General features: G+C 41.4%; 9 protein-coding genes and 35 non-coding genes across 46 annotated transcripts; 37 read left to right on the forward strand and 7 right to left on the reverse strand.

The window, feature by feature from the left end:
- Window positions 1-4,770: 4,770 nt before the first annotated feature.
- Window positions 4,771-15,832, reverse strand: kctd7 (potassium channel tetramerization domain containing 7). Its single transcript, XM_075486863.1, has 4 exons — window positions 15,283-15,832; window positions 13,008-13,177; window positions 8,067-8,245; window positions 4,771-7,048 (listed from the first exon to the last, which is right to left on the reverse strand). The coding sequence occupies exons 1-4, from the start codon at window positions 15,586-15,588 to the stop codon at window positions 6,672-6,674; spliced, it is 1,032 nt and encodes a 343-aa protein (XP_075342978.1). The 5' UTR covers window positions 15,589-15,832; the 3' UTR covers window positions 4,771-6,671.
- A 4,251-nt stretch (window positions 15,833-20,083) lies between these two features.
- Window positions 20,084-31,075, forward strand: LOC142401449 (uncharacterized). The gene is made up of 12 exons (XM_075486868.1): window positions 20,084-20,138; window positions 22,967-23,071; window positions 25,157-25,199; window positions 25,588-25,631; window positions 25,749-25,782; window positions 26,397-26,428; window positions 26,506-26,547; window positions 26,677-26,713; window positions 28,466-28,512; window positions 28,590-28,649; window positions 28,759-28,800; window positions 29,845-31,075. Exons 2-12 carry the CDS (start codon window positions 22,969-22,971, stop codon window positions 29,886-29,888), a joined length of 528 nt encoding a protein of 175 aa, XP_075342983.1. The 5' UTR covers window positions 20,084-20,138; window positions 22,967-22,968; the 3' UTR covers window positions 29,889-31,075.
- A 478-nt stretch (window positions 31,076-31,553) lies between these two features.
- On the reverse strand, window positions 31,554-45,366 carry pgk1 (phosphoglycerate kinase 1). The gene is made up of 11 exons (XM_075486858.1): window positions 45,215-45,366; window positions 42,662-42,712; window positions 42,315-42,470; window positions 42,056-42,200; window positions 37,904-38,007; window positions 36,233-36,352; window positions 35,206-35,320; window positions 34,455-34,634; window positions 34,158-34,335; window positions 32,318-32,416; window positions 31,554-32,231 (listed from the first exon to the last, which is right to left on the reverse strand). Exons 1-11 carry the CDS (start codon window positions 45,277-45,279, stop codon window positions 32,191-32,193), a joined length of 1,254 nt encoding a protein of 417 aa, XP_075342973.1. The 5' UTR covers window positions 45,280-45,366; the 3' UTR covers window positions 31,554-32,190.
- Window positions 45,367-45,947: 581 nt separating this feature from the next.
- Window positions 45,948-48,474, reverse strand: cox7b (cytochrome c oxidase subunit 7B). Its single transcript, XM_075486869.1, has 3 exons — window positions 48,367-48,474; window positions 46,743-46,858; window positions 45,948-46,174 (listed from the first exon to the last, which is right to left on the reverse strand). The coding sequence occupies exons 1-3, from the start codon at window positions 48,401-48,403 to the stop codon at window positions 46,088-46,090; spliced, it is 240 nt and encodes a 79-aa protein (XP_075342984.1). The 5' UTR covers window positions 48,404-48,474; the 3' UTR covers window positions 45,948-46,087.
- Window positions 48,475-48,904: 430 nt separating this feature from the next.
- On the forward strand, window positions 48,905-49,013 carry trnal-caa (transfer RNA leucine (anticodon CAA)). The gene is made up of 2 exons: window positions 48,905-48,942; window positions 48,968-49,013. It is a non-coding gene; the product is annotated as a tRNA-Leu (tRNA).
- Window positions 49,014-49,380: 367 nt separating this feature from the next.
- On the reverse strand, window positions 49,381-54,601 carry pgrmc1 (progesterone receptor membrane component 1). Its single transcript, XM_075486867.1, has 3 exons — window positions 54,262-54,601; window positions 51,965-52,120; window positions 49,381-51,120 (listed from the first exon to the last, which is right to left on the reverse strand). Exons 1-3 carry the CDS (start codon window positions 54,554-54,556, stop codon window positions 51,026-51,028), a joined length of 546 nt encoding a protein of 181 aa, XP_075342982.1. The 5' UTR covers window positions 54,557-54,601; the 3' UTR covers window positions 49,381-51,025.
- A 1,259-nt stretch (window positions 54,602-55,860) lies between these two features.
- rab24 (RAB24, member RAS oncogene family) lies at window positions 55,861-68,320 on the forward strand. Its single transcript, XM_075486866.1, has 9 exons — window positions 55,861-56,284; window positions 57,083-57,316; window positions 58,505-58,573; window positions 60,155-60,233; window positions 61,144-61,211; window positions 61,603-61,702; window positions 63,099-63,149; window positions 66,055-66,114; window positions 66,758-68,320. The coding sequence occupies exons 2-9, from the start codon at window positions 57,200-57,202 to the stop codon at window positions 66,823-66,825; spliced, it is 612 nt and encodes a 203-aa protein (XP_075342981.1). The 5' UTR covers window positions 55,861-56,284; window positions 57,083-57,199; the 3' UTR covers window positions 66,826-68,320.
- A 1,693-nt stretch (window positions 68,321-70,013) lies between these two features.
- On the reverse strand, window positions 70,014-106,039 carry nsd1b (nuclear receptor binding SET domain protein 1b). 3 transcript variants are annotated; one of them, XM_075486844.1, is made up of 25 exons: window positions 105,942-106,039; window positions 105,758-105,845; window positions 103,191-104,080; window positions 101,249-101,393; window positions 98,669-98,841; window positions 95,455-98,470; window positions 91,524-91,636; window positions 91,142-91,397; window positions 89,086-89,186; window positions 88,379-88,421; window positions 86,702-86,958; window positions 86,463-86,600; window positions 81,863-81,986; window positions 80,987-81,187; window positions 80,721-80,900; window positions 79,568-79,724; window positions 79,064-79,269; window positions 78,854-78,966; window positions 77,535-77,681; window positions 76,594-76,716; window positions 76,380-76,496; window positions 75,757-75,898; window positions 75,168-75,274; window positions 74,883-75,084; window positions 70,014-72,519 (listed from the first exon to the last, which is right to left on the reverse strand). In XM_075486844.1, exons 1-25 carry the CDS (start codon window positions 106,011-106,013, stop codon window positions 71,813-71,815), a joined length of 7,818 nt encoding a protein of 2,605 aa, XP_075342959.1. In that variant the 5' UTR covers window positions 106,014-106,039; the 3' UTR covers window positions 70,014-71,812. The 3 variants fall into 3 exon arrangements, with proteins under 3 accessions (XP_075342959.1, XP_075342960.1, XP_075342961.1); XM_075486845.1 differs by lacking the exons at window positions 105,758-105,845; window positions 105,942-106,039 and adding an exon at window positions 104,948-105,090; XM_075486846.1 differs by lacking the exons at window positions 105,758-105,845; window positions 105,942-106,039 and adding an exon at window positions 104,368-104,565.
- Window positions 106,040-108,662: 2,623 nt separating this feature from the next.
- trnav-uac (transfer RNA valine (anticodon UAC)) lies at window positions 108,663-108,735 on the forward strand. Its single transcript has one exon. It is a non-coding gene; the product is annotated as a tRNA-Val (tRNA).
- A 1,162-nt stretch (window positions 108,736-109,897) lies between these two features.
- On the forward strand, window positions 109,898-109,970 carry trnav-uac (transfer RNA valine (anticodon UAC)). The gene has a single exon. It is a non-coding gene; the product is annotated as a tRNA-Val (tRNA).
- A 2,432-nt stretch (window positions 109,971-112,402) lies between these two features.
- Window positions 112,403-112,475, forward strand: trnav-uac (transfer RNA valine (anticodon UAC)). Its single transcript has one exon. It is a non-coding gene; the product is annotated as a tRNA-Val (tRNA).
- Window positions 112,476-122,410: 9,935 nt separating this feature from the next.
- On the forward strand, window positions 122,411-122,483 carry trnav-uac (transfer RNA valine (anticodon UAC)). The gene has a single exon. It is a non-coding gene; the product is annotated as a tRNA-Val (tRNA).
- Window positions 122,484-123,661: 1,178 nt separating this feature from the next.
- On the forward strand, window positions 123,662-123,734 carry trnav-uac (transfer RNA valine (anticodon UAC)). Its single transcript has one exon. It is a non-coding gene; the product is annotated as a tRNA-Val (tRNA).
- A 1,178-nt stretch (window positions 123,735-124,912) lies between these two features.
- Window positions 124,913-124,985, forward strand: trnav-uac (transfer RNA valine (anticodon UAC)). The gene has a single exon. It is a non-coding gene; the product is annotated as a tRNA-Val (tRNA).
- Window positions 124,986-126,165: 1,180 nt separating this feature from the next.
- trnav-uac (transfer RNA valine (anticodon UAC)) lies at window positions 126,166-126,238 on the forward strand. The gene has a single exon. It is a non-coding gene; the product is annotated as a tRNA-Val (tRNA).
- A 1,178-nt stretch (window positions 126,239-127,416) lies between these two features.
- Window positions 127,417-127,489, forward strand: trnav-uac (transfer RNA valine (anticodon UAC)). Its single transcript has one exon. It is a non-coding gene; the product is annotated as a tRNA-Val (tRNA).
- A 1,180-nt stretch (window positions 127,490-128,669) lies between these two features.
- On the forward strand, window positions 128,670-128,742 carry trnav-uac (transfer RNA valine (anticodon UAC)). The gene has a single exon. It is a non-coding gene; the product is annotated as a tRNA-Val (tRNA).
- A 2,431-nt stretch (window positions 128,743-131,173) lies between these two features.
- trnav-uac (transfer RNA valine (anticodon UAC)) lies at window positions 131,174-131,246 on the forward strand. Its single transcript has one exon. It is a non-coding gene; the product is annotated as a tRNA-Val (tRNA).
- A 1,178-nt stretch (window positions 131,247-132,424) lies between these two features.
- Window positions 132,425-132,497, forward strand: trnav-uac (transfer RNA valine (anticodon UAC)). Its single transcript has one exon. It is a non-coding gene; the product is annotated as a tRNA-Val (tRNA).
- A 1,178-nt stretch (window positions 132,498-133,675) lies between these two features.
- Window positions 133,676-133,748, forward strand: trnav-uac (transfer RNA valine (anticodon UAC)). The gene has a single exon. It is a non-coding gene; the product is annotated as a tRNA-Val (tRNA).
- A 3,661-nt stretch (window positions 133,749-137,409) lies between these two features.
- Window positions 137,410-137,482, forward strand: trnav-uac (transfer RNA valine (anticodon UAC)). The gene has a single exon. It is a non-coding gene; the product is annotated as a tRNA-Val (tRNA).
- Window positions 137,483-138,660: 1,178 nt separating this feature from the next.
- Window positions 138,661-138,733, forward strand: trnav-uac (transfer RNA valine (anticodon UAC)). Its single transcript has one exon. It is a non-coding gene; the product is annotated as a tRNA-Val (tRNA).
- A 2,411-nt stretch (window positions 138,734-141,144) lies between these two features.
- trnav-uac (transfer RNA valine (anticodon UAC)) lies at window positions 141,145-141,217 on the forward strand. Its single transcript has one exon. It is a non-coding gene; the product is annotated as a tRNA-Val (tRNA).
- Window positions 141,218-142,395: 1,178 nt separating this feature from the next.
- Window positions 142,396-142,468, forward strand: trnav-uac (transfer RNA valine (anticodon UAC)). The gene has a single exon. It is a non-coding gene; the product is annotated as a tRNA-Val (tRNA).
- A 1,178-nt stretch (window positions 142,469-143,646) lies between these two features.
- trnav-uac (transfer RNA valine (anticodon UAC)) lies at window positions 143,647-143,719 on the forward strand. The gene has a single exon. It is a non-coding gene; the product is annotated as a tRNA-Val (tRNA).
- A 2,850-nt stretch (window positions 143,720-146,569) lies between these two features.
- On the forward strand, window positions 146,570-146,642 carry trnav-uac (transfer RNA valine (anticodon UAC)). Its single transcript has one exon. It is a non-coding gene; the product is annotated as a tRNA-Val (tRNA).
- Window positions 146,643-149,053: 2,411 nt separating this feature from the next.
- Window positions 149,054-149,126, forward strand: trnav-uac (transfer RNA valine (anticodon UAC)). Its single transcript has one exon. It is a non-coding gene; the product is annotated as a tRNA-Val (tRNA).
- A 1,179-nt stretch (window positions 149,127-150,305) lies between these two features.
- Window positions 150,306-150,378, forward strand: trnav-uac (transfer RNA valine (anticodon UAC)). The gene has a single exon. It is a non-coding gene; the product is annotated as a tRNA-Val (tRNA).
- A 1,179-nt stretch (window positions 150,379-151,557) lies between these two features.
- On the forward strand, window positions 151,558-151,630 carry trnaa-ugc (transfer RNA alanine (anticodon UGC)). Its single transcript has one exon. It is a non-coding gene; the product is annotated as a tRNA-Ala (tRNA).
- Window positions 151,631-152,807: 1,177 nt separating this feature from the next.
- trnav-uac (transfer RNA valine (anticodon UAC)) lies at window positions 152,808-152,880 on the forward strand. The gene has a single exon. It is a non-coding gene; the product is annotated as a tRNA-Val (tRNA).
- Window positions 152,881-154,041: 1,161 nt separating this feature from the next.
- Window positions 154,042-154,114, forward strand: trnav-uac (transfer RNA valine (anticodon UAC)). Its single transcript has one exon. It is a non-coding gene; the product is annotated as a tRNA-Val (tRNA).
- A 1,180-nt stretch (window positions 154,115-155,294) lies between these two features.
- Window positions 155,295-155,367, forward strand: trnav-uac (transfer RNA valine (anticodon UAC)). The gene has a single exon. It is a non-coding gene; the product is annotated as a tRNA-Val (tRNA).
- Window positions 155,368-156,547: 1,180 nt separating this feature from the next.
- Window positions 156,548-156,620, forward strand: trnav-uac (transfer RNA valine (anticodon UAC)). The gene has a single exon. It is a non-coding gene; the product is annotated as a tRNA-Val (tRNA).
- A 1,180-nt stretch (window positions 156,621-157,800) lies between these two features.
- trnav-uac (transfer RNA valine (anticodon UAC)) lies at window positions 157,801-157,873 on the forward strand. The gene has a single exon. It is a non-coding gene; the product is annotated as a tRNA-Val (tRNA).
- A 1,179-nt stretch (window positions 157,874-159,052) lies between these two features.
- trnav-uac (transfer RNA valine (anticodon UAC)) lies at window positions 159,053-159,125 on the forward strand. Its single transcript has one exon. It is a non-coding gene; the product is annotated as a tRNA-Val (tRNA).
- Window positions 159,126-160,304: 1,179 nt separating this feature from the next.
- trnav-uac (transfer RNA valine (anticodon UAC)) lies at window positions 160,305-160,377 on the forward strand. The gene has a single exon. It is a non-coding gene; the product is annotated as a tRNA-Val (tRNA).
- A 1,160-nt stretch (window positions 160,378-161,537) lies between these two features.
- Window positions 161,538-161,610, forward strand: trnav-uac (transfer RNA valine (anticodon UAC)). Its single transcript has one exon. It is a non-coding gene; the product is annotated as a tRNA-Val (tRNA).
- Window positions 161,611-162,789: 1,179 nt separating this feature from the next.
- trnav-uac (transfer RNA valine (anticodon UAC)) lies at window positions 162,790-162,862 on the forward strand. The gene has a single exon. It is a non-coding gene; the product is annotated as a tRNA-Val (tRNA).
- A 1,179-nt stretch (window positions 162,863-164,041) lies between these two features.
- On the forward strand, window positions 164,042-164,114 carry trnav-uac (transfer RNA valine (anticodon UAC)). Its single transcript has one exon. It is a non-coding gene; the product is annotated as a tRNA-Val (tRNA).
- A 1,179-nt stretch (window positions 164,115-165,293) lies between these two features.
- On the forward strand, window positions 165,294-165,366 carry trnav-uac (transfer RNA valine (anticodon UAC)). The gene has a single exon. It is a non-coding gene; the product is annotated as a tRNA-Val (tRNA).
- Window positions 165,367-166,526: 1,160 nt separating this feature from the next.
- Window positions 166,527-166,599, forward strand: trnav-uac (transfer RNA valine (anticodon UAC)). Its single transcript has one exon. It is a non-coding gene; the product is annotated as a tRNA-Val (tRNA).
- A 1,179-nt stretch (window positions 166,600-167,778) lies between these two features.
- On the forward strand, window positions 167,779-167,851 carry trnav-uac (transfer RNA valine (anticodon UAC)). Its single transcript has one exon. It is a non-coding gene; the product is annotated as a tRNA-Val (tRNA).
- Window positions 167,852-169,964: 2,113 nt separating this feature from the next.
- On the reverse strand, window positions 169,965-201,756 carry LOC142401441 (hepatic and glial cell adhesion molecule-like). Its single transcript, XM_075486860.1, has 7 exons — window positions 201,649-201,756; window positions 199,616-199,957; window positions 179,891-180,172; window positions 178,140-178,233; window positions 177,948-178,015; window positions 173,543-173,616; window positions 169,965-172,111 (listed from the first exon to the last, which is right to left on the reverse strand). The coding sequence occupies exons 1-7, from the start codon at window positions 201,731-201,733 to the stop codon at window positions 171,962-171,964; spliced, it is 1,095 nt and encodes a 364-aa protein (XP_075342975.1). The 5' UTR covers window positions 201,734-201,756; the 3' UTR covers window positions 169,965-171,961.
- A 24,674-nt stretch (window positions 201,757-226,430) lies between these two features.
- LOC142401372 (serine/threonine-protein kinase pim-1-like) lies at window positions 226,431-228,641 on the reverse strand. The gene is made up of 8 exons (XM_075486772.1): window positions 228,368-228,641; window positions 228,057-228,187; window positions 227,758-227,886; window positions 227,629-227,676; window positions 227,295-227,513; window positions 226,932-227,112; window positions 226,666-226,836; window positions 226,431-226,546 (listed from the first exon to the last, which is right to left on the reverse strand). Exons 1-8 carry the CDS (start codon window positions 228,639-228,641, stop codon window positions 226,431-226,433), a joined length of 1,269 nt encoding a protein of 422 aa, XP_075342887.1.
- Between the last annotated feature and the right edge of the window lie 25,269 nt (window positions 228,642-253,910).

Here is a 253,910-nt window from a genome sequence, read left to right on the forward strand (position 1 = left end):
CCCCTCGGACCCCGCGTGGCCGCTGCCATGTTCCGACTAAACAGAACTTCAGCACAGTAAGACCGACCCGTTTTCACCTTAAAGTGGGTTTGATGGATGTCTCGAGGCTTTCACAGAATGATAAATTAATCCGAAATGTCAGTATTTAGCGTCAAATAGTCAGCCAACCCAAACTATTTGAATAAATCCAGTAACTCTCCATTCCCATATTTTATTTTATATTCACTAAGTGTTTTATATAATCACCCATATTCCATGCATCTCCTGTTTGTTTAAAGGTTCATGTCTAAGATCATATCATTGTAATAAACAGTTCATATATCTATATATATGTTATAATCACAGATTGTGTCGTATGCTTTCTTTACGTAATGTCTGTCCAACCAAACGAGAACTTCACGAAAGTAGCGAGATATGAGACTGAATATTAATTGAATATTAATTGAAAGATTAATTTAACACCAGGATCGTAAGATTTCGAACAGTTTTCCTACCTGACTGTGACTTAAATTAAGTCAAAACCTAGGTAGGTGGTGCCCTGAATTCGAGGTAAGGTTTATTTGAGACTGTAGGAACATCTCATAAATCCTTATATTTAATAGGTATATAAATACCCGGTAACGCTACACTTGCATGTCGGGAAATCCCAAATTATCAGCCCTCCACCACCGTGCTTGACGGCTGCCAGATTCCTTTTCCTGCAGCATCTGACCTTGGGGTGAACTTGCTGGGATGTCCACTCTTGAGAAGTGTGATAACTGTCTTGAATGTTTCCCACCCATAGATATTCTCTCTCACTGCAGACTGATGGACTCAAAATAGGCCTTATAACCTTTCCTGGAGGTCTTAACACAAATGTTTGTCAATCCTAAACTTTTACTCTAATTTGGATGTTAATATCCTTCAATTAAAGCTGAGAGAATGCACTTTATATTGATAAGTTTTGGTAAACAGCTAATATTACAAGACATTTCTAATGGCTGTTAAAAATGTTCACGGTAACTGTCTACATCTCAGTGATGCATCCATACAGTATCTGGATTCATCGCCATTTTATTCTTTCTCTTTCCTGGTGGGGTGTTTTTACTCAACTTATCAACCCATCAATGGAGCTGTCAAGGCATAATACTGTAGGGAGACACACAGGGCAGCTCCAAAAACCTGGATATTACAGAGGCCAGTAATAGTCACCAGAATGCAAGGAGATCAGCTACAGCTAAATACCCCCAGAGGTTTAGCAAGATAGTCCTAAATTCCATCCACAAATGTCCACCCTTCCGGTGATCAGATTTCCAGCTATCTTAAGATAAGCTAAGGAGCTTATAGATGCCACTGATGTAAAGAGAGGATAACTCCTCATATTACATTGAGGATGTTACTCAAAGTCCAACCCACTGAGGCTCTATGAACAGAGGAAAGATGTTGGGGAGATTAGTGAGTACATCAGAGTGTACATCAGGAACATGGTACTCAAGAGTTAGTAATGAGAGAGTGCCACAGGCAGCAGAAGACAAAAGGTGATGAGGAGGAATGTATGTATCACTGGCAGATTGAGGAAATGACTGACATCAAGAACTCCTACCAATGCCAAAACAAGATCAGCCTGGAAAACATCCCAGATGACCTGATCATTGCAGTACAAAAACAAGCCTTAGGCAGATCTCTAAAGGCAGGGGTCAGGACCCAATATGCACCACTGCTACTGTTTCTACAGAAAACCAGACATGAGTTCATTCTAATTTACTCTGTGTTTCATAACATGTTCATATGTTTGGGTTTAATTTTCTTTTGTAGTTGTGTTAGTTGTGGCTTTTTGCATGATTGACGTGTCAGTTAAAGCCAATCAGCATCTATAACAGCTTCTCTGTGTGTCTTGCTTTGATAATGAGCAAGTTCATGAGCTTCAAGCTGTTTGAACCTCTCAAATTGCCATCACAAAAGTGTGTTGCTTGTATAGTTGGACGATTAAAATACCTGTCAAACGCGTTCACCAAGTAGCAAATGGCTCAACATGCTGTTATTGCATTGGCATGACAACAGCACCTAAGTTGCGAGTTTATTCACCCAGCATGCAAATGGTCTGCCTGCATGTGCATAGAATGGTAACCCACAACTTCATTTATACATGTGTATGCATAAATGAGGTTGTGGTTTGCCAGCTTGTGTTAACAGAAGGGTTGACATTGTATGTAGCATGTGAATAAATGTCCTAAAACCATCTAACATGATCTTCATTGGGATGGCCCTCACTTCATGCATGGCTGTAAGGCTACTGTGCTAAGTCAATTTCTTTATGATGATAAGGGGTTGACGAACAGTGTGACCCCTAAAAATCATGATGCTCCTGTTATTAAGTCTTAAGATATTTGGTATAATACATTTCTGTAAGATGTTATCAGTCAGTCATCATTGTGGAGTAATTTTGGCCCACTCTTCTTTACAGTGTCGCTTCAACTGACAGAGGTTTAAAGACATTTCTTTTCGCAGAGCCCTCTTAAGGTCCTAGTCTTAAGCCCATCCCATTTACTCTGCTTGCTACTCTGGTGGGAGAGACTAAGACACAAATAAAGGAGTTGAGTGGAAGAATCAAGTATGGGCGATATGAGAAAAGGGGATGGTCCTGTTGATGACCCGGTTTCAGCCAAGTTTTAGCTGTCAGACAGATGGTCTCACATTTGACTCCAGAATACTTTAGAGGAGTTCCTGCTGGACTCAATGACTGCAAGGTGCCCAGGTCCTGTGGCTGCAAAACAAGCCCACATCATCAGCCCTCCACCACCGTGCTTGACAGTTGGTATGAGGTGTTTGTGCTTATATGCTGTGTTTGGTTTTCTCCAAACGTGCTGCTGTGCATTATGAGCAAACATCTCCACTTTGGTCTGGTCATTTTTTTCCAGAAGTCTTGTGGTTTGTTCAGATGTAACTTTACAAACCTAAGCTGTGCTGCCATGTTCTTTTTAGAGAGAGGAAGCTTTACCCTGCCCCCCCTTACAAGCAAGCCATAATTGTTCAGTCTTTTCCTAATTGTACTGTCATGAACTTTAACATTTAACGTGCTAACTGAAACCTGTAGCGTCTGAGATGTAGCTCATAGGTTTTTAGCAGTTTCTCTGAGAATTGCACGGTCTGAACTTGCTGGGACCTCCACTCCTGGGAAGATTGTCAACTGTCTAACTGTCTTCCACTTGTGAAGAATCTTTCTCTCTGTAGAATGATGGACTCCAAATGATTTAGAAATGGCCTTACAACCCCTCCCTGACTGATGGGCAGCAACAATTGCTTCTCTAATATCATTGCTGATGTATTTCCTCCTTGGCATTATGTTAACATGCACCTGAATGCTCCAGCAAGAAGAAGCCTTAATGAACATGACCCGTGAATGGTGCCATCTCCTCTGGGCCGAACCTCATCTTAAATGGACAGAGTGGAAAACTGTTGTGTGGTCAGACAAATCACTATTTGAAATTCTTTTTGGGAATAGTGTTTTATGGACAAAGAAGGGGAGAGACCATTCAGTTTGCGATCTAAAGCCTGCATCTCTGATGGTATGGGGGTGTATTAGGCCTATAGAACTGGCACTTGTGCATCTGGAAAGGCAACATCAGTGCTGGAAGGTATGTACAGGTTTTAGAGCAACATGTGCTCCCATCCAGATTACCTATTTTTCAGGTAAGGCCTTGCATATTTCAGCAAGACAATGTTAAACCACATACTGCCTCTTTTACAATAACTTTGCTTCATAGTAAGAGTCCTGGTTTCTGAACTGAGCTGCCTGCAGTCCAGAACTTTCACAATAACTGAAAACACTTGGTGCATTATGAAGCACAAAATACAACAAAGAAGACCCAGGACTGTTGAGCAGGTCGAATCTTATATCAGATAGGAATCGGACATAATTTCTCTCCCAAAGTCCCAGCCACTGATCTCCTTTGCTCCCAGATGTTTACAGACTGATGTTAAAAAGTGATAAACATGGCCCTATTCCAGATAAGCTAATATTTTTCATGAAATAGAAAAATGTCTCAACATTTGATATGTTTTCTATGTTCTATTGAGAGTAAAACATTTGTTTATGAGATTTATAAATCACAGCATTCAGTCTTTTTACATTTTACACAGGATCTAAACTTTTATGGAACTGGGGTGGTAAATACTGACCACAGCTTTGCCTTTATTCTCCACCTTGTTGACTACAGCTGGGACACATTCCCAGGCTGAGTTTCAATCAACCCATTATTCAGTCCGCAGAAGAATACATGTTGCCTGGCTTTAGTCTCCAACAGCATGGGCATATTTTCTTAGTTCAAGGTTATTTTGTGCTCAGCAGCATTTATAAGTCACACATAAGCACACAGCTTATCAGCACCTCGGATATTGTCAACGGATGGCAGTGGCAGATATTGATCTGCTGTTTCCTGTGTTGCGTTACAAGATCTCATTGAATGTGAAAGGTTATCATTAAAGTTTTTTTTAAATATGGATTAAAAAATGTGTGCTTATTCAAAGATAGTGTAGTGAAGGGCTAAAACACTTTAAAACGGATCAGCTATTTCTTATAATTCACATTTCATTTTGGTCCTGGTGGAACTGGAAAAAAACAAGATGAGAGAAACTGGCACTACCACTATCATTTTTAACATCCGCATTGGTATCATGAGTTCTCCTTTGAGAATCACTGAGTGCTATCAATACAATATCTTTTCCACCCACATGCTTTCATAACCAAAAGAGGAAGACAGCGTGGTTTCATTGAACAGTTTTAATTTTACCACGAATAAAAATAACATGTTGGTTTTTCACTGCAAACAACCCAAAAAACAACTATAGAACTAGAGCTTCCTAGAAGCCAACACATACAGATAAATAACAATATAAAAACATTATAAACAATGCGAACATTACATTGAAGAGAGTCGACATCAGCAGTTCTCCAGAGGAAGAATGTAGCAGCTCTCATGTATTATGTGGTAAAAGAGTAAGAAGAAAAACACATTGGCTGTCTGGGTGGAGACGGATGTAATAGCGTGATTCAACACTGTTACTTTCTATCATCAATAAAGATGGAGGTGATACTTTCACTTAATATTAATAAAATATCTTTTTTTACAATCACAAGGTGCTCATAACTTGTTGTCAAGTACAATAGGACTAGAAATGCCAAAATGCTGACGTAGAAAACAGCTACTGACATTAGAGTTAAGATTCTCCCTGATAGTGACAATAACAATTGTTATATTTTCTATTTAAGACTGCAGGCAACAATATTTCTGCCAAAACAATTGCACATATTCAGGACTGTGCAACAAATCTATTTCCATTCCGATCCCTCACAGCTGAAGCCGAGGGTGATGTTCTGTGTCCGACTACCACCTGACCTCCATTAAATCTTTACACACACGCTCCTCAGGAGGCTGCATAATGAAAATATACTCTGTCACAGCTAATCCTCCAACAAAACCTATCAGAAAATATACAGCTTTGACATATGATTAGTTTACTTACCTATAATATTCAAATCAAGTAAAAATATTAACTACAAGATAATTTCTTCAAATGTTGGCTGTGGAATTGTGGTTAGATGTGAAACCGATTAGGGAAAAGCTACAGTGAGTCTGATAAATCACATATGAATGACTGAACGTAATAAATAATAACACATTTGGGATATCACAGGACATTAGCCTAACTGGCGTTTAAATTTGATATAGGGTCATGTCAGCCACTTACGCTAACACAATCAGCAGCACTTCCAGTCCCTTGCCAGCATCTAATGCGCACAGCCACAAAGGGGCCACACTTACACAGCCAAGCTGCATTAAATAAGATCTGAAGGCTAAAAGTGTCACCATGTAACTTCTGAAACAGGAGAAAGCGGATGTTTCTTCTGGAGGAGATGTATGTGCATGTGAATGTTTGGATGCATGAAACATTTGCTTGAAGCTGCAGTTCTAGACGAGTGTTTTGATCAAAAAGCGAAGTGAATTTGTCAGATGTGCAACAGGCTGTCTCCATTTTTGTAGTCGTGGGTTGAAATAGTCTGTTTCAAGTGTCTTAAAGAGCAGGTAGGCTTCACTTTTAATCAGCCAACTACAGAAGCTGCCTTTCACTCATGCTGGATTTGCATAGCTGGGACTTGGAAAAATGTTGTTTTGAATTTATGTATGTGTGCTGAGGTCTGAGCACGAGCACAAGCAGCGCTGAGGCTGAAGACGAGACGGGACTGTGAGACTGAAACCTGCAACTGAAATGAGTCCTGCAGAGCAACTTAAATGCTCAAAAGATGTTTAAGTTAATTAAAAGAGAAGTGAATCTCTCAGATGCATAACAGTCTCTCCACCTACATCTGTCACTCATGTTTCTTGGAATCAAGTTTCACCTGTACTTCATGGCAACTGCAGTGATGTTGTGAGGAACTAAAGGGGACGTGACAGCATCACGTTGAGGTCAGCAGAAACAGGTTTGTTATGCTTCTAATTGTAAAACGTTTTTTTTTTGCTTCACATTGAAATATTTTGAGGAGACGATACTTGCAGCATGATTTAAAGGGTAACATCTTAAGACATCAGCACAAAATATTGGCAACTTGAATACAAAAGTCAGCATCGACCAGGTTTTAGTAAAAGTGAAACATCCACCCTTGCGTTTTGGTCCGATCAGGCCTCCTTCGAGCTTCACCACCATGTGATCTTAAACTCATAGATGGGCCTCTTGCAGTAGTAATGGTTGATGAGGTGCTTGTCGCAGACACCAATGCACTGCTGCTCGGCAGTGATGCCGCGCTCAGCCAGGTCGCTGACGATGCAGTGCAGCAGGTCATACACGTCTGCCACCGCCTCCCACGGCCCGAAAGAAACGTCCACCTCGCAGTGGTGCTCAAAGAGCTTGGCCTCGCTGTCCGAGCGCTCGAAACGCAGAGAGTTAAAAAGCGGACGCTCGTACGGCGTGATGGGCATCTCCTCTTTGTAGACACAGATCTTCAGCTTTGCAAACCGGGCCTTTTTTTGCATGGCCCTCAGTTTGGCAATCTCCACAATGCGCTCCAGATTGTCTGAAATGAGACCAGTTACAATCATTTTCATCATTTTCATATTTACGCACATACTAGTAAATGTCCGGGAAGCAGACACCCTTTCCACTTTTAAGACCAGGCTTAAAACTTTCCTTTTTGATAAAGCTTATAGTTAGGGATGGCTCAGGTGATCCTGAAACATCCCATAGTTAAGCTGCTATAGGCCCAGACTGCTGGGGGGCCTCATCTGTCACACCTTTCCTCACTTTACTCTCTTTTTCCTCTGTTTAATTTCTCAAATGATATTGTGTACATTTGGCATTATTGTGGTCATTAACTCGTGTTTCCCTGTTCCAACAGATATCCTATGAATGGTGTTACAGTGTTTTTTTTCCCCCCTTTCTGTCTTCTCAAACCCCAGCTGGTCGAGGCGGATGGCCACCCTTCCTGAGTCTGGTTCTGCCAGAGGTTTCTTCCTGTTAAAAGGGAGTCGTTTCTCTCCACAGTCGCCTCAGGCACGCCGCTCAGGCCGGGAGATTGGACTGAAGACAAGTTTTGGTGCAATCTGTTGGTTTCCTTAGATCGGAAATTGTTTTTGAATTGGCTCTATATGAATGAATTGGGATTATTTTGTAAATAATTATGATTACAATTAATTGAATTCCAACTGGCTTGAATTGGACTTTATTATTTAAGTGCCTTGAGATGACATTTGTTGTATTTGGCGCTATATAAATAAGAATGAATTTGAATACTGATGCCATTAACTCAGCTGGTGTTCAGGCTGCTCCTACTCTACTCTTATAATTCACAACCTGCTCTTTTCCTTCTGGATCTCATCTTTTTCTTTCTCTTTGATCACTTTAAATATTCCCATATTTACCCTGCTGGAATGATCGGATTATCCAAGGTGAAGGCTGTTTAAGATATTGTCTGATCTAACTGTCTTTGTTCCTTGTCTAAAGGAATAAATAAACACTAAATCTCCTCATCATTGATCAATATCAGAAAAAAAAACATTTACCGAGGTCATTGTCAGACTGACTCTATCAGTTACCTTTGTAGTAGGGCAGCAGATCGAGGAAAGCTTGTCGGACCTTCTCCCCTGTGAGCGGCTGAATGTCCTCCAGCTGGTCCAGAAGCGGGCCGATGGCGTAGTACTGAGCCTCTCTGTGCAGGGCTCTCACTCGGTCCTGGTGAGGAAGCTCACCTTCTCTCAGGAAGTTCAGGATATCCCTTTGGATGGAAACATTTTGTGTCAAATGAAGAATTTACTTTAAACAGACCCGCTCCAATGTAAGAGAGCCGTTACTAAATCAAAGAGGGTAGCTCTATTGTAATGCTATTTGAACATTTTCAGTTTGGGGACTTTTAAGATGATCAGTCAACAGTAAAAGTGCTCGATCTCCACATTAACAATAACACAACTTTATCATCACTGCAGCAGGCGAGGAGAGAAACATGCAAAATGTCAAACACCGTGAACAAAAAACCTAACAACATCCCAGAGGCCAAGACTGAAATGATTCGTTCTTTACGACCAAAAGTCTAATAAAACATATGTAGCTCAAAAATGACATTAAACAGTACATTAACATTCTGCTCTGGTAACCAAGCTGTGAGGCTGTGAGGATTGTAAACCTGTAAACTGTCTGAAAGTGTTGGAGATGAGTCAGCCCTCTGCAGTATTGATCCCTGGTTTTTTGGCAGCACAATACCTGCTGGTATGATTTTATTTAAATCTGACTTCCTCCTGTCATGCACACCAGAATATCCTAACATCGAGCTGCAGTCTGTGGAGCTGGGTGCTGCAGCTGATCCCAACCCCCTGAATGGCCTCGTGGAATGATGGGAAACCTCTGCCTCCTCTCTAATGTGACAACTTACTGATTTAAAAGGCTCAGCAGTATGACCTCTTTTTTTGAAACCAGCCAGAGAAGCTGTAAACATTCATATTACAGACCATAAAGAGCAGATATCATAGCTCCTGTATATACTCGACTGAGTTCAGTTGATTAGCATTTTTCTTTTTGTTTTTTTGGAAATGGTTTGATGGATCGTCTTCATATTTGATTATTTTTTAAACTTTTGTATTGTTGTCATTATGCCAGTTCCTGCCTGGGCTGTAAGCTACCCTGACTGCTTCCCTCTGGATGACCTCGGCCTGGAATATAGGCTGTTTCTCAAAACCAAGTACGCTTAGTACGTACTTGTGTACTTACTAGCCTTGTCGGAAGTACAAACTTCTGAGGATGGAAGGACACAAGTACGATCATTATACATTTGGAACGGAAGCGTACTTGATTAGGTCAAAGACGTTGCCGCCAGAAATAAAAACATTTGTAGAAAAAAGATTAAAAATGGACCGAGCTGTGCTTTCAGTTACTGTTGGTACGCTTTACGTAACATTTCCAAACAGAATTTACAGTTATGTGCTTTCTCCTCCGTTATCTTGGTTTGTGCCGCACTGCTTTCTGGGATAGCAAGCTGTCTGAAGTCCCCACAAGTCACCACAGAAGCATCCTCGATAAAATGGGCGGAGCAAGTACACATCTGGGAATGTGGAGTGTACTTGTCTGGAATTCTTTGAATTGGAACAGTACTTGGTCCTTAAGTGATTGCGTTTCAGAAGTACACAAGAACACAAGTACAGACAAGTACGCATTTTGAGAAACGGCCATAGTTTGAACTCTTGGACCGTTCCCGTCTGCACCTGGGTCCCCTTCCCTGACATAATTACTGTTTTATAGATGCTGTATTTCCCCGCAGCCTCACTTCTATCTTCACTTTTTTGTGATTCTGTTACACTGTGTCAGTTTCAACCACTTGTACATGTTTCACTGGAAAACAAAAACTCAACAGAAATGGCCTTGTGACTTTAAACGAATCATATTATTTTTTACATCAGTAATGGACTAAACTGCCTGATTTATCAGCCATGTTGCCTCACTAAACTGTCACCATATTGGTGGGCAACAGGTGTCTGGAGCCACCTCTCATTTCTTTATACATTGCCAGGGAAATGGGAAAAAGGTGCAGTTATTTATTGAAACGTGCAAGCATAAATGAAAACACAGAAAACAGGGCAAAAATATCTGATTTGTTTTGCTTTTTTAGCGTTTCTTCATTTCTTAAGGACACTTTCAGATACTGTTTCTGCTGTAGATAGTTTTTTGGGTTTGTTTGCTTAGATATTTTAAGGACACACTGCACAGCGTGCTGAGATATGCCAAATTATTCAGTTAATAACTTTCTGGCAATCGATGTATTGGAACAATAATTCTATCTTATGTCTGTCAAACTGTGTTATCTTTGGCGTTTTCTTAATGCAGCAAAAGAGCTTGGATCAAATCATGCACTTTTGCGACAGGCTGCATGAAGACGAAAGAAATGAAATAAAATAACCAAAATTGGGTGTTTGCTAACTTTTCTGTTGTGCATAGGCACAACATGCATGACTGATTCATAGGTCAGTGTTAAATAGTGTCACAAACACACAAAAAAAAACACATTCCTCTGAAAATGGTCAGGTTCGAGGACTGGACTAGAAAAGAGTGAAAAAGCAGCTGATGGCAAAGATAAACTCTGAAGAGCTTCAGAAAGCCTGGAGAACTATTGATGAAGACCACTTTAAAATTAGAAAGAAAGTCTCAGAAATGACGGGCCGACTATAGATGTAGACAACATTTTAGATGAAAACTCAATCTGGCTGAAGATTCTCACGATGACGTTGAAGCAGCTCAAATGATCCCATCTGAGGTGACAGAGTGAAAAACATTTAATGGGATCAATCAATCACTGACTCCTGAACTAAATCAAACAACCTCTGTCACATCCGGCCTCATGATGAGTGTTAATCAGTTGTTAGTGTATCCGACACAGCTTTCTCTGAGGATTAATGTTGTCAAGCGTCCTCGTACTTTCCCAATATTCCCTTTTTGGCAACTAACTTTACCCCAGCATAGGAAATTATAACACCATGGAATTATTACTTTCAATTATGGCTAGGTATTCTCTTCGTAATCAAACTGCTGCTCTCCTACTGAAATATATTTTAAAAAACACGTTCATACATTCTTACATTTCCGTCTGATTATCTTTATAAAGGTCTCTGTTGACACCTGCTCGCCCAGCACGTCTCTGCAGGGATGTAACGACACGCTCGGCAATAGAGTTGAGTTTTAGTCTGTTTCTGCTTCTCTGCAGCGAAAGCTGGAAGACGTGAACAAAAGAGGATCCAACGATGCGAAAAAAACCAAACATGCAACACAAATCCGCTGCAGGTAAAGTTGCTGGAGAGCACAGAACAACACCAACGCCTGAGATGATTTATGTTTCAGTTAGATGAGAGGGTCCTTAAACACACCCCTGGCTAATAACTTCTGCAATGCTAAGAGTCGTTCTGAGTGTCTGCCTGTGTGCAGAGGGCAGCCATTCTTTGTCTGTATTTTTATACAGAAACACACTGTCTGTTCCTTTTCGCGTTCCTCTTACTCCTTGTGTTTAAATATTTAATTACACCCCTCAGACACACACACACACAAACTGACCTCAGCCCAACCCTCCTCTTACATAAGTTACACATCTAGTCTGCTTGTTATCACATTCATTTTTAAAGAAATTTGCTTTTCCATTTCATTCAAGGTCCCCAGAGGTTGAAACTCTCTGGCTTTGGTAATCCCTTCTTGGGTATTCAAGTGCCAGCATAAGGCAGACAAAAACAAAAATTTAGTAAAGCTACTACTCAAATTCTGTTTCCTCCAGGATGAATTATTGCTCCAGTGATTCCTGACAGCTTGCTTCATTGTCAGGCCAATCATAGTTTGCCTAACACTTTGCTTTACACCTGCCTAACTGCAAACTAAATACATCCTCATTAGCATCAGTTGCGTTGCGTGTGTAGTGCTAATTGGCAGGTGTTGTTATGCTCAAACACTCGTAGTAGAAAACTATGGTCTCTCATTACTGGTCTTATTACTGAGCACAGAAGGAATCAAATGCGTTTGCATTGGTTTCATAAAGCCACACTGTAAGTTGGAGTAAAAGCAGACCCAACATATCAACATCGATGATTCAGGTTATTCTTTAAAAACTGAGATAAGCGCGTGCACTTTCAGACAAGATCTCCATGGAGACTTTAATAAAGTTCCATTGAATGTAATAGTAGAGCCACAAATGAAGCTACGAGCCAGAAAGAGAAAAGTACGGTGCCTCACATTAACACAGCCGGCTGTTCACAATGTCAAGAGGCCGAAAGTGGGATTTTCAGCCTTGAAAATCTACTGGGAACCATTGGAAAAGTGTGTGTGTGTGTTTTCAACCCTACCTGAGAATTCAACATGTAGTTCTAACGAATCCAACTCTCGTCTAGTTAATTTTATTTCTAGTTATTTTATTATTTACAATTAGATCTTGTACTTTATGTTACTGTACAGTTCAATATTAAATGTTTTGTTTGTTGTTTTGCAACATTTCTACGAACTATCTTCTAAGCCGACTATGGTTAGATGGACCTCGATGGTAAGCACATGCAGTAGTTCACTGATCTTGGTTAAGTTCTGTTTAACTATTACAAGATGAATTATAACGGTAATATCCAGATAACAATTTTACAAAATGTATCTTGTGAATGAGCAGCTTTCTTTCAGTAGTTTTCTGCTGGCTTTATTCACAACTTTTTTGCTTTTCCATAATGGACAATGACAAAGCTACGAAAGATAACTACAGGCTGCTGTGTCACTGTTGAGACACACACTTTGATATTAACCCTCCTCACATGAATCACTGGTGTGAACCCTTTTAGTAACTAAAAGTTTGCTCTTTCTTATGTTGCTTTTTACAAACTTCCTCCTCTCGCACATAACCCACCTCTCACAAATGTTTTTTACGCTCATTACACAATATCACAGAAAGCCTTCTGAATATCATCCGCATCTCGGATTTCAAATCAATCTAGTGTTCTTTCAGCTTGCTCGGTAGACTTCATAGCGCTTCTCACCCAAAGTACGCTCCATCCCGATCGATGAAGTAGCGTCCCTCAGCATCCCGCGGGATATAATGACGCCCGCTGAACATGGCAGCCAACATGGTGTCCTCATATCGCCGCAGCGTGGACAGGCGGGTGGTGAAGTACGTGCCCCCGACGTTCAGAGAGATGACCTCTGGAAACTTTCAAATGAGAAATAAAACCCAGAGGAGCACAACAAAACAAACTTGTTAGGCCTAGGAAGGAAACATATTGAAAGATTTGCTACAAAGTCTATTTCAGATGATCATTTATAGTGATAAGATATTAGATGTAATATTCCTGATTACTAATGATGATAATTTTGGGTAATGTTTCCTGGGCTTAACATTAGCAGAGCAAAACGTATGCATTTCGTATCACATTTAAAGTGACCCTAACACATGTGGGACGGCTGTAAACCAGTAAACAGGTTGATGACATGAACTGTTATCAACAAAGAATATCAATTGTTGCTTGGTAATTCACATTGATCAGTTTCTGGTAGGTTTGTTCTGTTACAGACTAAACTTCTAGGTGGAAGGATGCTTTATGTCACTGATTTTTCATCTGACAGGACGAGGCACTGATAGAGGGTGCTGCTGCATAGAACTGCATTGTGTCATGAAGATGTAATAGTGCATCGCTGTCACAAGCACACCTTTGAACTGGTATTACACTGGTTTGTTCCAGTATAAATCTATTTAAAATAACTGCCTATTAGAAGTAGGAAAATGTCTCCGTACCAAGAGGAAATTGCCAGTTGTATTTTGGATCATCATATTGAGACTTTATGTATTTATGTTTATATTGCGGACTGTTATTTTGAAGAACATTTAAACGTTCACTGGTTAATATAATGGTTAACAGCCCTATTCACATGTTGGTAGCGCTATAGCAGCATGAAAAATCCTTGTTAAGATGCTGCTCTTCTCCTTTGGTTGTTCATACCTGTGTGACCTATTGATAAGAAAGATGCTCCTTATCTCATTTTCAAATATGCACATCCTTTACTCCTCCCATCTTGTTTTTGACCTTCCCATAAGTAGAGGAGGCGAAGACATGAGGAGAGAGCAGTGACGGTAACATGCACTTTATCCCACTGACACATCATCGCTTTGGAACTATCATTTTAAACTGAGGTTAATCAAACATGACACGAGACATTCCTGTAACATCCAACCATTATTTTGTTGCATCATACAGTTTCTTTAAGAAACGCTCACACTCACTCCCAGGGTCAATCTAGAGACACCAATCACACCCCCTTCAGACGCCATAGAGGCCAAAAACGCCTCAAAAGGATGGACGGGTGAATCCTCGCTTTTTAGCTCCTCCAGCCAGCCTCCTGTCGTCTCATTCCCGTCGCCCTGGTGCATTTTAGGAATCGAAAGATTCTTTGAAATGTTTTGCTGAAATTGATTTCCAGGTCACAGGCAGCAGGACGGAATGAAGACACAAGGAGACACAAATTAAACCAGTCAATTTGGCTCTGTGAGAACATCTGCTGCCGATGTGACCCACACCTTCGTACCTCACACACAGATCAGCAACCCACAGCAAACACGCCACACTTTAAACGGGCGAGGTTAAGAGAAACAAAAGTTATCACTGACATAGTTTTACAAGGAATACTGTATTTTTTTTCCCCTCTTAAAACATTAGATGCAGATTAATACTATATCTGTAATTATTGTATTATTATTTCCCAAAGCATTTTTTTTTTTTTTGTTTGATGATGCCAGGAAGTTCTGACTGCGTGATTGGTGACTTTATGAGAATTCTGTGATTATTTAATGACACAAACTCTAATAAAAATAGTAAACCTGGCCTTTAGGTCCTCTGAAGCCCTTTGGCAGTATAATTGCCTTGGTTATGGAAACAAAGTGAAAAAATAAAATAAAATTATTCTTTATCTCCTCCTCGGACTAATCCAATGTTTTTGAGGTTTGAGCGACCAGCCTACAGAAATAAGATGATTAAACTACAAGCCACGTGACACAACTCCTCAGCCAATCACTACAGGGCTCAGCAGCTCAACCAACCATTGACCTCCGTATTTATAAATAGCCTACACACACTACACAGCGTTGTTATTTTGGAGTAATTATGTGCAAGAATGTAGGGACTTAAGCAAAGAGCCAGTGACTCTTGTTAAATTGCTTCGTAGGTCAAATTTTTCCATTTATTTTTCCCAAGTAAATAAATATGATTTCTGTGTTGTGTGGCTTATGAGGGGAGTATCATGATTTTCCGTAAAGCGGCCTACCTCCTGCTCCTGGGTGTTAAGCGAGGAGCGGAGCGGCTTACTCAAGGCCCGGTTCGGTGTAGGTGAAGCCGGCTTTCTGAAATCGTCCTCCGTAGGGTCCGAGCTTGACATGGCATCGCCCGGTTTGTCGGTGTCCCCCGCAGCCGAGAAAACCACCATCACTCTGGGTAGAGGCAGCGTCCTTCTCTCCTGAATGAACCGTCTTACCCGTGTAGTAGCCGAGGGCAGCGGGCTGAAGGAAGGAGACTGACGCTCCCTGCTGCAGCCATCAGAACCGTTGGAACCGCTCGAGCCATTCTGCTGCATGCACGCGGCGGGCCAGCTCTCGGCGCGAGAGGATGACAGTACGAGCCACAGCGCAGAAACGTTGGGATGGTCAACAACAATAATAAGAACGCAAGAGAGGGTGTGGCTGGAGCAGAATCCGGAGCTCAGCCCACTTTTCACTAGGACCAGCGAAAGCAGGGGTAGTCCGCCGCCAGAGTTGAAAGCGTGAGCGCCATAGGTAGTAAATGCAAAATTTTTAATCCGAACATTAGCAAGCTGTACTGTACCCATGCAATTTTTGGAACGTACGTGCTCTGACGTGCAGCGTCGCTACGTGAAGTCTGGAAAGTCTGGAAGTTCATAATTTAATTAAACAATTAATAAATAAACAAGTCACAGATATGACAAAACTATTTATTCGCCAGCTATTCATTTTTACTTTGAGAGAAAAAAAAAGACTTATGGACAATTAATGACTTGTTTCAATACGCTTCTCTGACAGCTTGAATTGTTTGAGGATTTCACTCAACAGTCAAGCAATCTGATTCATCAATCAGGTTCCAGCTTTCTTGAATAGAAACGCACGTTTCAAATATACAGAATGGAGCCTTGACACGACACATTTTTAGTTCCCACCATAAATTTTCCATTTAGTTACAGGGGCGTAGTACCAAATTCTGGGTCCTATGCACAAGCACTGCTATACAGTTTTTAGCAAAGACACTCACCCGGGTGCCTGTACTCAGACACTATATGTAGGCTAGGACACAAAATTCAAGCCACTGATTTATTTTCCCAAAATACCCAATAGCAACATTTACTTTGACCTTTAAATCATTAATAGTGAAAAAATTAAAAATAAATCCAGATTCCTCAAGTCCAAATCCGCACTGTTCAAAAGGAGATGAACCAAATAAGGTCGGCACAGGAAGCGAGCTAGAGACCATGACACAATAAGCCATGCACAACTCTACATGCACCTGTTTTAACAGATGAGAACTGGGTGACACTATTTATAAATAGCGGTGGGTTTACACAATTTAACCATCATACGCGTTCAAAAAAAAATTATGAAATAATATTTTATGTAGATCTTCTTAACTTGAGTGTGTATAATGCATGATGACAAAAAACATAGACAGGTTGTCTTTGAATAGAGACTGCAAGGAAGAAGGGGAGTGGATGGATTCCCTGAAGGGAATCCTCCATAATTTCAATGCAACGAGTTTATTGTTATATCAGTACAGCACTGTTTGCCTTGTTGTTGCCTAAACCTAACCCTAAGAGAAAGGGTAACTTGAAATATTTGAATTACATTTAAATTAGTTGTTCTCTGAAAATACAGTATAATGTATTTTGTTCCTTTTTAAGAGAACTTAATATGAGAAGATCACCTAAATAATCATATATTTCACAATATGTCGCCTACATTAGTGTGTAAACAGGTGCATCAGATGGGCCAGAACAATTTTAATATTTTTAGTCACGTCTGGTCAGTCACGTCAGTAAGCCACTTGAGTTTTTTAGCAATAACTTGAAGATTGAAGCAGGAGAAGCACATACAAAATAGCACCAGCAAACAATAAAGCACAACAGGCCTCATATAAGGTTGCATAGAGAATTACTAAGTGCAAGAAACCACACACATTTGAGCAAATAACTCCCTGCAGCCCTGCTATGGTGTTAACTATGACTGACGAGACAAGTGCTGAGGAAATTGCAGGCTGTCGCTCTGTCAAATGACACTATTGCAAAACATGTGACATTTCAAAACACCTGGGTAATTGTGGCCACTAATATTGAGCCCTAACAAATGTGTATTTGCTGTTTGCCTTTTCAACAGATCAAACTTTTCTGTAATTTTTCTAAAAAGGCAATTCAGCACAAAACTGGTTGATAAATCACTTTTATTTACACAACAAATTATATAGAGAAAACTAAAAAGCACTGTCCTAATATTGATGTGTTTTGGGTTTTTTTCAATTAGAATTAAACCTGACCCATTTTCTAATATTTTCCGGGGCAGAGGAAGGGGGGGCTGGGACTTTTTTTTCCTCCAGGGGGGGGGGGGCATGGCAAAAAAAGTTTAACAACCACTGCTCTAATTAAACATGGTATGCTTGTCCGTATTAAAGTTCTTCTTCAGTCTCTTACCTTCTCTCTTCGAAGGCTTTACTTTATTCTTCCATCTTCTCCATCTCCAGGTGGATGAAATGCCTCATGTCTGTTACTTGAGCAAAGCCTCTGTCTCTGCCTTTTGGTGTTCAGCTTGCCTTTTATCTTGTTTACGTGTAGTGCCCTTTCACACAAAAGTAACCTCAATGTTTTCTCTACAGAGAGCTTTTTTTCCCCCTCCATCTGGCCTTCTAGCTTGTTTTTCTCCAGAACAAGATGAAAGCATCTGTCTGTTACTCATATCAATAATCTCCTCATGCTCCTGGTGTTCTGAACTGGCATCATTACCATTCTTAGGCTGGTGATCATGTTCTTTATAATCAATAGTATCTTTCTAGAGTAAACAAACATGCTTTTCATATTACTATGGGTTTAATAGGTCTGTTTTCAATAATAGTTAAATGCTTGTTCTTAAATGCAAAAATTGCTGTCATGTTGGATAAGATAAAGGTGTTTTGGTGAAACTGCTGTGTTGGTAGGCATTATGGTCATTATAAATGTATGGGTTTGAAATCAAGATGATGATTAATACGTGATGTGTTAGTCACAATTAAAATCACATGTATAAAACACAATCCTTTGAATGATGCAAGTGTGAAAATACACAACTTGAACCTGTCATGAGCCTAGGTTGAATTATTTCTATATTGTTTCCTAAAAGTTTATTAAGCTAATGTGCCCCTAGTGAAAAACACAGTCTGATCCATGTCCATTTTTAATGGAACTAAAAAGATTTGTTTTAGCCCTGGGTCTTTTTATTTCCACTGAGGGTGGATTAGGCTAATTGAGTTGGTTGAAGTGTGTCACTCTTTTCTGACACTCCTCACCATAGTGTAGGAGGTGTTTTTGTCTATAGAGCAGTCAAGCCTCAAGCTTCAGTTGTACTAACACAAAATCAGTTAACGCAACACATACAGTCAATGAGGAAGTGAGCCTCGCATCATTCGATAAAGAACTATTCGTGTGACATGTTTCAAACAGTTATTTATGCTTTACAACACAGCTGACAACCACATAAATGACTGAGTTTGAATTTTGTGTTCACAAACAGTAACAATTATTCCTGCAATACAACTTAAAGTTATCAGATTTCAGGAGTTGGACAGCAAACAATGGAAGGTCCCCATCACTTCGACCATTTGTAAATGCGTAGGGTTCTATTTTTGTCACGTTGTTTGTTGGTTGGTCAAATTTGGAAAGTTAAAAATTAATCTCCAATCAAACCACTGTGAACTTAAGGACTGCCAAGGATCCAACAGAGTCCTCCCACACCAAAGGAAAATACATAACTCTCCCTGCATTGCCATTTCACTTTTTCACATGCAGTTGAGGTGGAAATAGCTTTGACACTCGTATTCCAACACATCTACTGAAAAATGATTTATTGATTTTATGGATGACCATGTGAAAACACAAAAATACATTGAAAACTGAAAGAAGAAACATTATCCACTTTACCAAAAGAGGACATTCCTTTCAGGACAGATTTATATCTTGAGGGAGCCAGTAGTGGATATAGTGGATGTCATAAATGTTATATGGAACACCGGAAGATGTCCCTTGTTTGTTGGGTAATGTGGATATCATATTTGAAATAACCAAGACAGAAAGATTGAAATAAAACAGAGTGAACACAGAACACTCATGCAGTCAGAAATGTTTAAGCCCAAACTTGACGGCTCAGGGTAGTCTGAAAAGCACTGCCTCTCCACCAGGGCTGACTTTGGGGGTGAATTATCTCCCTTGGAACTCCTTTTTGCCCCTTGCTCCTGTGGTGGAATGGTACATGATAGAAGAAAGTTTAACTATAATTGAAATAGTTCAACCACCTCAAATGGCATGAATCCTGTTAGAGTCAGAGACTACTCTACTATGGTAGGCCAAGTCATGTTTGGTGAGCTAGTTTTGCAAATTGTCGTCCTCATTTTTTTTTTCAGTTTTTCGTTTACCTGTATGGTAACACAAGCATAGTTAAAATGTTGAAAGATAAAAAATAAAAAAATTACATGGTGAGTAAGTTAGCTTAGCGGCATCCGTCTCACCAGCTAATCTGATCATGCTGGAGCCATTGTGGCAAGGTTTTTTCAGCAGCCACAAAAAGTGTGTGTGTTTACTGAATATGTCTTAATGCTACTTAATGCATTTTGGGTTTGCATGGCAGAGAAGATATATAAGACCAGCTAAATTTGACACTTTATAATAGTGTGGATGCTTGCTCTGCAGAGCTTTTAAACAAGAACAGAAAAAGAACAAGTAGCTGATTAGAGATGTGTTGTGTCCATTTCAAACCGCATTGGTATCACAGGCGTGCTTGACGGATGTGGGGAGGTGTTGAAAGAGGAAGCACAGCTCTCAGTCTAACTGCAGCTGCCGTCTGACAGTGGTGGAGAATGAAGGCAACTGGGCCCCTGAAGGTAACACAGATAAGATGTTTTATATTTGTGTGTTAAGGCACCGGATTGTTTTATTATACCGTAGACATGAATGCTTTTTTCTGAGCTGATAATATGTTTGAAAAAAAATCAGATCCTGAATCCATGAGCACATTGCAGGGTACTTATTATCGCTGATACGAATATTGGCAACATAAACACATGAAAAACCAGGACAGGTACGTGCATTTACTCACACTCAACTGCATCTTACAACCTACAAGATTTAACTCCACATTTATCTGACTTATTACAATTTTACAGACGAAACGTGACTAACCCATTCATAATTGTAAATTGTTAGATATTTAACAATGCAACAATAACTTTTTTGCAGCGCAACTTGATAAAATATTAGAAAAGCATTAAAATACACAATAAATATCTGTGATAGCAATGCAGTGATGCAGTATAAGTCGTACAGTGATGAAAAGTTTTGTTTGTGGTTCTTCATGTATTTTGTAAAAATTCTTAAGTAAAACGATATCATATAACATAGTTTTACTTAAGTAAAAAAGTTAATATTTGAAAAGCATTAAATGCATGAAATTCATTATATATTCTGCATTTTTATGATACCCAAAAATGATGTGCTTTGTAATTTGGTAATACTTTAAATTCTTCATATAAATTGGGAAAAGTAGAGGGAAGAAAAATGGAAATAGACTTTTTCAAATATCAAGTATGGAATAATTACATGAGAGCAACAAAACAGCAGGTAAATTAAGTTGCTATACAATTTATATAATTACAAATTCAAGGAAATGCAGGACCAATAGCTCGGATGCATAAGAATAAATAGATTGCACGGTAATTCATTTTTATGGATTGGATGTTAAAGATCTGAGCAATAGAATAAAAAGTGTGACAGAACACTTTTGTTGCATTTTTATATAGATATATAGATATATGCAACCCATGAGCTGAATTAAGCGGGTAGCGTATAGAAAATTAATTGATATAGTAACTTTTATTAAAAGATGGAATACTTGCCTGTTTAAACGGAAAGGCTAAACGGCTAATCACTATATACATACAAATAAATATACTGATTCTTCATAGCTATATATATGTATACATTTATATGGATATCTATGTATATAAGGATTCAGGATTAAGAAAATATGTTGGAATGATAAGGTTGGTTGTCTCGCCATATGTTGACTTCATCACAGCTTCAGACAGAATTGTGATTGGCATCGACCAGTAGAGCACACACATGAATGGACACCTAGTATCCCGGTAATGAAGCCCCGTTTCTCTGCAGCAGAGTAACAGAAACACAGCAGTAAATGGTGACTGTAATGCAGTCTGACTGTGATGGAAAACCTTACACCCACTAGTTAGTTTCCAAAAACTTCGTGAGCCAAGACATGAAAGACAAACATGTGGTGTCATGGGGGAATGATAAATCATGATGCAGAAAATAAAAGGTTACATGCACATTAAGCACGCTTTGAGGGTGTCAGAAATGTGCGTATCTACTTGTCTGCAGTGAATGATTTTTCCATTTACCACTGAACAGATACGTAATTTTGTTTAAAGCTTGTTAATTATCAACCCTAGAACACAAATGCACATTTTTAGCAACACCATCACTGACGTTGGGTGTATTCTACCCGATATAATATACCCCCCCAAAAAATACCTCTCATCAAAATATGTTAAAACACAACAATACATGGCACATTAAAGTTCTCCTCTTTTATTTCCAGCTGCCATGGGGGTACCCTATAAAAAGGCTCTAAAATTGGTGTGAAAATTAGGGAATCGTTAACGAGATTCATAAAAAAAAAAAAAATAGATAATGCCGCTGGGAACTTGTTCTTCGGTCCACCCGTTCCGGGGACATGTGCGTCGCATGGGTGAAAATCACCGGACGTCAGTGTTCCAGGGTTAAGTAAGATTTATTGGTTCATTGCTGCTCTATGAGTAGTTTTGTAAAAAGGAATGAGCATGTCTTTTGCTTAACAGTTTATTTGTATCCCAGTCAGTTACTGTGATAAAAACGGATTGATTGATGATGATTTTTCATACAACACGGGCTTCCAGAGCTATATGTTCTAAGCAGAAATAAAGGGATGAGTTGCTCAGGTCCCATCAAACCAGTCCAACATTTGGCTTCTACGTCAATTCAATGTGTTTTACAAATTTTTCAACTATAATGTTAATTGATGATTGATAAACAATCTGGCTCCACATGGGGAGCTTAAAAACCAATAAGAATCTGTCATTTATAGACAGTTTTAAAAGTTTTAAGTCGAATCTTTTTCCAGGAGACCTCTGCCTGTGACCTTTGGATTTATTCAGTACTGCTGTACTTTTCTTCTTCTTATCTTTTTAACTGGAATCATTCTGCAGTTTTTATTCCAGACAAGCATTTCATACAAGTGGAGCTGTTTCCCATCATGTAAAGGACATTCCCTTTGTGTATTCCTGTGAATCTAATGTCTTCAGAAACACGCTGAACAAGAAACGTGGTGTGTGAGTTTTTTATGTCAGGATCAGTGTTACTGAAGCTGTAATAAAGATGCCTCGGGGAATTAAGTGAACTTTACTAAGATCACACCTTGAGTGTCTGCCTTTTGAAGTGAGAAAATGGCAGTGTGTGTACAGCATGTGTAGGTGAGAGTCCAACAGACACACCATGAGAGGTTTCTGTATTCTTTTGGCCAACCACATCCTGTGGTACACTGTCACATGAACAGGAAAGGTGCGCATTCAGTGCATGTAACTGCTGACCAGCGATGCCTACTTCTAGGTTACTCTAATGTCACAATAGAACAGTAATTGCATTTTCTGTCTTTTAGGCATGCAGGTAAACATCAGTCTGCTGGCTGCAGTCCTGACTGTTGTGTCAGTGGTGTCTCTGAGTCTAGTGTCACTTCTGTGTCTGCGATGCAAAAGCAAAAAAAGTAAGTACAAATTTCAGAGGGTGAACCAGTATGTGGTCCCTTTTGACTGCGCTGCAGTTTTGATGGTCGACATGCACAACTGAATCTGGCTAATGAGTCATATAAAGCGCTTTACTCTAAACTTTTTGTGCTACTTTTCTACTCTTGGGTCAAGTAAGTGGGTCCTCTGTAATATCAGTAGTGTCAGAAAAGTGTGCTGCATGCATGCAGCAGGATAAAGCAGGGGGACAGCCACACAGCCATAAGTGGGTCAAACAGGACTGGCTGCTCCTCAGGAATTGAGGCTGATGTGCCATTAGGTGTGTTCTCATCATAGCGTCACCACACACAGGCCTGGTCAGTTTATCAGTCCTTTGTGCTTCCATTCTAAGATTTCTGCTCAGGTTATGAGGAAATAATTGGTGTTTCCACACTTACCCTCATGGGCCTCTTACCCGTGGGGGATGGGGGTGTTTCGACACCCCCACTTTTACAGCAAGATGATTTCATCCCCCTCACATTTTCCAAAAGTAAACCCGTTTGCTCCATGGATGGATTATATTATAGGTTTGCCCACCCTCGTAGTGCACCAACATACAAAATGGAGCGCACCTCAGCCCCCGTACACTGCACGAAAAGGCATTGGTCAAACTGAACGGACATTCGTCCAGAATAATTAAGCCCATATTTAATTATATTTCATACAGGTTCTGGTTTTGGATGGTCCAAATGAAAATAAAAAAGAAAGAAGAAAGAACTCTTTAGAATATCTATCCAGATTTGAGCAGTCTAATTATTGTAGTTTCCATACAGGACCTAGTTTAGGACGATCAGAATGCAAAAAAAAAAAAAGCCGCAAAATTAACCTGTTCTGCATTTTCACAAATCAGAAAAAGGTTTCACAGATCCCAAACAGGGTTTAAATGAATCTATAGCCTCTTTAGAATAATTCTATCCAGATTTGAGCAGTTTAATTATTGTAGTTTCCATACAGGACCTAGTTTAGGACGATCAAAATGCATTGAAATGGCCCTTTTTCTGATGTAGGATTCTTGCTGCTCAACAGTCTTGGGTCTTATTTGATTTTTTTTTTAGTTCGATAATGCAGAGAAGAAGTCATTGTTTCTGGATCATGTTCACATGTGGCTTCTGCATTTGTGATGGTACGGTGAACTGTGTTCACTGGACGTGTTCCTGAGCCCATTCCAGGACAAAATCATGTCTGTTTTTAATACAATGCTGAGGTCCCTCAGGCACAGACATGTCTCCTGATTTTTGGAATTTTACACTGATACAAAAAATAATAATTGTGACTTGCCAAGATCTTCAGTGCTTCTGATCTGACCTGCCATCTGATCTAGAGCAGTGATGCTGATGGTTTTTTTTTTAAATGTTTTAAATATTGGCTTAGTTCATACTTTGCTGTCACATTTTCCTCCTGCAATCAATCCAAATTAAATCAAATCCATTGTCCCTGTTGTGAAATTTTACTTTGACAAAAGAGCAATGGTAGCTGCAGTACATTGTTGAATAGCCAGCAATACCAGGACATATATAAGATGCAGAGAAATGACAGAATGTGAAAGTCAAGTAAATATTGCAACCAAAGAACACTTGAATAGCTAAAACTCGAAAGAGTGAAAATCACTTAAAGATATATAAAAAAAATTTGACATCAAATCTTAAGTGCAGAACTTTGTGGTAAAGAAATAGAAGACAGATCACATGTTTCCTTATTGAGTAAAATGAAGGGGATATGAACGAGAGCTGTTGCTTAAACTTACAGGCCCTTTGACGTCTGCCTGAAGGTAATCAGCCTCCTTCAGAGAACAGCAAGATCCTCTCCTGTCCTGCAGCAGCACATCTGCCTCACACCTGGATTAAGTAGTTGATCTAAGTTATTGTCAGCTTGTTAAAACCTTTAAAAATTGATGGACGGAGCAGCTCAGTGAGGGCTAAAGACACGAGTCAGGTTTCCCACTCAGTGGTGCAGTGTTGTCCTCCACAGAACAGAGGCGCTCATCTTTATCGCTACTGGTGTGAATATTTCTCATAATAACTGCCTGACTTTGGTTTAAGCTCTGTCTAACTTGTTTATTTTTGCAGAGATCATCCAAGAGAAGAATCCTGTATACGACCCACAGACATTGTGAGTGTTTCCTTCAATAAAATTGTACTCCGTGTGAGATCTGACATGTATGCAAACAAACCCTCTCGTCAGCCAAACGTATCTAGACAGAAGAGAGCAAACCGTGGTGTAAAAGATCAAAAATCACCCATGTATGAATCTACTGCTCAATCTACTGTGATTTCCCTCTAAAGTTAATAGATTTTTTCATAACGGATATCGATAGATAAAAGCTGTTGTGATTTGATGATATATTATGACTGATCATTATCCCTCCTCTAAAGGCTCAAAGCTCACATCAAAAAACTGTCAAATTGTTTTCCTGTGTGTTTCTCCAAAATGAATATTAGATATAAATATATTTCTGTCACTTTCTAAAAGTTTCTACCTTATATTTCTCTGTTCCCAGTCAGCGGGGAGGAAGTAAATTTGTATTGATGGGATCAAAAACAGGTAAATTAAACCAGCTGAACCTCAGTCACTGAGTGTTTTCAGACTTTTCAAAAACACACATAACTCCTGTTTTTTTTTGTTTGCGTGTTCCTTTGTTTTCCCCGGTGGATCTTCCAGTCACCAGAACCAACCAGCTATCTTCAACTGCAGCGTACGTACAGCGTAACGTTATCCCCTTTTAATCACAGCAACAGAGTGATAATGTAGCTCTCTTAATGCTGTGATTGTGCTGTATCTGTTTGATGAAACTTTCATACATATTTGGTAATATGACAGGACCGATAGCCGTCTGAAAAGTTAACAAGTTACTGTAAATGTAATTGTACCCGAGTTAGCCAACAGGCCAACTTTCAGTCCTTTAAGTGATTAAGAAAACCTACTCTGGAGGTTTATATCCAAATTCTGACTCATTACTAACCTGTAACTCATGGCCACATATTTCTCCACATATCTTACAGTGTTCAGGTAAGACAAATTAGTATTTTTTGTACTTAATTCTAAGTGTAAAAAAGCCAATAGCTGTTTTGCCCTGGATGACAACCTGTGTTCAGCTTGAAGTTTGCGTCTGTGTGGCACAACTCAGAGATTTAACATCACAGATGACAGTTCAGTAAGGACAGAGCCAAACCTATGAACTGACATAAAGGGGATGAATTAGGACTAAGCTGAGTCTGGCAGGGGATAAAACGGATGTGATGAAGCACAGCAGAATATCGAGCAGATCTTCCTTAACGAAATTGAACAAAAGCTTGATTTCTTTTCCAGTGAAACTCTTGAGGTATCTTCGTTTAGAGAAGGTAGGCTTTTTCTTTCTTTTTTATTTCAAAATGGTATCAGCTTTATATTTTATGTATCTAATCTTGATGTATTACAGTTCATATCGATGGACAGTCAGACTATATAAATATCACAGAATGTAAGTTACAGACACAGTACATTGAATTACGTATAATAAGCTTTTACTCATTAATTTTTTATGTATTTGTCATTTAACTGCATTACTGCCGTGCCGTTGTGGTAACATTTTCACACTTTGTTGCTTCAGTTCACACAGGCAGCTCAAGTCCGGAGCATGACTATGTGTAAGTGTTCATTGTCACATTAAAAATGTCAAATACACGCCACTTAAACACTGTTATTGTATGTAATACTTTGAATTCAATCATTTGAATAGAAATCAACTAATCTAAGCCTGCAGTCCAGCCACCTTTACATAGAATATATCACAATTTATTTTACGTTCCATGATGGTGAGGAACTCTTTTAGCTCAAACATTGCTGCTACAGAGAGAATTCACACCTAGATTAAATGGTGTAATTGGGTAAGACGTGTAAGCTTTTGCTTAATCTCTAACTAAAAAGTTCAATCAAAACTAAAATCTGCCATCTAGAGAAATAGTCAGTTGGTTTTCAATAGATAGATAAGTCAATAAAGATAATGGAATAGAGTTTATACTGTATTACCAAAATTATCTTACACCAGAGCAAGAAAATTTGACATGCCAAGATTTTTTTTTCAAACATGTCAAAGGTTCTTGCCTCAGAGATCCCGCAGAAGAAGCCAGACTGTCCACACTAAAAACTAAAAGTATAAAGTTTAGATATCTTATCAAGACATTTGAGGACCAAAGCACGTGATGCGAGTGAAATGCATTTAAATGAAAGTGTGAGGAAGGGAAGAAGAAATATCCAGTCAGATTAAAGAGACCAGCAATATGTAGATGCCTGGATTCAAAGAATATCATCTTTATTAGATTTCAGTTTTCGCTCTATCGAAAATTCAGACAGATAAACACGGTGAAAAAGCAATGATAGTGTTTAAGAAACTCTGTGATTAAACTGACCAGGCACTGATCAGGGCAACGGTATGAAACATTTCTCCTGAGAGCTCTAAATGCTGTTTAACATCAGTCATTCGTTTTGAGATGAAGGACATATGGAAGCACCAGGACTCCTTCTTTTAGGGATGCAACTCCTCACAGCTTGCTGAACTGAGTAAGAAGAACTAAGAGAAGCTCTGCTGGAAGGACAGCGGCCTCAACTGGACTACTGAAATCAGACTGTCACTGTTAGTGGAGCAGATAGATGAAGGGAAGTCTTTGTCAGATGAGTTTTGAAGCACTTCAAGCACTAAATCTGGTAAAACACAAAGTATGGGCCACCCCGGCGTCCCTCATACTGCCTCTACAGTGAAGCATGGTGGTGGCAGCATCATTCTATGAGAAGGCCTCTCAGCAGCTTTGTTTTTATGAATTTCTGATAGTAGATTGACGGGAAGAAAGTCAATTTTATCAATTTGAAATTGAATCTACATCTAAACAAAGTATGCATGGAAACATGGTGTCTCCATACTGTGAGCTCAACTGTTATGGTCTAGAGAAACAAATTACAAGAGTAAATGGGACAGATGGTCATTAAGCTACACTTTCTTCCGAAAACAGATTTTTATTTTTAAACATAACTCAGGGGGTGGTCTGTGGCGTAGTGGGTACAGCAGGCGCCCCATGTACATGAGGCCATAGTCCTCGCTGCAGATGGCCCCGGTTCAGACGGCCCTTTGCTGCATGTCGTTCCCCCTCTCTCTGCCCCCTGCTTCCTGTCTCTCTAAACTGTCCTATCCATTAAAGGCATAAAAGCCCCAAAAAATTATTTTAAAAAAATAAATAAAAAAGAATAACTCAGACAAACTGTCATCCCAACCAGTCTTTGATTTAGATTAAACCATAGTAAAGTAAAAGTAATGATGGACACTTCTTTGAAGATGCTTACCCATATAAACAGTAATGTGTTTTTAGGTGAACAGTGGCCAATTGTATGTTTACACTGTTTTACAGAGCACCAATTGCAGCGGCCGTGTATGAAAATGAGATGAGGACACCTGGTGAGAGTTTTTACATGAATATTCATCCCTGACAAGTTTGCCCTTAACATTTACAATACGCACGCTGTGTTTTTTAGATGCTGATCAAACTCCAGGCATTTACGGAAATGTCTTCCCGTCAATGTCAATTGCAGATGGTACGTCCAGTGTTTGCATTTCTGATCTTTCGATGACATGAGCCATAATCAAAACTGTTGAACATGAAACACGAGCTTGACTCGTTCAATTTGCTCTTTCACCGAACAGATGATGACTATGAAAACTCAGATTTTCTGGAACAAAAGGCTGGTAAGTTCCATAAAATGCAATCGTCAAACATATCCAGAGAGGGTGTATTGCAGTTTTAGTTTGTTTTAAATACTCATCAAAGATTTAAAGGAAAAAGAAAAAATTAACAGAACATTTGACGAAAACAGTACGTTAGTCTTATAGAAACCCTGTGGGGTTCTTTTATTGTATTAACTTAGATTTTTTTAAGTAATACATTTCAAGTAGTTTTTGCTCCCATAATTAAACACAAGTCTGTTTATAGACCTGTGATCATCAGTTACTTGACGTTAAAGTAGAACTAGAGATTTTTTTGCTCTTTGGCTCCTCCTACTCTTGGGATGTAATGCTCCTGTCAAAATAAACAAATCTGTGTGGATCCTGCACATGCACAGCCATACACGAGTGTGTTGTGCTGAAAAGGCCATAATGATGCCATCAAAAGTGAGTAGTGCAGTTTCAGCCCTGGAAATGTGCACAACAGGTCGGTGCGCTTCGAAATGAGTCTGGAACACATCGTTCTAAGGTTCACAAATGTCTCAGGTGCTGTTGGAAAGCCACAAAATTGCAGAGAAAAAACAAAAAAAATCTAAAATTAAGAAGAAAAAGTTCATTGCTGTACAAACAGGTGTTTTAAGTTAGGTAACATCATATACTGTGTGTGTCATGTTCTCACGGTTTTAGTTCTGTTTTAGTGTTGCCTAGTCTTGGAGATTATACTCCATATTTTCTGTGATGGGCTTTCTGAAGCTCATCTTGGTGTTCTGTGTTATTTACTTTTGTTTCATGTCCCGTAATCTTGTTTCATTTCTCTTGTTTTTCTCAGTTAGTATTGCTTTCTGCACTCCCTACACACCTAGTCCTAGTTTCTACTTACTATCACTTTAGTCATCTGAAGTCATCTCTGTTTGTACTGTGTGTTTAGTTTCCATGCTAAGCTTAGTTTGCTGCTTTGTTTTGTTAAGTTTGTGTTTGTGTAGCTGCTTTGATCTACAATTATTACAGAAAGCTCTGAATAACACCTAGGATATGTTTAGTTTTCTACAATAACTGTTTTTCTTTTAGCTTTGACGGAGGAGCCGGATTATGTGAATGAAAATGGAGAATAATAAGAAGATTTGATCTGTCTGCAGCTTTGTACTTCATCCTGTTAAAGTTTGTCATTCTTTTTGCATCTCAGTCATGTATGAGGACATTATGTGGACTGCATGTACCTCCTATAAAATCTAACCATGCCATCTAGTGGTCAAATAAATCCACATTTGCAAACTGTAGGTTAGATCCTTGGTCTCAGTGAGTTTTTGAATTGATAAAGTAAATTCTTTGCTATACACACCTGAATGTTAATGTTGATGAGCTTGTTGCTACCAAGTAAGTTTATTAAATGACGCCCTTCACATGATCGCTGATTAACAAGGCTGCAGTTTCATTCTAAAAATCAACACTTACTGACCAAACACTCGTTTTTCACTTCATGGCAGGAGTTTCTCATCACAGATTTTACTCATGAGTGGAGAAATACGGCAGGCGCTACTTTTATAGTGGGGGTGAACAGTAATGCCACCATGTCAAACAAAAAACAGCAACTTCAACTTTAACATGCGAGGCCTGTAGGTCTGAGATGTCGCTCTTGGGGTTAACTTGCTGGGAGGTCCAGTCCTGGGAAGATTGACAGCCATCTTGAATGTTTTCCACTTGTGAATAATCTTTCCCTCTGTAGAATGGACTCCAAAAGAGTTTGGAAATTGCCTTATAACTAGGGCTGTGCGAGTTAACTCATTAATTACCTAACGCCGATAAATATTTTATCGCACATTAACGCAGGTTTTATTAATCTTTTTTTGGGCTTTTGTGCCTTTAATGGATAGGAAAGTTCAGAGAGACAGGAGGCCGAGAGAGACGGAACGACACGCAGCACAGGGGTCAGCTGCAGCGAGGACTGTAGCTGCTTGTACATGGGGTGCCTGCTTAACGCCACAGACCACCCGTTATAATATTTTTTTTTTATTGTTGCTCACAGGCTTTTATTTTGTAAAAGTCTGTTGCTGTCTGCTGCGGAACCGGAAAAGAAAGTAATTGGCGGATCCACCAAACGTGGAGAAGGGTACAGAACTTTTACTCGGCCATTTTCAGAGGTCGACAGAACCAAAGTCATCTGTTAACACTGCCAAGTTGAATTGTCTTCTCAGCGTAGTAGTTCCAGTCTAAAATATCACTTAAAGACAAAACACACAACTGATAGCAGCAAGTCATTCAAGGAAACAGACAGTGGAGCGAGGCTTCTACATAAAAACTACAGAAAGATGCTGATGTTAAAAGTGTGTTTGCACAACAAATGTTATAGCACTTTCATTCACATGGCAGCACATTTAAAATAAAACTAAATGCTAAAAGCTATACACTACTTTTTAATTCATTTTTGGAATTTGTGTACAAATGCCATTAATCAGGGAAATCATGTGATTAATTAGATTAAAAATTGTAATCGTTGCCCAGCCCTACTTATAACCCTTCCCAGATTAATAGGCAGCAACAATGCCTTTCCTCCTTGGCATTGTGTTAACACACACCTCAGTGCTCCAGACAAGCAAATGTTTTACCTTTAAGGCTTTTTAAGGTAAATCTGAAGAGCATTTTTTTTTCTGCTCCTTTTCCACAAACGCATTACAGAGTAACTTATATTATGACACAACTGTATCATGAGTATCTCCAACCTGGAGGTGGGGCTGTGTGAAAGCCAATCTGCACTTTCAATAATGAGACAATCAGAAGGGTTTTACACAGAGACCGTTTTATTAGCCAGAACAGGTGAAATGTTTCAGACTGCTTGGGAACCAACAATCAGGACAGACGGATCACCAGAGCTGTCGTCAGTGCCAACTGACCTAATGTAACATCTACACACACCACATTAACAGTTTCTACACATACACACACAGGGTGGTGCAGTGACAATCGCAAGGTGATTATGCAAAACACACATTCACACACACACAAACTAGAGCCAGTGTTTATCAGGGGGTAAATGCAGACAGCTCCTCGTGGGATAGCGCTTACGCCCGTTTAAGCTCAGCCTGTGGGCGAGTTTGCAAGCAGAGAAATACAATTTCCATTTTAACAAGTCTGTTAAAAGGTCAAAGATGAGCGATCTCTGGCTCCCACTTCCAGCTGTTTGTCTTAAAACGGCATGTCGACGTAAGGCAGAGCACTTTACTGGTTATTGACAGCAGATCTGAGAGGAGGCGATTCTCCTGTGAGACGCGACCGAGGAGGAAACAGCTGCAGGGTTCAGGTGTCATGTGTTGGTCACTTCTTGGGATATTTCATGAGTAAACAGGATTCTGGACGAGGAGCTACCCACCTCTCACACACATTCACTCACACACTGACACACTCCAGCTGATAGGAGGTTTAGACACTGCTGAGGGCGTCCACGCCGGGCAGGACTTTACCTGTTGGCAAAGAGAAGAAACGTTTAGTCTTGATTTGCGCCTCATTGTCCTGCGAGTGAGCTTCCTGCTGTGATCCTGACGCTCACCCTCCAGCAGCTCCAGACTGGCGCCGCCTCCTGTGCTGACATGGCTGACTTTGTCTTCTGTGTTCCACTTAGCGCAGCAGGTGGCAGTGTCACCCCCACCTGCACAAAACACACATATGAATATTTACAAGAAAAGCTTTGGAAAAAATAAAAAAAAAAGGACCTGAACACAGTTTTCTTCTCCAAGTCAGTTCTTGGCTCAGCTTTGACTTGGTGTGTGGGATGTTGTCCAACTAGTAATACAGGTCAAAAAGGTACGTCCTTTGTGAAATTAAACCAGAAACCATGCATATATATGAGAGTTCCAAAGTACAACTAAATGTAAATATATTTTATTTATACAGCCCTTTACAAACAATCCTTACGATGTACCAAAGTGCTTTACAGCAGGTAATAAATAAAGAGAAGAATAAGTAAAAACAAATAAAAATAAAAGAACAGTGAAAGCAATAAAATCCAACAAAATCAAATAAGATAAAATAAGACAAAAGTGCCATCATACTACTGGGTATTAAAAGCCATCCTACATAAGTAGGTTTTTAGCCTAGATGTGACGAGGCCCAGGTCAGAAATAAGACGCAGCTGGACGGGGGGCTTATTCCAGAGCCTGGGGGCAGCGACAGAAAAGGCTCAGTCCCCCCAGGGTTTGTATTCTGAGCTGGGCACTTCCAACAAAAATTTATTTGTTGACCTCAGAGCTCTACCAGGATTTCAGACTGTTAAAAGCTCAGATAAATATGATGGGGCGAGGCCTTCAAGAGCTTTAAAAACAAACATTAAAAGTTTAAAATCAGCTCTATAAAAGGACAGGAAGCCAATGGAGGGAGTTAGGAACAGGAGTGATGTGCCCACGTCTGTTAGTGTTGGTTAAAAGACGGGCAGCAGCGTTCTGCACCAGCTGAAGGCGGCTGAGAGAAGACTGGGAGACGCCGACATAAAGCGCATTGCAACAGTCTGACCTTGAACTTATTAGGGCATGGATGGCTTTCTCAAAGTCATGACGACTTAAAAACATTTTAACTTTGGCCAGGAGACGTAACTGGAAAAAAACTAGTCCTGACAACATTGTTAATTTGTGTGTCCAACCTCAGATGACTTTCAAAGGTCACGCCCATATTTCTGACAGTTGAACTAAGCTTTGAAGACAAGGTGCCAAAGCCAGCCGTCACAGTGTCCCCAAACACAAAACATCTGCCTTCACTGAAGACCGGGCTGTAAATGTTTTGCTCATCTTTATTTCTGAGAGACTCTGCCTCTCTAAGATGCTGTTTTTTTTTTTTTTTAATAACCAATCATGTTACTGACCTGTCGCCAATTAGCCTGATTAGTTGCAACATGTTCCTCTATCCGTTTGTTATTGTTACACTTTTCCAGCCTTTTGAGGCACGTCGCTGCCATCAAATTCAAGATGAGAATTTTTTATCTTTAAATGTCTCACTTCCAACATTTGATTTGTTTTCTATGTTCTATTGTGAATAAAATGTTAGTTTGTGATACACAAAATATTTCATCCTGATTTGTTCATTTTTTTACACATCGTTTCCACTTTCTTTGGAATTTGAGTTCAAAAAGGACAAAAGTGCAACAGAGCAGCAGCTGTGACACTTGTTTCTGATTCGACTTCCACACAAATAATTTTGTCGCCACTACCGGTTTCAGTGCCTTAAAAGATCAAATTAGACGAGACTAACTGAAATTGAGCATTGAGGGTATTGCGACTGTAGCCACAAAAGTCACCATATCAGTCAGGAGTGAAAGCACAACTCAGTGACTCTGGATCGGCATACAGAACGGTCTGCTTCTAACAAAACAAGATCTCCTCCCTCACTGAGTTTCTTACCGATGATTGTAATGCAGCCCGACTTGGTCACCTCGACCACTTTGTCCATGAGATTCTTTGTTCCCTTGGCAAAGTTGTCAAACTCAAACACACCGACAGGACCGTTCCACACAATCTGCTTGGCCCTCCCCACGGCCTCTCCAAAGGCTTTAGAGCTCTCTGGTCCACAGTCCAGACCCTATGGAAGAGTGGAAGGGAGATAAAATAGAATCATTTTAAAAAAAACAAAACAAAGCTTCTGTGTCTGACTTAATTACAGTAAAGGTCTGGGTGCATCAGTTTGAGTCCTCTTCTCACCATCCAGCCGGCGGGGATGCCAGCAGCGACGGTCGCAGTACCGGTGGCGGCTTTCTCGTCAAACTTCTCAGCGGTGACGAAGTCGACGGGCAGCGTGATCTTCACACCGTTCTTATTGGCTTTGGCCATCAAGTCCTTGACGATGCCGGCACCCTCCTCGTCGTACAGAGAAGTTCCAATCTGTGAAGGGAGAGAGGAAAGGAGGATTAAAGATTTCTGGGATGTTGAAACGCGATATCACATAAAACTAACCCAGCACATTTCACCTTTCAGAGTGTCTCAGTTTACTGAGAATTGTACAAAAGAGAATCCGAAAGCTGCAAACGCCAACAGATAAAACTGATTATTGAACATTGAAATCATTTTTAAAAATCTAGTTCTTGCCACATATTGACAGACTGGGGTCATCAAGCTGCAAGTTGTTCTTTAAACACAAAGTGAGGAATGTTACACAGCAGCTGCTCTTTCTTTTCAAAAAAGAAGAGGTTAAACTGAGGCTACGAACTCGAGTCTGAAAACCACCGACATCAAGTCCTGCAGAATTGGATTTTATCATCCAACTTCATACACTCACCATTTGCATGAAGATATGAATCATGAATAGAGCTGGTGCACTGCTTCTACATTCTGGGCTTCACACCACCCCAGATGACTGACTGCTCTAAGTATGACATTTCACTCTGATCTATAATTAACCAAAAACAGAAGGTTTTTTTTTCCCAGCAATGTGGTGACATGTCGTCTTCCTCACCTCCATGTTGTTGAGGACTTTGAGGAAGGTGAAGGCCATGCCGCCGCCGATGATCATCTCGTTGACCTTATCCAACATGTTGTTGATCAGCTGGATCTTATCTTTCACCTTTGCTCTGAAACAGCGGCCGAGGAGGAAGAACACATCAGAGCAGACAATGTACGAAAGAGTCAAGTTTTCACTGAAATAAAGTCTCAAGTCTGAATGTTAATAGTTAATCTTCTGGTTGGTTAATCTTTCAATTAATCTGTGGAAAATGATCACGATTGGTTCATCCATCACAGCTTCATCAAGTCAAAGAGCAGCAGCCCAAAAATATTTCATCTGCCATCATACACAACAAAAAGAGGCTTCAAAAAGTAGAAAACGCAACTTTTACCATTTAAAAACAGATCATAGATGAGATAAATATCAATTGCTTAATCAATCAGAATCTCTGAAATCAACCTCAAATTTCCATAAAAAGATAAAAAATGGAGATGCGATTCTCTCCATGGCTGGAAGTTAACTCAGCTGGATTTAATAGTCACTCAGACTAAAGATATAAAACTGATGTAACATGTCAACAAAAGGTTTCTTCCATTAGTAGCCACTTGGAGACCGATGAGTCCATCAAAGAAAACGTAAAATGGATGTTTTCAGGGTTAAAACATTCTTGTAATGCGTTCAAGCAAACTTGTGTGAATAAAATATAGCTGTAGAAAAGTATTGCTCTGCAAAACAGTTGAAGCTGCTACAGAAGTTGAACATGCATGCATTACTAGTCACCCGTTACGTAATAGACACCATTTCCACATGAGATTAGAAGAAAACGTTGGCTGTAAAGTCTAGAGTCCAAGTGTTAAAATGTGTGCACAGTGTAAGAGTCTGATGTTCCTGTTGGCAGGCGCCTTACTCCTATCAGACCTCCAGGTGCGTTTCATTGTTACCTGGAACAATGCAGTCTTTTCCATGGTTTTACAGTGTTTAAAGTCAAAGCGCTGGGTGACAAGTTCAGACTTGAATGTTTGAAATGAATGACTCTCACCCTCCCAGGATGGCCAGAAAGGGGCTCTTTGGTTTCTCCAGAGCCATGGCAAAGTAGTCCAGCTCCTTCTTCATGAGGAAACCGGCCGCCTTCTGAGGCAGATTCACTCCCACCATGGAGCTGCGAGAGAGGCAGGAGGACAAATTAAGTTAGAAACCAGCAAATATTCGGATTACAAACGGATTTATGAAAGTCAATCAAATTTACAAGTATGCCACACAGGTCAGCGGTAGTTACAGAAAAGTGCATTTTTCAACAATGTAAATAGAGATGCTTCCTGTTCATGGTGTCATCAACACAACAGAGGACGCTAAAAATCATTCTTTCCATTTATTAAGATGAGCTTGGTTTTGAATGCCATTCCAGTGTCTCATTCACTACGAAACTCCAACGTGTGCCGATTATCAACAGAAAAGACACTACAACTGTGCCTCCAAGAGACCTTAATAACTATGCACTTAACCTCACTCATGGTGCAATGAGCTTTCCTAAACTGCAACTGTCATCCACTCAGAACATTGTGGCGCTGGTGTGAAGAGGAGCAGTCAAACACAACGTTTGTTCCATTTACTTCGTCTTATGTCAGAGCATGCTGGGAAAACTCCAGCCTTCAACTTCAACACAGCAATAGTTTGCACTAACACCACCGATAAATACAATAACATGTTTCTGGGACAACATGTTATTGTTTTGAGAACCAGTATTCACACAACACCGCTGTGATCTCATTGTAAGATGTTTTCCTAACAGAGCACTTCGTTCTTAAACTGCAGGTTTACTTGAGGTTCCCAGAGTTTCTAAAAGTAGAATGGGAGGCAGAGCCTTCAGTTATCAGGCCCCTCTATTGTGGAATAAGCTGCCAGTAAATGTCCGGGAAGCAGACACCCTTTCCACTTTTAAGACCAGGCTTAAAACTTTCCTTTTTGATAAAGCTTATAGTTAGGGATGGCTCAGGTGATCCTGAAACATCCCATAGTTAAGCTGCTATAGGCCTAGACTGCTGGGGGGCCTCATCTGTCACACCTTTCCTCACTTTACTCTCTTTATGTATATGTGACATTATTGTGGTCATTAACTCATGTTTCCCTGTTCCAACAGATATCCTTTGAATGGTGTTACAGTGTTTTTTTTCCCCCCCCTTTCTGTCTTCTCAAACCCCAGCTGGTGGAGGCGGATGGCCACCCTTCCTGAGTCTGGTTCTGCCAGAGGTTTCTTCCTGTTAAAGGGAGTCGTTTCTCTCCACAGTCGCCTCAGGCACGCTCAGGCCGGGAGATTGGACTGAAGACAAGTTTCAGTGCAATCTGTTGGTTTCCTTAGCTAGGAAATTGTTTTTGAAATGGCTCTATAGGAACGAATTGGATTATTTTAGAAATAATTATGATTACAATTAATTGAATTCCAATTGGCTTGAATTGGACTTTATTATTTAAGTGCCTTGAGATGACATTTGTTGTATTTAGCGCTATATAAATAAAAATGTATTGAATTGTGTTTTCACACTCAATTCTAATAGTCTCACTTAAAAACACAGATTCTTCCTGTTTCACACACACACACACACACACACACGTCTTCTGAATATGTCTGCCAACTAGTCTCCAAGTTAGGCTTGGATAAAAATGGTTAATATCCCTGACTGATCATCATTTAGGCAGTCGGTGTGCTGCTCACCTGTGGGCTCTGTGAGCCGTGCCGAAAGCATCGTTGATGTAAACGTCTCCCAGTTTGGACAAAGATGCCCTGAAGGAGTCGATCTGCTCCTGGGTGGCCTTAGTCTGAAGGACAAACAAAGAAAGGAGGTAAGATGATGAACACCAAAAGAGTTTTTCTTTTTCAAAGCTTCATTATTTTAACAACATTGTGGAACACACATGGCTGCGTGCACCTGTTGCACATGTTCACCTGACAGCTGTTGCAACATGAGTCGAGCTGCCAGCTCAGAACACAAAAGCTCTCACCCCCAAGACTCAATATCTGCCGTTTAAATAAGTTCCTACTGTTTTACCAGCAAACACGTCGTCCAGCTATCACCTGGCTGCAGAGATTATGGACCAGTCTCACCATCATGATGCAGTCAGTAAACTGTGGATCGTGTTTCTGCTGCACTTTAACAGCCAAAGGTTTCGGCTGCTGGACTGGAGGGCAGAAAAAGGTCAACACAGTTCTTCGGTGTCGACCAAATGTCAGACAGTCAGACTACAGTCCAGTTATTACTGCCTGCATTTCACTTTCCCCTTCAGCACAAATGGCTGATGATGGTTTTAAAAGCCAGCAACATGGTACCGTTTATCATTTTTTTTCCCCTTAAAAACAAAACACCATCACAGTGATTGAAAACGGGGACAAATCATCAATCATCCTCTACTGTTTTTGCTGAATGTGGCTTCCACAGTGACAGATTTATCCTCAGTGCTGCAGCCAGACGAATGTGGCATTCAGACATGCAACTAAAGACAGATTCAACCATAAAAAGCCACTGCATCCATTTGAAAGTCACCAGTAAAATATAATAAAAAAAAAAACTTTTATAATTAAAACTGAGCAACAGAACATCTGAAAACTGCAACCTTCCAAATGCATTTTACCCCAGGAGTCCGGTGGGGTTACACAGGGAAACCAACTGCACCAAGGAAGTACATAAATCTTCATTTTCATCCAGAAATCTGATTAAATAAAAATAAATTCCATCACCATACGATCACCAGGATCGTAGCGCTGGAAACCTACCGTTGCCACCAGGTAAGCTAAAACTCATAGCCATGATAAAAATCGTGTTTCTAACCTTGTAATTATGTCCAAATAACACTTGTTATTTTTGCCCTTTTTTTTTTCCATTAATGCGTTACAATGAACAAAATCGGACAGGGATGCTTGTGCTGAAGATTTCAGAGTCTCAGAGAGCCGAGGTCCGACATCCCGAATGTCCCATGAAGCATACTGAAGGAACCAATCCTGACCGCTTACTGGGTCGGGATGTGCAGATAATTTACACATGACGCGGGGAACCCGTGAAATGAGCACTTAGCACGAGGTTGATGCGGGTCTTTTCTCTTGATGGCAGACCTGACTTGTTCGGTTCATTGGTTCATGGCATGTCATCACATGCCATGTGATGAAAACAAAACAAATTCAACTACAACAGAAGAAGTTTCAGTTAATTTGGAAATATTATAATGCAGGATCAAAATCACAAAGAAAGGACCCCAAAACAGCTGGATTTGCCACTACATTAACTTCCCACCTTGTTCTTGATCACAGTTCATACACTGAGCATCTCATTGCATGAGGCTCTGATGTGGCCAATGCCAGAATAGAATATTCTTGGATCCCTGTTTACAAAATGAAGAAAAAGGCTGTATCATACCAAAGCCATCTTAAAGAGATAGTTCGCCTCTTGACATGAAGCTGTATGACATCCCATATTAGCAATATTTTTTATTAAATTTGACTTACCCCCTGCTGCGTCCTGTGAGCCGAGTTCCAGCCGAGTTTTGGCGTTGACGAAGGTAGTCCGGCTAGTTGGCTGGGGCTTAAAAAAAAAATAAAGCGTCTTGCTTCTCAAAACAATATGCGTTCAAAAGAGTAATACATTTGCATCACAAAAATCGTTCTTCCAGAAAAAGTCAGACCTCACATCGCTTGGTGCTATTTCTCTCTACCTTTGTATCACTACGAGCTGTGTAAACTGTGCAGACCGAAGAGCAGACCGAGCAGTCCCCTGCTTCCGAGCAGTAAACACCGTAACAGGTGCAGCTATCGCTAGGTGGCTGAACGCATTGATATCAAGGGAGGCAAAAATAGCGCCAAGCGATGTGAGGTCTGACTTTTTCTGGATGAACGATTTTGTGATGCAAATGTATTACTCTTTTGAACGCATATTGTTTTGAGAAGCAAAACGCTTTATTTTCGGGACCCTAGCAAACTAGCCGGACTACTTTCGTCAATGCCAAAACGAGGCTGGAACTCGGCTCACAGGACGCAGCGGGAGGTAAGAAAATGTTTATAAATGATATTGCCAATATGGGATGTCATACAGCTTCATGTCAAAAGTGGCGAACTATCCCTTTAAAGCCATTTGGGCACAAAGATCCAGGGATCACATCTCCATAAAATACTGAAGTAGAAATATTCTTTATTCTGGTCCCTCATGGGACAGACTTCAAAAATGGATTCCATAAATCCCACAGTGTAGCTCAGGATCTCTTCTACTGGCCAAAATGTCAGAGTCCCATTAACCAAGCAAGTACGATGATTTCAGATCTGCCACCGAGACACTTTATGCAGTAAAAATAGAAAGGCCCTGGTGTGATACAGCACTGCAGTACAGTAGAACCCAAGTGGCATACCAGTCAGGCCTCTCAGGTCAGGAAAAGCCAAATGACCTTCAGAATAAATGTCAACAGGTCAAAACTGCTGAGCTGCCTCTGAGAGGAGCAACACACCTTTCATATGATGTCTGATAACAGTCCAGAGTCACCAGCTGTTAGATCACCTGATGCAGCATGATGAGGTTAGAAGTATAGACCCTGCTTCTTCCAGAGGGCTCTTTAAGACTGGAGATGTGATTTAGCTCAACACAAGTAACTGTTGAAATGTTACAGGGCCTGCTCTGTTTATTCACCGTTTCTGGGGGGGGGGGGGGGGGGGGGGGGTTCTGCACCACTCCTGTCTGGACTGTGACATCATCACACAGTGCGGCAGCACATTCAGGGGACACTGCAGCTGCAGGGACAGTTTTCCTGCAGGTGACCGAGAATTCAGAGATTCTGGCCAGTGTAAAATATCAAATCTATTTGTTGTACTCGGGACTGAGCTGATTATTTTGATTTTATTCCAACATGTACACTAGAGCTGAAACGATGATAGCATTTTTTTGTTTAAATAACAAAAAGAAAACACCCCTCAGCTGTGTCCAGAGAGAGTTGAATGAAATGTCAGCTAAACCCAATGGGAATGGAATGTAGAGGAACAAACATGATGGAAAGCAGGGTAAAGGAAGTAAAGTCTGCTTGGACTCAGAAAACTGTGCAGAACTTGCTTGAACTGTGGCAAAAGCTCCCCAGTCTCTGATGTTTCCAGTGGCCAGGAGGAGGAGAGACAAACTGCTGGTTCTCTTCAACAGACTAAATCATCACGTTGCCTTTGTGATTGTCTGATAATCATGGCAAGAGACGTGTCTGCATGACAGCTGTATCTGCATGATAAAGGCCAGTCAGCGTGTGAGCACCCATCACTGATGAACCTCGGAGTTCTTTAGAGGCTGTTGGATGATTCTGCTCGGGTCAGTGATGGCATTTCAGTCTTCAAACTGTTTTTCAGGAAACTCGCCGGTCATTTTTCGATTTGATTTTGAACATTTTCCTTTCACCCCCGACTTTTTTTGCTACTCAAAGTCAAATTTAGCTATTGGGTTAAAATGGTAGAAGAGAGAGAGAGAGAGGGAAGAAGGACAGGGTGAAGACTATAAGACTGATGGGGAGCCAATACGACAGTAAGTAAAGCAGTCAAAGGGACACACGTGAAGCTCCATATCTTTTCATTTTGTCAAAGTTATACCATGTACCAATAAGTAATCATCTTAAAACTGACTGAAAGAAATCTAATAAATCTGCGACTCCTCTGGAAAGATCTGCATACCCGTTTAGATTTCCATGAATGTTTAAGTAAAGTTTCTTATGTCACAGCTAATACTTCCATCACTTCTGACAGTAAACACACCTCCCTTCTGTTCAACCCTCCATATGTAATTAAAACAAAACAAACAAAAAAAAACAAACACTGATGTGATACAAACTTTAAGAGGCATCACGCTTGGAGGCTCACCTTGTTTCCAGAGGCATCCTTGCCTTTTCCCTCCTCTGCGACATGGAAGCGGAGGTTCTCCAGCAGGATGACAGATCCGGCAGCGGGGCTAGCGCAGGCAGCTTCCACCTCAGGACCCACACAGTCCTTCAGGAAGGTGACATCCCTGTAGAGTTCCAGAGGAGATGATTACGGAAACATAGATGTTCAATCCTCAAGATTTTTACCTTTTCTTCTTTAAAATAAACTCTACGTGTAGCAAATAAATAAATCAACTCACTTTCCCAAAAGGGTCTTCAGCTCAGCGGCAACAGGCTCCAAGGAATATTTCTCAGGCACAAAGTTCCCATCGGGACGGCCCAGATGGCTCATCAGCACGACGGACTTGGCCCCGTGGTCCAGACAGTGCTTGATGGTGGGAACTGCTGCCTTGATCCTGATAATCAAAGAAGAGATTTGAATGAAGCCACTTCAGGTACTATATAACCTTTAAAAAAAAAAAAAAAAAAAAAAAAAAAACATTATTCTGCAGATTTCAAATGTTAATATTGTGTTTGAGATGCGATTAAAAAAAACTTTCCCAGCCTTATTTATTATATATTTTTTACAAACAGAGAAGACCCCTACCTCTGGTTGTTTGTGATTTTCTTGTCCTTCATGGGAACGTTGAAGTCGACTCTGAAAGAGAACAACGTTTTTCATCAACGGAGAAGTAAGATGGTGAATGTGTCACTGAGGCTGCTGGGAAGATCTGAGACATCCTTTTCAAACCAACAAGATACTGAATCTGAGCCGTCCATCCGTCAAATATGTACTTTCTTTTAGCCTTGTGTTTCACCGTCTGATGATGGGAACTTCTGACTGTTAAACTGCTAAATGTTCAGCTGGCTGCGATCCGTATTTGTCTGCAATACAATGCTGAGCAAGTGGTGTGCTGTAGAAAGCAGTGACAGTGAGTCTAAACAGCCAAATAGTGACAAGAATTTGGATTCAAGCAGCTTTAGAAGAGGGTTTGTTATGCATTAGGAGGTCAACAACAGGATTGAGAACTGAAACTATATTCCAAACAGGAATCCATTGGAAAATACCCAATAAAGGAAACCATGTGAAATGCCTTTACCAGCTAGATTAAATCCATGGGCTTCTGCACACCCATCTGTGCAATGATGTAGACTGGCATGCTGCACCCATCGTACTCCTGCCAGTTACATAACCAGCTGCCTCTGTCTATGTCTATGGACCCAGTGGACCGAGGCACACGATCAGCCTGCCCACAGTCTGCACCTGCTGCTATTATAACGGCAATCCAGTGTCTTAGCCTAAAACGCAAACATCAGCAATTCATCGGCTCAGAAGCAGCAGGATCCCACATGTGATCAACACTAGTAACAACTGCAGCAGTTCTCCACTCTGACAATTCCACCTGTTGGTTCTGACTGGGGATCTGTAAAATATCTGTCAATATGTTGGAAACAGGGAATCAGACGATTGATTTTGTTTTGGTTTGTGAAAGTTCAAATTACCCAGGTAAGTTGCAGTTTGCAAAACATTTGGTGAAACATGACCCTTAACTAAGTGCTTGTGCAACTTTAACTGAAGTGCTGATGAAAGTCTGCATTTCATGCTGCTGAAAATCTGCAGTGAGAACATTTCTGCCCAGCGCTTCAGGTCTCCATATGAACGTCAGGTTCATTGCACCCCTGTGCAAGACTGAACGCCAGAGGAAGTCCTTTCTGCCTGTGGCCATCAGACTGTTTAACTCAATGCGGAAACAATGCGTCCTTAGGCCAAATGTCACTTTACCCAATACCACTTTCTCAAGATCACTTTGTTTGTATACAATGTTTTTTTTTTTTTAATTGAGGCTGCTAATTTGCACATATTGTATTCAGTTACTTATGTTATTTTATGTTAGCTTTATTTTATTTTACTTTAGTACTTTCCCTCTTGTACCTTAACTGTTGCACAGCAATTTCTCTCAGGATAAATAAAGCTTTTTGAATCTTTGAATAAAACACCTACATGTGGAAGGCTGCAACAAACCCTCTGCAGGGAATGAGGCAACTCATCGTCTGATAGACTGCCTGCACAAACTTACTATGAACATAAAGCCCATTTTGACCTTTCAACACAGAGCCTAGAGTGCTGTGGGTGAACCTTGTCCTGATGCCTTCTGGCATTGCGTCAGCAAACCCACATGGCCCTGTGACATTTCCACACAGGGTGTTGGTTACAAGTGCTCTTCTATAGACTGACCTGCTCAGCCTGCAGAAGAGCACTTGAAATGTTCAGGGAGTGCAGGTAGACAAGTCCAGTTAAAGATTTTTCCTCGTACAACAAAGAAGGGATTAAAAGCTTCCTGGATTCCCTTGCCTTTGAGATTACTATTTTTAAATCATTCAATTATTATTATTTTTTAATATATAAACTAATGCAAAAATTCTTACTCATTATAGTAGTTCACCAAATAGCAATAGCAAAAAAATCATTGACGACTGCATGTGTTTCACAAGAGTTAGAGTTGTTTCAATCCACTTGTGTGGATGAAACTGGCACTTCAGAATTCACCTAAGCAGTTCAGTGGATGCCAATTTTTAAAATCACTAAACTAAATCCATTTATGGTTTAGATTGTTAGTGATATAACGCAATATGTTTCCCGGCATTATTCATCTCATCAAATTCTGACGTTAAAGCTCTCTGTGTCTGCCATGTTTAATGGCCTCGATGAAGGCTCGGATCCATCCACGTTAAGAGACACACATATCCATTTGTGAATACCTACATGAGTAGTTAATCTTACCAGTGCAGTGTGTGGTTTAATCATAGGAAAATACGAAGGCTTCATTATACAGGGATGTGTGTATTCACAGGACTGACTCCAGCTACATTTCGGATGTAGGGTTCTCATCCATCTAGCATCTCCCCACTGGCACGTAGCATGGATGGAAAACGTGACGAACAAATTTCACTTCCTGTCCTATCCCCACTTGCTTGAAGTGCCTCGAGACCTCGTTAACCCTTTTCTTGAGCCTTCACATGAAAACTATACGTACGTCTACAAATCTGGTTGCTACCGCAGAAGGCCACACGTGATATTTTATGGATATCAACTAGCTAGCTCACATCCTTATTTAAAACTTCGTTTAGCTGATGTAGTTCAATATAATAAAAAGCTTACCTCATGATAACGCGCTTCTCCTTGACATCCACCTTGTCCAAGGTAAGTTTGTTAGACAGTGACATGTTGCTTAGCTTTGCTGGTTCTTCCGTGCACCTTCCTGGATGGGTCTCAGCCGCCTGGTTAGCTACCGAATGACAGCTGTGACCTTAGCGCAGAGAAAAGGAAGAGAGGCAGGGCGGGGCAGAGCACACCCTCCGCTGCTGATTGGCTTATGTGGAAGGAAACGTCGGATTTGATTGGACAAGATAACTGCTTATCTCTGCTGACTTCACCAGCTGAACTTAAATAAATCTTAGTGACGGCCAAGCCTCAACTCAGAGGTACTTGAGAATTTCTATTTTATGCTACTTTCACATCATTACGTTGCTGTATAAGGTCGTAGACTTCAAATTCTGAGCTGTATTTATGTTGCAGTAAAATGTCATGCTAAAAATACAGTGCCAGTCTAACAATACTAAAAAAAAAAAAGTAGATCCAGAGGAATTAATCAGCATAATCAGTCATTGAGTTTTGTTATTTCAACCAGACTCTTACCAACTTATTCCTAATCTTAAAATCTAAATATTCTCTACACCCCTAACATTTTCAGCATGATACCAAAAAAAAAAAAAAAGGACAGTTTGTTGTATTAATCAGCAAAATTCACATTTTTCCCCATCTTTAAATTTTATGTTTTTTTTTTTTTTTTTTTTAAAGAAAAAAAAGGCACAATTCACACACAAGCCATCACTAGATTTGGACTTAATTTATTTGGACAAAATAACATGTTGGAATAAACACAGGAATTCGCTGTCTGAACACGCAGAGATTAGTTTTCATCTGTACAACCAGGTTTTTTCGGTTGGGAAGCAGGGCCACCATGCCTGCTCTTCACTCTTCCTCAGCCTCTCTCCACTCTTTAGGCATGACCTTCCCCACTGGTGACAGATTCCAGGTGATGCCGGTCTGAGTTAGCACCTGCACAAAGACGGGAGTCATTTATCAGAATGACACAACACTTGTTTTTTTTTTTTTAATCTTCATCTTTCATTACAAATCTAAGTTCCTGTTGACTAAAATAAGTCAACCGAATGCCCAACAGCTCTATCAAAGTCCATAATGATGATATTTGCATAGAAATAAAAATGATATTCAGAACATTCAGAGTAGAGAAAGCTTATAAAAAAAATGCCAACAAATAGACACCAAGAATAAGGCCAATGAAAGAAATGCAATCCATCCAAGAAATGTTTTAAGCAAATAAAAACCAATTAAATCTTGAAACCTGGAAGGTTAAGTTTTTAGACTTCATTTAATCACTACTCGCACCTTAATGTATTTAGATCATATTTGAAGCCCTTATTGTTCATGTAGCCATATAGGCGCCAACATACAAGTTTATAATCATTATGTGTATGTCACTGTTGCCATCAGCCTAATTTATTCGACCTTGGACACTGAAAATCATGGGAGCATGTGTAGAATTGTTAGAAAAGCTTTCTGATCAGGTTATTCTTCTAAATGAAAGAGCAGTGACTCGACTTACGTATGACCACACAGCTGTGCAGAAGACAGCTCCACTGATCATCAAACCTGTGCCGTACTTTTGGTGGAATCCCAGAGGGGCAGTGGACCCATGCCTCATCTGCCTCACAGCCTGACCTGCAAAAACAACACAGTCCTCATGTAATGGCTGCCATCTCTTATCGGCAAGCTTAGCGTAGTATAACCCGTGATCAAAACTAGCTCCATCTGAATTCAACAACTTCATTTCCCCATTTAACCGTAGCGTTCAAAAACATTTGGACCTGTAATGGTTAACAGATCAATCAATCAGTGGATCATTTGTTTAGAGCACGGAAACATTTTCAGACCTGCAAATACCTGGGGGTGGTGCTGGATAATAAACTGGAGTGGTCTGCCAACATAAAAGCAGTGTACAGGAGGGGCCAGAGCCGTCTGTTCTTCCTGAGACGGCTCTGGTCCTTCAATGTCTGCAGTGATATGATGTGCATGTTTTATCACACTATCACTGAGAGTGCACTGTTCTATGCTGTTGTCTACTGTAGGCGCCTGGACAAACTGGTGAAAAAGGCTGGTTCTGTTGTAGGCAGAAGGCTGGACCCTCTCAGTGCTGTTTTTGGAGAACAATAAACATCCTCTCCACAGCATCCTGGCAGGACAGAGGAGCAGCTGCAGTGAGAGGCTCATCTCTCTGCGCTGCAGGACTGAGAGGTTCAGGAGGTGCTTTGTTCCCACAGCCATAAGGCTTTTTAACAGTAACTGCTGACATGTTCTTCTCAAATTGATCTATTTAGTAATTTCTTCTTATTATTATTATCGTTGTTGTTGTCTACAATCATTGTACATATTTATAATTTTTTTTAGCTACTTGACTCATTTGAATTTCAACCATTAGGGGGATGAATGAAGTATTTTTCTATTCTATTCTAAAAGTCTAATCTGGTTTCCTTTTCTTTTCCAAAGGACAATGACATTTCAGGGTAGAACAAAAATATGATTCACGAAAAGGTTGCTGAAATGTAAGTCAACGTCTTTTCCCAAAACGGGAACTTTTTCGGTCGTTTTAAGATAGGAGAATCCTTCCGGTTAGTAGTGAACGCTGACCCCCTCAATCTTGTGTGACACAACAAAGTGACGTATGAAACCTAATCCTCCTTTTAAATTGAGTTCTGACATTTTCAGGACACGCTGGATGGAAAGAATGTCCTTTACTATCCTCCTTTTGCCTGCCTTTAAAATGAGATGATATCATCTAGGTAATTTAGCATGCACATTTGTCTCAAAGAACTCCAGCACAATAGTATAACTGCGGGAAAATGTCCAATCATTACTCGAAGTTACTATAGGTCAGTGTGTCGGACAAGGACACCTCAATTATTAACCTTCGTATTTCCCCCAGTATTGCCACTAAAAACGCACGTCTAGTGTTAAGGATGATAGACATAACAAGGCCAGACAAAAACACAATTTTAAACAGAACAAAAATCTTTGGGACGTGCTAATGTCAACGTGCTAGCAGTAGGCACGTTTAACGCGGTCACCGACCACAGTGCCAACTAGACTCTCCGAGAACTGATATAAAACGGGCCCCTGGTATAATAATTTACACGCCACACATAACTCCAACAGAAAAACGCATTACTTACCACTGATATTAGCCGCAGATTTCGCAAACCGGTACATGGTGTTTGCCTGTGTCTCCAGATACCCTTGAAGAACGGAAGTAAAATATGGCGGCCGCAAGTAGACGCACCGGAAGTTGCTGCGTTCAAGGCATGTATCTGAATAGTAACTGTGAATTGCTCAACGGGTGAACAGTTCTGACAACGACGAAATCCTCCTTTTTGAGAAAACTATCTCGGTTTTTGTTGCTGCACTATTGTAACTTACATGAAAAACAGAAAACAGTAGGGATAACCGTCGTTATCCTATGTAAGAAAATTACTTCTAGGAGAGGCATACTTTTATTCCCATTCTTATAAGATGATTTGAATGCGTCATTGCGCTTAATGAGAGCATGCGCGGTTAAAACCTAAAATGTTTTAAGAGAACAAATTCAGGAGGCGATAAAAGCAAGACTATTTACCCAAGGTAAATATTAGTTACAAACATTTCTAATATACCAGGCCATACATATAATTCTTCAGAGATAAAATTACACTTTCTCGATAATTTCAACGCCGTGTCAGGATGGCCGAGTGGTCTAAGGCGCCAGACTCAAGGATAAACTCCTTCCTAAACCGGGACTTCTGGTCTCCGAATGGAGGCGTGGGTTCGAATCCCACTTCTGACACATAACTTTTTCTGTCTTTAAAAAGACAAAGCATCTCTTATTAAGGCTGTAATTACACTGATCGATTCGGTTAAAGAAGTTTCCTGAATAGGATTTTATAACATTCTACATACAGAACGTTTTACACTTTTCCAATCATTTTAATACAGCATTCTTCCTTCAAAGTTTAAAATTAAAAAAAGGAAAAATATTTTAAAGCAATTTTATTACTTCATATTGCTTGATTACAAGTAACTATTTTGAGTAGAAAAAGAATGGTGTGTTTATTTTTTTATTATCATTTATATTTCTTCACACTTGCATCAACAGGTTTTCAGAAATCCAGATGAAAAGACTAAGATTATTAAAATAAGGAGATTTTCAAATGTTCATTTTGTGGTTTACTTTATTAAATCAAAACATCATTTGAGGATTATAACCACAAGACAGAATGAATATTATGTACATGACAACAGAGAAATGTTTCTCTCATTTCATGGCAAGTTACAGGTACGATGGTGGCAAAGAAAATCATTAGCACCACACATTTCTGCAGTTGGAAAAAATATCGTCTTCCCTCTGACTTAAAGATTTGACTAGTTTCTGGAGGGTTTTACTGACGTGCTTTTTTTTTTGGGGGGGGGGGTCCATTTCTAATTCCTATAGTGAAAAATGATCAAAGTGTGACGAGTTGTTCCAAGTTCGGGATAACATCTCCAGCCATGGACCGTCAGCTTCAAATGGACTAAACCGGAAAAGCTGGGAGCAGAGCTCACCGTGGGGGAAGCTCCACTTTGAGAGATGTTTTTGATTACATTTGCCATCATGGATTTAGTGTTAAAGAAAAAACACAAAAAAAACAACCAAAACAAATACACATCAAGTGACTGAGTAAGAAAATTAAATTATAATATGCAGCGTTATGTATTTAAAACAGCAGTTTGATGGCAGCAGTCACTGTCCTCTGCACCATGTCTAGTGATAAACATTATTGTTTACCCCCCCCACCACACGGACACACACACACACACACACACACACACACACACACACACACACACACACACACACACACACACACACACTTCCCATGAGACACTGCACAGAAACCACAAGCAAATCCTGCAATTAACAGAACTCAACCCATGGAAGTTAGAATAATCTGATGGGTCGCACTGTCGTAAACATTTCTCAAACAACAAGAATACAGCTGATCGTCTCCATCAAACTGGTAGTTAAGGCTTGCACTACATTTGGCACAACTGCTTATTTAAAGTGGCTTGTCAAGGCAAATAACTTCAACAGATGTTTGGGCTGCGATTATCTTGAATGTTTAAGAATCCCGTCTTCAGATCAGCACATTTCTGGAATCGGTCCAGTGCTCACTGATGTATACTGCTGACTCAGATTAGAGGAATACGGCTCCAGGAAGCCTCTTCTCTACTCAAAAGGCTTGAATAGTCACCGCCTTCCCTGCAGAAGCTTTTGTAGCCAACTGTGTGTTCTTTTCAAGGAAGCTTACTGGCTCTTGAAACTAACTTTTGGTTGCACAATTATTCAGTTATTATATTTGTGATGGAGAGTTAAAAAGCCGTATAATACATTTGTGCACAAGAAACGGAAATACCAGAATTTTCTATGAGGTGCGACTCCTGCCAGCAAACATTCAATGCATTACCCTTCATGCAAAATTAAGAGTTCTTGCATGAACCCTGTTTATAATCATGCACCTTCTTCAGCTTCACCCTGCAGCTCCACTAACCATCAGTTACTGTATAACTGGGACAAGGATCAATGTTTAGGTTTACAGTAACAGCTCTACATCATAATGAAGCATATCTAATTGTTAATGCCTTCAGGAAAAGATAAATGGAGATAAAGTTGGCATACAGAATCCAGGATTGGTCCTAAATACAAGATTGTGTGAGGAATATGGAGGTGTTCTCAGTGAATGGCCCAAAAGAGGTCCGAGGTGTCAGATTACACCATTAAGGCAGCTCTCTTTTTTCCCCCTTTTGGTCACTTTTCATGCTCTAGTCCGCCTTCTTGTCTTTTGCTTCCTCGTCGTCGGTGTACTCTGTGGGCTCCTCTCCTGGTTTCAGAAGCTTGCCGACGTAGTCGTACTTAACTGCAACAGAGAAGAAAATAAAATTCTTCATTCATTATCAATAGTTCAGTTCATAAAGTTTGAAATGCACATCAATATTGTACATTTAGAGTAAACTTTGTCATTTTAAATAAAAAACTTTAGATCAACAATCAAGAGTCTTTAAAAAAATAATGTGACCTTAAAGGTAGGGTAGGAGATCCTGGATTTTGAGTCCAGCGAAGCTGCATTTTGAAAATACACAGGTAAAAAGTCCCAACCCTTTTCTTCACTTTCCCCCCGAAGGCACGCCTCTAGAGAACATGAACGAGCACGAAGGTGCACGAGCGCTGTTCTGACAGCAAGCATCGATCGTTGCCGTATTTAGTATTTAGTATTTAGTATATGCTAACTACACGTTTAATAATGCTAGGTGCAAGCCAAGCTGGCTCTAGTTTAGCTTTCTGCCAAGCTTCTGGACACATAATTCGTTCACGGAGCAGGGTACGCGCACAGGGGGAAGGAGGGGGAGGGAGGAGCAGATTGCAGTTTAATAGACGGCATCAGAATCCAATCATTGTTAACGGTCCGTTCAGTATGATTGGATACTGTTTTTCCTAGATTGTACGTTCTAGAGGCCAACAAAACTTTTCATATTTGTGTCAAAACTTTTAATTAATTGGTTGCAATGGGGGTGTGAAGAGTATTTCAAGCAATATGTAAAAAAATGCTCCAGAAAAAGATCCCCTGCCCCGCCTTTAATGTGTCAAATACAACACAATGTGTGTTTTTAGGTGATCATTTATACATAGAAGAAATAAGTGGCTTTGCTGTGATGGCCTTAATATTCTTTCGAAATGTGTGAGTTTGAGAGGTCTTTGCTCACAGGTGAACTGAGTCTCCCACTCAGTCAGGCTCTCCTGCTGCATGACGTTTAGGTCCGACAGGTCGTCGTATTCATCTTTCAGGGCCTCTTTCTCCAGACAGAAAGTCGCCAAACCTCTGGACGCATCCCGACCTGCAAACACTCCATACGGACCCTCTGCAGGAAGAGAAGAGACACAAAGTGCACGTGGTGAAGGCAGCAGTAACCCAAGGTTGAGCCAGCTGTGGACACGGCCTTCAGCGGGGCTTCAGCTCATTGAACTGTCCCTGAGTAAGATGTCCTACTATCACTGAGTCTGGTTGCCATGGCAGACGTGTGTGTGTGGTTTGCAACAATGTTTAAGTGTGTGTCAAAGTAACATCTACATGAAACTCAGGACCAGAGGTTTCATTGGATACCAAACTCTGTACTCTCCAGAGCACCATCTGAATTATACCTTTATTACAAAGCATGAATATCCACCTGAAATGAATCGCTGAAAGATTTCAGTACCTGACTGTGAATCTGTGTGACAGAGTTGACATTATGTTAGAGGAAGTGAGGCTGCAGCTCATTTAAGTCGAATAAAGCATTCATTTATCCGCAATGGCCCATCACAACAAAAATGATCCTGCAGAATCCTGAACTCATTTACTTTGTTCATGACTTGTATTTTAGTATGACATTAACATATCACAACACCAATGTTTATAGTCAAATGTTTAATATTAAAAAGTTAGGATGGGTGGTCTTTTTTGCCTTTCTTTTTAAACTCCTTAAATATTTTTTACACAGAGTAATGAAAAACAAAACAACAACAAAAAACAAACCAACAGGGAACTTCAGATGTGAGTCCTATAGAACCGTGCCAAGCATCTATAACAGTTAGAAGTTGTGAGTTAGTGTAAAACAGCCATTATTTAGCTATTGCTTTGGGCAAGACTGGTCTCCTGTACCATCCTTTATAGAAGCAGAGCTGAAGTATCCTCTGGCTGAACACAGTTAGTTGTTTGATCAATATGTTATGTAGAGTGTGGTGCATTTCTCTTGCTTTAATTTAGTGTTTTATTGAAAGATTTGTACAGCTGCATATGTCCTGACCTGTAGCATTTTAGACATTTGGCTTCTGGTGTCATGTTACAAAAATGGTTTTCAAAATAAGGCCTCCGAACTTCAAACTTCAGAGAACACATGGAAGGACAAAGTTTTCAAACATAACCCAGAACCAAAGAAAATGTTAATGGTTACACAGTGTGAAACAGACATAAGTGTTGCCAACACATGACACTAAGCCAAAGATAAGTTTCAGAAATTTGGGCTTTGGAACTGGTCGTGCCATGCCATTCATGTTTGCATGACAGTCAGCTCTCCTGTTGGTCAAAGGTTACACGCAACAGAGGTTACAATCTGAGATTAGATAAAAACAAAGAGGTGTAACTCTGTGTCTGTTTGCAGAAATGTAGCTGAGTTCCAACTGAATGGGTTCCAACTTAAAATAACTGCAAAATCGTCTTCAAAAAGATACTGTGTTAAAAAAAAACAAAAAACTGAATTATCACACATATGACGGAGGACCTCTGAAACATTCAGAAGGTTTGGCCTTTTCTAATGTAAGTGACATCTATAAAAGTGTATTTAAGCATCCATTACAGTCGAAGGAAATACTTACTCTTAAAAAAAAGCGGGGATAGGCTCCAGCCCCCCTCGCGACCCTAAATTAGAATTAGCGGGTATAGAAAATAGATGGATGGATAATTCTAAGATATTTTCACCTCTTGAGACACTAAGCCAACATTCTGAGAGTACCACAAAATGCTGAGATTTTAGGTCAAAACATTATCATTATTTTGACTTGGAGCATAACATGTTCCATTACATGTAATAGGTGTTCATAGATAAGATTGCTGATATGAGTTCTGTTTAAAACAGTTTTGAATTAAAACGGAAAAATACCAATTCGATACGCTTTCTTGCTCCACTTCTAAAACATGGCGGCGGTCAAGTTGTTTTCAAGGAGAAATCAACTTCTTCATAGACGATCTCTGGCTTCAAGGCTGCCGCAGACGCTGTGTTATGAAATGGAACCTCAACTAGCAAACTAAAGGGGGTGTGGCGCCAGATTCTGGTTGGAAAAGTCAAACAATGTGCCAAACAACGACTAATGTTCGTTGCGATGTGAAATAAACTCAGTCAGTCCGTAGAACTTCACAAACACTAACGGTAACTTTATGCTAAGTGGTGTCGTTGTGTTCGCAGCGCGAGGAGGAGGACAGAACGGCTCGTTGCAGCCGAACGTGCGCAACTTGCAGTGATATTACCTGGTCCGTAAAACGTCTTGCCTCTGGTCACGTCGAACACTTTTCCGTTGACAGCCATGAGAATCCGTGGGTTCTGCTCACCATCATAAGGCTTCAACTCTGCCTGGGTAAAATCTCTCTTTTTCAGTTTAGGTAGCGGTTTTTCCACCTCTCCGAGCTCCGCGGGCTTATCCCCGCGGAAGATTTTGTACAGCAGGAACAAACAGAGACTGAGCAGGGTCAGGTTCAGTGGGGACGTGAAGATCTCCTGAAAAATTCCACCAGAAGTAACTTCGCTTGGCTTCGCTTCAGCCATGTTGCCGTCTTTCTCTCACTGACCGCTGTGCGTGAGTGTTGGGTGGGATTGATCGCCCTAATGGATTCTGGACCAATCACGGTTCAGCATTACAGCCACCGGTTTACGCTTTAAACCAATCAGCTTCCTCGAACTGTGTACCAAAAATTGTTGTACTTTTGACTTCATTACTGTAGTTTCTAACACGAGTATTTGTTTTTAAGTTGTTGCGGTTGATTTGTTTATTATGTTTGTAGTTCATTCTCATTAGTTTGATCTATATACTGTTCAAACCTTTGGGGGAAAAGATACAAAGTTTATTGATTTTTAAAAGTTGATGAATTTGCTGTTCGATTAATCTTTTCACCAGTTTTCTCAGTTGCCAACAGAAGTGTTGTGACCGCTCTTAATGTACAGTGTGTGTTGTAAACTATGTCCTTATGTATACACTGCAAATAAATTGTAATGATAGGATCAGCCATGAACTGATTACTGACTGAAAACCAGCTCAGGGGTGCAAAGAGGGCCCCTGGGTTGAAGCATTATTTGGAATAGCTACAAAAACAATCACAGAGTAGTAGCAACAAAATGGCAGGAAAGAACCAACTAGAGACAAAAAAAACTTAACTAAATAAATGTATAACAGTTCTAGAATCTTACATTTTTAAGAATGCAACACTATGGAGATTTACAAAGAAGAAAATAAATCTCAGTCACCCCATAATGACAAAATATATCCATAAAATGATCAAAAAGAAGCATGAAATGACTATATAAAACAGAAAAACACTTGATCCCAAAATTACGACATAATACAACCACAAAGTAACCATGGAGCAGTTTGTGGGGGCAGGGGGCAGAGATGGAAGGGGAGGCAGTATTGGGAGGGAGTTCAGCATCCTGACAGATGAAGCTGTCTGCTGGTTCTCACCCGGAGGCCCCTCCCGAAGGGCAGGAGGCTGAAGAAGCAGTGGGTGGGATGGGTGAATTATGCTAATAAGCTTGATTAATTTATTTATATATAATACAAACTGGAAAAAAAAAACTAGGAAATCTTGGCAAAAAAATAAAGAGTCCTCGTATAAATTCTAAGACAAGTAAAGAAATATGCTTTTGGATTTTATTCAGATGTTATTGTAGATGTTTTAGCATGTGAATTAGATATTTTATTTTCTATTTAATGTGAATTCTATTAACAGATAACCTACACAATCATGGGATAAGGTAAAAGTAGCACAGAGTAATTTCTAGTTCCAACAAGAGTTTTGGGTTTCAACATCCGGTGATTGTCTCAGGCAATTCGGCCGCTTCCTGCTCCTGGAAACAGCCCCTGGCCGCTGATTGGTTCCCACCCACACTAACAAAGCTCTTCTGGAGCTTTAACTCCACAGAAACGCAACACTACTCTGTCTCTGGCCGGGTGTTTGCTGGGAGTAAACTGGACTCGTGTTCAGAGGACTGAACTGCCGGTGGGTCGTCACAGGTCTTTGTAAGGTTCGCTAACTGACGACCTGCATGTAATTTCAGTCATTGCGCAACAGTGACAGCAACGGAGCTATCTGATACTCACTGCCAGTATCCAAACACCACCCGGCTCCTCCACACGGCGGGGCAGCGATGACGAATGAGCTGGCTGCCACCGTATATTCTTTAAAAGAGGTTTGGTAGGCGGATGTCAGCGCAGGTTTGACCCATGTTTGGACAAGATCCGATGCTGAGAGAGATTTGTTTAGTCAAGCTAGCTACCAGGTGAGTTTTCAGTGTTTGTTAGCGGTGCTGACGTTAGCTAGGCTAGCTTAGGTCCCAAACCCTGATCAGTTGTTATGGTGCTAGGCTGCTGTTTTTTGGCTGTGTCATGTTTGCACCACTGAACTAAATGGTTGATGTGCTTCATGTCCTTGAATCAGATGTCCCTTTTGCTAGTTTATAAAGAAAAAAAACAAGACGTTATGTGCAGTTAAAGCTTAAACGTAAAATTTTGTGTCTGTCTAATGTAAGCTCTGTAAGCTCTTGTTTAAGCTTTGAAGAAAAAAAAAAACTCCGGTAGTAATAGAGCGCTCAACAGTTTGTTTTTATATATGCAAATTGAGTGTAACATAGAGAGAGCTAATGTTTACATAAAGTTAATCTTAAGGGCAGTAAAGGTGAGACTGACTTTACCCATTAATGCTAATTAGAGGTTAGTTCAGTTTATGTTTTTAGCCAATATCAGTGTCATGTACGCATGGAGTTCCTCAAATTACGTTTGAAACATTAAAAAAAAAAAAAAGTTTTTGTAACTTTTTGTTTTTTAAACTGTACACATTAGACATGATTGGACCACTGTGTGACTGTAGATTTTAGGGACAGATTAAGATACACATTTAAGTATAAGAGGAAGTAAAAAAGAATAGAGTTATGTAATTCCCTGTAATAAGGAGATAATTGTGATAATTACCCTGAACATGTACACACACCTTCCTGTTTACGAAGCATGAATGATAGAGTTCAGTTTCTCTTTACAGACAGTTGAAGTTGTGTTGTTTGTCCCGTCTTCCCGTTATACAGCACACCAAGCAGCCCTGTTGCTGCCTTGTAAAAAAAACAACAACAAAAAAAAAACTCCTGCTTGCTCCCGTTTGCTGGCCTGCTGTCTCACCCTGGACCTCCCCAGACGTCATCACTATGAGTGCGATGCGTGTGGACGCCAAAGTGGTGATGCTGGGAAAGGAAAGTGTGGGGAAGACGAGCCTGGTGGAGAGATATGTTCACCATCGCTTCTTGGTTGGCCCCTATCAGAATGTGAGTGTCAGCTGCCCCTCCTTCCTGCTGCCTGCATGAAAGTTATTGTTTTTGTATCCCGCCCGGGGGAGTCTTTCAGTGGCAAGACGTTGTGGCCATTTTTCTTTACAGAAAAAGGCTTTGATGGAAAGGGATGTTGCTGGAATGTCTGTGCCCAGTGTGTTTAAGCTGATGCCGCATTTGACAAGCATTTTTGTGTCGATCTGAACATGGAGGCTCTTCCTCCGTGCCTGACTTGTTTTCTGTTGAAGAAGTAAGGTTGCATCTTAACAGATTGGAACAGTTGAGTTGAGCACTCAGAAGGCTTGAAAATGTATAATGGTACACTTTTACAATTTGCCAATCTATTGTACAAAAATAACAAAAATCTGTCTTTTGTCAGTACTTAGGGGCACTTATTAAAACTAAAAGGCTAAAAAAAAGACAGATTTGCACATATTTTGATGAACACAGTATTATAAAGGCTGTCATTTTACATTTATTACCTGCAGTAATTAGTGACTTGGAAAGATTTCAAAAAACCTTTCCTGAAATTTGCAAATAATAACAACTTGATTGCACATCTGGAGTATGTTGGCATGCTTCACGCCGCAGCCGTGTGAGCTCATTTAAAAAAAAAATTAAAAATTAAAAAAAAAAAGGTTTCAGCACTGTTAAAATTGGCTTTGTTCTTAGACATTATGAATGAAATAAGTCTCAGTACTTTTCCATATGACCTAAAGTGATCCAGGAGTAGAAAGACAAAACAATTAGGAAAGCCTGGGAAAGCAAGGGCAGATTCACACACACACATTGTTTTGGGCTGATCCAGAGAATATGACGAAGCATGTTGAACCTACTCATGTCCAATCATACTCGGTCGAATGTGAGTCCAACCTATGCAATAAGTACAGATGATAACCGGAAATCATGGCCAGTCTGACAGACTTCCTACGGGAGCTCTGTTCCACTGAGCCCAGCGCTGATATGCTTTGATGTGTGACTACCAATAAACACTTCATTTTCACTTGAATTACTGCGGTCCGTTCTTAAGCCTCCTACTAAAAGAACCGAATCTAACAGCACACAGGCAACAGGCTGACCAGCTTGATCTGAGCTGCCATTCGTGCCCATTTACCCTGGGAGCTCTCTGAGGAAGCACTTTCCACGATAGCCCGATGTTTAACTGCTCTCCTTTTCTCCTGACAGACCATCGGTGCTGCGTTTGTTGCCAAACCGATCCAGGTGGGAGAGAAAGTGATTACCCTGGGAATATGGGTGAGTTAGAGGATACTTTCATTACACATGTGGATTTTAATGTGCTTACATTATAGTCACAACAAAAAACACAAATCAGTAAATTAGCAGTGCAGTATCTGGAATATAATGCATTTTACTGGCTATTATTCCTGTATCAGTTTATTAAAGGCAAAGAGTTAAAAAACTGGGAGCAATGTGCGGTTCAGTGTGTTGTCCAAACACACTTTCACGCGTGCAGGGAACTGGGGATCGAACTGCGGCTTTACAAGCTGAGCTGCAGCTGCCCACATAAAACATTTCAATCATTAGTGTGTCATGGTTTTAGATTTTAAAATGTGTCAATGATATGCAGTGACATCAGTGTGCAGTTACTTTTCCTCTGAGACTCTGTAATAGTTCCTCTTACACATCTGCTATTGGGATCACATCTTCAACACCAACTTTTGAACCACAGCAGTAGTGGATGATCATATATATATATATTTGTACACCAGATACTTCTTATGGAGCATTAATTGAGTGAGTGGGGCTGGAATTTCAAGTGAGAGGGAGCCATCGACTCTACCGTCATCCTTCATTCACCAGTTTTCCAAAAAAGATCTTCTTTTGCCATGGTGACACACACATGGGTGGAATAGGTGGCAGGCTGTGTGCCTGAACACCAATGTCAACTACAAACATTGTAAGTCGCTTTGGATAAAAGCGTCTGCATAATGACTGTAATGTAATGTACAAACAAACGTGCAATTCCTTGAGTTGCCACTTGGGGGTTGTGACACTTGTGATTCTGAAAGCTGATTGGACAGAAGAAGTGCTCTCTTTAAGGTCTAACCTCTATCCTACACTGCATTCACATTGGATTCGGTATGTGCCTTGGAGGGGTGGGAGGGTGCACATTCATGCAAGTTCAACGTCAGTTTCTAAGCGACCAAAAAGATCTCCAGAAAGAAGCTAGTTTCTCCAGCTGGAGATTTGGAAGCAAGAGATGTCTGACAAGCCGTTGGAGGAAATTCCTGTCATTACTTTAACTGATGAGGAGGAGATGAGCAAAGCTAAGAGAGTTTGAGCTCATGATATAAACAGCCTAGTTGGGTAGATAACAGCAGTCCACAAACGTTCTTTCATATACAGTCTGACTCGCACACAGACCGGCTGTGCTTTCAGAGCTTGTAACAAATGTAGGTGTATAAATGTTGAATCTGGGTTAGAAAGACAGCAGTGAGTCAGATAACAGAAAATGCTTAAGGCAGGTTCCCTGATGGCTGCAGAGGTCACAGTCTGTTGTGTGCTCCACTCCTCTTTATTGTGCCCTGAAGATATTCGGACAGAAGAAATATGGGAAATAAGAGAATAAACCCTCAGAACTGTTCAGCTTCAAGTCGCTACTGCTTTCAACAAGGGAACTCTGGCTGTTAGAGTTTTCATTCTGGGGTTTACACAGCATTTAGCCCCTTGACTGTGTTCCTGTGTAACATCAAATATGAAGTAGACGATGGCTGTGGTGTCTACAATTACATAGGAAGTACATGCCATGAACCTGATCTCACTTTATCTTTTTTTTATGTGCCACTCTCGTCCTCTCTTGTGTCTCTAATTCAGGACACAGCTGGATCAGAGCGCTACGAAGCCATGAGCCGGATCTACTATAGAGGAGCCCGGGCGGCCATAGTCTGCTATGGTAAAACTGACATTGTTTTATATGATACAGTTTGAGCAGGTGGATGCATTTATTAATTTACAATTTCACTACAAACAGGTCTGAACTGTAGTTTTGTACAGTAAATGCTGTCAGCTTGTTGGCAAGCAGATGGCAGTGGAGATTGTGGCTTGTTCACAAACTATGTTGATATATGTGGGCGAGACTGTGGGACAGAGAGCTGATTGAACACCTTCTCATTGCATACAAAAAACAGGTGATAGTGGAAGTTTTGACCATAAGTAAAATGGCGTAAATAGTGTCTTGTTGATCTCTTACTCATAAGCCGCCAATTAACAAACAGCACATGCACTGAGTCAGTCAAACCACCTGATGTGAATTAGGCCGTGTAAGGAGACGCAAGCATGGAAGCGCATCATCCTGAGTGAGGATGAGATTAAGACTCAGACCCGTTAGAGGACGACTTAGAAACAAAGAGGGAGGCTCACTGCAGCATTTTCTGAATAGTTTTTGGGTTTTTTTTGTTCTACATTGGGGAACTTTGTGTCTGCGAAACAGCTGATGGTATTTTCCCAATGCGTTACTCACACTGCTGTCATGTTGAATGTAATGTCTGCTTCTCTTCTTAGTCTTCCATTTTCTGTAGGTTGTATTTCATCTCGGTTTTTACATTTATTTATTTTTTTCTGGCTACTTTTCTTAACTAAATTGAAAACAGTTATCCCTTATTCTTTTAACATTTCCTTTAACTGTTACATCTCATTAGATTCCCCTAATTTAACAGGCCCTTTCATTCAAACCTGCTAACAGGTGAGGAACACACTGGGGGGAGTTTTCTTGTACACACTCGGGTGTCTGTGCACATACTGAATGATTTGCTTCTGCTAACTAAACCTGGTTGTTTTTGTTTTTTTAAATTTTGTGCTTTCAGACCTGACTGACAGCAGCAGCTTCGAGCGAGCTCGGTTCTGGGTGAAAGAGCTGCAAAACTGCGAAGAAGTAAGAGATTTATTTTTAAAAATATGTTTCCGGTTTAATTTAGCTACGCACTAGATCATGAAGTGAAAACATCTGCTGTGCAACAACATTCACGAAGTAAAACACAGTCAAAACAAGGATGAAATGTAAGCCAGAAATCGGGAAATATCAAATCAAAGAAGCAAAGAGGATGTTTTATGCCAGCCCTCTTTCAACGGAAAGACACTGATCAGTCGATTATTTTCCCTTTTGTTTGCCATCTGAGCGTTCGGTTTCATTACTGTCCTTCTGTACATTTAGTAGATGTCACTGTACTGCTGCACTGCTGCCTGTTCAGTTGAGGCTTACTTTAGAGGGAAAGAAAATGTTGATCGCTAACCAGGAGTTTCTTCTGGTCTGTGTCGTCCTGCAGCACTGTAAGATCTACCTATGCGGCACTAAGAGCGACCTGATTATCGGAGACAAGAGTCTGCGCCAGATCGACTACCACGATGCCCAGGACTTCGCTGAAGGTAACCAGAGTGTCGGTGTTAGAAAGGTGCTGTCACGTTCAGGGCCGCTGACAGGTTTGGCTTGGCCCGGGACCAAATTCTCTGAATGCCCCCCCCCCCCCCCCCCCCCCCCCCAAGTAGCAACCCACCCACACCCACCTCTACTTTCCCAGTCTCTCATTTATTGCTGATAAACCTAAAGGATTATTTACCACTTTGCCTGGATATGGATATGGACTGAGTGGAGTTATGGCTTTCAAAATCCTACCACAATAAAACTCACGCTATTTTATTAATTTAGAGCTCATAAGCTGCACATTTCATCAACCATTTTTCACTTGACCAAGGGAATCATGTTAAGGGTACTTTCATTTATCGCCAGACCCGCGTGTATGTCCGCTTAACTTTCTGAGAATGTTCGAGGAACAAGGCGGAGCCCATTCATCTGGCGAGTGTCAAGTTGAATCAGTCTAAACAAAAGTTACAGGCTACCCCAAAACGTCACGTTTATAACCCATTCGTTACATTCAACTCTATCTAAATGGCAATTTCACACGTTGCCATGTCTATACTGGCTTATTTGAAACAAAATAAGGTTAAACCAGAGCCGCGTTACACTGGCTGTCATTCAGCTGACCGGGGATGATTCTCAAATCAATTCAGCCTGATTGGCGTGCGTGCCTGAAACATTTGGACATATTTGCGGACTAATGCGCAAATTCCTTTTTTTTTTTTTTTTTTTTTTTTTTGGGGCCCCCCCCCCATTCCTGGGCCCGGGACAAAATACCCGTTTGTCCCCCCCCTATCGGCGGCCCTGGTCACGTTTGTTTGACCTGAAGACATACTCAGAGTTAACATATTTATGTAATCTCCCTGTCATCTGACTACATAATGGCCTGCTCAAAGACATTATTGTCTCACAGCTCACAGTAAGGTCATTTTGTACTCATATTTCTATCCATCAATGTATTTGGGTTACCAGTCAAAAGTTGAATTCATGTGAAAGAGCTTTACAGTAAATATATTGAAATGTATATTATAAAGAAAAAACAAACTGATTACCAGTTGTATTTTAATGTGTGTGTGTGTGCGCCCTTTGGCTCTGTTTTCTCTTGCGCCACCATTTGTGAGCTCTGCTCCTGTCGCCTCTGTCAGACACTTACAAAGAAGCTCTCAAAGCTGTGCAGTGTATCTGAGTTATGGTGTCTTACTGTGACAGTGTTTGAACTGCACAAACACTTACCAGCTGAAGAGATTTTTTTCTTTTCTTTTTTTTCAAATGACAGTCTTTCCTCTCTTTCTCTCGAGCTTCTGTTGCGCTATTAGTTATTACAACATAAACAAAACTTCTCTCCTCTTACACAAGCGAATGACTAAAAGATATATGTAGCCTAACGGTTCCTGTTCATATTCACAGAGATCAGGGCACAGCATTATGAGACGTCCAGCAAAACTGGAAACAATGTGGGTAAGTTCCAACTTAAGTCATCTCTGCAACACTTTGAACACATTTGGTTGTCCGTGAATACAGATGATTTTTTTTTTTTTTTTTTAATGGCTTGTTGATTGGATTGAGGAAGTCAGCTGTAATATTGAAAAATGTGGGTATGTTGTTAAACACTTATATGAGAGATTCAGTTAGTTACAGGAAGGATGTTGTTTAATACCAGTTCAGAATATATTCATGAGAGAAAAGAAAAAAAGACTCAGTCCATGAGAAAGAATTATTGGAATCTGTTCAGTAAGGTTTGTTTGAATCTTTTAAAGGTGCCCCTCATTCTAATTCAGTCTGTTTTAGACGTTCTAAACGAAAAAAGAAAACCGCAATTGAGAAAGGATGTGAAAATAAATACATCCTATTTGAACTTGGAAGTCAGAATTTCTGAGTCACCAATCGGAGAAATCCGTTTGAACGCCCTCCAAAAGCTTGATTTCTGACAAGGAAAGTTGGAAAAACCTCACCAGCCCCACCTTCAAAAATCCAACATGGCTGCCCTGCACATAAAAAGTAGTGATGATAACTGTTTAGTTGCATTTCTGTCAGGTTGTGTCTCATTAAATCAGTCGTACATCTAATACTTTCCAAAGTATTAATTAGAAAGCCTAAGCTGTATTTCTAAGAGCTGAACAGATTTAGTTGTACAAGCCTTTGAGTCACTGAAATACAAAAATAATTTCTTCCACTGGCAAGATGCAAACCAAGAAAGCATAAATTGAGAATGAATGAATATTGCAGAGAGAGGGAGGCATGGTCCAAATCACATGAATGCGCTGGGATGACATGTTTGTATCTTCACAACAGCTGAGCCGGTAATGGTAAATGTCGCGTTAGTAGGTAACACAGGTTAACCCTCATGGTAGGAAACAGAATCAGAAACTCACAGCTAAGTGTTCAATATCCGGGCAAAGAGCTGCTTCTCCACAGTGACAATCCCTCCCCCATTTCTGTTTCCACTCCGTCTGCAGTTTCTGTCTGCCTGTATAGTCTGAGTCCATGTAGAAAGGGCATTGGAGTCCGGAATATGTTCCTGTGGTCATATCTACATTAAAGGGATATTTCGCCTCTTTTGACATGAAGCTGTTTGACATCCCATATTAGCAATATCATTTATGAACATTGACTTACCCCCTGCTGCGTCCTGTGAGCCGAGTTCCAGCCTCGTTTTGGCGTTGACGTAAGTAGTCCGGCTAGTTGGCTGGGGTTTAAAAAATAAAGCGTCTTGCTTCTCAAAACAATATGTGTTCAAAAGAGTAATACATTTGCATCACAAAATCGTCCATACAGAAAAAGTCAGACCTCACATCGCTTGGCGCTGTTTTTGCCTCCCTTGATATCAATGCGTTCAGCCACCTAGCGATAGCTGCACCTGTTACGGTGTTTACTGCTCGGAAGCAGGGGAGTGCTCGGTCTGCTCTTCGGTCTGCACAGTTTACACAGCTCGTAGTGATGCAAACGCATATTGTTTTGAGAAGCAAGACGCTTTATTTTTTTTAGCTCCTTCGTCAACGCCAAAACTCTGGAACTCGGCTCACAGGACGCAGCGGTGGGTAAGTCAATGTTCATAAATTATATTGCTAATATGGGATGTCATACAGCTTCATGTCAAAAGAGGCGAACTATCCCTTTAAATGAATAAAACTGCATTACTGACATTTCCCTGTGTCCTCGTCAGCACTCCAAGCCAGTGACCTGACATTCCCCATGATGATCGAAGGAAGCAATGTTTTAAGTTTCTTTTCAATTTGAATTAATATTGCTAATGATGATACGTAGCCGGGACAGCGAGAAAAGTTTTCTAACTTGCAACTGCAGCACGATCAACTTTGGTGCGACTTCATTCCAAGCTCCGAGTTCCAGCTTCTGAGGCAAAAGTAACAGAACTAGCAAGAAGCAAAGAAGCATGGTGGAGGTGCTCACCCAACCATGGTCACCCTGAGTGATTGGCCAAATTGTTTATAAATAATGCGACTGCCGCATTACAAATCTGATAGTTTGAGACATGGACTGGGTGACCTGCCTGTCACTCTTCAGAGTACAAGTAGGAAGTGGATCACATGTTTGAGACTGCACAGTTTATTCTGAGAACAAGCGATGCAGTGGGAGAGGTTTAAGGGCACAAGATTAGACAATGGCCAGGACCACATATTATGGATTTTCCTTAAGGGACAGTGTGTCCACAGACACCTGATTTCCCCCCTTTAAAGGGGCTTTAGAGAAACTGGTATTGATGGCCAGTTGGGCTGTAAGGCCTCTGTTCCCACCACTCAGCTGATGTAATTCAAATGAGTTTTTTTTAATTAATTTGCAGCATATTGTATATATATATTGTCAGTGACATAGATAAGACGAAAAGTGCCAAAGTTGTTGCTTTTTGGCAGCATTCTGGTGCGTGAAAATGTGAGACATGAGTCAAGTTAATACAGAGAAGATATTTGCCTTCTTAAAAAAACACCACAAACAGAAGGATGAAGCAAGAGGGTGATTGCTGAAGACATTAGCGGGACATCCCATAAAGAAAGATGCTATACATCTTACATAGCCTTCATTGTGTAAGTTAGTCACTGATAACCAGGTTACATGCTGAAGTGACCACAGCCATTCCTCAGATTTCACATGGGAACAAAGAATTGTGGCTGGATTGTTGCCTTGAACATCGTCGCTTTTCTTCGTGCATGGAGTGTGTGTATAAGCAGAAGTGCTGCAGGCTCAATGGAGTTTGTCTCATCAGGCGGCCTAATTGAAACGAGCTGTTGCACTGTGATTGTGTTTCATAAGCCGGGTATTAGGAATGTCATAGGACCAGTTTTTGTGGAGCCATGACTGATATGAACAGATGGAAACTGACAGGCTTCATTCTACCTCTGCTTTCCAGATGAGCTGTTCCAGAAAGTTGCTGAGGATTACAACAACACTGCCTTCCAGTATATGACAGGTGAGAGTTTCACTCTCATCCGCTTGTTTATTTGTGTTGTCTCTCTTTTTTTCTTCTTAAAAGGGGAGTTTATAGTGGGATTTCAGTTTTGGGGTGTTAAGTTCGACAAAGACAACCAGAAGCATTTTAGTAATCTCAACAAAAGCACCCCTCGGAGGAAAGTTAATTCTGTCCTCACTTGGTGGAAGCCCAAAAGTGTTGGTGCGTATTTTAAAAGCACTTTGTTGTTGAAGGCATTAATGATGCTGCGAGCAGTTGTACAAACATAAAATGGTAGAGGTGGTCAGTCAATCCCATATAAAGTTGGCTCAATTCTTGCTGTTTGTTCTAATATTATGTTAATAATGTTCTAAAATGTATTTGTTTATTGTTAGTAGTTAGTAGTAGTATTTTTACTAGAATTGGTATTATTATTGTTGTTGTTAATATACAATCATTGTAAATATTTATAATTTTTTTGAGCTATTTGACTACTTTGAATTTCCCCCATTGGGGGATGAATAAAGTATTTTTCTATTCTATTCTAATAAGTTGTCAAATGGTTTGTGTGTGGATTTCAAATGCTGTTTGACAGTCCGACTGGCACTTTTACACACACTCCAGTTAGAGCCATTCTTAATATCCCTCATTTTTGTGTCTCCAGAGGAAAAGGGTATCGACCTGGACCAGAAGAAAGACTCATACTTCTACTCTTGTTGCCATAACAACTGATGCAGGGCAACAGAAAGCGGAGAGTCATAAGTGCCACCTTTTCTGGGCTGGAGACAAACCTGGATATGCTGGATGTGATTTTTACCAAATCACAGGGGAAAAAAAAATAGGAATGAAACAATACTGTTTGTACCCTGTAACATATGTTTATTTCTTTTGTGCCATAAAGAACTGAGGCCTGCAAGATTTTATAGAGGACGATCTACTTGTATAAAATCGATACCAGGTATGGGGATTTAAAGACTTCTCACTCCTGTTTTATCCCGACATCAAATGGACATTTTTCTGCCGGTCGCAGAGGAGTAACCCCTCTTAAAGCTGCAGTGTCAAACAATCAGAAGCTGTGGTTGATGTCTGCAGTGGTGAAGATGCTTATAACAGTGCTTGGACCTTGCAACTTGAAGAAAAAAGCCTGATGGATGCAGCTTACTGTTGGAGCAAATGCAGTATGTCAGGAAGGGGAATGGTTTGTTTACAGCTGTTCATTTTGTTTACCTCTTATTTAATCCTGTTGTTTAGAATTGTCTTCACATAGGTTTGAAGTAGGTTATGCAGATGGGATATATTGTGTCATCAAAAACCAACACTCTAATTCAACTCAAAATACCCATTATGAATCATTTACAAAGCCCATTTTACACCATTATCTTAATGTAGGCCTTTTATATTAAGAGTATAAGTGGCAGGTTTGTGTACCTGAACAAATTTTGCCACATGATGACAGCCGCTGATGTATTAAAAGAGCTTATACACCACTCAATTCTGCTACCATTTTGACATCACTTGTTTGAAGGTAATTCTACACAAAATAAAATTCCTGTAGCCTAAAAGCATTTTCCACCAAAGACAGAACAACAATGTTCCTTAAAACTGCAAGATTTGTGAAAAGCAGTTTTTCCAGTTTAAACAAAGTGGCACAGCAGGAAAACACTAATGCACATGTGCATTGTGCCGCACAAGCTATCTAGTTTTATGTGGTGGCAGCACATGCAACACATATCTGATGCATTAACTGCATAAACCTGCAACATAAGCTATGATTTCTGTCAACAGGTACGAAAGTAAGCTGTTTTTATAGTGCTGATCACTAATCTGCACAGTGCCCTCTGTACAGTGGTTACTTTGCATGGCATAAGCTGCCTGAAATAAAACTTAAGTGAAAGTTACTTTTCTATAGTTAATTTTTCTGTTTGGAAGGTCTGAAAGTGTGCTACATTTATGGAAATATGAATGTCAGTTTTATTCTTTCAGTCATTTCTAGCTTCACAGAATGGTGATCGAATGTCCCTTTTACTGTGGTGACAAATTTCACCAAAACAGGAAAAAGCCTTGTAGTTGAATGTTGTAATGCTGTACAAACTTTCACCACTCTGTGCTCTCATACCAATATTTACAGTGATAATTAGCACTTTAGTTTCTGTTCTCTAACCGTTCAAGTTGTGCTGCAGGATGGACATGAGGGGAAATAAATGAACATATCAGTTTTTCAGTCTTACTGCTTTGATATTTTGATGTTCCTTGTGTCGACAATATTTTCATTGAGGGCTGATAAAGACAGAATCGTGTCCCAATATATTCTGGAAAATAAAAGACATTCTTCAAAGAATGTTTTGAAGTGCTGACAGATCTTAAATTTGGTCAATTGATCCACAATATGTTGCCCTTTTTAAGTAAAGCTTTATGAATCTTAATGGAAAAAAACTAAAGTATAATTTAGCTTCTAAAATGTAGGTGCATCACAGATCTTTGTATTGATGCATCTTGACAGAAGGTCTACTAAGAACCTTTCATTATTTAACATGATTTTTTGCCATCTATACCTACTCAATAAGCAAACAAAAATCTTAAACAAGCTTGTGGCTCGCAGAGGAATATTACCTTTAGCTTAATAAAATAACCAAAACTCTGGATTGAGAAAAACCCAACAATTTACAAGTGAACAAATAACAAAATGGCCTAATTTGACTTGAAATAGATTTTGCTTAACATTTGCTATCCTCATCATTTCTTACTGGAGATTTCTCTCCATTATCAGGGTTACTTATTTTTACCAAAACCATTATTATTTTTGTTATTCCTTTTGCAAAAACTGACTATTTTGTTAGGGTTTAGCAACAGCCTATTTTCAGTGCTACTGTTAGCATGTGATATACCAAAGTTAGTCGGCAATTTTGAAAGCTGAGCATGTTTCTGTAGTCTTCTGCTCTCTGACCAGTTAAACTGAGCTCCATTGTTTCAGCCATGATTAAAAAAATTACTTTGTTATCATTTAGCTTCCAATATGGCTAATTAGCATTTTGCATGCTAATCACTTTTTAGCTAAAAATGTTTCCAGAGATGTCTGTTCTAAATTTCTGTTCAAACAGGTTTTTAATTATGAATGGAAAACTCTATTTTGAAAAAAGGAAAATGTTCTCAGCATTATGTAGCAGAAAGTAAGAAACAGAAAGTCCTGGTTGGTATGCAGGTGCCCCAAAATCTAAAGTACACAATTCAGAATTATTGCCCTGTTACCTATTACTTCGTTTCATTACCTTTGGCCACAACGACCCCTCTGAATGTTTCTTATAAAAAGTTAGAAGCAACATCTTTTTTCTTCTTTTCCAGTACTGTGGGACACATGTCATTGTCCTGCTGAAACACTCAGCTCTGGGGCTCAACTCCTACATTTGACCCATGTTCTTCAAGCATCTTTACATTTTTATGGATGTTCTTAATAACATTACAAACTATCAAAAAAACGTTGTTTTTTTACGAGTTGTGATAATTGCTTTAAAATCTTTACTTCCGTTTGCTCCCCTGTTCGTACCATTGTAAAGAAGAAACTGAAAATGCAGTACTATCATTCATGAGTTAATTCAGAGCTTAATTCTGAGTAAAAAAATTTAAAAGTTCTACATTTACTTTCAAGTATTCCAATGATTGTGTCCAGAGTGCATTATTTATATTTTTTTGTATTTCGTTTCACAATAGTTGTTCATAAACTTTGGACATTTTAAGAAAATATTCAAATTATACAAAATTGGGTGATTTGCATTTATTTATAAAGTTATTCATTCAGTCTTTTGTATTTACAATTCAGGGATGCCAATCATTCAGAAATGAATTTAGCTTTCTGACTAATTTGGCTGGTGGAAGCTTCTGTTTGAAATCAAACACAAAAAAACAACCTCTGCTTACCATGCACCTTGATGTTGACAATTGTATCTTGACAGTTTATTATTTAAGTTTACAATTGAAAGCCTCATCGTAGGATTTATTCTGCGTCATACTAGTCTTGAATGTAGCTTTATTATTAGACATATACATCTAAAAAAAAAAAAAGAAGATGCCAGTACAAGGTGCTTTTTTCATAATGTCCTCTTCTTATACATTTATATAGTAGTTGCTTCAACAGGTCAGTGGTTGAGATCTAACAAGTCATAATTACACTGAAATGAAACATTACTCGTTGGGCAATTTTAAAAAGGCATTTGTAGGGGAAATGTGGCTCTCGCACGCCAAACCATTCCTTAAAAATATCTCAGAAGAAATACTATCTAAGGCATTGGCAGACAATATTAAAACACTGACAATATTAAGCTTTTAGACAGAGCGAAACACGTGGCAAGAACACATACTGAAGTGCAAGCGTCAAGGCATGAGTCCATCATTTCAAGCGCCGATTTCATTCAAAGCCTTCCCCGTTTCCCAATGATGGCGGGTCAAGAATGATAGAAGGGAACACCGACACCAGCTCTCCCTCGTCATCATTTGTGCGTCACAGAACAGCATATAAATAATGACTATAAAGCACTGCATACACACTGGAGCCAGCTACCTGTGTTATCTGCATTCAGGCTGGTCTTAATGGTCATTTCACGTCACCTTCGTTTACATGAAAAGCTTGAGTCTGTCAAATGCTTTGTTCAAGTTATGGAGCAGATAAATAACCTATGAGATTGTCCCATATTGACCTACATACATTTGTTTGTCTCTGTTACCCTGGCATGAAGACCATGCAGTCAAATGCAGATTCCATGTCCCGAGTGGTCTGTTTTCTTTTTTTGGGCATGAAATGATCAAATACAGCACGGCAGCTGAAATTAAAAACTACTGTATCTATATAAAAATGATCAGAATTAATTCAACTTGATGCATGATTTTTACAGTCGGGATCAACAATGACAGAAAATCGTCTGGCTTTGTTTTTACTGTTGATCTTGTTGTTGATTTTGAAGCACCAACTGATGGTGTGAGGCTTTGCAAAGGGGCTGCAAACTGGATTCCATGGAAGCGACAACTCCCATGTTTCAAGTCCCGGATGGAAGTTGACTCAGGAGCTGATGGGGTTTGTTCGCAGCCCCCTCGATCTAAACAGGTGTAAACACACGTAACTTCAGTTTAAGTGAGTAGAAGACAGCAGTGTCCACGCTGGTCTTAAAAATCTAGAACTTTTGAACGATGGAGGGTTCGGCACAACCTGACAGGAAGCATGCACCGCAAGTCTTTTCTGGCAAAAATCTACTGTCTCAAAGCTTCTGCAGGTCACTTTTCTGACTTCGAAAAAGACAGAAAAAGCAGCAACTTGGTCAAAATGCAAGAAAACAAAAATACAGAAGTGAAATGTGTTTCAAAGTTGTGTTGTTGTTTTTTTTTGTAGAAGTTTCACATCAGATCTAAAGGTGCAAAGTATGTAACAAGGTCAGGGAGTGATTATTAGGACAAAACTACATAATTCAAGCATAAATAAACTGTGAGATTGTTGGATATAGCATGTACGTCAGAGTATTTATAAATCTATATATTATTTATTTTGTTTATATCTTCATTTATAAGCTTCACAATTTATTTATGTTTCTATGACTTATTTTGCTCCTAAAAATCTCTCCATACATCCAGCTGATGATTAAATACAAACAGTGACAGACTGTGATTCATTCATCTCCAAGTGCTATCCACCTGTAGTGACTTTGAGTTGCCCTTTTAATTAAAAATCCTCTGTCCATCACTCCTCCTCCTCTTCCTCCTCCTCCTCTTCCTCCTCTTCCTCTTCTTCCTCCTCCTCCTCCTCCTCTAGGTATTCCAGCTCCTCTTCCTCCATCTCTGCCTCTCCACCCTCTTCATGGGACTCAGATTTCTGCCTCCTCACCTCACCCTCTGCTATGAAGTCCTCCTCCTCCTCTGCCAGCAGCTCCTCTTCATCGTCCTCCGATACATTCCTCTCCTCTTCGCATGAAGAGATGGGCGAGTAGTGCGGGAGGTCGAACACTTGCGGGCTGCTGGGAGCATCGGAGGTGCTGTGACGCGGTGAGGTTACAGGAGCAGCGACGGGAATGGTGATAGGTGCTGGGATGGAAAAAGCAGGAAATAACTCAGAAGCACACAAGCCTCCACTGCCGCTGATCTCTGTGGCGCTTCTGCTGGTTTGGTTGAGACTGCTAGTAGTGCTAGAGGCAGCAGAGGGGATGACAGCCATGCCAAGCCCAGAGGTGAGGGCTCTGTGTTCTGGTGCATACTCCCGGATCTCCCCTGGTTCCAGCGGCTCCGGCCCACAGGGGTCGTGCTCACTACAGGACAGCTTGCCGTCCAGTTTGGAGATGAAGAGCAGGCCATCACGGTGCTGGTTACAGTAGGAACTGGGGCACATCTCGCAGAAGGACGCCGCCTCCTTACCGCATATGTCGCACTGGTGCCACGGACATTCCCATCGACCTATAACGCCCACACAGAAAAAAAAAATCTCAACAACAAAGTTGGATTTTTTTCAAAGTTCGACACTGAATTCTGGTTAAAGAGGCCAATATTTTTGGTGTTTTAAAATTTGTTGTCAATACTTCCACCTGACAACATTTAAATGTTGTTCCAGGACAAGAATTAGTGAAAGTATGGAAGTGTTTTCAGAATATTTATTCTGAAACTGAAAATAATCTGTTCTGGAGCAGGTTATATGTCCAGTTTTAGTTACCATGGTGATTTAGCCAGGTTAAACCAGAGTGGTGTAAAAAGAGAGTGGCGACACTCCCATAGACTTCTATAGAAAGAAAGGAATGACTTCGGTCACGTCAATAGTTCCAAACAAGGGGCGCAGCTCTGTTGATCTCAATTGCTAGTCAAGAACAATTACTGGTAAGTTAATGAAATAACAGCATTTTAAACGTTTTTTTTACATTTCTAAGCATTATCTGTCAGAAGTATACTCTTAGACATCGTTATTTTTACATTTGGTTAGCATGAAATGTCGGTGTTGATGTTAAAAATGTAATGGATTTAGAGACCTAACTGAAAGGCTAACGTGAGGTAATTAACGTGATCATTTCACTAAAGTCTGTTAACTTTTTATTGTCAGGTGACATTATGTAAAGTTGTTTTGATTATTAGGTTTTAAAACATTACCAAAATACTAAATAGGCCTATATTAATAATACATTTTTGGTATTTCTGAAGTATTTTCTCTGGTAAATTGATTAAATTACAACATATTTGGCATAGCGAGGCATTAGCTGACTGGTCTTTAACTAATTAAGTAAGTTTTTTCCAGCATGACTTTGCAGCTGTGATAATGAATTTATGAATTCCTCTGTTGTTGTTGTCAGGGAGGTCAGCAGACGTGCTGGTCGCTGCTGTCATGGATCAACCCTCGTTAGGACTTCAGCACATTTCTACATGTCCAAACCCTTTAATTTGATCAAATACAGTTCATTATTCCAGATTAATCTACCCAACACTATAAATAGCAGTAAAAGAACTTCTTTGTTAAGGCTTGTTTTACATTTTCCATGATGACATTTTATAATAAAATATTTGGTTTAAATCTGTATTTTTTTTTGGTTTTTTTGCACAACTGCCATTTATTTTGTTATTTAATAATAATAATAATAATAATAATGACTTGGTTTTATATAGCGCCTTTCAAGTAACCCAAGGTCGCTTAATTGGTTTAATTGATTTAATATGGTTTTAACCAGAAAAAAGTTATTAAATTCATATTTTAATCAATTAATTAATATTTTACAATAGTTTTCTGGCTTGAAGCCCAATAAACACATGTATTCAGTTCACATGAGATATATAGAAAAATTAGGTCCTCTACAGAAAAGAACAATTGATCCCGGCTCATCAGTCAAAGCATCTACAGCCACATATTTCCCTCCAAGTCATTTAAAGCTTCTTTAAAATCATTTATTCAACTCAGCTCTGCCATTCAGCTCATTTTTCATCTGATACCAGAGAGAACAGACAGACTGAATTACATCTACAGATGGCCTGTTTGGGACAACAGGAGTAAATCCTGGGAACAGACAGTAACATCAGGCTCTGTTGAAGGATGTAGATCTGAAGGTAAGCTGGACCACTGGCATGTTTAAGTATAAAGGAGGACAAGGTAGCTGTCCCCTGCTAGCATGAAGGGGTACCGTCTACAATTTAAAACGGTGATAAATGTGTCTCTGCCGCTCCAAAAAGAAAAACGTTGATAAAATACATCATCAGTGAAGTGATCAATGCACATTATGGGTCAATATTTACTGAAAATTGCGTCGTAAATGTTAAAGTTGTCGTTTTTGTGCTCCGTTCCGCTAAAACCCGTTCAAACTGACTGACAGCGCTGTGAAGTTTGGAACTATGGAGGCTTACATGAACCACGTGACAGCCCTTGCGGCGACATCAAAGCGTGTCGCAACTCTGTATTAACTCTTTAGCTCTTGGTTAAACAAGCCTTTGTGACAATAAAACACTAACTCTCAGCTAAGCATAGCTCTCTAAGCCCACTATTCTTGCTTCATACCCACAGACTAAAAGGAACACATAACATATTACACTGTCATTATTATAAAAACTAAGTACAGCCTATGATCCAACTGCTTGTAGAACCAGCTTTAGCTGCAACAAAGTAATCATTTTCTATATGACGTTATCAGTCTCAAATTGTGGACCACTCTTCCTTACCATATTGTTTAATTTGACAAACAATCTGGCAATAGAGCAGTGCTACAGTTTAACACTGACAGTTATTGTTGTCAACAATACAAACTGAAAGAAAACAGCATGACAACATGACTCTAGGTCAAGCCACTGACCTGCAGGCCTCTTGATGAGGTTTAGGCAGTCTGCATGGTACACTTTGGGACATCCGGGTCTCTTACAGGAAACCATCTGTCCTCCGTCTCCACAGCTGAAACACTCGTCCTCTCTTTCTTTCGTCAGCACCACCTTTTTCTTCTTCTTGCCGTGGCCTCTCCTCTTCAGCTTGCGGCCTTTGTCATCAGATGGTGGGTTGTTCTGTTTGGAGAGGAGGGAGGTTGAGAACAGTTGGGGTCGGTAAGGGTCACTGTATTTTTAAGAAGCGATCACATGTACCTCACCTTTGGCCTGACACCCAAGAAGCCGCTGCAGTTTGGCGCTCCACATTTACACACCGTCTTCCCGTTTCCCAAACACTCCAGGTTGTAGTTGAAGGTGAGTTCTGTGCCTGAATGATAAAACGCCAACATAAAAGCATCTAGGGTTAAACATTTGGACTTTAAAGGCCTGATAAAAGGCTAGTAATAAAGGTCTGAAGATTATGAAATTGCTAGACAGATTCATCAGTCGTCATACAGTTAAGTGACTGAAAGATTCTTACAGTGTACATTCAGGCAAGTGAAGGTGAAATATTACACACCTAGCCTTTACATTCAAATTGTATATACTGCACATTTAACAGTAGGCCTCATTTAAATGTTTGATATACATTTTTCATATTTTTTGGGGCTTTTATGCCTTTAATAGACAGAACAGTTCAAGAGAGACAGGAAGCAGGGGGCAGAGAGAGGGGGAAAGACATGCATCAAAGGGCTGTCCGATGGGGGACTCGAACCGGGAGGACTGTAGCCTCTGTACATGGGGCGCCTGCTTAACCGACTACACCACCGACCACCCCCACATTTTTCATATTTAAATGAAGCATCAGACCTGCGGTGACGTCAACAAGAGCGAACAGTCCCACCCGGGTGTCTCCGCTCACTGTCCACTTCTGTGTCTCACAGTTTGGCTGACAGCAGTGATTCATGAAGCGAGCCTCGTTCCCCTTCGGCCCGGCATCGATTATCCGGTCCTAACAAACACACACACACACACACACACAATGCAAAATGAAAAAACTAGCAGGTTATACCTTGTCTGAAACAAAGCTGAATGTGCACTGTTGAGTTGTTCAATAAATATTCAAACCATTTATGAACAAAAGCCACTTTCATTGCTTCAACTCCCAAGATGTAACTAACAGTAACTGTGACAAACAGTTTTGAGTCTAAATGGGACTGGTCTTTTCTGGCAGCCACAGACCAGGTTGAACAGTCTGTTCAGATTGAAGAGAATTTTGGATCCAGTCTAATCATCTTCATGTGTTTCCTGGGTCGGTTCCTGTAGAGTATTTTTCGAGTCTCAAAAACGATAATGAAGAGTCTGCAGTAATTTTACATTCTATATGTCTTGCTGCTGTACTCTATTAAATTTGACCTCTTTTGAAAGTTTACACTAACGGTAAATCCATTTCTGATCATTACGTGTGTTTAACGCTGCTAATGCAGCTGTACCTTGTCCAGAGTTAACATGTAGAAATTACAGATGTCGTTCTCCTGCGCATGTCTGATCCTCGACCGGCACTCCTCCTCGTCAATCACCTCCCCGACGTACTCACTCACAAATTGGCCCTAACAGAAACACACACATTAGCCATTAAACCGCAACTTGTGATGGGGCATCTGCAGCGCAGCAGAAGTACCAGCATCAGCAGTCAGCTGCAGTTACCTTCTTGATGTCGTGGACACAGCGGAGCCCCCACCCTCGAGACAACGTCCTGAAGATCTCCACTTGGCTGTACTGACGCTTGGTAAAAGCCTGGTTAAGGCATCGTTCCCCCGCCGGGCAAACCTGCAAGTTCAGAAAGTCTTCTTTTTCTGTTGTTTTTCTTTTTTTTTTTTTTTTAAATGAAGGAGCATCAGTGAGATCAACAAGGATACAAAACACATCTGTATGACAGCACATCGATCTCCAGGGAAGGCAATCAATCTATACTTTCCCAAATACAAAGTGTCAAGCGCAGATGGCCTCCTGTGATGGTGTTTCCTGACCTGACTCCTCTGTATTCAGCCACACGTTCCTAAGTTTATTTTATTTTATTTTATTTTATTTATTTATGTATATAAGTGTGTGTGCATATGTCTGTTTGTGTGTATGTGCTAGGGTGGGGCAGGGTGGGGTGGGGATGGGGGCTGCTTTTAAACATGTATAGCACTTTGTGCTACATTTTTAATGTATGAAAAGTGCTTTATAAATAAAATTTGATTTGATTTGATTTTTTCAACCCTTTGGCTCCCCCAAATTTGTGGGCTGTAACACCACTGCCATGCAAAAATTTTTTCGTGTGAGCTTTGTACATGCACAGCCATACACGTGTATTTATTGTCATGTAGGTGAGGTCACAAAGACACCATCAAAAGCCCACAAAAAATGTCAAGTGATCATAAAGCAAAAACAATGTGATGTAGGGCTGGAAACCAAAGTGCTGAACTGCGGTATGTCAGCCTCTCTTGCAGGGCTGGGAATTAGCCTAACAGAAGTCTGTGTACTTCAAAAATGATATCTTAAAGTTCGCTTTCCAGAAAAAAAAGAAGTGCAGCACATCTGACCCCGTAAAGTATTTTTTAATTATCTCAAACACAATGAGTGTGGTAGGGGTTTCTTGGTACCTGAGGGTGGCATTCATATAGCAACATGCGGTTGATGCACTCAGAGTCCATCCCACATGGACTCTCATCTGTCGCCTTGCAGTTGCAGCGCGGGATCTCTGATAGGTCGGCGGTAAAGATTTGAACTTTCCCTATTGGCCGATTCACCTGAATGACATGGAAAGGTGGACATCAAGTGAGGATTGTAAAACTCTTAGAACAGTTATTTATCAAAAGAAAAAAGAAAAAAAAATGATATCAATCCTCAGTGTCATAATATTTGTCCATACATATATATATATCTGCATGTGTGCGTGTCTATTTTTACTAATACCCTGAATAATGGTGACAGGACAGAAAACAGGTTTTTCTTTATCTAGTATAGTTTCAATATTTCTAATATCCCCGAGTGTATCATTTTGCCTCAGTAAATTCCACAAAATGCAGTTAAACAGAGCGTTTGTCTTCTTGACGTACACTATTAGCTTATTAACCTCACCTAGATAACTAGCTTAGAACCTACAGTGAGTTATCTCAAAAAACAACCTGTGTGTCATTTCATTCTTTGTGGAATGTTATAAAAACATGTAATCAACGCTTTAAACGCTAACAAATGAAAATGCTAAAAAGCTAAACCAAGAAGCTAGCCCACCCATTTCTGTGAAGCAACTACTGCATCTCCGTTCTTCTGTCCGGCCATCTGTGTGTTAGCTGGGGTTATGTTACTCTTTTGACTCAAATCTTTAACTCACGTATAAACGAGGCATGCTTTCTGAAAAATGCTGACATTCAAACAAAATGTGTTCTAAAAAGTATTCCTGGATAGAGAATGTAAAGTTAACATATGTAGATTTGTATCAATGCAATATTGCATTCCTGCTTGCTCTGATGCTGTGTTGTGTGCATGCACCCTTAAGCAGCACAAAATCACTTTAGGTAAGGTCTTTCTTCTTTCTCCCTGTCCTCTCTTCATCTCTTCCCTTCTCTAACAGATTTGACTGTTTTCTGCTAAACAAAAAACGAGAGCTACCCAGGCTAAAATGGCTGAAATGAGTTGACTGAAACAAGATGGTGCCCCAAAACCTAACACGCAACAGGATGTGATAAACCCTCACATTTTCAGGGACTACATTTGTTCATATTGGTCTTGTTTTAGATGACTGGATACATATAGAAATGTTTTAATTTCAATGGACAGCAGCTATTAAATGGAGGTGTTCCACCTTAAATTAAGCCAACTTGCCAGTTTGGATAATTAAAACAATCTTGGGGTTTAACTATTGTCGCCACACTTTTGATGAAAGCTGAAAGACATCAAAAGCACAAGTGTTCTATCTGACCTTAATGTGTTTGTATGGCGGGGGCTTCCTGTCATTCTTCCTGTCCTCCTGAAGCTGCCGAAGCTCCTTCTCTGCCTGCAGCTCACGAAATCGCACCGCCGCCTCCTCCAAAGCTGACAAGCACCATCAACAGTCAGACACTCAGCATAAAGTCAACATAATAAGCAGGAGAAACAAATAAAAGAGAATCTGTAAGACACACCATCTTACCTTTCTTGTAGGTTGCATCAACACCTTTTCCCATCTTTTCTTTGCTGTTGGCGTCCACGTCCATGTAAGGGAAGACCCTGGCTTGGTAGGTCCACAAGTAGTCGTTGGAGCCAAAGAAGTGTACGGGGAACTCTCCAATGTCGTGCCTCATCCGCTGGATGTTCTCTGGGATTGTTTTGGGATGGCTGACCTCTGCTGGCCACCACCTCAATAAAAAAAAAGAACAAAAGAAAACAAAAGAACTTATGAGAACTGTTTGTTTCATAATGTATGCCTGTATTCTTTATAAATGTCACAATAGTGTTCCTAAGTCTAATACGTGAATGTAATCAATTTTATTCTAATAATCAAGTTATTTGGTATGTAGAAATAAAAAAAAAAGATGAAATGTTTTTAACAATAAGAGTATGAGCAAATGTTAAGTCCAGTTGATGCCGCTGTAGGTCAGGGAGGACTTCATCATGGTTTTAGCCCATTCTACAGTCTCCACTGCTGTTCACTCACCTGTAACGCCCAACCTTCACCCAGAGGATGTCCTTGTAGCGAGGTTTTTTCCCAGCCTTGCAGTCATTGCAGTACCAGCTGCCTTTAGGCATCTCAATGTTCAGACACTCGCGATGAAACGCAGCAGGACAGGACTCGCAGCAAAGCAGACTTCCCCCTGGGCCACAAGGCAAGGAATATTTGTTTTAACCATTCAAGTTTTCAGACGCTATGTTTGAGGCTATATACAGTTCCCCATAATGATGAAGCAAAAGGTTTTCAGGAGTGTTTTGCCAATTCATTGAAACAGATGACAAAAATCTCCTTTTATTTAACAGTTTAGACCCTTTGTCTTAGATGCATCTATTTAAAGTTTAACAGTTGATGGTGTATGTCTGAATGACAACCAGAGAAGACAACTATCTGTAGGCTGAAATGTGTTGAGGAACACATGGGAATGATACAAGAAAGTTTCTGAGGTATTCAACTCGCCCTGCAGCACTAAAGCTTCCATGATTCTACTATAGAGGAAGATTTGAACCACCAGTAGACTTCTTCAATGTAGCTGCCAAACTGAATGATCAATGAGGAAAGGCCTTGGTCAGTCAGGTAACCAACAAGTTAATAACCAAACTGAATGAGATCCAGACTTTGTGGAGATGAGAGAACCTGACAGAAGGACAACTGTCAGTGTAGCACTTCACCAGTGAGACCGTCACTGGTAGCAAAACATGAATGCAGAATAATATAGAGAAAGGCTGACAACTTAAATCTAAAGCACATCTGAGAGAAAACACAGGTATAGTTTCAGGAAAAGTCTGGGCATGATTCAGCATGGGTGCAAACTGACTCTCCCCACCCAACCTGGTTGAGCTGGAATGTTTCTGCTGAGACTAAAGGGTGAACCTTACAAACAGAAACTGTGCCAAGCTTGTAAGATCCTTCCCGAGACCCCGGGTAAAAGTAAGGGATATTAAACATGTAAGGAACAGTGTGGGCATTTTGAGATATGTTCGACATGACAAAATGGTGCAGCTATAGCCATTATACACTTGGCCAAGAATATCTTTATTCCCTGTGATGATTTTTTTTTTTAAGTAAAGTAATTACATTCCCCTCTTCTTTAGCAATAAGAAAAACTATACTTTGGGTTAATTAACTGGTGTGGTGATACCTTCGGTGCAGACGAAGCACCAGCTGACATTGACGTGTTCGTGGTTCTTGACGCCGCGGCGGGGGGTGAAATGGTTGGGGCAGACGATGCTGTTGCTGGAGAGCACAACGCTGCCCGCTGCCATGCACATGTCTGTCGCGTGATAGGCTACCGGGCAACGCACACACCGCACCAGACGACCTACAGACAAACACGAGGGAACAGACGGTCAGAGCAGCACAGGGGTAACGACATCAGAGGCGTGGTCCCAGCGTCCTCCTGTTTACCTTTAGAGATGGATGAGCTGTTGGGATTGGCAATGAAGCAGGTGAGGCAGACGTGGATGGAGCAGCGGAAGCCGCGGTTCACAGGTGCGGTCGGGCCGTAGTTTGCGATACACTCTCCGTGGTAAAACTTCCCACACACGGGAATCATGCAGCGTCTCACATCCTCGCTGCGCTTTTTACACACAAAGCAGGTGTGGATGCCTAAACAGAACAAAAGTTTCTCGTTAAAAGTATAAATAACCTATCAGATATATATTCTTTTTTAACAATTACCAGTTATAACAGAAAATAAACAGTCTTCTTCAATGAACACTTTGAAGATACGAAAACCATTGACCACAATTCATTCTCCTTAAATAATTCCTAATATAAACAGCAAGAAAAGTAAGCTAATCCACCAGATACAAAAAAGAAATTGAGAATTGAATTTAGCTTGAGCTTTTTTCCCTTTAAGTCTATCTATGTCATAAATAATTGTGCTATCATTTCGACCAGATAACAGCTTCTAAGGCAGCTGAAGCTACAATTTTCTCTTACTTTTTTGCAAACTTTACTTAACTGGCCACATTAACCCAACAGAATGAACGAGAAAGAGTGGACACAGCAGTGGTGCTCAAACGAGCTGGAGAAAGTGAAACTTCTGGAGCAGAACAAAGTAATAAATTAGACAAATCAGTTAGATTCTGAAGGGCAAAAGCAGGAAGGTCGCGCAGCAGATTCTATGTGAAAGTCTTTGGTCTGCGAGTGAGCCTGTATGACCGTGTTTGCGTAACTTGAGTGTAAAATTAAGAAAGATAATCATTTTGGCTTTATCAACATTTGCTATCAATAGACTTATTCTCAGGGAACACATGTACAGCTTAAACTGACACACACCTGATTTGCACTCTGGACAGACAAACTTCCCTTTGGGTGCCTCCGCCAGAGAGATGCAGGCCAGGTGGAAGGCTCCACAGCACTGTCCCTCACAGAGGAGCAGCTCCCCTGTCTTCTCACATACCTGACACAGAAAAATACCATTTCTTTTCAAAGATGATGCCAAAATATAGAAAAAAATTACTCTTATGTGCTGCGGTTACATTCCTTCTGTGAATTTCACAGGTGGAGCTGAACTTTTGGAGATGAAAGCTTATTCCTCTAAAAGACAAAAAAATACTTGGATATGTCAAAGTTGTATCCTCCAGTTTGTCTCTTTACTTTAAACCTTCTTTGAAAATGGATTTTTAAGTTACTCTAAAATCGACTTTGTCATCACAATACTGGCTTATGAAGAATCACATTCAATTGACGTGAGACATGAAAAGGAAAGAAATCTCACAATATTCAAAAGTTCAAGCAAGAATGACATCAACAACCCATCAACCATCTGGCCCGACAGGACATTTACTCAGCAGTCACGGTCACAAAAAACAACAAAAAAGCTGGGCTTTAAGGGGGAGACAGCCTTCGTAGATTCTGTCTTTACTTGAATTGTATAAATAAAGTCTCTTTCAGACATGCGCTGCTTTTAAACAGTTGTGAAACTTCGTATCATTGCGTGCTGCCACCTGCCGACAGCCACGCCTGTTACGGTGTTTACTGCTCTGAAGCAGGGGACTGTTCGGTCTGCACAGTTTACACAGCCCGTAGTGATACGAACGTAGAGAGAAAACGGCGCCAAGCGATTGTGAGGTCTGACTTTTTCCGGAAGAACGATTTTTGTGATGCAAATGTATTACTCTTTTGAACGCACATTGTTTTGAGAAGCAAAACGCTTTATTTTTTTAAACCCCAACCAACTATTAACGTCAACGCCGAAACTCGGCTGGAACTCGGCTCACAGGACGCAGCGGGGGGTAAGTCAATGTTCATAAATGATATGGCTAATATGGGATGTCATACAGCTTCATGTCAAAAGAGGCAAACTATCCCTTTAATGCTGCGTGTACACCAAGAGCGACCTACGCTACCTGAGCGCCGGAAATCATTATTTCTCTATGGAGGGTGAGCAGACATCCCAAGTTCCAAAAACTCGTTTCAGGGAGATGCTTATCGAACCCCCCCCCCCCGCGCCCGGCCCTATATTAAATTGGGGATTTTTTTAAAGGCTTAGACAGGCTGGATATAGATAGTTAGATACTGTAGCTGGCTCGTTAGATATAGGCCTACACAATTTAGTAACTAAATGTGTTTGATACTTTAAATAAGTCTTTGATACGTTTTGCTTTATTTTATAACAGCATTTAACCTACAGAAATAAAATGCAGATGATGGTGCGTTCAACTTAGCCTACCTCCACATGTTTTACAGTCATTAAGTCCGCCGTGGGCAATACTGAAGTCACTATTGCATACAGTGCACCTCGCACGGTGTCATCATTCTTCACCTTCACTAGGCATGGGTATACTTTAGTATATTCTGCTGTAAAATGAGTCATATATTTTCGTTTTTTACTCAAGGATTCACCCTCTGCCATTTGGCAGGATGCACAGTTTTGAGTGGTAACTTAGGTGACTGTCAGAGAGTAAATTGAAGCCCTCCCACACCGAACATTATTGGCTTATTTTGCTGAATAAACCAATCAGCGCGCCCTCTGACAAGCAGTCGCCCTGAGCAGAGCATCGCTTTGGACAGATACGCATTACGCACAGGTTTCACAAGCAACCTCTCCCCACGGCCCACACCCCTCTCTCTCTCTCTCTTGCCTGCGCAGTCGAAACGCGCATGGTGCACGAGTTATTGTATTGCCTGCACGCTCTCACTCGCATTGAAAAAAAACAAACAAAAAAAAAAAACACTCCCTCACATAGTCTAAAATCCGGGATATTTTATCCGACTCGCGGGCATCCGTGATTAACTATCAATATCAGGGAGACTCCCGGAAGTTCCGGGAGACTTGGGATGTCTGGGTGAGCTAACTGGGCTACCAGAGCGGATTCGCCAGTGGCGAAGAGAACTGCGCTACCAGAGCGGATTCCAGCGATTAAACTCAAGCTAACATTATGGTAATGAGCTATGACGCGTTTCGGCGAAAACCAATGACAATCCACAGATTGTAGGGGTCCGACAATCCGCGGGGTTCGCGGAAACAGACGTGTAAACTTTGGTTCCTATCCAAACAATAGTCGTTTAATCCTGAGACTGTTGCAATTGCCGTGTCGAGTGCTTCAATACAATAGTGTGGTAACCCCACGCATACCTTTCTCACTGCAATTAAGTTTTATTTCGAATTTTATTTCGAACTTAGTTTATTTTCACAGCTGCCTCTGCTATTCCTGCTCTTCTCAGGTATACCTAATGTAGTTTTATATAATTTGTAACGTGATATATATCTTGTATAACAAATTGTAAATAACAACACGTTTATTCGTGTCCCTGCCCTCTCTTTCCTCATATTTTTTTTCGCGGGGGTGCTGCACAGCCGCAGGGCCTTTAAAAATTTAACATTCTAAATGTGACGTCACGAGCTACCAAAGCTACCAAAGCTACCAAAGCAAATTCTCAAGCGAAGTTTCTCCAGCTACCTCTGCTACCAGGTAGCGTAGGTCGCTCTTGGTGTACACGCAGCATAAGTGTTTAAGATTATGGAACTTTTAAGTTCTCAATGAGAACAATATCAAACTACAAAGAAAAAACTGATTATTCATTCTGCAACACTAAGTGAAGTCATTTGCCATAAGTAGCATGCATCAAAACACTGTTTGCATAAACGACTGCCTCTTTTAGTTAGTGGAATCATTTATCACAGTCGTTTCTTTGTTATTTGAGCATCTAGCTGTATAGTGACATAGCAACAGGATTCTCTTTCCACAGAAATCCATCAGAGAGCAACAGTAGAAAACAACTAACTCTGTATCAGTTATGTGCTTAGTACAAAACATGTGAAACACAAGAGGCTGCTCCAGAGGTCCTCATAAGGACTGACTTAAAGGCCTACAGAAAGGTGATTTTTTGCACAAAACTGAAATAGCAGATCGATTCCTTATATACCATGGATTTTTTTTATGATTTTAAAATTATTTATATAGTAAATAGTCCTGATTAGGCCCAATAAACTATCACCACATTTGACTCGAATTTGGCAAACTGGAACGACAGGTGCGTGACGTCACGAGTGCCAGCTGCTGGAACAATCACCAGTAGTTCTAGTAGCGAAGCCAGCAGTTTGCCAGACCTGGACAGCTTCTTCACGGCAAATTTCGATGTGTGCCGCGGGACGTCGCTTGGAAATATAAAACGTTGGGTTCAGTGCAGTTTTTATTGCGAGTAGATGTACGAAGTGCGTGTGTTGCCCTCAGCACCAGCAGCTCACACCACCGGGGACAGAGGAAGCAGAGAGACCTGCGGTCGGACAGGAATCCACCTGGCGGAGAGCGAACACACTCTCCGCCAGGTGGAGAGTGGAAATCAGCCGGCAGAGCGATCATGTCCACGTCGGGGCTCTTGATGATCGCTCTGCCGGCTGATTTCAGGGCAACCATCCCGCGGTGTGTCCGCTCTCCGCCAGGTGGATTCCCCCTGAGTGTCCGCATCGCAGGGAGCTGAACACAGCGGGATGGCTCTGGCTGATTTCACCAGAGAGGAGGCAGGCGGACAGGGAGGCACAGACACAAGTTCCGACCGCAGGTCTCTCTGCTTCCTCTGTCCCCGCAACATTTGAAAATTTTCAGGTGAGAAAGTAGTCGTTTAGATCCCCAACGTGTTGAAAACCTGACAAAATACCGGCTGTTTACCATTTTGTTCCGACGAATTCGGCGCTGCTAAAGCTAGCCGCAGTGAGCAACGCACTTCCGGTTATTTTGACAAAATAAAATACCCGTTGCCTTTTATCATAGGGAAAGCCATGACGTGCTGTTGTTTTGAAAACAGGAAGTGAACCTACCCTCGTTGTAGCTAGCTTGAAACTGCGGTTTTGACAGGAAATGACGGTATGCCGGGTTGCCGCCGTCCTGCAGTGCTTCTGTCTCGGCTTGTATGGTGTCGCGGGACAACTGATTTGTCACTCACAAAACAAGTTAAATTGTCGCTAGATTCAGCCAGATTGAGCCAGATTGAGGCCGAAAGTCGCTAAGTCGCTAGATTATTTTTTTTGTCGCCAGAGATGGCCAAAAGTCGCTAAATTGGCAACACGGCAGCCAGGAAAAGCCATGGCACTTGTGACGTCGCACGGAAGCCCCGCCCCCAGTCTGGAATTCCAGGAAGGTTTCCTAGCGGCAAATTCAAAATCGCAAATTTCATGTTTATGAAATGTTTTGGTGTAGAGTCCAATGATCATTATTGTTCCTCTGTGTATGTATTATCATTATGTATTGGGTGCAGTGTCAGCTTTCTGTAGGCCTTTAATAAACACACCCACACTGTCACCAGCAGCTCACCCTTCTACATTAAGAACTCCGTAACCATGAAAATACACTTTGAATTTGTTTTAAGTGTTTGCAAAAAACGTCTGGAGACTGTTTTAATGACAATTTCCATCAGATAAGTGGAGGGAGCCCACCTGACATATGCTCTCCTTCATAGAAGCCGGCCCTCCTCGGTCCCCTATGATTTTCCTGACAGGTAAAACCGCATCATCACACAGCAACAAGTCGTCCTTCACAGAAGAGAAGCTGTGGTCCAGGCTAGGCTGATCACCCTTTAGAATACAAGTGGGGAAAAAAAAAAAAAAAAAGTTATTCAGGGACTAAATTTGAACATAGCAAGAACAATTGTGAGTAAAAAGTAAAGATGGCTGACCTCTGACTCTGCTGTTTCCTTTGAGTCCTCCTGATCATTATGGTCGTCAGGCTGAGGAACATCTGTGTCTGCCGGTTCCGTCTCCACCTGTTCAGGTTCAGGTCGGGCCGGCTCTGGAGAGGAGGGCTCAGGAGTGTTCCGACTGATCGGAATGGACGGTGTCGGAGTACAAGTGGTAATCTCAGAGGTCGGCATGGATGCTGCAACTGGTTTATTCTTCAGTTTAAACGGTGGTGGTGCAGAATCTGAGTGTAAACCTGCAACGTACGAGTCAATTACCAAAGACAAGACAGAAAGGGGTTAGGTTTGTCTGTAAATCTTTCAGTTTGCTTGATTTTGGAATATTATACTTCTCAAAATAAAATCAGGCTTTATTAAAAGAAATATTTAAAAAAATTACAAAAACAGACAAAAAAAACTTGACATTAAACACAGTCCCCATGAAATGTCTACCACAGTTCTTTTTCCCAAAGGACATTTACAGCTGCATTGGTCAGCTTCAGACACCACATATCAATTTGCAAAATGGTTTTGTTGGATGCAAAATAAGTATACTGAACATGAACATTTTGAAGTTGTCTCCCTGGAAGTGCCAAAGTCAAGGATGCCTCTAAGAATACCTACAAAATGACTGTGTTCAGATTGTCCACTTATTCACTAACCCACTGATGTATTTCAGAAATACTTGAATGCACCTTTGCATCATAATTATGTACCAAATATTCACATTCACATATCACAAATACTGGCGGGATAGTAACACCAAATCTGAGTTGATGTGGACAACAGAATATTGCTGTTTTTGGTCTGGAACATGTAATTAAAATCTCTCCCCAACAGATGAATGTAAAACTATTTGACACAGAGCTTTTTTTTACTTAAAGTATCCATCTACACATTATTATTATACAACTGCAGCTGTATAATAAACTAAATTATACCAATAATGAATTAATCTTCCTTATAAATTACTATTAAGAATGTCAAAATATAACAACTGTTAGTAGAAGCACAGTGTATACATTGCTGCAGCTCAAATGCAAATATTCTAAAAGCGAGCTACAAGTGCCTCACATGGTAATTGTTTAGACTGAACAACATTTTTTTTGGTTCAAGTCAGTTTTTTACAAATAATTTAAAGTCCTGCATCTCAGGTAAAAAAAAAAAAAAGACTCATCCCTTCATGGTTAAGTCTGACGAGAACTAATTTTTCCACAAGCATTCCCAACAGATAAGAAAATGACAATGAGCTATGAACACTAGTGCTAGCTAGCAGTAGCTAGTGTTAGCATGCTTTTTTAGCTCCTGTCTTCAGGCCACAATGAATGACAGTGTTTCCACCGATGTGTTGTACAGGTTCTGCACAGTGCTTTTGCTGTACCCCATGGTGATATTGTAGTTTTTGTTTGAAATTGAAATTTACAAACAGCCCTAAAAATTGTCAAACTCACTATACAGTGAACAAGTGGACAATTCGAAACAAACTCTGTCATCATTAGAGCTGATACTGGTGTAAAGAATGTGTATAATGCAAGTTAGATCATATACAAACATTTAAACAAAAAGTTTGATTCCATGGGGAGTTTCGGTTTAAATACGTACATTATGAAAGGTGTAATAAAAGCATTACAAAAATGTTCAAGTTTCATGCAAACTGAAGTGAAATGGCTCACTGACCAGATTCAGGTGCAGCATTTGAATTAGTCTTCTGTCCTTTGATCTGTAGTAGAAAGAAACATTATCAGAAATAATTTTAACCAGGAGAAACTTTTCAATTTTGTGATATTGTGTCTCCTGAGACTGGATGAAAGTGTATTTTGACCATTTGCTTTGCTTTATTTGCATAAACTAGGGAACTAAGAACAGCAGCAAACTTAACGATTGCTTTTTATGACATTATCAGCTGTACTTTCATGCACAGCAATTTAAAGTATACATCTGATTGTCTCATTTAACATTGTCTAATGTGTATATTCTTAACAAGTCGTGTGGCTTGCAGATCATTAAAAAAAAGCCACTTTTAAATACATTCAGCAATACTTAAGTCCATACTGCCAACTTTAAGAGACTCTTAAAAACATGTGTAGAGCAGGTGTAGTCACTCTCAAACACTGCCTGCCCAAGGATTAACACTTGTTTCTTACCCAAGGCATAGGGCTACAGGTTTAAAGAAATAAAAACACACCCATATGTATTCGCTGTGTTGAAAAATACTTAACTCTTAAGCTCTGTAGTATCATGTGGCATTAAAGCAGCTTAGAACAGATTGTACCTAATAGCACTGGATTTTACTTGTTAACAGTTAATGAAAGCTGTTGTAGAGAATGATTAATGAGATATTTATATTTACACTGAGGTAGTTTATTACACCGAACTTGCCGTACCTTCTTTTTCAGCCCAGTTGATGCCTCGGCCTCCAAACAGTATTCCAGGATCTTCTGAGTGGGTTTCCTCTTCCGCTTCTTCTCCAACACAGGAGCAGCTCCTACAAATCAAATATACAGCCTTATTGTCATCAAACATAAAAACCCTCTGCCACAATTTCAAAATAGTGCATCAAAGTTTTCTTTAGATTTGTATTGTATTGTGAGATTCACGCAGCACAAGGCTGGGCCAGCGATAGAATAGTTTGAGCTTTGCTAGAAATGATACTCCCAGCCTGCATGGGTCATCGCTTCTCAGGAACAACTTCAGAGATCATTTTATTCAGATTAAAACTGAACGATTTTGTGTTTGTAGATTGCCATTTGAAATTCTCAACTATGTTTACAGCCCCAAAATAACCAAGTTCATGTACATTTCTCTTTTTTTAATGAGCTCCTCTATTATCCTCTTCATATGGTACATAATTCTAAGGACAATGAGGGCACCACAGCCGTCAAAGCAGATGCATGTATATTCCTGCATATATCTATTTTACAACTAATCATCAGGACACTATGATGAATACAAAAACATGCAGTTTTTAGTACAGAGCTTACTTTATCTGATTAAGTTTAATAGAGTGCATTTGAGACCTGACAGTTGTTTTCTGCTGGTTTAATCACTACAACTTTGCAATCTTTTCCATCTGACCTCACATTCATAACACCTTTCTTATCTTGTAAATTCTGCTTCTACCATGTTAAGTAAAACATAAATGGCTTTAAATCATCAAAGCCGTTTACTATTATCACACATCAAATAAAACAATATTTTAAAACATACTCTGGTACCACTGGAGTTACGGGCCACACCGTGCTCCACTACAAGGTGGTCAAAGCTGGGCCAGTCCATCACAATGTATCCAATTACTAAGGCTGTTATTCAGTCTGTAGAAAGGAATGCAATTTCAAACCAACCAGCAACAGTAACATGCTCCACTAAGAAAACCGTCCAATGGCTTTGTGGCAAAATAAATCTGGTGAGCGAGCACCACAACAGATGATTTCATACGATGAGAACAGAACCTTTGAAAACACAACTGTCTGCGCCAAGGCCAAAACAAAAGTTCCACTTAGAAGTGCATTCCCCGGACTTTCTGCTGTGCAAAGTCGTCTATTACATCTGTCGGATTCAGCTGGCAGGCTGTTGCTTTGCTCTCTCTTAACATTCACTCTCAAAAAGAACATTGGGCCTCATGCAAGAACATTTTTGCATTTTTATTCTAAATTTCTCACTTTTTTTGTAAGGTCTCGTACGAACACCACGTCAGATTCAACAAACGCTCTTAACTTCGGAAAAAGTGTGTAAACAACCTGCGGAAATGATGAATGCCACCCATGCGTATTTAAGTGCACGTGCGTGAGGATAGTAAATTTGCATACTCCACGCCCAAAATAATACCATATAAGGCTACGCTTCCTCTCTCATGTGCCAGGAGGTGTTGAGTTTTGAGTCATGAGAATGGCATCAAGGCGCAAAAAAAAAAAAAAAAACTTTACGGGCTCTGAGATTGAAGTTCTGATTTCAGAGATCCAAAAAGGGAAATCTGTCATTTTTTGCAGTGTCAGCAGTGGAATTACGGTACCTGCTAAAGCGAAGAAATGGGAAGCAATTACGAGTGCTGTTAATTCCGTGTCACCTGTAGTTCGTAATGTCACCGAAATAAAAAAGAAATGGTCTGATATGAAAATGGCTTAGAAAAAAAAAAAAACATCTCGCCATGGCCAGAAACTCAATGACTGCAACTAAAGCCGTGCATCATTCGTTGCCTCATCCTGATGGCACTTTAATGGGGCGGTCCATGAGGGGGGTCTTCTGGCATGTTGTCTACCTGGGCTGAATCAGGTAGTGGAAGACCCTCGTTCATGGCATTACAAATTGCTCTATAGCATTCTCTGGGCTATAGAGCAGGTCTGGATCACTCGTAAATTCTGTTCGTACCTTAAAGAAAACTTAAAATAATTGGTGAATGCGCAAATTAAAGTTAAAAGGAAAGACACACAAACGCTGCCGTACCATTGTTTTTGAAGAGGCCTTCTGACAGTGATGGTTCTGCTTCAGGAGGAGGGGTTAATGTGTCAATGGAAAGCACTGGAGTATCTTGAGGAGATGGGTTTTCAATGCTGGGAATCTGTAGTTCAGATGGCATCAGTGCAGCAGTTTCCTCAGGAGGTGGGGTCTGTATTTCAGGGAGTATGGTTGAGGATGGGTGGTCATGTGCATTCTGGTCCAACTCCAAAAGTTCAGACGTGGAGGTAATAGATTGGCTGGCCTGAGAAAACAATTTATGTAAGTATCATCTGTGGATGTATGAACTGACATTGGCTGTTTAATGCACATGTAACTACACGTCAGAATTATCCAACACACAACAGAGCTTACTTTGTGTGATTTTTACCTTTCCAATCAACTGGAGAGGCTTTTTGGTTTTCTTCCTTGTGGGGAAAATCTGCTCATACTCTTGAGTCCATTCAATCAACCTCTTGCTGGGCTTTCTTATTCGTTTATGTGCTGTGGGACAAAAATAATAACTCTTCTTATACTGTGTGTAACATCACATACAGTCAGTTGCCTTAAATGTTAACCTAATAGATAAGTTATTCCATTGCTAAGAAATACGTTATTTTCAATCCATGTTAAACTATACAGTCATTCAGAAACACTGATTGTCCACATGAACCATTGCGTAATAATACTTTAACCAGCTGGGTCAAATAAAATAATTTTTCCGCTGGATTATTGTTGCTAGTGTTCAGCTGCATTTATCCCATATTATACCATTATACTTATATTATACTATGCTCTATGAGTTCTGGTGTTGTTTACATCTCATCACAATGGTTTTACTGTGTGTGAATAGATCCTTTCAGGTCAAGTTCAAATCTATAAATTACAAGTTAAGAAGTTATTTCCCACTTGGCCATGTCATTTTGTGCAGATTAATATTGCATAATAATTTATCTTAATAGGGATTTTTGATATTTTTGATATGGTAACTACACTGTAGTTACCAGCTAACAGGCTGAACTCAAGACTTCAGAATGCCCACAATCCAACGAGTGCAGGGATGCTTCTTACTATGGGTAATGTGGGCGACTGCCCAGGGTGCACTATATGTGAGGGCGCACGAGTGCCCTCAAAAAAAAAAAAAAAAAAAAACTTGCTAGTTTTGTAGACTACCGCTCATTTCTATGTCAAGTTAGTGGAGTGGGCGCTGGGGCGCCCTCATTATCACGTCAACTTGCTGCTGAGAGTCATACAGGTTGTGTGTGTCAGAAGAGGCAACGGGGAGGGGGACGAGGGATAGACTGATCCCAGGCCAAACAACACAAACTGCTTCCAATCCAAATAAACTGTATTTCATTCCTAAAATTAACATATTTGTTGAATTTGTTTACGTCACATGACTCCGGTTGATTGATGGGTAAACGGACGGCGTTAGTGGGAAAAGCAAAGGTAATAATGTAGAGTCATCATGGATCATCATCATGGTAAAAGACCAAAGAAGCCATCAGGTGCCCAGTTTAGAAAGAGAAGAAAAGATGAAGAGGAGAAACGGGCTAAAGATAAAGGTATGCAAATTTCTATGAGTGACATGAGTGACATGAGTGACGTAGGCTATAGGCTATTTATTAGCCTCTTGCTAGTATGTTGCTATTAGCAACAACTGTATTTGATTTTTAGTTTTGCTGAACTAGAATTAGAATTGAGGCATCATGTCATGCAACTAATTTCACCCATAGGCAACCTAGTCTAGTTTGTGTTTGCAACACAACGATGTTAATGTTAATGCCAGTTGTAAAGAGGGTGAAAACAGAGTGCCACAGTCTGAGCACTGTAGTCATCATAACTGCAGGAATCTTTTTTTATGCTCCATAGAGTAGCCTTTTTAGCTTTTTTCGGTTATTTTTAGGATTTTAAGGTTATTTAAAGCTGCCGTCGGCAGGTTTTCAAAATTCCAAGTCTAAAGTCGGAGAATTCGAACTGATGCAACTTTCAGGTCCCTCCCCCTCTGTGGACGAGGTTGTGCACGTGAGTTCACACCAGTGTGCGCGCACACAAGCTGGGGGCAGATTCATGCTCAGCATGGAAGACGTGGTTGGTGACTGTTCTGCTCAGATAATAGATCAATAATAAACCTAACGTGATTGGTTAAAAATAGCCAGGAGCGCTCTATTTTTGCAAGCATGATTACAGGCCTCAGAGGGAGCTACAGAATTCGGGATTTTTCCTAAACAGCCTATTTAATATTCTCCTTTCAGAGTCCCATGACAGTTCAAGCTAATATGACTAAAAAAAAGTTGCCGACGGCAGCTTTAAGGATTTTAAGGTTATTTAAGGATTTATGATTGATATTTATATACTGTATTTCATTTATTTATCGTGTTTTTTCTCAGTTCTTTTTGTACCTTTTTGTATTTAAGATTATATATAATAAAATAATACAAATAATATTGTAACACACCTGAAATATTGGCTAAAGCCAAGTATGTGTTAATATGTTTTGGTGCACTAATATATGTTTTAAACAAGAGTTTTAATAAGCATCTAATGTAATGTATTGTATTTCTAACATTGTAGACAACTTGTCATATGAACTTTTATTCTGTTGACGGAGTATTATAGCTTCCTATACGGCCTGCTGTTCGGTTGACAGGGTAACGAGGTTGTCGTGGAAACGGAGAGAGAAGCGGGCGAGGAGATTGTGAACGGGAGACACATCGGACGATACGGAGTTGGAAAAGAGTTTAATGAGTTATTTTTAAGTCAACATGTCAACTACAGACGTTTAGGAGAAAGAGCAGTTCGACACACTGTCTTTCTGTGTCCGTTTGGTTTCAGTTCATGAGTTATGTTTCGTTTGAGAAGTTCAGTTCACTTTCCACCGTTTGACAGTTGGATACTTTCTACCGTTGGACACTGACAGTTGGATAATGCTATCGAACGAACGGGCAACTACGGAGACTCCGCTAGCCTGTTAAGACCGGATCGCGGGGTTAAGATCAACAGAGGAGGCTTCTTCGTGTCAGAGAACCGTTACCTTGGATGGTCATGGAGTCAGTACTCGGGTGACATCGGTGGATGTTGCGTTTTTGGATACGAGTGTGGATTACATGTCGGCTCTCTGTGAGTAAGAGCTTCAGGTCAATAGACGGTATGAGCTCCATCGCGCGCCATCAGGGTACCCACAATAACTTTGCTTAACCCCGGCCGGGTATTTTTCTTTTTCTTGTTTGTGTATGGTTTTGTCAGTGTCCTGCATTTTTTGCCATTGTGTTTGGGCTTATCATTTTCAACTATAGGCTCAAATAAATGATTATCAGTTTAATTTAACTTATGTAATGTTTCACTCTGTTTTATTTATGTGTGATTTGTCAGCTAAAATATGAGCAGTGTGTGTTAAATGAATCTCTGAGGTGTAATTCAGAGTGGGGGCTCGAGAGCACAACCTTAGAAAGCACAGCAGTCATCAGTAAACATTTCTACTGTTTACCCCAGGCCTCTGGTAAAGTGAATAATCATCTCTAGACCGTTAATAGCTGAACGCCATACAATGCTGATGAGCAGGTTGGTTACAATATAATATGTTGTTGTGTTGGTGCCTGGGGAAGTCTTTATTTTTTGTGTGTGTGGGGGGGTCGGATGGTTCGCCCAGGGCGTAAATCTAGCTAGGACCGCCTCTGAACGGGTGACTCTGTGAGCATGGACTTGACAGACTCTGCTCACCTGCATCATTCTGGCTTCAATTCAGCATCGGCCATAACTCACTCCTTCCTCACATTAAAAGCATCACAGTCCACAACAGCATCCTACTTCTATGCCCTATATTATTTAGTTTATTTGATAAACTAAAATATTCAAATTAGCTATCAATTAGCTAACAATTTTTCTTTTAATTAACCCATAGATCAACAAACAATACTGGATTACTGTGGTATTAAAGAAAACTGAAAAATCTGACCTTCAGGACGTTTTGTTGTTATAATTGTATCTATTTCAATGTTTTCTTAGTAGATCTGTGCAGGTTCGTTGTTCCAATAATAGTATCCTCCAAAAAGACTCACAATACATCTACGATAGGAGCGCTGTGTAAGTGTTAAGACAAACAACAATCCCTAATGTACAGTGATTCTCCCATGATTCCACTGACAGGTGGGCCTCAGTTTAAAAAAAACTGCAGTGGAAAATTTATGAAAGTAAGATAAGACCACACAAAGTAGATCATGAAGAAAACAATTCTGTTGTTGAATTACTGCCACATCACTTATGTGTTGCACCGCTTAGATCAAACTCTTTGTGCGTGTTTGTGCAGAGTGCAGTGTGCTTACTTGCTGGAACCTTGTCTCCTGCAGAGTTGTGAATCAAGCTTGTGTTCTTCTTAGTGCAGTCTGCAACGAGGCCGTTTGCCTGTCCCAGACACAGTGTAGTGTCACACTCCTGCTCCAAAGGCACCGTAATCTGTAGATTCTTCTTAACTCTGCTCGCCCTCTCTCCCTCTGCCCCAACCCCTTCTTCACCACCTCCAGCCTGTCTCTTCAGGCTGCTGCTCTGTATGTTCAGGAATCCTGATGAGCAGTCCACTTTTGACGGGGAGTCCACTGCTGGAAATGATGCAGGTGAGGACACCACTCCTGGGAAACCAGGTCCAGACCTGGCAGGACGACAAGGCACTCTGGAGTTGGTTTTCTTTTTCAAGCCAACAGAGCTGCCCCTTCTATTATAGGGCCTCTTGGGTGTTTGACTTGTGCCACCTTCATTTTTTAGGACTACAGTTTTGTCTGGACTTGAATTTGAACTACTGATACCATACTGAATTTGTTGCTTCAGTCCTGGATGAGGAGCTTCCTCTGGCATCACTAAGGGCTCCTCTATAACATGTGCACTTGGTGGCCCAATCTCTAGTTCTAGGGGCGCCCCATCTCGCTCTCTGGTGTCATGCATGTCCTTCAACATCATAAGAAAAGTGCTGAATTTGTAGTTTGTGTCTGGCTTGAAAGAAATTGGTTTACCATCGCTCTCATTTGTCAGGGACTGGAAGGAAACCTCCTCTACGCTTTTAAAGGCATTCATAAAGGAAAATGGTGAGGAAGGTGATGATGAGGAGTTTATACCAGGGGATTTATCTTCGTGCTTTGTCTTTACCTTGGATGTAAGGGGTATGAAGTCCATTGGTGGAGTTGAGGATATTGAGAAGTTCTCTTCTTCACTCTTGACATCAGATTCAAAGTCATTTGAATCAGAACAAATTAAGGAAGAGGAGCTACAACTTGAAAATGTGTCCTGATCATGCTCACCACTGTCAATGTGATGAGATTTCAGAGATTTTATCTTCGTGCAAAAGTCTAGTTTAGCCTTAGGATTCCAAACAAGATCCTCCACATTTCTGAAAGGTTTTAGGAGCTGTTTCCGTTCAGCCTCCTTCCGGGCTTTTTCCCGCCTCTTCTGGTTCACCTCATGCATGGCTTTCAGCGCTCTTGTCATCAGCCGATTGCTCGCTGGAAGGTGGGCAGGCTGCTCAGGCATACCAGTATTCATGCCTGGAGCCTGCTTTGAAATGTGAACTCTTTTGGATTTCCCAGAAGACATGCATTCAGACATGGGAGAGTTTCTGCGTACTGAGTCCTTATGTTGGTGAGAAGGCAGAGCACTTACAGCAGAATCTGTGACAGATGACACGTCTTGCTCTGAACTGTCAAACTGATCAGTGGAGATACTTGTCAAATCAGAGACAGGAGTTTTCTTGTCATCGGACCGGTCTGTTTGTTTGGACGATGAATGAGCCACCTTGCCTGCGCTTACATTTGAAACTGGTGTCAGCTCTGTTTCAGGGGTACCTAACTTCTCAGTAGACACAGTGGAAGCCGCAGTTATATTTCCACATGATGATTTTGATGAGAGACAAAGCCTATCAGATCCACCACTAGCTTTCAACTTCTTGACTGAGACCTTTATGGATTCTGAACTCACTGTGTGATCGATGGAGCCGCTCACACTGCTGTCTTTCCAGTCTGATTGACGAGAGGATGTTGTAGTCACATTAGTATCTGGTGTTTTTTCTTTCTTTGTGCATCTAATTAGTTCAGTGTGACAAACAGTTGCACTGGAGTTTAAATACTTCTTATCCTTTATCTCTTTACGTATCAATTTCACAAAGGGCAACCTGCACTTAGTGACTAAACTTGTTTGCTTCTCTAGAATTGATAGCGAGTCAGTAGTTCCGGTTTTTATACAGGATGCTGAAGTCTTATTGCTTTCTTTTTCTCGGTCAGAAATCTTGTCAGTTATATTAATCTGTTTAGTGGCGCTTGTGAGTGAATGCTCGGTTCGACTGACCCTCTTTAAACTCTGTGAAAAACTGGATTGGCAATTGTCTTTCTTTGGGGGCTCTAAGTCCCTTTTAACATCCAGACTACCTAACTGGCCAGACAAAGGGTCAGTAACGGTGTCAGCTGAATTACTGACTGTCTGTTTACTCTTTGAACATTTACCCTGAACTGACACCAGGGTCTTCTGTTTGTCCAATGATCCTGATTGGTCAGCTGTACTTCCACTTGCATCAAAATGCTTATTACCACCCTCAGTGTTTTTACACTTCGAAGGTCCTGACTGTTCGGGTAACAAATTGGTATCAGCTGGCTTATGCTTGTCTGACAACGCTGCCTGGTCACAGGATCCCCCACTGCTGGAGGAGGCACAAGGAACCAGTATCTTTTTACTAACAGTGTTTGAGTTCTTTTTCTTACAGGGAACCTTACCAAAGAGAGAGCGGTCCGGCGTCTGGACGATTTTTTTAGGCCGCCTGTCTTTGCCTGATTTGCTAAACCAAAGACCACTCTGAATCTCAGGCTGCTTCTTCTGCTCTCTGACAACCGTGACAGACGGCTGAGATGGAGCTAGCTTAGACTGACGTTCAAGTGCTTTAGGACACAGAATTTTAGGGACCGAGTCGAGGTCAGAGTATGGACAATCTTCATTGTCTCTATCTGATTGGTCAGGGCTTCCACGCAGAGTCTTTCTAAAGTGTTTTCTACTGGTTTCCTTTGAGGATTTACTCTTTTTCTTCTGGCTGGAAGATTTTCTTAAAGTGCTTGGCTTCATTGGAGTTGTAACTTTGGATGAAATGGATCCATTAGTTATGTGTGATGTCTCAGAAAAAGTGGAGACAGGTGAAGTGGAACGAGGACAAGCTGGATGGGGCTTGTTTTCTACTTCTGGAGGGGAACTACAGTGGAAGTCATCATCTATGGGTGAAGATGTGGGGGAAGCCATTTTAAGTCTGGCAGCCAGAACAGATTCAGCCTCTACCACACTGGATTTCCAAGAGTCCTGAAAACGCTTAGCAATCTGCAGAAATGTAAGACAAACACTGCTCAGTCTTTTCACACATTTCAGTTTAGGGAAACAAATGGTTATTCTTGAATTTCACCATTTTGTTTTTGGCATGAAAAGCTTTCCTTGATTGCCTACATAGATGATCACACAATAACCAACTTTTCTTTAAGACATCCAATTATTACTTTCAAGTCACAAAATAATACTTACAGGGTATTTGTTGTTCTGCTCCCTTTGCTTGCCCTTTCGTCGCAGAAGAAGGAGTTGTTCAAATTCAAAGCCTCCATGGAAAGCGTGGGTTGATTTATTCTCCACCCAGACCATCTCCTCAGGCTCCCCAAAGGTCCTTACATGGTAGAGCCGACACTGGCGGTCACTGCGCTCTAAGACAGCAACAAATCATAATCTCACAAGATGCCCCTTGAAACTGCTCCACTTTCAAGTGCAGGAAGAACAGAAAGTACACAAGGTCGTCAACTAAGCACCAGTAATATGCAAGACCTCTCATGTGTACAATCCGACGAACAAACTGGTGTCAAAATTTTAAGTGTGACATTTTACTTTGCCAAAACATAAACAATCGGTTGACAAAAGGATTTCCAAAAAGTATTGATGCCATTAAGTATTCTTAATGGTAGCAATAATTTGGAACCAAGTCAATGATAAAACTCTGTGATACTGCTGTTCTTCTACTGTACTATACATAGTAAATGGTCACAAGAGCTTCAACAGTTCTGTTGAAACGTGGGAAAAACCATTTGGAAAGTCCGCCCTCCAAAACCATTTGAAAAATGGCAGGCACATCCCAGCTTCCCAGAAAAACAAAGTGCCATAAGAACAGCTGAAAAGCGAGCCAGTAACTGTCTTTTCTACTAACTGTCAAGTCACTTTGAAGCCAACCAGGAATGCAGCAAAATATTTTTAAAAAGTCCCTCAGACACATTTCCCTCATCTGGTTTGAAGAGAATAAACAGGGTTGCCTACCTTGGAAATGTATACAGAAAAAAAATTAAGAGAGATCTTCAAGAATAATTTTGAACAGGGTACCTTGTGATGTGATCAGAAACAGATTAACATATGATCAACTATGTAAGAAAAAAGTTCACTACATCAGAATTTGTTTGCAAAAAGTGTTTCTGACTGCCCTCAAGAGAAACAACTTTTTCAAAACTATCTAAGGTGACACTTCTAAATGCACAAACTAAAGAGGGAAACACTACTAGTGAACAGAAGCCCCCATCATTGTTGAAAGTGATTACACCTTAAACCTGCCCACACCTGCCAGTATATCAAACGTTTTTGTTTTAGCCACAAATGGAGAGCAGAAAGGAAAACATGGCTCACAAATCTTGACAGAAGCCGCTAAAGCAAGGTAAGGTGCCATGGGTGTCTTCTTTTGTTTCTTACAAAATAAAGTTTGTGGCTGAATACGTCACTTAAATTTTTTTCTTTCGTCTGCTTTAAAAAAAAGAAACCTGATAGATCATCATCAAACATCATTTGGCCAGAATTTTTGCTTCTGCATAATCAACAAACAGTTCATTACTGTGAAATTATAGTACAGTAATATATGGTACAGAGCAGTCACTTGTCGAGGCACCTGAAGCTTTCTGTATCATTTCACACCATTTTGGCTGCATGAAAAGATAAGACTGAATACAAAAACACTGATATAACAGAGAGTTTGGAGGCTTAACACTGTGATTCCCAGTCTTGAGATCTCCTGATGACAAATTGATATTTTTCATGTTAAGGGTCACACATTTATACGCTGGTCCACCCACGTCAGAAATGAATCTTGACATTGAAGACTGGGTTAGGATTTGGACCTGACGTATATCTTGCAGGAGAGGGAGGTTTTAATGTTGCTGGTGTTTGCAGTCGGCAGTCAAAAGATAAACTGTGACTCGTGGTCTGATACCAGTAAGGTTACTTAGCTAGCTTTATTCAGTGAAGTTCAGGGAACAATTAATGCAGGACTTTACAGTCCAAACTGGACTGTTTTTTTTTTAATGTGTAAATGAATAAACTATTTGTCGCAAATTTTTTAACACCTTTAAATGGAAGATGTAGAAGGCACAAAATCGACAGAACTATTAAGTTAGTATAGCTGTCACAGTTGGCATAAAATGGCTTACGTGATGCCTCAAACAGCACTGTTTGACTGAGAGAGACACTGCTGTGACTGCTTGTCAGGGTTAGTGTAGGGTGGGTTGAGTTATACACCTGAACCAATCCAATATTAAACAAATTGCCTATTGACCTCCAAGCATTTCATGACAATAAACTCCCTGTGTCATGCTCACAAGATGAGGCGTTCTACATGAAAGCAACAATGTTGGCTCATAAAGTCAGCGTGCTACTTTCTTTCTACTGTTCAGTCTGCCAAAAACATGGAGGTAGATTATGTTTGATAAAAGGATTTATGCTCAAATTTCAAATTTGGTGTAAAGATTGACGGAACTTCAACAGCACTGATATAGCTGATCAGCCTAATTCCCAAATGTATGTATTTGTTATGTGGAAGTAGAATGAAAAAAAAAAAAACGACAGTGAAACACTGGTGCTGATACAATATAAAAAAAATAGTTAACATCACAATAATTACACAGCATGAATGTGTCTTTCAAGCGTCCTAAATCATTATCTTAAAGAGCCTTAACATCAGGTTTTCAATTAGCTGTTTATCACCATTCACTGATACAAAATAGTTCCGTTATTACCAGCTAAGGTGGTTAATTAATTGGCAACCAAACCACCCACAGCTAGTAAACAATGCTTCACACTCACCTTTCATTCTGTGATAGACTCCCTCCACGGGGTCAACAGTCACCACGCAGGGCCACCATGGTCTTCGGCTGAACTTTGCCCAGACAACTTCGCCCTCGACAAACTTCACAGGTGGCAAAGACTTTTTCTTCAGGTTATTCTGCTGCTGCAGGACAACGAGGAGGGCAGAAAATGTTTTTCCTTTTTTCAAAAAAAGAATTTAAATGGCAAAAACAAAATCTGAACTTTTGTTAGTGTGCAGTTCTTGTACAAACATAACACTGTGTGAGGAGGTTGGATTACGTTTTCTGTTCAGCCCGAGAAGGCCCAAAGGTTTCGGTTTCTGACTTGTGGCCTCTCAAATTTTAGCGCGACTCCTGTAAAGTGACCCGTTTTAGACCACAATAGAAACCCCAGTCCAAAAATATCTCAATTTGCACTAGTGGCCGTTACAACCTTTGTGAGGTTTCATGAACCTTTCATGAGCTGAAATATCGCTACAGTTGCATGTACTGTGTTCATCCAGGTTGCTCTGTGAGCTCACTGATCGAAATAACCTGCTTCACAATGTCACTTAGATAATCAGGGGCTCCAGGAGTTATGAGCAACTGTGCTTGAATGTTCTACATCCAAAAAGGTTTAATGGCAATGGATGTTTTCACTCATACTGGTCTTTTCTTTTTGTCTCACTTAACATAACTGTGCCATGGATGGCGCTTTGAGGCACGTTCCTACTTAGTGTGTAAAGTCTTAGATTTATCACACGGTCATCCTGTCAAATACACGAGGGTTATGACTCGGACTTTTTAACAATTTTATGCACTTTTCTGTGAGCCTGCACCTTCGCAGATCATAGAACATTGGTGACGTAAAAAATACAGAAAATAAAGGTGGATGTAAGTGACAGCATCCAGCTATCAGCTGTGATGGTCACTAAGCATGAGATTTACTATGTTCATGGCTTTCCTGACTTTGGCAGTTTACAAATCAAATTGATAATGTATAACTGTCACACACAGTGAGTGATTAATAGACTCAAAAATGAAAGACTTCTGCAGCCCACCCACCAACTGGAAGTGTTTTTTTCCCCTCTTAATTAAATGCATTGTTTCTAAGCAACATGTGCTGTCCAGTCGGATTATTTAGTTCTTTCTTTTCCTACCTTTGCTTCCCTATCTCGGTTAAATGATTAGGTCTTGAAACTGGCTTTAAGATTGCACCAGTGTGTTAGCTGTGGAAAACAGCTTGAGATCTCTACCTCAGCAAACATTTGTTTGCATTCTTTAAAACAACTGTGATAAACATTGTGCCGAATCATCTCTTTGAGGCTCTGGTTAGACTCTGATGTAAATTGATAACTACCATTTAATTCCTTCAATACCGACAAAAAAACACAAATGTGATGCCTGGAGGTTCTGAAGGTTTTTTTTCGGGGTTTTTTTGTTTGCAGATTTCATTGCCACCGAGGGAGTTACAACTTTGAAAAAGTGGTGTCGTTTATGCAATACATTTTGATCAAAGAAGATTACTATTTTACTTGCCTCAACAGGCATTTTGTATTACAGCCACTGCTGCACCTGGAAGGGCAAGACTATCAAGATAAGCAAGCCAAATCGGTTAGATCAATGAGCAATCAACATACACGGTCCATTTCATCTCATGCAGAAAGTGGCATGGCTTCTAAAGGAGGTTTATGTTTTACGTTAGCTCTGTAAAACCAAGAAAACCACAATCATTAATGATAGTGACAGTTGTGGAGTCATGTTTCTGTCAGTGTCAACCCAATACTGCCAGGACTAGTCCTGCTATGTCATGTGAGATGTTCAGTTACCCATGTCATGTCCTGGACCACAGTGAGCCCTGTGCCTTTTGTGTATATCATGTCTTTAGAAAGCAGCTAGTTTATCTCACATGATGAAGAACTCAGTTATTATTACTTAGAAGTGAAGAGGGTAAAACTTGCCACTGAATGCCTGAAAGGACTGTCTTCAAACAGGAAGAGCTCGGAGTCACTCTCCCACTCATCTTCCGAGCCATCCCAGTATCTCCTGCGCTGACCTGAGGACTGGGAGCGTGTGACCACCTTGGCTGATGACAGCACAGTGTCCTTGGAGTCCAAACTAATATTTCTGGGAGAGGACTGAGTGACATCCCCTGTGCTCTCATGCTTATCCCGTGTTCCTCCAACTGGGGACGCAGTTTGGCGCTCCTCATCGTTGTCCTCATCCTCAAACAAAGAGGACTCAAAATGGAGTAAGCCGTTTGCAAAGGGGCTATTGCTGTCAAGAGAGAAGGCTGGGCTGGGAGGGCCTGAGAAACAACTACCTGTCTTTTTCTCTGAAGTAACAGAATCATTACAATTTGCAGGTGTGTCTCTCCTTCCACTCTGGGCCGCTTGTTGCTTCCGTCCAGAAGGAGAGTGAGCAAACCTCCCCTCTCTGCTTGTAATTTGGGAGGCAGAATAATCCCTGCAATCGGCCCAGGAGTCCTTCTCCACCCTCCCCCTCTCCTTCTTACGTGGCCCCCATTCCCAGCTCCTCCCTGGCTCCCTCGCTGGCAGGACCAGGTCGGGCTGGCTCACCATAGTAGTGAGATGCTGCAGCCTCTTGAGAGGAATGTAGGAAGAGGACGAGGATGGTGAGGAGGAGTGGTCTCTTTGTGTGAACCCATATACAGTTGTATGTTTAAGGGAAGAGGCCGCAGCAGACATGGTTAGGCTGATCGTGTGGTCATGCTGTCTGGAGGGGCTGGAGGGAGCTGGTAGGTCACGGACAGGGGTCAAAGGGCAGCCAGACCGATGAGTCTTCTTTCTAGGGCCCGTGTAAGGTCCACTCATGCTGGCATGACTCCTCCCTGAAACACAAAGAAATGATGATCAGCAAACAAACACACCACATTTCAGACATGAAAAACGCTTGTCATAGCAAATATGATAATAATGCTTATAGCTAACAACTGTTATAATATCAATAATAGTCCTATAAGAAATCACAAGCTTCGCGTTCATTCAGTGGGATGTCACGAAATTGCTGCAGCTTATGTACAGTTTCCCAAGCAGCCGGTAAAAGGATCTATTTCAAAGTGACAGGATCAACAATCTGCCTCAAGTGATGTCAAAATATAAACGTAAACAAACTCACTGACGTCGCGCGGCTCGTCCTAACGAGACATTTTTGGCCGAAAACGCCGCAGCCGAGCTGTAAATCCTCTTACAAATGCTATCGCGATATGATGAAAATGACATCAAACGCGATAAGGTCAGCCAGCAAGCTCGCTCACATCAACACAGTGCATACACTCGATAAAGCCAGTCGCACGATTACAGCGCATCATATTAAATACACCCCACGCGCGGCCACGCCGGCGCCGAGACACGAGCTAGACTTAAAATGGACCCTGTCGTGCACGTGCGTGTCTAACCGCGCGTGTGCGTGAGAGTGTATATAGATGTGTGAAGGGCCGTGTGAGAGTGATGTGCGCGGGGGTCTGTGTGTGGCATGCAGTGGCTAAATGATTGCTGAGGACAGAGACACAAACGGCATGAAAAGGCGACGACCCACAACAAGTTCATGTACGCACACTGACAGACACATACTGTCACACACACACACACACACACTTCTACAGGCTTCCCAACCGACAGATGCGGGCTATGTGCGTCAAACAACGAAATAACGGAGAAAACGCCACGTGACACGGGGTCTGCCGCGAGAATCTTACCATTCCAATGTGGCCCAACGCAAAAATGACCCTCAACCTGCTCATTTTGGCGTTTAAATGTACCAATTTCCAATTTTTTGAAAGCGGATGAGGGGAGTCCCAGCGGCAACACTACTAGGCCTGGATCCTCTCCCCCCCACCCCACCACTTCCCTCCTCCTCTCTACATCCGCTAAAGCCTGGTCCAGCGGCCCCTGAAAAAAAAAAAAAAAAAAAAATCAGCCGAGTTGTGCTCCTCCAGCGACACTCCCCCTTTTGCTTTATGATAACTACAACTTTATAATTCCCCGTTTATGGATGGATGCATGCTCTACTGGCTATTTCCTGCCTGCAGACTCAGCCTGCCCCTTGAAAGTCAGTCTCTCTGCTGTGCGCACTGCCAGTCGTCACCACTGCCTCCCTCCCCAGCCGCTCCACAGCGTGGAGCACAGAAGGGGCCGTAAATCTCTTCCTAATAGAAAAAAAGAAGAAAAAAAACCTGAGCTGACAGCCGCCAAAGCACACCGGACGACCACACGTGACATCAGAAAAAAATGAAAAAACAAGAAAAGAAATGAAAAAACAACCGCCCCGCCCCTTTCCTTAATTATAAGCATCAATTATTAAACTAAACCAGGCTGCCATCACCAGTGACATGTCATATGCCAAACTTGTGGGAAACAACTGGGATCTTCCTCCTCACCACAACCAAACACCATCCCGAGACGCACACATGCGTCAAGAGATAGGACGAGAGAATAAAAGAATCATTCAGAAATGCCTTCCACTTCCACCTCGCATGAGAAGCAGTGAAATGGTGCAGCAGTCTAACCGGAAAAACAGATGGTTTCCTTTTCTTGAGGCGAGTTGTTGTGTTGGCTCTGGCTGCACACCCGGTCTTCAAAATGGAGTCCTCCAGCCTTAGAGGAGAGGGGGGAAAAACAGGCCACAAAGTGTTAATATATGTTCGATATAAAGTTCACCTAGCCACGGAGAAACTGAGCCTCAAAGCGCACCTCCCTTGTGCTCTGAAGCAGTTTCTGGAAGCTGCTCTGAGTCTTGCCACGACAGGAACATTTTCTATACATGTTGTGCCTCCCAAAGTCACTGTCTTATGATCGTTGTGCCACGACAGGAGGGGGGAACTGAGGCACTCTTAGATTGTGGCGTGTGTATGTGTGCCAAACGCACGTCTGACAGCAAAAAAAAAAAAACACAACATGTCATTGCACTTTAACCGTCGGCCAAGCTCGTGAAGTTACAGTTTTTGTGCATGTCAAGGGGAAACACGGTGTGCTTTCCTTCTCTGAAACACGGAGTGTGGAGAGCTGGGAAACAACTGCAGCTCTCGGCCGATGAGACTCAGCTGAGAGATTTCTGCTCTGCTCTGTTACATTTCCAATGCAACGAAAACTCCAGACCTGGGAATTTTGAGGCGACATGTCATTGAGGACAGAGGGGGTGAACATGGGGGCTGTTTCAAGTGTAAAAATACCTCCCATACACCCACACATACACACACCAATCCAGTCACCGGGTGGCGATGTGGGAAACGGCGCTTAATGACCGACATGGTCGCAAAAAGGCAAAACCTCTCCTTCGGAAAGGACTGGACGAATTTATTTTTGAATTGTGATGTAAAAGCACTATAATCCTCGACGGGGTCACTGTTGAGCCCATTCAGCTTTAAAATAACATGCGTGCATATTTTACGTTTTATGCGGTCTCTCTCTCTCTCACACACACACACACTTAACAACAACAGCTCCCCACTCTCCTCTTGAAGGAAGAAAGCCTAAGGATTTTGGTCTTAGATTTTCAGCTACGATCTGAGCAGGAGGAGTTTGTGGGTAAAAAATAAAGATTTATGAGGAAAGGCAAGAGAGGCAGACGGGGAGTGAGACAGGCAGACAGGACAGGGCCTGCTGCGGGTGTGCGCAGCGCAGAACAGCGACGCACGTCGGCAGCGCCGGGCAACTTTCAGGCAGCAAGTTTACTCTCGCCTGGCTCCATTTTCTGGCAGCTTCCACCTGCCGGACGTTCTGCTGCTTACCAAGCCTTTCATTGTGTAGTCTGGATGTGAACATTTGCAGTCACAACAAGAATCAATTACTGTAGCATTCATTTAATATTCACGTTTTCTAGAGGAAATGTCAGCTATAACGATCATGATAACTCACGAGGTTAAAAGGAATTTTAAATGACAGAATTATGTAGTGATGCATTGATATACAAAGCTGGCATCAGTTCGAGGGGCAGTCTAAAGTAAATACTATTTTTAAAGTCTGAAAAAACAACAACCCTGTCTCTTTGTTTCAGGCTGCTTCTGAACGTGACTCATTCAAAAGGCCTATCTCAGTTCATACACATTCACAGGTCAAAATAGAAATATTCAACTGTAGCCTATAGATCACTTAACTTAAGAAAGAAGTGAGCTATTATTGTGTCTTTACTGTTTAATATCCATTTCAGAATTGCCATTCTTACAACGACATTCATACAATATTATATTCTTCTTCATGGAAGCCATTTTGCTGGTTGCCTCAGTTACATGTGAACACCTGTAGATTCTACTGGTTAAAATTAAACATTGTCACTTACTGCTTGGCTTTAGACATTAAGGTCACTTGGATAGGATTTAGACATCAAATCTACTTATTTAAACTTTTACGATAAACATTTATGGGGCTATTTTTTTTAAATTAAAAATGAGGATTCTAAGGCCAACGAAACTGAAAAACCGATTAATCCCTTGGAGAATCTGAGCTTCAGAGCATCCACAAATTTTTATTTTGCTGGTAGTACCTAAGAAGCTTAAATAAAAATTATACACAAAAGGACTGTTGAGCAGTTTTAAGAAAATGTTCCAGTTCAGCTTTCTCCAGCTCCAGACTTACATCAGTCAAGACCCCCTTTATAAGCAATATAAACAATAAATAATATATCAGCAAAAATAAGCAAACTCTAGTGAGTCCTGAAAGATGTTAACTTGCTGCCATACAGGAGCTAATAACAATCTCTCCTGGACTTTCATAAAACGGGATGTTAGTGCAACTGCTCTGTTGTGTTGGGCACGGATGGATGAGATTTTTTAGCCCTGAGAACAAGGCAGGGTGTCTTCTGCAGCACCTGAAATTTCTCCTGATTGGGGCCAAACTTGAACATAGGTAGTAGAGACCCACGTTGTTTTCCCATACAGGCCTTCGGAACTCTTAGGCTCATACCATCTGAAATGGCAGCCTTGTTCCAGTTCAGTTTCTCCAGCTTTCTCTTCACCTGACGACTGTAGACGGACAGGCTAGAGGTTGAGGCATGCTAACTTAGTTGGCTCCATCCAGACTTGCCTCAGTCAAGACCCCCTCTCCTAAGAGCTTATTATTTTTTTCAGAATCTTACTTTTCCTATGAAAACAAATCGATCTTTCTTTGTAAATCGGGTTTAAAACAGAAAGGTCCAGTCAGATGTACTGATATTCTCTATACTTAGAGTGCTTATTTTCAAAACTAAACGTAGTGGGTACCTCCCCAAACGAGCAAGGTGAAGGAGTTATGCACTCAGTACTGTTCTTCAGTCTATAATCAGTATCCACCATGTTAAACTTTTCAGAGTAAGTTACTTGTACCTCACTGATGTCCAGTTGCGTTAGATGATTCTCTTACAAGAACACTGGAATAGAGGTAGTCCCTTTGTCAGCAAAGATGTAGGCTTTGGCGGTTTCCATGACAACAGCTACAGGAGGTTCTGTAGTGTAGCGGTTATCACGTCTGCTTTACATGCAGAAACTCCTGGGTTCAACCCCCAGCAGAACCATTCTTCAGGGACTTCTTTACAGGTACCATGAGTCCAAAACTGCTGATGCAGTTCCTGGCTTTTTATGCAACTCAGGTTTACAGAGTAAATAGAAAGGGAGAGAGTACGTTGCCCTGGGGTGCTCCTGTGCTGCTGACTACTATCTCAAACACACATCCTTTGAGTGTCACAAACTGGGCTCTGTTTTTCAGGTAGTCACTATCCAGGCAAATATGGAGAAATCCACCGCTATTTCAGAACGCCCTCTCACATATCGCTGGGTGTAGGTTGAATTGTATCAAAAGCACTGGAAAAATCAAAGAAAAAGATCCTCACTGCGCTTCTTGTTTTTTGCAGATGGGAGTGGGCTCGCTGAATCAAGTAGATGATTGCATCTTTAACACCGACACCAGGAAAATAAGCAAACTCTGGTGAGTCCTGCCTTACAGGAGCTAATAACAATCTCTCCTGGACTTTCATAAAACGGGATGTTAGTGCAACTGCTCTGTTGTGTTGGGCACGGATGGATGAGATTTTTTAGCCCTGAGAATAAGGCAGGGTGTCTTCTGCAGCACCTGCAATTTCTCCTGATTGGGGCCAAACTTGAACATAGGTAGTAGAGACCCACGTGGTTTTCCCATACAGGCCTTCGGAACTCTTGGGATCATACCATCTGAAATTGCAGCCTTGTTCCAGTTCAGTTTCTCCAGCTTTCTCTTCACCTGACGACTGTAGATGGACAGGCTAGAGGTTGAGGCATGCTAACTTAGTTGGCTCCGTCCAGACTTGCCTCTGTCAAGAACCCCTCTCCTAAGAGCTTATTATTTTTTTTAGAGTCTGACTTTTCCTATGAAAACAAATCGATCTTTCTTTGTAAATCGGGTTTAAAACAGAAAGGTCCAGTCAGATGTACTGATATTCTCTATACTTAGAGTGCTCATTTTCAAAACTAAACGTAGTGGGTACCTCCCCAAACGAGCAAGGTGAAGGAGTTATGCACTCAGTACTGTTTTTCAGTCTATAATCAGTATCCACCATGTTAAACTTTTCAGAGTAAGTTACTTGTACCTCACTGATGTCCAGTTGCGTTAGATGATTCTCTTTCAAGAACACTGGAATAGAGGTAGTCCCTTTGTCAGCAAAGATGTAGAATTTGCCGGTTTCCATGACAACAGCTACAGGAGGTTGTGTAGTGTAGCGGTTATCACGTCTGCTTTACACGCAGAAAGTCCTTGGTTCAACCCCCAGCATAACCATGCTTCAGGGACTTCTTTACAGGTACCATGAATCCAAAACTGCTGATGCAGTTCCTGGCTTTTTATGCAACTCAGGTTTACAGAGTAAATAGAAAGGGAGAGAGTACGTTGCCCTGGGGTGCTCCTGTGCTGCTGACTACTATCTCAAACACACATCCTTTGAGTGTCACGAACTGGGCTCTGTTTGTCAGGTAGTCACTATCCAGGCAATTGTGGAGGAATCCATCGCTATTTCAGAACGCCCTCTCACATATCGCTGGGTGTAGGTTGAATTGTATCGAAAGCACTGGAAAAATCAAAGAAAAAGATCCTCACTGCGCTTCTTGTTTTTTGCAGATGGGAGTGGGCTCGCTGAATCAAGTAGATGATTGCATCTTTAACACCAACACCAGGAAAATAAGCAAACTCTAGTGAGTCGAGAAAGATGTCAACTTGCTGCCTTACAGGAGCTAATAACAATCTCTCCTGGACTTTCATAAAACGGGATGTTAGTGCAACTGCTCTGTTGTGTTGGGCACGGATGGATGAGATTTTTTAGCCCCGAGAACAAGGCAGGGTGTCTTCTGCAGCACCTGAAATTTCTCCTGATTGGGGCCAAACTTGAACATAGGTAGTAGAGACCCACGTGGTTTTCCCATACAGGCCTTCGGAACTCTTGGGCTCATACCATCTGAAATTGCAGCCTTGTTCCAGTTCAGTTTCTCCAGCTTTCTCTTCACCTGACGACTGTAGACGGACAGGCTAGAGGTTGAGGCATGCTAACTTAGTTGGCTCCGTCCAGACTTGCCTCTGTCAAGAACCCCTCTCCTAAGAGCTTATTATTTTTTTTAGAGTCTGACTTTTCCTATGAAAACAAATCGAACTTTCTTTGTAATTCGGATTTAAAACAGAAAGGTCCAGTCAGATGTACTGATGTTCTCTATACTTAGAGTGCTCATTTTCAAAACTAAACGTAGTGGGTACCTCCCCAAACGAGCAAGGTGAAGGAGTAATGCACTCAGTACTGTTCTTCAGTCTATAGTCAGTATCCACCATGTTAAACTTTTCAGAGTAAGTTACTTGTACCTCACTGATGTCCAGTTGCGTTAGATGATTCTCTTTCAAGAACACTGGAATAGAGGTAGTCCCTTTGTCAGCAAAGATGTAGAATTTGCCGGTTTCCATGACAACAGCTACAGGAGGTTCTGTAGTGTAGCAGTTATCACGTCTGCTTTACACGCAGAAAGTCCTGGGTTCAACCCCCAGCATAACCAAGCTTCAGGGACTTCTTTACAGGTACCATGAGTCCAAAACTGTTGATGCAATTCCTGGCTTTTTATTCAACTCAGGTTTACAGGGTAAATAGAAAGGGAGAGAGTACGTTGCCCTGGGGTGCTCCTGTGCTGCTGACTACTATCTCAAACACACATCCTTTGAGTGTCACAAACTGGGCTCTGTTTTTCAGGTAGTCACTATCCAGGCAAATATGGAGAAATCCACCGCTATTTCAGAACGCCCTCTCACATATCGCTGGGTGTAGGTTGAATTGTATCAAAAGCACTGGAAAAATCAAAGAAAAAGATCCTCACTGCGCTTCTTGTTTTTTGCAGATGGGAGTGGGCTCGCTGAATCAAGTAGATGATTGCATCTTTAACACCGACACCAGGAAAATAAGCAAACTCTGGTGAGTCCTGAAAGATGTCAACTTGCTGCCTTACAGGAGCTAATAACAATCTCTCCTGGACTTTCATAAAACGGGATGTTAGTGCAACTGCTCTGTTGTGTTGGGCACGGATGGATGAGATTTTTTAGCCCCGAGAACAAGGCAGGGTGTCTTCTGCAGCACCTGCAATTTCTCCTGATTGGGGCCAAACTTGAACATACGTAGTAGAGACCCACGTGGTTTTCCCATAAAGGCCTTCGGAACTCTTGGGCTCATACCATCTGAAATTGCAGCCTTGTTCCAATTCAGTTTCTCCAGCTTTCTCTTCACCTGACGACTGTAGACGGACAGGCTAGAGGCTGAGGCATGCTAACTTAGTTGGCTCTGTCCAGACTTGCCTCAGTCAAGACCCCCTCTCCTAAGAGCTTATTATTTTTTTAGAGTCTGACTTTTCCTATGAAAACAAATCGATCTTTCTTTGTAAATCGGGTTTAAAACAGAAAGGTCCAGTCAGATGTACTGATATTCTCTATACTTAGAGTGCTCATTTTCAAAACTAAACGTAGTGGGTACCTCCCCAAACGAGCAAGGTGAAGTAGTTATGCACTCAGTACTGTTCTTCAGTCTATAATCAGTATCCACCATGTTAAACTTTTCAGAGTAAGTTACTTGTACCTCACTGATGTACAGTTGCGTTAGATGATTCTCTTTCAAGAACACTGGAATAGAGGTAGTCCCTTTGTCAGCAAAGATGTAGGCTTTGCCGGTTTCCATGACAACAGCTACAGGAGGTTCTGTAGTGTAGGGGTTGTCACGTCTGCTTTACACGCAGAAAGTCCTGGGTTCAACCCCCAGCAGAACCAAGCTTCAGGGACTTCTTTACAGGTACCATGAGTCCAAAACTGTTGATACAATTCCTGGCTTTTTATTCAACTCAGGTTTACAGGGTAAATAGAAAGGGAGAGAGTACGTTGCCCTGGGGTGCTCCTGTGCTGCTGACTACTATCTCAAACACACATCCTTTGAGTGTCACAAACTGGGCTCTGTTTGTCAGGTAGTCACTATCCAGGCAATTGTGGAGGAATCCATCGCTATTTCAGAACGCCCTCTCACATATCGCTGGGTGTAGGTTGAATTGTATCAAAAGCACTGGAAAAATCAAAGAAAAAGATCCTCACTGCGCTTCTTGTTTTTTGCAGATGGGAGTGGGCTCGCTGAATCAAGTAGATGATTGCATCTTTAACACCGACACCAGGAAAATAAGCAAACTCTAGTGAGTCCTGAAAGATGTCAACTTGCTGCCTTACAGGAGCTAATAACAATCTCTCCTGGACTTTCATAAAACGGGATGTTAGTCCAACTGCTCTGTTGTGTTGGGCACGGATGGATGAGATTTTTTAGCCCTGAGAACAAGGCAGGGTGTCTTCTGCAGCACCTGCAATTTCTCCTGATTGGGGCCAAACTTGAACATAGGTAGTAGAGACCCACGTGGTTTTCCCATACAGGCCTTCGGAACTCTTGGGATCATACCATCTGAAATTGCAGCCTTGTTCCAGTTCAGTTTCTCCAGCTTTCTCTTCACCTGACGACTGTAGACGGACAGGCTAGAGGTTGAGGCATGCTAACTTAGTTGGCTCTGTCCAGACTTGCCTCAGTCAAGACCCCCTCTCCTAAGAGCTTATTATTTTTTTAGAGTCTGACTTTTCCTATGAAAACAAATCGATCTTTCTTTGTAAATCGGGTTTAAAACAGAAAGGTCCAGTCAGATGTACTGATATTCTCTATACTTAGCGCTTATTTTCAACACTAAACGTAGTGGGTACCTCCCCAAACGAGCAAGGTGAAGGAGTTATGCACTCAGTACTGTTCTTCAGTCTATAATCAGTATCCACCATGTTAAACTTTTCAGAGTAAGTTACTTGTACCTCACTGATGTCCAGTTGCGTTAGATGATTCTCTTTCAAGAACACTGGAATAGAGGTAGTCCCTTTGTCAGCAAAGATGTAGAATTTGCCGGTTTCCATGACAACAGCTACAGGAGGTTGTATAGTGTAGCGGTTATCACGTCTGCTTTACACGCAGAAAGTCCTTGGTTCAACCCCCAGCATAACCATGCTTCAGGGACTTCTTTACAGGTACCATGAATCCAAAACTGCTGATGCAGTTCCTGGCTTTTTATGCAACTCAGGTTTACAGAGTAAATAGAAAGGGAGAGAGTACGTTGCCCTGGGGTGCTCCTGTGCTGCTGACTACTATCTCAAACACACATCCTTTGAGTGTCACGAACTGGGCTCTGTTTGTCAGGTAGTCACTATCCAGGCAATTGTGGAGGAATCCATCGCTATTTCAGAACGCCCTCTCACATATCGCTGGGTGTAGGTTGAATTGTATCGAAAGCACTGGAAAAATCAAAGAAAAAGATCCTCACTGCGCTTCTTGTTTTTTGCAGATGGGAGTGGGCTCGCTGAATCAAGTAGATGATTGCATCTTTAACACCAACACCAGGAAAATAAGCAAACTCTAGTGAGTCGAGAAAGATGTCAACTTGCTGCCTTACAGGAGCTAATAACAATCTCTCCTGGACTTTCATAAAACGGGATGTTAGTGCAACTGCTCTGTTGTGTTGGGCACGGATGGATGAGATTTTTTAGCCCCGAGAACAAGGCAGGGTGTCTTCTGCAGCACCTGAAATTTCTCCTGATTGGGGCCAAACTTGAACATAGGTAGTAGAGACCCACGTGGTTTTCCCATACAGGCCTTCGGAACTCTTGGGCTCATACCATCTGAAATTGCAGCCTTGTTCCAGTTCAGTTTCTCCAGCTTTCTCTTCACCTGACGACTGTAGACGGACAGGCTAGAGGTTGAGGCATGCTAACTTAGTTGGCTCCGTCCAGACTTGCCTCTGTCAAGAACCCCTCTCCTAAGAGCTTATTATTTTTTTTAGAGTCTGACTTTTCCTATGAAAACAAATCGAACTTTCTTTGTAATTCGGATTTAAAACAGAAAGGTCCAGTCAGATGTACTGATATTCTCTATACTTAGAGTGCTCATTTTCAAAACTAAACGTAGTGGGTACCTCCCCAAACGAGCAAGGTGAAGGAGTAATGCACTCAGTACTGTTCTTCAGTCTATAGTCAGTATCCACCATGTTAAACTTTTCAGAGTAAGTTACTTGTACCTCACTGATGTCCAGTTGCGTTAGATGATTCTCTTTCAAGAACACTGGAATAGAGGTAGTCCCTTTGTCAGCAAAGATGTAGGCTTTGCCGGTTTCCATGACAACAGCTACAGGAGGTTCTGTAGTGTAGCAGTTATCACGTCTGCTTTACACGCAGAAAGTCCTGGGTTCAACCCCCAGCATAACCAAGCTTCAGGGACTTCTTTACAGGTACCATGAGTCCAAAACTGTTGATGCAATTCCTGGCTTTTTATTCAACTCAGGTTTACAGGATAAATAGAAAGGGAGAGAGTACGTTGCCCTGGGGTGCTCCTGTGCTGCTGACTACTATCTCAAACACACATCCTTTGAGTGTCACAAACTGGGCTCTGTTTTTCAGGTAGTCACTATCCAGGCAAATATGGAGAAATCCACCGCTATTTCAGAACGCCCTCTCACATATCGCTGGGTGTAGGTTGAATTGTATCAAAAGCACTGGAAAAATCAAAGAAAAAGATCCTCACTGCGCTTCTTGTTTTTTGCAGATGGGAGTGGGCTCGCTGAATCAAGTAGATGATTGCATCTTTAACACCGACACCAGGAAAATAAGCAAACTCTGGTGAGTCCTGAAAGATGTCAACTTGCTGCCTTACAGGAGCTAATAACAATCTCTCCTGGACTTTCATAAAACGGGATGTTAGTGCAACTGCTCTGTTGTGTTGGGCACGGATGGATGAGATTTTTTAGCCCCGAGAACAAGGCAGGGTGTCTTCTGCAGCACCTGCAATTTCTCCTGATTGGGGCCAAACTTGAACATACGTAGTAGAGACCCACGTGGTTTTCCCATAAAGGCCTTCGGAACTCTTGGGCTCATACCATCTGAAATTGCAGCCTTGTTCCAATTCAGTTTCTCCAGCTTTCTCTTCACCTGACGACTGTAGACGGACAGGCTAGAGGCTGAGGCATGCTAACTTAGTTGGCTCTGTCCAGACTTGCCTCAGTCAAGACCCCCTCTCCTAAGAGCTTATTATTTTTTTAGAGTCTGACTTTTCCTATGAAAACAAATCGATCTTTCTTTGTAAATCGGGTTTAAAACAGAAAGGTCCAGTCAGATGTACTGATATTCTCTATACTTAGCGCTTATTTTCAACACTAAACGTAGTGGGTACCTCCCCAAACGAGCAAGGTGAAGGAGTTATGCACTCAGTACTGTTCTTCAGTCTATAATCAGTATCCACCATGTTAAACTTTTCAGAGTAAGTTACTTGTACCTCACTGATGTCCAGTTGCGTTAGATGATTCTCTTTCAAGAACACTGGAATAGAGGTAGTCCCTTTGTCAGCAAAGATGTAGAATTTGCCGGTTTCCATGACAACAGCTACAGGAGGTTGTATAGTGTAGCGGTTATCACGTCTGCTTTACACGCAGAAAGTCCTTGGTTCAACCCCCAGCATAACCATGCTTCAGGGACTTCTTTACAGGTACCATGAATCCAAAACTGCTGATGCAGTTCCTGGCTTTTTATGCAACTCAGGTTTACAGAGTAAATAGAAAGGGAGAGAGTACGTTGCCCTGGGGTGCTCCTGTGCTGCTGACTACTATCTCAAACACACATCCTTTGAGTGTCACGAACTGGGCTCTGTTTGTCAGGTAGTCACTATCCAGGCAATTGTGGAGGAATCCATCGCTATTTCAGAACGCCCTCTCACATATCGCTGGGTGTAGGTTGAATTGTATCGAAAGCACTGGAAAAATCAAAGAAAAAGATCCTCACTGCGCTTCTTGTTTTTTGCAGATGGGAGTGGGCTCGCTGAATCAAGTAGATGATTGCATCTTTAACACCAACACCAGGAAAATAAGCAAACTCTAGTGAGTCGAGAAAGATGTCAACTTGCTGCCTTACAGGAGCTAATAACAATCTCTCCTGGACTTTCATAAAACGGGATGTTAGTGCAACTGCTCTGTTGTGTTGGGCACGGATGGATGAGATTTTTTAGCCCCGAGAACAAGGCAGGGTGTCTTCTGCAGCACCTGAAATTTCTCCTGATTGGGGCCAAACTTGAACATAGGTAGTAGAGACCCACGTGGTTTTCCCATACAGGCCTTCGGAACTCTTGGGCTCATACCATCTGAAATTGCAGCCTTGTTCCAGTTCAGTTTCTCCAGCTTTCTCTTCACCTGACGACTGTAGACGGACAGGCTAGAGGTTGAGGCATGCTAACTTAGTTGGCTCCGTCCAGACTTGCCTCTGTCAAGAACCCCTCTCCTAAGAGCTTATTATTTTTTTTAGAGTCTGACTTTTCCTATGAAAACAAATCGAACTTTCTTTGTAATTCGGATTTAAAACAGAAAGGTCCAGTCAGATGTACTGATATTCTCTATACTTAGAGTGCTCATTTTCAAAACTAAACGTAGTGGGTACCTCCCCAAACGAGCAAGGTGAAGGAGTAATGCACTCAGTACTGTTCTTCAGTCTATAGTCAGTATCCACCATGTTAAACTTTTCAGAGTAAGTTACTTGTACCTCACTGATGTCCAGTTGCGTTAGATGATTCTCTTTCAAGAACACTGGAATAGAGGTAGTCCCTTTGTCAGCAAAGATGTAGGCTTTGCCGGTTTCCATGACAACAGCTACAGGAGGTTCTGTAGTGTAGCAGTTATCACGTCTGCTTTACACGCAGAAAGTCCTGGGTTCAACCCCCAGCATAACCAAGCTTCAGGGACTTCTTTACAGGTACCATGAGTCCAAAACTGTTGATGCAATTCCTGGCTTTTTATTCAACTCAGGTTTACAGGATAAATAGAAAGGGAGAGAGTACGTTGCCCTGGGGTGCTCCTGTGCTGCTGACTACTATCTCAAACACACATCCTTTGAGTGTCACAAACTGGGCTCTGTTTTTCAGGTAGTCACTATCCAGGCAAATATGGAGAAATCCACCGCTATTTCAGAACGCCCTCTCACATATCGCTGGGTGTAGGTTGAATTGTATCAAAAGCACTGGAAAAATCAAAGAAAAAGATCCTCACTGCGCTTCTTGTTTTTTGCAGATGGGAGTGGGCTCGCTGAATCAAGTAGATGATTGCATCTTTAACACCGACACCAGGAAAATAAGCAAACTCTGGTGAGTCCTGAAAGATGTCAACTTGCTGCCTTACAGGAGCTAATAACAATCTCTCCTGGACTTTCATAAAACGGGATGTTAGTGCAACTGCTCTGTTGTGTTGGGCACGGATGGATGAGATTTTTTAGCCCCGAGAACAAGGCAGGGTGTCTTCTGCAGCACCTGCAATTTCTCCTGATTGGGGCCAAACTTGAACATACGTAGTAGAGACCCACGTGGTTTTCCCATAAAGGCCTTCGGAACTCTTGGGCTCATACCATCTGAAATTGCAGCCTTGTTCCAATTCAGTTTCTCCAGCTTTCTCTTCACCTGACGACTGTAGACGGACAGGCTAGAGGCTGAGGCATGCTAACTTAGTTGGCTCTGTCCAGACTTGCCTCAGTCAAGACCCCCTCTCCTAAGAGCTTATTATTTTTTTAGAGTCTGACTTTTCCTATGAAAACAAATCGATCTTTCTTTGTAAATCGGGTTTAAAACAGAAAGGTCCAGTCAGATGTACTGATATTCTCTATACTTAGCGCTTATTTTCAACACTAAACGTAGTGGGTACCTCCCCAAACGAGCAAGGTGAAGGAGTTATGCACTCAGTACTGTTCTTCAGTCTATAATCAGTATCCACCATGTTAAACTTTTCAGAGTAAGTTACTTGTACCTCACTGATGTCCAGTTGCGTTAGATGATTCTCTTTCAAGAACACTGGAATAGAGGTAGTCCCTTTGTCAGCAAAGATGTAGAATTTGCCGGTTTCCATGACAACAGCTACAGGAGGTTGTATAGTGTAGCGGTTATCACGTCTGCTTTACACGCAGAAAGTCCTTGGTTCAACCCCCAGCATAACCATGCTTCAGGGACTTCTTTACAGGTACCATGAATCCAAAACTGCTGATGCAGTTCCTGGCTTTTTATGCAACTCAGGTTTACAGAGTAAATAGAAAGGGAGAGAGTACGTTGCCCTGGGGTGCTCCTGTGCTGCTGACTACTATCTCAAACACACATCCTTTGAGTGTCACAAACTGGGCTCTGTTTGTCAGGTAGTCACTATCCAGGCAATTGTGGAGGAATCCATCGCTATTTCAGAACGCCCTCTCACATATCGCTGGGTGTAGGTTGAATTGTATCAAAAGCACTGGAAAAATCAAAGAAAAAGATCCTCACTGCGCTTCTTGTTTTTTGCAGATGGGAGTGGGCTCGCTGAATCAAGTAGATGATTGCATCTTTAACACCGACACCAGGAAAATAAGCAAACTCTAGTGAGTCCTGAAAGATGTCAACTTGCTGCCTTACAGGAGCTAATAACAATCTCTCCTGGACTTTCATAAAACGGGATGTTAGTGCAACTGCTCTGTTGTGTTGGGCACGGATGGATGAGATTTTTTAGCCCCGAGAACAAGGCAGGGTGTCTTCTGCAGCACCTGAAATTTCTCCTGATTGGGGCCAAACTTGAACATACGTAGTAGAGACCCATGTGGTTTTCCCATACAGGCCTTCGGAACTCTTGGGCTCATACCATCTGAAATTGCAGCCTTGTTCCAGTTCAGTTTCTCCAGCTTTCTCTTCACCTGACGACTGTAGATGGACAGGCTAGAGGTTGAGGCATGCTAACTTAGTTGGCTCTGTCCAGACTTGCCTCAGTCAAGACCCCCTTTCCTAAGAGCTTATTATTTTTTTTAGAGTCTGACTTTTCCTATGAAAACAAATCGATCTTTCTTTGTAAATCGGTTTTAAAACAGAAAGGTCCAGTCAGATGTAGTGATATTCTCTATACTTAGTGCTTATTTTCAACACTAAACGTAGTGGGTACCTCCCCAAACGAGCAAGGTGAAGGAGTTATGCACTCAGTACTGTTCTTCAGTCTATAATCAGTATCCACCATGTTAAACTTTTCAGAGTAAGTTACTTGTACCTCACTGATGTCCAGTTGCGTTAGATGATTCTCTTTCAAGAACACTGGAATAGAGGTAGTCCCTTTGTCAGCAAAGATGTAGGCTTTGCCGGTTTCCATGACAACAGCTACAGGAGGTTCTGTAGTGTAGCAGTTATCACGTCTGCTTTACACGCAGAAAGTCCTGGGTTCAACCCCCAGCATAACCAAGCTTCAGGGACTTCTTTACAGGTACCATGAGTCCAAAACTGTTGATGCAATTCCTGGCTTTTTATTCAACTCAGGTTTACAGGATAAATAGAAAGGGAGAGAGTACGTTGCCCTGGGGTGCTCCTGTGCTGCTGACTACTATCTCAAACACACATCCTTTGAGTGTCACAAACTGGGCTCTGTTTTTCAGGTAGTCACTATCCAGGCAAATATGGAGAAATCCACCGCTATTTCAGAACGCCCTCTCACATATCGCTGGGTGTAGGTTGAATTGTATCAAAAGCACTGGAAAAATCAAAGAAAAAGATCCTCACTGCGCTTCTTGTTTTTTGCAGATGGGAGTGGGCTCGCTGAATCAAGTAGATGATTGCATCTTTAACACCGACACCAGGAAAATAAGCAAACTCTGGTGAGTCCTGAAAGATGTCAACTTGCTGCCTTACAGGAGCTAATAACAATCTCTCCTGGACTTTCATAAAACGGGATGTTAGTGCAACTGCTCTGTTGTGTTGGGCACGGATGGATGAGATTTTTTAGCCCCGAGAACAAGGCAGGGTGTCTTCTGCAGCACCTGCAATTTCTCCTGATTGGGGCCAAACTTGAACATACGTAGTAGAGACCCACGTGGTTTTCCCATAAAGGCCTTCGGAACTCTTGGGCTCATACCATCTGAAATTGCAGCCTTGTTCCAATTCAGTTTCTCCAGCTTTCTCTTCACCTGACGACTGTAGACGGACAGGCTAGAGGCTGAGGCATGCTAACTTAGTTGGCTCTGTCCAGACTTGCCTCAGTCAAGACCCCCTCTCCTAAGAGCTTATTATTTTTTTAGAGTCTGACTTTTCCTATGAAAACAAATCGATCTTTCTTTGTAAATCGGGTTTAAAACAGAAAGGTCCAGTCAGATGTACTGATATTCTCTATACTTAGCGCTTATTTTCAACACTAAACGTAGTGGGTACCTCCCCAAACGAGCAAGGTGAAGGAGTTATGCACTCAGTACTGTTCTTCAGTCTATAATCAGTATCCACCATGTTAAACTTTTCAGAGTAAGTTACTTGTACCTCACTGATGTCCAGTTGCGTTAGATGATTCTCTTTCAAGAACACTGGAATAGAGGTAGTCCCTTTGTCAGCAAAGATGTAGAATTTGCCGGTTTCCATGACAACAGCTACAGGAGGTTGTATAGTGTAGCGGTTATCACGTCTGCTTTACACGCAGAAAGTCCTTGGTTCAACCCCCAGCATAACCATGCTTCAGGGACTTCTTTACAGGTACCATGAATCCAAAACTGCTGATGCAGTTCCTGGCTTTTTATGCAACTCAGGTTTACAGAGTAAATAGAAAGGGAGAGAGTACGTTGCCCTGGGGTGCTCCTGTGCTGCTGACTACTATCTCAAACACACATCCTTTGAGTGTCACAAACTGGGCTCTGTTTGTCAGGTAGTCACTATCCAGGCAATTGTGGAGGAATCCATCGCTATTTCAGAACGCCCTCTCACATATCGCTGGGTGTAGGTTGAATTGTATCAAAAGCACTGGAAAAATCAAAGAAAAAGATCCTCACTGCGCTTCTTGTTTTTTGCAGATGGGAGTGGGCTCGCTGAATCAAGTAGATGGTTATATCTTTAACACCGACACCAGGAAAATAAGCAAACTCTGGTGAGTCCTGAAATATGTCAACTTGCTGCCTTACAGGAGCTAATAACAATCTCTCCTGGACTTTCATAAAACGGGATGTTAGTGCAACTGCTCTGTTGTGTTGGGCACGGATGGATGAGATTTTTTAGCCCCGAGAACAAGGCAGGGTGTCTTCTGCAGCACCTGAAATTTCTCCTGATTGGGGCCAAACTTGAACATACGTAGTAGAGACCCTGGTGGTTTTCCCATACAGGCCTTCGGAACTCTTGGGCTCATACCATCTGAAATTGCAGCCTTGTTCCAGTTCAGTTTCTCCAGCTTTCTCTTCACCTGACGATTGTAGATGGACAGGCCAGAGGTTGAGACATGCTAACTTAGTTGGCTCTGTCCAGACTTGCCTCAGTCAAGACCCCCTTTCCTAAGAGCTTATTATTTTTTTTAGAGTCTGACTTTTCCTATGAAAACAAATCGATCTTTCTTTGTAAATCGGTTTTAAAACAGAAAGGTCCAGTCAGATGTACTGATATTCTCTATACTTAGTGCTTATTTTCAACACTAAACGTAGTGGGTACCTCCCCAAACGAGCAAGGTGAAGGAGTTATGCACTCAGTACTGTTCTTCAGTCTATAATCAGTATCCACCATGTTAAACTTTTCAGAGTAAGTTACTTGTACCTCACTGATGTCCAGTTGCGTTAGATGATTCTCTTTCAAGAACACTGGAATAGAGGTTGTCCCTTTGTCAGCAAAGATGTAGGCTTTGCCGGTTTCCATGACAACAGCTACAGGAGGTTCTGTAGTGTAGCGGTTATCACGTCTGCTTTACACGCATAAAGTCCTGGGTTCAACCCCCAGCATAACCATGCTTCAGGGACTTCTTTACAGGTACCATGAATCCAAAACTGCTGATGCAGTTCCTGGCTTTTTATGCAACTCAGGTTTACAGAGTAAATAGAAAGGGAGAGAGTACGTTGCCCTGGGGTGCTCCTGTGCTGCTGACTACTATCTCAAACACACATCCTTTGAGTGTCACAAACTGGGCTCTGTTTGTCAGGTAGTCACTATCCAGGCAATTGTGGAGGAATCCATCGCTATTTCAGAACGCCCTCTCACATATCGCTGGGTGTAGGTTGAATTGTATCAAAAGCACTGGAAAAATCAAAGAAAAAGATCCTCACTGCGCTTCTTGTTTTTTGCAGATGGGAGTGGGCTCGCTGAATCAAGTAGATGGTTATATCTTTAACACCGACACCAGGAAAATAAGCAAACTCTGGTGAGTTCTGAAATATGTCAACTTGCTGCCTTACAGGAGCTAATAACAATCTCTCCTGGACTTTCATAAAACGGGATGTTAGTGCAACTGCTCTGTTGTGTTGGGCACGGATGGATGAGATTTTTTAGCCCCGAGAACAAGGCAGGGTGTCTTCTGCAGCACCTGAAATTTCTCCTGATTGGGGCCAAACTTGAACATACGTAGTAGAGACCCTGGTGGTTTTCCCATACAGGCCTTCGGAACTCTTGGGCTCATACCATCTGAAATTGCAGCCTTGTTCCAGTTCAGTTTCTCCAGCTTTCTCTTCACCTGACGATTGTAGATGGACAGGCCAGAGGTTGAGACATGCTAACTTAGTTGGCTCTGTCCAGACTTGCCTCAGTCAAGACCCCCTTTCCTAAGAGCTTATTATTTTTTTTAGAGTCTGACTTTTCCTATGAAAACAAATCGATCTTTCTTTGTAAATCGGTTTTAAAACAGAAAGGTCCAGTCAGATGTACTGATATTCTCTATACTTAGTGCTTATTTTCAACACTAAACGTAGTGGGTACCTCCCCAAACGAGCAAGGTGAAGGAGTTATGCACTCAGTACTGTTCTTCAGTCTATAATCAGTATCCACCATGTTAAACTTTTCAGAGTAAGTTACTTGTACCTCACTGATGTCCAGTTGCGTTAGATGATTCTCTTTCAAGAACACTGGAATAGAGGTTGTCCCTTTGTCAGCAAAGATGTAGGCTTTGCCGGTTTCCATGACAACAGCTACAGGAGGTTCTGTAGTGTAGCGGTTATCACGTCTGCTTTACACGCATAAAGTCCTGGGTTCAACCCCCAGCATAACCATGCTTCAGGGACTTCTTTACAGGTACCATGAATCCAAAACTGCTGATGCAGTTCCTGGCTTTTTATGCAACTCAGGTTTACAGAGTAAATAGAAAGGGAGAGAGTACGTTGCCCTGGGGTGCTCCTGTGCTGCTGACTACTATCTCAAACACACATCCTTTGAGTGTCACAAACTGGGCTCTGTTTGTCAGGTAGTCACTATCCAGGCAATTGTGGAGGAATCCATCGCTATTTCAGAACGCCCTCTCACATATCGCTGGGTGTAGGTTGAATTGTATCAAAAGCACTGGAAAAATCAAAGAAAAAGATCCTCACTGCGCTTCTTGTTTTTTGCAGATGGGAGTGGGCTCGCTGAATCAAGTAGATGGTTATATCTTTAACACCGACACCAGGAAAATAAGCAAACTCTGGTGAGTTCTGAAATATGTCAACTTGCTGCCTTACAGGAGCTAATAACAATCTCTCCTGGACTTTCATAAAACGGGATGTTAGTGCAACTGCTCTGTTGTGTTGGGCACGGATGGATGAGATTTTTTAGCCCCGAGAACAAGGCAGGGTGTCTTCTGCAGCACCTGAAATTTCTCCTGATTGGGGCCAAACTTGAACATACGTAGTAGAGACCCTGGTGGTTTTCCCATACAGGCCTTCGGAACTCTTGGGCTCATACCATCTGAAATTGCAGCCTTGTTCCAGTTCAGTTTCTCCAGCTTTCTCTTCACCTGACGATTGTAGATGGACAGGCCAGAGGTTGAGACATGCTAACTTAGTTGGCTCTGTCCAGACTTGCCTCAGTCAAGACCCCCTTTCCTAAGAGCTTATTATTTTTTTTAGAGTCTGACTTTTCCTATGAAAACAAATCGATCTTTCTTTGTAAATCGGTTTTAAAACAGAAAGGTCCAGTCAGATGTACTGATATTCTCTATACTTAGTGCTTATTTTCAACACTAAACGTAGTGGGTACCTCCCCAAACGAGCAAGGTGAAGGAGTTATGCACTCAGTACTGTTCTTCAGTCTATAATCAGTATCCACCATGTTAAACTTTTCAGAGTAAGTTACTTGTACCTCACTGATGTCCAGTTGCGTTAGATGATTCTCTTTCAAGAACACTGGAATAGAGGTTGTCACTTTGTCAGCAAAGATGTAGGCTTTGCCGGTTTCCATGACAACAGCTACAGGAGGTTCTGTAGTGTAGCGGTTATCACGTCTGCTTTACACGCAGAAAGTCCTGGGTTCAACCCCCAGCAGAACCAAGTTTCAGGGACTTCCTTACAGGTACCATGAGTCCAAAACTGTTGATGCAATTCCTGGCATTTTATTCAACTCAGGTTTACAGGGTAAATAGAAAGGGAGAGAGTACGTTGCCCTGGGGTGCTCCTGTGCTGCTGACTACTATCTCAAACACGCATCCTTTGAGTGTCACAAACTGGGCTCTGTTTGTCAGGTAGTCACTATCCAGGCAATTGTGGAGGAATCCATCGCTATTTCAGAACGCCCTCTCACATATCGCTGGGTGTAGGTTGAATTGTATCAAAAGCACTGGAAAAATCAAAGAAAAAGATCCTCACTGCGCTTCTTGTTTTTTGCAGATGGGAGTGGGCTCGCTGAATCAAGTAGATGATTGCATCTTTAACACCGACACCAGGAAAATAAGCAAACTCTGGTGAGTCCTGAAAGATGTCAACTTGCTGCCTTACAGGAGCTAATAACAATCTGTCCTGGACTTTCATAAAACGGGATGTTAGTGCAACTGCTCTGTTGTGTTGGGCACGGATGGATGAGATTTTTTAGCCCTGAGAACAAGGCAGGGTGTCTTCTGCAGCACCTGCAATTTCTCCTGATTGGGGCCAAACTTGAACATAGGTAGTAGAGACCCACGTGGTTTTCCCATACAGGCCTTCGGAACTCTTGGGCTCATACCATCTGAAATTGCAGCCTTGTTCCAGTTCAGTTTCTCCAGCTTTCTCTTCACCTGACGACTGTAGACGGACAGGCTAGAGGTTGAGGCATTCTAACTTAGGTGGCTCCGTCCAGACTTGCCTCTGTCAAGAACCCCTCTCCTAAGAGCTTTTTTTTTTTTTTAGAGTCTGACTTTTCCTATGAAAACAAATCGATCTTTCTTTGTAAATCGGGTTTAAAACGGAAAGGTCCAGTCAGATGTACTGATATTCTCTATACTTAGAGTGCTCATTTTCAAAACTAAACGTAGTGGGTACCTCCCCAAACGAGCAAGGTGAAGGAGTTATGCACTCAGTACTGTTCTTCAGTCTATAATCAGTATCCACCATGTTAAACTTTTCAGAGTAAGTTACTTGTACCTCACTGATGTCCAGTTGCGTTAGATGATTCTCTTTCAAGAACACTGGAATAGAGGTTGTCCCTTTGTCAGCAAAGATGTAGGCTTTGCCGGTTTCCATGACAACAGCTACAGGAGGTTCTGTAGTGTAGCGGTTATCACGTCTGCTTTACACGCAGAAAGTCCTGGGTTCAACCCCCAGCAGAACCAAGCTTCAGGGACTTCTTTACAGGTACCATGAGTCCAAAACTGCTGATGCAATTCCTGGCTTTTTATGCAACTCAGGTTTACAGGGTAAATAGAAAGGGAGAGAGCACGTTGCCCTGGGGTGCTCCTGTGCTGCTGACTACTCTCTCAAACACACATCCTTTGAGTGTCACGAACTGGGCTCTGTTTGTCAGGTAGTCACTATCCAGGCAATTGTGGAGGAATCCACCGCTATTTCAGAACGCCCTCTCACATATCGCTGGGTGTAGATTGAATTGTATCAAAAGCACTGGAAAAATCAAAGAAAAAGATCCTCACTGCGCTTCTTGTTTTTTGCAGATGGGAGTGGGCTCGCTGAATCAAGTAGATGGTTATATCTTTAACACCGACACCAGGAAAATAAGCAAACTCTGGTGAGTCCTGAAATATGTCAACTTGCTGCCTTACAGGAGCTAATAACAATCTCTCCTGGACTTTCATAAAACGGGATGTTAGTGCAACTGCTCTGTTGTGTTGGGCACGGATGGATGAGATTTTTTAGCCCCGAGAACAAGGCAGGGTGTCTTCTGCAGCACCTGAAATTTCTCCTGATTGGGGCCAAACTTGAACATACGTAGTAGAGACCCATGTGGTTTTCCCATACAGGCCTTCGGAACTCTTGGGCTCATACCATCTGAAATTGCAGCCTTGTTCCAGTTCAGTTTCTCCAGCTTTCTCTTCACCTGACGACTGTAGATGGACAGGCTAGAGGTTGAGGCATGCTAACTTAGTTGGCTCTGTCCAGACTTGCCTCAGTCAAGACCCCCTCTCCTAAGAGCTTATTATTTTTTTTAGAGTCTGACTTTTCCTATGAAAACAAATCGATCTTTCTTTGTAAATCGGTTTTAAAACAGAAAGGTCCAGTCAGATGTACTGATATTCTCTATACTTAGTGCTTATTTTCAACACTAAACGTAGTGGGTACCTCCCCAAACGAGCAAGGTGAAGGAGTTATGCACTCAGTACTGTTCTTCAGTCTATAATCAGTATCCACCATGTTAAACTTTTCAGAGTAAGTTACTTGTACCTCACTGATGTCCAGTTGCGTTAGATGATTCTCTTTCAAGAACACTGGAATAGAGGTTGTCCCTTTGTCAGCAAAGATGTAGGCTTTGCCGGTTTCCATGACAACAGCTACAGGAGGTTCTGTAGTGTAGCGGTTATCACGTCTGCTTTACACGCAGAAAGGCCTGGGTTCAACCCCTAGCAGAACCAAGCTTCAGGGACTTCTTTACAGGTACCATGAGTCCAAAACTGCTGATGCAATTCCTGGCTTTTTATGCAACTCAGGTTTACAGGGTAAATAGAAAGGGAGAGAGCACGTTGCCCTGGGGTGCTCCTGTGCTGCTGACTACTCTCTCAAACACACATCCTTTGAGTGTCACGAATTGGGCTCTGTTTGTCAGGTAGTCACTATCCAGGCAATTGTGGAGGAATCCACAGCTATTTCAGAACGCCCTCTCACATATCGCTGGGTGTAGGTTGAATTGTATCAAAAGCACTGGAAAAATCAAAGAAAAAGATCCTCACTGCGCTTCTTGTTTTTTGCAGATGGGAGTGGGCTCGCTGAATCAAGTAGATGATTGCATCTTTAACACCGACACCAGGAAAATAAGCAAACTCTGGTGAGTCCTGAAAGATGTCAACTTGCTGCCTTACAGGAGCTAATAACAATCTGTCCTGGACTTTCATAAAACGGGATGTTAGTGCAACTGCTCTGTTGTGTTGGGCACGGATGGATGAGATTTTTTAGCCCTGAGAACAAGGCAGGGTGTCTTCTGCAGCACCTGCAATTTCTCCTGATTGGGGCCAAACTTGAACATAGGTAGTAGAGACCCACGTGGTTTTCCCATACAGGCCTTCGGAACTCTTGGGCTCATACCATCTGAAATTGCAGCCTTGTTCCAGTTCAGTTTCTCCAGCTTTCTCTTCACCTGATGACTGTAGACGGACAGGCTAGAGGTTGAGGCATTCTAACTTAGGTGGCTCCGTCCAGACTTGCCTCTGTCAAGAACCCCTCTCCTAAGAGCTTTTTTTTTTTTTTAGAGTCTGACTTTTCCTATGAAAACAAATCGATCTTTCTTTGTAAATCGGGTTTAAAACGGAAAGGTCCAGTCAGATGTACTGATATTCTCTATACTTAGAGTGCTCATTTTCAAAACTAAACGTAGTGGGTACCTCCCCAAACAAGCAAGGTGAAGGAGTTATGCACTCAGTACTGTTCTTCAGTCTATAATCAGTATCCACCATGTTAAACTTTTCAGAGTAAGTTACTTGTACCTCACTGATGTCCAGTTGCGTTAGATGATTCTCTTTCAAGAACACTGGAATAGAGGTTGTCCCTTTGTCAGCAAAGATGTAGGCTTTGCCGGTTTCCATGACAACAGCTACAGGAGGTTCTGTAGTGTAGCGGTTATCACGTCTGCTTTACACGCAGAAAGTCCTGGGTTCAACCCCCAGCAGAACCAAGCTTCAGGGACTTCTTTACAGGTACCATGAGTCCAAAACTGCTGATGCAATTCCTGGCTTTTTATGCAACTCAGGTTTACAGGGTAAATAGAAAGGGAGAGAGCACGTTGCCCTGGGGTGCTCCTGTGCTGCTGACTACTCTCTCAAACACACATCCTTTGAGTGTCACGAACTGGGCTCTGTTTGTCAGGTAGTCACTATCCAGGCAATTGTGGAGGAATCCACGGCTATTTCAGAACGCCCTCTCACATATCGCTGGGTGTAGGTTGAATTGTATCAAAAGCACTGGAAAAATCAAAGAAAAAGATCCTCACTGCGCTTCTTGTTTTTTGCAGATGGGAGTGGGCTCGCTGAATCAAGTAGATGGTTATATCTTTAACACCGACACCAGGAAAATAAGCAAACTCTGGTGAGTCCTGAAAGATGTCAACTTGCTGCCTTACAGGAGCTAATAACAATCTCTCCTGGACTTTCATAAAACGGGATGTTAGTGCAACTGCTCTGTTGTGTTGGGCACGGATGGATGAGATTTTTTAGCCCCGAGAACAAGGCAGGGTGTCTTCTGCAGCACCTGAAATTTCTCCTGATTGGGGCCAAACTTGAACATACGTAGTAGAGACCCATGTGGTTTTCCCATACAGGCCTTCGGAACTCTTGGGCTCATACCATCTGAAATTGCAGCCTTGTTCCAGTTCAGTTTCTCCAGCTTTCTCTTCACCTGACGACTGTAGATGGACAGGCTAGAGGTTGAGGCATGCTAACTTAGTTGGCTCTGTCCAGACTTGCCTCAGTCAAGACCCCCTCTCCTAAGAGCTTATTATTTTTTTTAGAGTCTGACTTTTCCTATGAAACCAAATCGATCTTTCTTTGTAAATTGGTTTTAAAACAGAACGGTCCAATCAGTTGTACTGATATTCTCTATACTTAGTGCTTATTTTCAACACTAAACGTAGGGGGTACCTCCCCAAACGAGCAAGGTGAAGGAGTTATGCACTCAGTACTGTTCTTCAGTCTATAATCAGTATCCACCATGTTAAACTTTTCAGAGTAAGTTACTTGTACCTCACTGATGTCCAGTTGCGTTAGATGATTCTCTTTCAAGAACACTGGAATAGAGGTTGTCCCTTTGTCAGCAAAGATGTAGGCTTTGCCGGTTTCCATGACAACAGCTACAGGAGGTTCTGTAGTGTTCTGGTTATCACGTCTGCTTTACACGCAGAAAGGCCTGGGTTCAACCCCTAGCAGAACCAAGCTTCAGGGACTTCTTTACAGGTACCATGAGTCCAAAACTGCTGATGCAATTCCTGGCTTTTTATGCAACTCAGGTTTACAGGGTAAATAGAAAGGGAGAGAGTACGTTGCCCTAGGGTGCTCCTGTGCTGCTGACTACTATCTCAAACACGCATCCTTTGAGTGTCACAAACTGGGCTCTGTTTGTCAGGTAGTCACTATCCAGGCAATTGTGGAGGAATCCATCGCTATTTCAGAACGCCCTCTCACATATCGCTGGGTGTAGGTTGAATTGTATCAAAAGCACTGGAAAAATCAAAGAAAAAGATCCTCACTGCGCTTCTTGTTTTTTGCAGATGGGAGTGGGCTCGCTGAATCAAGTAGATGATTGCATCTTTAACACCGACACCAGGAAAATAAGCAAACTCTGGTGAGTCCTGAAAGATGTCAACTTGCTGCCTTACAGGAGCTAATAACAATCTGTCCTGGACTTTCATAAAACGGGATGTTAGTGCAACTGCTCTGTTGTGTTGGGCACGGATGGATGAGATTTTTTAGCCCTGAGAACAAGGCAGGGTGTCTTCTGCAGCACCTGCAATTTCTCCTGATTGGGGCCAAACTTGAACATAGGTAGTAGAGACCCACGTGGTTTTCCCATACAGGCCTTCGGAACTCTTGGGCTCATACCATCTGAAATTGCAGCCTTGTTCCAGTTCAGTTTCTCCAGCTTTCTCTTCACCTGATGACTGTAGACGGACAGGCTAGAGGTTGAGGCATTCTAACTTAGGTGGCTCCGTCCAGACTTGCCTCTGTCAAGAACCCCTCTCCTAAGAGCTTTTTTTTTTTTTTAGAGTCTGACTTTTCCTATGAAAACAAATCGATCTTTCTTTGTAAATCGGGTTTAAAACGGAAAGGTCCAGTCAGATGTACTGATATTCTCTATACTTAGAGTGCTCATTTTCAAAACTAAACGTAGTGGGTACCTCCCCAAACGAGCAAGGTGAAGGAGTTATGCACTCAGTACTGTTCTTCAGTCTATAATCAGTATCCACCATGTTAAACTTTTCAGAGTAAGTTACTTGTACCTCACTGATGTCCAGTTGCGTTAGATGATTCTCTTTCAAGAACACTGGAATAGAGGTTGTCCCTTTGTCAGCAAAGATGTAGGCTTTGCCGGTTTCCATGACAACAGCTACAGGAGGTTCTGTAGTGTAGCGGTTATCACGTCTGCTTTACACGCAGAAAGTCCTGGGTTCAACCCCCAGCAGAACCAAGCTTCAGGGACTTCTTTACAGGTACCATGAGTCCAAAACTGCTGATGCAATTCCTGGCTTTTTATGCAACTCAGGTTTACAGGGTAAATAGAAAGGGAGAGAGCACGTTGCCCTGGGGTGCTCCTGTGCTGCTGACTACTCTCTCAAACACACATCCTTTGAGTGTCACGAACTGGGCTCTGTTTGTCAGGTAGTCACTATCCAGGCAATTGTGGAGGAATCCACGGCTATTTCAGAACGCCCTCTCACATATCGCTGGGTGTAGGTTGAATTGTATCAAAAGCACTGGAAAAATCAAAGAAAAAGATCCTCACTGCGCTTCTTGTTTTTTGCAGATGGGAGTGGGCTCGCTGAATCAAGTAGATGGTTATATCTTTAACACCGACACCAGGAAAATAAGCAAACTCTGGTGAGTCCTGAAATATGTCAACTTGCTGCCTTACAGGAGCTAATAACAATCTCTCCTGGACTTTCATAAAACGGGATGTTAGTGCAACTGCTCTGTTGTGTTGGGCACGGATGGATGAGATTTTTTAGCCCCGAGAACAAGGCAGGGTGTCTTCTGCAGCACCTGAAATTTCTCCTGATTGGGGCCAAACTTGAACATACGTAGTAGAGACCCTGGTGGTTTTCCCATACAGGCCTTCGGAACTCTTGGGCTCATACCATCTGAAATTGCAGCCTTGTTCCAGTTCAGTTTCTCCAGCTTTCTCTTCACCTGACGACTGTAGATGGACAGGCTAGAGGTTGAGGCATGCTAACTTAGTTGGCTCTGTCCAGACTTGCCTCAGTCAAGACCCCCTCTCCTAAGAGCTTATTATTTTTTTTAGAGTCTGACTTTTCCTATGAAAACAAATCGATCTTTCTTTGTAAATCGGTTTTAAAACAGAAAGGTCCAGTCAGATGTACTGATATTCTCTATACTTAGTGCTTATTTTCAACACTAAACGTAGTGGGTACCTCCCCAAACGAGCAAGGTGAAGGAGTTATGCACTCAGTACTGTTCTTCAGTCTATAATCAGTATCCACCATGTTAAACTTTTCAGAGTAAGTTACTTGTACCTCACTGATGTCCAGTTGCGTTAGATGATTCTCTTTCAAGAACACTGGAATAGAGGTTGTCCCTTTGTCAGCAAAGATGTAGGCTTTGCCGGTTTCCATGACAACAGCTACAGGAGGTTCTGTAGTGTAGCGGTTATCACGTCTGCTTTACATGCAGAAAGTCCTGGGTTCAACCCCCAGCAGAACCAAGCTTCAGGGACTTCTTTACAGGTACCATGAGTCCAAAACTGCTGATGCAATTCCTGGCTTTTTATGCAACTCAGGTTTACAGGGTAAATAGAAAGGGAGAGAGCACGTTGCCCTGGGGTGCTCCTGTGCTGCTGACTACTCTCTCAAACACACATCCTTTGAGTGTCACGAACTGGGCTCTGTTTGTCAGGTAGTCACTATCCAGGCAATTGTGGAGGAATCCACGGCTATTTCAGAACGCCCTCTCACATATCGCTGGGTGTAGGTTGAATTGTATCAAAAGCACTGGAAAAATCAAAGAAAAAGATCCTCACTGCGCTTCTTGTTTTTTGCAGATGGGAGTGGGCTCGCTGAATCAAATAGATGATTGCATCTTTAACACCGACACCAGGAAAATAAGCAAACTCTGGTGAGTCCTGAAAGATGTCAACTTGCTGCCTTACAGGAGCTAATAACAATCTCTCCTGGACTTTCATAAAACGGGATGTTAGTGCAACTGCTCTGTTGTGTTGGGCACGGATGGATGAGATTTTTTAGCCCCGAGAACAAGGCAGGGTGTCTTCTGCAGCACCTGAAATTTCTCCTGATTGGGGCCAAACTTGAACATACGTAGTAGAGACCCATGTGGTTTTCCCATACAGGCCTTCGGAACTCTTGGGCTCATACCATCTGAAATTGCAGCCTTGTTCCAGTTCAGTTTCTCCAGCTTTCTCTTCACCTGACGACTGTAGATGGACAGGCTAGAGGTTGAGGCATGCTAACTTAGTTGGCTCTGTCCAGACTTGCCTCAGTCAAGACCCCCTCTCCTAAGAGCTTATTATTTTTTTTAGAGTCTGACTTTTCCTATGAAAACAAATCGATCTTTCTTTGTAAATCGGTTTTAAAACAGAAAGGTCCAGTCAGATGTACTGATATTCTCTATACTTAGCGCTTATTTTCAACACTAAACGTAGTGGGTACCTCCCGAAACGAGCAAGGTGAAGGAGTTATGCACTCAGTACTGTTCTTCAGCCTATAATCAGTATCCACCATGTTAAACTTTTCAGAGTAAGTTACTTGTACCTCACTGATGTCCAGTTGCGTTAGATGATTCTCTTTCAAGAACACTGGAATAGAGGTTGTCCCTTTGTCAGCAAAGATGTAGGCTTTGCCGGTTTCCATGACAACAGCTACAGGAGGTTCTGTAGTGTAGCGGTTATCACGTCTGCTTTACACGCAGAAAGTCCTGGGTTCAACCCCCAGCAGATCCAAGCTTCAGGGACTTCTTTACAGGTACCATGAGTCCAAAACTGCTGATGCAATTCCTGGCTTTTTATGCAACTCAGGTTTACAGGGTAAATAGAAAGGGAGAGAGCACGTTGCACTGGGGTGCTCCTGTGCTGCTGACTACTCTCTCAAACACACATCCTTTGAGTGTCACGAACTGGGCTCTGTTTGTCAGGTAGTCACTATCCAGGCAATTGTGGAGGAATCCACGGCTATTTCAGAACGCCCTCTCACATATCGCTGGGTGTAGGTTGAATTGTATCAAAAGCACTGGAAAAATCAAAGAAAAAGATCCTCACTGCGCTTCTTGTTTTTTGCAGATGGGAGTGGGCTCGCTGAATCAAGTAGATGGTTATATCTTTAACACCGACACCAGGAAAATAAGCAAACTCTGGTGAGTCCTGAAATATGTCAACTTGCTGCCTTACAGGAGCTAATAACAATCTCTCCTGGACTTTCATAAAACGGGATGTTAGTGCAACTGCTCTGTTGTGTTGGGCACGGATGGATGAGATTTTTTAGCCCCGAGAACAAGGCAGGGTGTCTTCTGCAGCACCTGAAATTTCTCCTGATTGGGGCCAAACTTGAACATACGTAGTAGAGACCCATGTGGTTTTCCCATACAGGCCTTCTGAACTCTTGGGCTCATACCATTTGAAATTGCAGCCTTGTTCCAGTTCAGTTTCTCCAGCTTTCTCTTCACCTGACGACTGTAGATGGACAGGCTAGAGGTTGAGGCATGCTAACTTAGTTGGCTCTGTCCAGACTTGCCTCAGTCAAGACCCTCTCTCCTAAGAGCTTATTATTTTTTTAGAGTCTGACTTTTCCTATGAAAACAAATCGATCTTTCTTTGTAAATTGGTTTTAAAACAGAACGGTCCAATCAGTTGTACTGATATTCTCTATACTTAGTGCTTATTTTCAACACTAAACGTAGGGGGTACCTCCCCAAACGAGCAAGGTGAAGGAGTTATGCACTCAGTACTGTTCTTCAGTCTATAATCAGTATCCACCATGTTAAACTTTTCAGAGTAAGTTACTTGTACCTCACTGATGTCCAGTTGCGTTAGATGATTCTCTTTCAAGAACACTGGAATAGAGGTTGTCCCTTTGTCAGCAAAGATGTAGGCTTTGCCGGTTTCCATGACAACAGCTACAGGAGGTTCTGTAGTGTTCTGGTTATCACGTCTGCTTTACACGCAGAAAGGCCTGGGTTCAACCCCTAGCAGAACCAAGCTTCAGGGACTTCTTTACAGGTACCATGAGTCCAAAACTGCTGATGCAATTCCTGGCTTTTTATGCAACTCAGGTTTACAGGGTAAATAGAAAGGGAGAGAGTACGTTGCCCTGGGGTGCTCCTGTGCTGCTGACTACTATCTCAAACACGCATCCTTTGAGTGTCACAAACTGGGCTCTGTTTGTCAGGTAGTCACTATCCAGGCAATTGTGGAGGAATCCATCGCTATTTCAGAACGCCCTCTCACATATCGCTGGGTGTAGGTTGAATTGTATCAAAAGCACTGGAAAAATCAAAGAAAAAGATCCTCACTGCGCTTCTTGTTTTTTGCAGATGGGAGTGGGCTCGCTGAATCAAGTAGATGATTGCATCTTTAACACCGACACCAGGAAAATAAGCAAACTCTGGTGAGTCCTGAAAGATGTCAACTTGCTGCCTTACAGGAGCTAATAACAATCTGTCCTGGACTTTCATAAAACGGGATGTTAGTGCAACTGCTCTGTTGTGTTGGGCACGGATGGATGAGATTTTTTAGCCCTGAGAACAAGGCAGGGTGTCTTCTGCAGCACCTGCAATTTCTCCTGATTGGGGCCAAACTTGAACATAGGTAGTAGAGACCCACGTGGTTTTCCCATACAGGCCTTCGGAACTCTTGGGCTCATACCATCTGAAATTGCAGCCTTGTTCCAGTTCAGTTTCTCCAGCTTTCTCTTCACCTGACGACTGTAGATGGACAGGCTAGAGGTTGAGGCATGCTAACTTAGTTGGCTCTGTCCAGACTTGCCTCAGTCAAGACCCCCTCTCCTAAGAGCTTATTATTTTTTTTAGAGTCTGACTTTTCCTATGAAAACAAATCGATCTTTCTTTGTAAATCGGTTTTAAAACAGAAAGGTCCAGTCAGATGTATTGATATTCTCTATACTTAGTGCTTATTTTCAACACTAAACGTAGTGGGTACCTCCCCAAACGAGCAAGGTGAAGGAGTTATGCACTCAGTACTGTTCTTCAGTCTATGATCAGTATCCACCATGTTAAACTTTTCAGAGTAAGTTACTTGTACCTCACTGATGTCCAGTTGCGTTAGATGATTCTCTTACAAGAACACTGGAATAGAGGTAGTCCCTTTGTCAGCAAAGATGTCGTCTTTGCCGGTTTCCATGACAACAGCTACAGGAGGTTCTGTAGTGTAGCGGTTATCACGTCTGCTTTACACGCAGAAATTCCTGGGTTCAACCCTCAGCACAACCAAGCTTCAGGGACTTCTGTACAGGTACCATGAGTCCAAAACTGCTGATGCAACTCAGGTTTACAGGGTAAATAGAAAGGGAGAGAGTATGTTGCCCTGGGGTGCTCCTGTGCTGCTGACTACTATCTCAAACACACATCCTTTGAGTGTCACAAACTGGGCTCTGTTTGTCATGTAGTCACTATCCAGGCAAATATGGAGAAATCCACAGCTATTTCAGAACGCCCTCTCACATATCGCTGGGTGTAGGTTGAATTGTATCAAAAGCACTGGAAAAATCAAAGAAAAAGATCCTCACTGCGCTTCTTGTTTTTTGCAGATGGGAGTGGGCTCGCTGAATCAAATAGATGATTGCATCTTTAACACCGAGACCAGGAAAATAAGCAAACTCTGGTGAGTCCTGAAAGATGTCAACTTGCTGCCTTACAGGAGCTAATAACAATCTCTCCTGGACTTTCATAAAACGGGATGTTAGTGCAACTGCTCTGTTGTGTTGGGCACGGATGGATGAGATTTTTTAGCCCCGAGAACAAGGCAGGGTGTCTTCTGCAGCACCTGAAATTTCTCCTGATTGGGGCCAAACTTGAACATAGGTAGTAGAGACCCACGTGGTTTTCCCATACAGGCCTTCGGAACTCTTAGTCTCATACCATCTGAAATTGCAGCCTTGTTCCAGTTCAGTTTCTCCAGCTTTCTCTTCACCTGATGACTGTAGACGGGCAGGCTAGAGGTTGAGGCATGCTAACTTAGTTGGCTCTGTCCAGACTTGCCTCAGTCAAGACCCTCTCTCCTAAGAGCTTATTATTTTTTTAGAGTCTGACTTTTCCTATGAAAACAAATCGATCTTTCTTTGTAAATCGGGTTTAAAACAGAAAGGTCCAGTCAGATGTACTGGTATTCTCTATACTTAGAGTGCTCATTTTCAAAACTAAACGTAGTGGGTACCTCCCCAAACGAGCAAGGTGAAGGAGTTATGCACTCAGTACTGTTCTTCAGTCTATAATCAGTATCCACCATGTTAAACTTTTCAGAGTAAGTTACTTGTACCTCACTGATGTCCAGTTGCGTTAGATGATTCTCTTTCAAGAACACAGGAATAGAGGTAGGCCCTTTGTCAGCAAAGATGTAGGCTTTGCCGGTTTCCATGACAACAGCTACAGGAGGTTCTGTAGTGTAGCGGTTATCACGTCTGCTTTACACGCAGAAAGTCCTGGGTTCAACCCCCAGCAGAACCAAGCTTCAGGGACTTCTTTACAGGTACCATGAGTCCAAAACTGCTGATGCAATTCCTGGCTTTTTATGCAACTCAGGTTTACAGGGTAAATAGAAAGGGAGAGAGCACGTTGCCCTGGGGTGCTCCTGTGCTGCTGACTACTCTCTCAAACACACATCCTTTGAGTGTCACGAACTGGGCTCTGTTTGTCAGGTAGTCACTATCCAGGCAATTGTGGAGGAATCCACGGCTATTTCAGAACGCCCTCTCACATATCGCTGGGTGTAGGTTGAATTGTATCAAAAGCACTGGAAAAATCAAAGAAAAAGATCCTCACTGCGCTTCTTGTTTTTTGCAGATGGGAGTGGGCTCGCTGAATCAAGTAGATGGTTATATCTTTAACACCGACACCAGGAAAATAAGCAAACTCTGGTGAGTCCTGAAATATGTCAACTTGCTGCCTTACAGGAGCTAATAACAATCTCTCCTGGACTTTCATAAAACGGGATGTTAGTGCAACTGCTCTGTTGTGTTGGGCACGGATGGATGAGATTTTTTAGCCCCGAGAACAAGGCAGGGTGTCTTCTGCAGCACCTGAAATTTCTCCTGATTGGGGCCAAACTTGAACATACGTAGTAGAGACCCTGGTGGTTTTCCCATACAGGCCTTCGGAACTCTTGGGCTCATACCATCTGAAATTGCAGCCTTGTTCCAGTTCAGTTTCTCCAGCTTTCTCTTCACCTGACGACTGTAGATGGACAGGCTAGAGGTTGAGGCATGCTAACTTAGTTGGCTCTGTCCAGACTTGCCTCAGTCAAGACCCCCTCTCCTAAGAGCTTATTATTTTTTTTAGAGTCTGACTTTTCCTATGAAAACAAATCGATCTTTCTTTGTAAATCGGTTTTAAAACAGAAAGGTCCAGTCAGATGTACTGATATTCTCTATACTTAGTGCTTATTTTCAACACTAAACGTAGTGGGTACCTCCCCAAACAAGCAAGGTGAAGGAGTTATGCACTCAGTACTGTTCTTCAGTCTATAATCAGTATCCACCATGTTAAACTTTTCAGAGTAAGTTACTTGTACCTCACTGATGTCCAGTTGCGTTAGATGATTCTCTTTCAAGAACACTGGAATAGAGGTTGTCCCTTTGTCAGCAAAGATGTAGGCTTTGCCGGTTTCCATGACAACAGCTACAGGAGGTTCTGTAGTGTAGCGGTTATCACGTCTGCTTTACATGCAGAAAGTCCTGGGTTCAACCCCCAGCAGAACCAAGCTTCAGGGACTTCTTTACAGGTACCATGAGTCCAAAACTGCTGATGCAATTCCTGGCTTTTTATGCAACTCAGGTTTACAGGGTAAATAGAAAGGGAGAGAGCACGTTGCCCTGGGGTGCTCCTGTGCTGCTGACTACTCTCTCAAACACACATCCTTTGAGTGTCACGAACTGGGCTCTGTTTGTCAGGTAGTCACTATCCAGGCAATTGTGGAGGAATCCACGGCTATTTCAGAACGCCCTCTCACATATCGCTGGGTGTAGGTTGAATTGTATCAAAAGCACTGGAAAAATCAAAGAAAAAGATCCTCACTGCGCTTCTTGTTTTTTGCAGATGGGAGTGGGCTCGCTGAATCAAATAGATGATTGCATCTTTAACACCGACACCAGGAAAATAAGCAAACTCTGGTGAGTCCTGAAAGATGTCAACTTGCTGCCTTACAGGAGCTAATAACAATCTCTCCTGGACTTTCATAAAACGGGATGTTAGTGCAACTGCTCTGTTGTGTTGGGCACGGATGGATGAGATTTTTTAGCCCCGAGAACAAGGCAGGGTGTCTTCTGCAGCACCTGAAATTTCTCCTGATTGGGGCCAAACTTGAACATACGTAGTAGAGACCCATGTGGTTTTCCCATACAGGCCTTCGGAACTCTTGGGCTCATACCATCTGAAATTGCAGCCTTGTTCCAGTTCAGTTTCTCCAGCTTTCTCTTCACCTGACGACTGTAGATGGACAGGCTAGAGGTTGAGGCATGCTAACTTAGTTGGCTCTGTCCAGACTTGCCTCAGTCAAGACCCCCTCTCCTAAGAGCTTATTATTTTTTTTAGAGTCTGACTTTTCCTATGAAAACAAATCGATCTTTCTTTGTAAATCGGTTTTAAAACAGAAAGGTCCAGTCAGATGTACTGATATTCTCTATACTTAGCGCTTATTTTCAACACTAAACGTAGTGGGTACCTCCCGAAACGAGCAAGGTGAAGGAGTTATGCACTCAGTACTGTTCTTCAGCCTATAATCAGTATCCACCATGTTAAACTTTTCAGAGTAAGTTACTTGTACCTCACTGATGTCCAGTTGCGTTAGATGATTCTCTTTCAAGAACACTGGAATAGAGGTTGTCCCTTTGTCAGCAAAGATGTAGGCTTTGCCGGTTTCCATGACAACAGCTACAGGAGGTTCTGTAGTGTAGCGGTTATCACGTCTGCTTTACACGCAGAAATTCCTGGGTTCAACCCTCAGCACAACCAAGCTTCAGGGACTTCTGTACAGGTACCATGAGTCCAAAACTGCTGATGCAACTCAGGTTTACAGGGTAAATAGAAAGGGAGAGAGTATGTTGCCCTGGGGTGCTCCTGTGCTGCTGACTACTATCTCAAACACACATCCTTTGAGTGTCACAAACTGGGCTCTGTTTGTCATGTAGTCACTATCCAGGCAAATATGGAGAAATCCACAGCTATTTCAGAACGCCCTCTCACATATCGCTGGGTGTAGGTTGAATTGTATCAAAAGCACTGGAAAAATCAAAGAAAAAGATCCTCACTGCGCTTCTTGTTTTTTGCAGATGGGAGTGGGCTCGCTGAATCAAATAGATGATTGCATCTTTAACACCGAGACCAGGAAAATAAGCAAACTCTGGTGAGTCCTGAAAGATGTCAACTTGCTGCCTTACAGGAGCTAATAACAATCTCTCCTGGACTTTCATAAAACGGGATGTTAGTGCAACTGCTCTGTTGTGTTGGGCACGGATGGATGAGATTTTTTAGCCCCGAGAACAAGGCAGGGTGTCTTCTGCAGCACCTGAAATTTCTCCTGATTGGGGCCAAACTTGAACATAGGTAGTAGAGACCCACGTGGTTTTCCCATACAGGCCTTCGGAACTCTTAGTCTCATACCATCTGAAATTGCAGCCTTGTTCCAGTTCAGTTTCTCCAGCTTTCTCTTCACCTGATGACTGTAGACGGGCAGGCTAGAGGTTGAGGCATGCTAACTTAGTTGGCTCTGTCCAGACTTGCCTCAGTCAAGACCCTCTCTCCTAAGAGCTTATTATTTTTTTAGAGTCTGACTTTTCCTATGAAAACAAATCGATCTTTCTTTGTAAATCGGGTTTAAAACAGAAAGGTCCAGTCAGATGTACTGGTATTCTCTATACTTAGAGTGCTCATTTTCAAAACTAAACGTAGTGGGTACCTCCCCAAACGAGCAAGGTGAAGGAGTTATGCACTCAGTACTGTTCTTCAGTCTATAATCAGTATCCACCATGTTAAACTTTTCAGAGTAAGTTACTTGTACCTCACTGATGTCCAGTTGCGTTAGATGATTCTCTTTCAAGAACACAGGAATAGAGGTAGGCCCTTTGTCAGCAAAGATGTAGGCTTTGCCGGTTTCCATGACAACAGCTACAGGAGGTTCTGTAGTGTAGCGGTTATCACGTCTGCTTTACACGCAGAAAGTCCTGGGTTCAACCCCCAGCAGAACCAAGCTTCAGGGACTTCTTTACAGGTACCATGAGTCCAAAACTGCTGATGCAATTCCTGGCTTTTTATGCAACTCAGGTTTACAGGGTAAATAGAAAGGGAGAGAGCACGTTGCCCTGGGGTGCTCCTGTGCTGCTGACTACTCTCTCAAACACACATCCTTTGAGTGTCACGAACTGGGCTCTGTTTGTCAGGTAGTCACTATCCAGGCAATTGTGGAGGAATCCACGGCTATTTCAGAACGCCCTCTCACATATCGCTGGGTGTAGGTTGAATTGTATCAAAAGCACTGGAAAAATCAAAGAAAAAGATCCTCACTGCGCTTCTTGTTTTTTGCAGATGGGAGTGGGCTCGCTGAATCAAGTAGATGGTTATATCTTTAACACCGACACCAGGAAAATAAGCAAACTCTGGTGAGTCCTGAAATATGTCAACTTGCTGCCTTACAGGAGCTAATAACAATCTCTCCTGGACTTTCATAAAACGGGATGTTAGTGCAACTGCTCTGTTGTGTTGGGCACGGATGGATGAGATTTTTTAGCCCCGAGAACAAGGCAGGGTGTCTTCTGCAGCACCTGAAATTTCTCCTGATTGGGGCCAAACTTGAACATACGTAGTAGAGACCCTGGTGGTTTTCCCATACAGGCCTTCGGAACTCTTGGGCTCATACCATCTGAAATTGCAGCCTTGTTCCAGTTCAGTTTCTCCAGCTTTCTCTTCACCTGACGACTGTAGATGGACAGGCTAGAGGTTGAGGCATGCTAACTTAGTTGGCTCTGTCCAGACTTGCCTCAGTCAAGACCCCCTCTCCTAAGAGCTTATTATTTTTTTTAGAGTCTGACTTTTCCTATGAAAACAAATCGATCTTTCTTTGTAAATCGGTTTTAAAACAGAAAGGTCCAGTCAGATGTACTGATATTCTCTATACTTAGTGCTTATTTTCAACACTAAACGTAGTGGGTACCTCCCCAAACAAGCAAGGTGAAGGAGTTATGCACTCAGTACTGTTCTTCAGTCTATAATCAGTATCCACCATGTTAAACTTTTCAGAGTAAGTTACTTGTACCTCACTGATGTCCAGTTGCGTTAGATGATTCTCTTTCAAGAACACTGGAATAGAGGTTGTCCCTTTGTCAGCAAAGATGTAGGCTTTGCCGGTTTCCATGACAACAGCTACAGGAGGTTCTGTAGTGTAGCGGTTATCACGTCTGCTTTACATGCAGAAAGTCCTGGGTTCAACCCCCAGCAGAACCAAGCTTCAGGGACTTCTTTACAGGTACCATGAGTCCAAAACTGCTGATGCAATTCCTGGCTTTTTATGCAACTCAGGTTTACAGGGTAAATAGAAAGGGAGAGAGCACGTTGCCCTGGGGTGCTCCTGTGCTGCTGACTACTCTCTCAAACACACATCCTTTGAGTGTCACGAACTGGGCTCTGTTTGTCAGGTAGTCACTATCCAGGCAATTGTGGAGGAATCCACGGCTATTTCAGAACGCCCTCTCACATATCGCTGGGTGTAGGTTGAATTGTATCAAAAGCACTGGAAAAATCAAAGAAAAAGATCCTCACTGCGCTTCTTGTTTTTTGCAGATGGGAGTGGGCTCGCTGAATCAAATAGATGATTGCATCTTTAACACCGACACCAGGAAAATAAGCAAACTCTGGTGAGTCCTGAAAGATGTCAACTTGCTGCCTTACAGGAGCTAATAACAATCTCTCCTGGACTTTCATAAAACGGGATGTTAGTGCAACTGCTCTGTTGTGTTGGGCACGGATGGATGAGATTTTTTAGCCCCGAGAACAAGGCAGGGTGTCTTCTGCAGCACCTGAAATTTCTCCTGATTGGGGCCAAACTTGAACATACGTAGTAGAGACCCATGTGGTTTTCCCATACAGGCCTTCGGAACTCTTGGGCTCATACCATCTGAAATTGCAGCCTTGTTCCAGTTCAGTTTCTCCAGCTTTCTCTTCACCTGACGACTGTAGATGGACAGGCTAGAGGTTGAGGCATGCTAACTTAGTTGGCTCTGTCCAGACTTGCCTCAGTCAAGACCCCCTCTCCTAAGAGCTTATTATTTTTTTTAGAGTCTGACTTTTCCTATGAAAACAAATCGATCTTTCTTTGTAAATCGGTTTTAAAACAGAAAGGTCCAGTCAGATGTACTGATATTCTCTATACTTAGCGCTTATTTTCAACACTAAACGTAGTGGGTACCTCCCGAAACGAGCAAGGTGAAGGAGTTATGCACTCAGTACTGTTCTTCAGCCTATAATCAGTATCCACCATGTTAAACTTTTCAGAGTAAGTTACTTGTACCTCACTGATGTCCAGTTGCGTTAGATGATTCTCTTTCAAGAACACTGGAATAGAGGTTGTCCCTTTGTCAGCAAAGATGTAGGCTTTGCCGGTTTCCATGACAACAGCTACAGGAGGTTCTGTAGTGTAGCGGTTATCACGTCTGCTTTACACGCAGAAAGTCCTGGGTTCAACCCCCAGCAGATCCAAGCTTCAGGGACTTCTTTACAGGTACCATGAGTCCAAAACTGCTGATGCAATTCCTGGCTTTTTATGCAACTCAGGTTTACAGGGTAAATAGAAAGGGAGAGAGCACGTTGCACTGGGGTGCTCCTGTGCTGCTGACTACTCTCTCAAACACACATCCTTTGAGTGTCACGAACTGGGCTCTGTTTGTCAGGTAGTCACTATCCAGGCAATTGTGGAGGAATCCACGGCTATTTCAGAACGCCCTCTCACATATCGCTGGGTGTAGGTTGAATTGTATCAAAAGCACTGGAAAAATCAAAGAAAAAGATCCTCACTGCGCTTCTTGTTTTTTGCAGATGGGAGTGGGCTCGCTGAATCAAGTAGATGGTTATATCTTTAACACCGACACCAGGAAAATAAGCAAACTCTGGTGAGTCCTGAAATATGTCAACTTGCTGCCTTACAGGAGCTAATAACAATCTCTCCTGGACTTTCATAAAACGGGATGTTAGTGCAACTGCTCTGTTGTGTTGGGCACGGATGGATGAGATTTTTTAGCCCCGAGAACAAGGCAGGGTGTCTTCTGCAGCACCTGAAATTTCTCCTGATTGGGGCCAAACTTGAACATACGTAGTAGAGACCCATGTGGTTTTCCCATACAGGCCTTCTGAACTCTTGGGCTCATACCATTTGAAATTGCAGCCTTGTTCCAGTTCAGTTTCTCCAGCTTTCTCTTCACCTGACGACTGTAGATGGACAGGCTAGAGGTTGAGGCATGCTAACTTAGTTGGCTCTGTCCAGACTTGCCTCAGTCAAGACCCTCTCTCCTAAGAGCTTATTATTTTTTTAGAGTCTGACTTTTCCTATGAAAACAAATCGATCTTTCTTTGTAAATTGGTTTTAAAACAGAACGGTCCAATCAGTTGTACTGATATTCTCTATACTTAGTGCTTATTTTCAACACTAAACGTAGGGGGTACCTCCCCAAACGAGCAAGGTGAAGGAGTTATGCACTCAGTACTGTTCTTCAGTCTATAATCAGTATCCACCATGTTAAACTTTTCAGAGTAAGTTACTTGTACCTCACTGATGTCCAGTTGCGTTAGATGATTCTCTTTCAAGAACACTGGAATAGAGGTTGTCCCTTTGTCAGCAAAGATGTAGGCTTTGCCGGTTTCCATGACAACAGCTACAGGAGGTTCTGTAGTGTTCTGGTTATCACGTCTGCTTTACACGCAGAAAGGCCTGGGTTCAACCCCTAGCAGAACCAAGCTTCAGGGACTTCTTTACAGGTACCATGAGTCCAAAACTGCTGATGCAATTCCTGGCTTTTTATGCAACTCAGGTTTACAGGGTAAATAGAAAGGGAGAGAGTACGTTGCCCTGGGGTGCTCCTGTGCTGCTGACTACTATCTCAAACACGCATCCTTTGAGTGTCACAAACTGGGCTCTGTTTGTCAGGTAGTCACTATCCAGGCAATTGTGGAGGAATCCATCGCTATTTCAGAACGCCCTCTCACATATCGCTGGGTGTAGGTTGAATTGTATCAAAAGCACTGGAAAAATCAAAGAAAAAGATCCTCACTGCGCTTCTTGTTTTTTGCAGATGGGAGTGGGCTCGCTGAATCAAGTAGATGATTGCATCTTTAACACCGACACCAGGAAAATAAGCAAACTCTGGTGAGTCCTGAAAGATGTCAACTTGCTGCCTTACAGGAGCTAATAACAATCTGTCCTGGACTTTCATAAAACGGGATGTTAGTGCAACTGCTCTGTTGTGTTGGGCACGGATGGATGAGATTTTTTAGCCCTGAGAACAAGGCAGGGTGTCTTCTGCAGCACCTGCAATTTCTCCTGATTGGGGCCAAACTTGAACATAGGTAGTAGAGACCCACGTGGTTTTCCCATACAGGCCTTCGGAACTCTTGGGCTCATACCATCTGAAATTGCAGCCTTGTTCCAGTTCAGTTTCTCCAGCTTTCTCTTCACCTGACGACAGTAGACTGTTATAATTGGCTTTGTTCTTAGACATTAGGAATGAAATAAGACTCAGTACTTTTCCATATGACCTTAAGTGATGCAGGAGTAGACAGACAAAACAATCAGGAAAGTCTGGGAAACCAAGGGCAGATTGATACACACACATTATTTGAATTCCTCAGAGACATTATTTGAGTTAGACAATTCATATCCAATCACATTTGATCAACAAGGGATCCACCTCGGGAAACTAGGAGACATATATACGAGGTGTAACCGGGGATGCGGGGCTCGGGCTGACGGATTCCTGCGAGAGTTCTGTCAGACTGAGACCAGCGCTGAAATGCTCCACTTGTTGCCATACCAATAAAGACTTCATTTTCACTTGAATTTACTCCGGTCCGTTCTTGAGCCTCCTACTAAAAGAACCCGATCTAACAAGACGGACAGGCTAGAGGTTGAGGCATTCTAACTTAGGTGGCTCCGTCCAGACTTGCCTCTGTCAAGAACCCCTCTCCTAAGAGCTTTTTTTTTTTTTTAGAGTCTGACTTTTCCTATGAAAACAAATCGATCTTTCTTTGTAAATCGGGTTTAAAACGGAAAGGTCCAGTCAGATGTATTGATATTCTCTATACTTAGAGTGCTCATTTTCAAAACTAAACGTAGTGGGTACCTCCCCAAACGAGCAAGGTGAAGGAGTTATGCACTCAGTACTGTTCTTCAGTCTATAATCAGTATCCACCATGTTAAACTTTTCAGAGTAAGTTACTTGTACCTCACTGATGTCCAGTTGCGTTAGATGATTCTCTTTCAAGAACACTGGAATAGAGGTTGTCCCTTTGTCAGCAAAGATGTAGCCTGTGCCGGTTTCCATGACAACAGCTACAGGAGGTTCTGTAGTGTAGCGGTTATCATGTCTGCTTTACACGCAGAAAGTCCTGGGTTCAACCCCCAGCAGAACCAAGCTTCAGGGACTTCTTTACAGGTACCATGAGTCCAAAACTGCTGATGCAATTCCTGGCTTTTTATGCAACTCAGGTTTACAGGGTAAATAGAAAGGGAGAGAGCACGTTGCCCTGGGGTGCTCCTGTGCTGCTGACTACTCTCTCAAACACACATCCTTTGAGTGTCACGAACTGGGCTCTGTTTGTCAGGTAGTCACTATCCAGGCAATTGTGGAGGAATCCACGGCTATTTCAGAACGCCCTCTCACATATCGCTGGGTGTAGGTTGAATTGTATCAAAAGCACTGGAAAAATCAAAGAAAAAGATCCTCACTGCGCTTCTTGTTTTTTGCAGATGGGAGTGGGCTCGCTGAATCAAGTAGATGGTTATATCTTTAACACCGACACCAGGAAAATAAGCAAACTCTGGTGAGTCCTGAAATATGTCAACTTGCTGCCTTACAGGAGCTAATAACAATCTCTCCTGGACTTTCATAAAACGGGATGTTAGTGCAACTGCTCTGTTGTGTTGGGCACGGATGGATGAGATTTTTTAGCCCCGAGAACAAGGCAGGGTGTCTTCTGCAGCACCTGAAATTTCTCCTGATTGGGGCCAAACTTGAACATAGGTAGTAGAGACCCACGTGGTTTTCCCATACAGGCCTTCGGAACTCTTGGGCTCATACCATCTGAAATTGCAGCCTTGTTCCAGTTCAGTTTCTCCAGCTTTCTCTTCACCTGACGACTGTAGATGGACAGGCTAGAGGTTGAGGCATGCTAACTTAGTTGGCTCTGTCCAGACTTGCCTCAGTCAAGACCCCCTCTCCTAAGAGCTTATTATTTTTTTTAGAGTCTGACTTTTCCTATGAAAACAAATCGATCTTTCTTTGTAAATCGGTTTTAAAACAGAAAGGTCCAGTCAGATGTATTGATATTCTCTATACTTAGTGCTTATTTTCAACACTAAACGTAGTGGGTACCTCCCCAAACGAGCAAGGTGAAGGAGTTATGCACTCAGTACTGTTCTTCAGTCTATGATCAGTATCCACCATGTTAAACTTTTCAGAGTAAGTTACTTGTACCTCACTGATGTCCAGTTGCGTTAGATGATTCTCTTACAAGAACACTGGAATAGAGGTAGTCCCTTTGTCAGCAAAGATGTCGTCTTTGCCGGTTTCCATGACAACAGCTACAGGAGGTTCTGTAGTGTAGCGGTTATCACGTCTGCTTTACACGCAGAAATTCCTGGGTTCAACCCTCAGCACAACCAAGCTTCAGGGACTTCTGTACAGGTACCATGAGTCCAAAACTGCTGATGCAACTCAGGTTTACAGGGTAAATAGAAAGGGAGAGAGTATGTTGCCCTGGGGTGCTCCTGTGCTGCTGACTACTATCTCAAACACACATCCTTTGAGTGTCACAAACTGGGCTCTGTTTGTCATGTAGTCACTATCCAGGCAAATATGGAGAAATCCACAGCTATTTCAGAACGCCCTCTCACATATCGCTGGGTGTAGGTTGAATTGTATCAAAAGCACTGGAAAAATCAAAGAAAAAGATCCTCACTGCGCTTCTTGTTTTTTGCAGATGGGAGTGGGCTCGCTGAATCAAATAGATGATTGCATCTTTAACACCGAGACCAGGAAAATAAGCAAACTCTGGTGAGTCCTGAAAGATGTCAACTTGCTGCCTTACAGGAGCTAATAACAATCTCTCCTGGACTTTCATAAAACGGGATGTTAGTGCAACTGCTCTGTTGTGTTGGGCACGGATGGATGAGATTTTTTAGCCCCGAGAACAAGGCAGGGTGTCTTCTGCAGCACCTGAAATTTCTCCTGATTGGGGCCAAACTTGAACATAGGTAGTAGAGACCCACGTGGTTTTCCCATACAGGCCTTCGGAACTCTTAGTCTCATACCATCTGAAATTGCAGCCTTGTTCCAGTTCAGTTTCTCCAGCTTTCTCTTCACCTGATGACTGTAGACGGGCAGGCTAGAGGTTGAGGCATGCTAACTTAGTTGGCTCTGTCCAGACTTGCCTCAGTCAAGACCCTCTCTCCTAAGAGCTTATTATTTTTTTAGAGTCTGACTTTTCCTATGAAAACAAATCGATCTTTCTTTGTAAATCGGGTTTAAAACAGAAAGGTCCAGTCAGATGTACTGGTATTCTCTATACTTAGAGTGCTCATTTTCAAAACTAAACGTAGTGGGTACCTCCCCAAACGAGCAAGGTGAAGGAGTTATGCACTCAGTACTGTTCTTCAGTCTATAATCAGTATCCACCATGTTAAACTTTTCAGAGTAAGTTACTTGTACCTCACTGATGTCCAGTTGCGTTAGATGATTCTCTTTCAAGAACACAGGAATAGAGGTAGGCCCTTTGTCAGCAAAGATGTAGGCTTTGCCGGTTTCCATGACAACAGCTACAGGAGGTTCTGTAGTGTAGCGGTTATCACGTCTGCTTTACACGCAGAAAGTCCTGGGTTCAACCCCCAGCACAACCAAGCTTCAGTTACTTCTTTACAGGTACCATGAGTCCAAAACTGCTGATGCAATTCCTGGCTTTTGATGCAACTCAGGTTTACAGGGTAAATATAAAGGGAGAGAGCACGTTGCCCTGGGGTGCTCCTGTGCTGCTGACTACTATCTCAAACACACATCCTTTGAGTGTCACAAACTGGGCTCTGTTTGTCAGGTAGTCACTATCCAGGCAATTGTGGAGGAATCCACGGCTATTTCAGAACGCCCTCTCACATATCGCTGGGTGTAGGTTGAATTGTATCAAAAGCACTGGAAAAATCAAAGAAAAAGATCCTCACTGCACTTCTTGTTCTTTGCAGATGGGAGTGGGCTCGCTGAATCAAGTAGATGATTGCATCATTAACACCGACAACAGGAAAATAAGCAAACTCTGGTGAGTCCTGAAATATGTCAACTTGCTGCCTTACAGGAGCTAATAACAATCTGTCCTGGACTTTCATAAAACGGGATGTTAGTGCAACTGCTTTGTTGTGTTGGGCACGGATGGATGAGATTTTTTAGCCCTGAGAACAAGGCAGGGTGTCTTCTGCAGAACTTGCAATTTCTCCTGATTGGGGCCAAACTTGAACATAGGTAGTAGAGACCCACGTGGTTTTCCCATACAGGCCTTCGGAACTCTTGGGCTCATACCATCTGAAATTGCAGCCTTGTTCCAGTTCAGTTTCTCCAGCTTTCTCTTCACCTGACGACTGTAGACGGACAGGCTAGAGGTTGAGGCATGCTAACTTAGTTAGCTCTTTCCAGACTTGCCTCAGTCAAGACCCCCTCTCCTAAGAGCTTAAAATTTTTTTAGAGTCTGACTTTTCCTATGAAAACAAATCGATCTTTCTTTGTAAATCGGGTTTAAAACAGAAAGGTCCAGTCAGATGTACTGATATTCTCTATACTTAGAGTGCTTATTTTCAACACTAAACGTAGTGGGTACCTCCCCAAACGAGCAAGGTGAAGGAGTTATGCACTCAGTACTGTTCTTCAGTCCATAATCAGTATCCACCATGTTAAACTTTTCAGAGTAAGTTACTTGTACCTCACTGATGTCCAGTTGCGTTAGATGATTCTCTTTCAAGAACACTGGAATAGAGGTTGTCCCTTTGTCAGCAAAGATGTAGGCTTTGCCGGTTTCCATGACAACAGCTACAGGAGGTTCTGTAGTGTAGCGGTTATCATGTTTGCTTTACACGCAGAAAGTCCTGGGTTAAACCCCCAGCAGAACCAAGCTTCAGGGACTTCTTTACAGGTACCATGAGTCCAAAACTGCTGATGCAATTCCTGGCTTTTTATGCAACTCAGGTTTACAGGGTAAATAGAAAGGGAGAGAGCACGTTGCCCTGGGGTGCTCCTGTGCTGCTGACTACTCTCTCAAACACACATCCTTTGAGTGTCACAAACTGGGCTCTGTTTGTCAGGTAGTCACTATCCAGGCAATTGTGGAGGAATCCACCGCTATTTCAGAACGCCCTCTCACATATCGCTGGGTGTAGGTTGAATTGTATCGAAAGCACTGGAAAAATCAAAGAAAAAGATCCTCACTGCGCTTCTTGTTTTTTGCAGATGGGAGTGGGCTCGCTGAATCAAATAGATGATTGCATCTTTAACACCGACACCAGGAAAATAAGCAAACTCTGGTGAGTCCTGAAAGATGTCAACTTGCTGCCTTACAGGAGCTAATAACAATCTCTCCTGGACTTTCATAAAACGGGATGTTAGTGCAACTGCTCTGTTGTGTTGGGCACGGATGGATGAGATTTTTTAGCCCCGAGAACAAGGCAGGGTGTCTTCTGCAGCACCTGAAATTTCTCCTGATTGGGGCCAAACTTGAACATAGGTAGTAGAGACCCACGTGGTTTTCCCATACAGGCCTTCGGAACTCTTAGTCTCATACCATCTGAAATTGCAGCCTTGTTCCAGTTCAGTTTCTCCAGCTTTCTCTTCACCTGATGACTGTAGACGGGCAGGCTAGAGGTTGAGGCATGCTAACTTAGTTGGCTCTGTCCAGACTTGCCTCAGTCAAGACCCCCTCTCCTAAGAGCTTATTATTTTTTTAGAGTCTGACTTTTCCTATGAAAACAAATCGATCTTTCTTTGTAAATCGGGTTTAAAACGGAAAGGTCCAGTCAGATGTACTGGTATTCTCTATACTTAGAGTGCTCATTTTCAAAACTAAACGTAGTGGGTACCTCCCCAAACGAGCAAGGTGAAGGAGTTATGCACTCAGTACTGTTCTTCAGTCTATAATCAGTATCCACCATGTTAAACTTTTCAGAGTAAGTTACTTGTACCTCACTGATGTCCAGTTGCGTTAGATGATTCTCTTTCAAGAACACTGGAATAGAGGTAGGCCCTTTGTCAGCAAAGATGTAGGCTTTGCCGGTTTCCATGACAACAGCTACAGGAGGTTCTGTAGTGTAGCGGTTATCACGTCTGCTTTGCACGCAGAAAGTCCTGGGTTCAACCCCCAGCAGAACCAAGCTTCAGTTACTTCTTTACAGGTACCATGAGTCCAAAACTGCTGATGCAATTCCTGGCTTTTGATGCAACTCAGGTTTACAGGGTAAATACAAAGGGAGAGAGCACGTTGCCCTGGGGTGCTCCTGTGCTGCTGACTACTATCTCAAACACACATCCTTTGAGTGTCACAAACTGGGCTCTGTTTGTCAGGTAGTCACTATCCAGGCAATTGTGGAGGAATCCACCGCTATTTCAGAACGCCCTCTCACATATCGCTGGGTGTAGGTTGAATTGTATCAAAAGCACTGGAAAAATCAAAGAAAAAGATCCTCACTGCACTTCTTGTTCTTTGCAGATGGGAGTGGGCTCGCTGAATCAAGTAGATGATTGCATCTTTAACACCGACACCAGGAAAATAAGCAAACTCTGGTGAGTCCTGAAATATGTCAACTTGCTGCCTTACAGGAGCTAATAACAATCTCTCCTGGACTTTCATAAAACGGGATGTTAGTGCAACTGCTTTGTTGTGTTGGGCACGGATGGATGAGATTTTTTAGCCCTGAGAACAAGGCAGGGTGTCTTCTGCAGCACTTGCAATTTCTCCTGATTGGGGCCAAACTTGAACATAGGTAGTAGAGACCCACGTGGTTTTCCCATACAGGCCTTCGGAACTCTTGGGCTCATACCATCTGAAATTGCAGCCTTGTTCCAGTTCAGTTTCTCCAGCTTTCTCTTCACCTGACGACTGTAGACGGACAGGCTAGAGGTTGAGGCATGCTAACTTAGTTAGCTCTTTCCAGACTTGCCTCAGTCAAGACCCCCTCTCCTAAGAGCTTAAAATTTTTTTAGTCTGACTTTTCCTATGAAAACAAATCGATCTTTCTTTGTAAATCGGGTTTAAAACAGAAAGGTCCAGTCAGATGTACTGATATTCTCTATACTTAGAGTGCTTATTTTCAACACTAAACGTAGTGGGTACCTCCCCAAACGAGCAAGGTGAAGGAGTTATGCACTCAGTACTGTTCTTCAGTCCATAATCAGTATCCACCATGTTAAACTTTTCAGAGTAAGTTACTTGTACCTCACTGATGTCCAGTTGCGTTAGATGATTCTCTTTCAAGAACACTGGAATAGAGGTAGTCCCTTTGTCAGCAAAGATGTAGGCTTTGCCGGTTTCCATGACAACAGCTACAGGAGGTTCTGTAGTGTAGCGGTTATCACGTCTGCTTTACACGCAGAAAGTCCTGGGTTCAACACCCAGCAGAACCAAGCTTCAGGGACTTCTTTACAGGTACCATGAGTCCAAAACTGCTGATGCAACTAAGGTTTACAGGGTAAATAGAAAGGAAGAGACTACGTTGCCCTGGGGTGCTCCTGTGCTGCTGACTACTCTCTCAAACACACATCCTTTGAGTGTTACAATCTGAGCTCTGTTTATCAGGTAGTCACTATCCAGGCAATTGTGGAGGAATCCACTGCTATTTCAGAATGCCCTCTCACATATCGCTGGGTGTAGGTTGAATTGTATCAAAAGCACTGAAAAAATCAAAGAAAAAGATCCTCACTGCGCTTCTTGTTTTTTGCAGATGCGAGTGGGCTCGCTGAATCAAGTAGATGATTGCATCTTTAACATCGACACCAGGAAAACAAGCAAACTCTGGTGAGTCCTGAAAGATGTCAACTTGCTGCCTTACAGGAGCTAATAACAATCTCTCCTGGACTTTCATAAAACGGGATGTTAGTGCAACTGCTCTGTTGTGTTGGGCATGGATGGATGAGATTTTTTAGCCCTGAGAACAAGGCAGGGTGTCTTCTGCAGCACCTGCAATTTCTTCTGATTGGGGCCAAACTTGAACATAGGTAGTAGAGACCCACGTGGTTTTCCCATACAGGCCTTCGGAACTCTTGGGATCATACCATCTGAAATTGCAGCCTTGTTCCAGTTCAGTTTCTCCAGCTTTCTCTTCACCTGACGACTGTAGACGGACAGGCTAGAGGTTGAGGCATTCTAACTTAGGTGGCTCCGTCCAGACTTGCCTCTGTCAAGAACCCCTCTCCTAAGAGCTTATTATTTTTTTTAGAGTCTGACTTTTCCTATGAAAACAAATCGATCTTTCTTTTTAAATCGGGTTTAAAACAGAAAGGTCCAGTCAGATGTACTGATATTCTCTATACTTAGAGTGCTCATTTTCAAAACTAAACGTAGTGGGTACCTCCCCAAACGAGCAAGGTGAAGGAGTTATGCACTCAGTACTGTTCTTCAGTCTATAATCAGTATCCACCATGTTAAACTTTTCAGAGTAAGTTACTTGTACCTCACTGATTTCCAGTTGCGTTAGATGATTCTCTTACAAGAACACTGGATTAGAGGTTGTCCCTTTGTCAGCAAAGATGTAGGCTTTGCCGGTTTCCATGACAACAGCTACAGGAGGTTCTGTAGTGTAGCGGTTATCACGTCTGCTTTACACGCAGAAAGTCCTGGGTTCAACCCCCAGCAGAACCAAGCTTCAGGGACTTCTTTACAGATACCATGAGTCCAAAACTGTTGATGCAATTCCTGGCATTTTATGCAACTCAGGTTTACAGGGTAAATAGAAAGGGAGAGAGTACGTTGCCCTGGGGTGCTCCTGTGCTGCTGACTACTATCTCAAACACACATCCTTTGAGTGTCACAAACTGGGCTCTGTTTGTCAGGTAGTCACTATCCAGGCAATTGTGGAGGAATCCACTGCTATTTCAGAACGCCCTCTCACATATCGCTGGGTGTAGGTTGAATTGTATCAAAAAAACTGGAAAAATCAAAGAAAAAGATCCTCACTGCGCTTCTTGTTTTTTGCAGATGGGAGTGGGCTCGCTGAATCAAGTAGATGATTGCATCTTTAACATCGACACCAGGAAAACAAGCAAACTCTGGTGAGTCCTGAAAGATGTCAACTTGCTGCCTTACAGGAGCTAATAACAATCTCTCCTGGACTTTCATAAAACGGGATGTTAGTGCAACTGCTCTGTTGTGTTGGGCACGGATGGATGAGATTTTTTAGCCCTGAGAACAAGGCAGGGTGTCTTCTGCAGCACCTGCAATTTCTTCTGATTGGGGCCAAACTTGAACATAGGTAGTAGAGACCCACGTGGTTTTCCCATACAGGCCTTCGGAACTCTTGGGATCATACCATCTGAAATTGCAGCCTTGTTCCAGTTCAGTTTCTCCAGCTTTCTCTTCACCTGACGACTGTAGACGGACAGGCTAGAGGTTGAGGCATTCTAACTTAGGTGGCTTCGTCCAGACTTGCCTCTGTCAAGAACCCCTCTCCTAAGAGCTTATTATTTTTTTTAGAGTCTGACTTTTCCTATGAAAACAAATCGATCTTTCTTTTTAAATCGGGTTTAAAACGGAAAGGTCCAGTCAGATGTACTGATATTCTCTATACTTAGAGTGCTCATTTTCAAAACTAAACGTAGTGGGTACCTCCCCAAACGAGCAAGGTGAAGGAGTTATGCACTCAGTACTGTTCTTCAGTCTATAATCAGTATACACCATGTTAAACTTTTCAGAGTAAGTTACTTGTACCTCACTGATTTCCAGTTGCGTTAGATGATTCTCTTACAAGAACACTGGATTAGAGGTAGTCCCTTTGTCAGCAAAGATGTAGGCTTTGACGGTTTCCATGACAACAGCTACAGGAGGTTCTGTAGTGTAGCGGTTATCACGTCTGCTTTACACGCAGAAAGTCCTGGGTTCAACCCCCAGCAGAACCAAGCTTCAGGGACTTCTTTACAGGTACCATGAGTCCAAAACTGTTGATGCAATTCCTGGCATTTTATTCAACTCAGGTTTACAGGGTAAATAGAAAGGGAGAGAGTAAGATGCTCTGGGGTGCTCCTGTGCTGCTGACTACTATCTCAAACACACATCCTTTGGGTGTCACAAACTGGGCTCTGTTTGTCAGGTAGTCACTATCCAGGCAATTGTGGAGGAATCCACTGCTATTTCAGAACGCCCTCTCACATATCGCTGGGTGTAGGTTGAATTGTATCAAAAAAACTGGAAAAATCAAAGAAAAAGATCCTCACTGCGCTTCTTGTATTTTGCAGATGGGAGTGGGCTCGCTGAATCAAGTAGATGATTGCATCTTTAACACCGACAACAGGAAAATAAGCATACTCTGGTGAGTCCTGAAATATGTCAACTTGCTGCCTTACAGGAGCTAATAACAATCTCTCCTGGACTTTCATAAAACGGGATGTTAGTGCAACTGCTCTGTTGTGTTGGGCACGGATGGATGAGATTTTTTAGCCCTGAGAACAAGGCAGGGTGTCTTCTGCAGCACCTGCAATTTCTCCTGATTGGGGCCAAACTTGAACATAGGTAGTAGAGACCCACGTGGTTTTCCCATACAGGCCTTCGGAACTCTTGGGCTCATACCATCTGAAATTGCAGCCTTGTTCTAGTTCAGTTTCTCCAGCTTTCTCTTCACCTGACGACTGTAGATGGACAGGCTAGAGGTTGAGGCATGCTACCTTAGTTGGCTCCGTCCAGACTTGCCTCTGTCAAGAACCCCTCTCCTAAGAGCTTATTATTTTGTTTAGAGTCTGACTTTTCCTATGAAAACAAATCGATCTTTCTTTTTAAATCGGGTTTAAAACAGAAAGGTCCAGTCAGATGTACTGATATTCTCTATACTTAGAGTGCTCATTTTCAAAACTAAACGTAGTGGGTACCTCCCCAAACGAGCAAGGTGAAGGAGTTATGCACTCAGTACTGTTCTTCAGTCTATAATCAGTATCCACCATGTTAAACTTTTCAGAGTAAGTTACTTGTACCTCACTGATGTCCAGTTGCGTTAGATGATTCTCTTTCAAGAACACTGGAATAGAGGTAGTCCCTTTGTCAGCAAAGATGTAGGCTTTGCCGGCTTCCATGACAACAGCTACAGGAGGTTCTGTAGTGTAGCGGTTATCACGTCTGCTTTACACGCAGAAAGTCCTTGGTTCAACCCCCAGCAGAACCAAGCTTCAGGGACTTCTTTACAGGTACCATGAGTCCAAAACTGTTGATGCAATTCCTTGCTTTTTATTCAACTCAGGTTTACAGCGTAAATAGAAAGGGAGAGAGTACGTTGCCCTGGGGTGCTCCTGTGCTGCTGACTACTCTCTCAAACACACATCCTTTGAGTGTCACAAACTGGGCTCTGTTTGTCAGGTAGTCACTATCCAGGCAATTGTGGAGGAATCCACCGCTATTTCAGAACGCCCTCTCACATATCGCTGAGTGTAGGTTGAATTGTATCGAAAGCACTGGAAAAATCAAAGAAAAAGATCCTCACTGCGCTTCTTGTTTTTTGCAGATGGGAGTGGGCTCGCTGAATCAAGTAGATGATTGCATTTTTAACACCGACACCAAGAAAATAAGCAAATTCTGGTCAGTCCTGAAATATGTCAACTTGCTGCCTTACAGGAGCTAATAACAATCTCTCCTGGACTTTCATAAAACGGGATGTTAGTGCAACTGCTCTGTTGTGTTGGGCACGGATGGATGAGATTTTTTAGACCCGAGAACAAGGCAGGGCGTCTTCTGCAGCACCTGAAATTTCTCCTGATTGGGGCCAAACTTGAACATAGGTAGTAGAGACCCACGTGGTTTTCCCATACAGGCCTTCGGAACTCTTGGGCTCATACCATCTGAAATTGCAGCCTTGTTCCAGTTCAGTTCCTCCAGCTTTCTCTTCACCTGACGACTGTAGATGGACAGGCTAGAGGTTGAGGCATGCTAACTTAGTTGGCTCCGTCCAGACTTGCCTCTGTCAAGAACCCCTCTCCTAAGAGCTTATTATTTTTTTTAGAGTCTGACTTTTCCTATGAAAACAAATCGATCTTTCTTTGTAAATCGGGTTTAAAACAGAAAGGTCCAGTCAGATGTATTGATATTCTCTATACTTAGAGTGCTCATTTTCAAAACTAAACGTAGTGGGTACCTCCCCAAACGAGCAAGGTGAAGGAGTTATGCACTTAGTACTGTTCTTCAGTCTATAATCAGTATCCACCATGTTAAACTTTTCAGAGTAAGTTACTTGTACCTCACTGATGTCCAGTTGCGTTAGATGATTCTCTTTCAAGAACACTGGAATAGAGGTTGTCCCTTTGTCAGCAAAAATGTAGCCTGTGCCGGTTTCCATGACAACAGCTACAGGAGGTTCTGTAGTGTAGCGGTTATCACGTCTGCTTTACACGCAGAAAGTCCTGGGTTCAACCCCCAGCAGAACCAAGCTTCAGGGACTTCTTTACAGGTACCATGAGTCCAAAACTGCTCATGCAATTCCTGGCTTTTTATGCAACTCAGGTTTACAGGGTAAATAGAAAGGGAGAAAGCACGTTGCCCTGGGGTGCTCCTGTGCTGCTGACTACTTTCTCAAACACACATCCTTTGAGTGTCACAAACTGGGCTCTGTTTGTCAGGTAGTCACTATCCAGGCAATTGTGGAGGAATCCACGGCTATTTCAGAACGCCCTCTCACATATCGCTGGGTGTAGGTTGAATTGTATCAAAAAAGCTGGAAAAATCAAAGAAAACTATCCTCACTGCGCTTCTTGTTTTTTGCAGATGGGAGTGGGCTCGCTGAATCAAATAGATGATTGCATCTTTAACACCGACACCAGGAAAATAAGCAAACTCTGGTGAGTCCTGAAAGATGTCAACTTGCTGCCTTACAGGAGCTAATAACAATCTCTCCTGGACTTTCATAAAACGGGATGTTAGTGCAACTGCTCTGTTGTGTTGGGCACGGATGGATGAGATTTTTTAGCCCCGAGAACAAGGCAGGGTGTCTTCTGCAGCACCTGAAATTTCTCCTGATTGGGGCCAAACTTGAACATAGGTAGTAGAGACCCACGTGGTTTTCCCATACAGGCCTTCGGAACTCTTAGTCTCATACCATCTGAAATTGCAGCCTTGTTCCAGTTCAGTTTCTCCAGCTTTCTCTTCACCTGATGACTGTAGACGGGCAGGCTAGAGGTTGAGGCATGCTAACTTAGTTGGCTCCGTCCAGACTTGCCTCAGTCAAGACCCCCTCTCCTAAGAGCTTATTATTTTTTTAGAGTCTGACTTTTCCTATGAAAACAAATCGATCTTTCTTTGTAAATCGGGTTTAAAACAGAAAGGTCCAGTCAGATGTACTGGTATTCTCTATACTTAGAGTGCTCATTTTCAAAACTAAACGTAGTGGGTACCTCCCCAAACGAGCAAGGTGAAGGAGTTATGCACTCAGTACTGTTCTTCAGTCTATAATCAGTATCCACCATGTTAAACTTTTCAGAGTAAGTTACTTGTACCTCACTGATGTCCAGTTGTGTTAGATGATTCTCTTTCAAGAACACTGGAATAGAGGTAGGCCCTTTGTCAGCAAAGATGTAGGCTTTGCCGGTTTCCATGACAACAGCTACAGGAGGTTCTGTAGTGTAGCGGTTATCACGTCTGCTTTACACGCAGAAAGTCCTGGGTTCAACCCCCAGCAGAACCAAGCTTCAGTTACTTCTTTACAGGTACCATGAGTCCAAAACTGCTGATGCAATTCCTGGCTTTTGATGGAACTCAGGTTTACAGGGTAAATACAAAGGGAGAGAGCACGTTGCCCTGGGGTGCTCCTGTGCTGCTGACTACTATCTCAAACACACATCCTTTGAGTGTCACAAACTGGGCTCTGTTTGTCAGGTAGTCACTATCCAGGCAATTGTGGAGGAATCCACCGCTATTTCAGAACGCCCTCTCACATATCGCTGGGTGTAGGTTGAATTGTATCAAAAGCACTGGAAAAATCAAAGAAAAAGATCCTCACTGCACTTCTTGTTCTTTGCAGATGGGAGTGGGCTCGCTGAATCAAGTAGATGATTGCATCTTTAACACCGACACCAGGAAAATAAGCAAACTCTGGTGAGTCCTGAAATATGTCAACTTGCTGCCTTACAGGAGCTAATAACAATCTCTCCTGGACTTTCATAAAACGGGATGTTAGTGCAACTGCTTTGTTGTGTTGGGCACGGATGGATGAGATTTTTTAGCCCTGAGAACAAGGCAGGGTGTCTTCTGTAGCACTTGCAATTTCTCCTGATTGGGGCCAAACTTGAACATAGGTAGTAGAGACCCACGTGGTTTTCCCATACAGGCCTTCGGAACTCTTGGGCTCATACCATCTGAAATTGCAGCCTTGTTCCAGTTCAGTTTCTCCAGCTTTCTCTTCACCTGACGACTGTAGACGGACAGGCTAGAGGTTGAGGCATGCTAACTTAGTTAGCTCTTTCCAGACTTGCCTCAGTCAAGACCCCCTCTCCTAAGAGCTTAAAATTTTTTTAGAGTCTGACTTTTCCTATGAAAACAAATCGATCTTTCTTTGTAAATCGGGTTTAAAACAGAAAGGTCCAGTCAGATGTACTGATATTCTCTATACTTAGAGTGCTTATTTTCAACACTAAACGTAGTGGGTACCTCCCCAAACGAGCAAGGTGAAGGAGTTATGCACTCAGTACTGTTCTTCAGTCCATAATCAGTATCCACCATGTTAAACTTTTCAGAGTAAGTTACTTGTACCTCACTGATGTCCAGTTGCGTTAGATGATTCTCTTTCAAGAACACTGGAATAGAGGTTGTCCCTTTGTCAGCAAAGATGTAGGCTTTGCCGGTTTCCATGACAACAGCTACAGGAGGTTCTGTAGAGTAGCGGTTATCACGTCTGCTTTACACGCAGAAAGTCCTGGGTTCAACCCCCAGCAGAACCAAGCTTCAGGGACTTCTTTACAGGTACCATGAGTCCAAAACTGCTGATGCAACTAAGGTTTACAGGGTAAATAGAAAGGAAGAGAGTACGTTGCCCTGGGGTGCTCCTGTGCTGCTGACTACTCTCTCAAACACACATCCTTTGAGTGTTACAAACTGAGCTCTGTTTATCAGGTAGTCACTATCCAGGCAATTGTGGAGGAATCCACTGCTATTTCAGAATGCCCTCTCACATATCGCTGGGTGTAGGTTGAATTGTATCAAAAGCACTGGAAAAATCAAAGAAAAAGATCCTCACTGCGCTTCTTGTTTTTTGCAGATGGGAGTGGGCTCGCTGAATCAAGTAGATGATTGCATCTTTAACATCGACACCAGGAAAACAAGCAAACTCTGGTGAGTCCTGAAAGATGTCAACTTGCTGCCTTACAGGAGCTAATAACAATCTCTCCTGGACTTTCATAAAACGGGATGTTAGTGCAACTGCTCTGTTGTGTTGGGCACGGATGGATGAGATTTTTTAGCCCTGAGAACAAGGCAGGGTGTCTTCTGCAGCACCTGCAATTTCTTCTGATTGGGGCCAAACTTGAACATAGGTAGTAGAGACCCACGTGGTTTTCCCATACAGGCCTTCGGAACTCTTGGGATCATACCATCTGAAATTGCAGCCTTGTTCCAGTTCAGTTTCTCCAGCTTTCTCTTCACCTGATGACTGTAGACGGGCAGGCTAGAGGTTGAGGCATGCTAACTTAGTTGGCTCTGTCCAGACTTGCCTCAGTCAAGACCCTCTCTCCTAAGAGCTTATTATTTTTTTAGAGTCTGACTTTTCCTATGAAAACAAATCGATCTTTCTTTTTAAATCGGGTTTAAAACAGAAAGGTCCAGTCAGATGTACTGGTATTCTCTATACTTAGAGTGCTCATTTTCAAAACTAAACGTAGTGGGTACCTCCCCAAACGAGCAAGGTGAAGGAGTTATGCACTCAGTACTGTTCTTCAGTCTATAATCAGTATCCACCATGTTAAACTTTTCAGAGTAAGTTACTTGTACCTCACTGATGTCCAGTTGCGTTAGATGATTCTCTTTCAAGAACACAGGAATAGAGGTAGGCCCTTTGTCAGCAAAGATGTAGGCTTTGCCGGTTTCCATGACAACAGCTACAGGAGGTTCTGTAGTGTAGCGGTTATCACGTCTGCTTTACACGCAGAAAGTCCTGGGTTCAACCCCCAGCACAACCAAGCTTCAGTTACTTCTTTACAGGTACCATGAGTCCAAAACTGCTCATGCAATTCCTTGCTTTTTATGCAACTCAGGTTTACAGGGTAAATATAAAGGGAGAGAGCACGTTGCCCTGGGGTGCTCCTGTGCTGCTGACTACTATCTCAAACACACATCCTTTGAGTGTCACAAACTGGGCTCTGTTTGTCAGGTAGTCACTATCCAGGCAATTGTGGTGGAATCACTGCTATTTCAGAACATCCTCTCACATATTGCTGGTTGTAGGTTGAATTGTATCAAAAGCACTGGAAAAATCAAAGAAAAAGATCCTCACTGCGCTACTTGTTTTTTGCAGATGGGAGTGGGCTCGCTGAATCAAGTAGATGATTGCATCTTTAACACCGAGACCAGGAAAATAAGCAAACTCTGGTGAGTCCTGAAATATGTCAACTTGCTGCCTTACAGGAGCTAATAACAATCTGTCCTGGACTTTCATAAAACGGGATGTTAGTGCAACTGCTCTGTTGTGTTGGGCACGGATGGATGAGATTTTTTAGCTCTGAGAACAAGGCAGGGTGTCTTCTGCAGCACCTGTAATTTCTCCTGATTGGGACCAAACTTGAACATAGGTAGTAGAGACCCACGTGGTTTTCCCATACAGGCCTTCGGAACTCTTGGGCTCATACCATCTGAAATTGCAGCCTTGTTCTAGTTCAGTTTCTCCAGCTTTCTCTTCACCTGACGACTGTAGATGGACAGGCTAGAGGTTGAGGCATGCTAACTTAGTTGGCTCCGTCCAGACTTGCCTCTGTCAAGAACCCCTCTCCTAAGAGCTTATTATTTTGTTTAGAGTCTGACTTTTCCTATGAAAACAAATCGATCTTTCTTTTTAAATCGGGTTTAAAACAGAAAGGTCCAGTCAGATGTACTGATATTCTCTATACTTAGAGTGCTCATTTTCAAAACTAAACGTAGTGGGTACCTCCCCAAACGAGCAAGGTGAAGGAGTTATTCACTCAGTACTGTTCTTCAGTCTATAATCAGTATCCACCATATTAAACTTTTCAGAGTAAGTTACTTGTACCTCACTGATGTCCAGTTGCGTTAGATGATTCTCTTTCAAGAACACTGGAATAGAGGTTGTCCCTTTGTCAGCAAAAATGTAGCCTGTGCCGGTTTCCATGACAACAGCTACAGGAGGTTCTGTAGTGTAGCGGTTATCAGGTCTGCTTTACACGCAGAAAGTCCTGGGTTCAACCCCCAGCAGAACCAAGCTTCAGGGACTTCTTTACAGGTACCATGAGTCCAAAACTGCTCATGCAATTCCTGGCTTTTTATGCAACTCAGGTTTACAGGGTAAATAGAAAGGGAGAGAGCACGTTGCCCTGGGGTGCTCCTGTGCTGCTGACTACTATCTCAAACACACATCCTTTGAGTGTCACAAACTGGGCTCTGTTTGTCAGGTAGTCACTATCCAGGCAATTGTGGAGGAATCCACGGCTATTTCAGAACGCCCTCTCACATATCGCTGGGTGTAGGTTGAATTGTATCAAAAAAGCTGGAAAAATCAAAGAAAACTATCCTCACTGCGCTTCTTGTTTTTTGCAGATGGGAGTGGGCTCGCTGAATCAAATAGATGATTGCATCTTTAACACCGACACCAGGAAAATAAGCAAACTCTGGTGAGTCCTGAAAGATGTCAACTTGCTGCCTTACAGGAGCTAATAACAATCTCTCCTGGACTTTCATAAAACGGGATGTTAGTGCAACTGCTCTGTTGTGTTGGGCACGGATGGATGAGATTTTTTAGCCCCGAGAACAAGGCAGGGTGTCTTCTGCAGCACCTGAAATTTCTCCTGATTGGGGCCAAACTTGAACATAGGTAGTAGAGACCCACGTGGTTTTCCCATACAGGCCTTCGGAACTCTTAGTCTCATACCATCTGAAATTGCAGCCTTGTTCCAGTTCAGTTTCTCCAGCTTTCTCTTCACCTGATGACTGTAGACGGGCAGGCTAGAGGTTGAGGCATGCTAACTTAGTTGGCTCCGTCCAGACTTGCCTCAGTCAAGACCCCCTCTCCTAAGAGCTTATTATTTTTTTGGAGTCTGACTTTTCCTATGAAAACAAATCGATCTTTCTTTGTAAATCGGGTTTAAAACAGAAAGGTCCAGTCAGATGTACTGGTATTCTCTATACTTAGAGTGCTCATTTTCAAAACTAAACGTAGCGGGTACCTCCCCAAACGAGCAAGGTGAAGGAGTTATGCACTCAGTACTGTTCTTCAGTCTATAATCAGTATCCACCATGTTAAACTTTTCAGAGTAAGTTACTTGTACCTCACTGATGTCCAGTTGTGTTAGATGATTCTCTTTCAAGAACACTGGAATAGAGGTAGGCCCTTTGTCAGCAAAGATGTAGGCTTTGCCGGTTTCCATGACAACAGCTACAGGAGGTTCTGTAGTGTAGCGGTTATCACGTCTGCTTTACACGCAGAAAGTCCTGGGTTCAACCCCCAGCACAACCAAGCTTCAGTTACTTCTTTACAGGTACCATGAGTCCAAAACTGCTGATGCAATTCCTGGCTTTTGATGGAACTCAGGTTTACAGGGTAAATACAAAGGGAGAGAGCACGTTGCCCTGGGGTGCTCCTGTGCTGCTGACTACTATCTCAAACACACATCCTTTGAGTGTCACAAACTGGGCTCTGTTTGTCAGGTAGTCACTATCCAGGCAATTGTGGAGGAATCCACCGCTATTTCAGAACGCCCTCTCACATATCGCTGGGTGTAGGTTGAATTGTATCAAAAGCACTGGAAAAATCAAAGAAAAAGATCCTCACTGCACTTCTTGTTCTTTGCAGATGGGAGTGGGCTCGCTGAATCAAGTAGATGATTGCATCTTTAACACCGACACCAGGAAAATAAGCAAACTCTGGTGAGTCCTGAAATATGTCAACTTTCTGCCTTACAGGAGCTAATAACAATCTCTCCTGGACTTTCATAAAACGGGATGTTAGTGCAACTGCTTTGTTGTGTTGGGCACGGATGGATGAGATTTTTTAGCCCTGAGAACAAGGCAGGGTGTCTTCTGCAGCACTTGCAATTTCTCCTGATTGGGGCCAAACTTGAACATAGGTAGTAGAGACCCACGTGGTTTTCCCATACAGGCCTTCGGAACTCTTGGGCTCATACCATCTGAAATTGCAGCCTTGTTCCAGTTCAGTTTCTCCAGCTTTCTCTTCACCTGACGACTGTAGACGGACAGGCTAGAGGTTGAGGCTTGCTAACTTAGTTAGCTCTTTCCAGACTTGCCTCAGTCAAGACCCCCTCTCCTAAGAGCTTAAAATTTTTTTAGAGTCTGACTTTTCCTATGAAAACAAATCGATCTTTCTTTGTAAATCGGGTTTAAAACAGAAAGGTCCAGTCAGATGTACTGATATTCTCTATACTTAGAGTGCTCATTTTCAACACTAAACGTAGTGGGTACCTCCCCAAACGAGCAAGGTGAAGGAGTTATGCACTCAGTACTGTTCTTCAGTCCATAATCAGTATCCACCATGTTAAACTTTTCAGAGTAAGTTACTTGTACCTCACTGATGTCCAGTTGCGTTAGATGATTCTCTTTCAAGAACACTGGAATAGAGGTTGTCCCTTTGTCAGCAAAGATGTAGGCTTTGCCGGTTTCCATGACAACAGCTACAGGAGGTTCTGTAGAGTAGCGGTTATCACGTCTGCTTTACACGCAGAAAGTCCTGGGTTCAACCCCCAGCAGAACCAAGCTTCAGGGACTTCTTTACAGGTACCATGAGTCCAAAACTGCTGATGCAACTAAGGTTTACAGGGTAAATAGAAAGGAAGAGAGTACGTTGCCCTGGGGTGCTCCTGTGCTGCTGACTACTCTCTCAAACACACATCCTTTGAGTGTTACAAACTGAGCTCTGTTTATCAGGTAGTCACTATCCAGGCAATTGTGGAGGAATCCACTGCTATTTCAGAATGCCCTCTCACATATCGCTGGGTGTAGGTTGAATTGTATCAAAAGCACTGGAAAAATCAAAGAAAAAGATCCTCACTGCGCTTCTTGTTTTTTGCAGATGGGAGTGGGCTCGCTGAATCAAGTAGATGATTGCATCTTTAACATCGACACCAGGAAAACAAGCAAACTCTGGTGAGTCCTGAAAGATGTCAACTTGCTGCCTTACAGGAGCTAATAACAATCTCTCCTGGACTTTCATAAAACGGGATGTTAGTGCAACTGCTCTGTTGTGTTGGGCACGGATGGATGAGATTTTTTAGCCCTGAGAACAAGGCAGGGTGTCTTCTGCAGCACCTGCAATTTCTTCTGATTGGGGCCAAACTTGAACATAGGTAGTAGAGACCCACGTGGTTTTCCCATACAGGCCTTCGGAACTCTTGGGATCATACCATCTGAAATTGCAGCCTTGTTCCAGTTCAGTTTCTCCAGCTTTCTCTTCACCTGATGACTGTAGACGGGCAGGCTAGAGGTTGAGGCATGCTAACTTAGTTGGCTCTGTCCAGACTTGCCTCAGTCAAGACCCTCTCTCCTAAGAGCTTATTATTTTTTTAGAGTCTGACTTTTCCTATGAAAACAAATCGATCTTTCTTTTTAAATCGGGTTTAAAACAGAAAGGTCCAGTCAGATGTACTGGTATTCTCTATACTTAGAGTGCTCATTTTCAAAACTAAACGTAGTGGGTACCTCCCCAAACGAGCAAGGTGAAGGAGTTATGCACTCAGTACTGTTCTTCAGTCTATAATCAGTATCCACCATGTTAAACTTTTCAGAGTAAGTTACTTGTACCTCACTGATGTCCAGTTGCGTTAGATGATTCTCTTTCAAGAACACAGGAATAGAGGTAGGCCCTTTGTCAGCAAAGATGTAGGCTTTGCCGGTTTCCATGACAACAGCTACAGGAGGTTCTGTAGTGTAGCGGTTATCACGTCTGCTTTACACGCAGAAAGTCCTGGGTTCAACCCCCAGCACAACCAAGCTTCAGTTACTTCTTTACAGGTACCATGAGTCCAAAACTGCTCATGCAATTCCTGGCTTTTTATGCAACTCAGGTTTACAGGGTAAATAGAAAGGGAGAGAGCACGTTGCCCTGGGGTGCTCCTGTGCTGCTGACTACTATCTCAAACACACATCCTTTGAGTGTCACAAACTGGGCTCTGTTTGTCAGGTAGTCACTATCCAGGCAATTGTGGAGGAATCCACTGCTATTTCAGAACGCCCTCTCACATATCGCTGGGTGTAGGTTGAATTGTATCAAAAAAGCTGGAAAAATCAAAGAAAACTATCCTCACTGCGCTTCTTGTTTTTTGCAGATGGGAGTGGGCTCGCTGAATCAAGTAGATGATTGCATCTTTAACACCGACAACAGGAAAATAAGCATACTCTCGTGAGTCCTGAAATATGTCAACTTTCTGCCTTACAGGAGCTAATAACAATCTCTCCTGGACTTTCATAAAACGGGATGTTAGTGCAACTGCTCTGTTGTGTTGGGCACGGATGGATGAGATTTTTTAGCCCCGAGAACAAGGCAGGGTGTCTTCTGCAGCACCTGAAATTTCTCCTGATTGGGGCCAAACTTGAACATAGGTAGTAGAGACCCACGTGGTTTTCCCATACAGGCCTTCGGAACTCTTGGGATCATACCATCTGAAATTGCAGCCTTGTTCCAGTTCAGTTTCTCCAGCTTTCTCTTCACCTGACGACTGTAGACGGACAGGCTAGAGGTTGAGGCATGCTACCTTAGTTGGCTCCGTCCAGACTTGCCTCTGTCAAGAACCCCTCTCCTAAGAGCTTATTATATTTTTAGAGTCTGACTTTTCCTATGAAAACAAATCGATCTTTCTTTGTAAATCGGGTTTAAAACAGAAAAGTCCAGTCAGATGTACTGATATTCTCTATACTTAGAGTGCTCATTTTCAAAACTAAACGTAGTGGGTACCTCCCCAAACGAGCAAGGTGAAGGAGTTATGCACTCAGTACTGTTCTTCAGTCTATAATCAGTATCCACCATGTTAAACTTTTCAGAGTAAGTTACTTGTACCTCACTGATGTCCAGTTGCGTTAGATGATTCTCTTTCAAGAACACTGGAATAGAGGTAGTCCCTTTGTCAGCAAAGATGTAGGCTTTGCCGGTTTCCATGACAACAGCTAGAGGAGGTTCTGTATTGTAGCGGTTATCACGTCTGCTTTACACGCAGAAAGTCCTGGGTTCAACCCCCAGCAGAACCAAGCTTCAGGTACTTCTTTACAGGTACCATGAGTCCAAAACTGCTGATGCAACTCAGGTTTACAGGGTAAATAGAAAGGGAGAGAGTACTTTGCCCTGGGGTGCTCCTGTGCTGCTGACAACTCTCTCAAACACACATCCCTTGAGTGTCACAAACTGAGGTCTGTTTGTCAGGTAGTCACTATCCAGGCAATTGTGGAGGAATCCACGGCTATTTCAGAACGCCCTCTCACATATCGCTGGGTGTAGGTTGAATTGTATCAAAAGCACTGGAAAATCAAAGAAAACTATCCTCACTGTGCTTCTTGTTTTTTTTGCAGATGGGAGTGTGCTCGCTGAATCAAGTAGATGATTGCATCTTTAACACCGACACCAGGAAAATAAGCAAACTCTAGTGAGTCCTGAATGATGTTAACTTGCTGCCTTACAGGAGCTAATAACAATCTCTCCTGGACTTTCATAAAACAGAATGTTAGCGCAACTGCTCTGTTGTGTTTGGGACGGATGGATGAGATTTTTTAGCCCCGAGAACAAGCACCTGAAATTTGTCTTGATACGGGCTAAGCTTGAACATAGGTAGTGGAGACCCACGTGGTCTTCCCATACAAGCTTTCGGAACTCTTGGGCTCATACCATCTGACATTGCAGCCTTGTTCCAGTTCAGTTTATCTACCTTTCTCTTCACCTGGCGACTGTCCAACTCAGGTTTACAGGGTAAATAGAAATGGAGAGAGTACGATGCCCTGGGGTGCTCCTGTACTGCTGACAACTCGTTGAGCAATCCTTAACCCTATGTCTAACTGTAGTGCTCAACAACATATAGACACTACTTTTTCTAATCCATGATAATCCTGATAATCCTATTGGTCCAGCATGTCCCATTATGAAACTAAACCCCTTCTCCCAGGCATTCAGTAAACAAAAAAAGGCCAGAATTAAATGAACACTCTCACCAGATCATGCTTTGTAAATCCATGTTCATATTTATTCAGTGTGCTCCTTCTGAAACTCTCTGCTTCTCGCTCTCCGAGCCACCTTTCAGCTTCTCACAAGGTGACCACCGACTTGCTCAACCTGGAACACATGTCTCTTCAGCTCCCTCAGTGCTTCTTGTGGACTCGTGTATGTTCGGTCCCGGTGTCCCAGTGAATCCGTATGTTCGTGTACGCTGTTTGGAAATGAATCCCTTTTCTACTTTAGGAATTTCTCTATTCTGTTGTATTCCCGGTGCTTCCTGGCTTTCTCAAACGAATAGTCATGATCAAAGTAGATTGTTCTGGAGTCCAGCAGGATTCTTTTATCCTTTCAGGCTTCTTTCAGTTTCATTTCCTTTGCTGTGAATTCCTGAAAGTTGATAATAATGGGTCTCAGTGGGGCTTAAGGAAAAATCCCGTGGTAGTTGCAGTTCGCTTCATATGAGTTTATCAATAAACTGTTGTACCGAGTTTCCTTCTTCTCCCTCTGCAACCCCGAAGTTGTGAATGTTGTTTCTTCTTGACCGCGACTTCACCCTTGACTGGACTGCAGGCCCTGCTGCTCCTCCAGGCAGGTGCAGACAGCCTTCGTCACCTCTGCTGCCCATCCCTCCACTTGTTTCACACGGGTCTCCATTTCATGAACTCGTTCCGACAGGCTTCACATTTCCACAAGTTTGCTGTTGATTTCTTGTCTTGGTGACAAATGTCATGTCTCAAACTTTCATTGTCTCCTTTGAGGTCCGTTTTTAACTCCTTTATCGGATTAATTACTTCACCTTGACCAACATTAATTGAGGCGCTCCTCATGCTACTGGTAGATTGATCCGGTTCGAAAAGTATTAGCTTTTGCCACCAAAGCACTTTTTTCTTGTGTTTTCGACATTTTTTTCCTACCTTTAGTGATTCTTCTACAACTCATCTACACCTTTCACTGATAAAGTTGGGTTAACAAGTTATTTAGTGGGATAAGTGTGAATATTTCGGGAGAGCAGGTTCACTGTACGTCTAACCTCTCGATCAGCCCCAACTAGAAGTCTCTCACTTTGTTTATCAGGATATTTACTGTTCAAAGATGCCACACAATTGTCTTTTGCAGAGTAACATACAGACTGAGTCACAGCTTTTCTGTACCATTTCTTTATTTTGTGTGTCCTTTCAATTATTTTATTAGAAATACATATATGGTACCTGCCCTGGTAGACATTTGTTGCAGATCTAGATTTATTGTTCTTGAAACTTTAATATCTGGTCTTTAGTTACAACTTTGGTTGCCATGACCTCAATTTGGCTACATTTGACTTAGCATTACAGACATGAAGATGACAAACAGCTTACTGACTGTATTTTAGATGCCTGTTTATTGATGACATTCAAAATAAACTCACAAATTAAAAAAAAACAAACATATAATACACGACTAAAAAGAAGTTACCTAATTCCCATTATACATTCCACTATGGCATTACATATCTCCATTTGATTAGACACTCAATTTGCAACCCTGTCATCATATACATTGAGTATTATGTGCATACACAGTTTGTCTGTCATGGGGAATTTGCACTTCTGACTTCTATATTCTCCATAGATTGAGAATCAGATATTTATTTCTGGAAATGACCTCTTTCTCTCTCTTTTTTAAAACCCATACCAGATATCTTGGTTCACCCACCCAATCGGTCAAGGCAGATTGCCACCTTTCCATAGTCTTCTTTTGCTGGAGCTCTCTTAAAATTAAAAGGGAGTTTTCTCTCTACTTTTTCCCCACCATCAGTGAATGCTTCGGACAAGTAAGGATTTGATTTGATCCATTGGTTCCCTCTGCTGAACAACCTTTTATGAATTGGCATTAAATTAATACAAGTGTAAAGAATTAGACCAAATTGTAATATAATGAATTTGATTATTATTGTATTAAATTGGACAATATCTAAATTGAATTTGTGTTACTTCCTCTATACAGTGCCATGACAATAACTTTTTTGTGAATTGGTGCACAATAAAGTAACTAAATTTAACTGTTTATTATTCAGAAACTGAAAAAAAACTCTCATTTGAGAATTTCATATTTTATTGAAATTTGTATAAAAATCAAATCATGGACCATCCTTTGAAATTGTATCACTATTGAATCATTTATTAGAACTAAAAAAAAACCCACTAATATTATATCACAAAATATTACAATCTAGTTTCTGAATTTCGTTGAATACAGTAGATAATGTCACACATAGCAGAGCAGTAACACAGTAGCATTTTCATAACAAACAAGCCACTTTCTTTACACTTACAAATGTATCTTATCACCACACATTTTGGACTTCCTGTAATCAAATACAGCAATGGTATGTGGTAAACCCAAATACAGGGTTCAAAGTATTTTAGATACTACTTAAAGTCTTCATTATATTCCTTGTAGAATGCTTTGAAACAACACATTTTAAGTTAGGCAGCTTTCCTCTGGCAAAAAGCCCAAACTATCCTAATCAACTCTAGTAGCCGGATAAGGCATTGCCAACCCTTCCACATCAGTTCTGCCTAAATTTAAAATTAGAGAGTGCATTTTTCTTTGAAGTAAGTTCATATTCATAGATATACTCATAGAGGGTAGAATGGCTTAAAAACATTTTTGAATACTTTTCCTGGAAATTAATATCGCTAAAATAACACAAATAATAGGTACAAAAGTACTTTTATTGTCATTCAAAGGCCAGATACTGGTGTCTAGATGACATAGTGTCAGACAGATAAAAAAAAAATCACTTAAAGATGCCATGATGACTAAGCTTCCTTTGATCAAAAGCATGCAAAACTGAAAAAAAATTGGAAAATGGTTTTCAGATCCATCTAGACTTCAGGTAGAAGAGCTGGACCACTAATGCCCCTTTTCGACTAGGTGCTGGTCCTGGGTTGGTGCTTGAGCCAGTTAAGAGTTGGTTCAATTTTAGAACAGCAAAGAACCTGTGCTTGGGTGGGCAAAACAAAAAGAACTGGTTCTAAGCTAGTTCTTACAATGGGGTGCGGACCAGCACTGGAACCACTTTGGTGGAAAGGGGCACAATTCAGAAGCAGTAAATCATAGGATGGTGTGAACTACCATTTGCTGCATTTTGGAGAGTGTCAATTTCTGGACTGTCAGGTATACTTTTGGGAGGCATGGGCAGGGGACCCAATTGACTGGCTAAGAGAATGGGTGTATTTTGGGGAAGTGGTGTAGGATGGCGGCTCTTCAGGTTCAGAAGGAGATCCAATACTGTTGCTGGAGGAGTCATCCACTGAGGGATCCTGCAAAACAAGAGCACATCAGCCCAAATCTATTTGTCATTTAAAGCTGCCTTTTCTGAAATATCATTCGTACTGTGTAGAAGACATGCAGAATCCCTGACTCACCGTGCTTTCAAACAGCCAAACAAATCTCAGCACTTGGTTTTTATTTAAAGCTAAAATTCATAGTTTATAAACTCGTCCAGTCACTGTGTCCTTGCAAATGTAATTATTTGTGACATAGATGAAATCTGTGTTAGCTGCAATACACCATCTCTGCCTTTCATGTAAATTGGTAAATTAACTTGATAACCTTGGACCCTGGCTTAATCCAGTCCATAACATCTTCAGTCTCAACACTAAAGAGTTTTTGAACAACAATAAATAATGTGTTACAAGTTTATGACCAAAATGTGTTTCATTTTTGTTCTCAGTGAGCATCATTACCATAGCTGGAATGTCTATGATTCCTAAAATCATTCCAAAACAAAGATATATGTGATGTTTTGAATTTGCAGAAGAACATTAGCAGAAATGCTGCTGATTCAGAAATGAGCTATTGAAGATCTGGGTTAATAATTTGATTGAAATAATTGATTGTTTAAAATAATTTATTAATTGTTTGATGTGATTATATGCCACGTACGCATATAAAGAGGTTACTTCATCAAAAAAGAGACTATGGACAGAAGATTGGATCATGCCCATATGTGTGTTGACTCAGGAGGGATACATTTAAATGAGAAAAGTTGATCTACAGCACAGAATACTTGAGAGATTTGCTGAGGCATTAAATTACATAATATTTTGACTCGTCACCTGGTGCCTGATATATATATATATATATATATATATATATATATATATATATATATATATATATATATATATATATTTGTGAGTGTGTATTCCATAAATTCTCCTTATAAGATTTAAAGGAGCCCCAACTAATGAGACTTTTATGTTAAGTACCCTCTCATATTAAAATATATTGTTAAAAACACATGAAATATTATAATTGGGCACATGTGGGAAGTAAAGCAGGTCTTAACCACTTTCCTAGATAAAAGATTTTCTAAAGACCCATGGCTGTACTCACCATGTTTTCTGTGATTAATTTGATACCTTGGTCAGTTAGTGCTAACAAGGATAGATTTCAGAGTCTACACATTCTGCTATTATTAAATCTTTCTAGGTTTTAATGAACTTTATAAGAACAAGAGTTTTCTGCATTTACAAATGTTAAGCGCACACAGCAGCACTCAGTCATATACTGCAATACTTTTAATATCCTTTTATAGCATTGCAGCTATGCAAGTCATATTAGTCAGGGTTCCATTGAAGAGAATACTATGATAGCAGAGCTAATTATGATGTGCCTGCTGAATACAGACCAGGAATTCCGATTATCAAGCATTTGTAAATCAAAATCAGTGGTGATGAAAGAGGTACCTTTCGCTGGAGGATATAAAGTGAAGTTACAGCATTTATCCCATTATGGTCTGTCATTTTTGGAAGCACATCATCTGTGATAAAGCACAACACATTGGACTGTTATTCATACACACTGCCACGGTAAAACAAAACATGTGACAAATGGGTACAGCTGATTGGGCTTTCCAAAACCCATCTAATGCCTGGAATAAGACCCCAAATCCCCATGGAAAGAAGATGCAGACATTTCTGTCTCAGGGTAAGCTTTGAGCACTGACGAGGACAAAGCATGAATGTCAGGAGTGTAGTATTTATTTGTTTCACCAAGACATGGCTGCAGGAGCATATATACAGGACTCCAACACCTCTATCCGACTTTCAAACTATATGGGCAGAAAGTGGCATTACAAATAGTGGCAAAAGCAAAAGTGGAGTTGTTACAGTGCTTGTTAACAACAGATGGTGATATCATGGATATGTCACTGTGAAGGAGAGGACCTGTACCCAGGACTTCAAACTGCTAGATGCCAAGTTATTTTGATAGTTTTACATGTCTCATCCTGTACTGCTGTTGTAGTTGCCCATGACGCATTTAGCTCAGTCGTTGCCAGGTTACAAACATAATATCCAAACTCATTCAACTCAGTTCAATTCAGTTTTAATTCAGTTTATTTATAAAGAACCAGATCACAACAAAAGTCATGGTTATGAAGTCATAAATTCATTGCAATCTTTGGAGATTTCAACCACCCTCTTTACTACTCTTCCAACATTCCAATGATTTGTTAACTGCACATTTAGAGAAAATGAAATGTGGAATTTATTCCATTCAAATGTAAGAGATTTATACAGCTCCTCTGCCCATCTTTCATTTGGAAAATCAGACCAGAGGCCTCAGACTGTATGAAGGTAAAGATGTTTAAAAATGCAAGAGCTTGTAGATTTGATGTGAGAACGAGGGGAAAATATTGTGAACACTTGCTCAACAAGAATGTGATCACGCATGTCCCAATTTTCACTTTTTAAAAAAAAAGGAGAAGGAGAAGGAGCAAGGAGAAGTTCTATTTCCAATGATGGAGCTGACTTGACCCGCAGTCGTAATGTCATAGTCTAAAGCAATCAGGTCTTTAGAGTACCTCTCTGTTCTGACTCTAAAAACAACACTTATAATTCTAGTTTTTCAAGCAATTTTTTTTAAAAGAAGAAACGAGGAAGCTGCATTCACAGCAAGGAAAGTCATCAGTTTTTGTGTGTGCTGCACACTTCCTGAAGGATGAAGTCCACACCCAGACTCTGGAGCAGACTTACAGTTTTTCTCTATTGGTTTGGCTCATTTCTTGAAACAGAAATTACATTATCAAAATAACATGGACAAATCTCCAAACCACCTCGCAATTGTTCACAACAGAATGGCATTTCTCATTGCTTTCATCAAATTGCAATTGTCTTAATACATGTGTCAATTGTTTCAGTGCATCTCTGCAAAAGATTAAGTACAAGTAGCCTACAGTTTGCACAGTTTGCCTACATTTAGCACATTTTCCAAGTGAATAGATTTTGGTGATCTGAACTGATTAGTTGATTCTTGGTCTAATGGTTCTTCTATCCAAAATATGTCAGCATGATTTCATTGTATAAGTCATCACATGCACAATAATCTGTTCAATTGTCAAAATGGGCCAAGAACATGATACCATCAATACTATATAGAATCTCATGTAACGTTTGATAAATTCATGACAGTAATTGAGTGATTGATTTCTTGCTTAGAAGCAGTTCAGTGTGCTTTACAGAGTAAAAGAAGTAAATAAAAACAGTGTGTGAAAACAGCTAAAAAGCACAGATGGGTACATGTAATTTTTTTACTCTAACTTTTCCAGATAATAATGGGATTGGAAGCAAATGAGACCCCTCACATCCTTGTGTTTGTAGATGAAGCCGGCTTCAACCTGGCCAAGGGGCGAAGACGTGGCCACAACATTATTGGCCACTGGGCCATGGTGGATGTTCCAGGCCAGCGAGGGGGCAATATAACTATGTGTGCTGCCATTTCTGAGAATGGTGTGGCCACTCACATCCCCACTCTTGGCCCATACAACACACAGAAGCTCCTCTTCTTCTTGGACCACCTTTATACTAATTTGGTCCCTGAATATGAGCGAGGTCTTCTTGAGTCTCACCTACCACGCTACGTGATTGTGTGGGACAATGTCAACTTCCATCGTGGTCCACTCATCAGGGCTTGGTTCACTATGCATCCAAGAATGATGATGGAGTTGCTCCCACCTTATTCCCCTTTCCTTAATCCTATTGAGGAGTTTTTCTCTGCTTGGAGGTGGAGAGTGTATGAGCATCATGCTCAAGACAAAAGATCTTGTCATGTTTAGACATTACAGGAGATCAGTGTAGGGGATGGTTGCGGCATGCACAGCGTTTCTTCCCGCTTTGCATTGCAAAGTAAATAAAATATACGTTGCGATGTTGATGAGAATCTGTGGCCAGACAGACAGCAACGTCTGGATGGCCAGGAGGGTGAGGACGGGGGAGGGTGAGGGTGAGGGTGAGGGTGAGCGGGAGGGGGACGACAGCGACCAGTAAAGTGTTGCTATAGTGTTTTCTGTAAGCTGCAGATTTATTTACAGTACTGTAGGCCACATAATTTTGCTTATTTTTTGTTTGTGTTTATATTACAGTATATGTGTGCTATGTATATTTTTCTTTTCCTTCTATAATACTATACTGTATGGAAGTTACGTACTTCACAGTATTTGTGTGAATAAAAATGGTGGGTATGAGTGTATTGTGTGTGCTTTGAGGCTATTCTTACTGTGAAACTTTTTTCCTTCAGTTTTATACACTATTGTATTCTGTTAGGTATTCCTATGCCATAGTGACAAAACATCTAAACATTTTGACTTGTAGTGCTCGCACAATGCCAAAAGGACAATGCATTTTGGGGGCACTGACAATTTGAATGAGAAAGAAACTTAATTTTGACACATGGCTGAACTGTTTAGGGGGAGATATGAGCTATTGCTGGTGAACCATGGTGTTTTGCTGAACCATTCAGTTTAGTTTTGCAAAAAGTACTAAAGAGTGTTGAAAACATCCGGTCTGTTTCAAGAAATGAGCCTAGGCAACTGAGAAAGATCTTTGCAATTTGGGTGGCACTGACTCTTTACATGGGAAAGAAATCAGGTCTGAAGCATGGGTGAACAGTTTTGGGAGAGATATGTGCTTTTGCTTTAGCTATGCTGTTGTGCTGAACTATAAGAGTGTTATGCCAAATGATCTTAGAGTTTTGAGAATGTAATTTCTGTTTCAAGAAATGAGCCAAACCAATAGAGAAAAACTGTAATACGGCTGTCCTCCTCCCCTGACTTTAAAAAGTAACCATTGTGGCTTTTACCCAAAACAGATGACAAAGAAGATAAGAGAGATAAAGGATGTGTACAGAGAAAAGCTGGAAATTAATCTCCAACTCGAAATTGCAGCTCCAATGGGTGTCAGCCCTAGGGTCCTGAAGACCTGTACTAAATAGATATGTGGGATTCTACAGAACTTCTTCAACCTTAGCCTGAGTCAGGAGAACGTTCAAGTGCTTTAGAAGACATCCTGTGGGGAATGTGTTGAAGATGCCATCATATCTGCTTCAGTGAGCCTTTTCTCATCCGGATGACTCAGGTAGATGAAAGAGGGCTCGAGGAAGACAATGATATTCTTTGAATTCTCCAGTGTTTTTTATACAGTTCAGCCTACATAGTGATGCTAGAATATCTAGAAATTAGAGGAGGATCCCTCCACAAACTCCTGGATGATTGACTACCTGGCAAACAGCCACAGTTTGTGAGACTGAAGGGCTGTGTTTTTGACAATGTAGTCCATCACATAGAAGCACCACAGGAGACTGTGACATGACAACAGTCTCCTTATCCTGAATGTAACCAAGACAAAGGATATAATTGGGTGGTTTAGAAGAACCAGGAGTAAATCAGAGACTATTTCAGGCTTTGCAACCATTTGGTGGGGCAGCAGCACCAGAGCCAATGACTCAAAGAAATTCAACAAACTGATAAAGGCTGGCTCTGTGCTGGGGACTTCTCTGGATCCCCCAGAGCTGAATATGCAAAGATTAATGTTGCATAAGCTCCTCAACATAATGGACAACACTGCACACCCTCGAAAAAACACAAGGATGAAAGAATAAAGTGTTTCAGTCAGAGGATTCTTCAGCTCTGCTGTAACAAAGAACAGTACAGGAGGTTTTATAATGTTATTGATGCTTTATGTTGTAAAAGTAATTTCACTTTTTGGGAATAGGAAAAAGTATTCAGTTCAAATAATCTTTACACATAATTCTTGTATTAGTTTTTCACACTTTATGGTAACAATAATCAAAGTGAAAAAGAAAGCTATACTTTACCATCGTGATTGATGGGTATGTGATGAGAGTGATCACGAATCCTGGAGAGAGGCTTTCTGGGTTGCTGTCTTGAAGTGAGATAACACAATTATTAAATGTTTAATGCTTGCTTATTTGTTGTTAATTATAGGCTTTTAAAAGTATGGTTTTGTGCTATTAAGGTTTAACTCAAAACTAAATATCAAATCTTACTTTTTTGAAGGAGTCCAGCAGGCGCATACTGTCCCCAAGGTGATGAGAAGGAAGATTCCACCAGTGGAGAGGATGATGTAAAGGGAACTTCTTTCTGATGTATGATTAAAGTTAAATAACAACATAAAGAAAACATTAATGGACAAGGAAGGTTTAATGCTGTATAAATACATTTCTGAGTAAAAATCTGAGTAAAGATACATTAATAATAATAATGATAATGATAATAATAATATTAATAATAATAATAATAATAAATGACTAAATAAATTAATAAATACATTTGTGAAAAACATGTCAGCAGTCACTGTTAAAAAGCCTTATGGCTGTGGGAACAAAGCACCTCTTGAACCTCTCAGTCCTGCAGCGCAGAGAGATGAGCCTCTCACTGCAGCTGCTCCTCTGTCCTGCCAGGATGCTGTGGAGAGGATGTTTAATGTTCTCCAAAACAGAATATAACTTCCTCCTCATCCGTTTCTCCACCACAGCACCGAGAGGGTCCAGCCTTCTGCCTACTACAGAACTGGCCTTTTTCACCAGTTTGTCCAGGCGCCTACAGTTTTTGTCTGTAGTGCAACTCCCCCAGCAGACAAGAGCATAGAACAGTGCACTCTCAGTGATAGTGTGATAAAACATGCACGTCATGTCACTGCGGACATTGAAGGACCAGAGCCGTCTCAGGAAGAAGAGACGGCTCTGGCCCCTCCTGTACACTGCTTCTATGTTGGCAGACCACTCCAGTTTATTATCCAGCACCACCCCCAGGTATTTGCAGGTCTGAACAGTCTCTATCTCCCTTCCATCAATGCAGACTGACTGGCATGGAGTTTTAGATCTTCTGAAGTCCACCACCAGCTATTTGGTTTTGGTAGTGTTCAAGAGCAAACAGTTCTTATTGGTCCAGCCATTGAAGGACTCCACAAGGTCGTTGCAATCCTCCTTCTGTCCCCCACGCACACATGCCACAACAGCCGTATCATCAGAATACTTCTGTATGTGGCAGGACTCTGAGTTGTACCTGAAGTTCGATGTGTACAGGGTGAAAAGAAAAAGATTCCAGTGTTCCAGAAACACATCTGACCGTTGTCATGTAATTTTGTCCAGATAACTATGGTTCACAGATGATGATCCACTGTTCCTTTGAAAATTGTCTAACTTTTCTCCCCCCTTTGACATGCTGAGGTTGATATTTGCATTTTCAGCACTAGCTAATTTAATACCATCATCAGGTCACCACTTTACAATGTTGCCATTTACTATTTTATTGTATTTAATAGATCCATTCCCATTCCATATGACATAGCAAGGATGTCTCATTTTGTTAATTGCCTGTAACTTTGTCTCCTCTCTCTTCATGTCGCTTGTTGCCTCCTCTGCTCACATCTCAGGTGGTAGGGACTGAAACACGAGGAGTGGAGTCAGGAGGGGAATCAAGTGTGTTCAAATTGGGAAATGGGAGAAGGGGCATGTGACAGGCTTTTCTAATGATGATAATTCTATTGACTTTTGAATTTTAATAAAATGACAAAATGTTTATGAAAATGTATAATATACCTCTGAATTACACATTTAAGGTCTGCACTCTGGAAGTCTGACTTGATACTTTTAGCTGATTCTGTCATGTGTTTCTCAGGTTTTCCAACTGTGTTTCTGAGAAAGGATCACACTCTCATTCTGCTTGACCATGTCATTATGTATTGCAAGATGCGATTAACTATTGCCTGCACTGTGACAGACAAGTCATCACTTACTGTACACAGCCAGTCTGATAGGCAGGCTTGTCATATTGCCCACAGGATTCTCCACTACGCAGCTGTAGACATCATCATCTGCCATCAACACCCGTGTGATGGTCAGCAGCTTCTGATCAGGTGACAACACAAATCTCGTCTGATTGGTCAAGAGCTTTCCACCCTTGAACCACCTGTATGTTGTTCTGGTTCCATTGTCATGGGAGCAGTTGAAGATAACGTTTTCACTGAGTTCCAGTACTGAAGAAGCCTCCATGTCGATGAAGGGCCTGGATATAGGCTCTGGGTAAAGGTGAAGTAGAAACAATAGACTTTAAGTTGTGTGTGTGTGTGTGTGTATATGTATATATATATATATATATATATATATATATATATATATATATATATATATATATATATTGATAGATGGATAGATATAATATGATGCAATATGACTTGACAAAATGTTAACGTTGAAAAATTAATTTCATAAACCAGGAAATTCTTATCCAATTGTATAATTATTGTTGTTTTAATTACTTACCCAAACTAACTTATCCTAAGCCTGTTTTGAAACATTTTTGCTAAATTTGCTGACCAAAAAGAAAACCAACAACTTTTACGTTTGTTAATATTGTGACTAATTCACACATCTTACAGAAAAGGACAATAAGTAGTAGCATCATATAGAGATGCGTGTCTGTCCATAAGTATGTTTTTGTTCCCATCCAGTAGTTATCACATACCATTTTGCTTGAAAGTTGCATTGTGCCAACTTTTCAAGATGATCTTAAGATCCTAGAACCAAAGGAAGTTAAATTTTCTGCAACACATTTCAAATATGACTTAATTCTCAACACTCAAACAAAAAGGAAACCACTGCTACTGATTGTAGTTACCTTAAACTGAAACCTTAATTTTTTAAATACTATAATTGGTAATAGTATTTCCTCAGTTAGGCTCATAACAAAAATGGCATTTAAATTCACTCTTCAAATCAGTCTTAGTCAACGGAGCATTGTTTTTCCTCCATTTACTTTAAATCAGTATTTTGGAGACAAATCCTATAGAGTGCACAAACCATGTCATTGTTTTCAAAGTCAGTCTCGAGTGTCTTAAGTGTGAACATAAAGTTAACATTACATTATAAAGTAGCATTTCTATCCAGTCTCACCAGCAAACGTGTAATAAAAAGCAATCATCCACATGTAGCTTATTGTTTTGTGTAGGCCAGTGCCAATGTGACATAGTGTGAAATGTAGTGGTGGGCATAGATTAATTTTTTTAATCTAGATTAATCTCTCTGAAATCTTGAAATTAATCTAGATTAAAATGGCTCATTCAGGGGTCCGGCAATCCGCGGGGTTCGTGGAAACAGACGTGTAAACTTTGGTTCCTATCCAAACAATAGTCGTTTAATCCTGAGACTGTTGCAATTGCCGTGTCGAGTGCTTCAATACAATAGTGTAGTAACCCCACGCATACCTTTCTCACTGCAATTAAGTTTTATTTCGGATTTATTTCGGATTTTATTTCGAATTTAGTTTCTTTTTCACAGCTGCCTCTGCTATTCCTGCTCTTCTTAGGTGTACCTAATGTAGTTTTACATCATTTGTAACGTGATGTATATCTTGAATAACAAATTGTAAATAACAACACGTTTATTCGTGTCCCTGCCCTCACTTTCCTCATGTTTTTTTCTCGCGGGGGTGCTGCACAGCCGCGGGGCCTTTAAAGGGACATTATGCAATTTCTTCCCCCATCTAGTGGTGCAATTTTATTTTGCAAAGTTGAATGAATTTGCTCTCTAGCGCCTCACGTTTTCAAATGTGCGCTGCAACTTCTTGAACTACGGCAAGCGGAATGTGTCAAGATTCAAGAAGCTATAGCTTCAGACTCAAGGTCCATACAAACAAAAAGAAATCAAGACACACAGTACAAAGAATTACATAACACACATACAACAACACTATAAATACAGATGACAGATAACATGTCAGATAACATAACATCTCCTTTGGTGTGCAAGCAATGCAATTAGTCAGATTCCGGGAGTTACCGGAAGTGACGTCGACGCAGCGTTAGCATTAGCAGCGTTAGCAATAGGAGCATTAGCAGCGGTAAATAAACTCCCGGTAAACTTACAAACTTTCTAATGCCTCGTTTTGTGAGTTAAGAGCCTATGTGTACTACGGCAGAAGTTTGGTAACAATCAATGCATTATTAGTGGGATAATTTACGAGATAAAATCTATTTAGCATTTTTTTTTTTTTAAACTTTATTAGTAAATCAACAAAATAACAGTTTACAAATGTGAGCATAACGCCAAAAAGAAGATATCCAGGGGGAGCATAGGAATAATAATAAAAAGAAGAAGATGATGCACTTACAAAAAGAAAGCTAATGAACACAAAGACATATGTGCCAAGGAATAAAATCTATTTAGCATTAGCGGCTGTAATAAGCCATATGGCGGAAATGACGTCATTGTGACGTCATTTCCGCTTGTAGGCCTGGTGGGGAAATCGCGATTCGAAGTGCTTTATGTCCCTCTCGGCACTTCGTCATTTTTCATAGACCGGAAGGACATGGCAGCCTCCATAGAGCTTACCTGCTCTATGTAGATACAGACAAGTCATTCTTCACTCAGGAGGATAAGTGAGATTTTTGACAGAGATCATTTTACACCAATGAGGACTAACTTATGAATGAATATGTTGATTTGAGCTAATAAATGACTTAATTTATTACATAGTGTCCCTTTAAGAATTTAACATTCTAAATGTGACGTCACGAGCTACCAAAGCTTCCAAAGCAAATTCTCAAGCGAAGCTTCTCCAGCGAGGTCGCTCTTGGTGTACACGCAGCAGGCAGACCAGCTTATTCACATGCATAGCTCCAGCAGTTTCTCTAGCTTCGCCAACTTCTCATATTCAGCACTTGTTGGGAGGGCCAGGTGGTGCTGCTGTTGCGTTGTGTGCAGTGCGTCTCTGTTGCGCCACACGCGCTTGATCATCTCGAGGGTGGAATTCCACCGTGTTGGAACATCTTGCATGAGCGGCTCCTGAACTTGCCCAAGGGAGGTTTGCTGGACTTTCAGCTCGTCTGCGTTGGCCGGACTGTGTTTGATATGTCCCACCATTTGTCGACACTTGGCAAGTGCAGCACCAAAACCCCCTTCTCGCAGTGACATTACAGTCGCTCTCTGTACAACATGTGCAACACACGGCAGATGCTCGAAGGGCAGTATCCTCCCTGCGGCCACCATATTAGGAGCGCTGTCTGTTCCAACAGAGCAGATTTTGTCAACTATCCCCCACAGATTAGCGACCTCCATAAACTGCCTAGCACAGGCTTCTGCAAAGTGGCGTTCTTCTGTTTTCATCACACCTAACGGCAGACAAAGCACATCGGCCTACACCCGAGCTAAAATATCAAGGTAAAAGTCATCACAGTTTGCTTACCTATTTTGACCCAGTTCCCAACCCAACTTTGAGAATAGATTAACGGCAATATTTTTTATATCGCCCGATAAGACTCTCAAATTATCACAGCACGTTAACGCCGATAACGGCCCACCACTATTAGAAACATTAACTGAATACGGTGTTATCTCTGGATATAAGATCAATCTTAATAAGAGTGTTGTAATGCCACTTAACACAGCTGGGACTAAAATATCGAGACTTAATATACCCTTTCAATGGTGCTCTGATAAATTAACATATCTGGGCCTTCAGATCCCCAATGTATGTTCAAAGGCTTTTTCTCTAAACTATTTACCTCTACTAAAAAAAAAGTAAGCGGAGCTTAACCCATTTAGGCCGGGAAAGCATTGCCGCATTTCTACCTTTAAAGCCGGGGGCGCTGTTGCGTTATTCTACCATTAACCCTCTGGATTCTAAGGCCTTTTCAGAGACTTTGAGGCAGTTGTCACACTTTGACATTTTCAAGTATTTCAACTAACTGTAAACATCTATGCAAAAGTGACACATATGGTTGTATTCTGAAAAGCCTAACAAAAAACAATATGAGAGTGAAGTGAATATAATACAAACAAGTTTTAGTTAAATTGAGGGTAAACACAACTGTACAAAAAAACAAGTTTTAGAGGTCTTCAAACGTGCAAGAAAACACACTATAAATATATCTAGCCAAGACTTTTGAAGGTTGAACCTTGTAAACAAAAGTGTTGGCTGCATACAAGTAAAAAGTGCAGTCAGAAATGTTTTTTTGTTTTCACCCAAACTGTAAAAAAGTATTTGTAACTCCAGGCAGTGTCTCTGTTAGTTGAATACTAATTAGATGGGTGTGTAACACCCCTGATTCCCCCCACCCCCCTGTCACTCTCCATGTGATAATTGTCTGTCACTGGCAGGACATTGCTGCCTTCCCCCACATGCTGGCTGACTGGGGTGTGTTCTCACCTGTGAATAGCCACTCAATCACCTGGTACTTTACATATGAATAGCAATAGGTGTGGCCTAGGAAGCTGCTGCAGTCTGAGACTACAGAAAATCCAAAGATTTCTGTTCACTCTCAGCTATATAATTTATTTTAATATATATATTTGAAAACTAGAAGTTTCAAGGTTTTTAATGGTGTCACTTATATGTTTGAATGACAAAAACTCACAGAGTTACAGATGTGTTTTTGGAGAAGTGTCAAAAATCCCGCCGGCGGGATTTAGACTCCCGGGAAAGCGTTCACGTCTTTTTTCCTGTATGTAGAAAACATGGCTGTTATGCTGGTTAACCTCATCCCAGCACTTCTGTCACCTGAAAATCTGGTGGAAAAAGAAATTGGAGGAGTAAAACTCACCTGCAGAGACCTGCTGCACTACTTCAAAGTGAGTTTGTAAGAATCACACCTTTCTGCTACATCAGGGGTCGGCAAGCCGCAGCTTCGGAGCCGCATGTGGCTCTTTCATCCTTATGCTGCAGCTCCGCGTGGCTTGGGAAAATAAATTTAAAATGTATCCAATTGAAGTGTATTTTATTTGTGTTTTAACTTTTTTTTTTTTTCTAAATTGGAAGATTATTGTGATCTTGAAATATTAAAATAAATTATATATATATGTACGTATATATATATATATATATATATTTTGTCACTCAAAATATGAGTCACTCGCTGAAAGCCGGTATATGCCCGCTAAAACGCTGTGCATTTATCGATACTTTCAACCCCAGGTAGGCCAAGTATGGAGAAATGTAAGAAAATAAAAGTATCTGAAGAAAATTGGTGCAAAACAACCCTTATACAGGAAAAAAGACGTGTACGCTTTCCCGGCCTTAATGGTAGAATAACGCAACAGCGCCCCCGGCTTTAAAGGTAGAAATGCGGCAATGCTTTCCCGGCCTAAATGGGTTAAAAGGTGGGTTGAATCAGTTGTATTAAAATGAATGTCCTGCCGAAATTTCTCTTTCTGTTTCAGATGCTACCCACTACAGTACCTAAATACTTCTTTTAACAGCTGCATTCAGCTCTATCTAGGTTTATATGGAAGGGCAAAATTCCCAGAATAAGGTTAAAAATTCTTCGGGGAACACCTCAGGAAGGCGGACTGAAACTCTCTAATTTTGAAACTTATTACTGGGCAGCACAGTGCCTGGCGGTCTGGGTATGGAAAGCAAATTTACAGCAACCCCCCTCTTGGGTACAGATGGAACAATGTGATATTAACACATTGAATACCGGCGGTTTTTACAGAATTATGTCGTAGAATCCCTGCGTTCTAAACCATTTTTTTTTTACGTTTTTTGTACAGTCACAGCATATTATGTGATAGGGCCACTGAAACATGTTATGGCTCGTTTGAAAGCTGAGACTTTAAACTCTTTGTGGGTCAAAACTGCGTGTCTCTAGGTGCCGCCATTAGCGAGCTATCCTTAGCTAAACCAAGGCGGGTATCCACCAAAATCAACAACAAACTGAGATATCGGGGCTTTTGTGAAACGTGTGCTCTTTCAGCCTGTCGCACTTTAGGTACTATCCGGGTCAGAGGATTTGCATCGTGTCTTTGTGTCAAAGGAGTTTACATGTTCATAAGACCGCCTCCTTAGACTTGTCGCGTGTCTTCTTCTCCTTCTTGTTGTTTGTTTATGTTACTTTACTGTCACCCTCTGGAAACCAACACGTGCGATTGGACAAAATGCGGAAATGCACAACAATCAATGCAGCGTTATCAAAATTGTTCTTGAGTTGACACTGAGTAGACACCAGTTTTTGACTGCCATCTATGTCAGTTCTGTTCATCACATAATTACAAAAATCACACAGAATGTGCATTAGAATGTATAGATTCAGAATCCATAAAAAAAAACGTAAAAACGTATTTTTACCATGTGGGAGCCAACGCATGGGCAGTAAAAACGTAGTTTTACGTGACTTGGGAGTCAATGTGTTAATTCTATGTGTCTTCCATCAGTCCCATATTAGTCCAGGCAAAGTAGCATTTTACGATGGACTAATTGTAAAAGAAGTTTTTTCAGCTTATATAATTTCTATGAGGTGTCCAGAACAACATACTAAAAGTCTTAAGAAATCCTAGTTGGGGAAATATGTTATATTCTCGTGAATCTGAGATGTATGCCAATACGGCCAGGCAACAATACACCTCAATGGGGCTATTTTTTCCCCTTACTCCTATCAAAATGAAACTTACACTATGAAAGTACCCATGAACAGTAAATTTTTTTGTATTACAAGTTTCTTTGAAAAGAAATTGTAATATGCAAATGAGCTATACACTAATCGAATATGCCCAAAATACACCCCAATGGGGCTATTTTTTTTTCTTTACTCCTATCAAAATGAAACTTTACACAATTAAAGTACCCATGAATAGTAAATTTTTTTGTATTACAAGTTTCTTTGAAAATAAATTGTAATATGCAAATGAGCTATACACTAATCGAATATGCCCCAAATACATCCAAATAGGCCTAATTTTTTCTTTTACTCCTACCACAATAAAAGTTCACACAATGAAAGTGTACATGAAAAGTAAAACATTTTGTATTAGAAGTTTCTTTGAAAATGAATTTGAATATGCACATGGGCTCCACCCTTATACTAATTTGCACAGGCAGAAACACCATTCATGTAATAATTATTATTAATTAATTGAATTCCAATTGGCTTGAATTGGACTTACTATCTAAGTGCCTTGAGATGACATTTGTTGTATTTGGCGCTATATAAATAAAAATGAATTGAATTGAATTGAATTGAATTGAATTGAATTGAATGTATGACAAATACATCGGCCCAATCTTCATCCAATCATCCTACTGCCAATGGGTGATGGCAATGCTGCTCTTAGACTGGCCTCTAACCTGAAAGCTGCCTGGCTTGGTAGTACCTGCCAGGGGTATAACCCCCGCCGGTATAGTCTTCAGTGTCATGGAGGCACACAAGCCTCCCCACCACAACAAGGTAGCAACAACAGGGGAGGTTTTTTTTGTGTTTTTTAATTTAATTAAATTTTTTTTTTTGGTTTTTCTAGATTTTTTTATTTACTTATTTTTTATTAGTTTTTTTCTTTTTCATCTGATAAATCAGGCAACTGTGAGTTTGTGCAGCTAGTACCACGACATTCTCCGCAAATGGCAGTGCAAGGGAGTCCATGTCTTCTGCATGTGCATTTCTTTGTGCTGCAGTCTTTCCTGCAACTACAGCGGACTACATCGAGTATCTCTGGTGGTGCCGCAGGCTGATCTGTCATTATTGGCGTAAATCTCCCATCCAAAACATACCACCCCCAGTCTTTTGGGTCCATATGTTCACTTTCCCCTTTCCACTCCATTATCTGGTAAAAGACCCGAAGACTGTGGAACTTTGTAGCTGTTGATGTTGGAGGGAGAGTTTGAGGTTCCACTGGAGACGAGTTCTGAGTGGCTTTCTCACAGAATCGCCTGTATCTCAGCATATCCAGTGATTCATCTTTTTCGCCCCCATACAGTGATACCAGAACTTTCTCACCTGCTGCAATAATGATGCCTTTTCCCACATGTTCATGTGACTGGCTGAACACCTTAGCTTGTTCAAGAAAGCTAGTGTCATTCTTGACTTTTTTCAGTGCCATTCCCTTTCCTATGCCAAAAAGACGAGATGTAGAATCACAGCCTAAAATGGCATGGATAAAGAGGAGATTGTCACACACCTTGGGACCAAGTAACTCCTTCATTTGCTTTATGCACCATATCCGTCTTGTTTTTGTTGCTTTCTTTGGTTCTGGTGCCAGAAACAGCTCCTGTGCATTCAGATCAGCATGATGCAACAAGAGTACTAACAAGTCTGTGTCATCACCTACTAAGACTGTGTCTTTTGTTCTGGCAGAGGCAATGGCAGTTTGAACAATGAAACCATCTGCGTCATGCTTTGCATGGTCTGTGATACACCCAGCCCTCTCAAGTTTTTCACTGAGATAAACCAAGAACCGTTGTTTGTTTTCCTTATTGTTAAGGAACTGGTCCTTTTTGGATTGGATGATCATGTCACCAGAGAAGTGTACAGTTACACCAGGAGTAACACCTGTTCGGCGCAGTTGAGTGGCATCTTTTATTGTTGGTTCTTCTTTGTAGCCATCAAAGACTATGACAGTAGCCGTACCATATTTCTGTGTGACATATCTGACTTCAAATGAGAAGTGTGTGTGTGAAATAAAGTCAAATGAAATGTCTTCTTGTACTCTGTCTAGAATTCTATCCCCTCCCCCACGCTGCCCTCAAATGTTGCCATTTGTCAAAAGAGCGGGAAAGCTGAGTTCTCAGTGGGGTCCCACTCCCAAGTTGTATCATGTGCATACATGATACAGGCATATTTGATTAGTGTATAGCTCATTTGCATATTACAATTTATTTTCAAAGAAACTTGTAATACAAAAAATGTTACTGTTCATGGGTACTTTCATTGTTTAAAGTTTCATTTTGATAGGAGTAAGGGGAAAAAATAACCCCATTGGGGTGTATTGTTGCTTGGCCCTACTGGCACACATCTCGGATTGATGAAAATTTAACATATTTCCTCAACTGGGATTTCTTAGGACTTTTAGTATGTTGTTCTGAACACCCCATAGAAATGATTTATGCTGAAAAAAAATCTTTTACAATTAGTTCCATTTTTGGCTCAAAAATTAGTTACTTTGCCTGGACTATATGTTCCTTCACTCAAACAACTATGCATGCTGACAACAAATCTATTCATAAAACACACTTGTAAATTGTGGCATGATTTACGTAAAAAGACCCAAAGCAGTCAACCGTTATATAACCTTACTCCCTTTCATGCAAACCCTTTTCTACCAAAGGTCCTAAGAGATGGTATCACCCAAGTATGGTTTACAAAGAGCATTAGGACATTCGGGGACTTACAAAATGGAGTCCTGGAGTCATTTGAAAACCTTAGAGCTAAATACAACCTTGATAAGAGGCACTTCTTCAAATTCCTGCAACTCAAGCATTATATTCGAACGGAACAGGGGGGCAGACTTCCACCAAGTATAAAACAACCCTTAGATGATATATTGAGTAGTAAAAAAATAACTCAAGGGGTTAATATCTCGCATGTATACTGGCATTAACAATCTGTTAGAAAAAGAGGGGCTTATGGTTAGGGAAAAATGGGAGGCCGACTTGCTTCATAATTTTGAAGATGCTGATTGGACTGAGCTATGTGAAAAGGCCCAACGTTTTTCCTTTAATAGTAAACATGTATTAACCCAGTATAATCTGATACATAGAGTCTATCACACCCCTGAAAGACTACACAAAATAAATCAGATAATCTCTCAATACTGTCCAAGGTGCAAATCTAAAGTTGGCTCTCTTCTCCATATGTTCTGGTCCTGTTCTCAATTGTAGCAGTCACAGTGCCGTGTGGATTAAGAGTTTTTCAAACTTTGACAAAACCAACATTCCTGTGGGGGATGTTTACGTATGTGGATATAAACCAGATCTTCATTTTCTTTCCACAAAGGAAAAAGAGACAGAAACTGCCTAATTTACAACACCCTTAAGAGCTTTTGGGGAGTCGAACTCACTCTTGGAAAAGTGGGACACTTACTATCTTATCTAGACCATAACTCGAAAGTTGACACTTTAACACCCCTTTTCACCAGCAAACCGACCAGATGGCTACACACGAACTGAGAAGACTCACTTTTAGTCGAATCTTAAAACTATATTAAATGTGTTTGATAACCGTGTACAATTTCTTTCAGGTTTCCAGCTTGATCACAAGACGCATATAGAGACAATTTGTACGATTCTGGCTTAAATATTGACAAAGAACTGATTTTGGTGGAAAATGCCCAACCTGCCTGATGGAACCACATTGCCCCCTAGTGGTCTGCAGTGTTGATTAGTTGAACATTTAAATCCCAGAGGACTCAGTAAAATGGACAATGTATATGCAACAATTTAACTTTTAACGATGTCCCTTCGGTATCTATTTGGTATTTGTTTAGTGTCCCCATTGTTAACACAGAAATTAGCATTGTGTGACTCACTATTCATATGTCACGATTTCATAGATATTCATCTGAATTTTGAAAGTCATAATTGTCTTTATCATGTGTGTTATTTTGATGTCTTTATATTACAAGTCTATGTTATATCTTTAATCTGCATATCTTAACAAGATGTGGTGTTTTCAGAATCACCGAGACAAATGTTCTATGAGATGGGAGTAATGGAGAAATAAGAGTTTTCTTTGTCTAAATCCAGAAATCCCCATATAGCACAGATCACCTTACACAGACACCCAGGCAGACATGCACACAGTTCAAGCATGTCATTGGCTGGAAAAGTAGTGTAAGCCCCGCCTCCGAGAGTCAAAACCCGGAACCCGCGGAAAACACGCTCTCTGTCTCTCTCTAGTTCTCTCGTTTGCTGGCTCGCTTCAGGCGTCTGCTCTCTTGCTTCTTGCCTCTTGTTCCAGAAGGGTTCCAACCCAGAGTTTCAGAAGGAGATTTGAGCAGAGAACAGCTGCTCAGAGACTTTTAGAGATGGTTTAAGCAGAAGAGAAGAGCTCGCCGGAGTTTGGGAGTTTTCCCATAATCTCAGGAGAGAGCGGAAGGACGTGTGGATAACGATGCAGCGGACGACCGGAGGAGACCCTCCAGAACCCAGTGAGACCCCGGAGACGAGAAAGAAAGACCCGAACAAAGAAACAGATTGAAATACTCTGAAGATGCACGTTTTACGTGTTTTTGTTCGTCCCTCGCCATCCACGTCCTTCTACGTCGCACGTCCTAACCTCCGCTGTTTCACGCCATCATCACCTTTTCCTACCAAGAAAGCCAACTCCAAGCAACCTTTTATTAATCTTCTGTGAACTTAAGTTCACTTCATCAGAGAAGCAACGGACCCACTGACACTCAAAAGATTCGATCAGCTAACCACAGTCCTCGGCACCATCGTTTCGGTTTCCCGGTGAAAGAAGCAACTGAGAAGTCCGCTAAAGTCAGCCACCACAGCCAGGAAGGCCCAGAGAGCGGAAGAGAAATCCCCTCGGACCCCGCGTGGCCGCTGCCGTGTTCCGAACCGGCTAAGCACAGTAAGACCGACCCGTTTTCACCTTAAAGTGGGTTTGATGGATGTCTCGAGGCTTTCACAGAATGATACATTAATCCGAAATGTCAGTATTTAGCGTCAAATAGTCAGCCAACCCAAACTATTTGAATACATCCAGTATCTCCCCATTCCCCATATTTTATTTTATATTCACTAAGTGTTTTATATAATCACCCATATTCCATGCATCTCCTGTTTGTTTAAAGGTTCATGTCTAAGATCATATCATTGTAATAAACAGCTCATATATCTATATATATGTTATAATCACAGATTGTGTCGTATGCTTTCTTTACGTAATGTCTGTCCAACCAAACGAGAACTTCACGAAAGTAGCGAGATATGAGACTGAATATTAATTGAATATTAATTTAACACCAGGATCGTAAGATTTCGAACAGTTTTCCTACCTGACTGTGACTTAAATTAAGTCAAAACCTAGGTAGGTGGTGCCCTGAATTCGAGGTAAGGTTTATTTGAGACTGTAAGAACATCTCATAAATCCTTATATTTAATAGGTATATAAATACCCGGTAACGCTACACAATTGTCCAATTACTAGGAAACAATACTTAGAACCATATCCAAGATAACAAAAACAAATATTCCTCTTGAACCAAGGCTAACTCTATTAGGGGACACGTTGATGCTGCCTGTAAGGGACAACAAAATCAGACTCACAAGGATAGCTTTGACAATAGCCAACAAATGCATAGCTCTTAAATGGAAGAGTGAACAACCACCCCCACCCTCTCTATAGCTTAGTGAACTGATCTCCTGTATCCCTAATGAGAAAATAATGTACAATCTAAAACAAAGACCAGATAAATTTGAGAGAATATGGGGTAATCTGACATAGTTGATTGACGGGCCACACCAAAAGTAGATATAGCTGCTGACTAGAGAAACTATTTATATTTATATTTTATTTATCTTTTCTTTTATATATTTATCTATGTATTTTCACTATGTACTTCTCTTCATGTGTTTTATTATATTATTTATTTATTTACTTTTTTGTGTGTGTGCCTTTTTTATGTTATGATCCTATTGTATTATAATTTGTATTTAATTACATTTCTGTAGACATATATACCAGTAATGGGAAATGGGGGGAGGGAGTGGGAGGGGGGGGCTTAGGTTGAAAATATGTTCACAATAAGTTATTCAAATACTTGTCTTGAATACGGAAAAATTCAATAAACAGAATGTTCAACAAAAAAAAAAGACTATGCATGAAAAAAAAAAATCTTTAGGTGTGCGTTATCACCAGGAACGTTACAGTACAACTGCAAAGATAACAAAGTTTTTTGAATATTTAATGGAGTGCAGGTCTATTCAAAATAAAGGAAATTAAAGGGCTTGAAGAAACTGGACTTTGTCCACAAAAAAGGGGAGAGATTTACAATATTTAGTGTTTCTTACCTTGAGACAATCTGTGGCACATGCTCACCTAGTATAATCTCCTATCTAGCTATCACCAGACAGTCGGCATTTGGAAACATCCTCTCACCAACTGATGCTGCAATTCCAATCAAGCTCTACATTATATGCTGTGTTTCCATGTACAAAATCTCAATATCTTATCAATGTTATTAACTCAATCTTATGATAGAGAATATAACACCGACATTGGTAAACAGCGTTAAAGGTATGTTGGTACCTATGTTGGTCATGATATCAACATCTGATGTATTGCTACATGATGATGTATTCATAAATCAAAAATTGTTGATTTTTTTTTTCAAAAATGTTGATGTTGCTGAAGAGATGCATTCAGCACCTGTCCCACTCATTGTTATCCACAGTCCTTTCACTTTTGTACCTCACTCTCGCATGAAAATGGTTAGGTTTGGGACTAATGTAAATGGTTAGGTTTATATATTACAAAATAAATAGTCAGTGTTAGAAAAACATACTTGTGAATGATTTCACATTATATTTACCCAATCCATGAGTTGCATTTCACTAGTGGCGGGCCGTTATCGGCGTCAACGTGCTGCGATAATTTGAGAGTCTTATCGGGCGATATAAAAAATATTGCCGTTAATCTATTCTCAAAGTTGGGTTGGGAACTGGGTCAAAATAGGTAAGCAAACTGTGATGACTTTTACCTTGATATTTTAGCTCGGGTGTAGGCCGATGTGCTTTGTCTGCCGTTAGGTGTGATGAAAACAGAAGAACGCCACTTTGCAGAAGCCTGTGCTAGGCAGTTTATGGAGGTCGCTAATCTGTGGGGGATAGTTGACAAAATCTGCTCTGTTGGAACAGACAGCGCTCCTAATATGGTGGCCGCAGGGAGGATACTGCCCTTCGAGCATCTGCCGTGTGTTGCACATGTTGTACAGAGAGCGACTGTAATGTCACTGCGAGAAGGGGGTTTTGGTGCTGCACTTGCCAAGTGTCGACAAATGGTGGGACATATCAAACACAGTCCGGCCAACGCAGACGAGCTGAAAGTCCAGCAAACCTCCCTTGGGCAAGTTCAGGAGCCGCTCGTGCAAGATGTTCCAACACGGTGGAATTCCACCCTCGAGATCAGGGCCGTATTAAGTCAATGTGGTGCCCCTGGGCACTAAACCTCAAGTGCCCCTAGGCTACATTTTCAAACGTATTCATTCAAAATCAGTAACAATTAAAGCAGCATCCATCTATATACAGTATGTAGGATTATTCAAATATCTCCATTTAAAACCAATCAATTCAATTCACTAACAATCCAAACAGCATCCATATATTAAAATGTACAGATTCAAAATGTGTATCAATTCGAAGAGCATTTGTCTATATTGAAATATATTATCAATTCAAAGAGCATCCACCTATGCAGCACTAACAACACTCCTATTATCCAGGGGGACGTCATTGCCACAGCCGTCCCAGAACACCATAAGTTGTCTCCCCGGAATGCCAAACCACTTCAAAACTTAACCAGGGTGCTTGCTCTTTTTCCAAATCAAAATTCCAGACTTTTTTAAAACTGAGACTTTTTTTCCCCAAGACCTTAACTTTATGTACTTGTAACTTGTGTGCCTACTGCCTACTTCAGATTGTACCAACTGTGTTTATTAGAAATGTTCATTTTTATAGGCTAGTATTCAATGAACAAATGCATTATTCACAGTAAATTATGCTTTTACTGATGAAAACGTTTCAAAACATGAAAATCACAAGTACATGAATTTCACATCAAACAAGTGTAACAAAAACTATCTATAGAAAAATAAATAAATGGATGGATGAATGTATGTAGAATTCAGTCTCTTCACTCACATCTCATCCCATTAGGCTAATACAGTACGTGACCAGTTAGTAAAATTATAGTTTTATATCCTACCTTCCTATTTCTCATTTCACAATGCCTTTGAGCATACTGTAAAATTCTACCATACATTTATTTTCCATACTTTATTAAGACTTTCACACAAAATCCAAGACTTTTCAAGGTCTGGAAAACAGTGCTTCAAAATTCCATACTTATTAAGACTTTCAAGACTTGCGCAAGCACCCTGTTAATCACGGCCACAATGCGTCGCAACACCTCTCTCCAATACTTCGCCGCATCCTCTTTTTGTTGTCTGAGAACAACATCAACCGTACACGCATCCTGTGTGACCTCCTGAGAAGTGAGAGCAGACACTCGCGGTGGCTTGCGCTCTTCTCGTGGGCTGTGACTGTCCGGGTGTTTCCAGTCACTGTGCCCCTCGGTGAAAGCATTTTGCTGCCCGGCCAGGCATTTACACGCAAAACAATACACCATGCCGGTTGAAGGGGAATATATTAGCCAATCTCTAGACACTGACTGTTTGTTCGGCAGCTGGCATTGGAAGAGATCATTTGTAAGAAACCTGGTTTTCTTACCGTTGTGCCGTGCTGATGCTGCATATTTAGCCGCTCGGTTGTGGTAGATGATGGGACCGTTAGCAATAGCCAGCTGGTTGTCAGCAGTTGTCGATGTTTTTATAAAGAAACGATCTAACACTGGAACATTTTTAATTGCCGCTAAACGCCTGGAGTCTTTTTATTTTTTTTATTTTTCTCTTTGCACAACCACTCAATTGATGTCTATCCATTTATTTTTATTTTTACCGCGTTTTTTTAAAAACATGATGCATTTCACCATAGGTGGACTGGCTCAACTGACAGGTTGAGGGAGGGGGGTTAATGTTCAGATTAGGCCACTATTGCTCAGAATTATGATATATCGTTGCTGTTCTTATCACATTAGTTTTAATAATGAATTTTATATGAATATTTATGTCAAGTGTCAAGTGTAATCATTTTAAGTGTACAAACATTCATGAAAAAAAATATTTTTAAAGTTTGTCGTGTGGTGCCCCCCCACTGGCTGTGAATGGTTGGTGCCCCTGGGCACTGTGCCGCAGGCCCATATAGTTAATCCGGCCTTGCTCGAGATGATCAAGCGCGTGTGGCGCAACAGAGACGCACTGCACACAACGCAACAGCAGCACCACCTGGCCCTCCCAACAAGTGCTGAATATGAGAAGTTGGCGAAGCTAGAGAAACTGCTGGAGCCATGCATGTGAATAAGCTGGTCTGCCTGCTGCATGTACACCAAGAGCGACCTCGCTGGAGAAGCTTCGCTTGAGAATTTGCTTTGGAAGCTTTGGTAGCTCGTGACGTCACATTTAGAATGTTAAATTCTTAAAGGCCCCGCGGCTGTGCAGCACCCCCGCGAGAAAAAAACATGAGGAAAGTGAGGGCAGGGACACGAATAAACGTGTTGTTATTTACAATTTGTTATTCAAGATATACATCACGTTACAAATGATGTAAAACTACATTAGGTACACCTGAGAAGAGCAGGAATAGCAGAGGCAGCTGTGAAAAAAAACTAAATTCAAAATAAAATACGAAATAAATCCGAAATAAAACTTAATTGCAGTGAGAAAGGTATGCGTGGGGTTACTACACTATTGTATTGAAGCACTCGACACGGCAATTGCAACAGTCTCAGGATTAAACGACTATTGTTTGGATAGGAACCAAAGTTTACACATCCATGCCCACCACTAGTTTCTAATAAATTGGGTTTTGACGATTCCGGTTTTGTCAAATAAATTAAGACATCGTCTGCATACAACGAAATTTTGTGGGTGACACCCCCTATCTGTTTCCCTTTAATTAATGGGTGGGATCTTATTGCTATTGCTAACGGTTCTATTGCCAGCGTGAATAGCAAGGGCGAGAGACCGCAGCCTTGTCTTGTGGAGCGTGAGGGGGTAATTTTAGGAGAAATATCATTATTTATTTGAATTTGAGCCATTGGGTATCTGTATTATATCTTAATCAATTTAAGAAAAGTGGGGCCAAAATTAATTCTATTCATTACCTCAAAGAGATAGGGCCATTCTACGTGGTCGAAAGCTTTCTCCGCGTCTAACGACACAGCGATTGTTGGAGAGTTATCGGTTTCAGAGACATGTATGATGTTGAAAAGCCTTCTGACATGATCAAATGAGGAGCGATTCTGGATAAATTCAGTTTGGTCTAAGTGTATTAAATTAGGAATGTGTTTTTCTAATCGTAGGGATAGTATTTTAGAGAATATTTTATAATCTATAGATGGAAGTGATATCGGTCTGTATGAACTGCATAATTTCGGGTCCTTCCCAGGTTTAGGTAGAACCGTAATCAGTGCCAATTTTAGAGATTCTGGCAGTTTTCCATTTTCAATGGCATGGTTATACATCAATAGCAAAGGGTTAAGCAGTTTAGGGAGAAAGGTCTTGTAGAATTCAATGGGGAAAGCCGTCCAAGCCGGGAGATTTCCCTGACCTGATTTTGGAGATGGCTTCTGATATTTCTTTTTCTGTGATAACTCCCTCTAAACTCTCCCTAGCTCCCTCATTAAGCTTTTTGAGGTCATATTTATCCAGAAAAATTTTGTTTTTTTCGGGAAAATGACCTTGGGTGGAATAAAGTACTTCATAAATTTTTTTTAAAAATGCTGTTTATTTCTCTCGGGTTAGTAATTGTATTAGAACCTGATTTCAAATCATGTATTTCTCTTTGGGCTTCTTCTCTGCGAATCTGCCAGGCAAGAAGTTTGCCGGCTCTATCTCCCTGTTTATAGATTCTTTGCTTTGTCCTTCTCATTGCATTCTCTATTTCCTGAGTAGTTATGGTATTGTGTTCTAATTGCTTTCACCTGAGTTTTTGTCTGATTTCTGTGTTACGTGATGTTAGATGCTGCCCTTCAAGTTTTATGTCCTTTTCTAGAGATTGCACCTTTAAGCTGTTTTTTACGTTTGCCAGAGGTGTATGATATGATTTGACCTCTATGCATAGTCTTTTTAGTTGACTTCTCCTTTTCTGTTTTGTCATCTCTTCCTGCAAAATATCAAATCTTTTTCAGCCTTGATAAGTGTGTTTCAAAACTGTACTTGAACAATGCCCATTTGTGTTAATGGTTTGCCATTTGTGTAGATCCAGACACAAATTTGAACTGACAGGTGACAATTACAGAAATGTACACATTGTTTTACACGTTTTTAATATTCTTAGTTACCATAATTTCAAGGAGTCTGATCAGAAAATGTTCTCCCTTGTCTCTAAAAATACTTAAAAGATGTGAAAACATAAAATTACAGTTTACTATAATACTAATATTGATAGACAAGCATATGTTGAACAGACACATCCTAAACCACATGCTCCCAGATTAGTTTAGCTTCTGTCTCATCTGCTATGTAACAAGCAACATACCAGCACAGCCAAATGATTTATGGAATATGGTGAACTCATAAGATTCCAAGCATAGCTTCTCCCACCTACAGTCAGAACAGTAACCTCAGCAGCCAAAGAGGAAATACCTCTGTGTATGCGTAAGGCCTTTAAATCTGCTCAGTAAGAAAGCTGTTTTCACAGTCGTCACAAACTTTGAACAATTCAGCATTGTGAGGAATAATATGGGTTTGTCATTGCACTCTGTGTATCCCCCCCCACCCCTAACAAAGAATAAAGACAACAGAATGCAGTAATTTCAAAATCTCATAAATCAAAATCCCATTCAACAATTCAACACAGAAAAGATAACATGCTGAAAGTGTGACATTTTACTATTTCATGAAAAATATTAGCTCATCTTTACTCTGATGGCAGCAACTTATCTCAAAAAGTGGAGACGGGGCCATGTTTACCACTGCATATCATTCCCTCTTCTTTTACCATCAGTCTGTAAACATCTGGGAACAGAGACCAGTAGTTGGACCTTTGAAATAGGCATGTTATTCTATTCTTTTCTGATAAAGGTCTCCAGCCGCTCAACAAATCTGGGTTATCTTTGTTGTATATTAAGTTTCATGATGCACAAATTGTTTTCAGTTGGCAAAGGTTTTGGACTGCACACAGGTCAGTTCAGCAATTCTGGACGATTCTACTATGAAACCATACTGATCTTCATGTAGCGATACATTAGATTTTAACGTCATGACCAACATAGGACGATGTTGAATTGCACGTCATCATCATTACAGCCTGTTGTTGTTCCCGTCTCAACTTTTGGATATGTGTTGCTAGCGTCAAATTCAAGGTTTGCTAACACGTTTTCTGTATTATGAATAAAACAAAGGTTTATGAGATTTACAAATCAATGCACTCAGCTTTTAGGTACATTTTACACAGCAGTTGTGCAAGAGGGTAAAACAGGATTTCAATTTCAATGAGTGAATGTTTGCAAAATTTCCTGTAAAGTGGCTTTGAGGAAAATTGTCTTTGTACACTGGTAAAACAGAAAAATGGCGATCAGCAGAAATGGAGCTGAGTTGTGTGGACCAGAACATCCGATTGGTTCCAGTCAAGCCTGGATGTCTCTAAACACGCTATGATCCATATGAGTTTTTCAGCTTGTTTCTCTCAGTATGAACTACTGTTAAGGGACCCGAGTTTTCCAAGGTAGCAAAAACTTTGGCTAATTTACATTTTCTTTTTTACCTGAAGGCATCACTAATGGAAATCTAGCAGCCCTTCAGTCAAGACTAAATCTTAGAATCTGAGTCTAGTCAACAATAATCAAACTTAATTTGGTCTGTGGTCTACGGTATGTCAAAGACCAAATCATGTTTCTTGAAGGATGCTAAAGAGAGTAAACTGAATTTTAAGGCTTACAATACCCTGACAAATTGAGAACTAATACTCTTACCATCCACAGTGAGAGTGATGCTGCCCTCTCCTGTAAAGGTATCATCTGTTATGGAGATCTCCACATCATAAGTTCCATCATCAGTGAGTCTAAGGTTGTGGAGAAGTAGAGTACCGTTCTCAAATACCAGGATGCGGTCACGATACTCTGGCCTCAGGGTCCCAATGATCTCTGTTCCAATTGACTGGACAACAGTGACAGACTTTTCCCTCTTTAGCTGCCACTTAATGACCGGGGGGTCAAGGCTGAAACTATTGTAGTGGACCGAAAGAAGGGCCTCCCCTCCAACTGCTCCTTTAATGACAGTGTTGGGAATAGTCATATTCACTGCCACCACTTCACCTGCAGAGAAACATAAAGAAGAGTTTCAGCCATTTTGATTTCCATGCTTACACAGTTCAAACTTAGCACATCTAAATGATACTAACTCACATTGTGATCATCTCACTGTGGTCATCACAGGTTGACAGATTTTAGTGAATGATGATACTGCGTGACACATCAGTCCTGATGCATCTCCACAATTGGATCAACATTTTCAACTAAATATAACATATTTTTCACGAGTGCATTATCTAGCTGAGAGCTATCTTAATAAACTCATTAAATAAGTTCACCTTAGCTGGTAAGCAAGAGAAGAAAATCCTTTTAAATACTCTAATACTGACAAACTGAAATTGGAAAAAGACATGACTGACAAACATAGTGGGCCCTATCAACTTTCTTGTCCATTTTCTTTGATTTGTTTCAGAAAACAAACTTCTTGATCAGAGTTAGATTTAGGATCTGATCAAATCTTGATCAGACCCTAAGTCTGCAGCTCAGAATAAATTTATATATATATGCTAGATGTCCATCTGCCCAAGTACTATTAGTATTTCTATTGAAATAAAGATAGTTGAAAAAGTATTAAGTTAGTAGTGTAGAATTTCACAACATCTAGTGGTGAAGTTGCAGATTGCAATAAATCGTTGATGTTGCATTGTGCACTGTGAATTGATCAGGTAGCAATGTAACTTGGACAGAAAGTGTATAATCTATTGCAGAGGCTTCATGAGCAATCATTGTTGAACGTTCTAGCAAAAAGGCAATATGTAAAGTAGATGTCACTGTTGATTGTGTGTCTGTTTTGTGCAAATATAATAACAGATATAGTAGTTCAACAAAGAGTAACTTCAAAATATGTGATGTAGACGCCACAACACATCGCTGCTGTATACTCAAGCCAGTTTGCATGGCAGATCCCCATTACCATGGTAACAGCTGTCAGTTTCTGGGATGGGCCAGCATGAGCAAACAAAAGTGAGGATTGTTTGTTCAAATTTCCTTCTTGGCAGTTCATGAAAAGACCAATGGGAGAAATACAGATGCCATGCTAGCTTTGCAGAAACAGAGCAGCTCAGTGACTCACAACAATAGCAGGACAGTGATGACACACAGTCACAGCTGAAAACATCTGAAAGCACTAGTTCTGGTACAGCCTGCATGGACAATTATGGTATTACTTACAAGGGGTGGGCACACACAGAAAACACCCACACAGTCTAACACAATCCAATACCCTGACAACAAATACAATCTTTGTCTGAGCTTTTGTCATTTTAACTAGTTGTCGTGAAATTGAAAAAACTGGACAAAATATCAGAAACTTATGACTATATTATTTTGTGTCAAATCGTTATCTTGTGTTGTTTAATACATAAATAAAATTACACTTTATTACATATTTGTCTTCCCTATCTTTCCCCCATCAATCCACTATAAAAACCTAACTAACCACTAAACATATGAGTACAAAACATCTTGTAATTCTTGAGTTCAGCAACAGAACATTGATAAGAAGCAAAGGGTTTATTTTCAAATGGATATAATTTGTAATTTTTTTATACTTTCATATTTAAACCATTATACAAACAAATGTATTTTTTTCTTATTGTAAACAACGGACGGGACACTTTAACTTTTTATTTACTCTTTTTAACCAAAAGCATTTGATCTGCTTGTGCAGCAAATGAATAAGGAATGCTACATACCTGAATTGAAGAAACCAAAACATATGAGCAATAAAATCAGGTAACTATTTTTGGTTTTCGAAGAAAAGTCCTTCTCTGCCTGCATCTTGGGTCTCAAGCTTTGTTTTGCTGCTAGACAGTCAGCATGATTTGTGACTCTGGGCAGGACGGAGGACACAGTCATTCATTCAGGCTGTGCTGGGACTGAGTACATCTTGTTCTCTAAAAGCCACTGTAACGCTGGGCAGAAGTCTGTGTGTTTGGATTTCTGTTTTAGGAATTCATTAGCTTTGTATTTTTTCATGGAAAAAAAACTACTAAATAAGTTCTTTGATAAAAGATACATTTGACTGTGTCATGAGAGACTTTAGTGTTCATCACCCCACAAAAAAAGTGCAGAGGTGGGGAAACATCCTTGACTTAGATCTTAGATATTTCAGCCTTAAAAGTGGTGGATCTAAACTAAGAGAGTAAAGCTGAGGGTCTATGACAAATGGAATGAGTCGGAATCATAAATTATATAACGATAATGTAATATTAAATTAAAGTAAATATAAATAATCAAAGTAAATTTGAATAAACAAAAACAATGATTATCAATTGTAAAAGCCCCATATTCATTTGATTTTAGAACAAAGATAACTTTTCAAAGTGTAAACTGAGAATCTTTATTAATCTATTTCAAACAGATGTTAATTTTGAAATTTGAAATAGCAGTCTGAATGCTGTGGTTTGGGTGGGACCCTGACTGGAAGATGTCAAAACAATTGTTCTGTGTCAAGAATTAGTTCAACTCTTGAAAAACAGCTTTTCCTATGATTGTACCTAAAAAGGAACTGTTTGAGCCTGTAATTATTAATTTGTTAGGAGTCCAAATCGTTCTTTTCTAATAGTGTTTTTTTTTTTTTTTCACATAGCTATTATACTGCCATACATCAGCGGTCCACGAGTGTTGACAATATGAAGTTTTCAAAAAAGAAAAATACATAAATAAAACATCTTAGCATGACATCTGACAGCTTCAGCATCACATCTGTACTCATCACCATACAACTCTCAAATAAGGATACACTTTGGGGAGGATAACTAAACACCATAAGACAAACTTGTTGGACTCATTTACATCAACAGAGCTTCTGCTGGCCCCCAGCGCAGGCTAAAAGTAGTTTTTTGAAGTCTTAATGAGTAGGTTATCTTTTCCATTTGATATAATTCCCTTAGTTTTCGAATCCATAAGTTGTAGGAGGGTGGTTCCAATTGCATCCATCTGGTTGTAATGCATTTCAGGGCAGCTGTAAAAAGGACATTTAATAGATATACTTTGGCCCGTCCTTAACCATCTGGTACAACACAAAGTATCGCAACTGTAACATCCTTTGGTATAACTTCTGGAAAGATATGGTTTATAGCTCTGTAGACTTCATCCCAAACGTTTTGAAGTTTAGGGCATGACCAAAAAATATGTGTATGATTGGAGACCTCTGGGCCACAGTTTCTCCAACACAAGCTTGGTACGTTAGGATTCATCCTAGCAACTACATCAGGTGTCCTGAAATATCTGCTAATAATTTTCCATTTATATTCCCGCCACATATTTGAGTTTGTAACTTGATGTGCCCCAGTCCAGACTCCCTCCCATGTTTCGTCAGAAATTATTTTGGCCGTCTCTGCTTCCCATCTTTGTTTTGTCCGAGTGGGTTTGTTAAGGTTCATTGACAGAAACACCCCATATAGCTTTGCCATCAATTTTTTATCCCCTCCCCCTTTCTGGAATTAAATTAGGAGGTTTTCTATTGGTTTGGGATTACGCACTCTTTCCCAATCCCTGTGTGCCAACAGAAAAGAACGCAACTGTTAAAGGGATACAAGGTAGTTTAGCGGCAGTCTAGCGATCTCTATTGGTCAAACTGAAATTCTACACTGTCGTAAAAATGCCCACCTGTACACACCCACTAACTAACCATCGTGGCGAATGCTACCGTTGTGTTATTTAGTCAGTGCAGTTAGGTCATCTGATTCACAAGTGTAGACTGCCCACGTAAGATACTATAATCAGAGATTTTCTGTAGAGAGAACTCAAGATAATATGCTATAATACTGTTGCTGGAGGAAGTGGCCGGGGACAGCTCGTCTGGGTTTCTCTGCTCAGGCTGCTGTCCCCGCGACCCGACCCCCGGACAAGCGGAAGATAATGGATGTATGGATGGACTGTTGCTGATCTTGAATGGGATTCTTCCCTCATCATGGTGTATTCGTGGAGTGATTCCTTTGTATTAGCAGACACTTACAAAAGTTACATCTTAGACAGATGCGCGCAGGCACTACCAACACACGCTGCAATAAACGCAGACTAGCTCTACACTATTCCGATTACAATCACAAATTAATCAATTTTCATTTGTAGATAACAATTCTTGTTCGGATCAAAACGCTATTCTTATTCTAATCAGGTCAGTCCGTGTATTTCTGAAGCTAGGCTACGTCTCGAACTCAGGGGGAATTAGAGCACCGTCATCACCTGTCTCTTTACGATCTAAAACGCAGGTCACTATGGTAGATGAACAAGATCACGCTTGGAGAAATTTCACAAAGATGGGAAGTGCCAACATCGAACGTTTCATATTCAGTCTGTGAAAGGCAGAATATGAAACGCTTGGTGTTGGCTCTTCAACGCAAGCGAACACATAGCTACAGCTACAGCTAGCATACAGTACCTAGCTAAGTGCCGTAAACACAAACGACTCTTCTCGCGCATCACGACACTTCAGAAGCGGGTCGCTCCTGCCGAAGTTACATATGGGATTTTCAGCATACAGACCCCTGTTGGGAGCGAGACAGGCTTCATTCGCTTACCAATGACTTGTTTAACCTTTGGTAAACTCCTGAAGGCTATAATTTTAGGTGAAAATGCTACCTAGTGCTCCTTTAAGTATCTAAAGAAATCGCTTTTCTGGAGATGAAAATTCCTACATAACTCTTCAATCGACATAAGGTTGTTCCTGTCGATCAACTGATGAAGAAATGTAAGCCCCTGTTCAGCCCACTTGGAAAAATGTTTGTCTAAGGAATTGGGTGTGAAGGATCTAATATGTACAATGCTTGTTAATATTGATAACCCTCGGAAAGAAATTCGTACTTTGTTCCAAATGTTAAGTGTGGTTTTAGTCCACAGCGGCAGCTCCTTTACTGGAATATCTAAGAATGGCAATACCTTTAATGGTACTGAGTATTTCGCCTGTTCAATGTTCAGCCAGATGATGTACAGGAGTACATCATCTGCGTAAAGAGATATTTTATGTTCCTCTGTACCAATCAAAATCCCTTTAATTTCATCATTGTCTCTAATAAGCTGGGCCAATGGTTCAATGCTAATTGCAAACAAAAGGGGTGACAAAGGACACCCCTGCCTGCATCCGTGCTCCAGCTTGAAGCAATATTACTGGGCATGTATTGTTGTAATGTTTTACATACTTGAATGCAGTTTTCTAGAGAAAATAATTGTTTTGTATATGGGATTATCGTCCATCGACTCTTTTGGGCTTTCACATGCGCGAGCCTACAACCAGCCGGTGAGTTACATGCTGTTTATAAAGTTGTTTTGTAACGTCCCCATGCCAGTAATGTGAGAACCATGCATATGGTTTTGATGGTAAGGCTTGTGACTTTATTGTCGGATGGTTTATAAAGTGGTGTGACGTTTCTGCTGTGTGCAAGTTGTTGTTTTACGTGGAAGGGTTAGCAGTTGCCCCTTAACCACCACGTATTAGCCTCGTATGACACGCTGTGCGAACAGCGCGATCTCCACACAGGGAGCGCAGATTTGCACCTCTCTGTGTCCTACTATCAGTATTTGACAACCTCTAGCAATGGAAACGCGCTTCAAATGCCCCGGAGTTCCCCTTTAAGAAGAGAGGTGTTAAGTCTCCACTGCTTAAACGATGGGGTCAATCCTGTAGGACTTAATAAACCCCGGTACATCTTCATTAGGAGCATATACATTTAAAAAGGATACTGCTGTTCCATCAATTATCCCATTTGTATGTTCCACATCTGATAGGTGTGTTTCTTGCAGCATGTCTACTTGACACTTTGATTGTCTAAGTTGCAGTAATACCTTTTTCCTTTTGATTGGGCTATGCAAACCCCTCACGTTATAACTTGTTACATTTAGTGTACTCATAACTAATTTAACTGAATATATATATATAGGTGATAATATTGTGTTGGAGGCAGAGATGGTCATTTGACGGATGGTACCAAACATCTGAGCAAGATGGATGCTGTATATCTTATTAAAATGTTTTTTCTTTTCCTTTTTCATATTTTAAATCTCCACCAGTCACTGTTCTCTAGCTCTTTTTATCTATTATTTGATATTTTCTTTTGTTTCTTTTTCTTTTCCTCCAAGCATTTTTTAGCTCTTTTTTGACTGTAAAGCAATTTGGTGCGGCTCTGCCACTTGTAAATGTGCTATAAAAATGAACATTTACTTACTTACTTACTTACTATATCAAGAAGATGCAATAAAATAAGAATAGTAAGGCTTTGCTGTACAATATTTTCAAGACTAAGATTCAAACGCTCTGTTTTTTTTGGATGTAATAAGATCCTCGGGGAACAGAAGGATCAAAACGCGAAAAACAAAATTAAAAGTGTACATTATTAACACAATGCAAGGTAGTGGGTACAAGTCCCTAGCCACTATAAAAAGCGGCAACAAACACAACCGGGAGAGAATCGGGTGTGTACAAATACAACAAAAAGAAAAATTGAGTGTGAAACTTCAGGCCCCTACAGGAGAGCGTAAGTATGTACTTTAACCACAACGTAAAATCTACTAGTCATGTTAATACAACCAAATTATAATCACTTATGATTTAGTAATTTAACAAGGTTAGGAGTGACAATGCACCCTTCAAACATGCAGGCTTAGTAAAGTAACACAGCCGAACGTAATCACAGGTAGTTCTTAAAGTTCCCATGGCATGGTATGGTAGTGGCGCTTTAAATGTGCTTGTGGAGGCTTCAGGATGTTATACCCCCAGGCGTTCTCAAAATTCACCCGAAAAACGCAGATTTGGCCTCTTAGAAGAAAGCCGCATTTCAGCGCTCTCTCCAGTGCCCTGCTTTCCTAATGAGAAGCAAGGAGGAGCGCGAGGGGTGTGTCATGGCTGAATGGGGGCGTGTCTGATTCTCTGTTTTGGCTCCGCGCATGTTAGCTGCCTGCTAGTAGGAAAAAAAAATAGAAATGGCAGGTGAGCAAACCATCGTACCTTTCGCCTTCGACCCGGAATCGGACCCTGAAGCGAGGCGCAGGCAGTTCATATATTGTGAAGTTTCATAGGAACTATGATCTGAAAACCCCCTAAAAGTATAAATTTTTTGGTAAATCAAATATAAATTACATTCACAAGACAATCTTTTCAGGGGACCTGGTCTAGGTGTTTCGTGCCTTATAGTGCTGGAGAAACCCGGCTCAATAATGACATTTCAGACTACAAAAACTTTCAACAACTACAAGGTAAACATCTCACCTGCAAAGCATTCCAATATAGGGAAAGACAACATTCTTCGGTGTGGCTGCAGTCCTATTGACAATGGGGTCAGTCTGGCAGGCAGCATCCCTGGTCCGGGATGTCTGGACGTGAGCACTTGATGTGCTGGCCAGTGAAGAGTGAACCCGATGCAGACAGAGAGCACACATCTCATGGTTCGAAAGCCGAGCATTACACTCGTGATAATCTGACGTGTCACGACAGATTTGAAGTCAAAACTGTGTTTGAATTGACAGATACATAATGGTGTATGTTCGAGGGAAGTCAGCAAACGTTTGCTAAACACCCAGCCACAACACCCGATCACACACGAAAGACGCAGAAACGACTCAACGTTAAAAAAAAAAAAAGTCACCAAACCGTAACAAAGGCTTACAAAATATAAAGTCACCAATCTAAAGAAAGGCTTACAAAATATGAATTGTTATCGTCGGGCGTCATTTTCCGTGTAACAGACGTATTTAGCCGCAGAACATAACTAGACTTGCTTACCTAAGTATTCATGCTTTATGTAGTCCCCTACACGTAAGATACTTGGTCAAAAGACAAATGTCTTGTTTTACAACCAATTTTCCAAATCTAACCAGTTTAACAGAGTATTGGTTTTGTAGCGCAGTGTAGGTTTCATGGATAAATACCTCCACAGCTAATGTTGGCTAGTTAGCTGTCACCCATAAAGTAGCTAGCGGCTAGCAAATAATTATGACTTACTTGATCGGTGTGGGTAGCAGATGGACCGGCAAGGCTTGGCACTGATCCAGGCTTCAACTTCAGGTGTAGGGCAAAACCTGCCCTGTACTGTCCCAAGTTGTAAAAGCATTCCTCTGAAATGTGTCGCGCAAACACTGACGCTCTTTGGGACATGCATGGGCACCTGTCCCGTGTAAATGAAATTAGCCATTCCGTTTTCAAAGGGTCAGAGGATGGAAGCGGAAACATATTCTTCTCTTCATCTTCACATCCTGGCACAGTACATTTCGCATGGTAAAGTCGTTTGGAAGCCATTCCTGTATCTTCTGTGACTGTCTTCAGTCGTGGCGAGTCTCGGTCTACTCCACATGAGTTGGGCGGGTAAGCTACAGGTAGTTTACCAGCAGTGGGTGGAGACAGAGGGCGTGGCGGAGAGAGGGGGTGGGAAATTTTGATGAGCTCTATCCTGGCATGACGTCATGCCAGGAGCCTTGAGTCAACGAGACACTTGGAGGCGCTCTGTTCAAAACACGGAGGAAATGCTGTACTGCTCAGTGAATACATTTCGCAATTTCTACTCACTGGGGTCACTAAAGGAGGCTAGAGAAACTCATTTTAAGGCTCAAAAACCTCTGAAAGTGATATTTTCATGCCATGGGACCTTTAAGCAACTAAAGACACAAAACTTCAGAGTGGAGATCTACTGGGCTTAGCTGTGCCATATTAGCATTTGCGGCTTCGCTTACGGTTCAGTTCCAGTCATTGCAACAGGGATGGTCTTCCGTATGTAGTCCATGGCCTTCGCGGGATCCTGAAACTCCTTACTAGTGATGGGTCATGCGCACAAGCATCGGCTCTGAGAGCCGGCTCTTTGTAGTGAATCAGAAGAGCCGGCTCGCATCAAGTGAGAGCCGACTCCAAGTTTTTTTTCCATTAGCTGCTTAGGTTTCACTTTCAGTGCTCAGTCCCAGCTCTGACAGAGCTTTGTTATGATTGGCCAGCATGGGACCAGCACGCGGTATTCATGTGAGAATTAAGGAGTTTGGTTCTTGTTTTGGTTCTGTTCTGTGGATTTGTTTGAAATTTTTTGGTTCATTTAAAAAAGTTTAATTGAGGACATTATTAATGTTAGCTTGATTTTGGTTCTGTTTTGTGGATTTGTTTGACGTTTATTGTTAAAGGTAGGGTAGGAGATCCTGGATTTTGAGTCCAGCGAAGCTGCATTTTGAAAATACACAGGTAAAAAGTCCCAACCCTTTTCTTCACTTTCTCCCCGAAGGCACGCCTCTAGAGTACATGAACGTCCACGAGCACGTAGGTGTACGAGCGCTGTTCTGACAGCAAGCATCGATCGTTGCCGTATTTAGTATTTATTATTTAGTATATGATAACTATACGTTTAATAATGCTAGGTGCAAGCCAAGCTGGCTCTAGTTTAGCTTCCTGCCAAGCTTCTGGACGCGTAAAGCCTCTAGCATGGTTTCTGCGTCTGCTCGCGCGAGCGGTGTTGATGACGTCACGAGTTTGTTCCCGCCATAGGACCCTATATAGTGGCGCAAGTTGTTGCGCGCCAGTAGTTGCAATTTTCTCCGTCACAGAGGTGGCGCTGCTACGTGAAGGTTACCTCTACTCTACAACCACGAAAGTGGAGAAGAAAACAATGCCGCTGTCAAGAGCAAGAATACTGTAATTAATGATACTGCTGCAGTTTTCGAATCATTTTAATTTTTTAATTCAGTTAAAAGGGGTGAAGGTTTGAAGCCCCCAGCATCAACAGAGTCTCTGCCCTCTTCTTTGCCTTCACGTATTTGTCACGTAGCTTCTTCCACACATTCTTACAGAACTCTCCCTCTTTCCCCAAAGTTCTGCCAATCTCTGTGCACCAGTTTGGGGAGTTTACGTGCTCCCTGTGCTGTTTCACTGCAGTTTCGTACAGCTGCCTGTACAAACGCACCTCCTCACTGAGCCTGGTCTCACATCGGTCCATCCGGTTCGTTGTGCTCGGCGCCGCCAAGTAACAAAAATCGACTGGTGCGCGACAACGCGCTGCGCCGTCTTTTCAAGGGAAGCGCCAGGCCTGAAACGTCATTTTGACGTCACGGTGCGACACCGCTGTGACAGACGCGGCAACCATGCTACCGCCTTAATTCGTTCACGGAGCAGGGTATGCACACAGGGGGAAGGAGGGGGAGGGAGGGAGAAGCAGATTGCAGTTTGATAGACGGCATCAGTATCCAATCATTGTGAACGGTCCGTTCACAATGATTGGATAGTGTTTTTCCTAGATTGTACGTTCTAGAGGCCACTAAAACTTTTCATATTAATGTCAAAACTTTTAATTAATTGGTTGCGATGGCGGTGTGAAGAGTATTTCAAGCAATATGTAAAAAAATGTTCCAGAAAAAGATCCCCTACCCTGCCTTTAATTTGTGCAATAAAAAAAGTTTAATTGAAATAAACAAACGTAAAAGTGGTTTTGTCGCAGAATAAATGCACAGAATTATGCAATTATAAGGTCTCTCATAAAAACATTGAAAGCAAAAGGGTTTTCAACACATAAACCATGATTTTTTTTTTTTTTGCAAAGTTAAGGTAAAATATAGGCTACAAAAGATCCTAAATAAAGAGCCGGCTCTCGAAAAAGAGCCGAACTTCCCATCACTAACTAACACAGACTCTGTGGTATTTAGTAAATATAATAATAAACTTGAATCCACTGTGTACTTGTGTGTAACTTTATTAGCAGCGTCCTCCTGAGGTAACATCCTCTCTGCCTCCTAACGCTCTCTGGTCGCTATGGTAACGCTTAAACATGCCTTCAAAATGCAGCTTTCTTTTTTTAGTGGTCACAGCCTCTTCTTCCGTCTCCTCACTGGGAAGAAGCTTTCCAAACACGTGTGTTTTTGACTCATTTTGCTCGGTTCATGGGTTTAATATCAGCGTTGATGCGTCACGTGACCGAGACGAGAGCGAGTCAAGAACAGACGGATGGAACGGAGAGAATTCGGTCATTTTTCAAAAAATGTGGCTCTTTGTGGTAACACAGTAAAAAATGCGGCTCTTAGTGTCTGACCGGTTGGCCACCCCTGATCTACAGGAACATGGTTGCACTAGTGCGAACTGAAAACTGAACCCCACCCCCTAGATACTTCTTTCTCCTCTCAAGTCATTCCAAAGAGTTTTTTGTTTGCATTTAACACCAACTGTTTTTCGAAGTTGGCATATCCCAATCGGTTTCTCCTGGGCCTAAATATCTGACCACCAGTGCTGAACAGCCTCTCCACTGGAGCACTTGACGGGATTGCTGTGTTGTACTTCACAAACAGCTTTTTCAGCTTGGGTAGGACTGTGTACTCATTGAAGTTGTCAGCAGTTGGGGCATCCAGGTACATGTCCACCTCGCACTTGGTGACTGTTGCTGGGCTTCGACTGAATTTAAAAAAAGAGGAAGCACTGCTTTTCCTCTCTGTTGCAGAGGTTTGCGCTTGTTCAGACTCCACCACAGAGATAGATTGCACTTCTTGCTTCAGCATCACTTTGTACTGCAAGCGCTGAATGTCATCCGACATCCAGTCCCACTTGAACATTGGTAGTACAGCTGCCAGGATGTTCTCTTTTTCTTCAAGCCTGTCATCCAATCTTTTGCAGATTGCCTGAATCATGGTTTGGATGAGAGGACGACATGCAGCCAGACCTTCTGTAGCTGTAGGCTTTGAGCTCTCATCCAGCAGCCTTCTCAAGTCATTTTTCAGCTGCACAATTGTAGGCACCAGGTTTTGTTTGTTTTATTAGATCCCCACTAGCTTTTGCTTTCAGCAGCAGCTATTCTTCCTGGGGTCTTTCCAATTAATCTTTTACAGATACAAATATCAGCCACACAGAGTGGCGGTAAACATGACATACATGCTAATATTCCTAGGGTCCTTCCAGTTGACAATTAACAACCTACTACATACATAAAGGATAGAACAAAAATACAAGGGAAAATAAATAACACAAACAATACATAAGTGTTTTCCTCATAAATTATCACTAAAGGTTACAAACATAAATAACGTAAGAGACAGAGGCAGCACAAGAAAAAAGGAAAAAAGAAAGAAGGAAAAAAAAACAAAAAAAACAAAAAAACAGCTGCATTACATAAAGTTGATATTCATATAATACTTTTTTATGTGTATTTTAAAGGCATGAATATTTAACTGAGTAATGTTCTGAGGCAGTAGGTTCCATTGATGCATTGCCCTATACATAACTGAACGTTGCATTGTTGTCTTGGATCTAGGTAAGGTGAAACACCCTCCAACTGCATGTCTTGTTGAATGAGTATGAACCAGTGAGCTAAAACACAACTTTCTGTATATTATCAGTGGTGATTTTGTAATTATGACATTCTTGAGAAAAACCATAAGTAGAGGCAAAAGCCTATTTCTTACATTTAACCAACCTAACGATTTGTGCATTTTAGTTACATTTGTTCTCCAATTACATGAAAGAGCTACTCTTGCTGCTTTGTTCTGGGCCAATTGTAATTTCCTTATATTACCACCTGATATAGAAGACCAGACAATAGAACAGTAATCCAGATTTGATAATACCAGAGCCTGAATTACTTGCTTGGCCAGTAAGTGTGTAAAATACTTAGCACATCTTTTAATTATTGATAATGCATTTCCCATTTTCGTAACAACCCTTTGTATGTGTTTGTTCCAAGATAATTTATTGTCAATTATGACACCTAAAAGTTTTACTTCCTCTAATTGTTTTATCACTGTATTATTTATTGCAATGTTTAACATTGGTTTAGAACTCAAAGAATGATTAGTACCAATTACTATACAATTGGTCTTAGACACATTTAGTATCAGCTTATTATTGTTAATCCAGTCTACAACCTTTGCTGTCTCGCTTGCCAGTTTTTCATTCAAATCATCCACAGTCGCTGCAGCTAAATACATAGTGGAATCGTCAGCGTACATTGAAATGTTAGCATTAGTTAATACCAATGGCAGGTCATTAGTAAATATCGAGTAAAGAAGAGGGCCTAAGCAGCTACCTTGAGGCACCCCATGCTTCACAGGTATGACGTCTGAAAAGCTTCCATTAAAATATACCATTTGTTTCCTGTTACTTAAATAGCTATTGACCCAGAGCAGAGCTGACTCAGTGAAGCCATAATGTTTCAATTTTTCCAGCATAAGCTCATGATTGAGAATATCAAATGCTGCAGAGAAATCCAAAAGAACAGCGCCTATAATGTGACTCTGTTCCATTCCCTGCATCCAGTGATCCACCATTTGTGTTAAGGCAGTAGCAGTTGAATGTTTACTCCTGTATGCGTGTTGGTAATAGGTCATTAGTTCATTTTTTACAAAATAAGACTGAATCTGTTCGTGTACAATTTTCTCCATTATTTTACTTAAGGTCGGCAACAAGCTAATGGGTCGGCTGTTTGTCTCAGAGAAAGGCATTTTATTATTTTTTGGTAAAGGCACAACTTTGGATATTTTCCATAATTGTGGACATTTATTTTCCTTAAAACACAAGTTAATAATGTGTGTAACCATTAGTGCTATAAATGCAGAAATCGGTTTAAGAAGTTTAACATCAAGATGATCAGCTCCAGGAGGCTTGTCTTTACATGACATTAACAAAAGTTCAATTTTAGCAACACTGACATCTCTAAATTCAAAGCTACAGTCTTTACCCTCCATGAGCTTCGATATCAATCTACCAGATAATTTTCTATTGTCAGACTATGTGGTGATACTACTATCTAACTTCTCTATCTTTGTCATGAAATAATTATTTAAATGATTAGCAATTTCAACTGGCTTTGTGAGAAAACCCTCCTCTGTCCTTAAGAAGGATGGTGTAAGTTTTGTATTTCTTCTTACTATATCGTTCAATGTCTTCCATAAATGTTTACTATCATGTTTAACTGCATTAATTCTCATTTCATAGAACACTTTCTTTTTCTTTCTATTCAGTTTAGTTACGAAGTTTCTCAGCTTGCAATAAGCTTGCCAGTCAGATTTAAGACCTGATAAAATTGCTAATCTTTTTGCCTCATCCCTCTCCGTCATGTATCCTTTTAGTTCTTCATCCAACCATGGGGTGTTCACATTTCTTACAGTAAACTTTCTTACTGGTGCGTGATGGTCAGCCACTTCAGTGAGTGTTTCATTAAAAACGTTAAGTGCTTCCTCTGGATCTAGTTTTAAAAACACTTCTGACCAGTCAGCATTAGTTATATCTTTGCTGTATGAATCAGTATTAAAATGTTTAAATGATCTTCTATTAACAATTTTAACACCAGGTTTGGGGACTTTTGTTTTCCTTACAATTGCTACCAAGTTATGGTCACTGCAACCAGTAGGGACAGATATAGCAGTAGAACAGACCTCAGGTAAGTTTACATATATTTGGTCGATACATGTAGCAACTTTAGTACCATCACACTTAAAACTTATTCTGGTAGGTGTTCTTACAACCTGTGAAAAGCTACAAGCGGCACATACATTCATAAGTTTTATCTTCATTGGACAACATGAAGAGTTCCAGTCTACATTCATATCACCCAAAAAGTACACTTCTTGATTAGTGTTACTCACACGATCCAGCAAGTCACAAATTAAGTCCAAATAACTACTATTGGCATTAGGGGGTCTGTAACAGCATCCTAGTAATATTGGTTTGATATGTGACAAGTGAATTTGTAACCAAAGAACTTCCATATCTGATGACATCAGATCATGTCTTATTAAGACTGGTATATGACTCTGGATATAACAAGCCACCCCTCCTCCATTAGCATTCCTGTCTTTTCTGTAAACATTATATCCACTGATCATCAATGAAGAGTCCTCAAATGTATCATCCAAACGAGTTTCTGACAAGGCTGACATGTGTATAGCATTACTAAACAATATATCACCGACTTCAGTTAGTTTTTTCCTAATGCTACATATGTTAAGATGGGCAATTCTCAAACCTTTTTTGGGCAACTTATCAAACAATACCATTTAACAGATAAGAAAACTAATTTTCATCATAAAGCCTACTAACATAGACAGGTGTAATAAACAAACACACACATAGACACATATAACAAACTCACACGTATACACACAAACACATAAATATATAACTGTAGGCCTATTTGATTTGTCATTCAAACGCAGTAGCCTAGATTTTAGTCCTTTCTTGGGCAGTGATGACATCGCCATATGAAAGAGGCATCGGAGAAACAAAACTCACAGATTTGCGTGCATGCGCGTTACGAACCGTCACTTTGCGCTGGCGTCTCCTCTGTGACTCCAACAGCACTTTGGGGAAGATCTCTTGGTCCCTTTACAACTCCGAACGGCTTCTGAGTGGGAAGGTGGACAACGAGTTTGTCATAGCGGATGTAGGCTATGTTTCCTTTGGCTCTTTCGGCCTTCATGACAGGTATGAGCTCTTTTCGCTTCAGCCTCACGGCCTCAGTGTAATCCTCGTTAAGGTAGATGTTAGTTCCTTTTAAATGGTTAGCTCTCGCCATCACAGTTTCCTTATCCTTCCACCTGTAGAACTTGACGATGATCGGTCTGTGTCGTCTGTTGTCTTCTTTTAATTCACCCAGTCGATGAGCTCGTTCCATCTCGATATATTCCACGTCCATTTGCAACTTTTCAGCGAGAACTTGGCGCACCTTATTCTCCGTTTCCTTCCAGGTTTCTCGTTTGGACTCGGGAATGCCATCGATGATTAAGTTGTTCCTTTTAGACTGAGCCTCAAGGTAATCAACTTTGCCATCCAGTGACAAGGCAGATTCACAAACAGTATTGATGTCTTTCCATGCGTCCTTACACATTGCGGTGATCTCGTCGTTAATCTTTTTATGATTGTCGACTTGTGTTTGGGTGTAGTCCAGGCTGTGTTTATATTCACTGAACTCTTTCACAAGATCGTCGACTCGCTTGTTAGTGGTCTCCATGATTAGTTGTAGGAAAGTTTTAAAGTTCTTTTCCTGGAGATCCATCATTTCTTTAAAAAACGATTTCTGTTGATCTAACATTTCTGTGAGGACATTAACAGTGACATAGTCCTCATCTGTAGCAAACTCTTTCGCGGATTTTTTCGGACCCATTCCGGTTGTAAGTTGTAATTTTTGAATGTCAGTTTGAGCTTCTACTGAACAGGTACCCAAGGAATGTATTTTTCTCCCCTTGAAGAATGTTTAGTGCAGCGGCTAATGGATGCATCACACTATGGATGAAATCAATCTCCTGTGGGGAAAGCCGCCGAAGGCCGAACTCATCACAGACGTTGTGCAGAAGCAGCTTGTCATATTCAGGAGCTGGATCACCTGGCGCTATCAGGTTGCTGGCCTGTGGAGTCAACGTCGCTATGTGACTCAGGCGCTGCATGGGGAGGAACATTGAGTTCCATCGTGTGTCATTTGGAGTGACAAAAGCCGCTTTTGGACTGTAGGAACCTTAGGCAGTTCTAATAACCTTTTAATCCACGGGGCCGTTTTCTCCCGTGTTCGGACATCCAGGAACTCGGGGCTTTCTTCTTTAGTTCCTATAACTATTTAGCTCCTTCTCCGAGGTCGGGTCTTTTCATAGTTCTTATAGAACGAATCTAACGGAGGTGTTTGGTGGTCGGTAGCTATGCCCCATGTCATGCTATCACGGCTGAAATGTTTCCTCATACAGACACAACCGGCGGGTGTTTAATAAGTTAAACTTACACTGGTCTCATTTGTCTGCAGCGCTCTGCTCTCCTTTCTTCCTTCATGAAATGAAAAAGTATAGTCTCCTGACTCTCTCTGTGAGCTTTTCCAGCCTCGATATTAGACACCTGATGTGATTGTCCATGATTAATATCACCATCATGCAGACCATAAACACGGTGGCCTCCCCGCTCTACATATTAGCTTCTTGGTGGTGTTTTTTCTACTCTCCTTACTTTTACCGTTTTGTTTTGTGTTTGAATGTAGTGCTAAACGGCTAATGGCTAATACGTCACTGAAGCAGACGGCTGCGCGCGGCACATCAGTCCCTATCAGGTCCCGACTCATGTGCGAATGCAGACTGAAACAGTTCCGCTGGGGAAGGATAGTTATCAGAACGAAATTCGAGGAGGGTAGTTCTGATAACTACTTTCTTAGAACGGTCTGTCCGAAAGCGGCTATAGCCAATCTTTAGCTTTTCCTCAACCAAATCTGAGGCTTTTGAGCTCCGTTTTACTCTGTTCCACAGAGCGCATGCTTTGGAAAACACAGGCCTCGCCAGTGTGTTGTACTGCCTGTCAGTTACATTCTTTATGTCGGCAGCAACAAGATTTAAGGTATGGGCCATGCACCTTCTATGAGGGGGGAGGCAGGGATCCTCTAATGCTGAGAAGGGTGCTGGCTCAAGCCAATCATCATCACCATCACCATCATCCAAACTGTCAATTGCCTGGACAGAAGCCTCTTCCACTGTTGCAGCTGTAATAGAAACACCCTCTCCAAAACAGTTAAATGCCTTAAAGGGATCTAAAGGGGTGGCCTCGCCACCCCCAGGCCAAATTAAGTGTATCCCCGCATTCCCGAGACATAAATAAGTGTGTGGGAGCATTTTCTTGGCGACCCAGGCATTGTCCGAATCTCACAGCACTGACCACTGCTTGGTTGCGCGTAATACATACATGCTAGCGTCGCCAGCGTCGCCACTCGAAATATTTCGCCCAACGTGAATTAATTTACTTGATTTACCTTGTAATTACTGTGTGAGTGGTGTACTTTCACATCGAGTGGAAATGACTGTGTAAATCAACACGCAAGGCTTGGTTTGCTCATGTCGGTTTGGGAACTAGTTTCCGGTGCGGAAAACACAGCCGACGCACACTCCCCGCTACATCATTGGGAATCCCCACCCCCGACTTCCTCAAACAAACCAGCGTGAGGTAGCCAGGTTGTCTGGGTTGTCCCTGGCTACTTCACGCTGGTTTGTTTGAGGAAGTCAGGGGAGTGTGCGTTGGCTTAATACACTTAATTTGGCCTGGGGGTGGCGTATCCCTTTAACAAAATTTGAGGCATTGTCTGTCACTGTGCACACAATTTTGTTCTGAATTTTAAATTCCTTGTACACCTCTGCCAGTACTTTTGCCAGGACATCATATGTGTGTGACCCCCTGACATGACGGCATGCAAGTGCAGCTGATTTCCTGAGTGATGGATCATGTTTGTCAAGCCAATGAACTGTAATGCCCATGAATCCCTTGTTGTCAGCTGACCAGCAATCAGCTGTTGTGCAAACAAAATCAAGCTCTGCAAGTTCACTTTTTAAATTATTGATAACCTCCTAAAATTCTTTATTCAGTAGTCCCTGCACTTGCTTTCTTGAAGGCACATGTCTGGTTGGTTGCAAACCTGTCACTAGTCTGATGAACGAGGGTTTCTCAACTTTGCTTAGAGGTTGTAAATCTTCCACAATGTAGTCGATGATCAGTTTATCGACCTGCTCCTGTGAGACCACCACGGACCTCTTGAAGGCTGCTGGCAGAGTCATTTGCGTTTGGGGTTGGCAGGGGGTCTTTTTTCCCTTTCCTCCCTTATGACCCTCGAGGGCGTGCATATATGCATTCACACTGGATGGATGTTTTAACTCAATGTGCCGTTTCAAATTCGAGAAGGACGTTGTTGATGTCCTAACTTGTTTTTGCTGCGCAGGTGGACATATCTGACACAGAAAGGTAAGATTTTTGCCGTCGGGGTCTTGGTTTGCAAGAGTGTAAAATTGTTTTAAATGTTCATAAGGAGAATCGGTGTCTGTCTCCGTGCCATCACTTCCACTAGCCACTTTTTTTTCAATTGCAGCGCTTTCTCTCACTCTCGTCATTGGTCTGTCACTCTCTCTCTCTCGCTCCTCCAGCCCTCCGCGCGCAATTCATCACGGGTAACGTCGTGCGGGAGCCAGTATGTTATTCAACTATTCTCAGCCGGACACTACGTTGCCCGCAATGCACATGATTTAAGCCGCACCAGCGAGAATACAGGAGTGAGGAACTTTCTCTCGTTGCGTTTCCAAAAAAAATGAGCGTGTTCAATGAATGCATTCTTTTGAACTCGTTCACGCACAACACTGCCGGTAGGTAATATAGATTTGAGTTAACCCTGGTAGTTTTGGTCACTATATCATTCACTCATCACTCATTCATCTAAGTTGACTATACACAGGTTATTTTTGTTATTCTTAAAATGCATTCCTATATTTAGAAATTCTATGTCTTAAGTATGTGACAGATTGTCTATTTTGGAGTGCATCACTATGTGTATCCTGTCACATTACAAATTGTGATTATGATGGCGGATGATGATAACTTAATTGAACATCTCATTTTGTGATTAGGGCTGCACGGTGGTGTGGTGGTTAGCACCATCGCCTCACAGCAAGAAGGTTCCAGGTTCAACACCCAGCTGGGGCCTTTCTGTGTGGAGTTTGCATGTTCTCCCCGTGTATGTGTGGGTTCTCTCCGGGTACTCCGGCTTCCTCCCACTGTCCAAAAAATCATGCATGTTAGGTTGATTGGCATCTCTAAATTGTCATTAGGAGTGAGTGTGAGTGTGCATGGTTGTTTGTCTCGTATGTCTCTATGTGGCCCTGCGATGGACTGGCGGCCTGTCCAGGGTGTACCCTGCCTCTCGCCCATTGACTGCTGGGATAGGCTCCAGCCCACCTGTGACCAGATCGACGGATTCAGTGGTATAGATAATGGATTTTGTGATTACAGATTCTATCAGAAAAAATCCTGTCACTCGTGCTTCCACTGAACATGTCTGCAAGCATGCCATCCGGTGGTTCAATTTGGCAGCAGATAGGGGAACCTCAAGGAGACACAGTACACACGAGGTTCACCCTGCTGACCATGTCAAAGCACAGCACATCTCATGTTATGCCAGTTCTTGTTTATTTTTTTTTATTGTGCATTTAAATGAGTGTGTGAGAATTGATAAATAAATTTAAGAATGTCCATCACATTTTTTCATGTTTTTTTTTTGTGTCCATTATCTTATTAGCCACTTGTAGTGATGTGTCAATGGGTCAATCTGGTGTTTGTGCCAGCTCTTTTAAGTGAACTCAATTCCACTTAATTGGTTGCATTCAACCAATCATATGATCACAAGGATCATACTCTAATGTCCCATATATCTGTAACCTCAACCAGGGAGGTTGGTGGAGGTTACTGTCCTGGTATGGAGGATGAGGGAGACAGGGAGAGCGGTACAGCACAATGGATAGCAGATGAGATTAAGTACCCAGAGAGAACCCATGCATGTACAGGGAGAACATGCAAACCACATACAGAAAGACCCCTGAATGGATTCTAACACCTGCAACAGTGCTACCAACTGCACCACTGTGCAGCCTCAAAACTGTAAATTTACTCGTAATAATAACCCAATTTTAGGTCTTTTGCAGCTTCACAATAAATCATTTTCAGGTGTATAAGGCTAAACTGGTGGGATTTTTATGGAGTCATTTCTAGTTGGTAAGCAAGTTTTTATCTGTATCTGCTTTTGTTAATAAATTCATAATAAATAAAGGTTCTGGACCAAATGAGTCCCCCTCCGTTATAAATATCATAAATGGATCCGAAACGGATCCGGGCCGGATGATGTGTTCTATGAACGGCTCCAAAACGGATCCGGGCCGGATGATGTGTTCTATGAACGGATCCAAAACAGCTCCGGGCCGGATGATCTGTTCTATGAACGGATCCAAAACGGCTCCGGGCCGGATGATGTGTTCTATGAACGGATCCAAAACGAATCCAGGCCGGATGTGGCACTTACAGTTTTTTCTGTTTGCTAAAGCACATTTTTTGTAACTTTGGCTTTTTAAGCTGAACTCTTCACACATATACACAAACATTTCACCAATGTAGCAAAACTGTAAGCACAAAAACTGATTTGCACTGAGTTTGAAATGTTAGAAAGCACAGTTTGCAAAATGTACCAAAGCAATCCATTGCACAACACTCTTTTTGTATAACTGTAAACACAACTCACTGCTTTACACACAATTTCCAAATGATGAACACACTCCTAGAAAAACTATACACATTAATGGATATTTTGTACACTATACTACTAATTATTAGACAACATGTGACAGGTGGACACAATTTTAGATAATCACTTCATCTTGCAACCAGCCTAGAAATAAGTCACAGGAAAGCTTTCTGTGTGGAGAACAATGGAAGGAGAAAGACTTGTCGGAAGAGTGAGGATCAGAGGAGGATGAGGCAGAGGACATGAAGAAATAAGAGGGAGAGGACAACATGGACCGAGACAAGAAAATGAAGTCTTAGGAAGAGGACGAGGGGGGCAAGGAGCAAGAGGACGAGGGGCCCAAGGAGCCAGAGGACGAGGAAGGGGAGGAAGGAGACAAAGACACATAATAATTTCAGATGACATAAGGGCCACATTGGTTGACCATGTCATCAACCATGGCATGAGCTACAGGGAAGCTGGAGAAAGGGTTCAACCCAATCTGAGCCGCTACACTGTAACAAGCATAATCAGAACATTTCGCACTGAGAACCGGTATATAGAGTCATTTCATACTCTATACATTTCATACTTCATTTCAACATTGCAGTATAGGCCTACTTGCAATTTGTACATAGAAATACATTGTACATGTTAGACAATATGTATACTTCTGTAATATGTAAAATACAGTAATGTACAAATGATGCCATTGCTACTTTACAGAATTGCTAGAATTCCGAGAGCTGGGGGCAGAGAAAGACTGTTTACACCTGAGCAGGAGATCCACATTGTGAATATGGTGATGGCGAACAATACCATAAGGCTGCGTGAAATTCAGCAGCGTGTAATTGAAGATGACACAACTTTTGCAAATGTAAATACTGTGAACATCTCAGCAATATCACGCTTACTTGTCAGAAACAAAATTTGCATGAAGCAGGTCTACAGAGTGCCCTTTGAAAGGAATTCAGAACGAGTAAAGCAACTGCGTTGTGAATATGTGCAGGTAAGCAACAGTATTGGTGTTGAATTCAGAAGTGTATACATGATCCTTTTACATACTGGGGTCCGTTTCACGTAGCAGGTTCAACCAACTCTGAGTCTATTCCTGATCTCTGAGTTGATCTACTCTGAGATAGAAAACCCTGAGTTTTCGGTTCCAGAAACGCTGATTTGAGTGAGGTTAATCAACTCTGAGTAAGTTCACCTTGAGTTTAGCGCGTGCACCACAACTTTAAAAAGCCAGCATCAATGGAGCCCCGATTCGACGAGTCACCTTGGCAACGGGGAAGAGGAGGGGCTACGTTTTTCACCAACCTCGAATTGGAAATCTTAATGCGCTCATACGGCGAGTTTCAATAAGTTTTTAGAAATAAGTGCAACACCGCTGCAGCAGCAAAAGTGTAAGTTTAAATGTAGTCCTTTGCAATCACAATATTATTACAGGGAAACTGCTTGAATGGTAGCCCATTCATTTATTTCATTTAGGTGCAATCTCGCGGGGGAGAAGCGCTCTTGGCAGCAGTTTAAGATGAAATATAAAAACATTGTTCAAACAGGTGAGACCTCGGCATGGAGGTACCTCATTTTCATCATGTTTTACACTGTAAAGTAAATATTAAGTGGCTATTTGACTGTGCAGTTATTTTATTCCCAACATAATGCTGTTTTCACACAGATAAACTATGTCTTCTCATCTATACCATCCATCCATCCATTATCTATACACCGCTGAATCCGTCAGTCGGGTCGCAGGGGGGCTGGAGCCTATCCCAGCGGTCAATGGGCAAGAGGCGGGGTACACCCTGGACAGGCCGCCAGTCCATCACAGGGCCACATAGAGACAAACGAGACAAACAACCATGCACACTCACACTCACTCCTAAGGACAATTTAGAGTCATCATCTATATCATGTTCTGTTAAATAATTATGCCTATTTAAACTAACACAGACTTCTACTGAGCCAACAGAAAGAAGGCAGATGCCCATAAAACGGGTGGTGCCCAGCACCGCCACCTCTAACGGGAGGCCAGTGGCTGAGGGAATCCCCGGAGGGAATCCACCCCCCACACACGAGTGCCTTTATAAAATATAATAGGCCTATATATGTCTTTTTTAAGCCTATTCATACAAATATTTATTTGTCTTTTATGTCTTTTTTTTCTTTTGTCCCAACACATTCTGATGGTGCCGCTCAAAAAGATAATTGTCTGTAAATGCAAAAATCTATGCGCGGTCTGATAACGAATATTTATTTCTCTGCGCAATAATGCTGCACCTTCATCCACGGGATCGTTGTCAGAAGGACATGTTGGTGAAAAAAGTTGCCTCCTACTGTGCCTAATGGACTTCTAGAAGTAGAAGAACTCGCTCTGCTGACTAAATGAATGAGGAAATCAAATGGCGTGTGTGGCTGAAAGAGGGCGGAGACAGAAAGAAACTCAAGGTTTCTTGAATAAAACCTGGTCCCGACCAGGTTAGGTTTAGAGAGTCTGTTACTCCGGTAACTGACTGTGAGGTTAAGTTACCTCTCTTTGTGAAACAGGCTAGAGTTACCCCTCTTTCTCGGGGTTGAGTTACCTCCCTTTGTGAAACGGAAAACTCAGGGTTTCCCTCATTTCAGGGTTAACCTACTCAGAGTTTTCACTAAACCTGCTACGTGAAACGGACCTCTGAAGTGTATGTATTTTGTTTGTTTTTTCTTTTTCAGAGAGTAATGGCGCTAGAGGCAGATGCCATGGGCCATGAGCTCATATTTGTGGATGAGGCACGGTTCAACCTCACGAAAACAAGAAGACGGGGCAGGAATGTCATCGGAGAGCGTGCCATTACAAATGTGCCAGGGCAGAGGGGGGGCAACATAACAATGTGTGCTGCGATCAGCCAGAACGGTGTCCTTCACCATCATGCCACACTGGGCCCGTACAAGACAGACCTCACATTTCACTATCCTCAACCTCCCACCTTACTCTCCTTTCCTCAATGCCATCGAGGAGTTCTTCTCTGCCTGGCGATGGAGGGTCTATGAGCGTAATCCCCAGCAGCGTATCGCCCTGCTACAGGCAATGGAGGAGACATGTGGGGATATTGACCAGGCAGCATGTCAGGGCTGGATACGCCATGCAAGGCGATACTTTCCCCGCTGTCTTGCACTTGAAGACATAGCATGTGACGCTGATCAAATCTTGTGGCCAGATCCAGCAAGGCGTATGGATGTTCAGTAACTTCCTTTTGTTTTCAGTACACTTGTATTGAGTTTTCTTGTGTTTTTATTTACATGTAAAAAAATATTTTTCGTTTGTTTTGGTGAATGTAAATAAACAGTCATGATTGAAGTGATTCCCTGTGTGTTTATATCAAATGTATTCATGATAAAAGTATGATGTAAACTTGATTGACATGCAAAGAAAAGCACAAGCCAAATGTGTGTATCATTTATACCATTTGTGTGTAGTTGCAGTGTGGGCGTGTTAATCAAAATGATAGGTTGTGTGAATGATTTGCCACAAAAATGCAATTTTTACAAAGGTGTATAATGTTTTTCAACCTTAGTTTGATTTTGCAATGTACCTACAATGCTTTGCTAGATTGGTGTGAAGTTCTTGTAGTTGTGTGAAGAGTTTTGCAAAAGCAGCCAAAGTTGCGAAAATTGAACTTTAGCAATCAGAAAAAACTGTAATGAGTGCATCCGTGATCTGGATCTGTTCCGGATCCGTGATCTGGATCTGTTCCGGATCCGTTACGGTGTGCAAGTGGACTCTGATCCGGGTCCGTGTTGCGGATCCGTTCCTGAGCCTACCCTAAATCCGGAACGGATCCGGTCCGGACTCCGTTTGCTATCTGGGGTATTTATAACACTGTTTGCTCCCTTAAGGCAATTCATTTTAGCACATCTGAGATCAGTCAGTCATCAGTGGACTTTTGATATACCGTTGTGTTTTCTCTTTTGCCGTTGTGTTTTTTAATTTGCCGTTGTGTTTTTTAATTTGCCGTTATGTTTTCTCTTTTGCCGTTGTGTTTTTTAATTTGCCGTTATGTTTTCTCTTTAGCCGTTGTGTTTTTTAATTTGCCGTTGTGTTTTCTCTTTTGCTGTTGTGATTTGCACTTTAGGGTCACCGTAATAAACCCATATATCGCTATACCCAGCAACACTCTCCAACTCCTCCAGGGAGACTCCAAGTTGTTTCCAGTCCAGAAGGGATATATGATTATATATATAGGATATATATGATTTTAAAGTTTTGCCTTTCAGCTTACTTCAGCACCAAACAGAAAAGTGCAACATTATTACCTTTATTACTGCTAATGAAGCCCAAATCCATATATTCTTTTTTTTATACTTTATTATTTTTTGTTATACTTATTTATTTTTTATTTATTAGATTGATGCTTTTATTATTTTTTTCATGTATACTTGTTCTGTTCCGCTTCTGCTGCAACACTGTAAATGTACCTGTTGAAGAACTAATAAAGAAGGATTCTATTCTATTGTATTCTGTTCTAATCTATTCTATTCAATTTCAATTCAATTCAGTTTTATTTATATAGCGCTAAATACGACAAATGTCATCTCAAGGCACTTAAATAGTATATCTTTTATTTATTTATTTATTTATTTTTTCTATGTATACTTGTTCCGTTCCGCTTCTTCTGCAACACTGTAAATGTACCTGTTGAAGAACTAATAAAGAAGGATTCTATTCTATTGTATTCTGTTCTAATCTATTCCATTCAATTTCAATTCAATTCAGTTTTATTTATATAGCGCTAAATACGACAATTGTCATCTCAAGGCACTTAAATAGTATAGTCCAATTCAAACCAATTGGAATTCAATTAATTGTAATCATAATTATTCATAAAATAATCAGATTCGTTCATATAGAGCCAATTCAAAAACAACTTCCTAGCTAAGGAAACCAACAGATTGCACTGTACTTTTTTCTTTTTCGGTCCAATCTCCCGGCCTGAGCATGCCTAAGGCAACTGTGGAGAGAAGCGACTCCCTTTTAACAGGAAGAAACCTCTGGCAGAACCAGACTCAGGAAGGGTGGCCATCCGCCTCGACCAGCTGGGGTTTGAGAAGACAGAAAGGAGGGGGGGGGGGGGGGGTAGGGGGGATACCTCATTCAAAGGATACCTGGTGGAACAGCTATTCTGTTCTATTCTATTGCATTCTGTTCTAATCTATTCTATTCAGTTCTATTATATTGTATTCTGCTCCGCTCTAATCTATTCTATTCTTTTATATATTATTGTATTCTATTGTGTTGTATTCTGTTCTATTCTATTGTATTCTGTTCTAAAAATTGTATTCTGTTCTAATCTATTCTATTGTATTCTGTTCTATTCTATTGAATTCTGTTCTGTTCTGATCTATTCTATTCCATTCTATTCTATATTATACTATTGTATTCTATTGTGCTCTATTTTATTGTAATTCTATTGTGTTGTATTCTTACTCAGATATAAAGATTTTAGTTTAAAATTTAAAGATTAAACAAACTTTCGCTAAAATTACGTTTGGTTTGATTAAAAGTGTGTCTGTTGTTTCTGTCTCATGAACCAGGGGTGACCTTGAAGCTGCTCCAGCGTGGGTCTCTGCTCGGGAACTATAGTCAAACACCGCTCCAAGAAATCCAGGCAATCTGGAGGATGTGAAGAAAAAGGATAAACATTGTTAGGTCTACAGTGATCTATCAGAATGTGAACTGAAACAGATTATCTTTTTTAATGACAGATGTGTGTGTATGGGTGTTTGTTTTACCTTGAGATAGCGTACTGCTAATCTTGAGTTTTTGCCTGAGGAAGTTGATGGACGTGAACTCTTTTTTGTGGAGAGTTTCAAACAGCACCACTCCTACCTGCCACACTGTTGTAGGTTCAGCATTGTATTTACAGGAGATCAGCCACTCTGGAGGGGCATGATCAGTGGTACCTTAATAAAGACATAAGAATAATTGTTAGAGGAGGAGTGGCTTTGATTTTTTGATCATTGATTGGAGAAGAGCAAAATCTGAAGTAATAACATACCATAAAAGTTCCGATACGTTGATGTTTTTTTGTTGAAACAGCTCAGTCCAAAGTCTATGAGACGAACTTGTGGGACATCTGAGCCGGTCTCAATCAGAATATTTTCCACTTTGATGTCTCTGTGGAAGATGCTTTCATTTTTAAGATGTACAGCTGCATCAACCAACTGTTGTAGTATAATCTGAAAGAGGAAATAAAACAGGTTAGATATCTAAGAAAAGATGATGGTGTGACATTTTTATGGCTCTGAATTGTTTTGATAACCATTATAAAATCATTTAAATCGAAAAAAAGCAGAAAGTGTGACGATGTCTCTCAAAGAATGACATTCACAAAGATTGCAAATATTTTCCATCAGCTTACTTTGGCCTCATCTTCCTGAAGCAAGCCTCCATGCTCTGCAATGTAGTGTGAGAGGTCCTCAGCAGGCATTGGTCTCTCCAGCACAAGAATCAGCTCCTGCTGTAGATCATACCAGTCCAGCAGGGACACAGGTGCTGACTGCCCCACTGAACCGGCTGTTCTATTTTCCAGCTTCAGCATGACAGCCACCTCCACAGAAAGCTGCCGCCCATCCTTGTCCTGAAACATCACAGCAACAAAAAAGTGTTAGGCAGGGTAAACCACAGTTTATCTATAATCCATTGAAAAGTGACAGTGCTGACAAAAGCAGAAGTTACTGCTGTTGCTTACTTACTTTATGTTTGCAGAACACTTTGTCCTTAGGAATGTGTTTGATGGCTACCTGCAAGATACAAACAAGACTTTGGTTAGTCATATCATATGGTGAGTGTCTTGAATATGACAATGTGTGTCTAATACATACGGGTAAATGGTCTGCTCTCCGACAGCCTGCAAACACAGATCCACAGCCTCCTTCACCGAGCTGGTTTTGCTCTTTATATTTCTCCTCAAATTCAGCTAAAACAAAACATAAACATAATTTTAGTTTGACAGTACATCAGAAGAATTTCAAAGACAATTTACACAGGTTATATAACCTCTAATATATATATATTGTCTAGGTAATAGGTAATACCTAATATGAATGCTTATATTAAACATAACGAACTTGGAGCAAAATTTTATGTTATTTATTAATGACTGACCTCGTTGGGCATCTAACTGGTCTTGTATGGTCTTTTTCGATGTCTTCCTGCTTGGTGTTTCCTCAGCACTTACGGCCTTCCTCTTCCTAGTAGCCTTCCTTATATCCCCATCAGATGTACAACCTTCTAAATTGTTGCTACTGGATTCTATAAATGACAATAACACATTGAAACATTAGCATGTTGACACTCACAAGTGTAATTTGATTGAAAATGTGTCTGTTTAGATCAGTGGGACAAAGTTAACGGGCATTATAATATTCACCCACTACATCTAAAATGTAAGTTAATTATACAGCTGTAACTTCACAAAATGCACAAGCCTACCACTTTCCACTGAGGAGGATGCTGACTCTTGATGTAATACAACGTTCAGCAGTCCCCTCCTTCTCTTTGCCTGTCTTGAAGGTCCCTCTCCACCTTCTGAGACTTTCCTCTTTCTTTTTGTCACTGTCCTGACCTCGTCCTGACTGCTTGTAGAAGGTCCTGCCACCTCAGAGACCCTTGTTCTTTTATTGGTAAACTGCTGGTCGGGACTGGCTTTCCTTTTGGTTGCCTTTGTCCGGCCATCCTTCACAGACACTGAACTTGGTTGTGTCATGCTACTGCCGCCCTCTACTAATAAAAAAAACAAAAGTTGTAATTTTGTTATTAATTTATTAAATAATTCTTTATCACTACCCAAAAAAGATTCAGATTACAGACGCATAATCAGTCGTGATGATCTGAGGAAAACAGGGAGTGTTATACAGAAACTTCCTAGTTTGCAAATCAAGTTGTAACTGTTTGGTAACTACAGTATTTTAATATAATGTATTTTAAAGTTGTAAAACCAAATTTAGGAAAAATAAAAGTCATTACAGATCTATTGTTTGAAAATCACTTTAAGTATAAACACAAGAATCCCAACTAGCCTGAAATTTAGTTATACTTTTAAAAAGAAAAAATATTTAGCTTAAAAATGAGTTTGGAAGTTTCTGTATTACAAACACAGAAGTTTAGCTTATGGCACAAACTGAATGATTCATATATATAATCAAAATGAGTAATTTCAAGTTGTTGCATGAATTTTTCCCTTACTTTGATCTTTCTTGAGGGCTGGAGTACTGCAATTATTTGTCTTCTGCACAAAATCTTTGTTCATTGTGATTTTTAAGAAGTTTCAGGTACAGACTCTACACTGTGTCTTTGAGTTTGAATCTTCTGTTGAGTCTTCTGTTGAGTCTTCTGTTGAGTCTTCTGTTGAGTCTTCTGTTGAATCTTCTGTTGAGTCTTCTGTTGAGTCTTCTGTTGAGCCTTCTGTTGAGTCTTCTGTTGAGTCTTCTGTTGAGTCTTCTGTTGAGTCTTCTGTTGAATCTTCTGTTGAGTCTTCTGTTGAGTCTTCTGTTGAGTCTTCTGTTGAGTCTTCTGTTGAGTCTTCTGTTGAGTCTTCACAAAAGGTCTGAAACATTACAGAACTGAACCATAGAATGATGTGATGTATGTTGTGATGTAAGTATTCCATTTGAGTGACATCATAAAGATAAAGTTTCCTTGATGATGTCGCCTAGCAACACAGAAGGGTTTGGCTCCGCCCCTCATAGAATCCTGGAACAATATGAGGAAAATAAATAAATAATGGTTAAGGTGTAATATTAACTGATTAGCAAATTATGCAAAAAATAACAAAATTATTTAAAATTATTACAATAAATTATGCTTCCTAGACAAATGTACCTCAGTCCTATGGACTTTTATGGTACTTATGGACATAACGGGGGAAATTGCAGTCACTTTGGTTATTTGGAAGACCAAATAACCCCTCGACTCTGCGTTGTGTTTATTTAAGGAAGACAAGGAGTTTCTGGACGATTGGACATTTTATTTCCTGTGTGGGAACATAACAGGTTTGCATCAGTGCAATTGGTTCAGCTTCGCACAGCACACTCTGATGCAGCTTTCACAGACTGGAAATTGCACTACCTAAAAAAAATGTCAGGAGCCGCCACTGCTATGAAATAAGTAAACACATAAGCTCTTAATGATAAGATTAATTCAATTTTCATTCTAAAGAATGTAATTAAAATGACAACATATAAATCCAAGTCAAGTGTTTATTGAAGTTTTGGAAAATATGACTTAGAAAAGCATTCAATTCAATTCAATTCAATTCAAATTCAAAATACTTTATTTATCCCAGAGGGAAATTAAATGTTGATGTAGCTCAATTAAATCAAAGAGTTATTATAGATGCTGATGGCTGTGGGCAGGAAAGATTTCCTGTAGCGGTCCGTTTTGCATCCAAACTGAAGAAGCCTTTGACTGAAGAGACTCTGTTTTCTGATAACAGTCTCATGGAGAGGATGTTCAGGGTTGTCCATAATTCTCTTGATTTTATGCAAAATCCTTCTTTGCATTATTGTCTCCAGAGGTTCCACAGTCGTCCCCAGAACAGAACCAGCCTTCTTTATCAGGTTGTTGAGTCTTTTTAGGTCCCTGGTTCTGATGCTGCTGCCCCAACAGATGACGCAAGAGGAAATGACGCTCTCAACAACAGACTTGTAGAAGATCTGCAACATCTTGTTGCAAACCTTGAAGGACCTTAGCTTCCTCAAGAAGTACAGTCTGCTCTGTCCTTTCTTGTAGATTGCTTCACTGTTGTGTCTCCAGTCCAGTCTGTTGTCCACATGAACACCAAGGTATTTATATTCCTCAACCACCTCCACTTCTTCTCCCATGATGGAAACAGGGTTTGATCTGACCTTGTTTCTCCTGAAATCTACAATCATCTCCTTTGTTTTGTTAACATTCAAGATGAGATGATTGTTCCCACACCATGCCACAAAGCGGTCCACCAGCTCTCTGTACTCAGCTTCTTGTCCATCTCTGATACACCCGACAACTGCAGAGTCATCTGAATATTTCTGTAGATGACAGGAGTCTGACTTGTACTGGAAGTCTGAAGTGTACAGAGTGAAAAGGAATGGTGAGAGTACAGTCCCCTGTGGTGCTCCTGTGCTGCTGATCACCTGGTTAGACACACAATTCTTCAGTCTGACAAACTGTGGTCTGTTTGTCAGGTAGTCATTAATCCAGGTGATTGTTGAGGCCTCCACCTGAGTCTTCTGGAGTTTCAGACTTAGCAGATCAGGCTGGATTGTGTTAAATGCACTGGAGAAATCAAAGAACATGATCCTCACAGTGCTGCCTGCTTTATCCAGATGACAGTGGGTTTGTTGAAGCAGGTGTATGATAGCGTCTTCAACTCCAACTCCATGGCGATAAGCAAACTGCAGGGGGTCCTGATATGTGCTGGTTTGCTTACACAGGTGGGTCAACAGGAGTCTCTCCAGGACCTTCATGATGTGGGATGTCAGGGAAACAGGTCTGTAGTCATTGATGTCTGAAGGGTGAGTTTTCTTTGGTACCGGAACCAGACAGGATGTCTTCCACAACAGTGGTACCTTCTCTTGGGTCAAGCTAAGGTTGAAAATGTGTTGCAGAATCCCACAGAGCTGCTCTGCACAGGCCTTCAGGACTCGGGGGCTGACACCATCTGGACCTGCAGCCTTGTTCCGGTTCAGTCTCTCCAACTGCCTCTTCACCTGACTTCTAGAAACAGAAAAGTGGGAGGGGGAGGCAAAGGGGACAGCAGCATCTCCTGATTGGGTTGATGACAAACTAGTGGAAGCAGAAGAATCCATGACTGAGGTGGAGGTGGAGATGTTACAGGAAAGCTGTGGGTCAGAGGAGGGTGGGATGTCTCTTTGGCTGGGAACAGGATGGGAGGATGGTGAGCTTGTTCCTGAACTGAACCTGTTGAAGAATGTGTTCAGCTCATTTGCTCTGTCCAGACTTCCATCCATCCGATCCTCCCTCTGCTTGAGGCCTGTGATCTTCTTCATTCCTGACCACACATCTCTGATATTGTTCCTCTGCAGTTTACTCTCAAGCTTTTGTCAACCAATTTTGTCAACTTTCTGTCAACCAATTGTCAAACATGGTTAAGTGCAGCTTACTTATGTGAGATTTCTCTCTTTTTTAAATATAATACTGCACTGTTAACAATGAATGTGTCATTATACATTCTGCTATCATTGTCAACATTATATAAAAGATTTAAATCATTACAAGTCAATGATTGAGCACAAAAGGGTAAGTTATTTAGCTACATCAAATACCTGGAAAAATAGCAGGGTTGGTGGAGCCCTGGGTTTCATCTTTGCCTCGCAAGGCGAGCCCGAAAATCCTGCAAAATTCTTCCAAACTTCCTTCTCCGCATTAGTACGACGACTAAAGGGAACTTCTGTCAGAAACACTAACGTATTGTTGCACTCGACACTCGCCATCTTCTTCATAGAATGTTTTTTTTTTTTTTCTTTATTGAAAACCACAATGTTACAACAACAAGTAGAATGTTCATGGTCCCGCGCAACAGACATATGACGAAAGCACGTTGTGCGTCGTTTGTGCGAGCACATAAACCCTCATAGAAAATGCATTGGGAGCAGGATTTTTGAAAAAAACGGAGGTCCCATTCAAGTCAATGGGAGCTTCCTGGTGCAAATTCGACCCTGACCGAAATCGCACAAAATGGGCGTAGCAACACCAGGCGCGACCTTAATCTGATTGGACAATGACATATACAACCAGTGTGCCTACAGCAGATCAGTCCCACCTTAGCAACTAGATTAAAAAAAAAAAAAAAAACTCTGTGTGTTTGGTAGTGCGTCGCACAAATCGCCCTATGGAGGAGCCGCCACTGATGCAGAATGCTGTGGTAGCCGTTTTGGTTCAGGGTGCCTCTCACCCTGTACAAGTCACTGACCCTGGATCTAGCAAAACAGCCCCAGACCATCACACTTCCTCCTCCATGTTTGATGACACACTGTGGAACAATCCTTTCGCCTACTCGACGGCATACAAAGACCCTGCGTGATAAACCGAAGATTTCAAATTTTGATTCATCAGTCCATAATACCTTCTTACAGTCTTCAGTAGTCCAATGGCGATGTTTCATCATGGCCCAGGCAAGCTTCTTTGTCTTATTCTGACGTCTGAGCAATTGCTTTCTTGCTGAAACTCATCATGTCAAACCTGCAGCTCTAAGTCTTCTCCTCCCACTGAGACTTGCTTACCATGACCACTATTAAACTGTGCTTGAATCTGTTGTCCTGTGAGCCGCCTATCACACAAGCAGTTAACTGTCAGGAACTTGTCCTCTGATTCAGTTGAGGCTTTGGGTCTGCCAGACCTCTTACTGTCAGAGTTTCCCCCAGTTTCTTAGTGCCTTTTGATGGTGAACAAAATTGTACTCACTACCACCTTGACTTTCTTAGTAATTTCTCTGTAGGAAAGACCTACATTTTAAGTGTTATTATGGTCTGTCTCTCTTCCATTGTTAATTGCCTTCTTCTCGCCATTTTTTTAGCGAAACACTACTTTCCGCAATAAAATACTGTTGAACTGATGCTCACGAGGGGTACCACAGTGTGTTCTAACACTGCTTTTATGTAGACAGGGGGTAATCAAGTAAAGTAGGAACACTTGTAGGAATTAATAACACCAGCTTTAAAGGCTTGATCAACCTTGATTGTGAAAATTGTTAAACCATTTTGCGTTCCCTGAAAATAATTAATTCTAAAATTTACATTATTTTTCAGATTTGGGTAACCTAACCTTTTGTTTTAACCTCTGGCAGTTCACCATTTACCCTTGTACAATTTCAAGCTATTCAATTGAACGACTTGCATTGCAATAAATAACTGGGAAAATTGGGGTGTTCTAAATCTTTTGACCGGTAGTGTATATATCGTCTAGGTAATAGGTAATACCTAACATGACGCTGTGATGCTTTGCTTTGCTTTGCTTTGCTTTGATTTGCTTTGATTTGCTTTGCGGTAAGACGTATTGCATCAATTCCTGTTACCTTACTTGTATACTGTGGAATTTCTTGCTCCGCTTGGACTACTGATAATCACTTTATTTCTATCTATGACTTACACAATTATGCATGGTTAAACTCTGTTCTAACACACTCCTATAGATCTTTAATCTTTATTCTCATTTTTTAGCGGTGTGTCTGGTTCTCTGGCGTAGCAAGGCTACCAGTTCTCTCCTTCCATCTCCTGCTTTCACCTGCTCCGTGTGTCAGATGCAGACATCCCAAGTTCCAAAAACTAATTTCAGGGAGATGCTTATCGACCCCCCCAAATGTAACAAATGTAGTCTTTTTGTAGTTTTGGAGGCGAGGTTATCTGAATTGGAAGCTCGTCTCTGCACTGTTGAAAATCAACCGATAGCGAGCCAGGTCCTTTTAGCCAGTGCAGAGCCACCTAGCGTAGCTAGCTCAATTAGCCTCCCCCTAGCATAACCTGAGCAGCCAGGATTACAACGTGGCTGGGTGACTGTCAGGAAGAGGCATAGCTCTAAAGTCAAGCCCGTTGTTCACCATCGACCTGTCCACGCTTCAAACAGATTTTCCCCACTCAGCGACACACCCACTGAGGACAAAACCCTGGTAATTGGCAGCTCTATAGTCAGAAACGTGGCATTAGAGACACCAGCGGCCATAGTCAAATGAATTCCAGGGGACAGAGCGGGCGACATAGAATCCTATTTAAAACTGCTGGCTAAGGATAAACGTAAATACGATAAAGTAGTTATTCACATCGGCGTTAATGACACCCGGTTATGCCAATCGGAGGTCACTAAAATTAATTGTGTGTGTAATTTTGCCAAAACAATGTCGGACTCCGTAGTTTTCTCTGGACCACTGCCAAATCTGACCAGTGATGACATGTTTAGCCGCATGTCGTCCTACAATCGCTGGTTGTCTAGATGGTGTCCAGAAAACAACGTGGGCTACATAGATAATTGGCAATCTTTCTGGAGAAAACCTGGTCTGATGAGGAGAGACGGCATCCATCCCACTTTGGAAGGAGCAGCTCTCATTTCTAGAAATATGGATGAATTTATTTGCCACCCTAAAACATGACAACCCAGGGTTCAGACCAGGATGCAGAGTTGTAGTCTTACACACTTCTCTGCAGCTTCCCACCTGCTGCTACCCACCCAATCAATTAACACAAAAGGAGCAAATCCTCTTGTGCAAAAAAATAAAAAAAAACTTTAACTGAACAAAAACATCAAACTATTAAATGTGGTTTGCTGACTATCAGATCTCTCCTTTCGAAGTCTCTTTTAGTGAATGAGTTGATGTGTGATCATCATATTGATATATTTTGTCTTACAGAAACCTGGCTGCAGCAGGAGGATCATGTTAGAATTAATGAAGCAACTCCCTCTGACTGTTTAAATGTTCACGTTCCTCGAACCACAGGCAGAGGAGGAGGAGTGGCAGCTATTTTCAGATCAGGGTTACTCATCAGTCCCAGACCCAAGATTAGTTTGAGCTCTTTTGAATCTCTGATTCTCAGTTTTTCCCACGCAAAGTGGAAATCCCAGAAACCTCTTGTGTTTGTTGTTGTGTATCGTCCACCTGGCCCTTATTCTGAGTTTCTGTCTGAATTCTCAGAGTTTTTATCCCAGTTAGTGCTGAGTACAGATAAAGTCATTGTAGTGGGTGACTTTAATATTCATGTAGATGTTGAAAATGACAGCCTGAATATGAACTTTAATTCCATATTAGACTCTATTGGATTTTCTCAGAGTGTTCACAGACCGACTCACTGCCTTAATCACACCCTTGGTCTTGTGCTGACTTATGGCATTGAGAGTGAACAGCTAACAGTGTTCCCTCATAACCCTGTCTTATCTGACCATTTTTTGATAACCTTTGAGTTTACATTACTTGACTATACAGTTTCTGAGAAGAAATTTACATATAGAAGGTGTCTATCAGAGGATGCTGTAACCAGATTTAAAGAATTAATTCCATCATCCTTTTCTTCACTGCCATGTGCAGATATGACAGAGGACGACTACCTAAACTTTACTCCAGCAACACTTGAGTCTCTTGTTGACAGCACTATAGTTTCAATGCGTACAGCACTGGACAATGTTGCCCCTCTGAAAAGGAAAGTAATCAGTCAGAAGAGGTTGGCTCCTTGGTATAATTCACAGCTGCGTGCTTTAAAGCAGACTGCAAGAAAGCTGGAGAGACAGTGGCGTTCCTCTAATTTAGAAGAGTCTCAATTAGTCTGGAAAGATAGTTTAATAACGTATAAGAAAGCCCTTCGTAAAGCTAGAACTGCTTATTATTCATCATTGATAGAAGAGAATAAGAACAATCCCAGGTTTCTTTTCAGCACTGTAGCCAGTCTGACTAAGAGTCCGAGCTCTGTTGAGCCAGGTATTCCTTTAACTCTCAGCAGTGATGATTTCATGAGCTTCTTTATCAATAAAATTGTTTCTATTAGAGAGAAGATTAATGAAATCCTTCCCACTATTATAAGTGATGTATCATCAAGTACAGCAGCTTTAGAAGTATCTTTAGAACCTGATTTGTATTTAGACGGCTTCTGCCCAGTTGATCTCTCTGATCTAACGACAGCAATAATCTCTTCTAAACCATCAATTTGTGTTTTAGACCCAATCCCAACCAGACTGTTTAAGGAGGTTTTCCCATTAATTGACACTTCCATATTGGATTTGATCAATCTGTCTTTGTTGACAGGATATGTACCTCAGCCTTTTAAGGTTGCTGTAATTAAACCTTTACTTAAAAAACCTACTCTTGACTCAGAAGTGTTAGCTCATTATAGACCTATATCCAATCTCCCTTTTATGTCTAAAGTTCTTGAAAAAATAGTTGCAGCCCAGCTTTGTGATCATTTACACAGAAATAATCTGTTTGAAGACTTTCAGTCAGGATTCAGAGTGCATCATAGCACAGAAACTGCACTGCTGAAAGTTACCAATGATCTCCTCTTAGCCTCTGATAGCGGACTTGTGTCTGTGCTTGTCCTGTTGGATCTCAGTGCTGCATTTGATACGGTCGATCACAGTATCTTATTACACAGACTTGAACATGTTATTGGGATTAAAGGAACTGCATTAGGCTGGTTTAAGTCATATTTATCTGATAGATTTCAGTTTGTTCTTGTGGAATCTTCCTCACACACCAGAGTAAGTCATGGAGTTCCTCAGGGTTCTGTGCTTGGACCGATTCTTTTCACTTTATACATGCTTCCATTAGGTAACATTATTAGACAGCATGGCATAAATTTCCATTGCTATGCTGATGATACCCAGTTGTCCTTGTCTATAAAACCAGATGAACCCAATAGGTTGGTCAGACTACAAGCATGTCATAAAGACATAAACCCCTGGATGTCTCAGAACTGTCTGCTTCTAAATTCAGACAAAACTGAAGTCGTTATCTTTGGACCTGAGCGCTCTAGGGAGAAATTGTCTCGCTATATAGTTACTCTAGATGGTATTTCCTTGGCTTCTAGTTCTACAGTGAGGAACCTTGGAGTTATTTTTGACCAGAACTTATAATTTTACTGGCATATAAAACAGGTTTCTAGGACCGCCTTCTTTCATCTTCGTAATATTGTTAAAATCAGGAACATCTTGGATCATATTTCTCCAGTTTTAGCTTCTCTTCATTGGTTCCCTGTTAAATTCAGAATAGAATTTAAGATTCTTCTCCTAACATATAAAGCTCTTAATGACCGAGCTCCATCATATCTTAAAGATCTCACTGTAAGATATTTTCCTAACAGAGCACTTCGTTTATCAGGCCTTCAGTTATCAGACCCCTCTCTTGTGGAATAAGCTGCCAGTCACCCTTCCTGAGTCTGGTTCTGCCAGAGGTTTCTTCCTGTTAAAAGGGAGTCGTTTCTCTCCACAGTCGCCTCAGGCACGCTCAGGACGGAGATTGGACCGAAAAAGAAAAATATTTCAGTGCAATCTGTTGGTTTCCTTAGCTAGGAAATTGTTTTTGAATTGGCTCTATATGAACGAATTGGATTATTTTATGAATAATTATGATTACAATTAATTGAATTCCAATTGGCTTGAATTGGACTTTATTATCTAAGTACCTTGAGATGACATTTGTTGTTTTTGGCGCCATATAAATAAAAATGAATTGAATTGAATTGAATTAATATGAATACTTATTTTAAACATGACGAACTTGGATTTAAAAGTTACGTTATTTATTAATGACTGACCTCGTTGGGCATCTAACTGGTCTTGTATGGTCTTTTTCGATGTCTTCCTGCTCGGTGTTTCCTCAGCAGTTACGGCCTTCCTCTTCCTTTTAGCCTTCCTTATATCCCCATCAGATGTACAACCTTCTAAATTGTTGCTATTGGATTCTATAAATGACAATAACACATTGAAACATTAACATGTTGACACTCACAAGTGTAATTTGATTGATTTGTTTTGTACATGAAATGTGCTATACAAATAATTTGATTTGAGTTGATTTTTATTTAGTGTTTTAGATTCTGTCATTACCCTCATACTGTATGTCCTCAGTTGCTGTAGCCTTTTTCCATGTTTGGTCCTCAGCTGCACTTTCACACCTGTCTCCACTCAATCAGTCACAGGTGTACTTGTCTACTTGTCTCCTCAGTCCCTCTGTTTTTAAGATCCTTTGCTTTGCTCATTTGTTGACCTTGACCTTGTTGTTCATTTGTTTCCTCTGGACTACTGCTTTGCACATTTGGGGCCTCCAAGCCATTTACCTCAGACATTCAGACAGAAGGTTCTGACGACATGGACCCAGTATATCGGCTGACACTGGAGGAGTTCAAGTGTATGGGGTTGCTGAAACCCTGTGTCACACTTTGGCTGAACTAACAGGACCCTGACTGAGACTGAAGGTGGTAGGTAGCCTTTGTTAGAAGCTGCATGCTTAGTCATGGCTTAAAATATTCCTGGTTATGGCAATGTTGGAAGAGAAAGTGAAGGCAGTACACAGCGCAGCTTTGGTGGAGATCTGCGGAGTAGTTCCTGCTGCCATCTTCTCACTGTCTGGCTGTCCGACCATTTTGTGGTCCAGCGTGGCACCACGAAGCAGGTCCCGTTTGACACCCCTCTTTCAACCTCTGAGAGGGTCAACCGTGGCACTTCCCCCAAGTGGCATCAAAAGGCCTTCTGCAGTGCTTCGGTCCATGCTTTTGACCAGTTTCTCTCATAATCATGTTTTGTTTTCTTACTTTTTGTTGGACTTTTACCTCTGTCTGTCTCCAGCATTATTATTATTATTATTATTTTTTAATTTTTTTATGAAGACCTTGTTATCCATTTATTGCCTCTGGACTGCTGTTTTCCACATTGGTGTCCTCCAAGTCAATCAACTTGGACTTATGACAGATAGTCCTTCTATTTTGACATTATCACCAAGAACAGTAAAAATGCACATTCCTTGGTTGCTACAGTTGAAAAGTCCAGCTATTAACATCCATCTGTGCCAGTAGCCTCTGAATTTATATCTTCCAAAGCCTGCAATGACTTTACCGCCTTTTGAACAATAGACAAGCATCAATGCCTCTAATTAGAGCTGTTGGAAATGCAATGTCCTACTCTCCACAAATGTCAAATTGGAATATAATGATACAATTTTATCCAATCAACCAATATGACTTTGAAAACATAAAGCATCTGAGACCCTCAACATAATGTTTGGACATTTTATTATCAATCTTTTTTCAGAGATGTTTAAAAACCTTCTAGGTATTGTTGACACAACTCTTTTTTTCACAAGCACTAAACCGCGATTAACAAGCCACTATGGGGTGCTGGTGAGCCAAGATGGAGTAGGGACGGATATTTCAGAGCTCCTACAGGATTATTAACATTTTCGCTTTAAAACCACAACTGCCCACTAATTTTGACCTAAATTGGATTAATAAAGGTTTTGGACTTTAAGGAATCCCATTCTAGTGGACGTTACTCGGTAAATGGCGGATAAATTCAAGTACGACTGTAGCACTGCAAAGCTAACGGCTAACACCAGATCCACGAGGCAGCACACTCAGGAAGACGAAGACCTACAACTCAAGGGAGTTGAAAGCCGATATCCTAATCTCCATACGAGGGGAAATCTCCAAAATTATGGGAGGGAGGAGATGAGGAAGGCGCTGTCTGAAGAGTTCGCCGCTCTTAGAGCTGATATCTGCACAGTGAGGGCCGAAATAGCTAGCAATACCACCGCCATCCGAGCAGAAATGACCTCAATTGAAACGGACATTCAAGATATGAAAGGTGGACTGTCTACATAGTCTGATGAGGTAAACAATCTACAGACTACCGTTACTGAACTCCAGAGCGAGCTGGTTAAGCTACGGGACAAGAACGAGGACATGGAGGGGAGGATGAGGCGTGGGAATATCCGCATAGTTGGTGTTGAAGAACAACCGAACTCTGCCAATCCTAAAGAGGTTTCAAAAATTATCAGAGAAGCGCTCCAGATGGACCGGGATGTAAAAGTTGATCGGTCACACCGAACAGGTGTTCTGACGAAACCGGTAGACGGAGAAAGACCCCGTGTGATCATTGCCAAGCTGGATTATGATGGAGACGCCGATGACATGCTGAGGAGAGCCAGGGACAGAGCTCTGCTGTCCTATAAGGGTAAAAGAATCGCAATCTTTCCGGATTACACTACCAGAATAGCCAAGGCTTGTGCCGCATTCTCTGATGCACGGAAAGCTTTACGGGGACGAAGCGACGTGCGATTCGGATTACTTTATCCAGCTAGACTCAAAATCACATACAAAGAGGTCAGTAAGGAGTAGTGATGGGAAGTTTGGCTCTTTTCAGAGAGCCGGCTCTTTTGACTCGGCTCCCAAAGAAGAGCCGGCTCTTTCGACTCCCGAACGGCTCTTTATTTAGGATCTTTCGTAGCCTATATTTTACCTTAACTTTGCAAAAAAAAAAATCATGGTTTATGTGTTGAAAACCCTTTTGCTTTCAGTGTTTTTATGAGAGACCTTATAATTGCCTAATTCTTTGCATTTATTCTGTGACTAAACCACTTTTACATTTGTTTATTTCAATTAAACTTTTTTATTGCACAAATTAACAATAAACTTCAAACAAATCCACAGAACAGAACCAAAATCAAGCTAACATTAATAATGTCCTCAATTAAACTTTTTTATTGGACAAATGAACCAAAAAATTTCAAACAAATCCACAGAACTGAACCAAAACCAGAACCAAACTCCTTAATTCTCACCTGAATACCGCATGCTGGTCGCCATGCTGGCCAATCATAACAAAGCTCTGTCACAGAGCTGGGACTGAGCACTGAAAGTGAAACAGAAGCAGCGAAGGGAAAAAAACATGGAGTCGGCTCTCACTTGATGCGAGCCGGCTCTTCTGATTCACTGCAAAGAGCAGGTAAGTTGTTAGCTAGCAACTTAGTCAGCAGCGAACGTTAACGTTAGACAATCAGATGGACAGTGGCTAGTACAGTATAGCTTTCCAATGTAATGTCGTGTGGTACAAAATGCGTGAAAACCCCCTTCCAACCTTACTTGACACCTGGAGTGGAGTAATATTGGGATTAGTGTTGAACTATTACATCTGAATTGACTCGCTGTCGACTGCTGTTCCTAGACCCTCAGTGTTTACCTCATAAGCACTGACTGGCCTTAATTCTTTGCAATATGAGCAGTTCAGTGTAGTAAACCCCCAACACACACACACACACAGTCACTGAGTATGTTGAAATGGGGAGTGGGGATGCACATTAAAAATGATGAACCAGAATGTATGTAAATGTATGTAACCAGCACTGACCAAGACTATGTCTGACACTTTTGAAGGTTTCCCAAAGATGACAGCTTGAGGAAGAAGTGGGAAGTGGCTTTGAGGAGAGAAGGATTCACTGCAACAAATAATTCAATACTCTGTAGTCAACATTTCAAACAGGCTGATTTTGATCGAACGGGTCAGATTGTCCAACTACGTAATGGAGTTATTCCATCCCTTTTCAGCTTTTTTAAACATCTGTTTTAAACATCATGTCATAATTAGTGCATTACCCATATAAACAATGTTTTCCAAGAAACTTGTCATGTTGAATTCAATTCAATTCAATTCATTTTTATTTATATAGCGCCAAATACAACAAATGTCATCTCAAGGCACTTAGATAGTAAGTCCAATTCAAGCCAATTAGAATTCAATTAATTAATAGTAATCATAATTCATAAAATAATCCAATTCGTTCATATAGAGCCAATTCAAAAACAATTTCCTAGCTAAGAAAACCAACAGATTGCACTGAAAACTTTTTGTTTTTCGGTCCAATCTCCCGTCCTGAGCGTGCCTGAGGCGACTTTGGAGAGAAACGACTCCCTTTTAACAGGAAGAAACCTCTGGCAGAACCAGACTCAGGAAGGGTGGCCATCCGCCTCGACCAGCTGGGGTTTGAGAAGACAGAAAGGGGGGGGGGCGCGGCGGCGGCGGCACTGTAACACCATTCAAAGGATATCTGTTGGAACAGGGAAACACGAGTTAATGACCACAATAATGTCACATATACATAAAGAGAGTAAAGTGAGGAAAGGTGTGACAGATGAGGCCCCCCAGCAGTCTAGGCCTATAGCAGCTTAACTATGGGATGTTTCAGGATTACCTGAGCCATCTCTATTCAAGGTAAACACAAGAAACTTGTGCTAACAAAAAAATAAATAATAAAATAAAGGACCAGACTCAGTGAGTAATTCCTTATACTCCCTATGTAGATCCATATATAGAACCATCTTTTACAGCCACAAGCTACCTCAGCCTCTCACCAACTGCACACCAGTCACAGCGGGATGGGGATGCAAACCCTGGTTTGGGTAGGGGGAGAAATAAAAGAGGTAAGATAAGCGAGAATGGGATTCAAACCCTGGTTCGGGTAGGGGGTAATGAAAGTATAGAAGGTGCCAGAGGTGGAGGCAGGACAAGACACACTAGCAGATTCAGAAGACAAACTCACCTAAACAGTCCTATAATCACTAAAAATACCAGCAAAAACAAAGCCATACAACTCACTCTCACCAACTGCACACCAGTCACAGCGGGGTGGGGATGCAAACCCTGGTTCGGGTAGGGGTAGAAATAAAAGAGGTAAGATAGGCGGGAATGGGATTCAAACCCTGGTTCGGGTAGGGGGTAATGAAAGTATAGAAGGTGCCAGAGGTGGAGGCAGGACAAGACACACTAGCAGATTCAGCAGACAAACTCACCTAAACAGTCCTATAATCACTAAAAATACCAGCAAAAACAAAGCCATACAACTCACTCTCACCAACTGCACACCAGTCACAGCGGGGTGGGGATGCAAACCCTGGTTCGGGTAGGGGTAGAAATAAAAGAGGTAAGATAGGCGGGAATGGGATTCAAACCCTGGTTCGGGTAGGGGGTAATGAAAGTATAGAGGGTGCCAGAGGTGGAGGCAGAACAAGACACACTAGCAGACACACTATCAGATTCAACAGACCTAACTATAAGCTTTATAAAAAAGGAAAGTTTTAAGCCTGGTCTTAAAAGTTGAAAGGGTGTCTGCTTCCCGGACATTTACTGACAGCTTATTCCACAAGAGAGGGGCCTGATAACTGAAGGCTCTGCCTCCCATTCTACTTTTAGAAACTCTGGGAACCTCAAGTAAACCTGCAGTTTGGGAACGAAGTGCTCTATTAGGAAAATATCTTACAATGAGATCTTTAAGATGGAGCTCGGTCATTAAGAGCTTTATATGTAAGGAGAAGAATCTTAAATTCTATTCTGAATTTAACAGGGAGCCAATGAAGAGAAGCTAAAACTGGAGAAATATGATCTCTCCTGTTAGTTCTCATCAGAACTCTGGCTGCAGCATTTTGGATCAGCTGGAGGCTTTTCAGAGAATATGTGGGACAGCCCAATAATAAAGAATTACAGTAGTCCAATCTTGAAGTAACAAATGCATGGACTAGTTTTTCTGCATCACTCTGAGACAAGATGTTCCTGATTTTAACAATATTCCGAAGATGAAAGAAGGCAGTCCTAGAAACCTGTTTTATATGCGAGTCAAATGATAAGTTCTGGTCAAAAATAACTCCAAGGTTCCTCACTGTAGAACTAGAAGCCAAGGAAATACCATCTAGAGTAACTATATAGCAAGACAATTTCTCCCTGAAACGCTCAGGTCCAAAGATAACGACTTCAGTTTTGTCTGAATTTAGAAGCAGACAGTTCTGAGTCATCCAGGTCTTTATGTCTTTAAGACATGCTTGTAGTCTGACCAACCTATTGGGTTCATCTGGTTTTATAGATAAGTACAGCTGAGTATCATCAGCATAGCAATGGAAATTTATGCCATGCTGTCTAATAATGTTACCTAATGGAAGCATGTATAAAGTGAAAAGAATCGGTCCAAGCACAGAACCCTGAGGAACTCCATGACTTACTCTGGTGTGTGAGGAAGATTCCACAAGAACAAACTGAAATCTATCAGATAAATATGACTTAAACCAGCCTAATGCAGTTCCTTTAATACCAATAACATGTTCAAGTCTGTGTAATAAGATACTGTGATCGACCGTATCAAATGCAGCACTGAGATCCAACAGGACAAGCACAGACACAAGTCTGCTATCAGAGGCTAAGAGGAGATCATTGGTAACTTTCAGCAGTGCAGTTTCTGTGCTATGATGCACTCTGAATCCTGACTGAAACTCTTCAAACAGATTATTTCTGTGTAAGTGATCACAAAGCTGAGCTGCAACTATTTTTTCAAGAACTTTAGACATAAAAGGGAGATTGGATATAGGTCTATAATGAGCCAACACTTCTGAATCAAGAGTAAGTTTTTTAAGTAAAGGTTTAATTACAGCAACCTTAAAAGTCTGAGGTACATATCCTGTCAACAAAGAAAAATTGATCAAATCCAATATGGAAGTGTCAATTAAGGGGAAAACCTCCTTGAACAGTCTGGTTGGGATTGGGTCTAAAACACAAGTTGATGGTTTAGAAGAGACTATTGCTGTTGTTAGTTCAGAGAGATCAACTGGACAGAAGCCGTCTAAATGTAAATCAGGTTCTAAAGATACTTCTAAAGCTGCTGTACTTGATGATACATCAGTGATAATAGTGGGAAGGACTCCATCAATCTTCTCTCTGATAGAAACAATTTTATTAATAAAGAAGCTCATGAAATCATCACTGCTCAGAGTTAAAGGAATAACTGGCTCAGCAGAGCTCGGACTCTTAGTCAGACTGGCTACAGTGCTGAAAAGAAACCTGGGATTATTCTTATCCTCTTCTATCAATGATGAATAATAAGCAGTTCTAGCTTTACGAAGGGCTTTCTTATACGTTATTAAACTATCTTTCCAGACTAACTGAGACTCTTCTAAATTAGAGGAACGCCACTGTCTCTCCAGCTTTCTTTCAGTCTGCTTTAAAGCACACAGCTGTGAATTCTACCAAGGAGCCAACCTCTTCTGACTTCTTGAATTGGTGATGATGTAGATTTAGGGCCGTGAAGTTAGTATAGCCTTTTTTCCTCAAAGGAATATTGCAAAGTAATATTAGTTAAGCGAAATAACAGGTTGGGGTTGCAGCTGATGACATTGTTAGACGCACTGCATACCCAGGCTTTTTGCTGTTGTTGCGAAATTATAATTTTGTCCAAAACCCACCAAACTTTGCACTGTACTCACGCTCACCAGTAGCAAGATACATGCCAAATTTGCGGTCAGTCCGAGACTTATGCATGGAACAGACAAACTGGTGGACAGAGTGACACACAGACAGATGTTGCATCAATAGATAGATTGATAGATAGATAGATAGATAGATAGATAGATAGATAGATAGATAGATAGATAGATAGATAGATAGATAGATAGATAGATAGATAGATAGATAGATAGATAGATAGATAGATAGATAAATAGATAAAAAGCCAAAAATTACTGGCTTTGATAGCTGATGATGCCATAAACTAGTGGTGTCAAGTGATGTTTGTGAAGTAAAACATTGCTCAAACCATGTTCATCCCTCTTTCTACTAGGAGCATGGGTATGCGTTGCCTGCTTCTCTAACCGCTTTGAAGACCAGACTCAATGAAGCCTTGGAAAGAGTGGAAATTCTTGAGCAAGAGAAGAATAATGCCATCTCCAGAGAAAAGAGGGCAAATATGACAGTGAAGAGTGTTTTGGGGGAATTGAGGGAAAATAACCTCATTAATGAAGAGCTCAGTGAGAAGCTTTCATTCTACTCGGGTAAGAGAAAATGAGCACTTTGAAAATCATATACATGTTATTGTTACTCTCTCTCACTCTCTTTATTAAACTCCTTGCTTAATATCTGAAGGGGACTAATTCATCTTTGCTCATAACATTTCAGATCTTAAGATGGACTTTGTACCAAAGCAGGGCCATGAGTATACACAGGACTGCAGAGAGTTTGCACTGACGCTCCACCTTCATGGTCCAAAAACATACAAATATCTCAGAGAGACTCGACATTTTCCCCTCCCACATCCACAAACATTGCAAAGGTAGGAAGGCGTAATGTTGTCTGATTGAATTTTTGGAAATGATTCTACCGCTTGAGTTTTCATTTGTGAAGCCTTTTTAGAATGTGCAATTATTGGTTACTTGCACGATTCTGAAGTAGTTCTATTTTGTTGACCGTATTGTATCAATTGCATTATTGTTCTATAATAATAATGATAATAATCATAGCCTCGTTCTGTAAATTTTGCTTTAGTCATAAATATAAAAATAGTGTAGCAATGGTAGAATAAGCGGGATAATGAACTTCCCAGTACAACCTTGAATCTGTGTTTATTTTTAGATGTTCAAATAGCATGTCATCCACTATCCGTTACATACTGATATAACATGTAATCGGTTCTTATCAATATTTTTACAGGTGGCTGCGCTCGGTGGATGCCAAGCCTGGACTGAACAAAATGATGCTTGATATGCTGGGGAGATCCAGATAAATATGGTATCGTTTCCCTCATGTTGGATGCCATGTCCATCAAGAAACATGTCCAATATAATCCACATACAGAATCCATGTTTGGTTTTGTTGACCTGGGGGATGGATGTAATGAGACTGTACTAGCTACGGAGGCTCTTGTGTTCATGGTCGTTGGCCTTCAAGGACATTGGAAAGCACCCATTGCATATTTCCTGACCAAGTCTCTCTCTCCAGAACCACAAGGGGTTCTTCTCAGTCAGGCTTTGGAGGAGCTGTATGCACGGGGAATTTGGGTGGTATGCATTACAATGGATGGGCATGCCACCAATGTCAGCATGTGCAACCAACTTGGCTGTGACCTGAAGGGGGATCCACGAGAGCCACTTCAAACCAGTTTCCCCCATCCGGTGACTGGTGAGAAAGTATTTGTAATGATGGATGCTTGCCACATGCTCAAGCTGACACGTAATATGTTGCAGGTAAATGAACATTGTAGACCTATTTGTACAAGTTATGTCTCTGCTGCTGAAAAATTAAGTAGATATTGTGGTCAGTCCATTTGCACAGTTATGGCTGGACGTGATGATCATTTTCCTGTTTGTACTTGTTTGAGCAGTGACTGATTCTTACTCTGCAGGCATATAGTCCAATTGCGTCGACCACCGGACAGATCCATTGGAGGTACATCAATGATTTGCAAAAAGAGGAAGGACTGCATGCTGCCAATAAAATAACAGACAAGCATGTCTACTTTGAGAACCACAAGATGAGAGTGAACCTGGCTGCTCAAACTCTGAGTCGCTCCGTGGCAGTGGCTCTCCGCACTTTGAGGGATCTTTGCTACTCTCAGTTTAAGGAGTGTGAGGCAACCGCAGAATTCATTGAGGTAATACAATTAGTGATTATAGGACCATGTACTTGTTTCTGTTCTTGTTTTCTATTTTAAACAGGTTTCTTTATAAATGAGCAGCACGCTATGTTTTAAACTGATGTCCATTCATTACGCATCCTTATAGCATGAGTTGCAACCGGGTAATAAGCGGGATAGCGGCCTTCGAGGTGTGCTGTTATACGGAATTAATGAACTTGGTGGCAGAAGTTATTTCCCGCTGCCTCGTTCATTAATTCTGCATAACAGCACACCCAATCAGCTGTTATCCCTTACATTTTGAGCCTACAGTTTAGAAATACCTGATACCTTATTGTTTACACGGGTGTCTTTATAGATTATTGACAGGCTGTTCGACACAATGAATGGACGCAATCCTCGAGGCAAAGGATACAAAGCTCCCTTGGGTGCTTTTAATTGGATGGAGCGAAAAGCATTTTTCATTAGAGCTAGGGAGTACTTGCTCACCTTGGTGACAAAGGATGGAGCCCCCCTTCACCGGTCAAAGAGGTCAATTAAAATAGTGTTTGTTAAGTTCACTCTAGTCCCTTCTGCATCAAGTTCCTAAGATGCTCCGTTGTTCCCTTCTGCATCGAGTTCCTAAGATGCTCCGTTGTTCCCTTCTGCATTGAGTTCCTAAGATGCTCCGTTGTTCCCTTCTGCATCGAGTTCCTAAGATGCTCCGTTGTTCCCTTCTGCATCGAGTTCCTAAGATACTCCGTTGTTCCCTTCTGCATCGAGTTCCTAAGATACTCCGTTGTTCCCTTCTGCATCGAGTTCCTAAGATGCTCCGTTGTTCCCCTCTGCATCGAGTTCCTAAGATGCTCCGTTGTTCCCTTCTGCATCGAGTTCCTAAGACACTCCGTTGTTCCCTTCTGCATCAAGTTCCTAAGATGCTCCGCTGCTCTGTCATGCATCGCTTTCCTAAGATGCTCTGTAGTTCTGTTAAGCATCAAGTTCCTAAGATGCTCCTAACTGCTTCAATTTTGTTTCAGTTGGAATTATCTTGTATTCCGTGTGTTTCAGGTCCTACATGTTTCTAAATAGTATGTATTCGTACAAGTACATGTAGGTGTCAAAATGGTAGGTATTGGTAGGTATTTTGGTGTTCATGTGTTCCATTTTTCATGTGTTCCATTTTTCCAAGTTATTGTTCCATTGTCTACAAGAATGGGTTATTACATTACTGATAGATCGATGTAATGGAAAGTTCAATAACTGAAAGCACATGGTGCTTTCAAGGGGTGCCTTATTTCACCATGATCAGAGTAATACAACTTTTTTTTTTTTTAATTTGCAGGTACTTGTCGGTCATAGGCTTTGTCATCAACATTGACACATTGATGCTGTTGATTCCTGAGCTGCTCCAGGTTCAGCGATATGTTTATGAGCTGGTGAATGATCAGCTAAAAGAATTTTTAAATGCTTTTAATATCCTAAGCCCTCTTCAATCAGGCTTTAGGCCTAAGCATAGTACAGTCTCTGCTGTTACTAAAGTAATGGATGATATTGTCGCTTCTCTTGACAAGAAAAAACATTGTGCTGCCATGTTCGTAGACTTGTCAAAAGCATTTGACACCGTGGACCATTCTCTGCTCCTGCAAATTTTGCCTGGTATTGGTTTTAGTGCAAGTGCTTGTAGATGGTTTCAGAGCTACCTATCCCACAGACATCATACTGTGAAATTGAGTAACACACAATCTGACCCCCTTTTAATAACTAAGGGGGTCCCGCAAGGCTCAGTTTTAGGCCCGGTACTCTTCACCATCTACATAAATAGCATAGTCCCTCTTCTCTCCAAATGCTCTGTGCATCTTTATGCAGATGATACAATTCTGTATTGTGTTGCAGATTCTGTTCACCTGGCCCTGGAACAATTACAGCAGTCTTTTAATATCCTGCAAAATGCCTTAATTGGTCTTAAGCTTCTGCTCAATGCAAGTAAGACTAAGTGCATGGTTTTCACTCGATCTAAGGATTGTAACAGAAATGATCTGAATATCTCCACTCTACATGGGTCTGTTATTGAAAGAGTTTCACATTATAAGTACCTAGGGATCTGGCTGGATGACAAATTCACATTTAAGAAGCACATTGACTGTCTTGTGACTAAGCTTAGACAAAAGCTATGTTATCTACACAGAAACAAATCTTGCTTTCCAGTTTTCTGTAGAAAAAAGATAATCGAAGCTACAATTTTGTCTTGCATTGATTATGGGGATGTGATCTATAGGCATGCACCACTCTCTAATCTTAAGGCACTCGATACTGTTTATCATTCAGCTCTTCGGTTCATTACTGGAGATCCCTACATTACTCATCATTGTTTGTTGTATGACAAAGTTGGGTGGGCTCCACTTTCTCAAAGAAGGGACATGCATTTATTTATGTTTATTTATAAGGCCCTTACTGACAAGCTTCCACTCTATATATCCTCTCTTTTAGTTAGGTATGCAAATCCATACCAAACCCGTAACAGCAATTTGCTGGAGGTACCGTATGCCCGCACTGAGCTAGGCAAAGCTGCTTTTAGTATCTGTGGACCTTCAGCATGGAACACTATGCAACAAAGGGTGGGTCTTGATACTTTTATGTCTCAAGACCACTTTAAAGAAATGCTCAGAGGTTTTTTATCACATTCATGTACTTGTTTTAATTCATAGTTTGTTTATTTAATACTTTTTTTATATTATATATGTTGTGTATATGTTGCTTTATATATGTCTTATATATGTTTATTTTATATTTTTATATTGTTATATTTTATATGTTTGTTTTTTACTCGACATCATTGTAAATGAGGGTCAGGCCCTCAATGATTTTTCGAGTTTAAATAAATAAATCAAATCAAAATCAAAAATGTGCTCACCTACAGGTTCAGCCAGGATCACCTGGAGCTCCTATTTAATTCCATGGGTTGATGTTCTTTAAATTGCAACAAAATGTTAAAATGTACCTAATGAATATCTTTGTTATGTCTTGTGAATATGTATGTTGTGTGCCTGTTTTCCATGCAAGGCGGATGGGATAACAATCTCACGGCACGTCAGTTTCAGGCCATCTTCCGTCGTCTTATGGTTCGCTGTGCTGTGTCGCCTGGTGAGACAGGCAATGTGGCAGCCCTAGATAACATCGTGTCCCTGTCTGCAGTGGAGATGTCTTCTGTTGAAACTGTTGAAGAGCACCCATGTCCATTTGCTAACATTCCGGCCCTGGTGTCTGACCACAGCTACCTCCCCACTCGGTTTGGTGGACTGGTGGAAAATGTTCTTGCCTACATTGCAGGATTTGTTGTCAGGCAGATTCTTCGTAAGCTGTCCTGTGATGTGTGCCGTTGGAGCTTGATCAGAGATGCTGTGCCAGCTTCATTTGTTAAAAACTTTCATCTTCTCATCCCGAAGAACAACGGCAGACTAATGATTCCATCACTAGGCGCAGTGAAGGTTTGATTTTAATATCTTGTTATTTGTCTGTTAGTGTTTAAAGCGATACTATGTAACTTCTCAAAAAGCCCACTATGGAGCTCCCCCTACAGGCTTGGAGGTAATGTACGGTTACACTGTCGTAAATACAACACCCTTTCGCTTTCACGTTTCACGTTTGTTGACGAACCGGCGAGGAGTCAGAAGGTGCAAGCTATGTCGACTGAGAAGGTAAGAGTAATCAAATGTACCTGGGAGCGTGAGAGGGGTCTATTTGTTTTTGCGGTAGGTGTGCCAGAATGCAAGTCGAAGTTCCCGGGCCAGTCCAGCAAAGTTACATAGCGCAGTTTTTCCAACTCAGACCCCCGAAGGGCATAGGAGACAGGCCAATCGTAATATTAAAACTCATTGTAGCCGCACAATTTTTTTCAAGCTGTTATTTTAAGGTAGAAATGTTACATAGTATTGCTTTAAATACTAAATAAGTTGCTTTTGTTATGTTCTCTGTTCTGTAGTGTCTTTAAGCACAGTGTAAATCACTACATAAATATAATGTATATTATTATTATTATTGTAAGGTGGTGAGAGCTGCAGAAAGGGTGATCCGCCAAGCTTCATTAATGCAAACTCAAGCTCCTACGGTGTCAGCAGTCCTACACGTCGTCCGAGGTGAAATTGGAACAGAGGATGTATTTATGCTAGGGGAGCACATTGAGGAGACGCAGTTTGGAATACTCAACCACCATTGCGACTTGATATCATTGGTGGTGTCTGTGTTTCATAGGATAAGACTGCACCACATTGCAAAGCTTGCCATTCTGGAACTTCAAAGAGGAAACACAAGAAAGAAACTCAGCAAAATAGTCCTCTTTCAGGGGTTTTAATTTAATTTACATTTTGATTTTATACCACCTGCTCCTCCGCTGCCCAGCGTCCACCGGCTCCTCTGCTGCCCAGCGTCCATCTGCTCCTCTGCTGCCCAGCGTCCACCTGCTCCTCTGCTGCCCAGCGTCCACCTGCTCCTCCGCTGCCCAGCGTCCACCTGCTCCTCCGCTGCCCAGCGTCCACCTGCTCCTCTGCTGCCCAGCGTCCACCTGCTCCTCTGCTGCCCAACGTCCACCTGCCTTAGAAAGTGTTTTAAGTAGCTTAGAACGCAAGTTTACTTTTAAAAAAGAGCAACGTTTGGCGTTGAAAGATTTCATTGCCATACGTCATCTGGTATAAGTGATACAATTGGCTATGAATCGCGCGCAAAGCAGCATGGGAAGAACAAGACGCCAATTGATAGACATTCGTAGCGCCCAATAAACCGCTCTAGGCATTCGTAAACCACACCTCAAATATGAGAAAATGCACACCTAGTTCCCAGACCACCATCTCATCGAGATGTGGACGCGTCAGCCAGGCTATTATGTTACGGTTATTCTGCAGACGCTTTTATTCAAAGCGACTTACAATTAGTGCGTTCAACATCGGTAGGCAAGAGAACTTCAGGTCACAAGAAATCATAAGTGCATTTCCTTCCAAAACCAAACAGCTAAGAGCATAACTAGTGCTAGAGTAAGTACAATAAGTTAGGTACCTAGACAAATGGGGGGAAAAAAGACAATTTAGGAAACAAATCAGTGCATAGGAAGCTGGGACGAAACAGGTGATGTCCTAAGAGGGCGGATCTGGTTAGTGTCTCCCGAAGAGATGCGTTTTCAGCCTGCGGCGAAAGATGTGCAGTGACTCAGCTGTCCTGACATTAGTCGGGGGATTGTTCCACCATCGGGGTGCCAGAACAGAGAAAAGCCGTGACCGTGTTGATCGTGCGCAGGGACCGCTGAGTGACGGGGCAGCCAGCCGCCTGGAGGCCGCAGAGCGAAGTGGTCGGGCGGGGGTGTAGGGCTTCAAATCAAATCAAATCAAAATTTATTTATATAGCACCTTTCATACTAAAAAGCAGCAAAAAGTGCTTTACATAATAAAATCAATAATCAAATCAATTCATGCATAAACTCACACACAACATCACACCGACAACCTCACTGCACACATACCACCCCCCAACATGAGCAACAACAATCAACATTAAAATCTGGCTTGACGCTGAAGTGAGGAAACAGTATCTTGGGGATCTGTCCACACCGGGAGCCAGCCTACCAATGACCACAGAGGCCGCCACCACGGGGAACTGCCCAGATCAGGGCAGGCCGGCATCCACACCACAGCCAGGGCTGCAGTGCAGGATCCCCCAGCCACCCCGAACCAGGGCGATCCCCACAGCTTGACCATAGCCTGGAGATATGAAGGAGCTGTTCCTTCCACTGCCCTGTAGGCTAGCATCAGAGTCTTAAACTGGGTGCGAGCAGCTACAGGGAGCCAGTGTAGAGAGCGGAGAAGGAGAGTGGTGTGGGAGCCCCATACGGAACTGGAAACTTGCACATCTGGAGCAAAACAGTCAACGCTCAAAACTATATACAGATTTTAGAGTAACATATGCTCCCATCAAGATTATGTCTTTTTTTGAGGGAAAAGAGTTCAGTACCAGATTATGCAGTGCTGTTTTGGATTTTGCATCTCAGATCATGTTTACATTGATCTAATATTGCTTTCCTGCCAACCCCAGAATGTAATGAGTAGGTATGGAAAATTAAGAATTTTATTATTTTGAAATAATAATAAAAAAGATTAATCTACT

Source organism: Odontesthes bonariensis, chromosome 16, assembly GCF_027942865.1.
Source record: "Odontesthes bonariensis isolate fOdoBon6 chromosome 16, fOdoBon6.hap1, whole genome shotgun sequence".
Taxonomy (NCBI): Eukaryota; Metazoa; Chordata; class Actinopteri; order Atheriniformes; family Atherinopsidae; genus Odontesthes; species Odontesthes bonariensis.

Coding starts and splice junctions, on each gene's coding strand:
- kctd7 (XM_075486863.1), bottom strand. CDS start 15,588: ATGCAGCAGAATGGCTCGAGCGGTTCCAACGGTTCTGATGGCTGCAGC. Junction 8,246..13,007: donor CGGGATGGAGCGTACTTTGG/GTGAGAAGCGCT, acceptor TTCCATCCAAAG/GGATATCCTGAACTTCCTGA. Junction 7,049..8,066: donor TCTGCTGCCCTACTACAAAG/GTAACTGATAGA, acceptor GTCTCATTTCAG/ACAATCTGGAGCGCATTGTG.
- LOC142401449 (XM_075486868.1), top strand. CDS start 22,969: ATGCAGGTAAACATCAGTCTGCTGGCTGCAGTCCTGACTGTTGTGTCA. Junction 23,072..25,156: donor GCGATGCAAAAGCAAAAAAA/GTAAGTACAAAT, acceptor TTATTTTTGCAG/AGATCATCCAAGAGAAGAAT. Junction 28,801..29,844: donor TTTTCTGGAACAAAAGGCTG/GTAAGTTCCATA, acceptor TTTTTCTTTTAG/CTTTGACGGAGGAGCCGGAT.
- pgk1 (XM_075486858.1), bottom strand. CDS start 45,279: ATGTCACTGTCTAACAAACTTACCTTGGACAAGGTGGATGTCAAGGAG. Junction 35,321..36,232: donor TTTCTGGCCATCCTGGGAGG/GTGAGAGTCATT, acceptor CCGCTGTTTCAG/AGCAAAGGTGAAAGATAAGA. Junction 34,336..34,454: donor GCATCCCCGCCGGCTGGATG/GTGAGAAGAGGA, acceptor ACTCTTCCATAG/GGTCTGGACTGTGGACCAGA.
- cox7b (XM_075486869.1), bottom strand. CDS start 48,403: ATGTACCGGTTTGCGAAATCTGCGGCTAATATCAGTG. Junction 46,859..48,366: donor ATCTGCGGCTAATATCAGTG/GTAAGTAATGCG, acceptor TTGTTTTTGCAG/GTCAGGCTGTGAGGCAGATG. Junction 46,175..46,742: donor GCACAGCTGTGTGGTCATAC/GTAAGTCGAGTC, acceptor GTCTTTGTGCAG/GTGCTAACTCAGACCGGCAT.
- pgrmc1 (XM_075486867.1), bottom strand. CDS start 54,556: ATGGCTGAAGCGAAGCCAAGCGAAGTTACTTCTGGTGGAATTTTTCAG. Junction 52,121..54,261: donor CAAGACGTTTTACGGACCAG/GTAATATCACTG, acceptor CTCTTCCTGCAG/AGGGTCCGTATGGAGTGTTT. Junction 51,121..51,964: donor GTGGGAGACTCAGTTCACCT/GTGAGCAAAGAC, acceptor TCTCTGTTGCAG/TTAAGTACGACTACGTCGGC.
- rab24 (XM_075486866.1), top strand. CDS start 57,200: ATGAGTGCGATGCGTGTGGACGCCAAAGTGGTGATGCTGGGAAAGGAA. Junction 60,234..61,143: donor GGCGGCCATAGTCTGCTATG/GTAAAACTGACA, acceptor TTGTGCTTTCAG/ACCTGACTGACAGCAGCAGC. Junction 66,115..66,757: donor TGCCTTCCAGTATATGACAG/GTGAGAGTTTCA, acceptor TTGTGTCTCCAG/AGGAAAAGGGTATCGACCTG.
- nsd1b (XM_075486844.1), bottom strand. CDS start 106,013: ATGTATAGAAAATGTTCCTGTCGTGGCAAGACTCAGAGCAGCTTCCAG. Junction 79,270..79,567: donor GTGAAGGTTGGGCGTTACAG/GTGAGTGAACAG, acceptor TTTTTTATTGAG/GTGGTGGCCAGCAGAGGTCA. Junction 77,682..78,853: donor CGCCATACAAACACATTAAG/GTCAGATAGAAC, acceptor CATGTCATTCAG/GTGAATCGGCCAATAGGGAA.
- LOC142401441 (XM_075486860.1), bottom strand. CDS start 201,733: ATGCAGGCAGAGAAGGACTTTTCTTCGAAAACCAAAAATAGTTACCTG. Junction 199,958..201,648: donor TTTTGGTTTCTTCAATTCAG/GTATGTAGCATT, acceptor GTTTCTCTGCAG/GTGAAGTGGTGGCAGTGAAT. Junction 172,112..173,542: donor TTTATATCCTCCAGCGAAAG/GTACCTCTTTCA, acceptor CTTGTTTTGCAG/GATCCCTCAGTGGATGACTC.
- LOC142401372 (XM_075486772.1), bottom strand. CDS start 228,641: ATGACACAACCAAGTTCAGTGTCTGTGAAGGATGGCCGGACAAAGGCA. Junction 228,188..228,367: donor ATCCTCCTCAGTGGAAAGTG/GTAGGCTTGTGC, acceptor TGTCATTTATAG/AATCCAGTAGCAACAATTTA. Junction 227,887..228,056: donor AAAAGACCATACAAGACCAG/TTAGATGCCCAA, acceptor TTCTGATGTACT/GTCAAACTAAAATTATGTTT.